Source organism: Platalea leucorodia (assembly GCF_965183815.1).
Source record: "Platalea leucorodia genome assembly, chromosome: 1".
Classification (NCBI taxonomy): domain Eukaryota; kingdom Metazoa; phylum Chordata; class Aves; order Pelecaniformes; family Threskiornithidae; genus Platalea; species Platalea leucorodia.
Genome location: NC_138823.1, coordinates 148,395,935 through 148,684,292, shown reverse-complemented (window position 1 = coordinate 148,684,292; position 288,358 = coordinate 148,395,935). Strand labels below are relative to the sequence as shown.

Here is a 288,358-nt window from a genome sequence, read left to right as displayed (position 1 = left end):
CTCCCCTCTTCTGTGCTTTGCATCTGCTCAAGGTGGGAACAAACCGCTACTGGACCCAGCTGACAGCAGCCCTGTGCCCACGCGGAGGGCGGGAGCCCTGCTGCAAGAGAAAGCCCCCACGCAGCGGTGGAGAGCAAAGCCAACGCATCTCTGTGTGACAGGGCAAGAAGGCAGCTCCACACGCTGCAGCCTTGCCCAAACATGATTCTGAAGGTCAGACTATGAGGCTGGAATAGCAATGCCTGTCCATGAAATTATGAAGCTTTTGAAGAACAAACTTACTGCTCTCCTGCATCTGTCTAGCCAAAGGCAGGTTCCCTCACCCCCAAAATTTTTCAAGTACAACCCAGGGAGCTTCTCTTGAAAGGAGCTTTGCCGAGGTCTCGACCTTTGACAGAAAAGGAGAGGCCTGTGCGTGCAGGAAGTGATGTTGTCTTCTGCTCCCCTCTCTTTTTCCAGCTAAGTCCTATGTGTCAGCGGTACCCGGAGCCTACAGCACAGAGGCAGCAGTCACCAGAAGCCACAAGACAGCTTGGTTCAAAAGAGAGCAAGGAAAACCTTGCGGCGTTTACAGTAAGCCATACATATTTGATCTGGCCGTGCTAGCTGCTCACAAAGCGCTGCAGCCCAGCACGTATGGGCTCCGTTTTATTTGAATAAAAACACTTTGGGTAGCCATGGAGGAAAAGAAACAACTTGCAAGAAGCACTTGCTAATTTCACAGGAGTAATCAGTCTTCTGAAACTGGTAACAAAAAAATGGCCCTGTAGCCACGCAGATCAAACTTCAGCTTGACTAATTTGTGACTGGTTATCTCTTTGTGAACAGTATGTTGAATCAGATCTGGGGAAAAGTGGGTAATTAATGAATCAGTCAATGACATCAGCTCAGTTAGAGACAAAGCTCAGCATCTTTTTCAGCTTGGGACTGTCATTTGTTGCAAATGATCAAACACCTAAAGAAAGAACACTTTTGCTGAAAAATGTACTGAGCTGGGCAGACCCAGAAGCATTTGCAACAGAGCTGGGCTTGGCTGCTTCCCTGCGTTACTGCTATACCACAGCTTTCCTCTACTGAAACAGCAACACGAGATGACACATCAGGCAGGTTAATAGTAAAAGAAATTATTTTTCTCTCCATTACCATTGCTGCAACTGCTGGGAGAGGCATTTCCGATTTCCTTCTTCAGTAGCAACTCTGGCCATCATGTAGTTTATCTGACCTTTGGCTACGCCGCACCATGAAATCAGACACCGCTAGGAGGGGGGCCAGAACAAAGCCTGGAGAGATTAATAAGAGCATTATTTGCGATGTGGCACAGGGCCATGGGTCACCGTGCAGCCAGGCTGCTGCACCTTCTGGCAACAGGAACGGCCCAAGTTCTGCATCAAGCTTTCTGCTTTAAAAAAAGAAAAATTATAATCTTCACTTCTGTGCTTCTTTTATATAAAATCCTGGTCAAATGAATGAGTGGGAGAAGGAGGAAAAAACCCACTCAACTGGAGTGGAAGCAAAATATAAACATAAAGTTAATGTGTGACTTTCATTCAAAAGAGTCTATTCCTTACATGATTGTTTGGGGCTTTGGGGGATTAACCAATAAAGAAAAAAATTCTGCTTGTTAAGCCTGATGTTAATGTTGCTGTGGTACTTTCATTAGCACAAAGGTTTGCTCACATCCCCCTCTAATACCTCCCATCTTTACAGATGCAGCATGCTAGGGTGCAAATGCAGCTCTCTATGGCAAATACAACTTCATCTTCTGATGGCATCATGTGCAAATGTCTTGACTTGGAGAACACTAAATTCTGTGCAGGTCAGGTTCAAAGAACTTGAGGATAAAGGAATATATGTAATTATTATTATTACAGTTCTATACCAAGCCAGGATAATAAGAAGAGGAATTAGATTTCTTAGCTTTGACTGCATTTGACTGTAAGGTTAGAGATCAGGGACATCTTGATTAGGAAACAAGAATGATATGAATCAAGAGATTCAGAATGAATCAAGATGATGTGAATCACAGAAAATCAAACGTGAACGATATGAATTGTGCTCTGTGTTAAGGAGCTCCCTGACTGTACCAAGATCCAGCAGGAAAGCCGAGACTGGGGGAGTCTCTGGGTGAGGAGCAGAAGGGACAGTCCTGCTGGAGATGGGGCAGCCTCTCACAGCATGCCCGACCAGGAGGAGCCCGTGAACGGGGCTTTCTACAGACAACTGGCAGAAGTGTCCTTCTGACCAGCCCTGATCCTTACGGAGGCTTTCAACCATCCAGGCATTTGCTGGAAAGGCAGCACAGCATTGAGCAGGCAATCCAGGAGCTGCTTACACTGCGCTAGTGATAATTTCATCATGTGAATGCTGGAGGAGCCAGCCCCGGGTTACACTCTACTTGACTTGCCAGTGGTGAATGTGGTCACAGTATCAGCCCGGGCTTATCTTCTGTGACCATAATTGAATTCAGGATTTAGAAGAAGGCTGGGAAGGTAAGCAACAGAGTTACAACTCTGGATTTCAGGAGAAGAAACTTCAGTTTATTCAGGGAGCTGCTAAATAAAATTCCCTGGGATGCAACCATGAAGTGGAAACATGCTCAGAAAATCTGAATGATTTTTAAAGAGAACTTACTGAGAACTTGTTGAAAAACAATCCTGTCATGCAGGAAGATGGAATTTCAGCAGAAGACCTGAGTGGCTATGGGAGCATCTTCTTGAAACAAAATGCAAAAAGGGAGCACACAAGAGATGGACGCGAGGGACGGCACCCATTTCCTGAAAGAACTGGCCAATGTGACTGTGAGAATGCTGTCTGTGACAACTGCAGCAACTGGGGAAGTCCCTGATGGCTGGAAAAAGTCTAACACTTCATCTATCTTTAAAAAGGCGAGAAAGGAAACTGGGGAACTATCTGCTGATCAGCAGCATCTCAGTCACTAAAAGATCAGAGAGTGTGTCCCTCTTGGGATCCACTTCCAAGGCCATAAAGGACAAGAAGTTATTTGGGAACAGTCAGTATGGATTTACTGATGGCAAATTGAACTTGACCAGCTGGCTTGCTTTCTAAGATGAAATGACTGAATGTGTGGAGAAGATGAAAGCACTAGGTGTAATCTACCCTGACATTAGTAAGGCTTTGACACCATCTCATGCAATGTCATCATTTGGAAGCTCAGAGGGTGTGGGCGAGAAAGACAGGCTGTACGGAGGGCTGAAAACTGGCAAGTCACGTCTGTCAGGACACCAGCAACCAGGGGAGCACCCAAGGGGTCAGTACTGCGATCCATATTGTTCAGTATCTTCATCGACAACCTTAATGGTGACACAGCCAGAATTGTTGATGACTTGAACTATCTGGACTGACAGAACAAACAGCAAAGCTTCAATGCAGAGGGTCCTTGATAAACTTGAGATCTGGACCAACAGGCACCTCATGAGGTTCAACAAGGAAACATGATCCGTTACAGGCTGGGAAGCACCTTGCTGGAGAGTCACCCTGGTGAGAAGGAGCTGGGGATTACCGAAGGCACGAGGCTGAACGTGAGTCACCAGCATGCTCTCATCTGAACAGGGCACGTCACATCCTGAGCTACATTAGGACAACAGTGGCCAGAAAACTGTGGAAAGTTATATCTCCCTCTGTTCAGCTTTGCACCCAGTTTTTGGGTCCAGCAGTCCAAGAGGGGTGTGAAGAAACTGGAAAGGGTTCAGTGGAAGGTTACTGAGATGATCAGAGGCCTGGAGCAACATGAGAGGGGCTGAGGAAGCTGTGCTTGTTTAGCCTGATCAAGGGGAGACTAAGGGCTGCTGGAACAGCTGCCCACAAGCTCTTTGAAGGGTGGCTATGCAGACAAGAGCCAAACTCATCTTCCTAGTGCCAGAGGCTGTAAGAGGGGCCAGTGTCCACAAGCTGAGGTCTGGACATGAGAAGACATGTTCACCAGGAGGGCAGTGTAACCCTGAAACAGGTTGCCCACAGAGACTGTGAAATTTCTGCTCCTGGAGATGTTTCAAGATTCACCTGGACGACGGCTGACCTTGTCCACTGTTGGTGACAGTCCCCCTTCAAGCAGGGTGTTGGACTAGATGAACTCCAGAGATCCCTTGATTCTATGATTAACCAATTGAAATAATAACTGTATGAAATTATAACAAAATATGATTACAGATAAGATTAAGTGGATTTGTTTCCAATTTGCGAGAAGGTGGCAGCTGAATATGCACTATTTTGTATTTTTGTACTGCACTGGAAGAAACTATACAGTGATTCCTGAGTAACATTTTTAAAAACTCCAAGATCAGGGGAACAGTAAATAGCAAGGAGGCAAGATTGTAACCCAAAGAGTCAACTTGATCATTTGCATGGGCACAGTGAAACCATAAGCTTTCCGAAGCAGCCAAAAGCAAGCTCAGACATTTACAAGGATGGAAGATTTACAGCAGAAGAGATGACATGCTGATCAGCAGAGGTTAGGAGAAGAGACTTGGAGAGCACAGTAAATGAATTCGGATTTGCAGAGCATATTGCTGTCACAAAAGGATCTAATATACAAAGATCGGTGCACACCAATGCGGATAAAAGGAAATGCCAAGTATGACGCAGTAGGTTACGTCAGCTCTGACATCAGCCCTCGTGGGCTGTTTTGCTGGCCACCTCCTGAGCAGAATACGAATGAACAGGAGAGAGTCCCAGAGAGTACAAACCGTCCTATGGTGAGACACTGAAACATTTCCATATGGTAGCTTTTCAAAGGTGAATACAATGGCGATTTCTGCCCTGGTTCGAAGAGAGATGATCCGACATTTCTCAGCGGTGTAGGGGCAAAACTGAGTTTTGTTTCTTCCTAGTTGAAAAGCAAATAGCTTTTACAGGTACTTCAGTGTGTCTTCCTCCACCTCCTGCACAAAGGTAGAGCCCGCAAGCCCTGCAAGCCCATGTCAAGCCCTGCGAGCCCGTGTCAAGCCCCTGCTCCTGCCTCTGCCCCAGCACTGAGGGAGCAAGCTCAAGGTGGGGCCGTGGGCTTGGGCCGCAGGGCTGTTGTTTTCCCTCTGCGGATCTGTTTTGCTGCTTCCAGCAATATGCTGCCTGGGGCGTCTGCCTGTTCTACTCACACCCAATGCAGGCTTTGGTCTCTCCATGTTTATAGGAGGAACAGCATCTCCTAAAACTTTCACAAAGGTTGGAAGTTGAAGCTAGATCAGTTTAAACAGGAATCAAGCCACAGTTATGTATACAACATATATATGAACTAAATAATGGTCGTTAACTGTTGAAATAAATTACTGGTGACTGGTGAGCAAATGCTGTTAAATTGAGTGTATGTTTGTCCCAAAAGTTGGTATTTTCTGCAGCTATTAGGCTTGAAACATGACTTATCCCTGGGCTGGCTAGGCGGGAGGTCAGCTAGATGATCACGCTGGGTCTTTCCGGCCTTAAATTCTGTGGCTCTGTGGAAATTATGTGTCAGAGGGTTTTTCTCATCGTAGCCAGACTGAGAGCTTGAAATCCACATGGTTACTGACAACTCCCAACTGTCAGTAAAGCTGTTTCACAGAAAGTGTTACATGACTGATGTCTCTACAACTGCACTTTTCCAAACAGATGGGGGGGGAAAAAAAAAGGCACTGCTCTCAAATCAAATTAGTCTTGACGGATTACGCAAAAGAAATTTAACACATGCTCCACATTTTGAGAAACTTCTAAATATAACATCTCCATTGAAAACAAAGTATATGACGGTGCTAAAAATATGTAAATATACAACTATAAAAGTATTCTAACATTACAGAATGAGGACCACTATTAGGGGCTGGAAAAACGACATTTTCTTGATGCAGGAGACCTATGTCAGGGTTGCCACACCTTGTTTAACCTAGAGATAAGCTCATTTTTGAAAGCTCACTGTTTGACTTCTAGAGGTTTGTCTCTATGGAACACAGGGCAAAGATAAAAATGTTCCCATTGTAACTGATGTCGTCATTGCATTTAGAAATAATAAATCCATGACATTATGGAAAAAAATTAAGATAACCCACAAGGGAAAATGTGATATGTAAATTCTGTTGCAGCTGGAAACATACTGTAATAAAGAATTAACCGGTGAGTCTTGGTCTACACCCTGGTTTTCTTTCATTATAATTAGGCAGGGGTATAATTTTATTTTACCAAAGTAGTTGTACTGGTAAAACATTTACCATATTTACCATTACTCATATAAAAGTATGATGCATTACGGTATGTTACGCCATCACCATTTCAGGAAAGAGATACAGCAATGTAAGAATAGCACGCTAGTATACCTACATATCTACCAAACAATTGTACTGGTTTAAATGGAGCCATGTAGTTAAGGGAACGCACTGTATATGTGCAGATAGGTTCCTGGAAAGTTAGAGTGTGATATTCTGAAGATTTAAGTCTTACACAATTACTTGTAGGAATTATTAATAGTAGAAAAAGCAGTCTCAGAGACAGAACTAGTAGGATAAAAAGGCAGAACTGAGATTTGCACAAACAAAAAAGGCAGATTTTTTTCTGAATAATTTCAAATTACACAGGTAAAACAGACCCTGAGAAGTATAGCAAATAGGATCTGTGTAACAGAGGAATTATTTTCTCAAGAAAATTGCATTTGAGTTAATTTATAGCCATTTTGGTGCTCCAAGTGATAAAAAGCAAATCACATCTCTAGGTTCTTTATTGCATGTAGAACCTGCTTTGAAAAAAGAATAATGACAGCTTCCTAATTATTATTTTTAAGGTAATTTTTAAAATAAGAAAAAGAATCTCCCATGTAATTATCAAAAATAATTAATACCCTTTGAGGAACAGCAGCAAAAAATTGGACTGTAGCCTCCTACCTGGTACGGGGCCAGGGAGTTTTCTTTGGTAAGACTGTGGCAGGCAGAAGAGGCATAAAAACTATCGTAGCAGCAGACATTAAGAACATTAGCACGGGAGACAATTTTGTTCCACTTGTCAGTGAACACATACAAGATCATCTTACTTAGCTCAGTGAAGACCAGCGTGGCTCTGTGCGAGTGGCAGAAGAACATCCATTTCTCCACGAGAAACACCCAGAGTACCACTGCAGGGAAAGGCACTTGCAGTTCTTGCAACAGTAGTTAGAATTATAACTGGGGGTGCTGAAAAAATATTAACTAGAGCCTAAGTAGTGCTTTTTTACCTTCAGTATATTTTACAAACATTAATTTTGATTCAGCCCTGGCTTATGCTGGTTTACAGCAGCAGCCAGATGGGGCTCGCTGCCCCACCAGGCACCTGCACAACTTTGCGGGGCCGTTTACATGGCGGGAGGTGCTGCCTGGGAAAGGATCTTGCTCGGGCATGTGCTGAGTCAATGTATTTCTCTGGCAGCTTGTACTGGCAGAACAATTATAGTGGCCAAAAAGTTATTTATAACTGCCCTCCCGCAACAGGATTCTTGAGGGAGGATGTTGGTATGAACACTGCCATTCCACGTACACACACATCTACACACATAGCAGCTGCATCTCTATTTAATGAATGCAGAATACTGGTCTGACATAAATTTTGTTTTTTTTTTTTCCCAAGGAGGTCACTTGTATGGGGGGAAGAAAGAACGCAGCTCCAACCACAGTCAGTCCACACCTCATCCGAAAGCCTGGAGGCCTCCCCACAGATTGCTGTAATTTCTTCATGAACTCGTCAGAACTGACAGCACTGGTAAGCCTCTGACCATACAAACAAACCCAAATACTAATGTGGCTTCACTCACTTTGGCTTGCCTTAGACTCACCTCCTCTCAGAGAGCAGTCACCATGCAGCTTCTGAAAGCCGTGTGAGAGTGGGGAACAGAAAATTTGCCTCTGAGAAACTCAGGGCTCCAAACTTGTCCCCCCACAGGAAAGCCACCCCCATGGGTCCCAGCCAAGCCTCACTCCCTGCTGGCTGCAGCCCCTTCACTTGCTCATGTGGAACAAGTTACAAAATCAGATCATTGCTTAACCAATTTAACCAGTAACCTACCGCAGGTGAAGAATGACCTTCACAGGATTCTTACTGTGTCGTGCTCTAGAACATGGGCAAACCAGGCAGAAAAATGAAATTATCTGAAAATGCAATGGCAAATGCCTAATCTGCAAAATGCAGTCATATGTATGGGGCCTCCACGCAGCAGCGCGCCTTCGTTATTGCACTGGCTGCAAGCAGGTCGGTGAGGAACAGAAATAGTCCTTAGGCACTCAAGAATGTGTGCCTGCTAGTTTATTTTCTTTGTTTTGCAGTTTCAAATGCAAGCGCTCAGCCTGCCTGGCTGCTGTGAGAAGGCTCTGCAGCAAAGGAGATGCTGCTTCCCTGCACTGAGGTTTTGTACGTTCTCCTTTCCTGGCATTTCCCTGCGCAGGGGAAAATGTGCATTTTGCTCTTTGCATACAGAGAATGTAAAGACACTGGGAAACAGGACAGGGTTGTTTACTAACCCTCTCCGCAAGCCAGCGTAATGGTAAAGGAAGACCGAATGCAAAATCTCCATGAGAGAGAAAACAAAGCCTGTCTCTCTTCCATCTTGAATCTCAGGGTCCTGCCAGGCAGACACGATGCTTCGCACATTTAAAGGTGCAAAGCACATAACAGGAGCTATATCATAGGGGAAATAAATATCTCTGCATGCATTTCAGAGAAGGTAGGACTGGAAGCAAAAAAAATCGCAAGCACAACCCTTTCTCCACCATTTTTCTTCGATACACAGGTCTGTATGTTACAAACTACCACAACGGTAGAAAGAGGTGTTGCAAAAGGGAAACAGGCTACCGATTCCAAAATTGGGATTCAAAACCTCTTTCATGCAGCATAGAAATTAGACTAGAGAAGTACTCTTTTGTACTGATGGGGCTGAGTTAAGAAGCTTTTGTTCATGGCCATTCTATATTTATTTCAGCTACACAAACCTTGGTTTTCTTTGGGGGTTCAGAGGAGCTGGAAAGATTTCATAACACCACTGTGTCAGAGTTTGATGGCTGGTTTTCATTCCAGACAACATAAGGGATGTACAGCAGCTATCGAAGTGCCAGTATCAAAGAAACAGCAGCGATGTTGCCCTTCATAGTTATTTTTATTCGAAGACTCATGTGCTTTGTTACATTTTCTTAAAAAAAAAGGGGGGTGGGGGAATATCCCTCTCCTTAGTGGCGCTAAAATTAGCAATGCCAAGAATAAATACCAAAATCATCTTCTTCCCCATTTATTTTGCTCAGATGTGAATGATGCTGCATCAAGCACAGAAAAGGAGTGTATTAGTCTCATGCCGCTGGAAAAACAAGTGTATTACATTGCTGAAATGTCAAGCTTCCACCATGCATTTGAGAATAGATTGTGTGCTCAGTTTCTTGCATCCGTTGTAGCAGCTCACTGAAGGTATGCTCTGCATTGGCCAACAAACCAGCCTGCCCTTTGGACTGAACCATTCCAGCCAACTGTGGCTTTATCATTAGCCCTTTTAGGTGTGGCCTGGCCTGTCAGATGGTTGTGTATTTAAAAAACAGTTAATACTTTCTTAACAACAGAATCCTTCACCCGATTGTTCTTTTTTATTACCCCATAATCTTCCATCATGTACTCTTCCTGCAAAGATTTTTGGCTACCGTAACAGGTGAAAGGTCACACCTGGACATCATCCATCACAGCGGCAGTTTCTCCGCACTGCGATTGCATGGGTGGGTGGTTATTTTGCAGGTTGCGGTAAGCAGGTAGGAACGGCTCCGGTGAGAAGGGTTGCACGCTGTCAGTGCAGGTCCCCAGATGACGTCTATCATAATTTTAAGGTTCTGCATGTCATGAAATGCCCTGACACTAAGCTTCAGTCTGTTTCAAATTATACCAAATGCCCGCACATAAATCTCGTTCGGAGCAGTCCTCCTCAGACACAGGCTGTGACAAGCTCAGGGTGCAGAGAGCTCCATAACTGGGTATGATTGCTATATCCTAGTTATCATCTGGAAAAAAAAAAAAGGACTTGGAGTACCTTTCTTCAACTCACTTACCAAAAACCAAGACTGGAAAGATCATACAGATCTTCTGCAAAAACTCTGGAGATGAATCGGCTTCTAGAAATTCTTTCCCTTCAAGCTGCAGCCTTGTGAAACCTGCTTGTCTTCAAAATCTTACAGCGGTAGTTGAACGAGCTGTGCTGTCAGCTGCCTGGTTTTAGACACACTGCTGCTAGAAAATAAACGTGGGGTCAGTACCCGAGGGATGGGGGCAGAGAGGGAGCCATAAGAGGAGAGGAAGGAGCCTGTATCCATGAGAAGTGACCCGCTTAAAGAGCCCCTGGTCGCTGCCTGCTTTTCTCCCCCTGCCTTGCCCCTGCCTTGTGCGGGAAAGAAGAGCGGAGAAGCAGTGCAGGAGGAAGACCGTAACACACCACCAGGCACTGGAAAGTAGTCAGCTTCTCCAGAACAGGGAAGGCCGAAAGTAGCAGTGGGCACAGAGAAGATGCTACCAGCTTGATGAAGGTAAGAAGCACTGTAAGAAAATGAGAAAAGAAAGTGGACAAATTAGCTGAATAAATTTTGTGGTGAAAACAGCTGGGTGAGCATCTCTGGAGACTGAGAAAAACCAGAAACAGAATGGAGAGATCATCATCATCTGTCCATGCTTATAATGATGACAGATATGACAGCCCGCCCAAGCCAAGCGTTCCCGTCCTGCTGTGGCACTTTCTCTTCCCAGAACAAAGCTCCTCGGCAGTCGCTTCGAGCCCAACAAAAAATTGACATCTTTTATTGCTGCCTCCTGTGTTTTTTATTTACTGTTCACTGTTTCTTTTTTTCTTTTGTATTTTCCTTTCTCCCCATCTTGGTGATGACCAGTAAAGAGCAGCACCTGCAAAACTGCATTGCCTGTGAGCAGGCACAAGAAAAGGCTTCGCTGCCTTCCAGCCTCTTTCCCGAGCTGGATCCTCTCAGAGTCTCCTTAGCAGCGTTTGTCCCTCATCAGATGTCACGTAAGAAATAGTTGTGTTTAACAGTTGGCCAAAAACTTCTCACTGTGGTGTTTCTCTAGCCCAAAGGGTCTGTATGGAGCTATGCTCTTTGGTTTTGTGCTCATTTCTTCTGTTAAATCCTAATCTATACGACTTCAGTGCAGAGTTAGAGTCTCTCTCTCTCCCCCTTTACTCCAATAAACTGCCAATGCAGATATTCCCATCACACCATAGGGAATAGCCCACCAATTATCAATTATATATCAACAGCAGGTATGAGAGCTGTGACAGAAATTGCATAATCACCTAATCTCTATACATCTTCTCTGTATTTTGCAGACCATTGTATGAGAAAGCCATGTAAAATGCCTTGTCCCTGTGGAGGGAAGAGCGAGAAAGAATAACTGGCACCCAAGTACTCACTTCAGAAGTTGAGCAAATGTGTTTTGGAGGTAAAAAAAATAAGTTACTGACATTTCTCTGGATGGTGGTTACTACTCCTGAGTAAAGGTCCACTCTGTCCCTGACTACAGTTCATCCTCACCCCTCAGCCCCACGGGACGGGGCGGGTAACTCAGCACGGCAAGCATCAGGCTGCCAGAGGGCTGGAAAGCTGCCATTGCAACTCCCAGCCACAAAAAGGACTTTAGAAGGGAATTGCAGACCAGGACGTCTGCCATCCATCCTTGCTAATGGCAGTAGGGTCTAAAAAAAATAAAGTCACTGTAGACAGGGATAAACATGGTCTGTTGGGAACAAGGCAGCGTGGCTTCTGCAGAAAGAAACCTTGCCTCACCAACCCACCGCAGTCCTCGGAGTGCAGCAGTAAAGACGGAGAGTGGGTCCAGAAGACACAGAACAGTCCAATTTTGAAAAAACTTTTGATGAGGTTGCACGCCAAAGGTTAGCAGAGAAACTAACTTGCTACAGGATGGGAGGAAAGAGTCTTACAGACGGAAAGCTGGAGGCAGGACATGAAGCAAAAGATAAGGCTTAATAGTCACTTTTTAGGGTGGAGAACAGGCATCAGCAAAGTCTCCCCACTGTGGGACTGACGGCGGGACAGGCTTTACTCAAGATTTTCAGTGAGTACCTGAAGAAGGGAGCATACAGTGAAGTCCTCAAGTTTGTATGTGACACTAAGCTCTTTCAGGCAAGTAACTCTAGAAGGACTTCATAAAATTAAATGAGTGGGCAATAGGTCCATAAGCAGATACTAGAAGGGTTAGGCAGTGATGAGCCTCTAACATCCAAATCTAACAGTTGGAGAAGCTGGGGGAGGACAGAGAGGACGGGGCGCAGGGCGTGACCAGGCTCACCTGCTCTCTGTAGGTAGCACTGCCTCCTGCCACTGATGGAGACAGACTCAGGGATGGATGGACTATTGGTCTGATGCACCAGTTAATGTCTTACCTTCTTAAATGTGCTGCTGCACACCGTCCCAAGACGCTTCCTAGTTTCAGTGCACACTCTGATGGGGCAAATTCCCAGCCTGGCACTAAGCTTGGGATGTAAAAACCCATGGAGTCCAATTGCTTCAGTTCGCAAAGCCAGTACTGCCTGCCTCCCTCCACGTCTTCCTAGTGGCTGACCAGCTGGCAGGCTGACCTGCTAGGCATGCTAAATATAAAACCCTTCAAGGACCACAGGACAGTCAGAGAGAGAAGGAAACAGACTTTGCAGATGCGCTGTCGCACACGTGCACTCTCTCTCACTTCCTCCTTCTCCATTAGCAGCCCTTGAAGAGTAAAGGTCTGTGCAAAAACGACAAACACTTGACTGGAAATCCCTGCTTTCACCTCTTCACCTTTCCTTGGATTTCTCTGGGGTTTGGAGAGCATCCTTTCAAGGCCCAGGATCACTCAGCTTTCCATTCTTCCTCTTCAGTCCGCTGGTGCAGGTGTGTCCATCCCTGTGCTGCAGGAAGGCCTGTCCCTTTTAAAGGCAGGGTCTGCCGATGCTCGTTTCTGCCTCTCCTCTACCCACGTCCTCTACAGACCCGACCTCGGAGCAGGCGCCTGGTAAAAGTCAGTGGCTCAGTCTGCTAGCTCCACAGCTACGCTTTTGGTAGCCAAAAATGGCCTGATTCAGTTCCACAGCACAGTCTGCCCTCAACCATGTCAGGGATATCTTAATCCATGCAGAAGGTCACTGTCAGAAATACCATTCTTGAAATGAAGCTGAGCCCCTGCAGCCGTCAGGGCAGATGCCCTTCAACTGCCCCAGCCTGCAAAGATAAGGCTCTGCCTTGCAGCACTGACACCACCCAGCACAGAATCAAGGGCTGGGGGGGAATTGAAATCAAGACAGCATGATTTAGCAGCTTGCGTAGTCTGTCAGCCCTCCGTGCTGTGTGGTTTCTGCAGTGGTAGGTGAAGAGTATATTCTCTGTCTCTCCCAGCTCCTCCTGCTTCCCTGTTTGTTTGGGTTGTATCCCAAAAACCTTTCCTGCATTACGTCCCCTTTTCCAATGCCCAGATGCATGATCTCAAAGGTTCCTGAGCTCATTTTACTGAGGGAGGACTGATGAGCCCAGCCCGAAGAGAGACCTCTGCTACCACTTAGAGGAGCTGCATCCCAGCTCCCTCTCCCCCAGCCCCTTCAACACCACCCACACAGCAATCCATCAGCATCACCCATGGAGCATCTGGGGGCAACATGTAATTAGGAATGATGCTGCCTGCCATTTATAGAAATACTACTGCAAAGAAAAGCTGGTGAAAGTAATACCCACCAACAGACATACCTTACAGCCTGCATCGAACATTAATGGGGAAAAGTAACGGAAAGGTGGAGGAAAGATACAGAGAGAAGAGAGAAGGATGAAGGCAGTAGCGTACTCCACACAGCTTTAAAACAAAGCAGTCATTAAAACACACGCTCAGAGTGATCATGATGTAGTTGTCTGATAAAACAGTTCAGCTGAAGCAGTAAATGAATTCTGTAAAACAAGAACACCCTGTCTTGCTGGGTAAGTAGAGCTGCGTTTGCTCCGTGATCCCTTTACTGGGATACAGCCCAGCAGAAATTGTGCAGCCACCCACATGCTACATTTCCTATGCGCAGAACCTCATGGGGCCCGTGGCGTTTTCCTCTCCTCTTGAAGTCTTTCACTGCAAGAGATCTTCTTTGAGATTTTCCTCACAGCTGATACTGTGTGGCTCATCTCAAGCATGCCGGCTCCTCAGTTTGGGAATGTTTCTTTTCAATTATTTCCTATTTTTAATCACCACCTTAATTTTTTTAAAGGATTTCAAAAAATCGGTTGTGCTTGTCACGACACTGTAAGCATTTAATATGCAGGCCTGTGTGCTCGCTTTTAAGGCATACATCAGCCTATTGTCACAGCAAAAACCAGCTGTTCGCGAGATGCTCTAACAATTCTGCCAAGACTCAGTAACTAGCCTTGGAAAAAGCAAAGTCAAACAAAAGGAGTGTGAACTATGACAAGAAATGTGTGGAGTGGTAATTTAGAAGGGCTGAAGGAGATGTGAAGAGTAATTAGCCAAATAAACAAAAACACGGGACAAATAATTTAAGTGCATCACAACCTGGAATCAAGGAACAGAGGGAGTACCTGAGGGCTGGAAAAGCATTGGAAGGAGCGAAAGGAGAGATTCTTGCATCTCTCCCACAGATAAAGTCATGTGGGAGATATGTGCATCAGTGAATTTGAGTTGAAGAATGAAAGAATTAAAAAACAAAAAGACAGAGAGACAAGATGAAGGAAATCCAGAAGAAAGTGACTGAACCACTATTTCGTTCAGGAGGAGAAGGGGAAGGAAGCAAATGGACCAGCTGCCTGCTCACGGCCCAACGATATGGCAACAGAAGAGAGCAAAGACCTCAGTGCTGTGCTTTCGGGGCTATGGAAAATGCTCTTCTAATGAGGAGTTTTTCAATTGCATTATGAAGCCAAATCAAATCCCTCCATTGCTTTGTTCTTTCACTCGGTTTGCTAATCTGCAGCAGTAGCACTGATGGCAGTTAAACAGGATGGAATTTGTATCAGGCTTAGAAATTGTACTTGCTGCCTATGGTTTCCCTGCAGAATGGCTTCAAATTACAGCGCACTTGTGTGAAGTTGCAGAGTTTTGTCATCTAACCGTTCCACCAGTCCAGAGCACATCACGGGAGCTGCGCCGCCGTCATCTGACTGCCATATGCCCGGGCCCAGGAGCCTTCCTTCAGTGCACAGTCACCCTCAAATCAACAAAAGCTTTTGTCTGGCTGAGGGTTTTCAGGACCAGCTCCCCAGACAAACAGGACAGTCTGTCTGCAGCACTAGTTAACGAACGTCCATCTTTTAAGTATTCTTCAAGTGTCCATCACCCCAGGATTCCAACACACTAGCACCACATTTCGTTCATCTGCAACAGATTGGAATGAACATTCAGCTGAAGTTTTACTAGCTTACTGGTGAATTTTCCCAAATTACCTTTTAGTTTTGTGGATTTTTTCAGTTCCTTCAATAGGTATTGCTAGGGGTTTTCACACTATGATCCTGACAGGCTACTTAGCTATGTATAAAAGGATCTCTAGCTCTGGTCCTTTGAACTACTCAGGTTGAGGGGAAGGGAGAGGTGTATCCCTCCTTCAACATTCAAGAACTTTCATTAAGATTACAGAAAATTACTTGTGGTCTCTGAGGAGCAGGAAATATCCAGATTTCAGATTGCTTTTGTAGTTCTGTGTCCTTCCTTTAGGTGTGCAATGATGTAGCTCTGTCTGTTTTCACACAGAAGGAATCCAGCTGACAGCACATTTTATTATAACTCCAGATGATGTTCAAGAGGATGAAAAAGTCATTTTTCTCAGGTGGTCAGAGAACAAGTCCCAATAAACTGGCATTCTTTCCTCTCTCATCTGAATTATGCAGAGGAACTCAAATTGTTTATAAAGTCGTTTCAAAGATGTTTGTAAAAAGAAACACACAAAATGAGGAAAAAAAAAAAAAAAAAAGAGGACAGTCCTGGACTTTTTCACCTTTTCAATTACTTTTCAATCTCTTAAGAACAGTCATTTAGGTCAGAGTAGTTAAACTGCTATAAAACAGCTGCTAAAGCATTCTTCTATTGTAAATCAAACAGCAATTTTACCAAACATTCCCATTGCACAACTACATTAGCATAAACACAAAATCAGGATTTAAAAAAACACTTGGAGGGGGAAGGGCTAGGCCTAAAATAAGGATTCATGACCTCATGATAATTTGAGCCACCAGCAAAAATGCTAAAATTTTGTTACTAGCAGGTCATGTCTGATATAAAAAGATACATAAATATGGGGAGATGGTCCAAACTGGAGCTTCACACCTCAGAGAGAAAGGTTTCCATCCTTGCTGTCGGACAGGGAGACGTATCACAAGCATAGCTATAGCTTCTGAAAGGGCAGCTTCCTAAAACACTGCCATCAAAATGCTTCATTTTCTCCATTTTAACCAAGGGAATTACCACAAGAAAATGAGGTAAGTTCAGCTACACATTGATCACATCAGTAAACAGTAGTAACACTTAGCACTCATAGCAGTTTTCAACTTCAAAGCACTAATGAACGACACCCCGGGATGTCCTGAGGAGGTGGAGGGAGGTCCTCCCTGTGCCAGACCCAGCCAGGTAAGGCTGGTGCACTGCTGCCGAACAGACGCGGGATGGAGGACGGGAGAGGAATCTGTAATTCCTCTCAGCCCTACGGGTATATGCTGTACTCTGCTTTTTCCAGGGCAGGGTGGGGTCTTAGCCCATGCAATTAAGGACAGACTGATTTCAGCTCCATCTCTCTGGCTGTGATGGCATACAAGCAGCACTGGCACAAGGCCTGCTCTCCTTGAACTCTGCCCAGCCTGCCACTGCCAAATTTCCCTGTCTCTGGTGTGCCCCAAACCCCTGTAGTGTCCACAGATAGGCTGGTGTAGGATTTGCTTTGGAGTGACTGAAAGCAAGAAAGTTTCATATTGTTAAACTGCTTATAGAATCACTGGAGTTATCCTCCTTTCCAGTCCCATAAAACAAAAACGTCTGTAGGAATCATGATCCAACACTAGGCTGGCATGAGCAGCACTGCCACTGTGCCACCGGCTGATGCAACTGCTTGGGCCCAAAGCAGGAGGCAGAGAAAACAAGCCCCATGACCAACCTCCGAGATGGCTACAGCAAGGAGGTATTACTCATGAAAGGAGATAGAAAACTTGAAGATTCCTTACATATTCATTTTCCAATGCAGGTAATAGCTGCAACACCAGTATGTTACTGATTCTTCTAATCTCCCTTTCTATCTCATGCCCTGCATGGCTGGGGATTCAATCTCCAACACAAAGCATGAGCCATTCCCCAAAAGCTCTAGAAAGATTTTCCTGCCATTCCCTATTTTGAAGCACTGTTGGGGAAGCAAAAGAGAAAGTCATTTTATCACTTCTGCTTTGTTTCCAGCAAGAAGCAGAGCTGTTCAGAGCACAAAGGAGTACAGGTGATGCAGATCCAGTGCCTGATTCTCACTGCAACGGAAATCAGGTGGGTGCTGCTGACCTTAATGGAAATTAGTACCATAAAGCTGGCATTAGTGAGCAGAGGACCTGCCAATGACCTGCTCCCCTCTGGCCGCTAAAGATGCTTTACAGAGGCAAGTCTTGTGAACGCAAAGACAGAAATCATTATAATTACATTTTGGTTGACCATGCTTGCGAGTGTGTATGTATGTACATACAGGGAGGAGTTACATAAAGATCAGAGCAGACTACAAATGGGAGCTATTCTTTCCAAATTTTATACATTGCTTTAGTCATAAAAAATTAACTTTGCCCAACTCAGTAAACTCCCTTCCCTCTTTGTTCATATTCATTCTAGTATATCCATAATTTTTGATCCTCTACTGATTTCCATTGTTGGGGCTTATTTTCTGTGACTTGAGAACCTGAAATTACGCTATATATCTTTGTAGCTCATTGAACTAACCAGCATTTATTTTAATTTAGTAAGGAAACATTTGGCTGGGTGTGACCAAATAAATACTGTGTCTAAACCAACACAAATATACTTTGCACAAGGCTATAAACCTGTCTCAGAGCTCTAATGATATTGCAAGTCAATGAAGCTTCAGTGTTCTCATTAACATGATTCCATCAGACCTCTATGTTGCATATTATTAATTTTTAACAATAGATTGTAACATAATTTATAGCACCGTGGGGCAACAAAGGCTGAATCTTGGTAGTAATCCAACCTTTTAGGTTGATAATGGCTTTAACACTGACCTCATATTGAAAGGTGAACATGTACAGAGGCCATCAGACCTAATTATAAATAGGACAACAGGGATAAAACACATCACTAGTCTGTGTAAGTGAAGACAAAACTTTCCTTGAGAGCAAAGGGCACAGATCTTGCCACAAGGTTACAAAAAGCGTTGTCGCTGACTTTGACACAAAAAATAATCAAGAACATTGTTCTAAAGAAAGACATTAACACACTTCCCCCCCTCTCAAAAATTTAATTTTTGTTATAAAAGGAACAAAATGTAGAATAGCTGAAGTTAATCTGGGCACCTATTCCTTAACTCAGTTTGGAGGTAGGAACTAGTAGGAACAAGCATATTTTTATGAAGAAAAAGCAAGCCTTCAAAATCTCTGTGTAAATCTGTTAAGATGATGACGTTAGTACACTCACATTGTTCCTCTCCATAGCTTGCTGATGCATGATAGTGAACACAACCGGTTTCTGCTACAGACAGTAGATCGTGGTCCTCAGCACTTCGCTGAGCACCCAGCAGGCCTCGTGATCGGACCTCTGGGTGGGAGGGAACACAAACAACTGCAAAATGCATTTAACCCAAGTAAGAGTAACTTCTTGTGAAAGGCAGCACAGTACCATTTCCTGGTTTAAAAGGCATTCTCATCATCAAAATATGCTTTAGCACTGCTTACATGTATTTTCTAATTCAATCTTTTGTGCAGTACCTAGAAATACAGTACAGTGGTAATAATGTAATTAGTATTTTCACTAGCTAAATTATAGAGCTGACTGCAGAATACAGCATAGTAGCATCAATATTAACAGTTAAGTATTATACAAAAATGACATCAATAGTTTTAGTATAGTCATGAGAGACATTGTAATTTCCTCTTTCTCCAAGATCCCTTCAAATTGTGTCAGATGAGGAAACGCACAAAATCCACTGGCTTTTAGTTCAACTCGAATTCTAAAAATCAGCATCTCAAAGATTTCTTAGGTAAATTTTTGTAGGTTCTTGAACAATGTTCCTTTCTGAATATGGTATTAGTTACGAAGACCTTAAGTTCTGCTGCATCGACCTCTCATGAATTTAATTTTCCCATCACTTCTGCAAGTTAACAAAGGAGTATAACAGATACTTCATAGCTGAAGATGGTGATACATAGGGATTTGTAATAACTATGCAAGACCATAAAAGCAATCCTATGTCAGTGCAAGAAGTGGAACCCCTGCCTTTGCAATCTAGTGCTACTCCATATTCCCTTTCTACCCTGGTCACATAGCAAGATCTAAAACTCTAACAGCCAAGATACTGGGCACCGTTAAGGAAGATACTGAGGCAAGCATGCTTTCACAGATTCCTCACCTGAAGGGACAACAGTCAGCCACCTCTACATGCCCAGAAATCAGAGGACTCCAATTTACACCAGAAGCTGAAGGCTATCCCACAGCACCCTCTGTGCCTAAAACTCCCTTTTGGCCAAGCTAATTCACAACCCCCTAGACCAAATCAAGAACACTGAGGATCTGCCCACACTCCATCCACTTCCTAATTACAGTAACTTTATGCTTTACTTCACAAAATGAGATTCATTTCTTCCTTCACCAGTTCCATTCAGCTCCTTCAACATTTTGTTCGTTTGTTTCTTAAGATGCAGATCTCCAGCAGATTGATCACTTCAGATGAGACAAAGCAATCCCTTGGTAAATCCCTCTGGAAATGCAGAACATATTATATGCACAAGAGTTGAACCCCTTGAATTTCCCCTTTTCAGATCCTCTTGGTTTCCAGTCATTCAGATAAAGAATGGAGCTTTTGTAGGCCAGTTAATCCATCCACTGAATGAAATATGGTAAAGTTTTACACATCCACATGTTCTTTCAAGGCCCTGGTTTACATCTGTAGATGTAATAATAGCTGTAGTAATGTAGACAAAAATCATGGCTCGGGCCCCCAGAGAAGATCTTTAAAGACTTGCGTTGAAAAGTCCCAATGCTGCAGTCAAAGGAACTGGCAAAATGATTTAAGGGCTGTCTCCGCTTACATTTATTTCTGCCAAAGCACTGGCTTAATTTTCTTTGTGTGTCTTAATAAGCCACCTCTGTGAGAGGACTCTTACTTGAAATGCTTGTGTGTCCTAAGCTCAGAAGTAGGCACTGTGGAGTGGTAAGCTGAGACAAACATCCAAAGGTGGCGTCAGGCTCAAGCTGCAAAATGAGCCTGTTCTTCATCTTCTCTGGCATCACAGTCACAAACTAGCATGAAAACAGCATTTACACAATGAATTAAAATGCAAATCTACATTTTATTCTATGAAATTGAGACAAATGATACACACTTGAAGCCTGCCAGAGTAGCAATTACAAACATTAATATAGTTTTAGATGACGACTTAAGCCAAATGAGAGGCTGGAAGAGAAACACTGTACATCAGAGCTTGTGAAACACTACAGAAAAAAAGCAACTCTTGCCCTAGTAATGTAAGCCTAAAATACAAATTAGCGATAATTCTGCTGTAAAGGGCGAGATCTGCCTCGTGCAGACGCGTAGCTCCAGGGAAGCCTCCAGCCACAAGGTGTACGTACAGTGCAGGGACGCAGCCTGCCAGCACAGGAGAGCTGAGGGGGTCTCAGGGTACGTGGGAGAGGACTTTGCACTGCCACAGCCTAACGGGATGTGGCATCGTTCAGGAGAGTCCTGCGACAAGAGGCCAAACAGCCACTGGCCTAGGACAGAACTGCCTAGCTCGTGTAAAGATGTATTTATGCTAGGTCTGATTTCGATTGTGCTCTGCACAATCAGATCGCTTTGAAGGTTTGCCTTGTGCAATCATTTCCTTTGTCAGGAATCAGAAAAAGACTGTGAAAAGACTGTGAACAAATTGTTTAGGCATTGAAATTTAACCCTGTGGAATCCTTACAGTGTAGCACAGTGTGACACAGCAGGAGCACATTTGTCAGGGGACTGAAGCCTCTTTGCTCTCTCCGCACAAAACATATACATTAGCATTGTGTGGCGTGGGTGTGCTCCCAAGCACATGATGCAGCTATGGGTACGCAGCTCCATGCCTACCCTGCCTCCCATCTGCACTGCAACTGCATTCAGCCCTCTGCACCGTTTCTCTTCCGTTAGGGAAAATAAAGGCTTCAGATCCTTCAAGACTCTCTGGAAGCCCTTCCATTACATTTTCTTTTAGAGATTGCACAAGATCTGATTTTTAAATATCCATAATGCATGTGAGAAAATTACTGAGTATTACAACAATCTTTTTAATAGACCTAATGTTTTTCCACTACTGTCCTAGCATTAATGTCAGAATATAAACACCAAAAACAAAAAGGCATTTGGTAGAAGCTAGTCAGTTCCAAGACTTTTCACTCTGATGTGGGCTAAGGAAAGAACCCAGCTGGTGTGGTTTCTATAGCAGCATTCACGACACCAACAGTTTCCATCTGAGTTCGGCTCCGTACAGCAAGGTACTGTGCATCCCCTGCTCCTCCTGAACAGCAGAGTCCGAAAGCACCAAGTACCTCACAGCAGGAGCACAGCCCTCTGTAGAATTAAACCTTAACACAAGATAGCCCATCAACGTTTTTGTGAACTGTTGAAAAATATGCTGACAAGAATAAAAGAAAATAGTCATTTGGAAATTGGCAGAGAAAAGCCACTCTAAATCATTTCCAACTGCAGTAAGTCTTTGCTCCTGTTTTACGAGTAATAGAAGAGACTATCCCTGTTTTATAAACACATTCAGTTAATATGTTTAAGAAAGTAGACAAGTTTCTCTCCTGTGGGGGTTTTCAAATATTGTCTTTCCTTGTGGCTGCCAGTATTTCAACATCCCGTTCTGGAAACACTGTTTATTACTCTTTGGAAAACAAACAAACAAACAAAAAAACCAACCAAAAAACAAACTGCTGCATAAGAGGAAAAGAAAGATGGTTAGAAGAACAAAAAAGGGTAAATGACAGTTACGTATTGGGGAATACTAAAGGGTTGTATGCGGCTCCCTGCTGCTACAGTACACCAGAGGAGTAAGCAGAATGTAAAAGTCTTTTCACTCTACATAAGAAGGCAAAAATATTTCCAGGATGTTCTACAGACAGGCAAGAGCTCCTACCTCCAATAACCTCCATGTCGGTGTGATCTGCAACTTCAAGACTAAGTTCCAAGTGTGTTTCAACTCAATTCTGCAGCAATTTCCACTCTTGAAGACTAAGTACTGAGCAGCCTTAGTCCCATCACTCAAATCAGTGGGACTCAAGTATCCTCAGGTTTTCTCTGAATGTGCTCAGAACTTCGCTAACAGTGTTCCTGCAGCCAAGCAATCCTCCTCTCTTCTGAGCCACACAAATTTCCTGCTGACCCAAATGGAGCCGAACCTCCCAGTGTCCTCCTTTTGTGCCTGTGGAAGTTCTAAGTCCACTCTGTCCTTTCTAAGAGGAACAACAATGCATACACCAAACAGTGGATTGCTCCTTCCCTCCACAGTGAATCCTGCTTTAATTAGGGGTACTTTTGCAGAAGATGTATTATCTACCATGCCAGGACCACCACGCTATCATATCATGCAGAATTCAGCCCTTTTATCATCATCAGATCGGATTATTTCTTTATTTAGCAGCTACTAACATGTTTGGAGATGCAAAATCACATCGCTTTACTTTCTGAAAGGTAGCAGCAGGAGATAGCTCAGTGCAGAACAGATTCCATAATTAGAAAAAGCATAGGGGCCAGCTTTTTCCCCTTCATCAAGCTTGGGAAGCTCTAAACAATATGCAAAGGCAAAAGGGGAAAATGGTTACAGTACTGAGAAGGCTAAAATTTGAATGAGATAATAACAAACCTTTCTTGTGGAAGGAAAAGGAAATGACTGATTCTAAAAAAGCTTCTGTGATAAATCATCACCCCTGCATGAAATTCCATTCATATATGCTGCAGTATCTGGTAGTAATGTGAGAGAAAAACAAAAAGGAACAAAAACTTAGCAACAAACAAGTTTAGAAAGAACAAAATATAGCTTGCCGGAATTGCTGAGCTCTTTCAGTAGTTCAAACAGTAGAAGGAGATTTCAGAATCAAACAAGAGTTTTAACAGCTGTATTTGTATTACAGTCATAAAGGCATAAATGTGAAATACAGCTCTAATAAAAAATTGAAGTTTATAAAACTGGATGGTAATTTTCCACCCTTTCCAGAAGCATCTCAGAATATCCAGGGGAATAATACCTGAAAGAGAAACATTTTGTTTGTGTATTAGACTACAAGGCATGCTCTGTGCTAAGTAATGAAACACTATTAATTTTCTATTGATCAGGAAAAAATCCTCGCATTAAACACTGGTCAAGGAATTCTACAGTTATTCCCCTACAATGTTTTAAGCACCTGCTTTTCAACTTACGTTATCATTTATACTTGGAAGTCAGGTTTTCAAAAATATGTTTAGCTTCCTTCAGGGCATGCAGGTAAGTGGCTAGTTTTTAGATAGGTTCAGCAGCCATAAGCATTGTCTTTCCTGAGAACTGTAGATGTTAACTTCTTTGAAATTATGGCCTTTAATAAAAAAGCATGAGTTTACACAGAACCATAGGCTGCCAGATGACAACAGTCTACTGCTGTTCGTCAAACACAAGCACACACCCCAAAGCTAATGTGAAGTCTATGTCAATGCAAGAGACATTGATTCCGGAACAAAAAAATTTATCACAATGACCTTCTGTCTCTAATGCCAACTCAAGGACGGAGATTATCCAATAGGTTTTCATTACAGTAGGACTCTATGGTGCCATTATTGTCCTACTGTCATTCAGTTGGTTTTCCACAATGGACCAACTACATGCTTCCAATATGCAAGCATCACCAAAGCTGCATTTAGTTCTTGTTTTCCAGGTTAAGAGTATCTGAAATTTATTACCATGTTATTCTAAAAACATACATCTCGGTACATTTCTGGTTTTGCAGGCACGTAAACTGTCATCTTTGAGCCCTGGAAGCTTTAACTATAAAGAGAGAGGAACACACTTCCATCTAATGCATGCCTAAATTGTATTCAAGTAGAAATCCCCAATGTTTTCACACTGAAGGAAGATCCATTTACCATGTTGATTTTCATTTTCTGGATGATTTCTGCACAATGTAACTCTTCTTAAAACTCATATTAGTTCTCTGATTGTAAAGCTAACTTTTCAATGCATTATTGTACTCAGTCTGCAAACAGCCTAAAATAACAGGTCTCCAGGACAAACCCAGAGCTGGAGTCTATTATAGCAGCTGTGCCTCAGGCAGCACAACCAGCATCAGGCAGTAGCACAAAGAGGCAAGCTGGAGATGCTCGAAGGGGCCCTTTTCTTTATTACATCCCAGCCTACATAAGTAACCTTGTTTCATTTACAGGGCAAAAAAAATAGCTGTAACAAAGAAACATTAATTATATCCAGAAAAGTGTAAGCAAATGTCCTCTTTCCCTCTGAAGTATTAGTATTTGTAGCTGCAGAATAAAGTTTCTTTATGATTTTGCTTTACCCATTTGACAGCCACTGGCTTTCCCTCGTGGAGACAAACAGGGCTTCATTTTGTGTGACTTAGTTTGCAGCTACTATTAGCTGAAGAACTCTGTTGCTATAATTAAAATTGATGATGCAGATTTTCAGAGCCTGTAGAGGGAGTGCACGAGTACAGCATCCTTTTGATGTGTTGATGGAGTGAAGGACTGGTAAATGGATATCTAGAATCTAGGAGGGCATTTCTCTCATTATTACAATTTAGGATGGTGACATTTTGACTGTAAGCTATTTAATAGTGTTTCTGTATTCATTAAGGGCAAAGTTCAACTTGGTGCAGACAGCTGGTGTATGGTCCTTTTATATAACACTTAAGCCTCATGATGAGGCTGGGGGAGGAAGGGCAGCTGTGGGCAGAGCGACCGTGCAGGAGAGCCTCTGGACCCTCTGCACATCAGAGGAAGTTTCAAAGGAGCCTCTGAATACGCTATCAGACAGGCTCTTAGGGAAGTCGAGGATGCAAGCAAAGATTCACCAATACCTGTAGTTTGGAGCCTGAGTAATCCATAAATAAGTTACCAAGATAAACTAAACTTCCAACAGACATTCATTAATATGAGAGTGGTTGTGCTGAAGTCTCGGAGTTTGTCTGGGTAGTGCAGGACTGACTTTTCTCCCCCAGTTTCCTGCAAGAGCCTGATTATTTGGCCTTTGTTTACAGACAAAGAAATTTGATCCCAAAAACAATCAGAAAAGAAAAGGCATTCAAAAGTATGTGTCTAACAGTTGTGTTACCACTGGGACAGTTAACCAAATGTTGTGCTGTTTTATGAAAAACAAAACTAATGTAGAAGTTAAATTAATATTTTAAATCCCTGCTTTGTGTTGTTCCTGGGAAAAACATCTAACAATGTTACAAGTATGAATTTTTTAAACTTCATTTTCCTTACCTTACTATTTCCTCTGGATAGCAATTGTTAATAGTGTTGATATATTCCTGAAGAAGTGACCCAGGTTCTGCTTTTATTTCTTGAACCTTTTTAAGTCCACCAGTTGTTACAAAGAGACGACGTGCTTTACTGTCATGTGGTAACACCTACACACAGGAAAGTACATTAAAAAAAAAAAAAAAAAAAAAGAACATTTTCTTTTAAAGGAATCTCTATGCTACCAGGCTCAAATACTGCTTATCTGTTTTTAATTCAGAGGACAGATAAAATGGAACACATCAGAGGTACAACATCTGTAATGACTACTGTATTTTAACACCCAGTTATACATAGAAAAAATCACAAACCAGCCCTTTATGGTTATAACATAATTTAACATGTACTTTAATACATACTATATAGAAAAATACTAAACTGAATATTTATCTTTATGTAAATAATATTTCTTGAATTATTCCTACAGAGACAATATGATTGCGGAGATTAAATAGATAATAAAACCAGAACACTAACATGGCATAACAACAGCATCTGTTCCACTTAAACCAAGTTATTCAGGTCTTTTATGTCAATTTCCAGAGTTTAATTGTAGAGCACAATTTTATATCATTATAATGATCTAGTATAGATTAAAACAATACTGAGAATTGTTGCAAGTGAACAATGCAGCCTTGAAGCATTACATGCTACTATTAAATTCCTAGATATTAAAATCCTACAACACACTGTGTAGCCATGGAAGCCTTTTACAAACGCACACACACAAACACACAAAGCAAAAATGTGAAGTTTCTGCAGCCAAAGGGGATGAGAAGCAGAAATGATCAGACAATACATTCTGCGCTCCCTGAGTGATGCCAATATGCAGCTCTGTCCAGCGGATGGGAGGGAGGGAGGGGAGGAGGGAGGTGGGGGCTGGGCCAGGCAAGGGAGAATGACAGCATGTAGTCCATAGGCCCACAGGGCTGCAAAAATATTAAAAAAAAAAAAAAAAGGAAAAAAGAGAGAGAGATAATGCAAGACATCAGCTGCATCTACAACAAAACCAGATGGGTTTCAAACCAACTCTGAGTTACATACTAGGGGAGCAAAAGCATTTTGTATGCCTTCACACTGGTCAGACAAATCAAGCCATAAATTTGACTGTATCAGTGTAAAACAAGAGCCTTGAAGGAGGAAGGAATTGCCTAAAAGGATGAAGGGAAACAAGGATGAGATTTCTGCCACGCATATAGGCAAACAGCCTCCATTTCTCTGATCCCTCTAGCCTGTACAAAATCAACAGACAGGTAAAGAAAAAACAGGGGAGCATAGAGACTTCTCCCTATTTTATGCTCCATAGAAGTGCCAGGAACAACTGTGATCGTTCCGTTGTGGGAACTGAAAAGATGGCTGTTTCCACGTATCTCCCACAAGAAGAAACTAGCAAGAAGACGGGATATGGCCCTTTCCCTGCCTTCCTCCTCCCCACTGTGACTCCCAGGCTGGTTAAGACAGCAGAAAACTCTCTTGGAAGAGGCCCTAAAGACAGACAGCACCTCTGAGACACAGTCCCTTCCCCCAGTCCAAACTGAGACAGCAAAGAATTGCACAGACCCTGAAAAGGATAATGCTAAAATGACACAGTCCAGCACCAAGAACGGATAGCATCTCACTCTGAAGCACAGCTCAGAAATAAGGCTTTTACTGTGCTATAAATAAGCCAACAGAAGTAATACACCGCAGGTCTAAGAATAGGAAATTCCCAAGCTATGGTACAGGAGAGAAAAATGCTTTTACTGCAGATAACTTAATTTTAAATGTATACTTCAGAAGAGCAAATGCCAGACAAGTACAGTTTGTTTAATACACTGTAGGAGAAGAAAAACGAAACAAAACAAAACATCAGCTGATATGAAGGGTACAAAACCACTTCAACAGCAAACAACATTCAAATCTATACACTGGGTAACCAGTTACTATGCACTCGGCTCATTAATAGCTCCAGTCAGCACACAGAAGCAAAAGGCACCGGATTCTGAGCAAATCTTCAGTCTTTGTACAGATTTAGCAAGAAGACAAGACAAACCTAAGTGTGGCAATGTAATCAGGAATCTGCACTACAAACAGTAGTGCTTCCAGGTCTGTGATAATCAGAACTGAATATCAAGGGTGTTTTACTTGGCCACTTCCAGAAAGCACATCTCACCAAGAGAGCCTGGTACCCGCTGCTAACAGATTACACCACAGAGTTTTGCAGAAAAGAGTCTATAGTTGAGCAGGATTCCCAACAGCTGGTGAACATTGCAGACACTGGAAATCTCCTGATTAGTTAGGAATTACTTAAATAATTTGAAATATTTTTATTAGATTATATCACCCTTTACATGCTGCGCTCAAATCAACAATGTAGTTAACAACAAACAGGTTCAAATTTTGAGAGGGATGAGAAAAGATTTGGGATTTTTACACTTACTTAATTGAGACTAAAAATTAATGAGGATAAAAGTGGTGAAGCTTTTATCCTCTAGATTATTGTAAAATACCTGACTTAAGACACTCCTGTATAGATAGCTTGTACTTTATCTAAAACAGATGTGACTGGGATTTATGTGATACATTGGCTCAGTAAAAATATTTGCACATGAGTTAATATCCCACTTAATCTCAAGAGGCAAGGAAGAAAAAAACACCTTGCTTATAAGCAACTGTTTTCCAAGTCTTAGGATGAATTACGGCATGTTCCAGATGAAACAGTATCCAGCTTTATCAGACAAAAGAAGGGGATGCTCCAAACTGCTTCTGCAGGGGATGCTTGAGGATCCTGAGAAAACAACTGAGACCTTTAGGGAGACTTCATCTTTGGAAAGATAGCTTCCTTGCTAAATGGAAAACAATTAACATATTACTCATCAAGCAGAGCCTTTTCTTACCTTGCTAAACTGCCCAACAATATATTTCATAATATTGGGAGGGGCATCATGCAGTAATGGTTCAAGTGCTGGAAGATACGTGCATTTCTGAAGGATGTTCTTTAAGGCTTTTTTAGTCTATTGAAACACAAAATAAAATTTCTCTAGTAAGACATCAATGAAAACAACAAGAATTCATGTTATATATCACTGAAGTCTGATCAAAAAAGCAAATTGATCAGAATTCTCGAAAAGCATTTTCTGAATAAAAACTATGATATCTATCAGGTCACTTAATAAAGAATCAATTTTCTACTTAGATTTATTAAACCTCAAAACCTACAGTGCATCACATTCTTATTATGTTATCTATGGTCAAAGTAATGGCAATTTTCCTTTGACTACAATGGAAGCAGGAGTAGACCCTTTAAGTAAATTGAAGTACTGTAATACAATAAGAAAGCTAAATCAAAACACATTCTAAAAGATTGTATTTTAGAAGTGGCTTACTAGGGGAGTCTGCTGGTCTGGGATAGCAAAGTGCACTACCGCCCAGGCAGGGAGGGAAAGAGAGAGTGAAACAGTTGTACATCAGCGCTTCATTTCTGAAAACAGACCCAATGCTGTCTGCTACAAGCAGTCGCGACCTTCTTGGGTAGGATTATAGGTACAGCTAATTTGGCCTTGATATTTTGGTGACCACTGAAAATGACTATACAAAAGGTATTTTACAGATCTGGAACATTATACTTCAGTGGAACGTACAAAAGCATAGTACAACAGGGGAGACCCTATCCTGTCATGTTATACTCTTCAGTTGATTCATTTACTGTCACTCAAAAATACACCTTACCAAACTGCAACTCTACTAGCTCCCACACAAGGAGGGCTCTAAACGTGAGCAGTTGCATGTTTTCAAGAGCAGAGCTTTGAGTATTTGTTACAGTTTTATTATAATAATAAAAATGTAAGCGAATCTACTACAAGGACTATAATATTTTGTACAAGAGCTTATACTTCAAAAAAAAAAAAGTAGATAATTAGAAATTAGTCACTCACAAGAAATTATAGCATTTATAGGTGTATGCAACTCTGACCTAAACTGGGAAGAAAATGAGGGACTAGACTGCTGTGGCTGTACCATATGATTTGGTATGTACCACATGCACACCTGTTAGGGCCAGCCAGTCCTAACAAATGACACACAGCCTTCGGACACTCTACACCCAGGAAATCTGTGACTCGATGAACATCAATAAAAGCACATACCATTTAGTAGTTTTTAAGCAATTAGACCTGTTGATTACAATAAATATCTCATACTGCAGATACTACTAATATACTTGCTTTCATTTGAAGATCTTCCGAACTGCGTGTGTCCATATACATAGCAAGCAGTGTGGGTAGCACATTTGCTACTGCAACAGCACGTGCATGCTCAGGCGTGTGTCTTCCAACCTGTCCCAGAGCCCAGGCAGCTGCCGCCTTAATATGATCTTCAGGTTCTTCTATCAAGCAGGCACAGAGTGGTGGTATTCCCTGCAGCATTAATCAAAAGCACAACCTGTGGAAATCTACACCAGGGAAGGACAACTTGAAACTGATAGAGGCTGTTAGATAATGTTTCTCTATTTACACCCTTCTTCTAAAATAAGCTATAAGAGAACACATTCTAGCGGTGTCATATTTTTACAACATCATGACTAGCAAGAATTTTGAATAAATCTTAATAAATCTAGTTAAAGAAAGAGAGAAACAGATTCAATGTTCTAAGTCAGAAGGCAGTTTGAGCTAAGACACAAATTTAAGGGATAAAAGGAATACATAACACAATTCAGGTTGCACTGAAAGTAAAGGCTTCAGTTTTGTCAGACTGAAAATAAAAGAATTTGAGTGTTTATGAATCTATGAAAGCAGTTTAAGACCAGAAGGGCTCAATCACTGAGTCTTTTTTTTTTTTTTTGTCCACAGCACTAAATTACAACTTATCAACCTCTTCTTGAGTCCAGTAGTTCACGTTTGACTCATCCAATCATTTCCAGAAAGCTTTCAACTCTTGATTTGAAGACATCAAGAGATGGAGAATACCTCATTCACATCTGTTACTGAAGTTCTTCTGGTTCAGGGTCACAGTCTTTGTCCTTTCTCCACAGGATTATGGAGTTACTTAGTAGCTGGTATTTTATGCCAGGATACTTCAATAGGAATCATTTCATGCTACTTTAGGTAAGGCAAGGCTACTAAACCTCTAACTAGAAAACCTTTTTCTCCGTCCCATGGATCATTTTTTAGTCTTTTCTGCACACTCTTCGGGGTTTTTTTCAAGATCCTTTTCAATACAGACAACAGAACTGTATGCACTAGTACTATAGATAGATTAACTTCTCTTTTACAATAATCCTTCCTTTTCCACTCTTTAATACTGCAAAGGACTGAATTGTCTTTTTCTTTTGCCACTGCACTGCAGCAGAAGACCACAATGAAGTATTTGTCCACTAGGAACCCAAAAATCATTTTTCAAAATTCATCCTTTCCAGGATACAGTACCACAGAATGGAGCTATCACTTTACAGCCTAACATCGTAGATGTATAACTGCATGTGGTTATGCCACAGTGCATTTCTTTCAAATGGTTCCAGTTTACCAAGCCACGTCCTCAGCACTACGTACCATTCCACAAGCTCAGTTTCCCCTGTGGCAAATTTTTTTTTTAAACGGTTTTTGGGTTTATTTGGGTTTCTTTTGTGGATCATTCATTAAAATATTTAATTTCATGAGAGTTTGCACAGATCCGTACAAAATCTATCACTGCGCTCCCATTCAGTTATGGTAGCGACCATTATTACTCTTCAAAAATTTATCACTTAGGTGCTTCCTCATGAACTTAATCCTGGATTCATCCCACTTAACGTCAAGCACTCAATAGCAGGAGCATACTTGCTCTAGGCATCCCTGAAAGTGGAGAGACAGAGACACATCCAGAGAAGAAAGGCTTCCAGAGAGGGCAAGGAAAAAGTGCCTATTTCTTTAGTTTTCAAACGCAGAAGCACATTTTTTTGATCACTCCTACCTTCCCTGTTGATGTTATGTTGTAGCAATTTCCATTTTTTAACTTGCATTCCTACTCGAAGACATTTCTGTTCCTCTGTTTTTATTGTTTCATTGCTTCCACTCATATAGTATATTTTAAATGAACGGCATAGTGTGAAAATGGGCCAACAATACTCAGTGAAATGACTTCCTTCCTCCTGTCATTAGTTAGCATTATTCACATCAGAATATTATGTCAGGCACTAATTTCACCTATTGCGAATATTGCCAATTCTCTCCCATCTATATCATTGCCCAGCAGAATTTATTTAAACCTGAAAATGTATAGCTTATCTCATTTGAAATGTCACTTGCACAACTGAATCAAACCATGCTACATTAGAAACTGAGGTCTTTTCAAGCCTGAAGATTCCTGTTGCAAGACTACTCTAGCAGCACTAGGAGAGTCATGCTAGTGCAATGAAGAATGTGCCATTAAACATTCTCGTTTCAAAAAGGGTTTTGATGTAGCCACAAATATTCATTTTAAGGGGAAACAGACCATAGAAATTCACTGACTTTTTTCTCTACCCGTGCAATTGCAACACAGAAAAATCATGTACTGTAATACAAATGGATGTTCATAACTAATCCAGGACATTTTACAAAAGGTTCAACTTCATAAAGACACACTTTGATCAGGTTACCACATAATTTCAGCCACAGCAAGCAGCAATATTAGGAGAAAGTGCATTCATCAACAGCAAGTATATAATTCTGTCACAAAATACATTCTCTGCCTATGCTAATGTGTATCTCTTTCTCAGAATACCACTGAAGAATTACAGGAAGACAACAAAGTGATAGCTAACCTTGGAGACAATCACTGCCATTGACAGGTTCTCTGAATGAGCTGCTACGTAACCAAGCATCATGATGCCAGGCAGTCTGACAGTCCCTCTGCAGCTGCCAATACAATCAATCACAGCAGCAACTCCACCTGCATTTACTATAAGCTGTGAAAGCTGAAAAGATAAACGGAAGAGATTAGATACTGTGAACTATCAACAGGCATAAAGCACTACATTAGAAAAGTCTTTAAATGTATTGCTCCTGATTTACAAAATAAAGCTGGAATAAGAGCGATGCATCACACAGGCTGATGGGCACTAAGTGCAGCTTGACATTTTCAGGAATGAAGCTGTTTTCCTACTTGGTTTTTGATTGACTTTACTGCAAGGAAATCGGGACTCTGAATTCTTGATGCTGTATAGCATGGAATGACATATTCTCAACTCCATTAGTATACACCAAAGAATCATGCAAATGACAGCCAAATACATGAATGCCCTTGAAGATGCACCTACTGAGCCAGATATTCTTTCATACTCATGCCCACTCATTCCCAAGCCAACATCATATGTTCTGTGCAAGGACAGAGGGAAAGGCCCACTCCTCCTCTCGCCTGCATTCTAGATAATCTCTGCAGCATGAAGCCTTTGTGGATCACCCTACTGAGGCATGAAGCCAAAGACAACTGTCATGGATGTGCTAAACTGACTTCGACTACACCATTCTGCCACGTTAGGGTATTCTGAGGGAGGTGTCCGGGAATACACTGGATGGGCAATGGAGTTTGCCCCAGAACGCCAAATTATATAGCCTTGCTTATAAATGATAATCATGTCCACAGTCTATGATGCTTGCTGTGTGTATCAAGTGATACAACATGTTTCTTTCCAAAAGGTATCACTTCTCACATCACTTGAGGGACAGCAGTAGTGTATGTATGATACCAACAATGCATAGAAATTAAAATAATTTCATATTATGGTATCTTTTATCATGGTATGTATATCACATTTTTCCAAAGATTCCAAAGCAAAAGAAACACATTCTTAAAAGCCAAAATCAAATTAACAAAACTGAGTCTTGTGGATTTCCAGTCCAGCTGATTTATATAAACATAAAATCCACTGTTGCCTTAGAGCCTTTAAAAGGGGATTGCTTTTCATGAAACAGCTAGATAAAATTTAAAGTTATTACTTAGGAAAAACTCTTCACATGATTGTGAACTGCAGCCAGTGATGACCAAGTCCTACATCTGGGCACAGCCATGTACAGAGAGCTCCTGTGCAGACACTGTCCCTGGTGCTGTGACCCTCAGGCCCCGTTGCAAGTCCCCCAGATCCTGACCTTCATGTGAATTTTACTGCATATGCAGATAGAGAGCGGAGATCTGAAAGCCACAACGCGCACATGACTGACACAGCCGACTCCTCGAGCAATATCATTTGCCAATCTGTCTCTGCTGCAACATGTGTTGCTTGAATAGAGTCGCTTAGAGATGGACAGAGATCACTGTCACTCTGAAGTCGAACGTGGATTTTGACTTCCCACTGGGAGTCACTGACATACCTCCTACAGCTCCTTTGGAGAGCTGCTGGAGTGGCCAGTTCCCCTTGCGTGGAGGATCCTGTGCGAGCAGCTCTTCTGACTACCTGCCGTCTTGTGAGTTTGGCCTCTGGCTTCAGACTCTAGTGCCCCCCTTTGATAATGATACTTTCTTCACTTTTGTTGAGAAAGTGAAGTTGCATTGCTCATGAGGTGCAGAGAGAAGCAGGAAATGTGACAAGACTGCAACATCTAATCACCAGCAGCTTCAAGACTAGCAGGCTGAAGAAACAGCACAATATTCATGTTTAAACACGTCTCAATTGTTAAGCTAGTATCATGATTGTGAAATGGCTGTGCTCGGCATTAGTGTGTTCCACAAATAATACATTGCTTGTATTTCATTCCAGAGTCATACTGAGAGCCTATTAATTATCTCTATGGTCTGACAGATTAACATAGTTATAATTGTTTGTTTTTCCTGTTTATTTTGTATTGACTTTGCCAAACATCCCCACCTTCCTGTATCAATTATTGGCAAAAGCACTGCAAATGCTGAGACTCGAATTACAAACTCAAGCTAATAAAAGAAACTACTGTCAGTTTAATAATAACTAAGAGAACTTTTGACCTTCATTGTCATTGGAAAAATAATTAAAATGTGATCCCAGCACCCCAGAAGATTTTTAAAAAAGACACACACGATCTATTATTGTTATAGGATGATCCTGTCATTTATTAGCTGGTATCATGACTTCTGTGAGGCTTTTCTCATGATATTTTTAATATCTAGGACTGACAATACTGTCAGCCTAAAACTCCCTCTCTGCACAAATATCTTACAGAATGAAGTAGCTAGGTATACATTATATGATTCCCAGTTTCCTAACCCAAGTCACATTCAATACACATCTCATAATATCAGCATTTCCATATTTTTCCAATGAACATGCCAAACAGCTATTTGCCCTCCCTTTCAAAAAGCAAATGACAGAATAATCCTGTATTTTATTTAAAGTGTAAAATCTAATGATATGACCTTGTATTTGCATTTTCAAGGTTTTACCTCAGGCGTATGCTTTGCTATCTCTCTAATTAAAGTTGCACCATTTTTCTTGACATATTCATCTGAGTCCTTCAGGCATGTGAGCACAACTGGGAAAATTTCTGCTTCAACCACCAACTCTGCAAGATCCACTGAATGCTTTGCTATTTGGCTTAGAGCTGACAGCACCTGACGCTAGTAAATAAAAATTGTTATAAAATCAATAGTATACAAACATCCCACAACACACACTCCTCCCGCACACAAAAATCTATTGCATCGAGGAAAACAAAGCAGGATAGGGAAAACAATTACAGCTATTTTACAATTCACTGAGTCAATTCATGCACGAATATAATAGCACAGAACATTCGCTGGTTCCTGAATAAAAGTTTCTCCTTTGTTTTATCCCATTCAAGCTTGCCATGTATTAAAAAGGAAAAAATATATATACTATTTAAAACTATAATTTAAAATTTAGTGAAATCTATAGAAAGTATCTTTATGTGCGCAAGTCAGACCATATATTAAATAATTTTTATCTATTTGTTTGAAGTGGCATTTTTATGTTGTCTTCTGTTTCTGTTAGAGTAAGACAGAAGAATTATATTAAGAAACAATTTTTTGTCAGTTAAACTCTAGTGATTAAACCTTTGACAACAGCTATTCACATCAGATAGTACGTTCTAAAATACAATAATACATTTAATATTAACTGGTTTATAGTATAATCTTAAGTATGCCAAACCTTTTTTTGTAACCGAATTGTGCAAATTTTATCTATTAAAAAATCTGTTGCATTCTTCATATAATGTATAATTCTAAAAAAAATCCATACTCTCCACCTTAGAGATTAGTTTAGCTATTCCTCACAGAGCAGCAGTTTTTATCCAGTAGCTAAATCTGTGAATATGTTCAGAACTCTTTGTCACTAACTATGTAGTTACATTTTGTCAACGCCCAAAACAAGAGCTTCCTAAAGAAATATGCACATTGGTGTCTTTGAGTCAATATCAAGTAATGACTGGTATAATGGAGATTAAAAAAAAATTAATTTTTAAATGTACCTTCAGTTTAGCATCAGGGTTCAGGATCATCTGAGCTAAGTGAGCGATAGCTCCTGCATCCACTACTGTCTGTGCTAACTCTGGAGAATGCTTTGAAATATCACTGAGAGTTGAAGCAGCAATCCTTTTCAAAGCAATTTCTGGCTCCTGGATACAGAGCACTAAAAGAGGAACAGCTCCTGCATCCACCACAGCTTGTGACAGTTCTGTAGGTCCAAGGAAAGTAATTAAGTGAGTATGGGTGACTGACCCTTGTGCAAGCCATTTTTCACCCTGACAGATACAGCAAAGGAAAAAGGGGAGGGTGCAGTTCACTGTCTCGACATCTGCATTTCAAATCAGCCCTCCTGGTTTCATAAACCGTGTGGACCAATCCACAACTGAAAAGAATGCAGGTCAATAGATGGACCTCCATTTACATGCACACATTTGAGGTAGATTAGGCTGAAATGGTTTGTTATTCTGTTTTCTTTTTCTTTTTTTAAAGTAAGCAGATGTCAGCTGTTTAAACCCTGGCTATTCTACACTGATCAATAGGAAAGCATTTTATGCATGGCTAACAACAACACAGAAAGCCAAAGTACCAAAATTTTACCAACCACCTAATTAGAGAGCATTTTACCCTCTTTAAATGATAAGCAGATATTAGCATAGATCAAATGCCAAAAACAGAAATACAAAAAACATACATAAAAGATTTATCTTACATAAAAGACTGGAAAAATGGAACTTGCTGATCAAAACTAGGTTTTGCTACCATACATGAGACAAGACAGAATTCATACTTTAATGACATGAAAATGTTATCATACACAATTACACAAATGAGAAATATCATCAGTGGGATATTGTGTGTCTGAGATTAGTACAATATCCTTAACAAACTGCACCTTAAATAAAAAAGAAAAAAAAAAAAACCAATCTGAGCATATGATTAGCTGACATGGACAAAAATTACACTATTAGAAATTCATTAGCTGTCTCCATGTATGCAGCATTAATCACAGTGCTAAAATAAGAATTACTGGATATCAGAAGCAAAATTTATACTATAACCAAGCTGTGCTATTTTAAAATAGTGTTGAAAAAGTGGTAAAAATCATGAGGGATTCAATAATCTATTAGGTTCTTAGTACAGTTTTGCTACACCTTATTATGCATATCCATTATTATCTTTAACATTTATCTTGACTTACAGTACCATGGCAACATATGGCTGTTGTATTTCAAGACTCTAACTTAGCTTTTGATTTATAGTCCATCCATAAAGAGATTTTAATACTAAGAAAAATATAGCATACTTCATTAAATATACATAGACTAATATAGTTTTTCATGAAATCTGTAAGTCATGTCATCATTATGTTGTTAATATCCAAATAATGTTCCTGACCAGATTTGTTTTCAATTAGTGAGTTATAGCCACACACTTCAATACATGTGATAAGTCAAATATTTACACTGTATGATATAATATTTTAAAGAAAGTATATTACCTCACAAAATTGTAATAAATAATGCAGTAATTTTTAAACTAATACAAAATTAACCCTCAAGGTTCACTTTTCAAATCACCATTTGACTGAAAATGTAGAGTGTGCATCCTCCAAATACACATAAATCATAAGATTTCAACAAAACCCAAATGCTGTATCTTCAGTTTTACAAATTTGAAATGAAATGTACCTGAAACGTATCTGAAAACATGAGAACTAGCTAATCAATGTAAGTGGTATAAGCTACATTCAGCTTTTCATGGAAAAAGCCATACTTGATTGCTTCAAATTGTATTTTGATGCTGTACACTGACCAAGTGGAATACATCATGAACTACTGACCAACAGTCCAGATTAATACACCCAACTATGCCTCAGAAGCAACTTCAGAGCAACCAACTCAATTGCCTACAGTCTGCTAGGAGATGCTAATATCAGGAAAATCATGTCAAGAGGGACAGAATACTGCTAAAAGAATGGGTTTCTTTGATGCTTTATGAGCTGAAATCATGAAGTTTAAGCAAGGAGAGAGAGAGCAATCCTTTAAGGTCACAGCTATGCCCAGGCATGCAAAAGTAACCATAAAAGTTATTTTAAAAAGCAAACTAGATCTGATTCAATTTAGACCAACTCTTCCTGTTAGAAGTCTGATATCATTTAAATACTGATGGGTACTGAAGAGGAGAAAGACAGCAGAGAAAAACTAATTTACGAACCTCATTTAATTCCATGGAAAGTTATGAAAACCCTGGGCTTTGAACTTCAGTTTGGGGTACAGCTCAAGGAACCTGCCCAACTACATGGTGATACAGTAGGACTTCTTCCTACGTGAGTGAAAGTAGGAAATGTTATTCTACGTATGCTCAGAGATAAGAGAACTAAGACTCAAAACCCACCATAAATTAGTTGCTTTTGTCCAGAACAATATGGGGAAGATTTTAGCAAATGGAGATACTGCAGACATGAAGACAGACTGACATGGAGGTAGAAGAAAGACTGATAAAGAAACACTTTAGAGTTTAAGATGTCACCAGTTGAACTAGAAGTTGTACTGGAGTTGTACTGATTTGTCTCAATACAAAAGCATTCATTAGGGTCTAAGAAATTAATTCAAAGTAAGTTGAGGCCTAGTCATGAGTTTACGTGATCAGGAAGAGTGGAAAGTGAATGAAGAGGAGTCAGTAAGATCCTGACTACGTACCCACTGAAATCAATGGGAAGTCTTACAGGATTCGTCTAAAGTGGTTTAAGGTGTTACCAAAAAAAATCCATACTAACGTTAACATGTTGGCAATAACAGTATGGATAAAAAAAGATTAGGGAGAAAAGATGAAGGTGAGAAAGTGAACGTGCAGGTAGTCCCCAGAGAAGGAAAACCAGCTCTGAACAAATGCCATATTCACATAGCAGAGCAGCAGCAAAACCTTCTTTGCTTGGAAGCAAATGCAAGTTTCAGTCCAGACCAGGGTTCTCAGACAGACCCTGCTGCGGTGGCAGGTGTATCCACAGGAAATAACAGGGTTTGACCAAAACAACCACCAATACTGTATTTTTCTGAGGACTGTGTGATCATATAATGGCCACATAGGAAGACTCTAATCCCCACAAGTAGTCCAAAGGCTGCACTTCAAAATCACAGGTTTATGCAGACTGCTACAACCACAGCGCTAAAGATTTCACTGGAATCAGTGGGAAAACCTTTCATCGGAAGAAGGACGGAGGTCATTAATTATGGGGCAAGCTTAGATCCTGGAATAAGACAAAGTTACTGCTGACTCAAATCACTGAAGAGCTGAGCAACCTGGTCTAACCTTGTAGCTGACCCTGCTTTGAGCAGCAAGCTGGACTAGAGACCTCCCAAGGTCCCTTCCAAGCTGAGCTATCCTATAATCCTAAGAGTACCACTGTATGACAGAAAATGAGCATAACTCCACTCTCAGCAATATGCTTGAGTATAAATAGTATTGTTTATTTTTGTTTTCCTACCAATTTACTATATGCTGAAGCAGATAAAAGACGATTAACTTTTCATGGACCTGATGGTATTCTGATGGTAGTTGAAACACTTTACACTTCTTTTCAAATACAAATAGTAGAAATAATGAATGGCAAAATTACAGCACACTGATCTGTATACTTTGGAGTAAGATCAGGTCTGAAATTCAGCTCAAAGGGATCTTCAAGAAAGAGCAGAACTGCAAGAGCTGTTCCTAAATTTTGGAATCTGCCTTGCAATATTTCTAGTGTCTTGAAATCTCATGAGACATCTGTCTTGACCTAAAATCTCACACTTCTGAAGACATCTGTTCACAAGAACTGCATTTTAAGAGATTGTTGTATGAAGACAATAGGGAACTTGCTAACCAGAGAATGTTTTCATCAGGAAAAAAAAAAAAAGTCTTAATTTCTCAAAATGGCAGTCTTTTCATGGGAACATACGCTGCAGTTCCTAGAGAGCAGCTTTACCAGGCCATGGATGGAATTTCTGATTAAAAGCAGAGAGACCCTCCCACTGCAAACAGTTATCATCGAATGCTGGGAGCCTTTGCTGGCATTCAGGGGGACAGAGGTTCACATCCTGCCTAAGACACATCAGGACTTGAATCTTTCTCCCACTTACATCCCGGACATAGGCCCCAATTATTGAATTTTTCTTGCTGGGGCAAATAAGCCTCCCCATCCCCCCAGTCATTTCAGCAGAGAAAAAAAATCTTGTCTTAATCTTGTCCCAGTTTGGAACTGAAACAATTTTTGAAACTGAAAAACCTTTCGTGGGTGGGGAAAACCATTTCGCACCCAACTCTATTTTTAGAGTTTAAGCTGCAATATGTGTCCACAGACAGTCAATGACAGAAAATCGTAACTGCCAAATTCTGTCAACACAAGCACGTGAGTCTAATCCAGAGTTTCTTGAACAGTAAATATCAGATGTTGATAAGAATAGGTCCACCTATCTTTGTATCCCATCTCCAACAATATCCTGTTGCAAAGGCATGCTTGTAGGAGTGTAAGAAACATACCATGCGCAGAGTGATCTTTCTTCAGTATAACCTCTTTACTTTCAGTAATCATTTTAGAAACTTCCTCCTGTGACTGTGTTATAGAGGAAGGTAAATCCCCCAAATTGGCCATAGCTGGGCAGGGGAAGAACAATTTTTTCAGGTTTTTTTGTTTTGTTTGTTTGTTTGTTTTTTAACTGATTACATCTTGTGATCTGTCTACATCCTGATGCTTGCAGTTTGGTAGCACTTGCAATTTCAACCTAATTTCTGAAAATGCTGTTCTTATCGCTGGTGTCAATTGACACGAGACATGTACCCACTCACTGTCAGTGAATAAATAATTCATAATCGTGGAATAAAATTTTGTACAAGGAGTTTGTTGTCTTCAATACCCCCACATCATCTCCATCTTTGCAGACAATGCCATCACAGAGTGAACTGGATCACCCTAAAGATCAGCCAGCATTCATGCAATGAATAGCATGAAAGGCAATTGAGGTGAGTCAATATTGATTTACTGACATAACAAAACTACAGAAATGTTTATGTTAAGAGTAACACAGACACACACTTACACTACACACATTTATACAAAGGAACACTTTCAAATTACACTTAAACAAATATCTTTCAGATGGAAGCAACAATTATTTTCCACCAAGGGTGGGATTCAGACCCGATGACCAAAAGACAGATGATCTTTAGCACACAGAGGTGCCCCAAGAATGAATTTGTTCCCCAGAAAAAAGCAGTGTGTTAGGAAGGTGCTGACGACTTTGGAGTCTGTCCCAGTAAGTTAACTCTCTCTCTAAGTGGGAAGAGGAAAGTCCCCATGCCTTCCGCAGTCCAGCACTCCATATTGATTAAAAAAAAAGAAAGAAGAAAAATCACAAATTCAGTCTATGTACATTTTAGAGCCAAAACCAAACATAAATGCATGAGTTATTGTTTAAAGTTAAAATTATTCTAGGATCACAACATTATGAACACAACCCATTTCTCCCACCATTCCAGCCAGCAGTTTCTTCCCTCAGTTCTTTGATTCATGGCTCTAAACTTTTACTTGAACTATATAAATAGCTGGTAAAAGAATTATCAACCACGTGGATCAGCTTTTAAATAGGAACATGACACTGACAGTGAGTTATACAACTGCTTGCGAGACAGCAGTGAACTGCTTGATATCGGATTCCTAGGATCTATTCCTGACTCTTGGAGAAGAGTGTGGTCTACTGGCTAATGATAATACAGTCAGTGCAATGAATCTGGCACGTTTATCCTGAGGCACTTCTGTAAGCTGAATGAAACTTGGTTCTGCCTAGGCTTCTCCATTTTACTAGGTATATAAAATACGAACTAATGTCGAGCAAAAGAAACTTTGTTCCACAGTAACAGTTATACGATACATAAAGACCCTGAAATTTCTTCATGAAGGAGAATAACAGAGTGTCGTTTCCTGGCCACAGGCCCAATGTATCTCCTCCTAGAACACCTCTCATGACCGGGCACTGATGGTGGCAGATATGCCAGTTTCCCACAAAAGGTACAGCATTGTCAGATTGGTACAGTTAGAGTAGGATTTTACACCAAATTGAAAATTTTATAACAGTAGAGAAGAAAAGGCATCTTGTCCTATTTATGAACATTACAATAATGCAATTTATTAAAACTCTCACAGAGCATTAAGCTGAAAGATAATGCATGTGAAACCTGTTACCTGAATTGTGTCGGGCAATATACTCAAGTGCCCAAGATGCAGCTTCTTTGACTCCAGGGTCAAAATCTTCCAAGCAAATCACAAGCATTTCCAGTGCTCCACAATGAACTATTGCCTGAGCTAGCTGTGGAGAATGTTTACCAACTGCTCTTAGCACAAATGCAGCTGCTTTCTTGTAGAAACGCTATACAAATCAGGAAAAAAAAAAAAAAGAAAGCTTTTACTAATATTAAGCAGTTCAAAGCATAATACAGTACAGATATGCATAAATTAGACTTTTTTAGTAGCAGTAATATCTCATACAGATCCAAACCAGGACCACCAGACATCACACAAAAAATGAACCTACAGTCCTTCTTTGAGACAGCTCATGATCTAAAATTTGCAGTAAGTGCATAAACAAACAGAAAAAATGAGAGGGCTAAGAGGATATGGGGAAAAGATAATAGTCTAGATAAGTCTGTTTGTTTAAGTGAGTAGTGAACGATAAGAGCTGCAAAAACAATAGCTCTTCACATATTTAACCAGATTACACAGGTTATGCAGGGCAAGCTCCTAAAATAATTCCACCCATCTGTGACACTTGCAAGGTTTCACAATTTCTAATGTACATGCCCCCACAACATCTCTATGAGAGAACACGTTTACATTTACAAACAGGAAACAGAGGCACAGAGAACTAGATCCAACAAAAGGGTTTAGGATCTGAATCCTGAAATGCCTAAATACTGCCCAAGCCCACAGCTAAGATCCTGAAAACCCATCCCACCAAACACCCAACACTGGATGATCCTCGGTTTTGACCAGGCATCCTGTGATTCTGCTCCTGCGTGTGTCCAGAAACAGCTCACTTTCAACAGGACTAAGCAGCTTGGCACCTCTGTTATAAGTTCAAGCAAAATCCAAGCACTTGTCTCAGTTCTACCCATCTCCCTCAGTGCTGGACCAAATACATGTTTTGAACATATATATAACATATGATGCTGCACACATCATGGAGCTCCACGTAAACTACGGTGGTGGTTGTGGCTTCTTCTAAAAGCACAGTTAAAGTCTTCCCCCCAAAAGTCTCCTGCTGCAGTTTCATAGTTACCATTGGGATGTGGAAGCTGAAGATTAAATTTCTTCCCCTGCCTTACAGTTTCAAAATCCAGAGCCCAGTTAAAGCACCCTGGTCACAGTCAACTGTAGGGGGAGAAAGACAGTTCAGCTCACTCTTGAAGCCACTGTGCAGCAATATGCGCAAGACTCATTGGGACACAAATAATCTACTGCTACGTCCGAGTGCCCTGAGGATGTTCTCCAGCCTGGCAGTTGACAGATCAGCCCTACAGAGTAGCTCTAGAGGGCTCTCTCTCTGTGTGCCTGCTGGCTTTAATCTCCTTCCAAGATGCTTGATTCTCCCCTGCTCTGCACAGGGAGCCTGGGCACTTGACAGTGCTTGATTCCTACTGTCAAGGTACCCAAAACTTAAACAATGCAAAGCCCACATCCTTTTTGGATCAAGTCCAGAGAAACAAAGAAGCACGTGAGTGCTTTTGTGGATGCTGTGAGGTGCCCAAACACCTTTAAAAGTCTGATCTAAAGCACTGAGGTATGGCAACCCAGGAGTATCTGCAATGGCTCCACAGGAAGCACAAGGGACGCAGGCCCACTCCCTGGCCCTGAAGGGAAGCGTCACAGCATACCACGTCCATCCACCTAAACTCCTCTTCCCTCAAAGCACAATGGCCTCATCTATACTCCTGGAAACTGTCCCCGCCTTGTGCTATCCCCTAAACCATGTCCAGGCATTGCTGAGTAGTTTGATGGTTGGCATTGGCTAAAACCACATGAGAGAGCACATTAACGATTAAAGAGCACAGTCATCTGCCAGTGCTCAAACACATGCCCTGACCCTGCTTAGTTTACCAGTACTGATATAATTCCTTAATGCCAAAAATCCAGTCTTTTAAGTTAAGGCCTACAAGCAGGTACCTTAAACATAATTTACAAGCAAAGCATTAAACATCATTTAGGGGGAACAGAAGTTCAGGGAAATAGTACAGACAAATGGTCAAATCCCTAGCTAATGCAAGTTACTCTAAGCTTTGCTGAACCCAATGGAGCTATAGTTGTTTACACCGGTCTATGTCTGTGCAAATATGGGTATGTTATTTCTGTGAAGTAATTACGCTCCTGGCAAAGAAAAACACTTTTTTGTTTTTGCTATTCAAAACACATTTATTTACAAACAAATAGTATTCACAGGCACAGTCAGAACACTGTAAAACTGTATTTTGCTTAGTTTAATTGACAAAACATTGATCTGGGATGTGACTCTGTAACTGTTCTCCATAAATCAGCAGAATCAGTATTTATTGTGTGCTCACAGAATCTCCTCCTTAAATATAGTTGTTGATACACGAAGAGTGAGTGGAATGGAAACCTATCGGGGTTGGGGTTTTTTGCCTATGGGAAGTAACAAACTGCATGCATTGCTAAACTCTGCATGAACTGGATAATGAGTTTCCTTCACTTGCCCTCAGTCACCAAGGCATAGTAGGCTTTCCATGACCTCTCACTAATCTTGCTGCTGCCCCAAGTGATTCTGAATTACAGCCATCTCGATGTAAGGACAGCACCAGCAGTAACATGGAAGAGATAAATCAGGGTACTCAAGCTAATTTAGTGAGGGCTTTGAGTTGTAGCAAGGGGTGGTTTCCAACTCAAAAACAGGGGATAAAGAGTTTTGTTCCCCTTCTTCCCTTCAAAATAGAAATAAAATAACCAAAATAGTTATAAATTTGTCTAACTAAAACATTAACTTTCTTTCCATACTACACCAGTATCTTGACATCAATGTTGTTCTTTGGCTTTTTTTTTTTTTTTTTTTATATTAATTGTATAGGCAATGACCAGATACGCACAAAAAATATGCAATGAGTACTTACATTTATATTTTCTTTAAAAGACTGAAAACAAAAATATATAGTTTTCCAAATTATATTTCCATCGAAATCCTACTTCTCCTAAACCTCATAAATCAAAAATGCAACCTAAGTATGGCTGTGATATCAATGCACTTAACTCTCAGCTGTCTCTTTCCAGTTATTAGGAAACTTATTTGAAAGTATTTCTGTTAATCTAGGTTAGGATCACTGGAAAATCAAAGCTGGCATATATGCAAAACCTGAAGAAAAATGGCAAGAAGGGAGAAAAAGAGACCTCCAGATTTATTTGCACTGCAATCATGACAACACTTTTTTGTTGTTGGGTTTGGTTAATTTTTTTTTGACAAATCTGAAGATGAAAATCTTTCCGTGTATTTTCCTGTGTCAGTGGTTTGATATTTCTCACGCTATAGATTTCCAAAAGGCTATGTTTAAAGATATTAAATATTTCATTACAAAAGTTCAGTTTTTATACCTATTTTACAAGTGTTTGGTATTATCAACAAATCCTAGACAATTATCACTACAGCTTTCAAATTGTCTCATTTTTAAAGAGGGACCTTTTATAAAGCATCACTCAACATTTCAAAAACATAACAGTGCCATGAATATATTTCCCGTGGTGCACTAAAAGGTAAGATGGTATCTTAAAGTCAAGCTTATTTAAAATCAAACTTGGGCACACAGTACACACTGATCTCCCAGGAGTTCAAACATACATGCTGTCTCTGACTTCAGTGCATTTATTGCTATATTAGAATAACAGCAGACAGCCGATACAGAAAGATTTCCCTTTTCCTGTGCAATAGTTAAAAAAAATTACTTAAGAAAACAATGATGCCTTACATTCTGCTCAGACAACGAACACACGAGCTGTGGAAGAATGTCTCCCTTCACGACTGCCTCTGCCAGGTCATCGTTATAATTGGCAAGTCTCCCAAGAGCCAAAGCAGCAGTCTGTTGAATAGTTGGGATGACATCCAGCAAAAGAGGTCTCAGCAAAGACATTACACCTGAGTAACACCAGGAAGAGAAAAGCCCATTTGGTAAGCAGAAATTTTTCTAAACATTTGCCTTTTTTCATAAAAACCTATTAAATTACTCTTCCAGGTAATAAGAACTTGTAGGAAATGCAGGTGTTCCACTGAAATGAAGCTGGCACTTGGATAGCACTGCTGATGCATAGCAATGTTTCTGCCCGTCTTTCATAGGTACAAAACATTTCTGAAATATAAGAAAAAGTCACATGTAGAAATAAGCTATATTCAAACATCTATAAAATACATGTATTAAAGTATATGCAAGAAAATACAGTCTATTCAAACATATATAAAATGCATGTATTAAAGTATGCACAGGAAACTCCCATCTGGACTGGCGAGCTGACATCGGCACATCACTCATTCAGCATGCCAGCAGAACCTCTATGTTGAACTACACCAAATTACATTTCATCTATTACAAGCAATGATTGATTTGGGTACCAACATCTATAATATATTACCCTCCAGATAGAAGAGTTGAAGATTTTCTTATCATGTTATTATTTATGATGTGTTTTCACTGATGAGTCCACAGTGTATCAGTTAAACAGGAAAGAATATGAAAGTCCATTCTCTAAGGTGGTGTTACAATACATACTTGAAATTATAGGTGAGGTAAGCAGTGGTGACATCAACCATTAGCAGTTATGGCCTAAGAAAGTCCTTACATGGATAAACATCTGGCTAAAAATAGGAAGCGGGAGGAGTAAACTTTCCATTCTTGCAACAGGAGGGAGGAGGACACAGTGCAGTGCTGCAGGCCTCCATGCTGGGACACACGCCATTCAGTATTCATCGATGGTCTGGAACAGCATGAACAGTGAGGTGAGACTGTGCTGGTGACTGAAAGTTATTCAAGGTAGTACCAGTGAGGGAAACTGTAAGGAACTAGAGACTGAATGACTGGATAACAAAATGGCAAGTGAAACGGAACATATATGGGGAAGCCAATTCCAACCTCGCATATGCAGCGATGGACCACAAACAGATCACTACCACCCAGGAGAAAGATCTCGATGTTAGAGCAGATGGTTACATGGAGATACCAGCTCATTGCTCAGTGACAGAGAAGTAACTTTACCCACAGAAGTATACAGAGCGCTCAGGATTATTTGGAAAGGAATAGAGGCCAAAGCAGAGACCATCACTATGCTATTGTATAAATCTATCCTACATTTAATACCCTCCCCTAGAGTAGAACTGGAAAAGGCTCAGTGAAAGGCAACAAGGATGATGAAAGATGACCACGCTGCATGTGGAAGCTCTTCCTACAGTTAAACTAAGACTCTTCAATAGGGATATAAATGAGATCCACATGGTTACATGAAGATATGATTTGTAAGGTCTGGGAAGGGAAAATTACTTGTATTGCGATTCTTCAAAAGCATTGTCCCTGTACCAGCCAGCTGCATGAATTAATACTTCTGAGCTTTATACCTCAGCCAGAAAGCAATGCTCTCTGAAGATGCAGAAGTGCTACAACAGAACTCCAAACACTCAGAGCTACAGTCAGAAATCTCCGTATCAGCTGTCTCAGTTCTTTCCGCTACATTTTTTTGCTAACAAAGAGAAAGATTTAGCTGGGTGACTGTGAAAGAAAGCAAGACTTCCCTTCCCAAGGGCTCGTGGGGTTATAAGCACTGAACAAAGGTCTTTTGGTGCGACAGTCCCACAACACTGGGATCGCTGCCTAATGGCAGATGACACCCAGGTGTTGAACAGGCACACCATGACAAAGAAAAGCTGAGGGCCTTAGAGCAAGGAACAGTCCAAAGGGATGAAGCCTATAACAAGTTACACCCGTAGCATACTTCTGTATAGAAGGGCACTCTGAAAAGAAAAAAAGTAAGTTGAGCAGCGGTGTAATTCTCACAGAGAACATTTATTTTAAATTAAAACCAAATTGCTCCCAGCAAGAAGAAAATAGGCTAATAATCTATAAATGGCTCTGAAAGGGGGGTGGTGTGGGGTGTAAAACTAACCGTGGAGGCCATGCTGAGCACTAATGAATTTGTTCTGGGAAGGTCAATACTCCAGACAGAAGCTGCACTGCCATGAGAGGTACGGCCTCCCAAGATGTTCACAAGTCAAAATAACACAGGTCTCAGGGGAGCACACAGTAAAAGGAGAAAAGTGAAATTAAATTGTGATGTCTAATAGCATGACAGAAGTACCAAAAATGGCTTTGTAACATGCATTAATTGAACATGTACATGTAGAACCTATGGAAATAGGTCTGCAGTATAGCTGGGGCCTGCTCACACTTCTGTCAAAGCCACTGGGAGCTGAAAGAGGCCTCCTGTGTACCAACAGACAAAAGCTAGATCCTCCAGTACTGTAAGATCAATGTGAATTAATTTAGCACTTTGCAGAAGTCACCACTTCAGAATGCGGTCATCATCCTGACGTCTTCTTACAAACTCTCCCAAATAGCAGGTATGGTCTCATTAGCCAATTATGCTTCATATCAAGATGCACTAAGTACTTTATATGACAAATGAAAAGTAACAAACAAACATACATGTGAGTTGGGGCCAACCTCGTATATGATCTATAGTGAGTTATCTTCTAGCAAGTCACCTGCACCCTCTATGGGAGAGCATTTTCTTGTCCTTCCCTCTAACATCAGTTGCATGGTCAAACAGCTGCTGAAATTCCTAGGGGGACCTCATGCTGTTCCGACTCTACACTGAAGGTATTTCGGTACAGCAGGAACAGTTAAAAGTAGTACACTTGTATTTAGTGTACAGATACTACATTTGAGCCCTTAAGTTGAGATGATATGAAAACAAGATTATTTAATAAAGACAAACAAGAAAAAAGAAAAAAAAAACATTTAAAAAAAGTTTTATTGATATAAAAGATACTATTGATACTATATATAGTATATTGATACTATATATATTGATACTATTGATACTACTATAAGATACTATACTAGAAGTGGTTGGAGGGAAAAAAAGGAACGCCTCAGTGTGCAGTGTCCTGACCCTAGAAAAGCCAAGAGCCTGATGGGTGGGACATTCAAGCAGGATGTAGCAGACAGTTCAATTCTGGTGATGGTCTCAAAATCCAGAGAAATTTAAACAGACTAGAATCACTTTACCCAGGAGGAACCCATGAGCTAGATCCAGACCATGTCACATGTTTCTGGCCTGCGTGACACACCTAGACACCACAAAATGTAAAACCACATTTAAGAAAGTTTACCTATGCATATGCTTTGCGTTGTCCCAAATATGAGATTTATATAATTTGTATTTTCAAGATTCACTGATAGAGATTTCACTTTTAGAATCGGCTAAAAAGCCTTGAGCCTGAAATTGCTTCCAAGCAGCATGCCTCCCCATGACCAATACCATTCATTTCATTGTAGTATAAACCACGTAAAGCTTGGTGATGACATTTAAGTGGCAGCACAAAATGTTCTACTGCAAATTATTTTAGCTGATGAAACTGAAGGTGAGGAAAGAGATGAAAAGTGAAATGAGAGTACTGTTTGAAGAAAAGACACGAGATGCTAAAACGGGGTTGAAAAAAACAGTGAATGGATGGAAAAGGTTTAGAAAGGATAGACTGTGCTGATCCTCAAGGAAAATACATTTTCCCAAAGCGATGTCTACATGCAAGAAAAGACAGAGAACAAATAATTATCATGACAAGAGCTCTGGTGGAACAAGAAAAAGAAAAATCAATTCCTGTTGCTGTACAAGCCTTATATTGACATCAAATTAACTGAGAATTGAGAGAAGTGTATAGGCCTAGATTACGCCTGTGCATTGAACATAATTAAAAGCTTCTACCTCTACTTCCCACCTTCTCTAAAACCAGTTTCTTTCTCTGCATTGAGATGCTATCCATCATCTCTGACTCCTCTGCAAGACCAACTGCTTGAGTTGTTTTCACCATTGTCATGATATTTACATCTTTAGCAAACTGAGTATTTCTCTTTTTGCAGCACTTCGAAAAAATAAACAATTAATTCCGAGAGTGTGAAAACAGCTACATAGAGATTATATGGTCTTCACTAAAGCCTCTACAGGAAACCCAAGATGTCCACCTTTCCTCTATGACTTTTGAAGACACTGCTGGAAAGGACAGATGTGCCTGACACAGGAGGAGGCTTTCCTTCCTCCCAGAGGTAGCTGTATTTGGGGAGAAGCTCCTCTATTTGATCTCTTCATTTCTTTTGACTGTCCTGTCTAGAGCAAAGTCTACCCCTATTCTCCAAAGAGGTCCAAGCCAGGATTCCTATCAGCATTTTGAATTACATTCAAATTTCTTTAACATTATCTTAAGGCAGGAAAATAGGTAAGAACCTTCCAACAACTTCCTTTAACCTCTATCATTCCCTCAAGTGAACAGGGCCATACAGAGCAGGGAGTAGCAGCGTCTTGCTGCTGAAAACTTTAGAACTCTTTGGTGGTCTCCTAAATAAGTCTCTTGTGACAGAAGTAGGAAATTCATTAACTCTAATTCAAAGGCAGCAACACAGAAAGTAAACTACAAAATAAGGCATTTAGACTATTGGACTAGATTTGTTTTGGAAGAGTTCCCACTAGCAGCTCAGAAACAGAGTAACGAAGAATTACTGCCAAATATTCTCTCTTGCATCACGGAACCTTGACTGACCTTGGGGAAGGAACGATTCCCCTTTCTATCCTCAGTTTCCCACTCAGATTTCTTTCAAAGAATGACACACTTCAAAAGCTGAATCACCCTTATACACACTTCTCAAGTGGAGCTGTTGTGCACAAGCCTGATGCACTTTCTTTTAGCAAGCAACTGCTGGCTGCTGCCTATCTGAAAAAAAAAAAAAAAAAACAAAAAAAAACAAAAAAAAAAAAACAAAAAAAAAAACCACTCGGCAGCAGCATGTTCCAAGTTTTTTCATTCCAAGTTTCTGTAGCCAAACAGACAGTCACTACTCTGGAGATAGCAATCTTTGTTTGGTCATTTTGATTTCTTGGGGAAAACCACCTGGAAGTCAGGCAGAATCCCTCTACCCTCTTCCCACCCCCATCAAACCCCTGTCACACTTGAATAGTCACAAGTCAGAGAAATATCACTCTACATTTCAAATTCTCTCCATTTCTGCACCTGAAGATGACTACTCCTACCCTATTCTCTTTCCTTAAAAACAAAATTTATTTTAAAATTTTAAAATTTAAATGTGGAAAAAAGTCATTCTACACTGGTGTTGTGTCTGGACACACTCTTATCTTGAAGATGCTGCCCTTCTAATTTCTGCTTTGGATCAAATATAACATTGTCTTTTCATTTTTGTGTGCTGTTACACTAAGAACATTCACTCAACATTAGCACTCAACCATTCATCATATCACCTTGATTTTTCAGGGCTCCTGATGTCAAATTCAGCTGATTTAACAAGGAAATAAAATGGAAATTTATTTCTGCCTCACCCCAGCTCCATATCTTCAACTACCCTTTCCTAGAAGCAACACAGCAGCGAGCTTTAAGTGGGAGACTTAAATTTCCCAGAAGAATAGTGAGAGAGAACTTTCACACTCGCTTGTCTTGACACAGCCTCTTCCAGAGACGACGCAGTACGCACGTCTCAAGTACATACTCCTCAAGTGTGACTCACCCCGAGAAAGGACTCCTCACTGTGACAGTCCTGTGCACAACACAACTACAGTCCTTCAAATATCAAAGGGAACATAAATACAGTTTGGTAACAGGTCTTTGTTCTCTGGGTAATCAAGTAATTCTTACAGCAATTACCAGATGGTGTGGGACATAATGCAGATTCAGTTTGACAGCGGGGCTGGAGACTTTTGAAGGATCAAGGATCAGTAAGTTTCTCCTCCTTAAAAGCTGATCTGGCTGATCATTTTCCAGACCCTGTTTCTGCATTAATGGAGCAGAACGAATCCTGTTCCAAGAAGACTGAGTTTCTGAAAATGCCCCTCACGGGGCTAGTTAATGGCCACCACTTAATCCTTCACAAACACACCAAAACCAGCGTGGTCACAAGGAGCTGCTTCTTTTTAGTGGCTGCTCGCTAAGATGAGACAGAAGTTCCCAACAAATTCTGGCTTTGAAATTTCTACTTGCAAGTCTCCTCCAAACATGCCAGGAGGCTGAGAAGAGGAAGAATCCTGGAGCAGTTGAGCTTTCAGTTGATTGAGTTACAGAAAAAGCCAGTCCTCCAGCTTCAGCGACATTTACTCTCCTACTCTGTCATCTCTCTGGTACTTTCCTTAATACACAGCCTCCTTCATCAGGCACCACCACATCGTCAGGCCTCAGGGAAAGCCACTCTCCTCACTTGATCTACTACAGCTCTAAAGATAACCTTTTGCCTTTCATGCCACATTACATACTTCTCTCCCACTTCTCCTCCCACTAAAGCTCAGCAAAGCTTTTAACTCAAAATAAAAATAATTTAAAAAAAAAAAAAAGTAGAGTGCATCCTTCACAAGAGAGGGTGCCTAAACTCAAATGTTGAAACTGGCTGCACAGGGGCACTGAAGTCTGTCCATGCATATCCACTTGCACAGTCCAGATAGGGCAGCTTTACGGGAACGGCTCTTTTTCTGCACAACTGACACGACAGCCATCGTCCCTACACAGCCAGCAGGCCTTCTACAAAGCACTGAGCTATCAGAGCACATTCTTTAGTATCATTTAAAATGTGGAACTACATCCCGAAATCCCTTCCCAGAGTCTGATCCTCCTCACACAGGGCCAAGTGTCCAACTGTCGCATTTAAAATAGGTATATTTAGAATATGTACACTAGGAAGAGAAGTTGAAAAAAGCACGGGCAAAAAGACTAATGTAATCGGATGAGGGAAATAAATTTGAACAGCCGTTTCTCAAAAATAAGGACTCCTAAAGCCACTCCAAAAATTTGGAAATACAGCTTTTAAAACCTGTCACCAGTGGAATAGCTCTGGAGCCAGGAGAGAACTAAAGCTCATGACATCATCCTTTACCTGCATAAAAACAGACCATAGAGTAGGGGAAAATCTGCCATGCCACAAGAGTTTGTGATGGAGCCTTAGTTAGATGCAGACAAGCCCTGCCCCCAAGCTATAGCCTCTTGCCAACGCAGATTGTGAGGAACAGATATAGGAGATGTCCAGAGGTAAAAGAGGAGAGGACTCGGTCCTGGAGTATAGCTTCTATCTACAGCTGGAGTGTAAGGCCTCAGAAGTGGCTTGATACCAGGCAGGATGGAAAGGAGACCTGGGCTCAGGGTTGTGGGCTGATGGAGCGGGAGGACAGCCGGAAGAGATTCACTGGGAAAGGGTCTTCCTTTACGCTGCCATTTTGGAACTTTCCTGGTACCCTGCAGACTGGCCAGCAAGTAGGTGAGGCAGAGGAACAGAAGTTGAAGTGACCTGCCCGAGATGATAAACATACCCCAGCAGCAATGAGAAGGGAGCCCAGGAGCGCAGGGTCCCAGCACGCAGAGGCCCATGGCAACACACAGGCTGCTAGCCCACACAGCTTCACATTTCTTTTTCCATGTTCCAGACTCAGCTTTCCCTATGACTTCCACAGCCATTATACTTAAGAATGTGATCAGCCCCAAGAAAGGGGTTAAAAAGCCAATCTTGTAATATCTTTAAAGTCAAAGGCTAAATTGCTGGACTAAACTGTTTCTTAATCCCAGTGATATCCTTAAATAACTCACAAATTAAAAGCAAATAACTTACAAATTAAAAGCAACAATCCCATCACCACAAGCTCTAATGCAAAATAAATAAATAAAAATTTAATTCATACTATGAGAGAGTACAAAAATGAATACCCAGAAGTAACTAAAGTCTTATTCTGATACATTTACTAATGCTGACTTGTAAATACCTCTTAAAAAAAAAAAAAATCGAAACAAAATGCTATTTTAAAGGGACTATTTATTTACAGAGTGCTGCACTTCACAAGGCAGATGAATTAGGCCCTCAGTGACTACCACTCTTAGAAACATACTGGAACCAGTTCAGATTTTCTCCTAAATTTTCTAAAAGACAGAAAGCTGCCTAAATCTCAGTGCAAGAAAGAGAGCTCAAGTTCATCTGCCATTATAATTGAAAATAGTCTGTTTCTCGGATTTTAAATTTTGGACAGACAAGGGGGTGTGGGGCTCAATAACGCATTCCAGTACCAAACTCCATGAGCTGTAGCTGCCAAATTAATAGATTTCTTTTTAAAGAATATGTTTACAACTGTTACTATCAAAGTAGCTTCTCCCATTAGTCAGCAGCCCTCCAGAAACAAGATTTGATAAATTAATTGTCTGTCATTGTTCCAAGTATATATTTACTAAACGGAAAAAGTTTAGGAGTTTTGGAGGAGATTATTTTTTTTCCCCAAGTATCCATTAATTAATCATTCAAAGGACAAATCCTGCAATTATTATTCATGGTAGTATTTAATCATAAGGAACAACCTTATCAAAGCCAACCACAGAGTTGGAAAACACACAGGAATGAGTTCTGACAAAGGAATTTCTCTGATCATGCCTTGCATTTCCCGGCCACCAGAAAGCTGCTTGAGCTCCCAGGCACGAACCCCCCAGGGCATTCCTGACCACGAGAGAGCCAGCGCCATGTAAATGTGTCAAAGTCCAGGGCCAGATTCCAGTTCCCTGGTTACAACCACTTTCGGGATCTCTGCTCAGTGGGAAAGGCAGCTCCAGAGCGTGATGAGATACAGAGGCCTCAAGAAGAGAGACGCCCCGGGAGAAGGTTGCTTTCCTGTTGGCCCTCTCTGACCTTCTTTCCAGCTTGCCAGTTCCCACCAGTTTTCCCTGCAGGTCATACATAGGAGTCTCCACAAGAATGGTACCTTAAGGTTTCTCAACAGCCAAGCCAGCGTAAGAAATTCCCGCCTCTGATCCTGGCTGCTTGCTCCCCTCCATGCTGCAGTCTTCCATCTCCTAATTTGCAGCAATACCACTGCTAGTACCTGGTTTAATACCACAGAAGTAGGGCTTATAGTGTAGTAAAGAATTAATTTTTAAACACAGTTCCGTCTTTGATGATATTAGCATGGTGTCCAGAGACACCTCCTCAAAGAACAAGGTCTCAAACTATTATTTATTTTCCTTATAAGATATTAAGTATTTATCAAAAGGACTTCTAAAAATGTGACCAAATGCTTTATTCCTTGAGCACTGATCTTTCACTGCTACCAGTCTGAATTTTGGATAATCCAGCAATATAAACCTAGGCCAATAATACAAGAGTACACTACAGTACATTTTAAGGGCTCAATTTTGTTCAAATTCAAGTCACCATCATCTCGCCTTCTGCTTCAGCCAGAAAAAGACGAAACCCTGACAACCTTTGAGATCCAACTGAAGAACCCTGCAAGGTGCCCCTGACTCCTAAAGCTAATGGAAGATGACAGCAGGCAAAGACTTTCTGCATCTTCTTAAAACACTGATCCCCCTAAGGGACAGCTAACTTTCTTTACCAGAATAAGAAAGGAGCCCTCAGTCCTTTTATATATGGATTTATACAGAGATACATGTATAGACAGACATCTTTCTCAAATCATTGCTCCAGAGCTCACTAGATCAAGACCATAAAAGGTACGCCAGTTATCTGCTAGACAGCTGTGTCTCAAAATATTTGTATAAGTGCTTCAAAAAAAGGACTAAATCACATTTTATTTGGAGGGAGGTTTTAAAAGCCACTTAATCACATTTCATTTAGGAGGAGGTTTTAAAACCTGTATCCAGCACATCCAGAAAAGGTCAAAACTAACAGATATCGTTTAATTATATAACTATGAATCAGTTTTAAAGGCACAGGTTGGGGAAGAGGGTAAAATATTTGTGAGCCTCATCCATTCAAATATATTGTAATAGGAAACACTGTATTTGCAGACATTCCCCTCTTTTCTAGCATCTGAAAAACTAATGCCTATGGAAAAGCAGCTCAGTACCAGAATGAACCAAGAAGGATGACAACCTACACAAACGCACATTTCCACGTTACTACCCCAGAGCCTGATCCTTGTGAAATTAGCCTTCAGACCAACACTGGCTGTGCACAGATGAAAGTTTCAGGCCTCTGAACTGATTATTTCTTCTGCACATGCAACAAATCAGTTCGGAGGTAAAGCTACCAACCAGATTACATCAAATAATTATTTTAAGAAGAAATATGATGTAATTAAAGTTAGCCCGGCATTTTGTTTGCTTTCTTAAAATAGAAACTTTCTGCATTTAACTGTAAGAAGCCTGCCTAAATAGGATCTCTCTCTCCGTGAGCAGCTAAAACCAGAACTGTAAATGGACACAGAAGGACTTAGAAATAAGACATAAGTTATTCCTATGGCCAAGATGTCCCTTTGGTAAATGGAGATAATTTGTATAAACTAAAGCAGTGGCATTAACTCACTGAAAGATGGGGGGGGAGGGGGGGGAGCGGATCAAGAGGCACAGCAAGGCAATACAAAAGGCCTGGTGTCAACGTGTCACTCCCATGATCAGAGCAAATGTTTCTTTAACAAGAATTTAAGTGATAGGTTTTCAACAAAACCATTTTAATAAACAGTTGTAAATACAACCACCAGAAGTTGAAAGTATTTATGTGATTGGTTTTCTTTTTTGTTTGTTTGTTTGTTTCCATCGTATCTCACAAGACTGACGGCTTCACTAGATTTGGGAAACAAGTATTAAAAACAAGATCAAGTCAAACCAAAACATGATCAATTCATGAATACCATATGGTAAACCAACTACGGATTTATAGCACTTTTTCAATCTGCCTTTCAGGTAATCAATTACTGAGCACTTCTTCTTTTTCCTCCTTTAAGCTCAGGAACTCCGGACAAGCAGGGTGGCTCTGCCAGACGCCAGCAGCACAACAGCTGGTAGAAGCGCTCCCGCAGCTCCTGTTTCTAAAAATGCTCAATGTGGTTCACGACATCCCACGACAGCACTACAACAAAAGCGGATCCCTCCTAAGCTGAGCAAATCTGCTGGCAAAAAGCACTGAAGAATTTAGGAACGACTTGTGAAGCTAGTGTAAAAATAGTTACTTCTGAAGTAGGTTTTCCTTGGCAAGTCAGCGCTGGCTTCACCGGGAATTCCGCTTTCTACACTTTACATAAAGCTATATGGGAAGCTTGAGGAAGTAAATGAAGAAGTGGGTTATACTGGGAAAATTCTCCCTGAAATAAAAACAGGTTGTGAGGTCACAGCCGGAGACATCTACCTCAAAACAAGCGCAGAACTAACCCTGCAGGCCCGCAGGGCAACCCCCGCACGCCGCTGACCAGCGGCCTTAACTTCCCGGGGGACCAGGCCAAACCCTACGGGAAAGGGAACCCTCGGGACCTGGGCGGCCAGCCCGGGGGGCGAGGAAACAGCGAAGGGCCCTGCAGCCCCTGCCCCGCCGCCGGGGCGCGGAATCCCCGCGGGCGGCCGCGCACGGCCCGGCCCCGCCGGCTCTGGCGTGGCGGCGGGGCGGCGGGCGCCTACCTGCGCTGTGGAGGGTCGGGACGTTCTGCGGCCGGCTGGCGAGCTCGGCCACCGCCTGCACGAACTGCGTCCGGGCGCGCTGGTACTGCTCGAAAACTGCGGGCGGCAGCGCCGGGGCACCGGGTTAGCGGACGGGGCAGCGGGTTAGCGGCCGCCCCGCCACCCCCGGCCCCGGCCCCGGCCGCCCCCGGCCCCGGCCTACCTTGCAGCACCTGCCGCTGGCTCATGGCGGCGGCGCGGCAGGCTGCGCGCCCGCGCAGGGCCGCACTGTGTACCCGTCGCCCTGGCAACCGGGCGGAAGCCGCGCCGCCGGGGGAGGCGGGGCCGCGCCAACACCGCCCGTGACGTCAGCGCGCCCGCCCGCCGCGCGCCGTCCCGCGCAGCCCCGGGCCCCGCCCCGCCCCGCGGTCCCCGGCCCCGCACCCCCGCGGTCCCCGGCGGCGTGGGCCGGCCGCGGCGGGAGGAGATGCGGCCCAGGCCGGTCGTGCCCGCACGTGTGTTAAGGGCATAGGCGTAGGCGCAGATGCGGGCGCGGGCACCGGCACCCGCAGAGCTGCGCGGGCGCGCACGGAGCGGCAGGTCTGCGGAGAGGGGACTTCGCGCCGCTCTACCGCGTCCGCGCCGCAGATTCATTCACGGCGGCATGGGGACGGGCCGGCGGGTGTGGGCGAATGCCAAGTTGCATAAGAGCGTCCATGGGCAGCTGTGCGCGCTCCGCTCCGTGCCGGGAGCTGCCGTCCCCGGGAGCGCCGGGGAAGGACGGGGCCGGGCGGAGCGCAGGGACTCGCCCCGGCCGCCGCTGCCGTCCCTCCGCCTCCCGCGCAGCGCGGCGCGGGCGGGCGCGGGGCTGGCGGGAGGGCGGCCGGAGAGCTGCCTTCTCCCGCTCCGCGGCCACGCAGCTGGGCGAGGGCCCGGCGGGCGGGAGAGCCCCGCCGCCCTGGCTGGGTCCCACGCATCGCCCGGCAGCTCCTGCGGGATCCCCCTGCCCGGCCTCCGCTGCCCCTCCGCGCCCTGCGGGGGCAGAAATAAAAAGGAAGAAAAAAAAAAAAATACGGGCAGCCGCAGCGCTCCCGAGGCTGCCCCCACCGCCCGCCGCCGCGCCTTTACCCTTCGGGCAGGGGGGGTCCTTTGATTTTCTTTTTTTTTTTTTTTTTTCCTTTCTTACCGCCACCGCGGTTCCTCCTCGGGCATCTCCGCTGTTGCCTTACACCGTCGCACCGGCCCACGCCGGGGTTTTTCGCGCCGCAGGGGGAATAAACTCGCCCCGCGCGGGGCCGCGGAGCCCCCGCCCACCCGCGGCCGCGGAGCCCGGGCGGTGCGGGCGCGCAGGGGCCAGCCCGCGGGCCACCGCCTCCGCCGGGAGCCGCGGGGGAAGGAGCGCCGTCCCCGCGGGAGGGGCAGGCTCGGCTCGCCCCCGACACCCGCGCAGAGCTGCAGCTGCGCCCCAGCGCACCCACCCGCGCAGCGCCCGGGGCTGCCGGCACCGCGGCGGGCGCGGCTTCTGCGCCCTCCCTGCCGGCGGAGCAGCGCGGGAGGGGGCCCGGCCCGGCAGCACCTCTCTGACTTTGCCAAGCACAGGTACTACTTATTCCTGTACGCCATAACAGTATTTTTAATTTTTTTTTCCCAACAGCGTATCACTCTGGTGGATAACCTGGTGAGTGCCTTCCGCTTCTCCCGTCTTGCTGCCTCCGCTGTAAGGACTATTTACGAATAATTCTCTTCATAGCCGGTCGGCCAAGGCGTGGTTGCATCTATGAGTAAACACAGCCTTGGAGGTCTTTACAGCAACTAATGCAAACGGTGGGACTGCAAAATGAAATCAGGGTTATCAGGATTTGAATGGAAATAGACCCTATATCTCCTCCAGTAGGTTTTGAGGGCGATTCCCAAGACGCGGGATATTTGTGAACGAAGTTACTAGTTAGCTCTGCTATCGATCAGGCTGCTCCGAGTGAAATTGTGATCCACAGCAGAAAACCAGAGTTACTAGCCCATTAAAAATGCCCCTTTCTGTGGCCACCCTCTAACGCACAGTGACTTCAGGATTTCCTAGGCTGGTATTTTGTTCTGCAAATCTCTAAATGTACAAAATCAGATGACTGACACTACACAAACCTAATATTTGATAGGTAGCATAAAGTTTTGTCTCATATCTTAAAGTTGAAAGGCTGAAGTTACTTCAGCAGCATTTTAAAACTTTGAAAAAGTGTAAGAAAGAGGTCTAATTTTAATAAATCATCTCTGGGTTTGCTCAGCTGAAAAGAGGTGGGCTAACGTAAACAATATTCTGGTCTAAAATGAGCCACGTCTTTCCCGGAGTATTTAATGCGGAAAAAATCTCTCCTTAAGCAAACAAACAAAACAGGCGATGTGCTGTTCTTTACAAATAAATGAGACAAATTAAATCAGGTTGGTGAGAAGGTAGATTGCCACAGAAAATATTTTGGGAAATTATCACCATGTGTACTTGAGAAGGGAACAGCTGTTAAACACATTTCTTTATACTTATTTCTGTTCTTAAGTTAAATTAAAAAAATAAACAAACGGTGATGAATGACTTCCAGAGTCTTTTTTTTAAAAAGCAGATGTGTCGATTACAGATAAATTGATTTATCTGTCTAATTAAGTCTAATGTTCGGATAAGTGAAAGAACAAAACGCACCCTGAGTACCTCCAAAACTTGCTGTTACATTTCGTTACTTGATACTGAGAGTCTGTTCACATGGTTAATAATAATAATGAGGAATAAACACCATGCAAATGCGGTCTACGGAAATGTCACCGGCTCTCGCAAAAGTACTGAAGACGGAAAATCATTTATGGAAATGACGTAGTTGTGAGACTTCATCGCCTGCTGCCGGGGTGCTCATTAGTAGGAAACCTGTATCCTTAGGCGGGTGGTGTTAGTAACGACGGCGCTACTGCACACGTCAGCTTAAAAAATAAACAGGAGACCAGGGGAACAGTCAACAATTATCCAAATTCTTAAAGTGCATTCGCTTTCTGGTGGGTGCTTTTTAATCTCAGCCTTTGATTCACTCGGAAATACGCCCGTAACGGGGCGGGGAAGCAGCGTTTTCCCCAAGCCGGTGAAGGGCGAAGTTGCTCCTGGAGGCTTTTTTTGGGGGGTGAGGGGTGCCGGGGGGGTTTCCCACGGGCTTTCCCGTCCCCGCGGGTGGAGGCAACAGGTGCCTCAGCGGCGGCGGGGAGCAGCCGGCTGCTCCGCGGCCCCCCCGGCCGGCGGGGCGCTGGGTGGCGCGGCCGGCGCCGGGCTCGCTGTCCCCCGACGGCTCATGCCCCGCCGTGCCGCGGCTGGCCAAGCCCGGGCTGCTCCTCTACGGCTTGAGACTGCGCGACGCTCATGAAAAGGTGAGGTCTTCCCGCGTCTTGCTGTGGCGGCTTCCCCACCGGCTGCGGGATGCCCCCGGGACGGCCCGCCGGGGCTGCGGGCCAGCCGGGCTGGAGCCGGGGCCGCCCCCCGGTCGCCCCCCGGCACCGTCCTGGGTCGCCCGATCTGCCTCTGGAGGGTCTCCTCCGCTTGCCACACGCCTGGCAAATTGTTCAAGGCTTCGAGCAGATATTTACAGGGTTGCAGAAATTAGTTTTTTAATCCCGGGCTTGGACGTCGGAGCGCGTCCGAGGGGAAGAGCAAGGCGCAAACTCCTCCGCGGGCTCCCGCGGATCGGAATGGAAAGCGCTGGGCTTCTGAAAGCGGGGCGGTTATGCGGGGAAAGGCTACTGGGAGTGACTGGGACGTAGGGAGCTGAAGCGCTGTCTCGAAGAGTGTGCTGAGTGAGGGACCTCCAGCTCCGTGTATAGCCTCGACCAAAATATAGTATTTGAATCCTTGAATAATTTAATTTTCAAATTTAAGTTGGGCTTTGCCATTACCTGATTTTAGCAGAAACTCTGTCCGAGGGACAGAGAGAGTCCCCTCTCTTTTTCCCTGAGCTTTGGGGTCGGGGCTTCAGCGACTCACGCTATTCTGGGGTCCCCTCTCCGGATTTTCCGTGGTGAGTTTAGTTTGTGAGACCTTCCTACAGAGTAAATTAGTTCTGTGAGGCGAAGACAGAAACGTCGAGGCACTTCAAAAGCGCTAGAAAGAGGACTTCTCCTTTTTCTTCACCTAAGAGGACGACGCTGGCATTTCAGCAGACATTTGTAACCTTAAACATGTAAACGGTATAGACTTGGCCAGTGGAGATTGGTGCGTCGCCATTGCACCAGGCAAGGGCAGAATAAAAATTAGAAGGGATAAATAAACTGGGAAAGGGCAAAACATTTCAAGTTGACTTGCAGGATGGGACCAGGAAATATCAGCTGGTGGGGCTGAGCCCTTTTTACCACGTGCATACGGTTACACCTCTGGTTTCCTGCGGAACCGTCCGCGCTTGTGCAGTGCCATTTAAAAAAAAAAAAGAAGACAAATATTTTTGGGACGTTCCAAAACTGAAAGCCGGAGCTTAATTTATTCTGGGGACTTGAAAGGAACGAGGTCTTCCTTTGTGTCTGTTGCTCCGGGGGAGGGTGTGTGTCGGCTTGGCGCTGAACGCTGCCCGCATCTGCATATGTAAACCCGGCAGCGCTTCTCCCCCCGCGCCGGTAGGATCGCGGGCGCTGGCAGCTCCCAACAATGCTCCCAGACAATGCCAAATGCGCGGAGCCTGCGCGGCTGCGGCGGGGCTGGCCGGTATTTAGCTCTTCATCTGGAAGGACCAGATTTGCGCGACGCCCGGCGGAGCCCGCCGCTCGCCCCGCGGCCGCCCCGTCCTCTGCCCATCATTGTCCCCGGCTGCTGCGGCTAGAGGGGTGGGGACGGGCAGCAGCCAGACGACGATATCCCGGTCTGCAGAAGAAGGTGTAACGAGAGGCACCAGCAGCAGAAAAGGCTGCAAATCGCTGTCGTGTGGTTGCTATTAGCAACAAATCAGCTGAACAGCCTGCAAACCCCGAGCACCTAGGGCGGAGGTGGCAAGGAAAACGCCAGGGCTGGGGAGGCTGGGGCTGGTGGGCGCTTTCCCGAGGGGACCTCCCGTGCAGCCCGGGGCTGCCTCCCGGGAGGGGCAGGGCAAGGGGAGCCGCCGCCGCCGCGCACTGCGCTGCGGGAGAGGGGAAAGGCAACCCACTTAAAAGAGACAAAATGGCAGCTCGTTGCTTGTAGGCATCCCTCTCGGCGCTGAGCGCCTGCCTCGCCTCCGCCCGTCCCCCCTGCTGCCAGCTCCTCGGTGCCCGGGGGCTGCCCCTGCGCGCCCGCCTGCCCGGGGGCAGCGCCCCGGCCCGGGAAGCGCCAGCGCGGGGTCCCCCGGGGCTCCCGCCGCAGCCCTTCGCCCTCCGCAACCAGCCCACCCAGCCTGGAAACCAAGGTCCCGGCCCTGCGGATGGGACACGTCCCGACCGGCTGCACCCGAGCAGCCGGTGGCCGGGCGGAGCCGCGGCTCCGCGCCCCGCGCAGCCCAGCTCCGCTACGCGGGCTGCCGGCGCCGGGAACCCGCGGAGGGTGTGCGCAGGCTCCGCGCCCCGCGCAGCGACAGCTGCCTGGCAGGGGCATCACTCGCACAGCACCCCTGCGCCTTGGCCGTGCCAACACCTTCCCTTGCAGCACTGTCTTCGCGTTGCTTTTTGGGTTATTTTAATTTTTTTTTCGCATTTCCCATCTAAAGTTTTTGGGGTTGTGTATGCGGGGCTGTTTTGGGGTGGGTTTGGTTTTCTTTATGTTTCTTTCCCTTTTTTTAGCATCAGCCCATTTCGGAGGCTTCCACCAGCCGCAGGCTCTTTGGCACGATGTTGTCTCCCATTTCAGAGAGCGCCTCGTTGCAGAGGCACCTCTCGAGCATCCCCAGCACATGCGGAGGGAGGAGTGAGAAATGCCAGTGCCGGCAGAGGTGCCCGGGAGCTCCGGGCTCAGCGGAGGCCCCGGGATGCGGGGCGGCGCCTCCCGGCCTCGGCCTCCTCCACCGGGGATGCCGCACGCCAGGGACAGCGGCGGCGGGGAGCCCGGCGGCGGGCGCGGAGGGGGAAGGGCTGCTGGCGTTGGAAAGGTGCCTCCCGGCCACCGGGGAGATCTCACCCCGCCGCTCCCCGGGGAATATCCCCCGCCGCACCGTTGAGAGCGTCGGCGCGGGGAGCGGGGACAGCATCTGCCTTTCCCTGGCGATGGGGAACATGCAGCCCTTTGTCTCTCTAGACGAGGTGCGATATTCAGCTGCATGCCATGAAAATACAGGCGCCAAATGGCTACCGCGGCCCCCTCCCCTCTCTGGGGGAAGTCGGGGCGCCCCGGGGCCCCGCCGTGCCCGGGGCAGGGCCCGGTCCGGCCGGCCTCGGAGGGAGGCCGGGTCCCTGCGGCAGGGCGGACGGGGACACGGGACGGCGGCGCCCCGCAGCCGGCCGGGGGATGTCGGAAAGCCACGTCCCGGTGCCCCCTTCCCGGCACGCACATCCCCGAATACCCGGGCTCGCTGGAGCACCCTAAGGGCGGGACGGGGCGGGGGGTTGGAGGGCAGGCGGGGGCGCAGGGCGGTGCGGGGGCTGCGGCTGCACGGCTGCGCCTCGGCGGAGGGCGGCTGTGCTGCCCGCCGGGCCTGCCCGCCTCCCCCCGGCCCGGCCCGGCCCGGCCCGGCCCGCCCCGGCGGCGAAGCCGTGCCCCGCATCCCGCCGCGGCCGCCCGCGCCGGCGGAGGCCGAGGGAGCAGCGCTCCGCGGGGGGGCGCCGGGCGGCGCGGCGCTGCGCGGTGCAGCGCGGTGCAGCGCGGAGCGCCCGGGGGGTCCCCGCGCGCCGCCCCCCGCGCGCCCCGTTCGAATCTGGCGGCGCGCGGGGGAAGTTCCGCGGGCGCGAGGCGGGAGAGCTGCGCAGGCGCAAGATGGCCTCTGCCCGGGCGGCGCGGGGGGCGCGGAGCCGGCCCGGCCCGGGCGGCGGCGGCGGGGGCGGCCGGCGGGGGCCAGGCCTCCTCCGCGGCGGCGGCGGGGCCGGGCGCCACGGTTCCGCGCCATCCCGGGGAGCCGCGTCCCCGGCGGCGCGGAGCGAAGCGCGGTCGGAGCGCGGCTCCCCGCCGGCCTTCCGCGGCCCGGGGGAGGCGGCGGCCGCACGCCCCGGCGGCCGGGAGGCCCGCGGGCTCCTCGCACCCCCGGGGCGCTGCCCGCCTCCGGCACGGCCGCCCGCGGCCTCTCCGCCGCCGCCGCCGTCCTGCCCGGCGCGCCCGCGGCTCGGCGGCAGCGGCCGGGGACGGCGGCCCCGCTCCCTGCCCGCCCCCGGCAGCGAGAGCCTCCGTCTGCCGCGGGAATTAGGCGTCCTTCGCGCTTTGCCCGTTACCGAGGTGGTTTGGTGTTTTTTTTTTTTGTTTTGTTTTTTTTTTTTTTTATATCCCACATCATCCCTGTTAAATAAATACAAATATCCCATCCCCAAAGACGGGGAGACCGAAAGTTGCCCCGGTCCCCGGCGGGCTGGAGCCGCCTTTCTGTTGTCCTGGTGGGACTCTGCCGTTAGTCGTGGGGAAAGGGAGCGAAGGAGCCGGAGCCGGAAAAAAATCCTTGCTGCCAGAATCCTCTTGCAATTCTTGAATTAATAAAGCACGAAGCAGCCGTGGCTTGGAGCTCCCGGAGCGGGGCAACGACTTTGAACTGAGGAAAGCGGAGATCCGCAGCCCTTCGGACGGGAGAGCAGGTTCTTCTCAAGGCGTCCTCTTGGTGGGAGACAGGCCGAAAACATGAAAAAGAAACTGTTCATAGTAAAATAAAGGAAATCCGTTTCAAGTACCCAGAGTAGAAGCAAGAACGTTAAAAATTAACAGCGGAAACAGGAAACACTTAGCTGGGTAAACATTGTCTCAGAATTTCACCGTATTAAAATCGGGAGGGCGCAAGGTGCTCGCCGGGGCCGCAGCCTCCCGCCTCCCGCCGCGGTACCTGCGGCGGGGGCCGCCGCCGCCGCCCGCCCCGCGCCGGGGCTGGCGACCGGAGCCAGGCGCGGCGAGACAACCCCATCCTCCTGAACCGGTTTGGTGGCAAAGATCGGAACTGCAGGAGTTCCTGCGTGGTGAGAGACGAACAGTCCAGAAGTGATGTTTGGAAGGCAGGAGCGCGGCTCCCGGCCACCGGGGCGAAGGGACGGGCGGTCCGCGGCCGCGGCGGCGAGGAAAAGAGGCGCAGGGGAAGAGAGGAGGCTTCGGCCCCGTACCGGCCCCGGGAGGACTTGCTTTGGCCGCGCTTTGAAAATCCCCAGCGAAAGGCGGGAGCCCCTGGCAGCCGTGCGGCGGCGGAGGTGACAGCGGGACGCCCTCGGCGGCCGCGGGGGGACGAGGAGCAGGAGCATCGCTTGGGCTGGAAGGACGCCTGCTGCTCGCTTTGCCTCCGCCTTCGGGTTTCGGTGCCCCCCTCCATTCCCAGAAAATCGGGGAACGCCGCCTCCGAGCGGAGCTGCCCGCGGCTGCCTCCGGTCCTCCCGGGCCCCGCCGCCGCGGCGGGAGCCGCCCCGCGCCCTCCCCTCCCGCCCTCGGGGCGATGCCGCTTTTCGGGAGCTTCCCGGCGGTGCCCGCCCGCCGGCATCGGCCTGCTGAAAGGCGGCGGCGCAGGTTGTTTTGAGCAACGCTCGGTGCTGGGGGACAAGCAGCTGGGCTTAGCAAGCTCGTCGTGCTCCTTCTCTTTCTCTTTCCGCATATTTCTGCATTCCTTCTCCCTGTTTCTGCCCGCCTTCTCCGGGAGCCCCTGGAGCCCTTCATGCTCCCGCTCCCCGGCTCTCCCCGGGGCTGGATCCTTACCGCCTATCCCCCATTCCGGCCGGGCACAAAAGCGCTGCTTGGAGCTGCAGGCGGCTGAACCAGGGCGGAAAATTTGGTCGGACGAAGACAGAAAAACATCATTTTCCAGCGGGCACACACCGCCCCTGCTTCTACCTTTGATCAGATTGCTTGTTGAACAAGCTCAGAAAAACGCAGCAGACTTCGGCTTTATCCCCCGATCTATACCAACGCAAGGTCGGACAGTGAAAAGATTCTTCTTTCGTATACACCGAGCTGAGATTTCTTTCCAAATAGGGAAGGTTTACGTACTTTTGCAAGGAAACCCGTTCGCTCTGCAGCTGCAGAGAACCATACTGTGAAACCGGGGAGGCTGACACAGCAGCTTCGCCAGGCGAGCACCCAGATGCTGTCTGTGATCGTCCTCCCGACGGTGCTCAGCGGTGCACACGCGTGGCCGTGCCACCTGCCCGGGGCCGGCGGCGGCACAGAAGTTTGGCACGGCAGCACCAGCACCCTCGGCGGCTTCTGCAGCTCGGCAAGGGGGGCACTGGAAACGCTTGTTCTTTTTCGGACGGGAGATGTCGAGCTGGGAGATGTCGAAAGTGCTGTAAGAGCTTAATAAACCTCGAAGGGAATTCTCCAGCTCCTGTTTCATTGCCTTATGCTTCACGGACACTTTACAAAGACCGAGAATAGCTCCGTTTTGATGCTAAAAGTTGTCATTATCAGCTACTTTCAGCATAAATAAGCGCAATTTGATCACCGTGCTAACGTACAACCCTCTGCTGCAGGTTCAGGGCTGGTCTTCGGGTGAATTAATTCGACCAGTACAGTGTGATTAACTCATATAGTTGAGGGAATCGTACCAAGACAGACACTCGGCCGCATGGACAGATATCTTTACATTAAAACGTATTTAGTTCCACTGAGGCTTTAAAAAGCAAGCCGGGGCAGCAGAGGCAGAACCTGGCACTCACCATCACAAAAATCCCGTCCTTCCCTTCCCAGCCAGGGCGGTTTAGCAGGGGCTAAGCCTGAACAGATAGGAGGTGAAACCTGTGCCTAGCTGGGAGGTGAGGATACGCCGTGTGCTTATGTTCAAGAATAATTCGGGGTCAAATAAAGAACAGCAAATGTTTTCGAGGCAGGCAACCAAAACAAATCATGGCGATTTCTAGACTTTTTGTTGTTGTTGTTATTTTAGTGCTCTACTGTTCACTAAAATCTTTTGTACACCCAGAAAGACTTCCAATGAGAACAAGATGTTTGTTCTTTAACACCACATTATCAACAGAGGTCATTTGCTATTTTTCAATGAATTATCCCTTTTATTTGTTTATTTCTTTGATCAGCTATAAATGAAAGTTATTCGTGTATATAAAACTGAAGTTTTTACTGTTGAAATTGAACTGTACATGTTTACTACAGGAAAAAATATCAACTCTTGTTTAACAAGACATTATACATCAATAAGCAATAACCTTGTGGAGGATTTGCAATCACCTGGTCTATAAAAACAAGCAGGACAAATAACAGCAATTTATATGCAAAAGTAATGATTTAATGACTATAAGCGAGACAAAGCAATAGAATTGTGCTTCTTTTGCAGACTGGAGACAATGAAATGTTTAACTACAATTTTCCCGTACAAACATGAAACAATATCCATATAGAATAAACACCCTCACAAATGTATAACTGATGGGTGATGAACACACACGAAGTTCGACCAAAGCAAAGCACAAACTGAAAAGTGTTCTGGGTTGTTCATATTTTATGGTGGAAAAGTTCCTTCTACTGAAAAAATAATACCCTTAGAAGCCTCTAATAAAATGCACCTATTCGCAGGCCATTAAAGAGGAGGCATTCTCCACAATTTATTGGAAATATTAAAGTACCTGTTAAATTTTAATGAAGTTAGTACTGTACCATATACATATATATTAAAACAAATTTAGATAAAATGCCTTCATCCAGCGACTTGCTGGTTCCTTAAAATTTATACCAAATAGTTTATGGCTTCTGTAATGATTCCGTGTGCTTTTAAAAACACAATCCCACCACACCAAATAATAAAAAGGTAATCAAACAGGTCAAAGACTTCCATGTCCCTTAACTTTTTCCCTCTCCCCCCCCCTTCACTGCATCACTTCAACATTTGGTAAAGTAAAAATATATCACTTGGAAAAAAAAGACAAAGCCAGTAAAATCCTTTTAAGATTGCCAATTGCCTCCAGGTTATCAGAGACTTGAATGTGCTTTCCCAATACTGTAGCTCTCACACGCAAAGTGTTTCTTGCAGTATGAGCAAAGCTCAAACAGGCGGCATCTGCAAGGGTCGAACCGGTTTAGAAATTTAACAACCATATCATGAGTGCATGAAACACAATATTTTCTTTATAGTATTTATAAATATATCATACAATACTGTTTCCTGTTATGTCATATACCAATATGGCATTGTACAATAAGCATAATGCCATCTGATTCTTACAAAAGCGAATCATTTAAACAAGTCAGTAAATAAAACGGTAATACCCGCTTTTAGGCATACAGATTGTAAAACTGAAGTTTACTTTTCTTTTGATCGGTTCTGCGCAGCAACAGAGAAGTAAAAGATGCAACATAAGAATCAAAATGGCTAATACGCAAAAATTGTTATTCACAGTGACATGGCTACATATATGCATTATTCTATGCATATTCTTTCCGTTTTGTTGGATTTCAAGATGAAAAAGCACTTGCTTTCTACAGGTTCACAAAACAGCATAAGAACAATAACAATCGAAGAGAACGCAATGGAGGAGTTAGTCTGGATTAACGAACTACTTCCCGGGATTTGTATCGACTTCTGGAGACTCCCGAGTCCAGATGATGGGGACGGAAACAACTCCGCATCACTCAGAACAGGTGAAGGTGTAACTTTTGTTTGCTTCCCAGTCCTCTGAAAACAATTTACATTTCAATCTTGCGTTTCCATTAACGTCCATCCTGAATGTCACCTAGTCCGCCTTTTATAGCCAAGTTCAGTGTCACTACAAAAGAAAGCAATTTGGACGATAGTCACATGGATTAGCATCTATAAAGCTGTAATGGCATGGAGAGATCTATATAAAGGAGGGGCGGGGGCGGTAGCCTGGTTGGCGCAGTCAACCAGATGAAGTGGCCGAGGAGCCATTTATCGACGTTTTCCGCGCTCTGTTGGTAAAGGAGGACTGGTGGTTACTGCTGGGGCTGCTGCTGGTGCCATTCATGGTGCTGGAGATGTGGGGGAACTGGGGGTGAGGAGACTGGACCGGCGTGCTGGGGCTGGGCAAACAGGAGGAGGTGGAGGGGATGCCTCCCGCCGGGCTGCTTGCCTTGTCGCTCCCAGAGTCACTTTCCAGCTCCCCGCTATTATTCAAGCCTTCCCTCTGGTGACTGATCTTCATCCTCTTGCAAGTAGGTCGGACCCGGTATTTCAGGGGGAGAGGGCCGTTCTGCAAGGCAAAGGGGAGACCCTGGTGAGCGCCCTCCGGGCCACGACCCGCACCCCCGGGAGGAGGCACGCTGGAGACACTCACCCGCCTCCAGGTATAGATGTAGGCAATATCCATTAGGGTGTAGTAGTCCTTCAGAGGCTCCTCTTCGTACATCACATCAATCTGTTCAAGAGACAAATCCTTGCATTAAGGAGCATCCAGGCATTTACCCCTAGCGTACGATTGCTCTGAGGTGAAAGCAGCCCCGCTGCCATATATCTCAGAAAACTGAAAAAAATGCTATACCAAAACCAGCGGTGAGTGGGGAATTTTCGTATCTATTAGATATGTTTTAAATACATTAAGGGGGAACTTCTTGATACCTCGATATTTACAGCATTGCAAAATTACAGAGTGTCACCAAACTCTCCGGATAGATATTTTAAAAAGAATGTCCATAATCCCACCAACGCATTGCACACACCAGAAATACCTGGTGGTTAGCACTTGCTGGAACCAGCTGTAATGAAAAAATGAGTGCTAACCAGCATTAGCAGGCTTAGAACAGCAAGACTGAGTTAAAAAAAAAAAAAAAAAAAAAAAAATCACTCTTTCCCCACAGGTACCTGGAAAGTGTTAGGTATATCCATTTTACTCCGCAGGAACTTTCTTAGATGCATCACTGTCATTGCTGCTGGGCAGCGCAAGTATCTTTTGTCATTCACCTGATGACACAGTAAAGAAAATCAGTCTACTGAGAACAAGCAGTTACTCCCACCAAAGTCGTACTCTAACATTTTATGTAATTTAAAAAAAAAATGCACTTTATTAAATTATGAACGATAATATAACAATTTCTGCTGCCTTAGAAGGAACAACAGAAATAAGTGGTAAATTACAGTTCCGGAGAAAGTAATAAAAAAATTGCAACTAATTTTATACATAAAGATTTGCATCTCGTACTAAATCCCTTTTTAGGATATACATGCATTACATATTAATTTTGTTCAATTAATTAATTATTTATTAAAATATAAATTTATTGCAGAATTTTACCAAAAAATCAGATTCTGCGGTAAGAGTAATACCACAGGTATTTTTTACTTTAAAAAGTTGCTTACATATACAGCTGTATGAAGATGTTTTACCTCTTCTGTACCTAGCGCCATACCAGGAGGTGCGCTTCTTTTGTTCTAGGGACACGTGCCTATGTATTTTTCTCAGCTACAAACCTGCCCCAAAGATGTTTGTGTGTGTTATGTTTCCTCTGGAGTAAAGGAAAGTTATTTACCTCTTCCTTTGATTTTTCTTTCTCCTTACTTCCTTTTCGTTCCAGTCTGTGAGAAGAAATGAAACAATTACAACAAATAATAAATATAGCTGCTATCAGTCAGGTAAACATAAAATATTGCCATTCTGGAACTTGCCTATTCTGGTCAAAGAATTCAATGGATAAGCTTATTATCTCGTCGTCTGTTATAATTCTTTTGTCTTCGTCAGCCACTTCTCCCCTGTCTTCATTAGAGCCATTGGCAGCTGCGCAGAAATTTCCACAATAATTTACATTTTGAAATTCAAATCAGGAAGAATGGCAATTCTCAGTAACAAGAAAAAAAAAATCTCCATAGTAAGATTATGAATTAAAGCTACCTAACTGTTAAAACACTAAACTTTTATTATGCTGAATTTACTTCTTAAAATTCTGTCACGGTAATACGTAATTTGTAAGTTAAAAAGGAAACAGCAAAGCATCTAGGTCAATGCTACATTTATTAAAGTTGCGAACGAGAAGCTTTTACCATCAGCCGACGGATGAGCAGCATAAAAATCCCTTCTTCTTTTCATTTCATCTAGATGGAAAAGCATATATTTTTCTTTTAGTATTTACTCTCTAACTGCTGGTGTTGATACAGGATAGCAGCTCTGGGTTTGTCTTTCTGCTCTTAAGAAAAAAAAACTACTTACTTTTGAAAAGGCCTGGTACTAGCTTGTATACAATATCTTGGAGAGTTTTATCTGACCTGAAAGAAGAACAACCCCAAAACATCAAATTAAGCAGATGCAGCGATATTTTAATCCAAGCGGCAGCTCCTCATTTATAATCTTTCACAACAATGAGGCATCTTCTACAAAGCGGGAGGCTGGTCATAAAAAGTTAACTTACAAGACCTTGTAATCAAACTAACACTGCTCTCAATACCGCTATAAACCAAAACTCATCTGTGCTACCACCACTGAAAGATAATTCTCTCGGACTGACGGAAGGCCTTAAAAACTACATGCCCTCCCCAGAAATAAAGTGAGCAAAAAGGAACGCTGATGAGAAAAATGTTTCTGAAAGGAGAAGTGTGCTTTAAAGGCTTTTGCCCCTCAGCTTGGGAAGTTTCAGCAAGAGTTTTCCTGACTAGGAGCGATGGCTGGAGTGAAGCGTGTCTGGGAGAAACTGAAAGCGGAGGCAGAAACTGTGGAGAAGGTACGGGTGGGAATGGGAGAGAGGGAAGAGGCATTGCATCAGTGCTTGGCGCATGCAAAGAAAGCCCAACAAAAACTTTCTGTCTCGCATCCAGAGAAATCTTCAATTTCAATCAATGACAAAACTCCAAAGAGAGAGCATACACAGGAGTCAGCTTGTAAATTGACAAGTCCTTTCAGATTTAAATCGCAGACGAAGAGATAACATCACACGAATGCTGCTGGTCTCCCCATATAAAGTAAAATAGGAGGTGGCAGGGCGCGCATTGCATCTTTCTCCTACCTTATATTCAAAAGCGGTCGAGTTTTGTGAACTTGGACATCACAGATAGGACAATACTTGCTGGTCTCCAAGTAACGCACGATACAGGTCTTACAGACTGGAAGTCAAACACGAAAGGCTTTTAGTGATGGTGGTAGGTGAGGCGCAGATATGCATAGATAGAGGTGCGATTTTCTAAACTATGCAAGCTAGAGCAAATCGTCCATTGTCAGCAGCGCGCTGCTTAAGCTAAACAAATACCCAAATAAGCTGCAATTACCATGAAAAGGAGACGCTTAGAGTACATATATTATTACTTTAACAAAGACCGTAGGGCCGTCGTCAGAAAAACTGCACGGCGGCCGGGCCACCTATTTCCCAGCCCGTCGGGGAGGCGGAGGGGCGGCGGTCCCGAGCACCTCGGGGGGTTTGGGCGGGTTGGTTTTTTTCTTTTTTTTTGTGTTCCCGGGATGCCGGGAAAGGTGGAAAAGCGGCGGGGGGAACAACGCGGAGCGCCCGGTCGTACTTACAGGAGTGGAGGCACTCTATGATGGTTGTTGCATCAATGAAGTACCCGCCGCAGAGCACGCACATGAGATGGGGGTTTAGCTCGGTTATTTTGATTCTGGTTGTTCGGTGCATTTTGGCGTGGCGAGGGGCGGCTCTGAAAGACACACGCACACACGGACACACAGACAGACAGACAGAGGACCGATCAGCGGGGACGAGCGCGGCGGCGTCCCAGGTGCCGAGCTCCGGCGCGTCCCCTTCCCCCGTGCGGTCGCATCCCCCGGCGCAGCGGAGGATAAAGCGCGGAAGGCGGCGGCGGCGGCGGCGGCGCGGGGCCGGGCGGCGGGCGGGGGCCGGTCCCGGGGCCGGCGGGGCGTCCCCGCACCGCCCGGCACCGCACCGGGCCGGCCTGGGCGCAGCCCCGCGGAGGCGCGGTCGCGTCGCGGCACCCACCGCCCCGCTTCCCCGGCGGGCACCGGCTCCTTCCCCGCGGCGCGGCGCGGCGGGGCAGCGGGCCGGGTCGGGCTCGCCGGGCGGCTCGGCGGCGGGGCGGCGGCGGGGAGCTCCGGAGCGGGGGACGGCCGGGCACCGGGCTGCCGGCGAGCAGCACAAAGGGGAACCAGCGCCTCCCGGTGCGGCTGCCCTGGCATTTCCGGAGAGCGGGGAGGGGCGGCGGGGGGAGGGCCGGGGGGGGACACGCACCTCGGAGCGGGGCCGGGCACCGGGGCGGCGGGGCCGGCCCGCCAGGGGGGTCCGGGCGGCTGCCGCGGCGGCTCGGTGCCGATCCGGATCTGCTCCGCTCTCCGAGGGGGTTGCTATAGCAACTTACACTTACACTTGGCATCCTGCCACCGCTGGGAACACACGAGAGCCGGGCGGGGGGGCGGCCGGGGGGGGGGGGCGGGCCGGGCCGAGCCGAGCCGGGCCAGGGGGTGGGACGCGGGGCCCGGGGGCTGGCGGAGGGGGTGGAGGAGCCGAGGAGCCCGCGGGGGTCTGGGAGCCCGGTGGCGAGGGGAGGGGAGGGGGAGGGCGGGGAGGGGGAGGGCGGGAGGACGGGGCGGGGGGGGGGGGGGGGCGGCCCGGGCGGGGTCGGGGTGCCGCAGCCCGGAGGGTGGCGGGGCGCGGTGCGGGGCAGCCCGGGCGGCGGGAGCTGCTGCCCCGGGAGCGGGGCTGAGCCGGGCTTTGGGGTCTCAGCCCGGCGGAGGCGAGCGCCAGAGGCTCCTCCCGAGCCTCGGCCATTTCGGATCCTCTCAGGGGCCTCTCTCCACGTCGACTCGGTGCGAGGAGCTGGTCTGAGATCGCTCCTCTCCCCCTCCGCTCCCTCCCTCCCTCCGCCGAGCCGAGCCGAGCCGCGCCGCGCTCCCGGGGACCGAGCCCCCCGCACCGCCGGCGGGGTGCCCAGCCCCGGCTCCCGCTCCGCGCCACCGGCATCCCCTCTCCCCCCTTCTCCCCTCGCCTCCTTTCTCTCCTTCCTTCCTTTCTCCCCCCCCAACTCTTTCTCTCTCTCTTTCTTTCCTTCCCCCCCCTCTTTTGACTCTCGTTTGAAAAGCCTCCCGCGGACGAAGCGAGCGCGGTGCAAAGTTTTGTAAGAGGTGGAAAGAGATTTGCAGCACCAGGGTAAGGTGTTTGGACGGGAGAAAACAAGTCTCCGGCTCCTTCAACAAACCCCCTTTTCAGCAATAAAGCACACCGGGGGGGGGGAAGCCCACACCGACTTTAAACGGTACATTAGTGACAACATGCGAAGGACCATGTGACCAGATCATTCCTAAAGCTAAATCAACACCTTGTCAACACAATGCAGCGACAAGAGTGAAAAACAAATGTCATTTTCACAGTCTGAAACCCATAAACCCCCATCGGATGCACTGGCACCAACATTAGATGCACACATACTATTTAAAATGAGAGGGAATAAGAGGTAAAGGGGAAAGTACACCGGGGGAAAAAACCCTCTCAGCCACGTCAATTGCAGAGTAAATTATTTTCTGTCAACCAGATCCTGAAAAATGCAACGTGACAGCGTTGCTCCAGCGCAAGCTCTTCGTTTCCCCGTGTCAGGGCTCCCAGCACACCAGCTCCCGTCCTCGGTCCCCCCTCTCCCCCGGCAGAGCCTGCGAGCCGCCTCTCCCCGCAGCACCGGGCGAGCTGGGGAAGTCTCAAGATGCGAGGTTCTCCCCAGCCACTCGCAAACTTCGATGTTAAGCAGCGGGGGAAAAAAAAAAAAAAAAAAAAAAGAAAAAGACAACCCACCAAGCTTTCTAAAAGCTTTGAATTTCGGCCAAACTGCCCAGGACAGGGGTACAATATTCCTCAAGAAGTGTGCACAGCGCCAACGAGCGACCCCAGCCAGGAAACTTCTCTCGCTGCTGCAGGAGAACCCTCGAGTGAGCAGCAGATAAAACTCCCCAGCATCAAACCGCAGCCGGCCAGCACACAGAAAAGCAAAGTGCAAGAAGCACCAAGCCAGACCAGGTCCCCAGAGCTGTTCCTAGCCCCGTGCGGGAAAGCAAGCCCCCTGCTGCATTGCACTGCGGTTTAAATGTCGCTTCCAGGGTCCCTGACCCTCCGCTTCTCACTTTTAAACCGATACCGAGGGTTTGCTTTTCCCAGCGAAGGCAGAGCCCGGGCTCCTGCGCTCCTCCCTGAAGAGCCCAGCGCCCTGAAGCCGGCGACTCTCGGGTCCCTTGAGGGACTCGGACAGGGACAGGCTGCCTCCACGGCTCTGCCTTTTATTTGGTCAAGCCACTACCTTATAATTCATAAATATCTGAACTAAAATACCCAGCGGTGACCGAGGTCACGCAAGTCGGCGGACCGAGAATTCCTTCCCAGCCCTGACGGACTGGGACAAACCCTTCAGGACAGCAACGCGCTTATTTCACGCAGGCGTAGCCCCTTCCTAAATGGAGGGGGGGATTAAATTCAACCGTGAAACCTGTTTTGTCGAAGCAACCCCTAAACGCGGATTATTTATTGCCCAAAGTTAGCACATTTTCAACGTGCTGTCAGCTATCTTTGAAACCAGGGATTTTCTCCAGCGAGCTGAACCAGGCGCCCAACTTCTCCCCCAAAGCCACCCGCACAGGCACAGGCACACGCGTGTCCGTGCCTGCGGGCATGTAACACGAACGCAGCGCATCTCACCACAGCAGCCTGAGCTCGATATTTTGGTACGAGGGAAACCCTTTCAGATTTTTTTTTTTTTTCTGCCCGGGCTGATAGCACGGCGAATGCCAACGCTTCACACAGTCAATACACACAGCCTCTTAAGCAGGACAATATATATTTACACATGGACACACGGAACAACTAAACGTAAAATATACGGAGATAATACTCGCTAGAAGTAAACACCGCCAGCCAACTGATTATTTAGAGGCCTTGAACGGGTTATGTCAAAATGAAGAAAAACAGAAGTGCATTCCCCTGCTAAGAATCAGCTACATTATTAAAAATCTATAAGGGCAATAAGCTATCAAACCTTGCTCGACAGGTCTCTACCAGAAAAGACATACACAAAACCCAGAAGCATCGCTCGGGTAGGTTTGTGTACTTTGCACCCATCTCCTCTCGGAAAACTCTCTCATCAGGAATAAAGCAGCCGTCATTCTACATCTTCACCTATTATCAGCCAGAGCCACTTTTACTATCGAGCCTGGTATTGCTCCTTCGCTTAAGAATGGCCACAGATGCTGGAAAGGAGGGACGGTGCCTTTTCCCGAGGAGGCACACGGGGCTCAAATATCCCTGCCCAGCTCGCTGCAGCGAGGAGAGTCCTGAATATTGGCAACACAGTGCAAAGGGACCCCAATCCCTCAAATCGCTCCCCCCCCCCCCCCCCCCCGGACTAGGTGAAGGACACTATCCGTCTACTTAAAAAAAATAGACTAAAATGTTAATTTTGTACTAGCTAAGCGATCAGGTAGGTCAACCCTCTGTGTCTCGGGCAAACTGCAGCACAAGCCTGTCTCACTCTCCAGGACGCACTGCGCAGAGTCACTCAAAGTAGTTTTGCTGGACTGTAGCTCCAGAATCTCCCCGGTCTTTGGGACAGCCCCATCAAATCAGTGGCTCTGACCACTACGGACCACGCAAAAAAATCCTTTTAATGCCAAGCTCGCAAATGGGCACGCACGCCCAGGTTTTCCTCAACTTTTCTGGAGAGTGGAGGAGGGAATCAAAGTTTCTTGAGGCTGGAAAGTGACTATATGACTTTTACAGAAATGCGACTTTTCTGCTTATTTTTACCTGCTTATTTGCAAATATTTACAGCAAACACAGAGAAACATCCCACGCTATATATTGCCAAGGCCACACAATTACAAAAACACACACCAGCAACTTTCCAGTGCTGCCCATCAGCAGCACGAGGAGCCCACTTGTGACATCTTTCAGATCTGACAAAGGATTTCACGTAAATTTACCCTTCCCGGGCTCAGGAGGAGAAAAAAAAATACCAACCGGAGAAAAGAAATTCAAAAAAACCCCCCGCGTCCCACAGACACATCACCCCTGCTCCACAGGCTCCAGCAACCCGCACGCCCCAGCTCCCCAACACCGCAGCCCCGCTGCCACCCTGACCCCCCCAAAAAGTTATTTCTCGGTCTTGGCCGCCCCTTTCCTCTGCCAGCAGGCACAAACCCCCCAACTTGAGCATTTAGAGCAGAAATGTAAGAGGAGGCATTGGAAACAACTGGGAACCGCCATCTTACAACCCATCCAATTTCACACAAGTACTTGTCCAACTTAAGTTAATAACATTTTCTGCTGGGCGCCCCGACGCCTAACAACCCCTCCAGGAGGATCGCTACCCCCCGCTGGCTCTATCTCTATAAAATGGGTGCGTTATCTGACATTTTAACCTCCCCCAGACACATTTCTTTCGGGGAGGACTGAAATCACTTGACCCAGGCAGCTCCAGATTTCACGAACGTCCCTGTTTAATCAAAATCTGCCTTTAAACAAAGGGCGCTCAGGCCGGGCTGGCAGCAGGGTCTGGAAATATAAATATTCTCCTCGGGGGCCATGTGCACAGAAAGGTTTTAGGGGGCGTCTGGAGAAAGAAAGGAACTAAAATTTGCAAATGTGGGTGCGTAACGCGAGCGAGTGCACAGGCTGCTGCTGCTGCTGCGTGTCTATATGTGTGTGTGTGTGGCTGGAGCAGCCTGTCAGCGCTTTTCCCATACGGAGAGCTCGGGGGACACCTAGGCTCCCCTTTGCAGCCCCCAAACCGGCCGAAAACCGCCGCCGAGCCCCCTTCGCCCCCCGCCCTTGGTAAGGCGACACCTCGCTTCATACGTACCCGGAAAACGGAGCCGGTGGGTGACGATCGGAGCGGCCAAAAAAGACAATGAAAGTTAAAAGTCGTTCAGCAGAAAATGAATGTGAGCCAAGCGGCCATCTTGAAATGAACTGCAGACGCTGTCAATTGCAATAAGCTTATTGCCGCCGCCGCCGCTGCGCTCCGCTCATTTTAGTTACAAAACACCCGGGTCTCCTCCGCTCGTCCACCGGCCCTTCTCGCTCCCTCGCTCTCCCTCCGAGTTCGCCGCCCCGGCGGCTCAGGCGCTGGGAGCGCAAAGTCTCCCCGGTCCGGATGGGTCCTCTCTCCACCAGCCCATTGTCTCTCCCTCTGCCCCCCGCTCCGCCTCGCGGCCTCGCTCGCGTTCCTTTTTTTATTATTATTGTTGTTATTACGAGTATTATTGTTGTTGTTATTTCATAGTTGGTGGCGGGGACCCGGGGAGGGAAGGAGGGCGGGCGGGCGGGCGGGCGGGAGGAGGGCGGAGGAGGGAAGAATGCAACGCTGAAGGCACACAGTGGAAACTGACACCGTCCCCAAAATGGCTCGGAGTTCGCCCGCCCCGCCAGCGTCACGTGGGGCGCCTCATTCCTTAAGGGCGGCCTGGGAATTAGCGGCGCTGCCGCCGGGGCCCGGCAGCCTCCCCGTGACCCAATCCCGCAACCCGGCCGCCTCCTCCCCCTCCGCCCCCGCCTCCCCCCTCCCCGCCCGCCCTCCCCTCCCCCGCCCGCCGCCCCCTCCCCTCCCTCCTCCCTCCCTCCCTCCCCTCCCCTCCCCTCCCCCCGGCCCTGCACGCGCTCGCCCGCGCGCCGCCGATGCCTCCTTTTCCCCGCCGCGCCGCCCGCCCGCCCCGACCCCCGGCCCCGCTCCCGCTCCGCGGCCCCCGCCCGCTACCCCCCCCCGCCCCCGCCCGACGCCTCCCTCCCCGCGCTTCCCCCGCCCGCGCCGCCGAGCCCCTCGGCCCCTCCGCCGCCCTCCCCGCCGCCGCCCGGGCTCCGCGCCCCCCGCCCGACCCCCCGCCGCCCCCCGTCCCAAGCACCGGCCCCCGCCCCCCCCGCTCCCCCCCGCCCCGCGAGGTGCGTCCCCCGCCCCGCCCCGCCGGGCGCTGCCCGCTCCATCCCCGCCGCGCCGGCCCCGCGCACCGCCCGTCCCCCTCCGCGCACTTGTTGCGCGCTCCCACCCGCGGCCCCCGCCGCCCGCGGCCGCCCCGTCCCGCCCCGCCGCGGAGCGACTCCCCCGCGGGGCGACCGGGCCGCGGCCTCGCGCCCCCGCCGCCTCGTGCCCGCTGCCCTGCGCCCGCACGCGGCCGCGGGACGCGCCCCTCGCCCCGCCGAGGCCGCCGGCGTCGGGGCCGCCCGTCCCCTCGGGGGCCGCCCGTCCCTTCGGGGGCCGCCGCGGCGCTGTCCCGCCCGCAGCGGCGGCCCCCGCGCCCCGGCCCGCCCCGGCGCCCCCCGAGCGGCGGCGGCAGCGGGTGTCGCGGACACCGGCGGTGTCCCCCGCCCCGCGGAGGGGACGGGGAGCGCCGGCCGCTGTCGCCGCCGGCGGAGCGGGCGGGAGGGAAGCGGGGAAGCCCTGGCGGGCGCTCGCCGCCGCCGAGGAGGAGACGCCGGGCGCGGCGGAGCGGGGAGGGAAGAGCCCGGCGTCACGGCGAGGGCCCGTCCGCCGCCGCGCTTCCCCCGCCGGCAGGTGCGGGCGGGCTCCGCGGCGCGGCCGGCGAGGAGCGGCTCCGCGGCCGCCACCGGCACCGGGGCGAGCGGCGGGGGAAGCGCGGCGGGCGCGGAGCGGCCCCGCGGCGGGGGAGGCGCCGTCGGGCCGCAGCCGACGCCCGGCTCCGCTCAGCCCCGCGGGCTCCCGGCTTTCCGTGAGGCGCCCCGGCTCCCTAAAATGAAATGAAAATCCGCCTTCCCTCCCGCGGCGGGGCCCAACCTGGGCGCTGACAGAGGTGAGCTCAGCTGCGGGGCGATAACAAAGCGCGACGGGCAGCTCGGCAAAGGCGCGGCCGCCGCGGCGCGGGAGGACGGGCTGTTCGCCCCACGGAGCTGATCTAACGTTCAGCATCTGGCTTTTTGGTACGGCTAATTCACCCGTAGAAATTGCAGAACGGGAGCGAATAAACTTTATTAGATCCCAGAGAAAAATAATCGGTGACAATTCTAAAAATACACAACATAAAATAGAAGGAATGCTTTGAACACAAGACAGTTAAGCAAATATTTAACAAGAGTTAATTAAGAAAAATAGGACGCGAGCAAGGAATACCAACTGCGGTCATAAAAAACAGTTATTTCACTTAATTCGCATCCGAGGACTTCAAAAAAAAAAAAAAAAGAACAGTTTGCATCCAGAGATGAAAGACATTTGTCATTTAGAAGACACTCTTAGGAATGAGAGTACTTCAGCTCAGCAGGCTGACACCTTCCTTCAATCACATCTGAGTCGCTCTTTCTAGACTTTTTGCAGCATCTTTTAGTTTTCCAACTAAATCCTAAGAGATGAAATACTGTCTTAGAATAAACGTATTTTTTAAAAGGTCAGCTAGTAGAACATAATATTTTTTTATACAGAGAGTCAAGGGAAACCAGCACCTTATACCACAAGAAATGTTGCAACTGATGAACAATGCCAGCAAGTAATTAAATAGTAATTAAATCCCTATTTTACAATGTAGTAAGAAAAGTGGGAACTGAAGGAAAACACTTTTTAACATATATAATCTACTAAAATAGATCACTGCTCCTAACACGTAGATTTTATCGGTATCGTTACAATGGCTAACGCTGACACTTGCTCCAGGCTTTGAAGTACTATACACATTTCTAAAATACTGAAAATACTTTGAGTGTAATTCTGTACTGGGACCCTTCTCCAGCCAAAGCACATCAGCAAGTCAGCAAACGGATTCAAAACACTCATTATTAAGCAAAGGACAACTTTTGAGACACACATTTAAAAAAGGAGAGGTGTAAACCTGAAGTTTTAATATCTTGCTTTTCCTCTCCCCCCAACCCCTCTTCCCAATCCTCCACAGTTTGGTCACTTCCAAGCATTACAATACCTCTATTGTTCAGTTACACATTTAAATCGCTAAACAAAGATCAACGTTTGTTTCAGTACATTTCTTACATGTCATTAACACCACTGAAGAGCCTTCAGTTCGTTCTCTATTTTTAATCATGACACATTTAAATCACTGAACCAACTTCTTTAATCATTTCTCTAAAGCATGGGAAATTCAGAAAAATGATGTATTTCCTCCCATATATATATATATAGACATTACAGTTATGAAAACAGGCAAAATATTTATGCACGTCTGTAAAACACTCCCCATGCAACTAAAATCAGGTACTTTGCAACTTTATTTGAGAAGACAGGAAAACTATACTCGGATAATTTTTATAGAAGATTCTCCCCTACCCTCCCAGTCCTGGATTTTTTTTTTTTTTTTTTTTTAATAATAGTATGTATGATTTCATTTTGATTGGCAAGTTGTTAAAAACATTTCCATCCCCAACTGGAGCCAAGCATAGAAACAGTAATGAAGGAAAGAAGAAGTACCTGTAACTGCTCCATTGTGCAACTAAAACTAACATCTGGGTGTGATCCTGAATCACTGTTCTAAAGAAAAAAAAAAAAACCAACAATGCCTGTTTTATTAAAAAAAGTATCGTGAAATTACATTTTTTCCTCTGAGGGTGCAGGGTGTACAGTACCTCTACATTTAAGGTCACCAAGTAGGAAGGCTGGTAAGTTTTATGAAGTTGATTGCTCTAAATTAAAAACAAAGAGCATAGAAAAAAGTCAGGTCTCAGCACTGAACCAGACTAAAGAAACACCTTGTTGTGTTAAAATTACCTTGATCTGATATTCTAAGCGCCAAGACACATCAGTTACGTGGAGAGGAGATCTGCCTATGCTGAAAGACACAAGAGTTACAAGTTCCCTGCACTACAAGAAAACGTCATTTTCTCAAGCTGTCCATCAATAAAGAACTTTTTCATGATCCTTGTAAGGCTTCTTGAAAAGTTCAAAAAGTTTAGGAGTAGCATTCCGAAAGGAGGAAGAAAAGTTTCAACAGCTGTTTTCTAAAGTTTGTTAAAAATGTACTTTTTTTTTTTTTTTTTTAAATGGAACAATATTTCTTACTTTAATCACCTCAAGCATGCATAGGTGTTTTCCAGGACAGTTTCAAAGTAGCTGTAATTGAAACTATATCTCTGCACTGACTGATTGACCTACCTTCCCAACAGGATTTCCAATGCTTCCTTGTTTTTCTGGAGGGGGAAAAAAAAAAAAAAAAGAAAAAAAAAATTTGCTAGGTTCAATAAATTCCTACAAGAGAAAGAAAACATAAATATGTTAAAATTGTTTTAAAAACCTGATATTCGGTGCAAAATTGTTCTATTCTCTCTTTATCCAGTTTACAGTCTTCTAGACATGTGCTACAGGGAAAAAGAATTTATTAGTTTTCTGTTAACATTAACTCAGCAGTACACTTTAAAGTAACAACCGCTAGAAAAATGGGGTCGCTTCAAAGTATTAGTACCTTATAGCAGATATGTCGGCTTTCTGCTTTCCTGCCTCCAGAATACACGTTGCAGCCGCAGCATGGCAATGTTTTAATACCGTAGGGTCAATATCTTTCAGGTCTGGATCGTCTAAAACAAATGAGTTACTGATGACACACTTACTCGCCAAACCCCAGCGCACGGCACCGAGAGCCGCTGCTGGCCCTTTGAACGGCATCTTTCCCACAAAAACTTCAAAATGAAACACGTCTGGTGTTGCAGAGCGAAAGGACGGGGCGAGCGGCCGCGGCGGGAGGAGGAGGAGGAGAGGGGCTGAAGCGCGGGCTGCTGCGAGCCGTGGCCGTGCCCGGCGGGGCTGCCCGGCGCCGCACGCCCCGCCGCCTCTCCAGCTCCTTCCCATTAAAAAAAGGAGAAAAGGAGGGAAAAAAAAAAAAAAAAGGAAAACCTCAATTTCCTCTCCAAGCCCCGTCCGCGCTCCTCGGCAGCCCGTCGCCACAGGCGAGGCGCGGAGCCGGAGCCCGCGGCCAGGCGGGGGAGCGGGGCTGCCCGCCGCCCCGGCCCGGCACCGGCGGCTCCCGCCCCGCCGCAATTAACGCCGCGAAATTAATTGCAGGGCCGTACACCCTCACGCCGGGATTGCCGCGGGAAGCGTCCACGCGCGAAAAAAAAAACCGGCAGGGTCGCATGGGAGCGGCCGGGGAAAACCGCCTCCTCGCGCTGCCAGGCGGACACGAACGCGCGGGGACCCCCCGCCCCCCCCGTTTTCGGCGGGTTTAAGCGGTAAGGAGGCCGGCGCGCGCTGGCGATGACACCCCGCGCAGCGGCACCCTGGAGCCGTCCACGCGCGACGCCCCCGTTGTCCGCGTGGGGGCGGACGCCGCGCGGCGCGGCACGGACACGCGTGTCCCTGCGCGGAGGCGCTGAAGGAAGGCGCCCGTTTGCGCGCTGCGCGGAGCGGCGCGGCGCGGCCCGCCCCCCCCCCCCCCCCCCCGCCCCGCCTTACCCAGCCCGGCACGGGGGTGCTGGAGGAGGCCGCGGAAAGCGGCGCGGAGGAGAGCGGCGTAAGGGCGGCGGGGGAAGCGGCGGGGGTCGCCCAGCAGCCGCCACCCGCCCTGGGCGTACGCCGACAGCTCCATTGTGGGCGCCGTGACCTTCGACACGCGCCCACGTGACGCGCGCGCAGCTGATCGCCGCGACGAGGCGGAGCCGCCGCCGTGGGGCGACGCGGGGGGGGGGGGCGGGAGGAGGCGCCGGTCGCCGAGGGCTCCGCGACCGCGGAGCCCTCGGCGACCGGCGCCTCCTCCCGCCCACGCGTGTCTTGTCCCCCTGCGGTTATATTTTTTTGTAAGGAGGGGTGCCGTCGCGTTTCGGTAGAGGCTTTGCGCCTTGGGGCGTAGGTAAAACGGTGACAGCTACGCGGTCACAGCCTTCGCGGGTGATGTAGCGAAGAGGTACAAATGCTACCTAAAACCACCTCCGTGTTAAGCTAATAAATGCCTGAGGCGAGGCGTTAAGCTGTCGCCTTAACGTTTTATTTCTTACACGTTGAAACGTTGCCATAGTCCCCCCCAAAATCTTAATATTTTGCAAGTAAACAATGAAACGGCGTGTGTTTCTATCTCGCCTACGGACCAAATTAGGACTGAAATAATAAAACATAGGTAAAGGCCTCACTACGTCACATGAATTACGATGTATACAGCCTTTGAAATATGCAAAATGTTTTCGATATCACCTTTTTCTTTGTGCATGGCAATTCTGGATGGAGAAGAACATTACTGTGTAATCTGGCCTTCTTTGTTGAACAAACATTTCCGCTGAACGTTTCTTAAAGGGAAATTCAATGTTGAAAGCTGCCTAAAAAAAAAAAAAAAAAGAGTAAAAGCTAAAGGCCTCTGGCAGATTGATGGTTTTAAAATAACATCTATATGATGTAAAAAAGATTGTGATTTTTTTCATGCTACAGATACATATCAGACAACACATAGTGCAAAACCAACTGACTTTGCGAATTATTGCCAAATAGGTAAAATAATAGAAAAACAGAGCAGAACATTTTTCCCCTCATAAATTTTTTAATGTTACTTGTCTTGAATAGTGTTGCTAATAAGAGCAGGTCAGATAGGAGTACCTATAATGCAGAATATGTCCAGAGTAACGTAATTTAAAATAGTGAGTCCAGCCTGCTCTTCCGATCATCTGCCGGCCTGTGCTGCCATCCATTTGCAGGTTGATGGTGCTGTCAGAGGACTGGACTTCTTCCTGGGAAAGAGCTTTAAGCAAACACATTTCAGTTCATCTGAACTATTCACAGGAATTGACTGGTCGCTGATTTAATCAAAAAGCTGTTAGGAATTTTGTATCTGTACCCAGAGCTCTCACTAATGACAGTCAGTCCTCCAAGAGCTCAGTCCGGCTTTGGAGGCCAGTTCAAGTTTTGTCTCAGTGAGAACAGTAAGATTAGACTTTACCACATCTCACCGCATCACATTTTACGTTTATTTGAATCACACTACATTTGAGATCATCACTGGATTTTTTTTTTTTTTTCCTTTTTTACTTTTTGTGATATTAGCATAGTCCTTTTATGCAAACCCAGCTGCCCGCTCGGCAGTCTGGGCGTCTCCTTCGGTACGGATGCAGAGCACGGGCGATGGGGTGATTCTGCCGTCGCAGTTTCCTGGCACCGTGGGCTGTCTGGTCACTGTGTTGTAAAAGCCTGCGTTTGTATACCTAGGTCTCAATTGTGCCCAAGCTGAGGTCAAAAGGAAAATCATGCTGGCTGCAGGAGCAGGCCCTTAATGCTAATGCACTGTGTGTGTGCGATATTAGGCCTCGTGATGCTGTGAAGAACAAACTCTTACAGTTTTGGTATGTGATCTGAAGCCGTGTCACTGGCCTGATACTTTGGCATAAAAATTAATACCACTAAATTGATGAACTCTGAGCATCAGAGCTCTAGCTGACAGAAGTCCTGGTAATTTTTATTTTGCCAGAAACAAGAAAGGCACGGCAACAGACAGGTGGGTTGACAAAATAAGGCTTTCTCTATCTTTTGGTATGGTTGTCAAATATAGACACAATACTTAAGAAAAGACAGCATAACATGGAGGAGAAGAAAACCATAAAATGGAGGAGAGGACAAAGCTCTGAGCTGTAGAATTACAAAGGTAAAGAGACCAAGGCTATAAAAAAGGATAGTCACTCCCAAAAAGTTAGAAATGTACACATACAGCATGATTGCACGTTACGGAAATTTATCCTTCAACATCCCCTTATCTTTTATAGCATATTGAAATCTAGAAATTAAAATCCAGCCTTAAAGGCAAAACAACTGCTAAAGATTCATGGCAAGATTATGTAGTACATGTAAGTTTAACTAGTTTTCATCACAAAATTTATATTTTCAATTCCCCTGTCCAGCCTCTCAGCCTGACTTTTTTTTTTTTTCCCTCTCTTTTTCCCTCCAAAAAGAACATGAGATGGATTCAGACTTTCAGATTGCTGTCAGATTTTACTACTCGTGCATAGTGTATACCCATTTTAAAACCCTGTTCATTACAATTTTCAAGAGGACGCTAAACTGTATATTGCATAAAGAAATGGTGAAGGAAATGCATTCATATTTGAATATTAATTGATCGGGGAAACAAACTACCTCAGTCCACACAGGCTAGTATTTTTACAGCTTGCGCTTTGCTAGTCAAAACAATGCAACTGTTCAAAATGAAGGGAAGTCACTTAGTGTGTCCGGGGTACTAATTCATAAAATTTAAGAACTGTCATAAGTATTTCTGAGAGGTCTCAGATTAGCATTTTTTCTTCTGTGGATTGCTCTTCACAGAGTTAAAAGATAGCAATTTAAGATGATATTCCAGGGTCAATTTTCTGCAAAATTATTATGGACTTCAAGAGTTTTGTGCACACGTTAATGGAATACCCCTAGAACCTTTCTTTTAAGTCAGTATCGAGTCTTCTTTATTATAAAATATATTTTACTGAATAAAATGTTTGAAGCAGATAAGAACAGTAAAGAATAAGTAACTGTTTTCTACAAAATTTATTTCTTGCTGGATTCATATCTGACGAAAAAACTTGATACTCCAGTATCAGTCAGTGACATGATCATAGCATCAAAGAAAAGGAGTCTGCATACCCTGAAAGGCCCAGGAAAATTTCTCTTATGTCACAGGCACAAAAGTGCAATACAGTAAATAAAATACTGCCTTGAACCAAGCCATGATGTCAATTATTTATTCGGTACGATTCTTGTAGACAGTCCTCGTATCTGGGGAAAGTGCAGTACCTGTCACATATTTTAAAAAATATTTTATACTTCCAGAATTTTTTGGTATGTATTAATTTCAATAAATGCATTGTTTGGCTACAGACAAGTATTATTCAATAAAACATACTTTGTTTGCTCACAAAGAGTTCTGATTAGCAGTTCAGGAAATTAGCTTTTTACTTAAATATGTGAAAGCACTTGATTTATTTCAGTAAGGTAAAACCTGTAGTAGCTGAATACATTTTCAATTAGGTATTTAGTACTTTTTATTCTAAGTTTAACCTGAAAAACATTTTTGCTACTAGGTAGTATTTTTGGAATTAAGTGACATTAATTTATTAAAAAGAAGAAGGACTTACCTGATTACCTTTTGATTAGCTTTATTCTGACTTGGTTTTATCTTCTATTTGTCAAAACTTAGAATCTTCTGATTTTCCCCTCATACATGAAAAGAGCCACATATTCTTAGGCTGTAAAAAAAAATTTTAAAAACCTTAGATCTTTCACATTTAAATTATACACTTCTAAGCTATTAATATTTCAGTCCTTATTTAAGTACTCAGGACTAGAGGCAACCAGAGAAGTGCCACTTGTTTAAAACATTGTTGCGTCTCTGATTTCTAACAATTCGGGAAAATCTTACATATTATAAAAGTTCCATTTTTTCCTTATTTTACTAAAACATATTTCAGATCAAAACTCTAAAAAAATTATTTGAATTTATCTTTTCTTATTATATTAATATTATAAAATTATTATATAATTTTTATAAAAAATCACAGGGAGAATTTGTATATTTTATGTTTAAGAGCACACCAAAAAATTAGTAATAAAAGGATGAAAGGATTTAGGCATGTGAGCAAGCATCACTGTGATGTACTAGATAGGACATCCTCCAGGACAGCAGCTTTGTGGTTTTGTGGGTTTTAACATATTTTAAAGTCCTTCTAATTAAGTGAAATTCCTGTCTTTACTGATTTTTCACTCATTATCTTTCTCTTACAGAGAAATAAAGCTATGTAGTACATAACGTGTTGCTCTTTCTTAAGATAAAACTCTAGTGTCTGACGAAATTCATGGGGATTTATAAATGAGGCCTACATAAAAGATGCCGCCTTTAATGTCGGGTGGAGAAATACAAAGGTTCCTGCTGCTTTAGTGGAACTACTACTGTAATTCCATGTCTAGTCCTGTGTCACAGATGAACGCAGTTTGTCATACTCACAAAAATGCTAGGAAATGCTTTTTAGTGATTATATTGGTATTCTCTCTTTGTAAGCAACATTTATTGGTAGTAGATTTTAAATGGAAATTTTTGCTGCTTTTCAAATGACCTGACATCATTTACAGATACTTCAAAGTTGTACCTACTGTTCATGCTGCTCAGGCAGCACTCGGACACAGACGTCGCACGTAGTACCCCAAGTCCTTTACATTTAGTGGTATTTTTTAGATTTATTGATAAATGTCTGATCTGTATGTGGTTTTAAACAGTAAACCAAATACATGTGAAATTTGTCAATGTTTTAAGTAAGCCTTTTTACATGTTTATACAGTCGACGGTAAGATTGTAGCCTTGCTGTTGGAAGCCTGTAAGGAGGATATTATGCTCTATTGTCGAGAAGCATTCACAGTCTGTCACATTAGTGCTAGAGATGTGTATAGAAGAGTAATTATTACAAGCTGACATCCAGCACATGTAAGTTAAAATAGATAAAACTCAAAGGAAAATTAGGCTGTATGTTTTAGGTACTATTTGTCTCCAGATGTTTAATGTCAGGACACTAAAATGTTATTTAGCATAGCACCTAATTGGTAAAATAATTTTGTATTTATATAACAAACAGAAATGTGACTTGCTTAGCTCTTCACCTAGTTAGCTTCTTATCAAGGTAGATAAATAAAAAAATACAAACAATGAGTTATCAGTAATTCAGTTGTTAAATAGATGCATGGTATAACCAGTATTTAAAGAGATGCACAGTATAATATTTTTAATTCTATTTATACAGTTCAGCAGTACCAAGCAGCAAAAGTATTTACATCTACTAATGTAATTTGCAGTTTTCATAAAAAAAAAAAAAAAAAGAGATGGAACAGATATTACAGCAAGAAGGAGCACTACGTGGCATTTTTTTCTAGAATTAATCCTGCTGTTTCATGAAAACGTTTGATTCTGGTCATAAAGCAAGGCTTGCATGCCAAAATGATAGATGCCTTAAAAGAAGCTTTGATAAATAAAATCCTGCAGACCTTGGCATTCACAGTTCCCTTTTGGCAACAGTGAGGAATGGCTGAATAATAGTTAGGAAACGGACTTTTTTAAGGCAGTTTATTGCATCTAAAGATATTAGGGCTAGATTTGCAGCTAGTGTAAATCAGCATATCTGCCTTCAAATTACTTATATTGCTTTGTGTCAGCAGAGAATCTGGCCCATATCCATTATCTAGAGGGAATATCAACTACTACAAAGCATACTTATCTAACCAAAAGCAAACGTAGTTTGCGTAGCTCATTGATGTTTCTTGTAACACTTATGTTAACCTTTATAATGTGATAAAAATCTGGCACAGTTATGTATGGCTGCAAATGATCTTGCTTTGATAATATCAACAATTATAAATTAGCATTTATCGCTTTTAATACTGCTTCAAATTACATTGATAAAAGCCTAACTTGATATTGATGAGAGGACTAGTAATTTAGGACCTTGCTGTCGCTCTAATTAACTTTACTGGGAGCAGAATTAGGCCTCTTCTCTGAAACAGATCTGCCTATCAAAGGAGTATGGAGTTTTGGTTTTTTTCTTAATATAGTGTTATTTTTTGTGTTCTCTTTTGGTGAACATATTTCATATCTAGCGACGACTACATTTTACAGAGCCACTGAGTTTAGACTCCTGGCTTTTACATATAAACAAGCGTGTTATTCAACCCAGTAAAATCACCGAGAGTGAAGTTCAGATGCAGGCATCTGCAGAGCCCGAGTTACGAGTTTTAGTTTAAAAGACTGCCCTGTGAGACTCAGCATAACATAACAAACCCGGGCTCATTCTTGATTTGTTTGGCTCAATTAATGAAAGAGGAAGTTTACTAATTATCAGAATTTTGAGCAGTAAACACTGGGTCTAAGTAGTATCTCAGTTTGTGGTTATAATTCTGCAACCATTAGACCTGTTCAGCAACCGTTCCAGCAATAACTTACAGGCAAATCAGAGAAATACATGGAATTTTACATGTGCTGAATTGTCTGCATCGTTTATATGATATCAAGTTTAGTTCAGATTGTAGAAATAGTTTTGATATTAAAAATACAGTTGTGGTTTCTGCCCATTTTTAAATGGCAAATGACATTATGGTCAATCTGAGAATACAAAGAGGAACGCTTTGGTGACCCTAAATTTATTAGATTGGCAACACCACTGGAAACTACAAGTGTCCATGTACTGTCTGTTTCATGCAAGATTTATTTGTTGTGAGAGAAAACCCTGATGGTTGGTTAGTGAATTAGGTCAATAAGCAGTAGGACAGTGATAGGGGAGATTCTATTGCTCTTGGGGATTTAGGCTTCCTCGCACGACGTTTAAATCGATAGGAATCATCAGCTACCCTAATCTGCCCGTACCAAATAACACTGGGCCTGAGGTGGTGCAGAAAAATTGGGAAATTGCCTTTTTTTTCCTTCAGATAATTAATGAAATGCATTGTGTAGATGCTTATAAAAAGATTTTATCTACTTTCACTGTATGTGCAATTTTATTAAAAATACAATGTATTTCTAAAGGTAGCACTAATTAGGATCATCATCACTTCTTACTGGTGCACTCATAGAACTCTTCAACTATTTTTGCAAATGCATCAGTAACCTGTCAAAATGTATACAAGAAAGAGGCACAAGGCAAGAAATTCCTATTACAGTATAAACAAAATGTCAAGATCCTGGCTTGCAACTGCTGGTATTAGTTAACGTAATGCCATGTTGATATAGGCAAAATAGATTAACAGAAAGACAGAGTTAAAATTACAAAGCTATGTACAACCAACATGAAGTGTAAGAAGCCTGTATTTCGTAGGTAAAGTGAACACTTTTTCTTCAGTAATAATTCAAATTGCTGGTGATACAAACCCAGAACTAAATAAATGCATCAATGAGATGTGAGGATAAATCTACGTTGTTTTCACATCCTGTATTTTCACTGAGTACACAGGAATTTGAGGTGAATGTATACTGCCATAGCAGCACAGAAAGCTGGGAAACAATGTTCTTCTAAAAGAAAGTTTATTTTCTTGATCTATTAATAGCAGTCAAATATAATTTAATTTTGGTCACTTTGCTATGTTAAATTGTGAATAATATTTGTTATATAAGCAACAACAATTTCAGACAATGTATTATAAACAGTGCACCATTGAAAAAACCTCTTACCTCCTCTTGCCTTATGCTTACTACAAGACATAAGTGAACTCATTCTTTGTTTAAATGGTTGTATTTATTAAAAGGATCTTTTCAGACAAAAGACTTTGTTTTAGACCACCATTCAAAATAAGCATTAGATGCTCCGCTTCAGCTCCACTGTATGCTCACATAGGAACATGTTAACCTTAGAGAGCTACGTCAGCTTGTAACAGACATTCACTGACGGAGGCATTCTGATTTTGTCAGCCCGGAAACCTGCTTGCAGCACCTAGATGGGATGTGTATTTGTTCACTCAAATGTTGTTGCTGTTATACCGTTTTTACAGCAATAAAGTTCCACTGAGGCCAATTAGGAACTATTGGAGTGGAGAGTGAGCAACAAATTTCAAAATTTGATCCATCATTTCTTGGCTGTCGAACCCCGTGCCCATCTGTTCACATGGCAAACAGCCCACTTGCAAGTTAGCTGGACCTTTCCCCTAAGAAATGAGTGACAGGCAAGAACAGTTCCGTTAGTCTGTGTAACAATGCGATAATTTTTTTTTTCTGCAGGAAGCGTGGTCCGATATCTAGGAGAGCTGGACAGCATTTGCCTCCTTTCACTTCGTTATATTTTTTGACATGTACATTGTTAGAAATGGTTGAGTGAAGGAGGAAAGAAAATCAGGGGCTTACTGGTACTGGTTGCTGCCAAAAAGACAGGTTGTATTGGAACAGGTGCTTTGAAAATCTGTGAAAGCCAGCTGAAAGGTGTCAAAATGTGCATAACATGAACCAACAGTTCACAGGCATTTTGTGTGAATTTGGTCTCGTAGCAGGAAAGTTCAGAAGGGACCCTCGGCAGAAAGTATCTGCCTGAGGAACAGCCAGCCCGCTTAACAGGCATACCCGTGTCTGCTCAGTCACAGCGTGCATGATGCTCTCGTGCAGGAGGGAAGACAAAGCGAAAAAAAGGGTTCCTCTTGTTACATTTATATCCTTCATTACCCTGGAATTGTCAAATCAGGAAAAAAGATATGATAATCTGTTCCTAAAATATGTTAAGCTGATCATCTAGCCTAAAAATAAAAGTAGATCAATTGAAACTCCATAAGCTGTATTTTGGCGAGTGATTAACTGCAGAGTGTGTGCAGGTAGAAGAAAGAAGAATGCATGATCCTTTTTATAGTACCGGTCAAACTAATGCCTGTGAGCCACACTTGTCCCTTGACCTTGTTAAATGTGGCCCACGTGTTGGAGAGAGTACAAGCAACTTTTCCGACACATTCCCTTCCCACGTGTTTTTCCTGCAGTGTGCTACCGTAGATAGTTCTAAAACACATGGGAGTACAAGTGCCTTCCCCATGTGTATTTAAAACCTAACAGAGCTAGAGCAGTCAAAACCACATGGGGATAGAAAAAGCGCACCAGGAAAAAATAATGCTTTTCCACTGTTTGTGCTCATGTTCTTCATGTGCTCAGGGAACACAAGGGAGAGCAAGAGCCAGACAAAAAAGACAAGGGAGAGCAAGAGAAGAAAGGAAGAGGAAGGAAGACAGCAGCAGACAGAAGCAAAGAAAAAGGAACAAAGCAAGATGGCATTGAAAAAAAAAAAAGGAGAAAAGACAAGTGAGAAAGGAGAATGCATTGCAGGGAAAGGACAGGAATTGACAGGGCAAAAATCATAGAGAAAATCATTTCACTGCTTGAAAGGATAAAACCAAATAAGCCTGCCTGTGCTTTTCCTTTCAGCTTTATAATTTGTGTGCGTGTTTAGTTTTAACAAATGTAGGAAGAGGCATGTTCTGCATATTCCCCAATGTCATCCCTCCTTTCATTTTGTTTCCAGATACTGCATCTTTGTTTCTGCTTCTGCTTTCTGTCTCCTTCCGTCTCCTGCTTCCCCCTCCCCTTTTTCTCTTCTCTGCCTCTCACAGGCAATGAATGAGATGTAGCATATCATTGTATTAGCAGGGCCAGGTTTTTTCCCAAACTTGCCTTAAAAATGGAATGCCAGTGAGTATGTTATTATTCTTTCAGACCTTTTTTTTCCAAGAAGACTTAGTAGAGACAGCCTGAAGTCATCAACATAAACCTAAGTGAGCATATGGGTGAAATGTGACTTTTGCTCTATGCTAGTCATGGGATATGGTCATAGTCTTGATTTCAAGGAGCTTTACATGAAGTCAGTGCTGAGAAAGTTTTCACTGTAGTTGGTGAAGTCCAAGAGGAACAAATAAACAACCTCCCATCTTCCTCTCTCATGCTTGTGGACACACGTCTGCATCCACAGCCTCTGCTCTGGACTTCCCTAAGTGCACTGCTTTGTGTGCACCACTTACTCTGTCAGATGTCGTTGGGGAAGATGGCTTTGTATGTCGCACGGCAAACCTGAGCACACTCACAGGAATATACAAATATCACATTACCTAATGTTACACGTTTGGTGTAATTTGGATTGGAATAAAAATTAAATAGCTTTGAACCCAACTTTTATTTTGTTATCATTTGATAGACTTTTGTTCATCTCAGAATTTTTTCCTTGATTTGGGAATGAAGGTAATACTGAGTTTTGGCACTGCATCTAGATTTATGATTTTTATCTTTAAAAGCAGAGGAAGGCTCTTAAAACCTGTACGTACTCTGGTTTTGCCCCCACTTTCTTTTGGTTCTGAGTCTTACGCTCCATTTTTCTTTTTCTTGTTGTTGACCCTTTTTAGTTGTATGCCAGGATCTCAAGGTTTCCACACTAAAGCCAGGAGCTCAGGAGGATGAACAGCTTTCAGGAAACGGTCAGCAGCTCTCAGGGTGCAATTCTAAAGGTCATTTGTTATCACATCTGTTCCTGTCAAGGCGTCCTCTCTGAGGCAAAGCCCATCCGAGGGGCTGGAAACCCTGGGAGGTTCTATGGTAGCATTTTCTCTCTTGTGCTGTATGATGAGACTGAAAAGAGTGCATTCATCTGTGGAGTTCTCCCAGTGTCAGGGAAAACTGTCAGAAACCTTTTCCCTCTGCCCTGTTTCACTGTGACCTTCATTTCCCAGCCACGGGCCTGACCCTAAGTGCAAAAAGAACCCAGTTAATAGTAGGATTGGTCTGATTTCCCTTGCATCTCTTGGGGCAGGGTAAAACTGGAGACCATCATTTGGCAGAAAGTCTGAGATTTCTTGAATGTGGCTATGAAGTACAGGAGTCAGAGGAGAAAGGAACAATGCTGGGGTTGAGCAACCTGTTAGTTTTTCTAGTGTTGGAACTTCCCAATGCTGAAAGCTGTTCGCGCCATGGAAGTTATGGAGCTGATTAGGCTGGGTGAGTCACGCTGCTCAGGCTTGGAGGTAGAGTCCTGCTTTGTGCTTCCCACCATCCACCCACATCACTAGGATCACCGTGCCACATTCTGCTGGAAAAATGGCATAAGGATTTTGCATATAGAAGTGGAGTCATGCATGCATTTTATGGCAGTAATCTAATTTAATTATTTAAGTTGATATAATTACATTATAGTCCTCTGGAAAAAAAAAAAAGGCAGAATTTAGAATATCCTGTACTGGACCCAAAAGAGTGTTATCTAGTACAGTTTTTAAATAGTCTGTGAGTATAGTAAAGTACCCAGTTAACTTAAAAAGAGTTGTTATATCAAGTAGATAATATGTGCTTTAAAATGTAAGCACATACCAGAGTACTTGTTCACTTAATCTATTATTTACAGGACAATGTATTAGACTAATATTATGGGCCAAAGTATCTCCTAGCACAAGCTGGTAAAGCCCTGTTGGGATCTACGTAGCTGTGCCAATTACACCAGCGAATACCTTTGTTTTGTATTTTTCTATATTTAATGGATAGACTACTTAAATTAACTAAACTATGATATGCCTCTGTTCATATTTTGGAAAAGAAATTGTTTATGTAATTTAAAGAAAGTGAAGATATAGTAGCTTAAACCATAAACCATTTTTAAGCATAAATAAATTCAGACAAATTCTTTACACGTTCTAAGATTTCAGTTAATTTTTAACATCTATATTGCTCTATGAAGGCAAAAAAAGTTAGGTAAAAGTGGTATTTTCTGGAAGAGATTTTTGCCCTTGTCTACAAAGCAAAGGTGTTCCAGAACTGTTCCACATTGTATTTTATGTGGTAGACAGAGGATAAAAAATGGTGAATTCTGCATCTGTCACTATTCTGCATCTGTCACTCAAAGCAAATTCCCCTTTCCCTTTTTGGGAAAGTTGCCTAAGGATGATGGGATATGGCTGATAACAATAATCCATATTTAGGCAACCAGAAGATTGTGACAACATTAGCCAGAGTAAGGGAATGCAGACTTAAAATCAAAACATCTGTTATGGTAACTTTAACTTACCCTATTATTCCTAGATGTTGCAGTGTCATAACTTACATTCCTGCATTGTCTTGCTATAAAAATATACATCTAGCCTTGAAATTCAGCACTAACTTTAAATTAATTTGCTTTAAACTTCGTATCATAAAATTAATATTACTGGAGCATGGCAGTTCATCTTTAGACACTAATAGTACAAGTAAGTGATCTTCTACTTGATAGATTGCAAAATGTGTTGTATTTTATCCCTGATTATGAGAATAATTTGATTTGCCTCAGCATAGCTATTAAATAGTTACAGAGAGATTGATTGTAGTGGTATGAAGGATTTCACCATTAATAGTTTTATGAGAGAGATTCAGAATATAAACAGACTTCATGGCTGTTCTTAACCGGAATATCTGAATACATACCCTTCCTTCCCTACAACCCGTGCACATCAGCTTGCCATGGAAATTTCTGTCAAAATAGAGATTTCTTTGATTTTCCAGTGCATCTATCACAACATGTTGCTGTATCGCCAGCACTGTAGCAATGAGGACATAGTTGCATAAATCATAGGAGACAAATGCCCAGAATAAAATCCTATAACGAACAAAAAGAGGTTTAGTATGGGATGAGCCTGATCCTGTCATGTGAGAGATTTCAGGCAGAAGATTTCGTTCCGTTAATTTCAGAGAGGATCAGTCCCATCACGTGCACTAGGAATTGTTGATATGAATTCTGATTCTGCCCTCTTTCTGCCCGTCACTCTTCTAGTTATGAGCAATACCCAGTGCTGGTAACTTATAGCTGCTGTGTAGCTTGAATTTAGGAGCGTATGCAGTGTCTGCGCTTGGGCTGCCAAATCACATTGCATGTCCTCTGTTCATTTACTATGGCTGCTAGAATAACTTATTATGATACTGGACTTCCAAAGAATATATTAACTTCCTGACTCTCTATAGTAATACCATACAGCTGGTTCAAATAAACATTCCAAGCCAGTGCATTTTTCATCTTGAAAAAAACAGCGATCCCAAAGAAGTTTTGTATTTATTCAGTGCTTACTGTCATTGCCTTTGACACCAAGCACAAAATTAATAGTTTAAAAAATGGGAGTTACTCTCTAGGCCTTTGCATTGATTCTCTCTTGTTGTTCTTCATTTATTTTGTGGACCATTGCAGTCAAAAAGAGAGGAAAAACTGCTCATGGCATTAATTTTCTTGAGTTATTGCACTGTTCTGTCTCACTAAAACTTTATTGTTGTTTTCTATACTTTGAATAAAATGTGACTGTTTTTATCTGAAGCAGAATCCGTATAAAGAATTCATGTTGCTCTTGACTTCACCTTACTATTCAGAAATTTCATTGACATTGGCACAAAAACATAACTAGGTAACTAAGTTATCCACATTAAGCTTTTGCAGACTATTAAAAGTATGTTACTTTGTTTCTTTAATGATTTAATCATCAGTTCATTTATTAATATTGCTCCTGTCAAAAGAGCTGCTGAAACATTACAAGTGAGAGCCATAGGCAAAATCATCATGTAAATAATGGATATTTTGGCTGTAGAAGGGCTGAAGGTTTGGTTATATTTGATCACGCAGTTTTTGTAGTTATACTATTGTAGGTGCACTGAGTTTTGGCTTCAGAAAGAGTACACATGATTAAATAAAGATTTTGCTCCAAATATCACTCATCAGTAACATTCTAATTCCCACCAGAGAAAATGAAATATATCACAGCGTACAGGTCTTCCACTTCTATTTCATGCTGCCATTTATTAAGTAATTTCCTAATGAATATTGTTAGATGCGCCAGGTTTCTGAGTTGGATTCTTGTACTCTAAGCTGTAATTATGGAAAAACTTATGGATGGAATTATGGACATTATGGAAAATACTGTGCCTGTCCATACTTTTCTGAGTTTTGTTTTAATTTCTTGGGCTAATTATGAAGAAAAAGTGGTATTTCCAATAAGTTGTGGAACAATGAGAGTTAGTCGAATACATATGATACCTGTTTTTAAGGAGTTTTCAAAAGCTGGACACTAGTTTTGCTCTCTCATCCAGTTGTGAGTGATGTAAATGGGAACATGTCCATGACTTCAATGGGAGCAGGAGTAGGGGATAGTTTTTCATTGTTATATCGCACGTGAAGAAGGCAATTGTGTATGCAAGGCTTACAATGATGTCAGATCTACATTTTTATATGTTTTGTTACAGTCTGTGAATAACTGGACCGTATGGATATAAATCTGTCTTTGATTAAGACAGATTATTCTGGTGTCCCGTTATAAGATTATTTTACATAAACAGAGTTATCATTGACAGGTACAGAATCATTCTGATTTATAGTACTTTCTGAAAAATACACACATCTGTGAAAAATGCTAACTTACGGCTGGAATTAAGGGTTAGACGCGAGTTCTTTTATTCTGCTTTTGCATTAAGGAAAACTATTTTGCCTGTTACTGGTTCAAATAGTCATGGAAATTTGCTTTTTATGAATTATGAAGATCTGTTCTTCATAATTTACAGATAAGGTAAATCGATCCACACTTTTACGACTGGAAATGAGGGAGTATTGTAAAACTGCAGTATTAGGCAAAGTACATAAGAACATTCTGAACCCCCAAATGCTATATTAAGGTTACACACGTTTTAAATTAGGAGCCTCTGTTCTCACTCATAAATGTCTCAAACTTTCAACTTCTGATCTGAAACTTTTGGTGGTTGAATATTGTAACGGTTGCCACTGGAATTAGTAGATACCGACCCTTGTGCCATATGACAGGGTATATATAACTGTTTGTGACCCTGACCAGGTTCATGTGACTGGAGCAAAGAAATTAAGGTTAGGCTCTCACTAGAGCTCCTGCATGCTAGAACTTTATTATAAAGGTAAAGGCAACTTTTTTTAATTAGTCTATCAATATAAAATACACAAAGAATAATATTAGATTTAAATAATTTTCTCCCCATTCACATGACATCTATCATACTGTATTCACAAGCATGAGGAACGCAAAGCATAGCTCAGTCTCACTGCCTTCAAATTTGTGGTTGTTACCAGTGAATGCCTGCACATTTATCTTTTATGTTTTCAGCTTAGATTTTTAAAAATTATTTTTGGTGTTGTTTCTTTGTTGTTTTTCTTTTGTTCTTGCTATCTGCAAGACATGTAACATGACAAGCACTGAGCATCTATTTATGTGGAGCATTCAAGGAAATGGAGAGTTATAAATATGTATGTCTGATGATAATATGTAACTATGACAAAGATATTCCTGCCTATATTTTTTGGAAGTGACCATACAAAGATACGGTTTATCGAAATAATGGTAAAACTAACACTCTAAAAATGTACTAGTTACATAAATATTCAAAAATACAAAAATGTGTTCTTAGTCCCAGGTAGAAAAGCTCCTCTTTGAAATATTTGGAGACAGATGTCCCCGTGTCTCCCTATCCCCCAAGATCCATTTTCTGCAAAGCTCTTTTAAATGTGAGAGAGGATAGAGTTTCGCAACAGTTTATTGCTAGATTTACAATGCTGGAGACAAAGTCATTCTTAAAAAATGGGATAGACTTCTCCCAGGAATTGATCCTTGTTTGGGTTAATGGATTATATGGGCCAGACTGTGACTGTGACTAGCCCTTATGCAGTAACGCTGCTGCTAATGCATGTGAGATCTGGTCTCGTAGGAAACTGCTTCTGGGAGCCCAGCACCCCTACCCTCTGGGTAACCTCTCCAACGGAGCAAGAATAAGACAGAGTCGTGCTTATGCCTCCACATTTATACAAAAGTAGGAAGAACAGTCAATGCCTCCCTAAGGGTGCTGTAAGCCAACAACGTCTTTGTATTGGTTTGATTATGGAAAGACTCTTCCTTTTGCAATTACTCCTAACTTGTGTTGTTTGAAACAACTGTTGTCAAGACTGCTGCTCAGCACGTAGAAGGTTAATTATTTGGCTCTGTACTTTGATATTATTGGTTAGATTTTATGATGTTCTTTTTTGTTCCTTACATAGGACTTTAGCTGAAATCAGCAGGATGTAAAATTGATATTTTGTTTTTCATATTCATATATTATTTTAAATAATTTCCAGAAAACCTGTGTGACAGCAAAAGGCAAAAATAGTGGCTGAAATGGTTTGGTACATTAAATTGGGTGGGTTTTTTTGTCCCCACTGAGTACAGTAAGATCACTGTGTCCCAGTCTTTATTGTATCACCTAGCTGTTTTGCGAAACCTTGCTGCCACAGGCAGCTTGATCTTGCTGCCAGTGACACCAGTGGCGAGACCCTTTTTGTCTTCGGCAGAAGCAGGATTGGGCTGCCCAATGCCTGCAGCATGGAAATTCGTTGGCTCCTCAGCGTCGCTCCTGGTGTACAGTGATTTTTCACTCTTCTTTATTTCAAAGAGCTGCATTGAGGGCTGCTGTGCAATAGTAAAACTAAAGCAGCACAGAATGTGAGCAAAACATACAAAAACTTTACAAATAACTTCCACTTTTGAAATTTAAATCCTTTATAAAAGGTTGCGAGATTACAGCTATTAATTTTGGTGTGTCCTTTCGGTTAATAATTGCTTTTGAAGTGGCTCTGGCCTTAGATCACGGTAACTTTGTTTTGTGTTACTGGGTGACAGACAGGTTTTGCTTACACATGAATTGATAACATTTTGTAAGAAAGATACAAAGAAACAGTATTGCACAGATGTAGTGTGTATATATGCACATATATGTGCACACAATACTTCCATGTCACGAGCCGGTGGTTTTGGGGCTGCAGCGGCAGGACTCGCCGTGCCTCTTGGAGTCTGCAGGCAGCAGCCGCCATTTCCCCACCATGGCGGCCCGAGGCCCGCCCATCGGCTGGGGACTGTGATGGTGGGAGGGGGCTGCTGTGAGAGGCCGCTGCTCAGCGTGAGGGGCTGGCGAAGAAGAGGCGAGTGAGGAAGGGGCTGTCTGCTGCCGCCTCTCCTGCAGGGCCTCGAGGTGGAGGAGCCGCAGTGACGTGGTGGCTGTGAGGCACCGGGGTGGAGGCCGAAGTGGTTGTTCTCAGGTGGAGGCGATACTTTGAGGAAAGAAGACGGAGAAAACCACCGGTGGAGCTGGAGAGCAGCTGGCCCCGAGGCAGGAGGTGGGTGTGAGGCAGGGGAGGGCGGTGGTGGGACGACCGGCGCTGTATGGTGCTTGTGGAGAAGAGCGGGAAGGAGCGCTGCCGCTGCGGTGGCCATTGCGGCGGCCGAGGGCCGTGGCGGGCTCCCAGGGCTGGCTGAGGGCAGGGTTCCCCAGAAAGGGGTGAGGGCCTGGTGGTGGGGTGCTGGTGGGCACTGCAGGCTGGCTGGGTGCGACAGGAAGGTGCTTTCCCCAGGGGAGGCCCGAGATGGCGGCCATCGGGGCACAGTCCCACATGGGAAGGTTGACATGGCCCTGCCGCCATGTCAGGATCGGCAGTGCTCCTGCGTGCAGGACTCAGGCGTGCGTGGGGTTCATCTGTAGCTTTTTATTAGCAAAGCAAAAAGTCTGTGAAATTCAAACCTTTTGCCACCCCTCCAGTTTAAGCAGTTCTATGGGTAATTATCTTAAGAACAATTACACAAGACGTCACCTCAGGCAAAACATATAAAATGAAGAGTACAGTGCCATATTGTCAAATTTCACATCAGTAGGAAGTTTTAAAATCCGCGGCCTTCTGGAATTCCTGTGGTTCAGTGTTTGTTCATGATACGCACCAGGGGAAAATGTACAGTAATCCCGTGCAGAAATAAATGTGACTGAATCCTGTTTGCTTTCAAATAATTGCATTTATTTACATCAGTTTAACCTCCATTTAAAATGTCATGTATATCTCAACTAGATTAATGCATGTAAAAAAACAAGCCTCTGTGGGAAGTGTTTCAACTAAGCAATTTGTTTTGCTTGTAATTAATGGATTCTTACCTAAAGTACAAGTTATAAATAAAAATAAACTAACAGTGAGTGGTAGTTTGCTGCTGTCGTTCAAACAGTGGACAGTTGGGTAATTACAGACCATCAAAGAACTGCTGCACTGCTGATTATTATCTTTTAAGAATTTACCAGCCTGTCATCGTTCAAAATAAACTTGCATTGAAGACTTTAAATATATGCTATTAATAAAATAAACCTATTAAGTAGTGTGATGGTTGGTATTTACAGCTCACACAGGAGAACAAGTCACCTTTGTTACTTTGTCTGATACAGAATGCCACATTGTGAAATTGGTAGCCAAATCTCATTTAGCCATGTGTATCTGAATCTATACCGAGGGCTTAATTCTGCAAATGTGTAAGCAGCTTGACTAAGATGAGAAGCTTTGGAGCAGAGTTGGACTATACCTCTGGAGAAAGTTACTTGAGCATTTGTAAGGCTAGATCCTGAAAATGTCAGAAAATCCATGCGCACAAACCTTGTATGCAAACCTTTGAACTGAAAAGAAAAAGTACCAGTAAGGAAGGTGGTGGCAATAGTTGCATCTGCTCTGAACTAGAAATATGTATAATTTCTAACACATTTTTATATGTATACTTATTCCATGTGTTGTTAAGATTTGTTATTTAAAAATCCTTATGAATAATATCTTGATATGTATTTACAGAATTTAATTTTCAAAACTAAAAAAGTCACTAGCCACAGAAGTATTTTTCACAGTTGTGGTTCTCCATTTATTTAATATAAAAATGAACAAAACATACATTTCCATGGTAATTTTAGTTAAAAACTGGACTTAGGATGGAAATGATGTTATATATATATATCCGTTTTCCTCATAGAGGTAAACCCATATTTAATACATCCTAGGCTGTGATCTGTGTATTGATGAGAATTAACAGTTGAAGCATAATATTGAAAAAATGTGTTTATGCACACCGTGGTGCTGGAGATAGGGAACTTTTTGTCTTGGGGGAGGAGTGGGTACATGCAGCGTAGAGCTGATGATTGTAAGATGTTTTCATCAGAAGTACTGCAGAGCTCTTGGAGCTTGTCAGGACTTTGGATTCAACATTGCTGTGCTCATCTGCCTATAAACGCTGTGCAGATAGCAGACACATTGTCTCCAGTAAGGAGGCATCCACTACCTAAGTTGATCTATATAGTTTGTCTACCCGTTTATCTTGTATTTATATCAGAATGAAAGAGTCAGTCCTGCGTCTCTCATTCAGAATACTTACATGAGATTGGATTATTCATCTGAATAAGATTTCCAGGATGGGGATCATAAACCTCTGTAAATAGAACACTGAAATTGTAAATAATATAAAACAAATGCTAAATATTGTACTCTTCAGTCACTTTCATTGAACCAAACTCTAATAATCATTAAGGCATGTCAAAAATATAGAGATATATGGTTTACACAAAAGGTCAGTTGCAGTCCGTCGTTATTTTTAATTCATTGAATTGTTTTCAGCAGGCCTATCTGTATGTAGTATAATCTTTTGCCCATTTTCAGCAAAACATCCCTAAATTCATCATACATGAAAACAGAGCTGGAGGAAGAGGAAATGAACAATTTTCCAATTTATGCAATTTAAGAGAAATATGGGGGGGGTGTCTTTAATGACCATTGGCTGGATGAAATACAAATTATCTGTACCTATCAAGCTGCAAAAGCCTGTTGAAGATGGCAGAAATGCTGCTTTTAAAGGGTTCTGTAGTTTTGTGAGACTAGTTTTGTTATAAATCTGTGTGTCATTGAACTGGATACTGTGATTTGTAAAAGACCATAAATATAATTTTTGCTGTTAATATCATCATTCATTTTGACACGTATTAGTCTGATGGTTTTGGCATAATATTTTAACAAGCTTTAAAAATTCCTAAGTTAAAAACAAATGAAAGACTTTTAAGAAAATGAGCTATTTTAAGGCTACTTGACAATTTAATTGAGAATTCACTGGTTTTAACAGTACAATTATGTTGATTATCTGAATTTTTTAAAAAAGATGATTGAAAATTTCTAGGTACATTGACAGACTCATGCACACCTGTTTTGGGGGGGTTTTGGGTGTTGCTTTATATTTTTTTATAAACTGCAAAGAAGAAAAAGGTTAAACCTCTGAGAATCTGGAAATACCAATTGCATGAATACATAAGGAAAGCAATTGCTAAAGTGCTCTGAGTGTTAGCAGAATTTTTAAAGCTAGTTAATGTTGTAATGACAAGACTAGGATGGGCTGTAAGACTGAAAAATATGCTGTACGTGATCAGGTGATTTTCATATTTTGTATTTACACTTACGTAGTTACTTGTGGAAATTGAGCAAATGTACGGTGTATTATAACATGTAGTGTGATAAAAATGAAAAAGCTAATGATACCACAGTTACTGCTTGGCTGTATGAAAAAACAAAAATGCTGGATTGTGTTCCTTTGAAAAATACATAGCTGTAACATGTTGTAATGCAGGATGATCAGGAGTCTCTTCAGTAGCAACTGGCGTATGTTGCAGCGTGTATTTATTAATATACCATTTTTTCTTAAAGTCAAATTTCATATATGTATAATAATTATTTGGAGGTAGTAAATAACTGCAAAACAAACTTCAGGAAATCTAGAAAGGCTTTTATATAATGACAGAAAAGTGAGAAAGGAGAATGGGTAAGGAATAATTTTAGTCCTTTCAGGCCTAGAGGGTTCCTGGGCAGGTGAAATGATGAGATTTTACATGTTGTCTGACTGCTCTTGGACATATTATTAGAGCCCTACATCACAGCCTCAAGGAGAAGGAGGAGGACTTTGGTATTGTCAGAATATGCTGCAGTGCACAGCCTGTATCTCCTTGTCCTGGGAAGGTTTATGCTGTGTATGAGCGGCAGTGTTCTGCGTAGCGGTAGAGATGTCTGAACGGAAGATCCCGTCCCCCAGGGGTGGCACATCTCAGTAAATGTTCTGGACACTTGAGCCAGGGGCCAAGGTCTGCATTTTGACCAAAATGTATTAAACTTTGGAGAGGTGACCTCTTCTGTTCCTATTTATTAAGTACTGTATGTGATTCTTTATTTGGGGGCAAGTTGTTCCCTATTTATTCACCGAAACAGCCCTCTTGAAGTTAGTGAATTGCATGTGTATGGAAAGGGAGAGATGTTTAGCTTGTGTGTGTCTCTGAAATAGTTCATAATATAGTCTAATAATAATAGTTAATAATAAAGTCCCTCTGAAGTCCCTCATGACAAGGACAATGGCAAAACAGGATTGTGGCTCCTCATAACACCCTTGCCCTGTCTTACCTTTTATGGACCAGCTTAGCTTTATTAAATGTCCAAACAACAGTCTTTGTACACTGTATTCATACTTTTAGACGTGTATCATGCTTTTGTTTTACCTTTGATTTCCTTGGCACATGATGCTATAGGGAATTAAGATAAAGTGCAGTCATCTGTCCAGTTTCCTTCCTATAGCCATACAGTATATTAAACTCTCAGGCCCCACAGTGTTCTGCAGGAGATTATCCAAGAAATGATAAATCCTCAGTAGGAGCCATCAAAGCATCATTGCCAGTTTGTAGCCGCTAAAAAGACCCTCACATCTCTTTCACTGTCACTGCATTATTGATTAGCTTGTGAAATACTGAAGCTGTATTGATTGCAAATATTTAGGGATGAAAAAGGAAACGTTGTCCTCGAAGGTATTTGCAGTCCTCTCTTCTCCGTTAAAGAGATCTTTCTTCTCTTGTATTTCTCTGGCTGTCTTCTGCCTATTATATGCTGCAGGCTGATGTGTTCATCCAAGGGTACTGGCAAGATGGGCAAATGGCTGCCTCACCCCGCTGTGGCTGGTAGTCACCAAAAAGCCGGAAGAGGCAAATGAAGGAGAGTGCTTAGATAAAGATTGCTTGATTGGTTTTGCGTACACATGCATTTGGACAGAAATTATAGGAAGAAAAACTAATTTCCTATTTGTTTATGTTTTAATTAATTTGTATTTAAAAATTACCTTAATGGTCCAGACAATCTAGGCCATGAGGTCTGAAACAGTCCTGCCTAAGATAGCATGTAACTGGCTGATATTCTAGTGCCATTAGACAGCACAGCTGCTGAAATCCCAGCTCCTGAAATCCCAGCTCATTCTGTCTCGATATTCATGGGTTCTCCTAATCCAGTTACAGGAATACTCTGTGCAGACAGGCTAAAATACAAGACCTGAGAAAAATCTTAGCTTGTTGATCCATTCGTGTGAAGTCTGAAAAGGGACTTTGCAAATGAAGAACAGTAAAGTACACAACAAAGCAATTCCCTGCAAATTCAGCAAGTTACTTCTCGCTGTCCCTTCTCCAAGAAGTCCCTGCTTAGCTACATTGGCACATGCAGGTGGTTTCTGCCTGGTTAGTGTACAGTTAGTTCTCAGCCTGCTACTTAAGCTGAAATCATTAACATGTGTCTTGTGTGTTACCTGAATGAAAGGCGAGTTCACGGGTTATTATTGCCCATTTTTTCTCTTTGCTCCTGCACTTCCCTGTTTCGATTACAAATCCCCCTCCAGGCACAAAGCAAGCTGGACACCTACAGTGCAGCTAAAGAGTTATTTGTTCCCTAGGTGGACACTAATGAATGACTGCAGTGCTGCCCTGAGTGAGGGGGTCCCCACTATTAAAAGTTTAATAGAAAGATCTGAGAAGCTGGGGGCCAAGAGGAGGAGGAGGGGACAGGGGGCTGTGAGTAACTCACTAAGTGCCTTCTCTGTTCCTTTGCTGTAGTGGAGATTATACCATCCATTAGGACAGGAGCAACTGGAGAGAGGTCAGTTCCCTCTGCGTTCTCCTTTTGCCTTCATTCTCATCGCAAGCTGTTGAAACTGCAAAAACGTGTTGGTTCCTTTCTACTGTAAAATCTCTGAAAGCAGCAGGAATACGGCCTGTCTGAAAAATGAGCTAATTCAGACTTCCTTTCACTTTTCTGATTTTTTATCCTTTTGTTTCCCTCCCACTCCTCTTTGTTCTCTTTTTTCTCCCTAATCTGTCTCTCTTTTATTTACTCTCCATACTCTTATCTTCACTCTCCATACTCTTATCTTCCTCTACCTCATACTTTTCAAGACTTGGCACTAGGATAGGTATATTTAATTTGGGGCCTTAAAGATTCTTTATTATTATCGTTATTGTTACTGTTATTGTATTATTATTATTATTATTATTATTATTATTATTATTATTATTATTATTATTATTATTATTATTATTATTATTATTAAAAAATTCCAGCACCCACATGAATTCCTGTCTATGCTAAGTGGTCATAAAGTTTCATAGAACAGTGGAAATACATTGTCCCTTATTTCAACCAAGGTAAATATAAACCTGCTCAATTTTTGTCTCTCCCACTCAATTATAGGAGAGTGAGATCTAGTTTTAGTTTTGCTTTTAGTTTTTCATCTAGGCCCCATTACTGTAGCATCTGTCCATGCCTGAGACCATATGAAGAAAAGGGATTGGTTATAAGAGAGAGAGAGATGTATCCTTTAGTTTCTCTTCGCTGTGTGTTACCAAGAATATTCTGAATCTCTCTTATACAATACTTGTCAGGAACAAGACAAATCTCTTGTATACCATTCCTATCCTAACTCCAAGAAAGAGGTTTTTATTGCAGGTTCAGGCCATCAACACGTTTGGTATCCCTGGGTCCTGCAGGATGCTGCTCGCATTGCAAGGAACAGCCAGGGAACAGCAATGGAAGAAGCTCCCTTGCACCAGAGGTGTGTGAGAGAGTTAGAATTCTGCTGGAGCTAACCGTAAGCATAGGAATTCAAGTTTGTTTTCATGGTGGGATATGATAACCTCCCTCCATTTTGGCACTAGAGTTCTAGGATTAGAAATCTCTGCTAATCTTTTGATAGCTGGTGATAAATGTAGCTGGAGGAACTAAAATGGTTTCTCCATGGTTCTTTGGACCCCCTGTGTCATCTTTCATACAGAGCTCTTCTAGAAGGCAATGCAAGAACATTTTGAGCCTGTAAATGCATCCTGAAAAGGGCACTGATACCTGAATTTGATGCGTGATCTCTTTGAAACAGCCTGATTAAGAAAGGGCCTCCAGAAGTGGTGTTGCCCATACAACCTGTCAGCACAGGTTTCTTAAGATTGCTGCCTGGCTGAACATGTCAGATTCCTGTTCGGAAATATCTGGAGTGGATCCACAAAGCTTACCTGCATTTTCCTTTCTCATTGCCTTTCCTTGAAACATTAGTGCTCTGGCTGAATTACAGCACTTGGACGGATGTAAGGCTGACTAGTGTGATAACCTGCAAAATTGCTTTTAGAACTGAGGCAGATGTTTTCTGCTGAGAATATTTCAGGGAGATGTGTTTTCCTAAGCATTGCAAGGACACAAAATTTGTGTTCTCATTTTTTAAACAAACAGTGGTTTTGAGCCTGCTCTAAAATTTGCCCTTCATTTTTTCCTTAAATTTAACCTATTTAAGAAAATACTTTTATACCATGCTAGTAATCTGATTGTACTTGAAGTTAACACATGCTTTCATATTGCTCTGAATACAGTTGCTTGCCTGAACTGAGGCCTATGGTTAGAACTTAAATCTGAATCCTGGACTTCAGAAAATGCTAAAATAGGTTGCTGCTCCTGAAAACACAGGCTGGCAATTCCTCTGCTTTCCTGTGTGTTCTGTAGAGACAACATTAAAGTTCAGTTGCATAAGACTCATTCTTCTTTTCATGATATTCACTTTTATTTTAAGAACTCTTAAACATTCTTAGTAGATGCAGTTAAAAAAATCTGCAAGGACAGGAAATTTCTCCCTTTCTTACCACGATAATAAGAAGTGCTTGAGAGAAATAAGTGCTGTGTGAGAAGCATCATTATTACTCTCCTTGGTGTTATGCTCACTTCCTATGCCAGTAAAGTTTTCTTCTTTTTTCACTTTTTGAAGCAGTATCTTAAGATTTTTTTTTTTTTTTAGAAACTATTAAACTGACTGCCATAATGATTATACTCTTTTCAGTAGTCACTCAGATAGATTGCAGGGAATTGCAATGCAAAATTCCCCTTATAGTATGTCAGGTGAGATGTGAAGATCAGTTCTGAATGTAGCTGTGTCTGTTTTTTGTTTTGTTTTGTTTTGTTTTCCCCCACAGTTGCAGACAATATTCCAAATTACTGATAACAGCAATGGCTGTTCTATAATTTTGTCACAAGTCACACTGAAAAAAACATTTTGTCTCTCCTGAACATGAGATAAGTGCAACTATACGTTTCATGGTCCAGAACTAGGCAGCCTGTGCCTTTTCCTTTTGGTAAACATGGTTATGGAGGTTGGGAGAATGGTTGGCTTTTAGGTTACCCAACAGTCTGCAATTAGCAATACACCAAGATTTCTGGATTTTCTCATCTAGCCGTCTTTTGTGTGACTTGCATTATAAGAGAAGCCAGAGCTAAGTGAACTGGAGAGGTCAGTAAAATACCATTGTTCAGTCTTGTTCTTCGCTTTTAAGGTAAGTTGATCCTATTTGCAGGGATGTCCTTTCAGTTATAACATTTTCCTGACTTTACTAATAGACCCAAGAATAGAAGTGTTTAGTTACTAAAGTCTTAAAAAACACACCAGTTACTAAAGGCTTAAAAAAAAGCCACCTTTGTATCTGAAAAACAGCAAATCTGTATACAAACAACTGAATAAAAAATCCTCCAAATCATTTTGTTTGAAGAATGAAAAGAACAACTGTCTTGCAACTGATCCAGAAAAACTGTCTGTACCTGCTTCTTCCATCCTTTTGAATCCTTCTTCAGGAATAATGCTTTCCATGGTTTGATGCTTGCAGCTCCATAAAGAAAAAACTTTTGTCATGAAAATCTTACTCTTTGCTTTTAATAATTTTAATAGCAATGTTGAATTATATTAGTTGTCCATTTATTTTAATGTCCTGGTTCAGGTAAGGACTAGAATCATATGTTGCAGAGGAAAACACCTTACTTACAGACTTCTGCTACAAAGTAAGCAATCAGAAATATATCTGGGCAGAAACTGAGTAGCTGTTCTGAAATTTTTTGTGAATATAAATTTTTGTAGTTTGAGCTGAGTTGTAACTCGGGAGCTGACAAATAGTTGACCAAAAATGAGAAGTAGAATAATAAATAATGTAGGTGCATGTGCTTGTTGGGGGGTAAACGCTTGTTTCCTGTGAGAAATTGTAGAAATAGAGTAGTTAATGAGTAATTCTGCGATATAAGTGGGAAGATTCTTTTGTTTCTGTTATATTCGACTGAATTGATTTTAGGAACAGTTCTGGGTGAATAACTAGACTCATTTTTCTGAACAGAGGATGAATATGTGGTATGTTTATAAAACTCATAAACAATACCCAGTTTCACCCTCTGTCCTATATTCACTTTCTCTGACATTCAGAAACCAAAGCCTATATCTGAAGGTCACAGATGTCAGAGCAATGAACATGTAAGTTCATGGATCTCAAAATAACAATAAAATAATGTAAAGTATTTAAATATTATAGAATATAAAAATAGTTTTATATTGCATAGTATAACATTTTCATATATTCATATGTAATATATTTGTACACAGTTATGGTTTTGTAAAAATATAAACCAAAATATAATCCATTATTAGTGAATCCAATAGTGGTATTTAAATTATATACACCAGATACTGGAAAAAAATAAGCAACTCCAGATACATCCACAAGAAACGGTGTATCAAGGAAGAGAGCTGTCCAGAAATAAAGAACAAAACACTGATTGGGGGGACGATTAATCAGAAGTAGCAGCCCTTTCTGGTTTCTGAACGCCTTAAACAGCACTTGGCCTCTTCCTTTCTGCTGAAGAAACCTTCTCCTAAGGGTAGATTGCTAATCTTTTCCATTTATGGAGTAGTGACAAATAATGTTGCTCTCTGGTATGACGGCTCACTGGTTAGTGCTTCAGCAGTCTGCGAAAGTCATCCGTGTTCAGACCTTTTGCTGCTCTGTGGGTTTCAGGCTGAAGAGGTAGCATGTGCTGTTGCGTATGTTCTTTTTATTTTCTTTTTTACCTTGTAAGACTTTAAATGAAATACTTTAAAATGAGATTCAGTGGGGAAGAATGCTGAGAAGAAAGGTGCCAAGTGACAGCGTAGCCTCACCTGCAGCACTCTCACTGTCCCGACGCACGGAGCAGGCAGCCTTGGCTGTCTGATGCCAGGTCCTGCGTTCCCCTCAGACACCTCAGGGTTAGAGCTTGTGCTCGGTATCAGCATACTGAAGTCTGGTTTTAGATCTGACCTCTAGACACAGATTTTGAAAACAGTCAAGTTTACATTTGTTAAAACTAATAGGAATATTCATGTGTATAAAGTAAAACGTTTCAGGGCCCAAAATCCATGGCCAAATGTTCGTCTGCTGGTCTATGGATTAGGCCCTTGTTCAGACTGGAATCGTGCTATTTCCACTAAATACCCACTTGCTTGTGCATCAAATCACAGGACTGTTTGCTTGTCCTCCTACACAGAGCAAATAGAAGTGGTCCAGCCTGCAACCTGATTCTTCTAATGCTGAGAATAGCAGAGGTCTGGGTAGGAAAGCATGCCGCTGTGGGCATGATGCCCCCAAAAGCAATCTTTAAAATAATTATTTTAATTACTCTTGAGGGCTTGCATATCTTGTCTTTCTCCTCCATGTTTTAAAAGGTGTTGGTCAGTAAGGTACCAACAATAGGCAATAAAACAATTGAGCAGTACTGTGATAATACTGACGTTTATGTAGCTCTTTTCAAAGTATTGGAAACACTGGAAAGGCTGAGCTGTGGACAATAGATGGGCAGCTTAAAGTTACTCACTGGGCTGAGGAACGAAGTTGTACAGTTTTGAAGAGCAAGGTATTGTACAAAACATGAGAGCTGGAGTAACACGCTCCTGCTCGTACGCCTGCTGCTGGAGACCCTCCGGTTTCAGGAGCGAGCTGGGACTTCTCGGTCTTGGGTGGGCAGAGACCGGGAGGCGACCAGCACCTGCGTGGAAAGGGGCCAGGACCCGTCCTTTGTGCAGTGGGTCTCATGCGCCTGTGCCCCGCCAAAGGCTTCCGGCGGGCAGAAGAGCCATCAGGCAGCGCTTCACGGAGCCACAGGGACAACGTGAAGTGACCGATACTGTCAGACTTCAGAGAGATCCAAACAGTTCCAGTCTGTGAAAGAAAAGGGGAAAACATTTGCTCAGGTTTGGATGGGAAAACTTTGTACCTGGCGGCGCCGTAGGTGTAGATTTACTGCAAGGTAATGTGGGAAGCAGATTTTGATAAAATGATAAGAGGAACGTTAGCTTTTCTTCACTGCTGTTTTCGGTCACTTAGAAATTTATAATTTACTTATAATTTACCTACACACATGCAGAGGGATGCTGCCTGTTTTAAACAGCCTAACTGTTCCCTGCAGTCACTTAAAATTACCTTTTAAAGGTACTAATAGGGCAATTTTGCAATGATATTTGGGAATTACATTTTGGCTTGCATGTGGAATGGATGAATTAGCAGCAGCCAAGAAGAAGCTGTTTTAACTCTGATTCGTGAATTTATTCCCCAGAAAAAGAAGGCAGCTGTGAACAATGACTTTGGGAATTAGTCTTTCACGTTGGCTAGCGGAAGAAAAGCTGCCGTTGTCACTGTTTTCTCAGTCCTCTTCTAGCGTGTCGCAAGACTGGCTGTTCGGGAGCCGGGTTTTGTGGGCACGGCGGGGTGCGCGGTGGCCCGCAGGTCGCCAGGAGGGAGGCGAGCAGGCGGCGAGGCGCGCGGCGCGGCAGCAGATGAGCGGCGCGGCGGAGGCGGCTACCGGTAGGAGTCTCTGTGGCGCAATCGGTTAGCGCGTTCGGCTGTTAACCGAAAGGTTGGTGGTTCGAGCCCACCCAGGGACGGGCTCCCCTTTTGGCGCGCCCGCTCCCCCGGCAGCCGCCCGTCGTTTTGTGCCTGCGCGCCGGGGGAGGACGCGAGGTCGGCGGTGGCGGCGCCGCCCGGTTCGGGGCAGCGGGGCCCCCGGCGGGGAGCGCGGCGCGGCGGCAGCTCGGGCTGCGGCCGGGGAGCGAGGTGGCCGCGGGGCCCTGCCCCAGCCGGGGGGGGCGGGACCCCTGAGCCCCTGTCTTCACCCCCCGCCGCCGACGGGGCCTCCCGGAGCGCCCCGGGCCCTCCCCGCGTCCTCCCCGCGCTGCCGCCGGCAGGCGAGAGCGGCTGCCGCGGCGCCGGGGCGCGCAGCTGGGCTGCGGCTGCCGCGGGCGGCTCCGTCCCGAGGCGGGCAGGGACGAGGGTCGCCGGGAGTTTCTGTACCCCGCGGTGGAAGGTGCAAAGGGGGACGCCGTGTTTTAACGGCATAATGGTAATTAACGGTGATGCCGGGCGATGAGGGCGTGCTTCGGGAGGCACTGCGTTTGCCGCACTCCAGTGCTCGAGCTATCGCCATCGGATAACCGGCGTCGCAGCCGAGGCTCGGGGGGGAAACGCCGCTTGCGAGGAGGATTGCTATCGTTACTGTCGTGCACCGCTATCGCCCGCGCCCGTTAGCGGCGAGGCCGGCAGGCACGCAGGCAGTCCCCGCTCCCCGGCGGACGGCGGCAGCGCGGCTCCCCGGCCCGCACCCCCGGCGCTGGAAGCGGCCGGGAGCAGCCCCGCGGCGGGCCCCCCCGCGGCTGCCGGGGCCCGGCGGGCAGGGCGGCGCTGCCCCCGCCGCCGCCGCTCCCCCCGCGGCCCGCCGTGCTTGCAGGCCCGTTCCCTGCTGGCAGGCAGCGCTGCCTCTCCGGGCTCGCCCTGCCCGCACGAAGCCGCTTTGCATGAATGAATGCTAAAAGCAATTACGTTGGGAGCTTCGCCTAAACGTATCAATTAGAAGTTGGCACCTTCGCCGTGGCTGAGCCCCTGAGCTGGTTCCAGCGAGCGTTTCGGTCGTGTGAAGCGCGGCTGCCTTCCAGAGCGGCTTGTGCGAGCCCTGCGAGGATCTGTTCACGGTTTATAGAAAACAGAATTCGTATTAAAAATGCCCCCTTCCCCAGTGAAGTTGTATTTCACAGATCTTTCTTTTCAACTCGCCTGTTTTGAATAAAGGATATAGCCCTCTTAAAGGTCAGGCCACGCCATTGATTTACCATCGATGACAAGATACGGCCCTCGCTAGCTAAGATTCCGGAGAAAAGACATGCATTTAGAAACCCCGAAGAATCTTTTGAAAGTAATAAACCCTAAACCGTTGATGTGCTGTATCTGCAGCAGTTGGCTGGCATGGTTTTTTTCTGTCACCCGCATCTTTTACATTTCGGTGAAACATTTTGAAAGACGGGCAGCCGTGTGCCGAGCGTCAGGGTAGGTGTAGCTGCCCGCAGGACCATTAGCGTTAGCAACACTTAACCCAGAAATACTTCCTTCTGATCATGAGAATTTTATTTTAACTAGAGGCATTTAGATAAATCCCCTTCTTGATATTTCCACGCTGTTTGCCGCGGAAGGGTGCATTCAGCCCGGCAGCACCGCATGCCCGGCAGCCAGCAAAGCCTCCCGGGCGACAGAAATTTTAAAATCCGCGTTTGTCTGTGCTGGGATTGCCTCGCTACCAGGCAGACATCAAGAGCTTACAGGAACCACCAACAACAAATTGATCATGTCAGTGTAAAGCAGCAACGGCTGGAAAGGCAGTAACAATTTAGGAGCTAACATTTACCAAACTGGTACCGGAGGAGGAAGGACAAGCGGCTCTGCTGCCTCCCAGCAAGCCTGGCTCTCCCTGGCCAGCCACAGGCGCGGTTTACAGCGGCGATTGCCGCCGAGCACCAGGTTCGCCCGCGCTCCTTCCCGGCGGTGCCCGCCGCCGAGCCGTGCCCGCCGCCGAGCCGTGCCCGAGGGGCGGGCGGCGGAGCGGGTCCGGCCGGGCGCATCGGGGCTCGGGGCTCCCCGCCGGCAGCGGCGCTCAGGCAGCGCCGCGCCGGATAAACTCCTCTTGCAGAGGTGGGAAGCGCCTCATCCCATCTGCTCACTGACTAATTACAATTAAGGCTGTGGAAAACGGGGAATGTGATACGTTTTGGGGAGAAGACAGGGAATCGAAGCTTGCTTTCTATGAGGTAAAAAACTTTTAGAGGTCAGTGAAGCTTTCAGTTCTCAGCCATGGAAAAAGCTACTCGTAGCTGTGCAATGTGCCCAGATAAACCATCCGATTCTTACGTTAAGGCATTTATCTACATGCGGTTCAGGACAAACGCCGTTCTAAGTACAATAAGGGACTGCACCATCTGATAGTTTTAGGAAAAAGACTTGGCGTACTCGAAGTGGCCTCTTAACGACCACCGAGTTAAATCCCGGCGCTAGGACTTCGAACCAGTGTCCAACCGATGTCTAACGCAGCTGGGGAAGAGCCGCCGTCGACACCGCCCGAGACCCCCGCGGCAGGGACGGCCAGCAGCGGACCTGGCGCCCGGCGCCCGGATGAGCCCCAGCGGCCCGCAGCGCGCCGCGCCTCTTTGTTCGCGGGGCGGCCGGGGGGGACGCGGGGCTGCGGGCGCCCGGTGGCCGGTGGCCCGGGCCGGGGGGCGCTGGGGGCGCAGCTCTGCTCAGCCGCCCCCGCCGGCAGCGCCCGAGGGCTCCGCACCCCGCGGGGGGGGAGCCGCCGCGGGCCGCCCGCTGCTCGGCACGGCGGGCCCGTGGGCGCCCGGCGCTGCCCGTGGGCGCGGGCCCCCTCCCCGCCCCGCCCAGCGGGGCAATGGGGGAGGGGCACCGCCGGCGGCCCCGGCCCCAGCCCGACCCCCGCCTCTGCCCCGGGGGGGCACACACACACGCGGGGACAAAAGACAGCTCTGCCCCGGCCACGGGAAATCCCAGGGGCGAGGCCGGCCGTGCGTGGGAGCCGCGGGGGTCCGCGCCGCCCCCTCCCCGCCGGGGCTCCCCGCTGCCCCCTGCCAGCGGGCGGGGCGGCGGCGCCCCCGGGGCCGCGCGCAGCCGGGACCCCCCCCCCCCGCCGCCGCCGCCGCCCCCCCGGCCCCCGCGGCGCTGCCAGCGGCCGCCCCGCCCCGCAGCTGCTCCGTAGCGGCCCGGGAGGGGCCGGCGGGGCCCGGCGCGGAAGCCCAGGTGCGGGGCGCGGGCCCCCGCGGAGCCGCCGCGCTGCCGGGCGCTGCCGCCGGCGCCGCCGCCCCCGGCCCTGCCTCCCCCGGCGGCGGGGCCGCGGAGCGAGGCCGGGCCGCGCTGCGCTGCCGGCGGTGCCCGGCCGCGGGGGCGGCCCCGCTCCGCTCCGCTCGGCCGCCGGCGGCGGCGCATCCTCGCCCGGCTGCGGGCGGGCAGCCGCGGTGCCGGGGAGGCGGCCGAGCGGAGCGGCGGCCGCAGGGCTGCGCCGGTGTCCGGCTGGAAATACAGCGGCGTTTAAGCAGCCCCCTTTGAACTTTCGCCAGTGTTTAATGACTTGGGAGGCAGATAAGGTGGGGAATAAAATATTCAGCGTCTTAATCCAGGCGGGGACCCGGAATATTTGAAACATGAAAAACTGTAGAGCTCGCAGAAAGGGTGCAGAAAACAGCCATCTTGAATATTTTAATCTCTGGCAAGTGTTTCTTTGGAACAAAATGGATGTTGGAGGGAAACAGCATAGTTAACATTACTGTAGCCTTCCATTTCTAACACCATCCCTCTCGCAGAACTCAGCTGGCGCGAAGCAATGAAACTGGAAGGGACGCCACAGCCTTTCATCTACGTACAATGGCAATAAATAATCATAATCTGAATACTGTGGTCTGGAAATTTAGTACCTCTCTAAGTGATGGTGCTTTTTTTTACCCACGATTTATATTGATTTGTTTGCATCGATACAAGTCACATGTAATGCTGCAAAAACACTTTTAGAGCTCATGCAACATAAAAAAACAATTGGTCTGTATTCACCCAGAACGCATTTGTAAAGATTTTTTATTTTTAACGATACTGCACGTTGTTGCTGTCACCGAAGTCGAAGGAGGTATTCCTACCCATTACCCTGGAAATTGGATCAGGCCCTGGGTTCAGAGTTTGTTGTGTATTCATGATATGAACCAATTATTCTAAGGATTCATTGTTTAGCCATAAAAATCACTCTAGGCTGAAATTAGGCTTAGAGAGTCCCCAGGATTTTTTCCACTTTTACTAAAATGGATTAACAGCTGTCTTTATTTTTTCTTTCCTTTTTTTTTTCCACCCTCAAACTGATGGTGAAAACAAATACAACATGCTGATTTCAGATGCTTTTTGTTTTCATATAACTGCAAAATAGCTTTTCCTTTTTTACTAAGAATTGTAAGGCTTTAATGCTGGTTAGGCCTTCCCAAATTTTAAAAATAAACATTTTTTTTAAAAAAAAGGAACAACTGACTGAAGGGGGGATATGGTGAGAGCAGAGACAATAAGTCAGTGGTTCAGCTACACAGGCTCAGAAAGGCTCCTTCCCTGGGATTATTTATTTATTTCCTCGTTTCTGTTTGCTTACTTTGGACCTACTCCTTCACAGATAAGCTCAGCAGAAACAACGCACTTAAAAAAGCCAAAGACAGCTAATAAAAATAATGCAGGGGTGGCTGGAGAGCATTGTCTGAAGATTAAAGAATAGGATTGCAAGGCAGAACTGCCTGATTTTATTCACTTACTGATTTCTTTAATGTCAATTTGGGCAACGTTTCTAATCCTAATTGCTAAGGATGAAGTTCCTATTGAGAACTGTATTGTTCTTATTAAAGTTTCTAATTTTGCAAGGAAATTTTGAGGTACTGCATATGCTGAGAATAATACTGATTATTTCAGTACCTTGCTACAGCTTTACTTTCTGTATCTGAACATTTTTGCTTTAATTTCTCAGAGCCATACTTTCCCCCGTGGACTGATACATTAAAATATATTTAGCATCTGTTTCATAGGCATCCTGATGTTTGTACAGCATTTCTTGAGACTATTTGGATCAAAAGGCACTATGAAGTCAAGCAGCTTCCTAGTCAGTTTTTACAATTGGAGCATGTAGGAATCGCAAAAGAATAGTATTGGTGAAAAGCAGAGGGAGCAAAATTACTAAAATGCAAATGACAAGCTCCATCAGAGGCTAAAATTGCAAACTTGTGTTTGTGAGAAAAAAAATGCATAGACTAGAAACAATAACCTAGAAAAGCAGACGCTGGCTTCTTAATGGGCAGGTCTTATTCTAAAAATGAAAGTGAGACTCAGCTCAAATTGTTAGTGTTATCTAAGAAACAGGAAGATTTCAAATAGATTGAATAATACTGGGCATTTGGGGACTGCTCTAGGGCCCGGAGAGGAAAGCCGTATCAAATCTGTTGAAAGCTTAAGGAAATGCATTTAAGTGTCATGAAACTCCGATTTATGTGGGAAAGGTATGTAGGGTTCCAGAGAGGAAACAGGGTGCAAGGAAGGACTGAGGAGATCTACCTCTGTATTTTGTCCATCAAATGTGAAGGACAAAGAAATTTTGTAGAAATAAATAGAAATAAATGAATTTAACTTATCTGCTTGCCAAAGCACATCAGTTTAAAAGTGTCTTTTTAATGATGACTCAAAATATATATTTTGCCTGAAAGAAATGTATTCACAGGAAAAGAGAAACAACGGTATGATATTTTTTCCCATAAAGAATAAAGCTTTTATTCATAAAGTTCATTTGCCCTAATATACCTAAAGCATTGTTATATGAGATGGGCTCAGACATTTTTTTCTGTGAAGTATTATATTCCTTTATCATCATCATAGCTTTGGTGACAAAACCTGAGAGCTAGATTGCACCTTAGTAGGTAAACAGGCAGGGAAAGATGTGGGAATACTTCCGTCTACACCTTCCAAAAGGGCAAGGAATATCTGGCAACTTCCAAAAAACTGAGGCCAAGGGGACTGGTGATTTTATGTTTCATTCTGAATGGACAGGGTATTCTGGTTATTTTGTTTTCTTGTTGGGTCACTGCCACACCAGGCTCTGCAAACAACTATTAGGTGCGTATTAGAGTAGTACATATATTGGTAAGGAATAATTGGTTTGATAAGCTGAGTGCTGTTTGTAAATATACCTGTTTAAAAATCAGTGCAGTTAAATCCGTTGTACTGTTTAAAAGGTGATTGTAAAGTGGTGCAGTAAAATGGCAGAAAAACTGGAGTGATCAGTTTTGGTCTCCTTTTTTTTTTTCACAGATTCCCTGCAAACATTTCTGGTTTTCTCAGACAGATGTGTTGTTCAGGTCACTTCTCTAAATATTTCTTCTTCTATAGCTTGATTGAGAATAGGCAGTGACAAGTAGCTGCTATTCAAAATTCAGATCTTCAGTTTTATTTGAGGACATAGTTTATCTGACATTGTTTTTTCTTGGGTGATGTAACTATTCTGAAACTCAAAAATTAGCTTTGCAGATACTCTCCGTAATTTGCTTAGCCTCAGCAGAGTGAAAGTGATACAGAAAAGGTCTGTGCCGTTAGACACGCTGTGCTTGGTACTGTTGGGCCTCACAGGGTTGCTGGCCCTGAGGTACTTCCAGTATATATGAGAGATAAAACTCATAATTAATGATGTGCAAAGTTCTGAGTTTAGACAAATATTTGCAAAAATGTTTTATTCATTTGCCTTTAGTAGTTAGTAACGGATTCTGGGTTTGACCGGGTCTAAGTTAAAATGAAAGAAAAAAAAAAACAGTACTTTTCCTCTTTCGTTTGCATTTGGGCAATGCAGGTCTTGTCGACAAGAAGGTGGAGTTTCTTCTTGAGAAGAGACATCAGGCGCAGGAGCAGCGGTGACTGTCCTTGGCTTCTCTAGTATGAATAGTTTGCTCCCAGCTTGTAACTTGTTCTGTTATGTTATGTTGTTCAGAGTTTAAAAAACAAGGATCTTCTGTATGCCTAACCTAAGCATTTCCTTTTTTCAGTCCTAAGATCCAGCGCTTGCTTTTACTGCTGTCACACACTTTTAAAATCACAGATAGGCTGGCTGGAAAGGTAATAATTAGGAGTTTATTGTGGAAAGAAGATAAGATTAGCTGCAGTAAAGATTTATTATTAGAAAATGAATAGCCTCATTTTCAAGATTTAAGAGACTTGTGGGAATGGAATGAAGCTGCGTCAGGGGAAGTTCAGACTGGATGTTAGGAAAAAGTTCTTCACCAAGAGGGTGGTCGGTCACTGGAACAGGCTCCCCACAGAAGTGGTCACGGCACCAAGCCTGTCAGAGTTCAAGGAGTGTCTGGACGATGCTCTTAGTCATATGGTTTAGTTTTAGGTAGTCCTGCGAGGAGCAGGGACTTGGACTCAATGATCCTTATGGGTCCCTTCCAACTTCAGAGATTCTATGATTCTATGAAATTACCTGCTGGACGGGGTTTTTTTAGCTTCCAGTTCACATTAGTGCTGGAAGAACCGTTTGGGGCCTATTACCCAGCTTTTGGAAAGTTTTCTTGTCGTGGAAAAAATTGTAAGGGATCTGGAAATGAGGACTCATCTGGCTAGTAGATGTTCATAAAAATCTTAACGACTTGAGCAGTCCGGGATGAGGCTGTTGGGGCTGGGCTGGGCTTGGACGGAAACTACTGGACTGGCTTACTGGAGGATCCCCTCCCTACACGTGGGGTGGTGATAAGTGAAGGGGAAGGGTTGGAAGCAGGCTTTGAAATCTTTGAGTATATCTGTGGCTGGGTCGACACTGTCTCTTTTAAAAATGATTCTGTATTATAAATTGCATGGGAAAAAAAAAGGAGTTCTAAGGCACAGAACAGTTTGGGAGCTTGAATTGTGCATAAAGCATTTTGGGTTTTCCTACAGAGGCACTTTAAAATTTTATACATGCCATTTTCATGCTATAGTTTACAGCTTTATGTAAGAGTATATTCCTCTGAACTGAAAGTGTTTTCGGTTTAGTTTGTGTTGCTTTGGAGGGCTTTTTAAGCTAAAATCACAGTGTATCTATCTGGCTTAAAATGGTGACATTGCTATATACGGAAAAGCTGCTTTACAGCATTTCTAGAGGCTTTTACATACTTCAGTAATTTTACTGTTACTCAGACATCTGTGTGCTTTTTAACTCAAAGGTGATGCCGTTGATCTTAGGGGCAGCTCGACTTTGGTGATAATATGCGAGGGAGAAATCTAACTTATGGTTGGTTTGACAGCTGACTTGAAAAGTGGAATGATACAAAAATAGTATTAATTCATTTAAAAAAAAAAAAAACCACCTTCCTAATCAGTTCTAGTCTGGTCTATGTAATATACTGAGTATATGATACTGCAGCCGGGTCAGTGGCTGCTATTGACAATTGTGGAGTACGTTGCCCTCTGAAATCTGTGCTGATTTTCGCTGAACATAATTGAATCTGTTTCTCTGTAAGAAAATTCAGGGGATGTTGTCTTAGTCTCATGGGGCTGAATGGGCTGGCGCTGAAGGTGGAGTACTGTGATGCTCCCGCTACGAAGAAAAGCTGTATTTTAGGAAAACTCAGCAGATGGTCATTCTCTCCAAGAAAAGTTCTTTTATCACTCAGCCAGGAGGCTACAGTACGGTACCGCAGCCTGCTGCTCCGCTGGCTTTTGGAGCATTCCTCATAGCAGCAGGAGGAGATCTGCAGGCATACTGAAGTCCCAGTATTGGAGCTGAGTACCAGCGTGAGGCTGTAAAGCTGTGAGTCTCCTGGGAAGGCCTGCAAGGTGAGCTGCTGCAGCACGAAGTGATGCTAAAGCATTGATGAGACTACCAAAGCAGGACATTCTTTGTTACTCTTACCTTTTGGGAGGTACAGGGCCGAGGAACATGCCACCAAGTAAGACTTTTTTCTTTAAATGTTATCGGTTATGCGTTGAATCCTGTTACCGCTCTCTCTCTGACTTCGCTGGGATTCCTCTTGAAGGATGAGCAGGCTTTGGCCATGCTATTACTAACCCACAGAGGAACAAAAGGTTTTTGCAATGATACAGCGGTCACTTAGACATCCGTAAGGGATTATTTCCGGGGTTTGGTATTTTGGATACTCTGCTGATTTAGATAGTCATTCAAAGTGTTCTCCTCAGCCTTTCTGGAGTACAGACCTAGGTGTTGTCTTAGTTTAGAAAGGTCTGCCAGTGTCTTTGAAAGCATATACAGCAATACGACCGGGTAAGTATAGGTAAGCACACAGCAGCTGAGGCCACGGAGGCTGCCACTGCTCTCCTGGAGAACCAGAGCATCTGCTGAAGCTCCAGCCCCACCAGCCCCAGGCAGTCACAGCTCTCAGAGGCACAACCTGTCCAGCCCTGGGCCCTCAGTGCCTGTACCCTGGGTTGAGGAGTCCAAAGAAGAAGGAAATCTGTTTGCTTTTGTGGCGCTGGCTCAGTCAGTGTCCTGTTCAGGCTGTTCACCTGTGGGCATATGAAAGCAAACCCCTCTTTCCTCTCTGTGATCTCGTCTTCTTGCTCCGCTGAGTGTTTGGGGCAGTTTTCGTGGCATGGATCAGGTGCTGCAGGCATCCCTCCCTCCCTCCTCTGTCCCTCCCTCCATCCCCGCTGCCCCCGTGGCTGGCCGTGCCGCAGGGCTGGCTCCTCTGGAGCAGCGGTTCCTGTTGGGCAGCGACACGAGCGCTGTCTGCGCAAGATGAATTTTCTCACTCGCTTTCTCTCTCCTCTCTTCATTTCCCCTTGGTCTCTCTGCTGGCTTTTTTGCCTCTGAGATCCCTCACTCCCTTTACCCCCTCCAACCTCTCTCTCCCCCCCCCCCCCCCGCTTTCCTTTCTTTCATTTTTCTCGTTTCTTGTATTCTCCCTTCACTTATTTTTCTCTCTATTATCTTTCCTGTCCTCCTCTGCATTCTTTCAATCGCAGCAGGGCTCGCGCATACAAATTGACCCCCTCCCAGCCAGTAATGTGATCGAAGCTCTTTGTGGCTCCTACTATCTCTATGGTAACTATCAGGGGGGTCTCGAGAGTGGTGGTAGACCCAATGCACCAGCCCACATACTGTTGTTCTTGCCAGCGTTACGTGCTGACCAGATGGGCCTGACTGCTCATTTACAACTAGTTATTTTAAAAAATATTGATACCTTAAAGTGCTTAAATGGGGAAAATGGACCGCATGCTTGAGCACAAATAGTTGTTGGGTTCTCAGGGTTTTGGAAAATGGTTTGTGTGTTCAGAGCTGCTTTACTTGGCAGATCCGTTGTTGTTTTCCAACCGTTGTGGAGTGGCGTGTTGGCTGTTTCACATACTCTGGAAACAAGAGTTACGCTGCAAAAATGAATATCCACGTTGCAAGTGGATAGTGCATTGCGCAGTGGCAGGGCAGCGGCGGTGGTTGTAACCACCAGCACAGGCTGAGAAAGTACGTACCAGGGGTTTGCGTGTCGTGAATGTTGTGATCTCTTGCTTTTCCCTGTGGTAGCCAGCCTACTGCATACCCCCAGCTGGCTGCTGTAATGCAGGTATTAAAAATGAAATTGTAGGCAAGCGTTGGATTGATAATTTATCTGCTTGTCCACAATTTGGGATTTGTGCAAGCATGAAACAACCATAGGATCTGATGGAAGGAACCACTGAAAAACTGTTGCGCAGACAGAAGAAATGGACGTGGTCCCTTTTGGCTATAAGGTTTTCCTCAAATAGCCAGGGATGCCAGTGGGAATGTGGGGAACCAGAGAGACTTAATGAAATCTAAGGCTCTCTATGTTATGCCAGATCCATTTGCTCAAGAGAGAAGAAAATAGCCCTAGAACTTTTGAGGAGCTTAAATTAGTAGTGCAAAATTAATTCGATTCAAATACTTGTGGAAATTATGTATGCAGTACATACGACATTAAAAATGTAATTCCTATCAGGACTGTACTCCAAATATTGTTCTGTTAAATTCTTCAAAACCACTGTGATTTTTGTTCCCTCCTCCAAATGTGTCTATACTATTTATGTCCAAAAATTGATTCAATTTGTAATATCTGTTAATACCATTAATAGCATCAGCTTATAGGCAGCAATAAATAAAATCTATGACAATTTTTTCCAAGATTTACTTGGCTTTTTAAAATTAATTGTTTCATTTCTTATATAGCTCTGTAGAAATTTCTGAACTTAAAGAAAAGTCAACTAGCCTGACATTACATATTGCCACATCACTTAGGATTGCAGCGTCAATCAGTTACCTGCACTTCACCAGCCTTTCCGCTACATGAAAATGCACTACAAAGCCAACACCATCCTATTTGAATCTCTACAACCCTCAAACAATTACACTGCAGTGTTGACACTGAAAGCATCATTTTGCTTGAAGCCTTGAAAAGAATAAACTTCAGAAGATGATTATTAGATTTTTCATCTGGCTGCATAATCTATATTCACAACTTTATTAATCCTTTAGTCCACTTTACATCTACCTGCCTGTGAATAAATGAACATCTATAAACTACCCTTTTGGGTGCAATCCAGTCAGCGGTGAAGGGGTTAACACTGTGGGCATTTAAGTGGTCATAATTAACAGTCCATTAAGATGAATGGAGAAAGTTCGCACTTAGCGATGCTATTGTTTAATTCTGTCTGTTTACAGACTCAAGAGGACAACAGTGAGGGGCTTGACACTGCCCAGGGTTTGCACTAGGGAAGTTAGGAATCACATTTTAAAATAAATTATAACCTTAGATTAAAAAAAAAAAAAAAAGGCAAAAATCCTTTGGGAAACACATTTCCTGCTTTGGGGGATTTCTCTTGTCCCAATTCACTCTCTTGAATAAGTGGGTTTGATACTAACTACCATTTTGCTTTCCACTGAACCAGTCCGCCAAAACAAAGCCCTCACTATACTGAATCCCCTCCCCGTTTCACAACGATTTATATAAGCAATGGGTTTTGTAGCCGGTTATTGATAGGGATGCAGGAGGAACTCAGCTCTGCTAACCTGTAAAGGTTCTCCTGCTTCTGACGGGGGACTGCTCTTTTGCAGTGTTTAACATTTGATATAAAATCCCACTATTAATATCATCAATGTTGCGCATTAAAAGTATGAAACAGGACACAAACCCAACATATCAGCCTAGAAAATCTCTGCTGTAAAAAACCTTGGGTTTATTTGCCTTTTGCACCTGAAGATTTTACAAAAATCATTTTTTTAACCTTTTCTCCAGTGAAGCTGGAAATTTATTTTGTTAAAAGGAAGCTGGATTTTTCATGTAATCTGTTCATTCTGAGCTCTGAAGCTTTAAAAAAAATAAATAACAAGACGACAGCTATACCAAGACTTGCAACAAAATCCTGGGTGTTGCTAACTCTGCACCGCTGACGAATGCAGCTTTCACAGCAAGTCTGAAATCAGAGCTCTCAGGAGAGCTGGGACGGGCCCAGGCGGAGAATTCGCTGTAAAACAAAAAACTTTTTAGCCAAAGTGCAGTAGTGAAACTGCTAGAGAAGCCTATCATTTTGAAGTAATACCTAGTTCTTTTTAAAAGGTCTCCATTTTATTGGCACAATTTTTTCCTTGTAAACGATTGTGAGTGTAATTAATGATAGGCAATAAATTGTAAGTGCATTTCATAGCTCCTGTATGTCTAGCTAAATGACAGCGCTCAGAAATGCAGGCGTTAAACATACCGAAGAGCAGTGGAATAAGTAGTTATTTTCACTAGATTTTATTCTTTATTTTGGTATCAGAGCTCCTGAAAACAATATGACAAATATCAACATTTCTATGAAAATGTTTTAGTTACTAATATCAACATAAATGAGTGATAAATTTTTGCAGACACAGTTTTGGTCTTAAGGACAGGGATGCTTGCTAAGAGATAACCTCAAAATGCAATTATAGAACTATGTTACCTGTTCTCGTTAGCAATAACATATTAATGAATTAATATGGTTTTGCATGCCATCTACAGTTTGGCTATCTTGTCCTTTTAAATGTAACTTTGAAATTTAAAAATACAATGCTTTTTAAAAAAATAATGTTGATGTTTTGATAAGAACTCTCAATGTTAATTTTAGCAAGCATGTGCTTGGTTAAATTTAAATTAGGCCATAATACCTTATACTGATTAGCATTAAAAATGCACCTGAAAGAGTCAGAATGATTCCTGGAGATACTTTGTAGAAAATCTCCTTTTATCATGTTTTCCTGGCAAATCAGATTTATAGAAAGGTAAATTGCATAATTATAAAGTAAACTATTTAAAATTATTTCAGCAACTTGAATCCTACATGTCTCTGCTTAATACAAATTATTAATATTTTGAAAACATTGAAACTGAAAACAGTAGTCTGAATTAAGAGGAAGAAATACTTTATGCTGTTTGCCCCCAGAAAAACTGTTAGTAAAATTTTTAAATGTAATAATTGATTTCATTTATTAAAAATAGAATAAAAAATAATATAGGAGAGAGTGTCAGAGACTAAAGCTGTGTTTGAAGAACGGTAGAATTCTTACTCTTTAAACAGGAATTAAAACAGTTAAAATAAGTGTTAGCATCCTTCTTTATCTCCTTGAGCCACTCTCTTTATCAGACAAAACAAGTGAACTCCAGCAGATGATAATTAAAGGTGGGCTGGAATTTTTACTGAAGACATGAAGCCTATTGAATTCATGGCTCATGGTTCACAGATGAGCTGCAGCTCCTGAGCACACCTCTGCTGCCTTCACTGCTCCTGAAAGCTTTTCAGGTGCGTTAGGAAAGGCTTCATGCAGGAACAAGCCCCTCCAGATCAGGGTGACAATTAGGGCGTTCTCCGGGAAGCTGGTTTGAATCCCCTGAGGCTGGCAGTAGGATCTGAGCTCATCTCTTTTACTTTCTGGTGATAATGCTGCAGCTGGAGTCTGGCAAAAAAAAAGAGGACCTCTGAAAATGTTAAGGTTATTTCATGAGGGGCACCTCATCCCAGTTTTTGAATGGAAATAGCTGTTGCTGCTATATTTTATGCTGAATTCAGTGCAGCTGGTACCCAGCAGCAACGTGGCTGCTAGAGCAAACTCAGGGTTGAGGCATGCAATAGCCCTTGGTTGTTCAGCTGCCATCTCCAGGCAGCAGCGGTTCTGGGCACTCGCAGAACAAGAAGTTGAGATTTCCTGGTGAAAATGTAGTCCACTGCCTCCTTTCAGGTTCCCATGAAGTGAGGAGAGGGTTTGGGAGGTCCATGCTCGGCAGGAGGCCGTGGTGTCCTCCTGGGCCTTCGTTTGGAGCCTGTGGGTGCTGTCCACTTTCCAAAAGCTTCACAGCTGCGTCTTTGGAGCTTGTGTGAGCTGTGGCAGGACCACAGGGTATTTCTTCTTCTGTGTCTGATAGCTGAAGCGAAGAGGCGATTGATCTTGATTACTCAGTCTGTTGTGTAGGTGGGTAGATGTGTAAGGGAGCTTACCCGTCTTTGCCTGTGTGGTATTTATTTTTAAGATTTGTGTTTCCCAGTCTATTGGCTTCAGTAATATGTAATCTTTGTGTAGGGGCATCATGTCAGCAGCTTGAAGGCTGAATGCAATGTGAATACTTTTTTTTTTTCTCTTAAAAAAGGGGCATATCTTACCTTTCCTTTTAGCTGATACTCCATTCTCTGGTGATTCTTGATTTGTATCACTGCTTTCATTCATCTCTAATTGCAGTCGCTGCCAGTTTCAGCGACAAGCCCTATTCCTTCTCCTTGATTTGTACAGTAACTGAGCACAAATGCTTTGCCGTCCCCAGAACATAAGACACCATTTTCCACAGATTAGGAGTTGACTGGTTGCAGGATGTTCAGTAAATGTTCTTGTTAAGAAGTAAAACCACGCTGTTTCTTTTTTCCAGCTTTAAAGAACCTGCCACGATAACACCAGCCTCTAAATGAGGATGTCAAAATGTCACAGAGCAAAGTGGACATACGTGAGGTCATGAGTCTCACTGATGGGTAAAGCAACCAGCCTCGAAAGTCAGCTGCGGATGGGAGGTGGACAACTGCGTGCGCCAGGAGCGTACCGCAGAGGAAGGGCAGCCGGGGAGGCAGCGCTTCTCCTGGAGGTCGTGGGCGCTGAACCCACAGGCATGCTGTGGGTTGTCCTTGTAGGAAGGAGAGAAGTAATATATGTTAAATATATTTAACATATAACACTGGCTTTTCTTTTAACTTTTAATGCCAGGTTAAAAGGGTTGCAGTCAGATTCCAGTGACTAGTCAAATCTAACTTTACAATTTAAAATGATGGGATTTTACTCAATTCCTTGGGTAACTATTCTACAAGCCTTTAAACACAGTGCCTGAAGAAAAAAGTGCATACAAGAAAAAACTCGTATGAGTTCTGGTGAATTTTGGAACAGGTTCAAAAAGTGAATATTTATGAGAATGGCATAATATATTTATTCTGGATACAAGATCTGCAGACTTCCTTCATGTGTTTTTTTTAAACTCAGGTTAAACTTCCCTCCTTATGACTCTTTTATGTCTAGCCCTGCACACTTCTTAAAATGAGAGGAAGAAGGAGAATTTGCAAGTCTCATCCTTGTATAGGACTCAAACTTATTTAAGCTGGAGAGTTATGCGTATATGGCACAGCATCGTGGATCCTGATTTATATCAAGATTGTGGTGAGATTTTTCAATGCTGTGGGTTTTGTATACATGCTGCTGTGTATGCAGTAGACTTACTCACCTTGATGTGATTGTATCAAGCTAATACTTCTGGTCTATTGGTTTGTGGTGCAGGTTTGTCTAAAAGAGACAGGGTTTTTTTTGCAGAACACAGACAACAAGTATTGAAAAACCAAGTGGCTGTTAGGGTGTGCTGTTGAAGAAAGAAAACTGCTAGAATGCAACAGTGCTTTCAGAGAGTAGGCATTTTTTCCGATATATGTAATGACTGACAAGTGATCTCTGATCCCAAGTGCTTGGATGGGGTCTGGGAAATCTCATCCTGGTTGTTGTTACAGGCAGGGCTGTACGGATTGTGCTTCGGCCTCTGAGCCAGCTGCTCATCGGCATCTGTGCTCTCTAAGCATGGTCTCCTACCAGCAGCAGCAGATGATGCTAAATGATACCGATATCATTGTTTCAAGAAATTGCAGAATGTTTTTTTAAGAATGATAATAATATTTAATAACAATTTGAAGGTACTAGAGACCCGCATGTTTTCTCTATGTCAGACATGGCATTTCCAACCATTCACTTTACTGTGTGCTACCTAGGAAGGCTTTTCTGAATGTCAGTTTAAGGCACTGAGATAATTCTAATGCATAAACGTGTTTTGCTAGTATCTGTTGTAGTAATAAATGAATCACTGCTTGCTTTCAAGACTAGACAGACAATTAACTTGGGGTTCATGTGATGGTTTTTCATTTTACTGGACATAAATTCACATCTCACAGGTTGATACGGGGGGGGTTAAACTCTCATTTTAGGTAAAACAGCCATTATTTTCTGCAAAGGACAGCCCATAGCTCCTGTAGCACCTGCTGCGTGTCTCTGGGACATGCCAGCACGTTATGCAGTTGGTTACCTCTGGTTTTGTAGTATGAATTCATTCGTCCAGGGCTAGCGCTGAGTGTAGGTGCCTGCGGCTGCCAAGGACGTCTGTGATCCCAGCTGTTCTTCAAGGCACAGTGGTGTTTCTGTGACCTTATTCAATGAATGTAGACCACTCATTTCTCAACAAAATTATAGTAGTCACCAGAAATGGAGGCAAGACGGGGCTATCTTTTTGGTGTTGATATTTACAATTCACTGTAGCTGTTTTTAACAGGTCAATTTTTTTTTTCCAAATGTTTTTGAAATCCCATCTGTTCTATTCATAGAGTAAAGAAAGGAAGAAAATCAATAATTGGTCCCTGGTGAGCAGGAGCTTAATTTTAACTGAGATTTCCTTGTTTGCATGCCCAAGGTAAGAGCCGTAAGAGATGCTGCTTGGGAGCCAGAGAAATAGATGTTGTTGGGAAGACTGTGCTCCAAGGTTAGGAGAAGTCTGGCTTGAAACTCAGACAGTTTTTCTTACAACAGCTTATTTCTCTTTCTTGGTAGAAATATTGATTTTTAAAGAAAAGCATGAATAATGATTTCTTGTCTTGTTGAGAAAAAAATGAGTAATGACTTTGTGTCACATGATTTTTCTACATTTGTTCTGAACAGAGGAGAGAGGATAGCTTCAAACTTCATGGCGTATCTAGTGTGTGTGACTTTTGGATTTGTAGAATGTAACCCTATGTGAGAGAGAGGCCATTTGAAATATCTGGCGACTGTAAATGTATCACCTACTCCGCGAGATTTACTGATGGGGTATTTGGATCTCTTCCTAAAACTCTTGCTATGGAAATTTTTGAGGAATTGATGCCATGCTATTTACTAGCTGTATGATTTGGCATGGGGTTCTCTGCTGGCAGTGCCACGGGACTGGTCCCACCTTGAAATGTTGTGATCCACGTTAGGCCTCGGTGTTTGAAAATTGTTTGTCTTTACTGGCAGATGCCGGAGGAAGATCAGAGCTGCAGTTAACCTATTTACAGTTAAAGCTTACGCATGACTTCTTAGAAAAAAACCCTAAACTTCAAACCAAAAAATATTCAGAAGTTATAGAACAAATGACTGAATAGAGCAAATCTGGGTTTAATTAACTATAAAATTGGTTGCAAATGTTTTAAAAAAACTTGTAACATTATGGGCTGGGAAGTCGCTATTTTGGAAGCTCTCGGCAAGTGGCACAGCTCTCCAGGGAGTAAGTGGGTGGTGGAAACGCCACGCTGGCGTGGGTGATGGAGACAGGTCCCCCCAGGAATGACGATGCCTCTGCCAGGCAGCAGCTGAGCCCGGGACTGTGCCTGGTGCTTGCCTGCACAGAGGAGTCCAGCTCGATGGACGTGAGTGTGTTTTAGCTCCTATTGCTGCTTCTGCTGCTGAGAAAATTCAAATCATTTGGCGTTTCCTCACTTAGAGACACTTCCTTGCGCAGTTGCCTTGGGGCCCAAAATAGCATTGCTGACCTTAATGTGGACCATCCCTCCTGCACATCATTGACCACAGTGCATTTGACCATTAACCTAGGGGGACTGTCTCATACAAATGAGTTAGCTGCCTCCCTACGGGTGCCCAGTATGCGTGGAGACCAGAAGCAAGCGGAGAAGGGTGAGGCGTTTGAGAAAAGCCCATGCTATCAAACGTTGCAACTGCAGACATTTGTCAAAATCTTTTCCAAGGGGCTGGAACGAGGGACTAATTTTAAGAATTGATCTCCGGTTATTAGCTGCGATTGAAAGACATGACATAGGAAAAGAAAAAGTGTTGGTATTTCCAGAGCAGTCAGTATTTCAGATTATATTAGTTTATTATTGAGAAGCATCCAAAACTCTCAGCCAATCCTCAATGCTTAAATAGCAGACATAGATTGGCATATAATGAGTAAAAATACGGTGTATATTTGCCAATTTAGGCTGCAAATCTAACTTCTGATCCTTTCCAACATATCAATGGCCAATGTAAACAATGTTTTTGTGGCAGAAGCCTATGCAAACTGAGGTGTTTCTTGGGGAGTAATAGGAGTTGAATGTTTAAAAAAATTTCTGTTTACTATCTGGGGAGCATTACTAAGAAGTATTTAATTTCTGTGAAAAAATTCAGCCCTTATACAGAAAAAAGCAAACCCTGCAAAAAAACCTCAACCCAGGCTTTGAAAAATGTTTTAATAATGAAGCTGAGCAAATAATTTTTAAAATAGTTTATTCAGTGTATGCAAATAATGTAATAATCGTGATCTGAGCTCACAGAAGTAATAAATTTTTCAGTTTCTTTAACTAATACCTCTATATTTTAATTATTATCTGATGGATTAACAGATTTGATAGTTGTCTTGGGTAGCTCTTGGTCAGAGTTGCGATAATAAGCCCTGTTCCAGTTCCGTGGTCCGATGAGCATACAGGCATATCATGGGAGATTTTTACATGTGTAGGTTTAAAATCTTTCTCACATACGATTGGTTGTACATTATTTGTTGAGCACTACTCGGTTGCAAATGCAGCTGTCGCATTTTGCTTGCTGTTTAAGCCAGCAAGCTTTTCTTAGCAGTTCTGATTAACGCTTTCCTTGTTCATTTTCACTGGGGATAAGTCGTTGGCTCATTGAGTCTTGGTGATCTTGACCGCCCGCTACTGAGAGCTGCCAAAGCTATTTTACCTGCCGTTAGCGCATGTCAGGGAACTCGCTTCTTGCAGCCATAATGATCTTCAAGCAGATACCATTTTTGATTACGGAGATGACCATGTAACCTTTCAAAACTATCAGTTTATGCTGAGCCCTTAAGCCCAGTGTGCAAACACTGGGGGAAGGCGCTGCTCTGCAGGCACTGCCGCTGCTCACAGCATTGCCATCTGTCCTGAGGGACATGGGTGAAACCCCAGTAAACACAGCACCCGAGTACCTCACAGCTGTCGTCATTTTCACAGCCTTCTGGTGAGGTAGCAAAGTTATTTCAGTTTTACAAGTGACAACAGAGGTACAGAGTCACTGCAGTCTAAATCCTCAAAGAGATTTAAATAACCAGTTTTCATATGGGCATAAATAGGAACCTGAACCCTGGTCTGTCAGGTCCTGCACAGGCTGCCAAAACGCCGGCCCAACGCCGGTGTGGATTCTTGGTACACTGCCAGCTGTGAGCGACGACACAGTCGCACACCCGAAGCTTTGCTGGGGCACTGCAAGCCCTCCCTGCTAACCCGCCGGGAACCCGCACCGGAGCTGCCCTCGGCAGGGAAGGACAGCGGGGCTGCTGCTCGGCCAGTGCTGGCCCCGGTTAGACACCACCTGTCTCTCGCAGGTTCTGCAGATCCTTCCCACCAGCATGAGCTTCATTTTTTTTTCCTTAGTAAAAGGAGGAAAATATTTGTTTCAGGGCGTAAGACTTAAGTCTCAAAGGCTACATAGGTGTTGTTAGGATCCGGTAATTTTACTGTTACGGAATGCGCTGCTGATGGGGGAAATTTCCTTGTAAGGCTAGGAGTTGCAGTTCAGAAAACTTTCACTGGCCTAACAAAGTAGAAACATTTACAGGCCTCATCAGGAGTAAGCAATAACTTTAATGGAGCAGTTAATTAATTCTGCTCTTTTCAGACAGGATCATTAGAATTTAATGAGAATTAATAATTTCATAAAGCATGGAAATATATGCCCCAAGCAAAATACGGTAACACACATTTCACAAATAGCTACTTTAAATGAATGCGGTGACATTTTCTCATATTGTTGGATGATCTATAATACTTTTATGTAGTAACTCTAGGTAAAGTATATATTTGGCTCACATTAGAAAGCGTGCTACTGTTTTAAGATACAAAGTCCCCATTGTTTATGAACAGGAATATAAACCTAAATACAGCGATGTAAATGTGATTCTTTATCACTGTTGCCTTTTTTCTTGAACATTTTAAAGACAAAGCTGCTGATCACCTAGAAGCATCACTGAAGAGCATCAGAATTCCTTTGCCATGTGCTATAATACTCTCTTGTGTCAGATCTATCACACTACTTATCTGAGTAAAACAAGTACATTACCTGTTTGAGAAGATGTCATAAAAGAAGGACAGAAAATATTTATAAAACAAATATATTTGGAGCTATTTTAGTTTTACATCATCTGATACCATAATAAGTAATGTAACAAGCAATACACAAGCATTCCATTTAAGGGGATTTTTTTTTAGTCTACCATTTTATGTAAATGGTTATCTACAGTTTTTGTGTCTAAGCTATTGTTCGTGGTATAAAAGGAAACCATTTCTCATTTCCAGATTCTGGGCTGGTTTAAATTGGCCTGACGTCCACTGACCTTCATGAGGGTGTACCAATGTACGTGAGTGGAGGATGGGGCCCAAATATTTTAATGAAGGCTTTGGAAGTCCTAGAAGAGAGGGGAGGAAATTCCTTCTGGTTCAAGTGTCCAAAGCTATTGCATATGCTATAACTGGTGATGACTCTTCTTCACAGAGTTTTTCCTTTGGTGCTTGAATATATAGACAACATTCTTTATTGTGTTCGTTGTGAATTAAAATAGTTGATCAATAAAACTGAAAATGTGATGGATATTATGAACTGGCTTTCTGAATGTGGCTTGGATTTGCAGGCTAAGCAAACATAGAATAAAATGGAGGCAGCCAAAAAAAAAAGTGTTGATCCTGACCCCCCATCCCTGTAGTGTGATGCAACACATGTAAGTCTAATGCAGTTAGATCAGTGTAAAGCTGGTGCAATGGGGCAGATTCAGACTTGCATAGTTTCTAATCTTATTCCTGAAAGAATTATAGCCTGGATTAAACCTGCCAGAGTGAGTAAGGGCCAAAGTAGAGCTCCCGTGCCACTGGGGTTAGGCTGTGGTACCCTGTCATTAGAGCACTGTTTGTGGGGAGATCTGAATTCCTCTTGCTGTAGCAATACCTAGCCAAAGCACAGAAAGATCAAACTATTCAGCTTTTCATGATGGTCCAACCCATTCCATTTTTTAAAACTGCAGAGCAGTAAAATGAACCATTCTTACTTGATGGTTCTTCTGAGCAAAAAAATAGCAAGAGAAAACCCTGGCTCAAACTTCAAATACATAATACATCTCCCATCACAGATGTGAAAGAAAATTACCCACCAGATTTTTTTTTTTTTTCAGCAGAAGTTTGTATTTAAAATGAAAAATGTGATCATTACTGATTTTTAACAGTCAGATGAAAAACTACTAGCAATATCTATCTATCTATCTATCTATCTATCTATATCTATATATAGGTTGAAAACTCTGCAGGAGATTTGGATTACTCTGCAGGAGTAATTGGAGTGAGCATTCCAAGTATTGGCCATCCACATATGCCACAAACTGTATTCTAGTTCTCTCAAATTGTTTTTATTAACTTTTATAGTATTTAAGACTAAAAGATATTTTTTCTCAGCCTCTTTTTCACCTTCCAAGCATGATGATTTCTGTTACTATAATGATTGTTATGTACTGCAGCAGCACTGAGGCACTAGTGATTGGAAATCGAGAGCTACCGTTTCCATATAACAAAAAGACAATCTCTTCCAGAAAGCTGGCAAATACAAGGATATTGGAGAGGGGACAGGTGGGCACAAGAGCAGGGAAGACATTGCAACAGCACCGCTTATTGTACGTGTAACTGTGAAGGGTGAGATTTGACCACTACTTGGTCATCATTGAGCGGGGAGTTGAACAGACACATGGCGTGGCTGCATTTTAAAATCCCTGGGGCCTGATGCTAGCTGTGGTACCTGCGAGCAGCGCTGGGAGCGAGAGACCTGCCTGGTCCTCCTGCTGCTTTCTCTCCTCTGCTGGATCATGTGCTGGAGGTGGGCCACATTCAGCCGCGATGGTAATTTTCTGTTCCCGTTCTGCAAGAATTTTCCCTTGGTCTCCCTAAGCAAGTGGGAAGGTGAAGGAAGGAGGAGAGATCACATCTGGTATCTCAGTTACTTCATTTCTACCTGCTTTGGAGGGGTCGGTGCCATGAAATGACCGCACATTCCCCATGGGAGGACAAGCGGTGGAAAACTCTGTGTGCCCGCTGCCTGCCCCGGCACACGCAGGTAGCAGGCAGCCTTACGCTGCTCCTCCTGGCTGGCCCTGCTAAGGGGATTGCCGGGGTTTTCCTTTTGAAGTCTGCCTTACACCGGTCTCCATCTTCACAGGGGTCAGGGCCACGAGGAACAATTGTTTTTCCACTCACATAATGGGTCTTTCCTCACAATAACATGTAAAGAAAGTGAATGGAGATAACGGGTTTTCTTTCTGGTCTAACCCAGACCTTTTATGTTATTTTAATGTGGGTTTAGGTTTTAATTAGAGAGCAATTGGCATTAGCAGTTGTACACTTGATCATATATCTTATGATCTAAAACCTAGCTACTTGATCCCATAAGATGATTAGTATCTTATTGCTGTATTTTATTAAATATTGATGCCAAAGTTTTCTTTTCAGCATTTGCAAATCGTTTTAGCCAATTAACAGTAAAATAAAAAGCTTTCAATTTGGTGAGAGCTACTGTAATTATATTTACTTTGCAGTTTATTACCATATGTTTAAAATGTTTGTATGTTTGTATTACACCTAAAAACTTCATTAAAAGAACATTAAAGCTGCAAAGTGTAGTAGTCTGAAATTAGGAAATGATGGCAGTATGTTTTCCTGTGCAACTTTAAAACTCTTTAGGGAAATCAGAACTGCGTGTTAGCTGTCTGGACTCTGTATACAGCGTGTGAGGAGAGGCAGGCACCTCCAAATGGGATATAAACAAACCCCTGTGATGGTCTGGGAGCCATCTACACTCATAAATTGGGAGCGCGAGAGACAGGGCTCCATCTGAAATTTGAGCTCTCTCCAGAAGTGAAGCACCTGCGTGCGGTCAGGAAGGAGCTTCCCTCCTGTGGGGGGGACCTGCAGCCTGCAATGAGCAGCTCTGCTGATTTACGCTCCTTTCCCCCAGGGAGGGAGACATGGCGAGAGCCTCTGAGAGAAAGGCATCTTAATGGAGAAAACTCCACGGTTCCATGCCACAGTGAAATTTCTATTTACTTCAGGGAGAGTGCAACACCCTGGCTGCTACAAGGCTGCTTATGCATTGTACCTGTGATCGTAACTGGACTCGAGGGCTCCCCATCTCAGGCATTGCCTCCACTGCTAGGTATGGAGATGAGCTCTTGGCCGCTTTCTGTGGCTCAGTGGATCTTCACTTCTTTGCTGAACTTCAGCACACCTTCAAAATGAAGGGGTTAAATGCCCCGAAACAGATTTGCCCTGTAGATGGGAGCTAAGAGCATCGGAACGCCCTTCAGTCTATGGAGAAGTAGCCTAAATCTGCTGTTCCTGTGCAAGTCCTCAATCAGGAAACGATTTTATAGAAGGGATTACTGCTGCTAACTGCAGGGGCATCATAAAACCAGTGATCCATGCTCCACCTCTGGCAAGAGGCTGGAGGCAGAGAGAGAGTTTCAGGCTGTGCATCCCAAATGGATACAGGTGCTCACTGCAGCCACAAGGGAAGCGAGCAGCCACCACAAGCAGGGAGATTGAAGCACTGCTCGTGTTCTCAGGGTACTTCTCTAGCAGAAGGCTGAGGACTCTGTGCTCTTTCATGAAAGCTGCGATTCTTTTATATGTTTCAAGAGAGGCTCAGAAGGCGGGCACGAAACACACAAACCCAGCTCTGATTTGACCTTCACTGTTCTCCCTTTCTTTTTCTTTAGGAGAATCTTCAGATTTGTATACCCCGAAGCTTTTGCATGGTCTCATTTTGGATCTAAGTTTGAACTCTGGGGCTACCGTTCATGTCAGCACAAGAAAAACTTCACAGTGAGCAAAGTTCTGCTGCTCCACCCCACATAGCTACACTGGTAGCTTTTCCCCTTGCAATGGGTTGCTTGGAAAACCTTTGCCTGGTGTCCTGGCTAGAAAGTACTGGACCTGACTAAAGTTTGTGGGGCTGGGAGCTATTTAAATAATAAAGGATTTGTGCAGCACTTTAAAATGCTGTTTTCATGAGCCCATAAATCCCATAGCAGTGTTTTTGTCAACTGCTACTTTATGTGATGTTCCCTATGTGATAGTATATGATACAAGCCTAAAATGTATACTTCAGTGTGTTTCAACCTCAACTTCTGGCTGAGTTCTTCAGCTGGTGTGGATTCATGTAGCTCCTTTGGCTTTAGAGGAGATGTGATGAGTTACACCAGCTAAGGAGAGGGTCCATCTTTCTAATGTAATTTCCTTGGGTCTTTTTAATGTGGTATTTTTCTGTCATTTCATTTTTCATTCTTTTACCAAGAATCTTAAATGTTTCCCTGTAAACATTAAAAATCCACTTGTGTCTTTGGCATCAAATATAACAATAGAACTTGTTTTTACATCTCTCCATGGTACCATATAGAGGCATTGCCAAAAGCTATCCACTATCATTACAAACATGGGAATGGAAGACATATATAAACATAGAAGTGTAACCTCTTTCTCCAATAAGAGTTTATAATAGCAACAGTGAACTTGACCCAGTGCATTTCCTGTAGGGATAAGGTGACCTGCAGGGGTTAATGGCCCGTGGCTTTGCCTTGGGCTATCATCTCACCCAGCCAGTGATTAATCCTGGAGAAATGCCCTTTGCTCCCATCATTATCCCTTAAATGGAGCCTTTAGAATTCAAAATGATTTTGGAATGGAATTTACCACTGCCCTGCACTCCGTTCAGCGCAAGGAACTTTACTGTAACTGCATGTCACACTTGCATAAATAACCTTCAGAGTGAAAAAAAAAAAAAAAGAAAGAAAGATGAAAGGACTGGCCCAGAGAAAGGGAATAAAACTCCAGTGCAGGCTACCACTGCCGGTAATGTTCCAACAGCAGGGTGATGCAATACCAGGACGATAAAACTGCTGCAGCAAGTGGAGGTAATCAGAAAGTCCTAAAATATTTGCTGTATGTAAGGATTTTCCTGTGCAAGCATTAACTGTAGCATATTTTCAGGCAGCAGTGTATCATGCTTTTGTTTGTTTACCTAGCTGGTTCCCAGGCATATTTTTGAGAAACTAGGTTCTCTTCATAAACTCAGGACAGCAAAGTCCCTGCACTGGCAACGCATAGTCTGAAGAGCTGCCTAAGGAACTGGGTTATTCCCTCAGACAGACGGAGTGCAGAAAAGACTGCAAGTGTCGAGGTAGCATGCTGCATCAAAACCAGAAAGCTTCAGCTTATCTGCTGCACTCTCCTGCAGGTCTATCGCTTGCAAATTGTATCTGCTAGCATAGCAGCTCAGGTACTGGTGGAGCATATTGCTTATATTTTATTCCTGAGAAGGGAGTAAAATCTGTTGTTCTACAGCAATCTGCACTCTCAGCCAGGTCTATACTCCCCTTTTACACCATCCGATGTAGGTTTCATACCTGGCTATATTAAGATAAACATGCCTAGTACACAAGGCTGTAGAAGCAATTAAATTTACTTATTGGTTTTTATCTTTTAATAGACACAAATTTTCTCATACACTGTTTCAATGAAGGAATGTTCCAAATAGGAAGTTATTCAGATCAGTGCTGAACAACCAGTTTAACGTAACTACCATTAATATGCTGGTGGTTAAAGTCTGCAGTGCTATCTTTGCAGGCTCCCACGTCGTCTGCGCTGATCACACCCCCACCACATCAGGAAACATATTCCTAGTTATTCAGAGTCATTTTGCATGTGGAGCCATGTCATCTAGTGCATATGGTGAGTCTGGTGGTAGTGGTCACCCGGTGTGTGGTTGTATTTTGATCCTAGTCAGGGCCACTTTTATTCAGTAGCATCTCACTTACTATTTTTTTACTTTATCGTGGATCAACCTCAGGCAAGGCAACCTATAGAGCCTGCAAAGCGGAAATGTTCTCCAGCTGGTTCAGGATTATCAAAGACTGAGTATGAGATGCTCTCCAATAAACCGGCACTATTCCTCTGGTGTGTAAACAGCATGCAGCAGTGTGAAGCAGGGTTGTCCAGCTCTGGAAGCCAGCCTTGGCTCCTGAATGCTGTACCTGTGTGGTGCTTGTCTGCCAGAAGCTGCTGACTGCGATACAGAGCATCTCATAAGCAGAGGTGGTCATGGTCTTCTCTTTTACTCTTCCAATGAGTGAATCCAAATCTAGACATTCACGGAAACTGGGCTTCCACACTGTGCCAGCGTTCCCTTCAGGTGGTGCCAGGAGTGGTTTCTGATAAGTATGGGAGGCGGTGTGGCCCTTCTCTGAACTCTTATCTCACTTGCTTACTGATGAGCCTGAGATGAAGCCTGGTCTCCGGGCTGTGTGGAGCCCTGGTCTCAAATCCATGAAGGAGAACTTGGTGGATCTGTGGCTGACAGTACAGTGCAGGTCAGCATAAGAGGAACATATATGCTGAACAGCTTTAACATTTGAAGCCTAGACCTGTATATACTTTGGATTTAATTTTTAAGATTTAGTCCGGCTCCTCTCCTTCTGCAGTAGCCAGAAAAAGCCATGCTGCTATGCTATGGCTTTCTGTTGCTGCTGGGCCACCTGGCAGCAGGTTCCTAGGCCTGGGGACCAGGACTCTGTGGTCCTTTGCTGTCTAAGTTCCTGCTCTGCGCCGTGCCAGTCAGACCTGACGTAAGGGCAGATAATCTGAATGTGTTTTTTTGGCTTGCTAGCCTTCTTTCTTGATAACAATCTCAATAACCTCTCTTGTATCTCACCCTCCATTCATGGTGTCTCAATTAAATTCTAAAGGGTCTGGAGGATGTGTCACACTGTGCAAAGATGCAAGACCTCTTGGGATACTGTTGGAGAGCTGTATCAGCCAGAGGGTGCAATGTCGACCCTGGAGCTACCTCTATCTGACCCACTCCCTCATATTTTGAAATATTTCACCATGCTTTCCTTAAATTTTCTTCATATTCCAAAATCAAGCTAAAGCTCTGAATATATTTTTGTAACCTGCCTATTAAGTCAGCATTAATTGTAGGTAAAGATTTACCATCAATCATTTAAAATAACATGGAAAAGGAAAAAAAAAGTGAGGACTGTATTTTTTTCCCATGATGCCTGAAAAAGGCATTAACTGTTTGTGATATTTGCTTTTTTAAATAAGATTTATCTTCCTGCTTATTTTTCATCAAGACTGTAACCATTATAAAATGATGTTGTTTAATTATCAATACTTACATAACTCCAATGCCTATAAGACTTTTATGCTGCTATTCAACATTGGAGATTCCTAGTACATTCTTTAGCAAAACCAGGTATCAGAATAGATGCATACATATACACATAAACATAAGTGTATGAAAAAAGGAGTGCATGTCTTTACTTTTGGGAATCATTTCAGTTCTGGAAGTCAGAAGAAAAAAAGCTTACAGTTAATTTTTTTAAGTGTTGCAGCTGTTAGGAAAAAAGGAATTTTGTCTGAAAATGAGAGTTCTGATTCTGTTTTACTGGGAAGGAGAAACAGTAATAAACTGTATCATGTTTACAAGCACCTGTACAAAGTGTTGCCATATGTGTAAAACCCCAGGGCACGCAGGGCCGGTACTGTAGCTGGGACATCCATCCTCCGTCCTGTTTTGTTGGAGGAAGGAAGCGTCTTGGGCCACCTTGGGACCAGGAGAGGCAGTCTGGGATGGGACCGGTGCTACCGCCTTCACTGTGATCTGGGATTATCAAAATTGGATTCATGTCCTGTTGTTTACTTAGAGACAATGAAATTCCTGGTTGCTTTCACGTCTTTTTTCCTGCTACACTAGCAGCTATGAGAAGACATTTGAAACAAGCATATGCCTGAAAAGAATTCATTACGAATTCTGTTAAACTCTCCCAACTGTTTTCATTTTACCATCAGCTTTAGAGCCGTGTTTCATTGTGTGCGTGGAGGGAATCAGGCACCATGGAACCTGAAACCTGAATGAGACCTCTCCATTTTATTAGGATAGAAATAATGGTAATAATTTGATGAGGCTGCTTGAATAACACAACAACAGAATGGGGTTTGGTTTACAGCATTGTACCTTGCCTTGTCTGTAGGGCTAGTGTTGCAGATTGCTTTGCCACAGATTGGCTTCTGCCAGTAAGAAGGCCATAAATGCCCACCTTAATCACTGGCTATATCTAAAAAACCCAATTTAATCCCTATATAGGGTGCCATGTACTTCTCAAGATGCCACTTAAAGAACTTAAAAGAGTGGAAAATATGTTCTTATTAAGGTGTAGTTGAGGCTGTCATTTGATAATACAGGGGCTGGGACAGAGAGCTGGTCCCAAGCGTGTTAATCTGTAACAGGAGCAGCCAGTGGTCGGTTCCACAACGCCCCTCTGCTGAGACACTGGGGTGTCCAGGACCCATCTGAAATTCCTTGTCTTCTTTTATAAAATAATTTTCTTTTAATTAAAACAAGGGCAGGGAAGGGGGAGAAAAGAGAAGACTTCTTAAAACTTGAAAACAGAAAATTTTGTAACATGGTTATTATTTTTTTAAACAAGGCATTGTTTCTAGCCAGCTCCATAGGTTGGAATTCATGAAACGTGCAGATGGTGTGGCACGTGGATGGCTGCGGACTTCAAGCACTTACTCTGTCTCCTTCTCTTGTCTCTCCTTACAAAGAATTTAAACACAAAATATTACTCAGGGGAATATAAAATGGAAAACTTCATTGTTCTGAATAATATTTTGCCCTTTTGCTTCCAACACTGTAGCTGATCATCATGACCTTTCCTTTTCTTGAGGGAAGGTATTAGGAGATGCGTTGCCTTTGCTGGCACAACCAAATTGGCTGCTTTCTAAATCACCTGGTAGACACATTTTCCAGTGGCAAAGTCATGTCTCTGTGCCCATTCCCTGGTAGAGAGGTCCTTAGGCACAATAGAAGGGGACGAGAACATGCAGTGAAGCCATGCACCAGAGATTCCTTCAGTGTATCCACCGTGTGTATTCCCCAGACAACTTTTGCAACAGAAGAAGAGCAAACGGCCTTCTGGAGTAATTCTTGTTTGCAGAGATTTGAGTGCAGCTGTCAAGTGAGGGCAGCAGAGCCAGTATTGTTCCACAGAGACTTGTGGCATCGTGGCCATGATGCAGCCATTTATCATCAGCCTCTGTCATTCCCAAACCGGGGCCTCTCACATGATAACACAGAGCGCCGCCGCTCCTTTACTGACGTGGTCCCTGGTTAATCAGTTTGTTCAGGTTTTGAATGCTGTATTCAAGCATATTTTTAACAATGAAAAGCTCTCTGTGCTAAAAGAAAGGTCCTACGTATTTGAGTCACATTCTTTTCTTTCCAATCGTTTCAGGTTTTGTGTCACTTGATTTGTACTAGCTGTGGCTCATTATGAGAAGTATTTGTCAGTGTGGGCACTAAGGCACGCACAGCCCTACATGTGAAATTTAATTATGGGCATGGGAATTTCCTGTCCATTCCCTTGAAATATTGTTGCTTAAAACTTGATAGAGTGAAGGTTTTGCAAATTGAAAGAGAGAACCATGAAGGAAGACAGACAGAGGAACAGACAGAGGGGTCCAGAGATGTCTGATGTCTGGGGATTGAAGAGAAAAGCCAGGTTCCCTTAGGAGCAGTGAATGACTTTGGAGCTATTGGAACAGAGAAAAAAGAAGACACCCTGAAGGCGCAGAGGGGTACAGGATGGAGCCTGATGACAAACACTGAGGGATGGGTCCTTGAATTGGACTGAGAGAGAAAAAAGGGCTTGGAGGGGAGAAAGAAAGAAGGTTAGGGTTGGAGCGAGTCTTCTGGCCAAGGAAGCTTTAAATCAGAGATTGTGAGCACAGGATGCAGGTGCTGATATTACAGTGCAAGGTACTGTGAAAAGTTATGGGATAAAATGGGCATAACTTTTTATTTCATAGATTTGCTCTGCCTCTCCAACCTCGTTAGAAAGGTTTGAGCACGTGCCAGCTGCATGGCAAAGGCCGAGCCCTGGTCACTGGTGCGCAGCCTGACAGGAGAGAGGGACTTGCCTCCTGTAAATGAAGCCGTTTGCTGGGAACCTCCCTGCACATGCAGTGATGCAGTTTACGTACCTCTGCTTGAGAGCAGGATCGTACACAGTGAAGAAATCTTTCGTTACAGGTCGGCAAGTGATATCTTCACTATCACTCAGGAGTTTTGTTAGGCGGGGACTATATTAAGCATTTCCTAAGTAGTCAGGGACTCTGACTGCAGAATCCAATCATACTACAGAACTTTGCTTCATCTTTTAAACTCTCATTTAAGAAAAACCCCTGCAGTTTGTAGCCCCTTTGCTCAATTTGGGTTATTATACCGTGGCCACTGTTTCTGTCCGCACACTCTGCAACCTACCTAGCACAAGCAATATGTCTCTCCCTCTCCTCCCCAGGGAGCAGAGCCCTGACCCTTAGCTCCATGCTGGCTGCTGTGGGCTTTCCCCAGTGGCAGAGCATCAGCCCTATCACGAGCATCATCACATACAGGGACATGGGGCAGAAATGGTCTTTCTTGGAGAGAAAGAGATGGTAGCAGGTAGCATTTGTTCCCGCTACAGCATCGCAAGCAGCTCCAGCACCATAATAGAAGGGATTGAGGCTCACGAAGGAATTGAGACTCCCTTAATTATCACTCTCTTTCTCCCTGCTCTAAATCCATTCCTGGTACAGCTTCAAGAAGGAGGCGAGGAGCATTGCTAGCTGCAGCCTGACGGCTAACAGCGGCATGTTAATCAGAGGAGCCTGAGGTATGGTTGCAAACTTCTCAGGTATTTTTCTCTGCCTACCAGCGTGATACCTGTCACAGTCACTCACTGGCTGCTTTTCACCGATGAACATTCAACAGATTTCAACCACGCTTAGAGATGGTGCTGTTGTCACTCGTGATGCAGCTACAGCGAGCTGGATGTTATCTCCATGCTCTTGGGAGGGAAACCGTCAAAACACCGGCAGACAGTAGAGAGTTGCTGTGCTGTCTTCCTGAGTCTGCAGATGGTGTGAAAATAGGGACCTTTCATCTCAGCAGAATGCTAAAACCTGAAACTTAATTTTGACAGCTGCATTTGCATTAACTATTTCTGTACCTGAGCATTTTAGCAAAATATTCAAACCATGAGCTTTTACTAGATGTAGTTGCCTATCAGTTCTCTCTCTGTCACGATAATGACCTCCAGTTCAAAAGATAACTTTCAGCTTCCACCCTGTTAACTTCTGATGCTGTTTTCAGTTGCCGGTATACATTGGCATGTTGGAAACTGAAAATGTAGGTAAATACATTTAATCTAATATTGAGAAAATACAGAGTTTTCCTGTATTGATTCTATTGCTTATTTTCCTGGTTAGGATGGTAAAAGTTCTTGGTACCTTGACGTAGACTATGGAGAAGGTGTGCTAGGTCAGCAGCAGTTCTTTCTGAGGGCATCCCCTGGAGCACATCTGATCTGTACCCAATTGCATGGCCAGAGCTACAGCTGAGGAGCCTTTCAGTACCACTTTCCTGGTCATGGTCACTGAATTACTGTATGAAGAATACAAATAACCGAATATTTGTTTGGCTGTGGGGACAGTTTTTCACCTTTAGAACTTGAGATGCAGCTGAATTTCAGATAAAACACAGAAACTTAATAATGATATCATTTAGAATCAGAGATAACTCTTCAAAGTTAGGATTGTTTTTCCATTTGAACAACCATCTTGCTTTATAACTTCATCTACAATAAAATTTAAGACCTGTACGTAAGCCTAAGCATTATTTCTGGAAAAAGTGGAATGTGAAGTGTTTGCAATGAGAGGTGTTAGTATAGCCAGCTGAAGCATGGAAATAAATTCATACAATTGCGTGGAATATTTCTCTGGGGTTTTTTCAGTGCTATCAGCCATTGGACAATAGGATAAAAATATAAAACCAGACATATACTTGAAAGCTAACAGTCTTATTTGCAACTTATTTTGACTTAACACTACCACCATAGTCTCCATTGTTTGGTGCTGGAGTCATATAGTCTACTGATGTACAGATAATGTCACAGTCCCAAAGTAATAGCTTTCTGTTTATAGCATATTGAAAGAACAATTGTTAGGAAATGAAAACTTCAGAAAAGCCTGAGCCCTGAGATAAAATAATGCAAACCCCTTATTTGCCCGTATCTCATTAGAATCCAAAAAGCAAAGGTATATTTCATATTGATAGCAAGTAATGAAAGCATCTCTATCAACTTAGTTGCAGTCTAAGAACTCTCACACTTTTAAGGAGAGTGAGAAGGGCACCCCACAAGAGAGAGAAACTGAGAAAGACGACTTGCTAGAAGAGGATGTCAGGACTAAGTAGAGAAGAGAAGGAAAGAGCAGCTCGCTGTAGACTGCAGTAGCTGGTAGAGTCGGGATGGCGTCAGAGGAGAGAGGAAAAGAGACTGGGAAGAATAAAATGCTTAACCGTTATTTGTCCAAGGATAATGCTGGGGTAAAATATATAACTGTTAGTGAGATTCTGACAGATTTATAAGCATCAGACCAAATTGACTCACTTGCTATCAGCTGTGACTATATAAAACATGCTGCTCCAACTAAATTGGCAAAAGGAAATAAAAAATGAATCGTTTGCACATAAAGAGCTAAATTTTATGTTGATTCACCATATGTCCTTTGCCACCTCAGAGAAATAAAGATCTGAAGAGCGTAAATATGCAAAAAATGTTGGCCAGGTTGTGCATTTTTAATATTTCCTAGTTCTTCCGTAAGTACAACACTTTTGCAGCAGGTCTGACTCTGCTCTCCGCTGCATTGGCTGCAGAATTCCACCACTAACAGACAGCAAAATACAGATAATTTATGGGTCCTTTTTTCTTCTTTTTGGAGCATGGGATTTACACGGAGAAAGGCAAGTCAGCTTGTTGATATTAATTCAATTAGAAGACTGTTTCCAGGGAATATGCTTAGCTCGTAAACATTTGGAGTCAGGACTGTCTTTTGTTCTGTGTTAGTGCCAGGTGGCCTTGGTCTCTAAACAGGAGTTCTGGCTGCACTAATAATAAATAATCTTTAAAGATTACAGTAATTCTTGATTTGGAGGTGACAAAGAGGTGCAGAAAGTAAGCCAGTCATTTATAAAAATCCAGCCTAGGCTGGCTTAGCCTTTTCAGTGCTGTGAGCCAAATGTCAGCTTTGGGGCACCTCTGTAAGCCGATCTCTGGAGCTCCATCAGAGCAGGGTTCTCCTCCGACACAGGTGGGCTGACAGTTTACAGAGTAAGTGTTTGGGCATGTGGAGGTGCTCGGGGAGGTAATATGCCAGCTGACACAGTCCTGGCAGCCAGCTCTGACTCATGAGCTGCTGCTTTGATCTGGCCTTTTCGTTGCACTCACGACAGCTGCTCCGTTTTTTTCAAACATGTTGATAAATTTCTCATTTTCCCCTGTATTTGCGTAACTCGTGTAATCGCTATGAAGTGACTTGAGAGTTCTCTGTAAGTATTCCATAATCCGTGCTTGGGAGTTGTGTCATCTTGATTAGGTGTGATCGTGTAGGGTCTTGCGATTAAGGTTTTGTTTCTGTTCCTTGGCTGAATGAGAACTGAGATGCTTGGGGCAGAAGCGTCGATGCCAGCAGCTCTGCCTTCCTGCCCGCTCTGTCAGGGCAAATGCCACGTGTTTGGGTGGAATCCTCTAAAATGAATCTTCAGCGGACAAGCTTTCAGTACAAATGGGCAGTGGGATATTAATTATGAGTCAGTATGAATGAAATAGGTGTCAGTCATATACTGTAGGCAGTCACTTATTAGAGAAATGCACAACTATGTAGCACTCAATTGTTCGTTTGCTCTCTTGTAAGAATAAGATCATGGTTGAGCTACAGTCTTCATGTTAGCACACAAAAGACATGCAATAGGGTCAAGTAATACACGTATGCATACAAATTATATTATATTGCAAAAATTATGTTTCTGTTTCTCTTTGAATTGATTATTTAAAAAAAAAATTAATAGGCCAGGAATTTGCAAGGAAATTCCATTGTATAGTGTGCAAGTTGTGTACAGTTTGGAGACAGTAGTAAACTGTAAGACTGAATACAGACCCCTTTTTATTACAAAGTGACGAAGGGCCAAAATCGCGCAAGAAGAAGAGATCCTTATGAAGGGGGCACATAATTCATAATTCATTCTAAGGTGTGTGTAGAAAACCGAGGCTTAGCCTGAATGGCCAGGAAAACTGGACCACACACACGTTTCAAAGACAGAAAGAGCGAGCTACCTTCACTCAGAACCTAGGGGAAAAACATTAGCAATACTTTTTTCTACTTGTGGAAACACATCACGCTAATTTGCTCTGCTCTGCTCCACCTCTTAAACCACAAGTTTTGGTTTAAAGTTGCTGCAGTCACTCTCAAAAGCCTGTACGGCCCTGGTTGTCCTTCTTTTTGGAGTTGTGCTCTGACAGGTTGTTCCAACAAGCATGAGACTTCAGGGGAGCACCCGGCCAAGGTCACTGTTCCCATGTCTTAAGAAGGACGCAAGGCCATGAACTTTGCAGCCATCAGAGGTAAAAGCATGCCTTGCCTCCCCAGCCAACTGCTTCCAGTCTTACTCTCATCTCACGTGAATGTGAAGAAATGTAATCACGCCCATTTATCAACAAAGGAGGGAAAGAAAAAAGCCCCTACTTGTGGTCAAAGGGAGCAATTGGGTAACACAGTCTGGGATCTAATAAGACAAGACCTAAAAAAAGTGTTACTTGTGCACTTGACCTGAATGGTTAACCAAAAACCAGCCTTGCAAGAGTATTTTGCTGTAATAAGAAGTTGCTGATGGAATCAGGTAATTGTTTGATGCCATTACGATTCTTTTCAAAGACTGTGCACAGACAGTCCCAATCCCTGAACACAGCAGAAATGTGACAGCAAGGAATGGTACCTTTTTCTGTAGCTCCAAGTCCTTTACTAACCCTTTCTATTCTTTGTAAAAAGGGAATTCCTTTAACATAAAAGTCGCTTTTACACAGTCACTAAGCCGGCTGTACAGTTCATTTTCCTACTGCATATGTTTGACATCTGTAAGAAATATTGTTGTACATGGTTTGAATATACAGCCCACCATTCAAGCCGTGCAGAAAATCTGCAGGAGATGGCAGAAGCTCAAGACATCTGAACAGACCTTTTACTGTTAGAGAGGTACGTGAGGTTTCAACGAGAATGATCCTGATTAGTTAAAAAAGAAAAAAAAAAAACCAATAAAGTATTTCTGTCTTAAACATTTAATGGTGGGCTCATTCACTGCGTTATAGAGCGGAAGCAGTGGGGCTGAACAGCAAATGTTTCAGCAGTGCAATTCCAGTCTCTCAAATGTTTAAGTCTGGGAAAAATTGTTTGATTTCTTCCTGTGCTCTGATACCTTAGGAACAATAGGAAATCATCAATTCCAATTTTTAATTTGTCAGTAACTTTCCTCTCTTCTAATTTAAAGCAAATGAACCATCCTTTTTTTTTTTTTTGCTAATATGCATCAGAAATTTAATCTATTAATTTGTATTGATCTCTTATTTAGGCAAATAATTATCTATATGTAGATTTTATTCTTTATTTGAAAAAACACTTTCCTATTTTTAATTTTTTTTAAATGATAAGAGAAAGACAATAAAAAACAATTTAAAAAATTGTAATGACAATATAAAACCAGGCAGGACTACCACACAGCTCTGCAGACCTCAAATCCCTGAGCAGGATTCTCTGTCCTGGCCTCAGAGCAGATTACAGCTGTGGTATTAAAGGCCAGTTCCCAAGGGTCTTTCCTCCCACATAAATTAACTGGAAAGCAGTGGTGGGGGGTGAGGAAAGAAGTGGGCATTGGCAGTGTTAGGAGATTGGATCTGCTTCTATCTGGATGGAGTAGTTGAAGAAGTGCTTAATGATTTAAATTTAAGGACACAGTCCTGTAATGTGCTGGATCCTCTCAACACTTATTTATTTTGCTATTTTGTGAAGGAACTGACGATCTGGAAGAAGAACACCTGAAATACAGAGAGTTGCACTGACATGGTACCTGGATCCTGGTTTGCAGTCTGGCCCTGGGGCAGAGCAAACCCAAGGGGTCTCTAGTCAAGAAACTTAGGCATGGGCTGAATACAATCCCAGACCAGAGCTCAGCTTTTACAGACTTAACTCCAGCTCCCCAGGACTTGGCTCATCTTGGCCACCCTGGTGCTGGGCTTTGCATACATCCTTAATGCTCTTGTACTTGGTCTCGATACCCACCTGCCAGACCTGCCCTCTCCTCAGCATCTTACTGCTAAGTCCACCGGCTGGTGGATTACATCTCTCCTCTCTCTTTTCCAGAGCTTATCTCTGGGAGTTGTGTTGGCTGCCCAGAAGGTGGGAATCTGGCAGGTGGAGGAGATGAAAGTCTCTGTCACTGTCTGGAAGGTTCTTTGTGGGATAAATTTTCTGTGTGAACAAAACCATGAAATCTCATGGTTCATGATAGATATGGTCTTCAAAGGTTGTCTAGCCAGTGGAAATATAAAATAAAAAACCTAAATTGATCTCCTACGATGCTCAGGACCTGAAATAGTCCTCTTGGAGTACAAGGAGTGTATTCCATGTTGTGAGGATTTTACAGAAATCCGCTGTTAAGCCGTATCCCATCTTCTGCTGGTTTACTGTTTAAAGAGACACCTGGCAGAGTTCTGCCTTCTCTAGCCACCCCAGAGCACTTTTGGCAATGCTTTCAAAATGGTGTGAGTGCCAGAGGCGATACAAAAGTGTATTGGCTGCTAAGCCCAGGTTTGTTCCTGCCAAAATACAGCATGGATACAACCAGAGTGAGCAAAGACAACTTGAGGTGATGGTTTGCAGGCACCTGATCATTGCCATTTGGCTCAGCGCGCCTAAGCCTGAATGCAGCTGCGGTTACTAAACACAGTGGACGTACCCAGAAGGCCTGTATTCAGGAGAAAGCGGGTGGAATCACCGTTATCAGCCCCGCTGATGGCTTTTTTCCACTTTTCTGCTCTAACACTGCCCATCCCCATTCTCTCCTGTGGGATGGGGAAGAGGAGGCGGAGAAACTATCAGCAAAACAGCATAGATGCCCCATATTCTTAAGCTTCCATGCCAGACCTCTTATTTTTCACGAGGTTCCTGTTTTTACAGATGAAATGTATTGATTCCTCTGCTTTGGAAAGGTCTTTTAGGCAACTAACAAAGGAGGCTGTTAATTACAAAGAGGTAGTTCTATAAGGCATACTTTGCATGGTGTAGGTGAGAACTGACTTTTCTCAAGCGATTTCTAGCTCCGTTAACTACAAACCTCTAATGTAACAGAGTTCTGTGGAGTGTCAGTCGGGGATGGAGATGATGGAGATGGAGATGGAGATGGAGATGGAGATGGAGATGGAGATGGAGATGGAGATGGGGATGGAGATGGGGATGGAGTCCTCCCCAGACCTCGAGGAGGTGGCTCTGTTCAGTGCGACAGCCTTTCCTAGAGGCTGTGTGGAGATTGATCTGGGAGGTGAGCAAGACTGGGAGGTGAGTCACATTTGCTGGTCAGACTAGCTAGTCTTTTTTTTTTTTTTGGCACAGAGAAGAAAAGAGTTAAGAGGGAGGGGGAGTGAGGAGAAGAGGAGGGAAAAAGGGGGAAGGTGGCAAGGAGGCACTGATCAGGTCGACATCTGTGCCCCTGCAGCGGGCTGGGCTCTCCAGCGTCAGTTTGCCAATATCTGTAAAACCGTGTTACATCTTTTGGTTAATTTTTAAAGTAGGTTCTACTTATTTATCATAGTTTTCATAGATCAGAAAGTAGTGGTGGTGTTATAAAAACTCTGGAAAGGGTAAACAAGTTAAAACGAGACAGCTGTTCCAGGCTTTTCCAGCCTCCCAAGAAGACCGCTTGGACTGCAGCACACCACTTTTCACTGGCGTGGGTCCACTATTTGTGTCACAGCCAGAGAGCTTGCATTAGAGTTTGGCCCAAATGTGAAAAAGCCCTGTTATTTGAATTTAATTGAGAAATACGGAGTCACAAGTCAGGTTTTAAAGCTTTTTAATTAGTAAAAGGTTAGGACAGAAAATTCAGTATAGCTGTTACTGCTGAATCCAGACAGGGCTTGGAAGGTGATGTTCAGCAGGTGGGTGCTTTGGGTGCTTACAGCAGCCTTCATCCTTTGAGGGTGCTGAGCACCCTCAGCCCCGCTGGCTTCTCTGAGAGCAAGTGCGCAGTCTTTCCTAGCGCTAACGTCATATGATAGGTTAAACTTACAACTCGTGAGGGTAGGTGCCTGCCTGGGACGCAGGGCTATGTTACAGCTGTTGACAGAGCATTATATTCAGAGAGGTCTGATGCCAGGTGAAATGCAGAGCAACTCTATTTCCCACCAGTAGAGTTACATCAGCATAAAGCCACCATAGGAAAAATCAGAATCAAGCCCAATGTGGAAAAACTTACTAGAAAGTGTAAAGAGGTCGTAAGTCTTATTCAAGTTCTACTTGAGATGTGGAAGTTTTATTCCAGACCTGGTGTCTGGCTGCTTTGGGTGCTGAAGCTGTCTTAAAAATTACCTAAGGATTCCCCCACGTGAGTAGCTCTCACCAAACGCAGTGAACTGCAAATTAACACTTGAAGCAGAGCGCTCAGCCTTCTGCCGCAGTGTAATTTAGAGCAGTTTAGGAAGTAGGATCTTAGTGTTATACTACAATTATACTACAAGCTGGTTTGGCCTTTACCTAGACCAGGACTGAAGGGGGAAAAAAATATATATATGTTTAGAACTAAGATTGGGATTCAGGATTTTCAATGATTTATTCACCCATCAAAAGCAATTTGAGGACAGCCAAAGTTTTTTGCAAGCATGAGTTGAATTTGGCAAATAGCTTCAGATAAAAAAAAGAAAAAAAAAAATTAAATAGATCCATTTGGCATTTCCTAAAGCTTTTTCAGACTAGATTCGTAGGCATGCCTGAATGTGGTTCACGTAGCTGAGGAAGAGGAGGTCTGTTGCAGGGTGACAATCTACTTGCAAGCTGAAGTCCACGTCTAGGACAGTCCTCTGAAATGGGAGATCAGGTTGAATTCCTCATCTGGTCAAGCGAGAATAAAGACTGGAGGGCAGCTCTCCTCCCTGTTGGACATATAAGAGAGGACAAAGGAAAACAATACATTTTGCTAGACTTGCTTTTAATTGATTAAAAACCAGCTTCAGGTTAACTCAGGACAGTTTTTTGCCAAAGCTAGACAAAAACGATTGACATATATCTCTGCTTAGAGCAGCATTTCTGCGCAGCTCCCCTTAGCTGAGCCGAGCACAAGCACAGCCAATGTAAGTAACGGCACGTCCCTAGGTATGATGGACCACGAGCGTGGATGAAGGAATTACTGTATAGTCTTGTTCTTGATTTGGAATTATGGTAAACATTTATCTACTAATGCAAATCAGATTCAATCTATGAAGACTGATTTTCATATAATTTGACCTTGTCTAATAAGTCTTCTTGACCAGATGAATTACAGGGACTTTGCACTGATTTATTTTTGCTTATGCATAAAGTACTGTGTGCTTGTTCATTTATTATGCTTAGCACATCAGAGTCAGGAAGATTATATTATTTGAAAATTAAATTTCATACGTTCATATTTTAATGTAGACTCCTCTTCAGCTGTTTGACTTCCTACAGCTCTGTCCTCCAACATGAAGAAAGTCCATAGAAAACAAATGACTGTTTTCTTAAGTCTGCACGTTAAATAATAATCCCGGAACTGTCACTGATCTGTGCATGCTCATGCTATGATGGAAGAAAAAGGTTAAGCAATATTAATGTTACTCTAAGCATCTTACCCTAACCTGTGTCCACAAACACTGATGTGACTTAATTATAATTATACTGTTATCGTGTCACTACAGGGAGAATTTGCCATTATTTGATTACCTTATCCTTATTCTGTATTCCTTAACATATTTCAGTTTCTATTACTCTATACATTAACTCCATCCCAAATCCAGAAATTCTTGTAAGGCTGGATCCAAAGTTGCTGACATTAAGGAAAAGGCTCCCTTTCATTTTAACAGCCTGTGTATCAGGCTTCTGATGCCAACAGTGTCTTAAGTTCTTGAATGTATTTTAAACCATAACTATATCTGAAGAGAATTATGTGAGGGGAAGATAATTATGATTGTAATTACTCTTTCTCATATTATTATCTTATATTTCAGTTGAAGTAACCTCATGTTGCTACTTTCTTTTGATTACCATGGTTCTTTCCCCGCCCTGTATTTGCTTACATTTGAAATTTTAAAAAATATCATATACTCATTTAATCAACTGCCCCTTTTAGAATATTTATGATTATAGTAAATTTGTTTCAACACTGACTTCTTCAGCATCTCCCTAGATACCTCTTTGCATCTATTTCAACAAATTGCAGCCTATTTATCATTATTAATTGTTTATAGTCCTTCAAGCGGTCCATGATTTATCTCAAATTATTTAATACAGACCCCTCATCTTTTAAAATATGAAGCTGAGTTATGTCATTTAGCCAATTACCGAAGTAAAGAGGGAGTGTGTTTATTCTGTTCATTGAAAAATAGTTGTGTTTTGGCAACTGTACTGTTGGACAATAGATGTAGCCTCTATAAAACTCAACTATTCGTATGTGTGTATATATCCTTCCAAGGATATACATATATATATGTGCATACCCTTCCAAGCAAGTAACAATAAAAACTTATTTGTCATGTGATTTTTATATATATCTAGATACACACACACATACATATATCTGGAATCACATTTACTTTTTTTTTTTAAATAAAATTTTAGCTATATTAGAGTTAAGATGTTTTGGGATTCTCCATAGGGCCATGTGTGTAGCATCATGATTCTGCAAAATATTTAAGCATGTTACAGCATGGAATTACACTGGTGTCAATAGAATTAATGTGCCTGAAAAGATGCACTTAAGATCTTTGAGTGTGAGCTGCTTGAAGGCAAACCAATTCTAGAATAACTGGATGGGTCTGTTGATGAAAGTGTGAACATTTAAATGGCAGATACCTGTTACTGACTTACCAGTGACAGAAGCAAGCATTGAGTCCTTTAAGGAAACTATATCTCTTTCTTTTTTATCATGATAGAGATCTAATTTTTAGCCCTTCAACTACTCATATCTTGAGATTGAATAGTGTACCTCAGGAGTGAATACTTTTAGCAGAAAAATAGCCACATTTAGGAGGAAAAAAATATTTCCCTGGAAGGCTGATGAAAATTAAATATCAGGTGTTTGAAACTACTCAGGTGTTTAGAAAGTTAGAATTTGCTGAAGGGAAAGGAGTTTGTACCAAAAAGCTGGCAATGTATTAAAAATGCATGGAAAAAACTGAAAAAACCCCACAGGATGCATTGTGGAACCATATGATAAAATCAATTTCACAGTGAATCATCCAGCTCTGCAGCTGAGAGTTGATAACTCATGATTCAGCTGAGAGTCTGAGAATATTTAGTATTTTTTTTTAAAGCTCCAACTCTTAAATTCATATGATTACAGCAGGAATTCCAACTTTAATTAAATTGAAGTAAGTCCCTGCCTGCAGAACAACGCTACAAGACATGTTCATGTATGCTCTAAAGACTTAGAAATCAAAAGACAAATAAAAGCAACCTGTAAATTTTTGTTTGTGTAGACTTTTATTACTATTAGATTGTAAATAAACTTTATTTGTTTCATCTGGAGACTTTTATTCAAAATGAGTAACAATCTACAATACTGAGCTAAAGAGGGGAATACAGTGAAATGAGACAGCCTACAAAGCATTCTATTGAGTTTCACACGGGATTGCAGAGTGACAAACTCTATCTCGGTAAACTAAAGCACTAGCCATAAAGGTTAATGAGGTAAGAGCAAAAATGTAATCTACCTTAATGCCAGTGAAAAGATCCACCCAACTGCTGTGTGTATCCACCTAATAAAATACGATCAATATGCATAACCAGCCCTGTGTAAGGAACCAAATAAATGATGGCTCAACCGGCAAATCATCTGCCTTTTTTGCCCTTTTATTTTTGCATAATATCCTCAGTGACTTTGTCAAAGAACAAGAAGGTTTTTTCCCCAGAATTACCACAAATTTACTCCTTTGAAACTTTGGGGTATCCTTTCAGCATTTGCTCTGACCGGTTCTGGGGATCGTACAGGTATAAAACACATATATAAATAACAACAGCATTACTGAGGCTGCAGACTCAAGTACCCCAAAATTAGGAAGTGCCACAACTGAGGTTTTGTGTAACTCCAGTCTTTTATGAGCTTGTATCTAAGTTTTGACTAACATGGCTAGTAAATCCTGGCACTTGCACCTAATGTTGAAGATTGGTCTATTTAAGATTAAAGAAGCGTTTGTCTGTCCAAGACCTTTTTCTCCAACCACTATAATTTGATTTTATAAAAGATACTACCTGTGACTGCAAATCTCACTTCACAGGTGCTACTGATACAGTCTTTAATGGGTGCTATATGTTATCTTTTTTGCTGAACAATGATATGCAGTACTTAGTCACTACTCCTCTTCACATAGCTCTTCATCAAATACCAATGTGTTCTCCACAGGCTAAAGCCAACTGGTCTTTAAATCTAGTCTCTCCTGCCTCCTCCTCTCATTTTGTCATCACTCTGCTCCCAGGTTTCTTGTCTGGCCAGGCCCAGGTTCACCAGTCACCGGCTCTCTCTGCTCTGATTTAAGTGGCTCCTTCCTCTTGCACCTTGTGCGAAAGCAATGCAAGTCCCTGCAAACACAGAAATGACGTGCTGCTTTTTCTCTCTACCTGTTCAGAGCAATTATTGCTAGGAAAGTACAACTTCACCTGCATGTATTTGGTTGGAAAAAGCGTGCTTAGATGCTCCAGGGACAGCAGGTGCACAGTGCAGTCACGCAGGAGTCTGGAAGCAAAGGAGAAAACTTTGCAGTGCGGGGGGTTGGCACACGCATGCTGCAGCCATGCAGGAGCTAGGAGCAGCATACTCTGTTAGCAAAGTGAATGACTAAGTTTTGGAGATCTGCTCAATTCCTAGACGTAGAGTTTCATGAAATGCAAACATACACGAAAACGTAAACAAAGCTGCCTTAAGAAGGTCCTGCTGCCCTGCCCTTCCCGCTGCTGCTTCATCCTCAGGCGTCTGTTCCTGGCAAGGTGTGAATTCACTACCCCCACGTTGGGCTGATACAACTGCTTACAGGGCCATCCTGTGAGCTGCCTCACGGGAACCATCTGGGTCAAGACCACCACTGGGTGTATTCACAACCTCTTCCAACACAGTTAACTCAGATTCCGATATTGAAGCTGTTTATCCCGGGTTATGCTAATTCAAGGGACAGTGGCTGCAGTGTATAATTTCATCTGGAGTGCTGTGTCTACGCCAGTATCAGGAGAACTATTTAGGGCAATAAGATTTCTTAATAATAATATCCCATGGTCCTTAACCCTGTAGCACACTAAGCTACTCTGTGAAATTTTTCCCAAGGAATTGTCCTTTTTGGATGGGCAAGGAGGGTGGTGGGCAGGCACAGAAGGGTGTGCAGTAGAGTGACCTTGCCATGCCTCCATAACTACAGGATAGTTATAAAGCAGTCGATGAGTTTTACTGGCTTAAGTTAATACCTCTTGCTGGGGTCAGACAATATAAACTACAAATAACTTTATATTTGATTTAAGCTTGTTTTGTATGTGGTTAGGATTCAGGTCAGGGCAATGTTCTAAAATGTCTGTTTCTGCTTACCATGGTTTTTGAACATCCCCCATCTTTTCTGCTTTTAGCCTTCCCGTCCCTTTTTAACGGATGTCCCTGCCTGCTTGACTCAGTGCTGGAGTGGTGGCAACAGCAGGCACTGGAGACAGCAAACAGTGGAAAAGAACACGGGTATCTTTGATACCCTCTGATCTCTTCCAGAATTAGTTCCCCTCTCAAACTGCCCTTGTTCTAGATCTGAAAAAACACTGAAAATTAGGTCCAAACTTATTTGTGGGAAGAAGGGATAAATTAAACTTTAGGGTTTAGAGGAGCTGCCCCTACTGACACGAGGAATGAATCTGGAAAAAAGTGAAGTTCACTTTTGAAATTCTGTGCTTTCATTAGTATTTATATTTCTTTAGCACCACGGGACCTTTCTCTGGATTTCAAGAGCAGTTCATGAGACTGTATCTCTGCAATGCCATCGGGCTCTTGTCAATAGGATTGTTGTGCTTTCTCCAACAAGATTATAAGCGCTCATTTGCTTTCAGCAGAAGTTTTACCAAGCATCTATTCATATCGTAATGGATTATTGACATAACACAGCAGACTGTTATGAAGTATTCCACTATGTGTAATTAGAAAGTATTTAATCCGCATAATAAAAATCCATACGAACAGTTGTTGTCATTCATGCCCAAAAGCTGCTCATCTAAATGAAGTATCTAGTTTGCCCCATAGATTTAGGGGTGGAAAACAGCATTTTGAAAAAAATCTCATCTAAATTCAAGATTGCCAAAAAGGTGCTTTTATGCAGCAATCCAGATGTGGGCAATCTGATTTTTTTTGCCCCCCCCCCAATAAAGTAAAATAAAATGGCATATAGATTTGAATGTCAGCTTCCGACTTTCATCTTGGATCATGTTTTTACAGCCATTCGATAAGCCTTTACTTTCCCATTCCTCGTGCTTTTGGTAGGATGCTAAGGCAGTATACAAGGAGCTTGCTCAGGGTCCTCCTGCCAGGGCTGGGGAGGGAGGGGGAGGCAGATTCTCTGCACTGTGGGGCCTTGTGATTTTTTAACAATCCATCCACCCACTGCTCCCACACCTGCATAATGGGCAAAAGGTCAAGCTAGCATCTGTATATCATTTAAGACCCACTAAGGTATGTAAAGTAGAGCTCAATGGGGAATATGAGTAGTTCATAGAGCATTACTGGGTGCTCTGTATTGGGAGAATTTTAGGGTTAAAAAAATGTGAGGGAACAGAAGCTGTGACTGATAATGCAGCCTAGTGCTGGGTGGGAAACCAGTAAGCAGGAGAAATATTTTATCCCTGTAACCTGCTAGGGCTTCCTTCATGCAAGCTTTTACTAGATCAAAATTTGCAAAGAAAACAGTGCTAGCAGGAAAAAGGAGCTAAAATATTTAATAAGATGTTTATAATTTCTTTTACTTGTTTTAATAAAAAATCTGTGATTTTTATTTAGCCAAGGAACCTCCTTGAATTCAAAATTAGCCAAAGCTGAAGGATATTAACTTTCATTGTAAAGAAAGGTTCTGCTCAACCGCTGCCACTGCTTGTTATGTTGTGGTGAAAATCCATCTGTAAGTAGCCTGAAAACAGACAAATGAAATGAAAAAAAAAAACAACCCAGAGGTAAAACCTCAGCTATCATTTTCACATCAGCCTTTTACAGTCAGAATACAATACAGCCATTTTGTGGTATCATAAAGAGATGTTAGTTGTTCTTCTGCTGATTTAAAGCCCTAAAATTGTCATCATAGTCTAGAATATTATTGTGCACAAAAGAAAACTACACTGCATAAATTCCAAAGTACCTTTTCATTTTGGCATCAAAATAATAAACTCAATTACTTGAGAAAAGGCATGTATAGGGAGTACAGTGCGCTTCTCGTGGCATTCAGGAACTGGTGTGTGTGTGTTGAATTATGCAGAAGTGTGGTTCACAAAGAATTGAAAAAATTGTGCTGACATATGAAGGTACAGCAATACTCAGGTGAGCAAGTCCTATCAAGCAACTTTTAAGCACCTAGTGCAGAACTCTTACTTTTGTAGCTAGAAATTAATGTCAAATGAATGGGTAATAAGTTATTCTGGAATTGGCCCTAATTCTGGTATTTAACTTTTGCATATTTGTCTTCACAACCTTAATAATGTCCTTTAAATATAGCTTCTTGCATAATGTGAATTTAGACAGACAGACTCATAAATTGCAGGTTCCTCCAGATCACAAGAACAAGTGCATGCAGTTGTGGTTCTCAGCTGAGGAGGTAGGATTTTGGGTTGTATTGTAATTTAAACCAAAGAATGTTAATTTTAGTGCATGCATAAAACACTTGGGGCTATCTTAAAAGAGTCTCAAGATGTGTTATCAACTCAGATATTATACAGAGCTTTCAAGAAAAGGGACTCTGAATGTCTGATTTAAAAAAAAAAAAAGGCAAATGTGATAAGAAATATGTTGAAAGACATTCTAAATCCCTTCATCAGAGGAGAGAGATAAAAATAATAACACTCGGTAGCTAAAAAATACAATCTGTGGAAATCTTAATGAAGCCTAATGACTCATGTGAGCTGTATTGTTAAATTTACTATCCCCATTTTACAGCTAAGAAAAAAGAAAGATGAAAGTGAAGACTAACTTTTCATCTTTTGGGTGTATTAAATTTTGCAACTTTATCCATATTCTTACATGCTAGTGCAAGAGAGGAGAATTGAGTTCTTGTTGCAAGTAAAAATTAAACTATCAGATAAAGGGGAGGGGGCCAGAATTTGCAAGGGAGAGAGAAAGACCCCTATTCTGTCAGGCGGCCGATGATTAGTGACCCTAACAGGGGTTGTTTGAAAGCAGGATGCTGAAAGCTTTAAAAGGCCAGCCACCCATACGTCCTTCCCCTCTGAAAGAAGAATGTGTATTTCAGCAGTTCTCAGTCAACGTCAGCTTGGTCTTCTCTGTCATACGGAGCCTGCACTTGAATTCTTGTAAAGCAAGCAAGAATCCATCGGGTTTTACTTCGTGTGTTGTTCTGTGCATAGTCTTCTCCTCATACTACCTGACCATCCTTTGGCTTCTTTGCAGTCTCTTCTACTTTGGAATTTGTAAATTCGGGATCTTACTCATTTTCCTCCTTTTTTTTCCATCAGAAGCTGTGGATATCTCCTACCCTTCTGCAGCCTGTGTGTGCCAAAGACCATCTGCCTTTTAAGCCCCTGCTTTGCTGTTATGCATTTATATATATATATATATATAAACATGCTGTCTTGTGGTTGCTTAAATATACTTTACCATAGTGATTTTATGATATTTATAAAGAACTTGCATTTCCACAGGTTTTGACAGAGATGGTTACATAACCAGGTAGGCCGATTGATTTCTATCAGCTATTTCAGCAGATGACAATCTCAGTTTCAAGAATCCTGCACCATAATTTAGTTGAGCTAAATAGAGGTCGCAGCTCCAAGAATTTTTTTAAAATCATCTTTTAACAATTTTGAAGGATACAATTTTCTAATCAATGAGGATTACAATGTGAAAATGCTATGCTCAACATTTTGGTCTCCAGCATCAGGTTCTGGTCTTTCTTTATCTTTGGCATACTTTATCAGTATTTTTATGATTTTATTGTATCTATGTTTTTTGGAAATTTGCTGTGAATTTGGCTTTCTCTTTTGAGTACCTATCTACATATGTCTTTACACTGTCATGTACTGATGAGGAAGCAAAATTATCCAGGTGGGAGATGCACAAACCCAGCCCTGTCCTCATTGCAGGCATTCAGTGTTGAAGGATTTTGTGGCCCCCTATTAGTAGCCCATCTGATTTGGAGCAAGACCCCAGATCCTTGTTTATAGTTCTGTATATATATATAATTATTTATAAAAATAGTTTCTCTATAGAATGTATATATGCATACATAAATGTGTATATATGTGTATGCATAATGCATATGCAAACAATATAAAGTACAGATTTTTTAATTCCATATCAATATGAATATATATAGATATAAACTTTGCTCAATATTTCAGCTTCTTTTTGGCCAAAACTTCACCAGCTGTTACCTGCTTCCCTTACTTGGCACAGACTGCTGGACTTTCCCCTGGGGAACCTGTTTTTCCACTTCTGATGGCTGCTGTTGTCTTAACTGCCCGAGGGAAGTGCACATCCCTGGCAAGATGTTCAAAGTTGGATTCAAGTCCTGGACATGTGGGCATCACTGGTGCTGTCTCTGAGAACACTTAATGAGGAAATCAGAGGGTTCTACAAAGTCAGATGGCCTGGGGAACAAACTGTCCAGCTGACAGCTCTTGGGTTGTTTCATGTTTCTACAACCAGAAAGAAGAAACAAGCTTTTGACAAAGAGACTGCTGGCCCTTAAGATGTGGTTTGGTCAGATGTACATCTGCAAAGATTGGCTCTTTAGCTCAGACCACGTCTTCCGAGACCTCCTGGTTTGGAAGAGCAACTCATGAGACTCTCCAGAACAGCTGTGACTCTCACATTGTTGAGATCCACAATGGTACTCCCTTTGTTCCTTCCAGACTCATTCATAGAGAGGTCCTTGTACACGATACTGACTCTCTCTTCAAATAGCGTTTGTTTGTGTCCTAGGGTTTACCACCTTCCTTTGTATCATTAAGTGATTTGGCTGTTGATTTGACAGCACTTACCTTTATAACTTGAGCACTCCTTTACACTGAAAGTCCTTCAGAAGAGAAATCAGAGGACTCAACTCGTGAGCTCTTCCTCATCTTCCCTGGGAGTCAAGAAGGCTTAAATATTCCTGGAGGAATTCCTAACTCCACAAGCAAAAGCACAAGGCAAAGATCACAGCCTCCTTATACACTGACCTGTCCTTTTGAAACAGGACAGAGTAAGGGAAGGAGCTTTTTTCAGTGGGTTCTGCTTCCACAGTGTTCTTCAAGGCACAAGAGCAGACTGAAAGTCTCTCACTCATTTTTATGATTAGGGAGCTGGGTTAGCACATTACTCCTCCACTGTAACGTGGCCAGAGGAATTTTGTGTGGACTTAGATTGACTTATTCCTTGTACAGACCAAGCCCCTTCAATCTATCATTAATTTAAAAATCTTCCTTTGATGAGTAAGGATACTTTATGCCCCTTTAAAGAAGTCCGCTGGATCAACTTGGTGAATACCCTCTACCAGCAGCCAGAGGTTGTCCCCTGTGCCTTCGATGTCCACAGGAAGGACCAGTCTTTCTGCCCTAAAGCTACTCGGTCTCTATAGTTCTTGTTAGATGGTTTCTTGGTTTTTCAGTTAGAGGAGTATGCCTTCTCAGAAATTTCTTTCATGACCATAGTCATCCAGTAGGTAAGTCAATATATGACTGTAATGATTCTTCCATGGCCCAAGGCAGTTTTTTCTCCAGTACTCCTACGCTTTTGGTAGAGTTCCCTAAAACACTGCTTTTCAATGCCAAGACCTCCTAGTCCTGAGCTTGCCTCCAGTCAGCAGTAGGCAATGGCTCTCTGGATTACAGTTTACCTGTTTATCCTGGTTGGTGATACCCTGACAAACAACAGCACAGATTTCAGTGGGCACATGCAGCAAGTGTGCTGATGTATGCTGATGTATGACAGGACGGGACGTTTTGGTCAGCTGGTATGAAATGCCCCTGACAGTCATACCCATGTTGTGTCAACAAGCGGAGGGTTTTCCACTGGGGTTCGCTGAATGTTTTTGAAACTCCCCAAAGTTTCTTCCCATCAGGGGCTTGTTCTTCATTGCCTTGTAAGCTTGTCTTTATATCTTTGGTATAGGACACTTTCCAAGTCTTGTTCCATTCTTCATTTGTCAGTGAAATCAGCCTTGCAGTTATTTCAGTCAGGAGAGTAAAAGGGGATGGTAACCTTTATGAACAGGCTCCTGTATACTACCTCTTTTAGAGTTTACCCTTTATACTCATCCTCAATACCTTCATAAGTAGTGTCAGAATTCTCTCTTAGTTGGGAGAGTGACTTCTACCAGCTGTTCCTAGGCTACATGCTTCCAGGACTGAGCTGTCTGGCATACCTTTCATATTGTGTCTCTTGCACCAAGACAAAAATTATCTGGCTAGCTGTGCTTGGATATAGTTATGCTGACAGTATGAGTGACATTCAACCACGCATCTCAAAGAAAAAGAATTACAGATAGGCTACCTTTCCTGTGTTACTTCTCTATTCAACTACCCATTTCATTAGGTTCTGCTTTCCCTTTATGTTTTTGCTTTCTGGACTTGTGTTTTTATTCAGTATTTGCTTTATCATCTAGCATCTGACATTTCCAGTCCTAAAAAAGATACCATGCTTCATTTTTGAAATAGCTGCAGATGTTAACTTTTCTGAGTTTTGTCTTGCCTTGGCTTGCAGTTCATGTTCACCACAGCACAACTCCTATGAAATGAGCTTTTCTTGTTTGTATCAACACAATTAGATTTTAATTTCAAAAGTCTTGCTGCAACTTCAAATATAGTATTACTTGTGTGTTGTGTCCAACTGTAAATAGTATGCAGTCTTTTCATATTCAAAGTGATAATCCAGTCTTTGCATGTAGCAGCCTCTTGCAAAATTTCTCCTATGATTTATTCTTTTTAGTTCTTCTTTGCTTCTCTTCAGCTCTTGCCTCCAGACTTTTGCAGAATTGTTTTACTTCTTACAAACGCTTGTGCAATCTTTTATGTGACTTCTTGCAAATCCACTGATTGTGTTTTGTGAACTTCTCTATAGAGTCTTCAGCTTTGTTTTGCAATTGCATTTCTTTATGGATTTACAATTTAATACATATAAAACATCGCGCATCTCCTTTTTGATTTCTTATAGGAAAAGGATACCTCTTCAACTTTACCTTCCTGTAACTGAAGAATACTCCTCATTTCTTTAGTGCTGTGTAGCAGCTGTCTTGTTCTTTCTCACCTGCATGTAGGCTATTTGTCTAATCTGGTACACCCGACCAGCAGTATTTTTAGGCTACTTTTTATCTTCTCAGGAATAGAAAAAATTCTTGCCCTGCTTTGCTTCCAATTTTCTAGTGTATTTCTGAAAAGTTAGAGACATAGTGTAATTGTAACCGGTTTCTCTAAGATATCCTTTACTCGCTATCTTTTCTTCTACTTGTGTATCTGTTCCATTGCTGGTACTACATCGTCTTCTGAGGTGGCAGTGAAACAGAACTCCAAATCAGGATTTAGAAGTACAATAAATCAGTATTATAACTACAGAGAAACTAATGCTGGGGAAAGACCCGCATGTTCTACTCCATCAAGTGGATAGCACTGACTGAGTGTAGCAAGAACTACTTCGAACCAGAATGCTTCTTAAAGTGCCTTTTACCATAAGTGTTATTTAATGTTCATAGGTGTTATGTACTTAAAACTGTTTCTGAAGTTAAATGAGGAAGGCATGAAATGGTACATTTATGCACCAAATTTAAAAGACCAAGGTTAAAAATTGGCTTGTAATGCCTTACTATTTAGAAGTTCTTACATTCAGTGAAGTTATTCAGTGTTTGTTGTTATGGAGATATTCCAGAAAACTGCTTTCAGTTCTGGAATGACTGATCTCCTTCTAGTTGAGTGAAACTTGGCAAGCCTCAGATCTACAAGAAGCACAAAGAGTACAGGTACAATACTTTGCTATAAAAAAGATTTAATTAAATACTGTATTTCTAAAATCATTGTAGCTGAGAAATCACCATTTTGTTTCACTTATTGTTCAGGAAAAAGGCAAAATGTAACCAGAAAACAATAAGATCCAATTTGCTCATTCCTCAGCTGCAAAATCTTTTTTTCCAAAATAAATCTGTGCGCTGCTTTTCTCTCCTTCTAACGAACGTTTTGGTGACTTGCTGGCGAAAATGAAAACAGGAAGAAAGACAATAGTTTGTGAAGAGCCTTTTCACTTGGGAAATATGACTTTATAGTAACTGTAGTATAATCTGTCATAACTCCAAATATAACAGAGAAGTACAAAAGAAAGCAACAATGGTAAGTTCCTCCCCGGGTATTTTATGGTAATTACAGCTCTCTGGTCGAGAGCGCTGATGGCTAAAGGCAATTTAGACATTTAAACTGACCAGTTTGATTTCTCTCCTTTTAGGTCAAGATCACTCTATTAACAGGCACGTAAATTGACGGTGTGTCCAAGATTTTCTGGAGTGAGGTGCAGTTTCAGGAGATAGCCTTCAAAAATAAGGGTAAAAGAGTGACAGAATCAAGCCTACGGTAACCGAGGTGTATTTAAATGATAGCCAGAAGACTATTGTGACCACCATTTACAGTTTACCTTGACTGCCATTGCTATTTTGTACAGTTCTTAATATGGAGGAGATGGTGTGTCTAGTTGACCTGTATGTACCATTGCAAAATGTTCGCTGAATATTCTTTTCCATGAGGCAAATATACTTTTTAATGTAAATTAACAGATTATTATCTTCAGCAGTGAGCCATGGAGTGAAATTTTAGAAAGCTGACTACAATAGTATTTAACATTTTCTATAAACACACACAGAAATTCCAGCTCAGGAGGGACCCGTTGCTGCACCCGTGCCTCTCTCCAGATCACTTTTGTTTTCAATATTCCTGTACTCTAAAAAGACCACAGAGGTGACAGGATTTTGGCACAGATGGGAAGCACCGTAGCGATGGAAGTGCCACCATTTTGCTGAATTTTAGTCCTGTGCCCAGTGGGAACAGGAAAAGTAGTGTGGAGAGTGGGGGCAGAGTCTGCTGTTGGGCCTGAACACGGGGCGCAGCTGTGGCAAGTTAGCTTGCTTTTAATTGCAGAAAGGCCTAGGTTACATTTTTTAATACTCCTGGGAAACCAGACAATACTAATGGTAACATATGTACCCAAGGGATAAGTAAAAATAATTCAAAATCAAAACAGAGACCAAAAAACCACAGTTAATCTTTTAAGCAGAAAACCTCATTATTTTTTACCTCTTGTGTTTGAATGTACTGCATTCTTCAATGTAAAACTTCAGCAAAATACTAGGACAGGATTGTTCCTATACCTGCCGTGAGCTACAGCATCTGGAGGGCTCTCCCTCGTCTCGGTCAGCCGTTCAGAGGTCGGGTGGTCACAGACGCATCTCCTGCTCCACTGACCCGCTTTGGCTTGTTTTTCACGGCCAGAGTACTTGATTCAGTCTCAGCTGGAGCTGCTGACAGAACAGGGTGGTTTTGCCCCAAAGTCCAGTCATTGAAAAGGAAAAGCTACCTTGTTAAAGGAAAGTTGGATGGTAGTGTAGGTCTTTTGGCTAGAACCTGTCCATTATAAGTAGCCTTTGGAAGGTTACCAAACGTTTGTTCCCAAGCTGCATGGCCTAAATAATCTTTTTCCTCCCGGAAAAGCCAGCAGGAGTGGCTGTTGGCATGGATCAGGAGAGAGCAAGAGGGGCCCCAGCTCTGGGTGCTGCCCTGCGTGTGGATGTGCCAACAGAGGACAAATATGCCCGGCTCCCTTCTCCAGAGCCGTGGCTGAGGCTGGCGCGGGTGCCGGGCCGAGCGGGCAGCCGGGGCAACACGGCGGGGCTGGGGCAGGTGGGGAGCGGGAAGGAGAGGAGGCCGTGCAAAGCAGCAGGGGAAGGTGCCAGGAAGGGGGAGCACGGCTGCAGGGAGCTGCTGGTGGTCTCTGAAGCTGGGGGGCAGGCAGGACGGCAGCTCCCGTGCTACCAGGAGCTCCCCGCAGGCAAACCGCATACCACACAGGGCAGGGAAGAGCAGGCGTCATGCCTTTCCTTAGCTAGGTTTGACAGACATCCCTTGTAACACAGAGCGTCCAGAATGAAAGTCCTGCATCTCGTATGATTGTCAGGTAGGACGCAAGATGTTGATAGCAATTAGCCTCACAACTGCAGCTCATTTGGACGTGCTCCGTTTGTCTGCTTCACCTGACGTGGGTATGATGTGCTGTGCATGCACAAAAGTGTGCACATGCAACGCAGTTAACTGGCTTTATACTTACAATCTCTAGCCCTGTGTTTGATAGGATGCCATCACCGATGGCTTGTGGCACATAAATTATCTGTCCCTGACATGCGAGTTGTGGGAGGGCAGCCTGTACCCAGCAGGAGGTACTGCAGAGAGAATTCCTTCTGCCCTCTCCTCTAACATGCTGCAAGAATAAATCACCTACTCAGCTCTAAACAGTGCTTAAGTGATATAATGGAGTCCTTCGCTGGCCTGTGGACAGAGATAACAGCACTTTGATCTAGCACTGATTAAAACTGTTAGTCTGATGTTTGTTTACTGTTTAAAAATAATTATTTTACAACAAAGTTGAAAAATAGAATTTGACTATAAAAGGAAATCTGGGATAAATGGAATAAGGAAAAGAGGGCCGTTCTTTAATGGTATTTGTATTCAAGGATATCCTAAAGGCATGCAAGGGACTTTGACATCAAATTCCTTAATATTTGCAGGATATGAGAGAGTTCTGGAGCTTGCATTATGGGTCAAAAAAGAAGAGAATATTTGTTTGGCCTCTGCAACACAAGTGAAACAAATTAGTGGATCTGTAATTTAACTATCACATCCATTAGCACAGCTATTAAAGGTGGTTGCTTTCCCAGTTCTCATAGATAGTTTTGATTTTGGGAGGATTGCCATGCTATTGACAAGCTATTAAATATAGTCTTTTTTGTCCTGTAACTTTTTGATATTCTGTGCTGAAAGTATGACTCATTAGGATGACTCGCATAAAAGTGGATCCAGGTAATGCCACTGTACAAGTTCCTACTCTGTGCTCTGCAAGCTACCTTCTCAGCCTGCCAGTGACCGAGAACACGTATCAGGAGCATCCACTAAGTGATTTCTTCCTGTACATGCCACATGGAGGAGAAGTCAATATTTATACCTCACACTTGATAGAATTCATTAAATATATTTTGCTAAATAACACTCTGTATTACATATTCCTTGTCTAATATTTGCCCACGGAAGAAGTATTTGTTATGTGAATTGAATGCCTGGTTAAGAAGAACTAAATGAGTACAACATATTTAATATTTATTTGGTAGCACAACACAGTAGACACAGGGGAGGTGAGAGAGAATGCAAATACAGGAGGAAGAAAAAGTGATTAAAGGGCATAGACAGAACATAAAATATTTCTACATGGCTACAGTGATTCTGAGAAAACTAAGAAGCAAGACAAGATCAGATATTTGGATTTTAGAATTTAAAAGTTAAATATTTTAAGTAACAAATAATATTTAAGGACGACTGTAAATAACTATTCATAGGAGACATGCTTTGTCTAAAAATGTGTTGCTTCAGGAGAACTCCAGAGGTGATCCACTTCTCTAAGATCTGGACCATTTGGGTTCTTCATGTTTAGGGCACCTTTTATTTTCAGTGACAGGTTCTTAGTATGAGAAATCTTTATTTTTGCTTTTCTATTGCTTTAGTCTGTGATGTAGTGAGTGAAATTCGTACCACAGTAAAATCTAATATCAGCAGCAACAAAACCCCCACATTGTTGAGAGCTGTTAAAACTCTGTTAAAGACTACTTACTGGAGAGGTTAGTTATGGAGAAATTGTCCTGGCTAATGTGGTTTTGTGAGAAATTATATTGCAGAATTTTGGCAAAGAAAGTGCTTTGGACAGTAATTTGTTTTTCTGAAAATAACATTTTGCACTTGTAATGAAAGTAACATGTCCTGCTCTATTTTCTGAAACGTATTCCTTGAGAGCAAATGGAAGTCACAACTGTACAGGTACAGGAAGGATTTTGGCCATTTATGTTATGATTTGAAGAAAACTCAAATATAATCTACCAGCAGCAAGACGCTGTGATATGTTTAACACTGAACTTTTAATTTTGTAAAAGCAAGTGACTGCAAGAAGTAAATATATCTCTACTTGACATCAAATAAATGTGAGAAAAGTTATACCAGACATTATAATGCTTATTTTAGCAGATATGTGTTTGCATATGTAGCTGTGGGTAGGATTTCAAAGGTGTCCTTTTGGCAAATATAATCACGGAATAATCCTACCTTATTTCCTTATATTGGTTTCTAGCTATGTACTTTTTCTGCCGTGTGTGTACTTGGGATTATCCAACCTAGACTGGCCTTCCTAGGAATTTCTTTTTGGTATCTGCATAGACTGGAATTCCTCTGGCATCAATGGATTTTTTTTTCCAATCACAATTAAGTGCACTGTTATATTTAATATGGAATTTGAAGAGTTTTTACAGGATCTTTCTTAGAAGGACATGTGTACACATACACCATGTTGACGGTCTTCATATGTTTAGTTAGTTCTGCTGGCTTTGCACTGTATAAAAACAGCCTGCCAACTTTGTTAATGCAAGCCTGAAACGTGAAAACCATATCACTTGAAATTTAACTTTATTTTATGAAGAAAACATTTTGAACATCCTGAGCAAATTTCAAAGTATTATCCTCAATTTTGAACTGGACAGCAATTTACCACAAACAAATTCTATGGCAAGGAAACATGTCTTGAGTAAATATTGTAGTTTATGCTCATCTCTCATAGCTTTCAATTCACTCTCTGAATGGACTCGATCCTTTTGTTAAAGTGCTATCTCAAAACTCAAATGCTGTCCATGATTAATTCCTACACACATTCGCTGTAACAAGCTCTTCCCATGTAGTGTCAGCATGTTGTGTTTCTGATTGCACAGTATCTCTGTGCATCATCATAGTTACACGTACTATTTTATTTTATGGTGATGTATTTTTGGTTTTGGATTTGACTGACAGTTTTTCTCTTCTCCAACTTTTTACGGTGCTAGTATCTTCCTTTCTTGGGAAGGTATCTTAGCAAATGTCACAAACATACTTAACTACCATTTTAATAAATGGGAAATGAGTGTTATGTACTGACAAATGGAATTGTATCATCTGAGATTTTATCTCTTCATAACAATAAGCAAATTCTCTGTTGATATTTAAACTCATTCTTTTCATTTGCCAAATGAAATTCTTTTTTTTTTTTAATTATTCCTAACATCAGCTCCTCTGTGACAAAGCAGAGAATACGAGGAGGGACCTAGCAGGAACAAAACAGCACTGAAAGAATTGTGCAGGGAATTAAAATCAACTGAAACAGAATGTAAGTGTTAGGATACTGGTTGCAGGTATCACTGAATTACTATTGTTACCTTCTTTAGTGCCTAAATGGTTCTCGTTTTTCCTGACACAGCATAGTGCGGGACCTGACAGAGACGTGGTAAAACCACATGCACAGAGGACTGAGGCAGCTCTCACGTAGCAGCCATCTTGTACCACCTCTTCATGGTCCTCCAGTTTGCTCTCCCAGCTATTGCCTTAATGTTAGAGCAGTCAAAGTTGCAAAAAATGGTAAAGATGCCCCTCTGGTGTATTCTTAGGTCTGCAGACTTTTTTTTTTTTAATCACATCTGCAATTACTGTAAAGTAGAAAAGGACCTTGGAAGGGTCACGCATCTATGAAACCGATATAAAATGTTCTCTCTGGAGAAATAGTTCTTTGCCCCCTGGTGGTGAATTAATTTTGAAAAATACTACAAAACACTTTTAGGAAAATTTACCTGAAATTAAAAAGAGATACTAATTGCTTCAGTGAACACAAGTAAAAGTAAATGGCTAAACAATACTTAATGTGTCAAATAGAATTAAGGAAAATCCTATTATGAACAAGCTCCATCGATCTTTGATAGTCACTGCAGAATAGAACAAAAGGAGTCAACATCACCATTTGAAACTGTATGAGACGATCAACATGTCAAAATCATGCTTCTTATTTTGCTTTTTTAGCGGGAGGTTAACACAACTGCCTTGACACCATAGAATGCCTGATTTCCAGTGTTTTTACATTATGGACTATGGGAATTACATTCATCTGCACAGCATCTTTAGATATGCCGCTCTCTAGAAATCAGTTACGTTGTCCATACAGTGAGAGCTCTCATCTCTCATTCTGGGAAACTAGAATAATATTCCCTGGATGAAAATTTTAAAAGAGCTGTACATATTTCTGAAAGTTGTCTAGAGGTTTTCAGCTTGCATATGCTGAGCGTCTCCGTATGTGAACAGAGTACCAGGATGTCATTCTTGGAATAGTAATAACAAAATTGACATTGGAAGGCATCCACTTGCAGTTTAAGCCGCAGATCATTTTGAAAGGTGTCAAGAATACATTGTTTAAAAAGATGGCATAAGCCTTCTAATCACTGATTTTGTTTTGCCTTTTAATTCTTGTGCCTCCTAAACTTCTGCCTAAGACAGTGCTTCCCCATGTTGATGTTCTTCTTCGGGAAAATACATGTTAAAATATAATGACAGACTATTGTCATGTTGTGCAGCGAAACATTATGCATTTATTCTAGAAAAAGGCCATTTATAACGATCAAGGCTTTCATATGTTGGCTTTATACTACTAGGATATGGCTGATATTCTGAAAATGAACCCTCTTTTCCTATCCCACAGTCTGTGAGTCATCTTGTATGATGTTAATGTGGCTTCAGGTAGTTTTTCAGTTTGGAAAATAGCATCACAGGGTATGGCATGCTCAGTAGGCAGGGATTGTTTGGGTTTTGACACTAATGATGTAACGTGAGGAAAAGGAAAAAAAAAGAGTAACATAGTGAAAAGCGAGGACTGAGCTGCCCAGACCAGGCACGAATTAGCTATTTCCTAAATAATATTCTTTCATGTCTGATGGACCATAATAGCTTTCTGTTTTTAGCTCTGTTGCTTTTGCTTCTCTTTCCATTCCCACATTTCTTTCTCATTACTTTGACTTATGTCTGGCCTAAGGTAACAGCTGGTCTACACAAACGGCATATTCCTTACCAATCTTTCAGTGGGCAGGGCTGCTGTGCAGGGCTGCTGTCCCCCCTTCTTTTCCCACTGCCACGCTGGATGTTACCTTCCCTCGGTCTCCACTCCATTCGTCTGTGTGCATGGCTATGCTCTAAACTGCATTTGCAAAATGATCTGGTTTTAAAAAAAAATCCCATAAAAAGGCAATAACCAGACCACTTGCCTATGGGGACGGAGCACGACAGGAGCCCTCGGAGCAAGGTTGCCGCCGTCTCGCTCGCTGCTTTTGCAGGAGAGCCCTCTCTTCCGGTGCAAGTCCTCAACCGTTCCTGCCAGCTGCGAAACAGAATTCCTCCCTCCGCTCTGCTTAGCCTCACCGCCTGGGGAACAGCTTGCCTTCAGCTCTCCGAGCGTAGTCATACAAAGGTTTTTTTCCAGTGGGAAAGCCAGTTTAAGCCAGGCAGTTTCCTGCCTGCTCTGCCCTCTCCTTCATCACAGTTCGCTGTCCCCTTGATTGTGCCGATGCAGCTGTTTGTGGGCTGTGTTGTAAATTGGATCACTGAAATAAATCTGAGTTTTTGTGTGCGTATGTGGATATATGTGTGCGCGAACAGCTTTTTTTTTTTTAAAAAAAAACGTGGATCATTTCAGTCATTTGATTTATAATGTGGCCCACAAAGAGTTGAATTAGCACAGTTGAGGAGGCAGCAAACAGTGGCGCAGAGGTGGGAACAAGCGCCGGGGCTGGGGGAAGGGCGCAGGAAACTTTAAGCCAGCTTTGTTAACAGAGAAAGCTACTGTTACTATACAAAACCATGTAGAGCACCTAAACTACACGGCCAGGATGGAAAATCGGAACAGACTGCAGAGCAGTCAGGTGCTCAAACTGCTGGAGATAAGGCTTTATCTTTAGGAAGAAAAGGGGTGGTCCCTTAATAAGCTCTTTCCCCTAGACCTCTTCTATTCATTTGAGACATCGAAATCGTAGGCTGTTTAGCTATTCAGAATATGATCGTGTGAATCCTACTGGGCTTATGAAGCATGTTGGTCTTTCAGTGCTGTTAAAAACGCTAATAATAACTGGTTCATGCCTCGGGCCTTGGGTGCTACTGTCAATTAGCGTCAGAACAGAGATTTATTTAAACAAATTATTTCTGTATATGCTTCTTTCCCTTATGGTTTGCAAAGGAGAGCTTTGTGACCGAGTGTACCTGATTCAGCGATACCTGCCTGCGTGTGCACGCAAACTCAGGGCAGAGAAAGAAAATGCCGTCCTTGCCTTCATAGCTCTCCATATTCTTTAAGTAAAGGAGCTGCCCAGCTGCAGAGACTAGCTACAGAATTCAAAACCTTTCTCTGATCCTCTAGCCATCTAAATGTCATGTCTGAGTCACAGAAAAAAAGACTAATACCTCCCAACATGAGTAGTTTTAGACCGTAACGAAAAAGCCGGGTGTAATCCTCCACCTTCTCCTCTCCACTTGTGTCAGAGTTCGCAGCACTAAGATTTAAACCGTCGTCACTGGTCACCCAGCTCGCCAGTCATTGCACGCGTCCCCGGAAATTTCTCACGTATTTCGTTGCAGGCTCATAGTGAAGGCAAGCATTGCTGAGTTTCATTATGTTTGGTTTGTGTTTTAAGGCTGTCTCTGAAACCAGGAGAACTGACTTGTAATTTTACTGATTTATTTTATATTGTGGAAGCTCAATGTGACTTGGATTAATTGAAGTGTTGGAGAAGGGGGAAGGACTCTCACGACCCACCAAGAAAAAACAACTTCTCATGATTTAAAGAGGAAACCAGAAGAATGAGGAAATAATAATAATGTGTCATTACTACGGTGGTGCTTATAGAATTTTAATAGCATTTTTAGCATTTTCTTCCCAAATATTCAGTATTTATTTGTAGGGTACAGAATGATTTTAATGGATTAAATGGAATGATTAAATGGAAACATTTAAACTAATCTCATAGTCTAGAATTTAAAAAAATCCTTTTAAGAAATGTTACATGCAGTATCAGGCCTTCTCTCCTAATGGTTTAAGGAACAAAACAAAAATGAGTATTCAAATTTCCCACATTGTTAAAACCGACTGGAATAATTTAAGTATGCTGACTTAAATGTAAGATCTCTCTTAAATATGTATTTTAAATAATCATAATCCCATTATCATCAGTGCTTTTTTTTCTCCGATTCTTCTTCTTAAATTCACATTCCTCCTGACTGAAAGAAACCATAATTTATCTGAAGAATTTCAAGATATTTCTTTCAAAATAGCTATCATAGGCTGTTGTTCTCAAAAGAATTGAAGCCACAAGCTACCTGCAATTGGTGGCCAGTGTTAGGAGAGTTTTTCCTAGTCTCAGCAGAACTGAATAGATCGCCTGCGTTTATCACGTTTTTTAAGGTTGTTTTAACAGTTTCAGCAAGAAACTGTTAATTCAGTGGATTTTGAAAGGGGTCATTCTTCATAACAAAGTCTGAATGATGAAAAATAAGATCAAAATAACAAATGCTTCTCTTCGAGGCTGATCATTCCACTAGATCAACTCAACTAAGGAGGCTCAGAAGCTAACGAGGCAAGATGAAGTAGATATGGAAAATACAGAATGAGCCAGACGGGAAGGAGAGTTTGGAAAGCATCTATTAAGGGGAATGGAGTATTGTTGATCCCACATTTAAAAAAATTTTTAACCTGGTTTAAAAATAATTCTACCTTATTGAACTCTTCATTTGCTCCTGGTTTCTGAGGGTACTTTGCATCTTTAAACTTTGTTCTACAACCTTATGAGTAGGTAACTTTTTGAATCCAAAGCTGGTATTTTTGTGCAGTAAAGCTTGAGGCTTGAAAGTAAGGAGAATGCAGATATACCAGGCAACAAAGGGAATTTATGCTATGACTACGGGTGTGCAAAACAGAACAGATTAAGACAATTACGAAGAGGGAAGAAACTGATCTATACCAGGTCCAGTTACTCCAGAAAAACAAAGCAGCTGATAAATTAACCAGCCCATGACTTTCTCTTTACTTTGTCATTCTCTAGAAAAGGATTATTTTTTTTGGCTTGGTGATCAAGTGGGGGAAGCATTTTTTAAGATGATCAGAATGAACAGTCAAGCGCTCCTTTTTGAGAAGGGTGAATTAAAGAGAGTCTCCATCAGACGCTGTTGGTTAAATTATCATTTCCTGGCAAACGGGTTTAGGTGTCCTTTCAGAAAACAGAGCCAGAGGCAGAATCGTGATCCTGACAGCCCAGTGGGTGTGCATATGGGATATGGAAACATGGGTTTAAATATCAATCTAATTAATATTTAAATAGTTTGTACAAAAGGGAGCAGTTTCAATAGAAGGGAATACCTAAGACTACTCTATGAGTTGGAAAATTGATAATGGTTATGTTGGCTCAAGTCCTTATTCTGAATTAAGCAGCATGTATTTTAAAGCCACGTCTTGCTATTCCCATAGAGCATCCAAGGCAGTGCGCTACTGTACAGAGGTTTTGTAAATGGTGCCTAGCTCCTCTTAGGTAAATTCAGGTGCATATAAGACTGGCATTTGGGACTTTTTTTAAGTTGGAAAAACTATATTCTGAACTTGATTCAGTTGATGGGTATTTTTGGGATGAGTGAACTGTCTTTTCTTAAAGAGAAGACTCCCATAGTGAGTTGCTAACCAGGCCTAGCTTCAGGAGAGATGGAACCGATGGGGTGTTCCAAGGACTCTGACGGTACCAGAGAAAAGTGACTTAATGTTGATAATTTGTATTGTTAAGCCATTAAGTCTCCGCCTAATTTCTCATGTAGCATTCACGCTTAGCATTAATCTATGCAAGGAAAGAATGAGAACTCCAGGGAGAACAGCTTAAAGATCCAGTCGACCTTGACACTATGCTGGAGTGATTGCAGGGCAGAACAGGCTGCCATCATCAGACCCATCCTTAAGGAGTTACTAAATCGAGTACCAGGACAAATCTGGTACTGGGGGTACCGGGCCCCGGCCCCGGCCCCGGCCCCGGCCCCGGCCCCGCACAGGAGCAGCCGCGGGACGGCGAGCCTGGCCCCAACGCCTCACCGGGCCCCCAGCCCGCGCCGGGGGTGGCCCGCGCTCCGCGGCGGGGGCCAGGCTGCTGGGGCGGGGGCGTGGGGAACGACCCGGGGGGCCGGCGGCCCGCGGAGGGGCGAGGGCGCTGCGCGGCGCCGGGCGGGGGGCGGGGGGGGACGGCCGGCAGGCGGCGGGGGGCGGGGCGGGCGCGCGAACCCCGCCGGCCGCGCGGGGAGGGCTCGCGCCGGGGCCCCGCGCGCCCCGCCAGCCGCCGCGGGCACCCCCGCGCCCTTCCCTTCCCTTCCCTTCCCCCCCCCCCCGGCCCCTCGACTGCGCGAGCGCCGGCCGTTGCCGGGGTACCCGACGTCACAGCCTGCGGAGGCGGCGATTGGCCCGGCGCAGAGCGCGCTCCCCCCTCCGTGGGCCTGGCCGCCGGCGGGGCCGGGCCTGTCGCCTTCCCCTCAGTGCGGAGCCGCCGCCGGGGCGTGCGCGGCCTCAGCGGTGCCTCCCCGGCCACGTCCTCGCTGCCGCCGCCGCCGGGGCGGGGGTCATGGGCCGCCCGCGGCCCGCGCCGCGCCTCCGGCTGCTGCCGCTCCTGGCGCTGCTGGCGCTGGCGGCGCCCCGCGCCCGCGCCTGGGACAGCGGCGACCTGGAGCTCTTCGACCTGGTGGAGGAGGTGCCGCGGAACTTCTACGACTTCCTGGGGGTGCAGCAGGTGAGCGAGGGCCGGGCCGCCCGCCCGGCGCGGGCCCCGAGGCGCGCCGCCCCCGCCGCCCCCGGCCCCGGTCCCTTCCCGCGGGCCCGGGCCTCGCCTGTCACCGCCGTCCCTGCCCCCGCCGAACATGGCTGGCTGGCGTCCCCCCGCCCCCCCCCCGCGCTGCCGCCGCCCGGCTGCTCCCCGCGGCACACGGGCTCCGGGCACGCCGCCGGCCCCTTGCCTTCTCGCCTGGCGCTGTCAGCCGCCTCCTGCCCTCGCAGGCCTGCGGCTGTCCCGCTCTGCCGCTGCAGTCCGGGCCCTCCCCGTGCCCCAGCTCCCCAGGCTGCGGGCAATGCTCCTGTCCCTTCCCCAGCCTCTTCCCTGCCTCTGCAGGGGCTCCACGCTCCTTCAAGTACTGTTCTATTTTTTGTCCTTCTGGCCCCACCATAAATCAACCCTCCCTCTCCCGCAGTACCTCTGTGTGTTCCTACTGCCTGTTGCTCTTCTGAATATCTCTCTTTTTCTCCAAATGCATCTACACCTAGGCAAAAGTAGCTCGTGGGCTTCTCCCACTTCCCATACGTTTCCTGGGCATGGCTGTTTCTCATCTTTCCCTCATTCTATATAGCTACTGGTTCCTTATCTTCCTAAGATTGTGCATCGCCTTGTGTTGCGGCTCTTGTTTTCTCTCACGCGTGCCATGTGGTAGACTGTGACCCTTTGCCATGGTAATGGCTTGTAGATTGTTGTATTTGTTTACTTTCCATGTATCTTGGTTATTGTTCATAGTTTTCACCTCTGTTTGCTAGGCAACGCTTAAGATTATCTTAAAGCATTTATTATGCACCTTCGGTTAATTTTCATGCACGTGTAGTCAAGACAGGAACTCATGTTCCGAATGCTTTTATCCCATGTTTGTTCGGCATGTTTTAGATGTGGTTGCTGGCTTCGCTGCCAGTGGGCACCTTCAACTTGCATCACTTGTCCTGGCTCCCACTTGATGTCCTTCCTCATCTCTAGATGCTCTGCTCTGTGTGTGTAATCTCGCTTGATCTCTCTTCATTCATTTTAGCAATCTTATTTTTGTCGCTTCCTTCCAGTCAGTATTCCTCTCCTCAATAATTAAATATGCAACTCTCTATAATCTGTTACTTCACCCAGAGTCCCAAAAAGGCATGTTGTTCTTTGTTTGTCTCCTAGCACCTCCACATTCTGGTGAGTGATCCCACTATTCAAATGGGCTCCCCTGACAACCTTAACGTTTATTCTGATGTAGTTCTTGGAGTTTTTGAGAATAATAGCTATATTTTCAGGTCCATTTCATTAGACCTATGTCTACAAAGAGAGGGAAGGTGTCTGCAATATGTAAGGGTCCTGCTTTGGAAACTACAGGCTGTGATTGTTAACGATAGTTGGGGGATTCTGAGTCAGTTTCATCTTTCTTTCTTTTACTCCTTCTTAAGCATCTGGTATTAAATACTATGGAATACCATCATATATACAACACAGCAAACATGGCTACCCAAGTTTCACTTTCATGAGCCTAAAAATCTAGGTTTTAATTCCTCAATGGCAATTTTAGTGTTAGATAATGTAGGGATACAAAGTTTTGTTTGTTTCAATTAGTGATGTTCAGATCTGGTATGCAACTCTCTGTTAGTATCTTCCACAGTCCTTTTTTCTAGGGCTGAATCTGTACCTTGCACAATAAGTTTAGCAAAATACAATGTTACTTTTAGCAAGCGAATATTCTGCTAGTTCACAGTTCTACTCCTAATCTTAGTGGAGAACTTGAATGACTTGTAGTATGTGAGAAGGGAAAAAGTTGGTGGAAGTGCAACACAAATGAAAGGAAGTTTTGTTAGTTATAAGTATATGCTAGTCACTCATAATGTCATTATAGCCAAGAGTTGAAGTGTAAATAGTATTAGATGCTTTGCACGTGCAGCAGAATATACCTGTGAGTACGGTAATAGGGTATACAATGTTGAAGTTGAGCTTCAGCAGACATTTGTAATCATTGGAAGATGCTGTATAGGTTTAGAGGTTCTTCCACACTGTATCCTTTGTTCCTGCTGCTTGCTTCTCCAGCTCTGACCTATACCTGAAGCTTCAAACAAGATACTGAAGCAGGATTCTGATGTGCAGTGACTCGCTAGGTAGCTGTGTCAGTTTTAAGTTACCCTGTGAGAAGGGTAACTGGTCTTGTAACGGGGTCAAGGGAAGTGCACAAATCTCAGGTGTGCTGTATCCTACCTTGGATTTCTTGACATAAAGCTGCCTTCTACCATAACGTCTCTACATGCTTGCACATTTCTTCAGGTTTTCTGCTATTTTTTAAAACTGTGGTTTAATGGAGCTTACTGGTTATTTTGTGTGTCGCTATTGTTTTAGTTGGGATGCCTTCGACTAGAATGCTGTGATTAACTTTTTATAGTTCTGTTGCTAGTGGTGTTATTCCCTGTGCTCAGGTGTTTTTCTTGGCATTTTAGCACAAGAGGGGCGGAGCGTGTGTGACAGTGGCCTTTGTGGCCGTGCCTTTGGACTGTTTCATAATCTTTCATTCATCAATGCTTGCTTTCCCCTCCTCCCCCCCTCCGTATTCCTCTTGGTGTTCATTGCCTTGTATGGTGTCCTGATAATCCCTTCTTCCTTCATGTACTCCTGGGGGAGGCAGCACTTCTCCCATATGCAGGACGTGACTTCTGTGTCTGAGATGCGGATGCTCAACCATGTTTGTTAACAGTGGTATATCAGGGCTGCCAGATTTTTTCTAAACATGTCATCTTGTGTTTTGAAAAAATATAGAGAATGACTCCAATGCTTCTTTAAGGCATTAAAGCAGCTTAGGCTTTGATGGGACAATTGTGGTACCGGCTGCTTGTTGAACCTCATACGCGATGTCAGAAGTTGATTTTAACCTCAACTGACAAGGTGCAGAAGATGTTGTGGGAAGTCCTGTAGCTCTTTAGCATGCTTTGATGAAGCCTCTGGCTGATGGATTTTTCCCTGGGATTGGAGAGGAATGATGACTTGTTTTGTTTTGTTGCTAATCTATGCTCGCAGGAGTAAGGGCTTTGCATTTTGTCTTTTTGAGAGCCTTGTGGAAGGCTCCTGGTGTTGTCAGGTAGCTGTCATCCAGCACTGGCAGGGTGTTAGGTTTGACACTGCTGTTGTGTTTTCCAAGATGAGTGACTGAGATAGAGGAGGGTCTAATGAAAGTGATTTTTGTTGTGAATGTAGAATGACAGAGGAAGAGTAAGATTGTGACTCTTGGCTATTAGAATAACTATCCTTAGAGCCTGACTTCAAGGAGATGTTGGCTGAGAAATCTATAAATGCTCACAGAATAGTTGAGTTTGGAAGGGACCTCTGGAGGTCATCTTGTCCAATCCCCAAGTGCTAGGGCTGAGCACCTAGATCAAGAACTATCTGATATTTATACAAGGACATAATCTATCAATTTGTTAATCCATCAGATTGAATGGTAGCATAGCATATATAGGAAGTTTTGCATTGTTATGTTGTTACTGTCGCTATCTAAACAATTTGGGAATTGCTCTACCTTCCTGTTTCTTCAGTTGTTCTTAAATTGATTATGTGATTAACTTGAATGGCTCATTTAAAACATTGCTGTTCCTGATAAGTCTGACCTAGCAGAATGGGGAGATAAGATAACCTTTGGCTTGAGAAGAGATTACGTTTCTATGTTCCCCAAGTGATTACTGAAGTTGTGTCCGAATGAAGAAAATAGAATCATAAACTCTTGACAGATCAGATGTAATAATCATTTCAGTAATCACTTCAGTATAGCCAGTTTCAAACTGACAAAGGGATCAGGACCAAACAGTATTAATCTAAAAACTCAGATGAAGCAGCAGAATTAAACCAGAGGCTATGCAGACTCAGTAATAAAATTACCCTGTTACCTGAGAATGAAAACATGCAAATGTGATGTCAACTTTTTGGAAAAATTCCAGGAAGATCTGGGGAGCTACAAGCTTGTATGGCAGACAAACAAACTGATCAAGTTAATTTTATTATCTCTTACAGCTTTCAATAGCTGATACCTGCATAAATATGATACGCTTTGGATGAATCAACTAGGCATCAGTTGAACCTGTGGATCTCCTTGCCAAAATATGCTTTTGATTATAACTGTTTATATGGCTTATATGCTCCTCTACTCTTTTTGGCTTGCAGTAAGGAAGGCAGTACAGGCTTCTGAATGTCCTTTGAAACTCTGTGGTATGGTTCTTGGATACAAGGGATCTGATCAAGAAATTTCTAGGAAACATCATTTGTTTGTGAAGATGTGCTAAAATGCGTGAGCTGTGTTGCTAGAATTGGCCTATGCAGAGCAGTATGTTACGTATCAGGTAGGACCAAGGAATTTCTGAATAAGGCTTTGGCTTCTACAGGTAAGCAGATAAGGGAACAGGTTTGTATCGAAAGTTCTGTTAGCCCTGTGCAGTGTATGAAAGTAAACAGAAAGTTTCTCCAGGTGTCCTTTGAGGTAGTAGAAGAGGCCCTGGGAGCTCAAGTTCCTGAGGGAGAGTTAACACCTGGGTGAGTCTTGCTGGCCAACACTGTGGATAAATATATAACCCTTGAAAAATGTTGAGAGAGGTATTTTCTTCAGTATTGGCTTATGCCTGCCTTGTGGCACATGAGGTTTATTTTGAACCAGGCTCTAATCCATTCATGTGGGTTTACTGTCGAGAACTGAGCGCGTTGTATCCATGTCATTGCTGGATGATGGGTTTGCTGGGTGATGCTACAGCACAAAGTCGTAACTGCATGTACAGAACGTGATTTTGGTCCTACAGCCTGTGAGACACTGGTGTGTTGGCAATTCCAAGAAAGTCCAAGATGTGAAAACCAGGGAGTCAGATTTCTTTGGCTGCGGGAAGCCACAGCCCCTCTAGATGAGCTGGATGTGTTGGGCTAATAGGCTCCTTTCAAGAACACTGGAACAGAGGAGCTGTGTGTACCTTGGCAAGTGGCAGGGTCTGACAGGGTTGCGTCTGTAGAATGCAATGTCTGGTGCTGAGGAACTGGTGTCCATACTGTTTGCATTTCAGAGATTTTGTTGTTGTTGTTGTTGTTGAACTAATTCCAGGCTGGCTGCATGGACTAAATGCCCATTTGTGTTGAAGCGTGCTGTTTGTGCTACTGGTTTTACATCTTGCAGTTCAGTTCTATTGAAAAGGAATCGGGTTCACGCACTCCAGGGCCGTTTCATGATATGCAGTCAGTGGGTACAGTAAGGAAGTTTGCTTTACATGTGCACTCCCGATGTGCACTAAAAAATTGAGGTAGATGCACCTTTAAGACTATAGTTTATAATAAATGGCTGACGCTGAATTTTACCTCTTGGCATTGCCCTGTAAGAACCTTACCAGGAATGAGCCCAATGACAAATTGTGTGGCTTTTATGGTATTACAAGGCATTACAGGAGACTTAAGAAAATTCTCAGTAATAGGTTTTTGCGTAGTCTGTTTTATGCAAGTGTATTGACTGATGACATGCAGCGTGTACATCACTGCAGTTCTAAAGTTGTGAATTCATATAAATAAAGTTCTTGGACATAGGTTTGGTAACGTTTTTCAGAAAGAATGACAGTCTTTGAAGCTGTCAGTGTTATATCGTCTGGCACTGCCATAGTTCTGGCTTTGAATGTGTCACTGTCCATTTAAAAAAAAAAAATCTAGATAAAACTTCTTTTGCTGCAGAGCTTTTTGGGATCTTTGAGTACACAGAGTGGTCTCTTCAAGTGGGAAGAGGCACGTGAGGGAGAGTCAAGTCCTTAGCAAGAACAGCCTACCTGTACCTGTCTAGGCCTTCTGTCTTCTCTGGCAGGCAAGGGGCACATAAGGAGGACAAGGAAGGGGAAATAAGGAGGGATAGCCCAGAAACTCAGCAGTTTGTTTCTTCTTCCCAGTTACAAGCTGGATCACACTCCAAAGACTTATTTTGGTTGCTCTTCTAACACTTAAGTCTGTTCTCCTCCCTGCTGCTTTTTAAGGTTAATATATGTGGGTGCAGTGTTACTAAAATCGTGGACTCTGCATCATCTGCAAATGTTTTGGAGAAAATCTAGGTTGGTAACACGGCTTCAGTCTTCCAAGCTTTGGAAGTATTTCATCCAGTGAGACAGAGCTTCACATGCATGCAATTTTGACATCACTTTTTCAGATGATTGTGTCAAAGCTATGAGCTGTCGGCTTTTCTTGCTTTGTTTTGTAAGATTATTTTGCCTTTGCATGACAAATAGGATATCCACTGTGACCTTCAAAAGTCTTGTGCTGTGAAATGACATGGAGCCATGTAGCAGCTTGATATCTCGGTTACTCATGTTTGAGGAATCAGAGTTGTTGGGCTGGTGATTACACACCATGTCTAATGGTCTAAGCCTGTTTCAAGGTTGTTTTCTACTTCTTGTTCAAAATATATATTAAGCAGGTCTAGTAGTTTTGGAAGGCATTAGATGTTAATGCACTGTCAATCGCAACATCAGAGTTCTCAGGTGGAAAGATGAAATATGTTTCAACTTTCTTGCTCCAAACTGTCAAAAATAATTAACTTCTGTAACACACAACTAGGTAACAGTAGTAGCCGACCCTTACTTGGACAGTGAGGGATCTTAGTCATTCCTGAAACTGTACATTCCTTTTAAGTGATGGATGAGGGACGGGTTCTTCAAAGTTGTTTTTTTTTACTTTAAGAATTTGCTACTGTTATGGCAGTTACAGCCAAAAAAGCCTTCCAAAGCCCCTGAATATACTATCAACGTTAAGGCAATAATAGACTCCATTGCACTAGTTTAAACAAAAATAGCATTAGATTTGTTTCTAGGGGCTTTAGCTGTTCGTTCTAGAAAAGTAATTGTGTGGTTTTTCTCAGTATGTTATTGAGATACAATTCTGCATCCCTTCATGGTTTTAAACTTCCTATTTGAGTCTGTTAGTTACAAGTTATACATGGAAGTGAGATTTCCAGCAGTTCTGGAAACTCTGCTTTTCATAGATGATGTAAATTATAAAAATTGTGTCAAGTCATTGTTGAGATTATTCACTTGGATCCTATAGAACAAAGTTGTCCTGAACTATAGAATAGTTTAATTGCTCACAAGAGTCACCATAAAGAAGCACTTACGACAACTGCTCAGACTTGTAACTGAGGGTGGTGCAGGATATGGGGGGGTGTGTGTGTGTGTGTGTGTTTTGGTTTTGTTTTGCCTTTTTTTAACAGTGCTGAACTTCCAGGTAAGCTGCTGATACATAATGTAATCCATTCCGTAAGTGCCCTGACACATATTATGTATGCATAATGTTCCCTGATGTCTTTGTTCACAGTTGCTGCATTTAAAAATGATTGAGACATCTAGACTTATAAAACTTGTATTTTCCATAAAAATGGGTTTTCTGTATTGTTTCCTATTAAATTTCTGCTTGGAGGTTGTCCAAGGAAAACCAGGGTTTTTTTTGCTTTCATTGTTGGCTCCTTTCTTAAAGACACAAAAGTGTTTCAGAATCTACCATTATAAGTAGCTCTAAAGACATTTACTGTTAACTCGCCCTGACAATTCATTCATATAATACTTTCCTGATTTCTTTCAGATTATATTTTTCTTCTTTCTTGCTGTGTAGAAGGACACATAGCAATAGGAAACTACTATGTTTGGGAACCCAAGGAACTAATGGTATGCCAAGTGCTGTGAAAAGGATAAAACAAGCAGTCTTGATTCGCGCCCCCCCCCCCCCCCCCCCCCCCCCCCCCCGTCTGCAGCAGCAATAATGTTTCAGCTCTTCCTCTCTATACTTCCCACTTCACTTCACTAATCCTTTAAGGATGTATCCATAATAGCTTGATCTTCAAATTGCAGAAATAAAAATGGACTATTTTGCTTCCTAGCAGTTCTGTGTTTGACCTGTAGTTCATTGAAGGGAGTGACCAGTTTCTTGGTGAGGAATTGTAGGTAACCTGTGCTCATGGCCTCTGGTGCTCGCACAAGGCTATATGTTTTATGCTTGTTTCAAATTCATCTCCTTTGCTGAAGTTCTCGTTTATGTGTTGGTATCTAAAACAGCCACATAATTAATCTAACATACAGTTTTGTAAATGACTTCCCAGTGGGCATTTTACTACTTGACTGCTGTGGATTGTGGTTATCATGTTTGTCTGTAAAGTTGTGTAAAGAAAAATCTTAGAGGCAGCCTTAATTTCATTCTGTTGAATGAGAAACCTTTTATGCTTCATCTAGAGTAATTTCACAATTAAGATTAACACGATTTTCCAATCAGATCTAGAGAAAACTATACCTTTAAGGGAGATATTTGGAAGTATCTATGGTGCTATTTTAACTTGGTAAAATTTAAAAAATAAAATGAAAATTCAGCATATAAAATGTTCCTTAGTTGGGTTGGTGCTCCTTGTGTTCTCAGCAGAGCCAGTAACAAAGAGCATGTGGTGCTGTTGCGCAGCTGAGCCAGTAAGAATGACAGTATAAATGATAACAAAGGGTTTTTCATCTACAAGAATAGGTCTGATATTAAAATGAATACAAGGAGGAAATTAATGTATATCTGAAATGTTTTGGTTTTCCACAGCATCCTGGTGGGCTAACGAAATTCATGCAGCATGTGAAAACCTGCAGTTTTGCTTTTGATTTGCTTGTTGGTGTTCGTGCTTTTGCTTAGCCATATGCTGCTCCTGTTAAAAGTTTGCTTCTCTCAATTTTGTGTTCCTAAACAGTAGTGCGTTGTTTGTTTGTTTGTTTGTTTTCACCCACAGCCTAAAATTATTGTTTTTCCCTCAATTATGAGGAAATTTGGGGTTTCTGGGTTTCTTTTGCTTCTTGTTTGTTTGTCCATCAGCCTTGTTTGGTTGTTACTAGCTCTATATAAAAGTGATTTGTAAACAATCCTATGTATGTGGCAATGTGTTGTACATGTGGTGTGTGTTACAGTTATGCAAACAATAACACAGTTTGAATGTAACACTTCAAAGCACGGTTGTGTATTACTGGGCTCTCATCTGATGGATTGCTTAAGCACAAATTTCTTAAATGACCTGGCTTGCAAGCCTTACAAACTGTTCTTCTTGATGTCAAACAAAGGTGTGGTGGAATGAGAAGAGAAGAAAATTCATAAGCAATCCCTCATCCCTGCTGGATCTGAAATTCTTCCTTCTCAGCATTAATCTGGAAAACTTGCAGAGAAAACCAGAAGATGCATAGGAGCTGTTGAAATAAAGTCACTCTGCAATCTTTCTCTGGCTAAAGAAAGAGTGAAGAACTAGGGGAGTCTTGCTTTTATACACGGGCTGTGATTCTGAAATGCTGCTGTCTCCAACACTGTAAAGTGCTTTTGCTTGTTGAAGGAAGCATTCAGTGCTGATGAGGACATGAGAAAGCTGTGAAGTAGCCCTATTGCACTGATTTGGGGTGAACAACTTCTCCTTTAAGGGGCAATAATTGTTTTTACCTACCCCTGAAAATATTGCAAGTGATTCTGTAGTCTGATTGATCAATGTTTTATTAAATTTCAAACTCATTTAGACTAGCTTTTATATTTAATAATCACCATTTCACAGTCAGTGATTCCTATAGTGTTCTTTTATGGGATATAAATGCTGTGATGGAAGAGAAGAAGAGCCGTATGCCATTTAATTTTGTGACAGTTTACAATCATATTAGTAATTGCTTTAATGGATATTGTGTCTAACAGTGGCTGCTAAAATGTTAGAGTAGAAAAAAAAAGTCTGTAAAATTTCATCCTATACGGAAGCCTCTTCCCATTTCCTATTAGGAATTATTTAAAATCTTATTCAATGGAAACAAAATCTTACTCAATTCAAGCACTTCTTTCAGTTGATTAAAAATTTGAAATAAACTTGTTTTCCAACCTGAGTCTACCTACCTGTTGAATAGAAAGTATTTCTTCTGTCTGTTTCTGTGTGGGTTGTAGTTTCTGTTCTACTGAATATTTTTCTATTTCTGCGCCAGTAGCTTTTCAACACTACAAGCTAATCCAGCAACATTCAAAACAAAATAGTGAATTTGAATGTTGGCCTGTTTTCAGGCCTCTATTTCAACAGTTGAAATACAGATTGAGGGTATCTGCCAGTCAGTTGTCTCCTGCAACTTAAAATGGTGAAAGAACAAACCTCTTTTGTACAGAAGTTATGTACTATATTTAAAAATTAGGTATAACTGACTTACATTCATGTTCAGTTACATAGTACAGAGTTCCCATGCTGGAGTGCAACAGTAGTCCATTTAGTAAATCTTTGCGTTTTCTGGTTGAGTAATACTAGGTGCTTAACCAGAAAGCTGTGTTAATTTTGAAGGAAAAAAAAAAAAAAAATCCAGTCCTCTGCTGGACAGATAGAAACTAACCTATCAATGAGTTACTGACTTACTAATTTCCTCAATCATGATGATTTACGCCTTTCACACACTTATACGTACCTTTCTTACCTACAAATGGATATGATTTATAGACACCTTAATTTTCTGGTAGAGGTGCAGACTGCTGGTTAGTGAACTCAGATTTAAGGACAATAGATGAAGTAGATCAGTAGCTTACTGGTTTCCAGGGCCCTGTGATTAGTTGATTGAAAATCACTATCTATCTCTGTGTAGTTAGATATTCTTTTGATCACTGTGTCTGTGCAATTAGATATTCTTTTGGGCACTGGAGATACCTACTTCTGTTTTCGTTTAAAATTGTAATCTTTTCCTCAGTGGTGTAATGCAGTGTGGCTTCTGAAGAGGATTTATTTTTTGAATAAACACGTATTAGTTAAGAAATAATGTGGTTTTTTTTTTTTAATGTTATTTGCAATTGAGAATACTAAGCACCCTTACCTTTTCTTGATTGCAAATGTTTAATACTAGTCTAGTATTGTGTCTCAAGCAATGGGTCCTGGTGTCTGTGAGGGCCTGTTTCTGTTCCCTAGTCATCTTGGTCTCCAGGTAGGGCACCCCTCCACATCATCCATGAGCTCCTTGGATGCCTTCAAGGAGCGCTGGATGCTGTCAGTGTGCTCTGGCTGATTTCCACCCTGGTTTCTCATTATTTATATACTTCTGTATAACCCTTGTACTTCTTTCTTAAATAAAAATGATAAAGCCAGTGGCAATAGATGGTGTTACTGAGGGGAGCAGGTGAACCTAGCCATGTTTTGCAGTCCACTTGCCCCCTGTACTCCTCAGCCTCCACAGTTTTTCATCAGTAATGTTAAAAGGTGCATTCCTGGTGGTGCCTTTCAGTCAGTTGGTGCTGTACATTGGGTTTGGAGAACTGTCAGCAATGTGTCTTGGATCGCTTAATGGTTTGTAATTGCCAGCTCCAAGCTCTGCTCTGTGTAGGCATGCTTTGGTTTAAGGCGACAGTCTTACCTACGCTGAATCTTCTCTCACTTTTTTGCCAAATCACCTGGTTTGGCATTCCCTCACTAGTGTCTGGTATCTATCCAAAATGTATAGTGTCACTTATGAACTGTGAGATTTCACTGCATGCTCTAGTCTTCAGGTTGTCATTGAAAGTGCTTAATAAAGCCAGTCCCAGCACCAATCCCCCAGCAGGAGACCTTTCAGCTGCCTATTCTCTGCCCTGAAAACTGGCCATTAAACCTCGCTTTTTGTATCCTGTTCATTAATTTTCTACTTGTAAGACTCTTTCCTCCCATTCTGTGGCAAGTTAGTTTCTTTGATAACCTTTGGTGTGGAACCTTGTCAAAAGCTTTTTCAAAATTGGACTGCACTGTGTCTGCTGGACCTCTCTCTCTGTCCTTACTGATGCACTGCGAGGACTCTGGTGGGTTGGTGAGGCAGGGTTTCTCTTTGCAGAAGACATGCAACATCTCTTCCAACAGACCACCTTTATCCATGTCTACAGTGACTTTATTTTTATAGCCCCTACTGCCTTTAGTAAGGACGGATGACAAAGTTTCTGGTCTGTAATTCCCAGGATCACTTCTGCGGTTTTCTTCTTTTTTGTGTGTGTGTGTGTGTGTGTGTGTGTGTGTGGATGGGAATCACGTTGGCAGCCTGCCAGCTTTTTTGCAGTACTGGGTTACCTTCCTCATCTGCAGGTCTGCAGGTTTGTATACAAATTTAATTCACCAATCTCAGGTGAAAGCCATGGTCCTGGTGATTTTTTAGCATCTAATTTGTCTGTTTGGAGAAATATGTCTGTATATTTATTTCAAGTTGAATTAGCTTCTCTTGACCTGTCTACTGCAAAGAATGTGTTCGTGTGGGAATACCTTGAACATCTCCAACAGGAAAGACTCATTAAATAAATTATTGAATTGCATGGCTGTAGCTTTATTACTGAATGAAACTTCTTATAGTTTTGTCATCAATCAGTCCGTAGCTAGCATCCTGCTTTTGATTACATTTTAAAAAATAAAAGCGTTTTGAAAATCAAATAATTGCCACTGTAGTTTGTTCGGACAAATACAAAGTCCTTATTAACAAGTTAGGAGTGGTCAGCGTGGTTTTTTAGCTACACATTCCATGAATTCTAATGGAACTGGCACAAAATCCACCATGTTACTGTTGTAGTTATTGATCATTAGAAGGACAAATAGCTGCTGTTATGCAGTTTGCCTCTTCTACCTAGTTACACATGTATGATTAAGGACATTTTCTTAGGAGGTCAGGCTTTTAACTGAGATATCCTGATGGAGTTCAGGAATGTATCACCTGCTTCTGGTCACTTTGCTTTAGTAACTAGCATTAACTCTGTAACATCTCAGTCTTGGACAATAGTTCTCTTTTCAGAAGGTAAAATGGAGGGTTTGGGTTTGTATTACTGCTTGAGTTACGACTTAAGCAGAGTTGGTGTGTGTTCCCCCTTCCTTTTGACTTACGGTACCATTATACTACAGTAATGCTGTGGATTTATTAATTCCCCAGCAAGGTTCTTACTGTAATATAAGTTTATAATTTTGGAAACAATGAGATTATTTTACTCTAGTTATCCTAATTTTGATGGTACCACTTACTAGCAATGTCTTTGCTCGTTCCTATTGATTGAAGCAAGATTTTGGTATTGCTTTGTTTCACTTATATAAATCTTGTGTGAAAACTTCAATTTTTATGTTTTCTATTGAATGCTAGCATTGTTAGGATAAAGAAGTGAGAGGGTTTTATGAAATACCCTCACTTATAGAAGTTTTTAAAAGATAGAAACTTGTCAAAATAAATTTTGCAGCAGAGAACTTGTTTGAAATGCAGGAACTTGAAGTGACCATATTAAAGCTAAAAGTTGTATTGAATAAAATGTATTGAATTTCAAGGCTTTAGTACAGTTCTTTAGCGTACAATCAATTTTTTTTTTCTGCTAAATAGAGTTGATCTGTTTATTGTTCAGGGACTTAATAAACTCATACTTCTAGGTACTCTCTAAAGTAATTAAACCCTGTACCTAATCCTACCCGTTGCTTCCATGCTGTGCATACACTTTGACTAATGTAAAGAGTTGTGAATTTAGGGTAGACTTGGCTCTTTCCTAACATCTACATTGCTGAAGCGATGCACTGAGAAATCGAGTTTGAGAACCCAAAGAAAGAGTAACTAGAAAAAAGTATGGGGTAATGAAAGACTAAATCAGACTGCATTTTCTGGGAAGTCTAGTTCTGTAGGTACTACGTATTGGGTGTGGAGTTCGGACGGACAATTTCATAGGAGAGGTGTTGGTGGTGAATATTTCCTAGTTTGAGCCACCTTAACAGTTGGACCTAGAGTTGTCCCGTGTAGGCTCCAATTTGTCATATTGCGACAGCAAATTGCAATGTATAGGTGCAATTAAACATCATTTAGTGTTGCAGCTGATTTTTATCACACGTCTTAGCTTTATCTTGATTTTTGGGTAAAACCATAATGTTTAATTCTATCAGTCTCTGAAGTTGTAAGTTTGAGTAGACTGTATTTAAATCCAAAATGTTTAGATAATACTACATTCTCCCTATAAAAGGGATAGAGTTAGAGAGAAATGCACTTGAAGTAAAAATCATACCCTAATAATAGAGAACTTTAATCCTGGTATTACGTTTCCTATTTTAAACCATGATGTTCTAAAGATTTCAGTACAAAACATTTGTTTGCATTCATTTTATAGTATTTGAAGTCTAGAAAATAAATTGGGACACTTTTTATTTAAAATTTGCTCTTGTATAGATTGCCATTTTGCATTGCAGAATCTCAACTTCTCTTGCAAATGTATTTGTGAATATAAACACTGCTTAACATTGAATATGGATATCCATGTTTTCTTTCTAAGGTATTATTTCATTTATCTTCTGTGTGTTTGCCTTCTTCAAAATTCAGATTTTTAACAAAAAAAAAAATTTTAAAGAAAATTTGTCTGGTATTTAGAGAACTTTAACAGGGGCATGGTATCTTCTTAAATTTCTGACCTAAAGAAAGCAAAAGGCTGTAAAACACGCGTTTCTTCACTTCTGGAATATGTAAGATGCATTCCCATAGCTTCTGTGCTCTTTTCTAACAGATTAACTCGAAGGCACTGCTATTGAATTAACCAGTACCCTGATAATAATGGGATACCGTTATCCTGTCTGCTGTCATGAGATATGAGAGCCTTACATGACAGCTGGTTAGACGTGATCAGATTGATACTATGGCCAGGAAAGACAGTACTGGACTAGGTTGGTTTCTGAAATTGATTTCTCAGTCAAGATAGAATTGTATCTTGATCAGGTATTCAGTATTTTGCAGTCCAGCTAAGACAAATATACAGAGTACTTCCCATTCCAGCTCCAAGAGCAGAACTTGCTATTAGCATAAAACCCAGCACCCCCTGCAGCTTGCACAAGGATTGCTTGTGGAGTCCCAGGCTGTTTGGCTGCAAGCCTTAGAGAAGTACATACATTGCAGTCATTTCCATTCTTCACCTGAGTATCAGATTCACAGAACGATTTGGTAAGATTACTTTGGTTCCTCTCAAGGGGTACCTTGCTCAAGCAGAGGTGCCTTTTGGACTCCCCACTGGCGAGAGGTGGGGGATGGGAGTGGGTGGATAAAAAAAATCCACACACAAAAGAAGCGCCACCTCCCAAAAAATTTCTATTAATGGATTTAAGCATGAAGATAAAAATGCCTAAAGGGATGGTATCTGGTATAAGTTAGCAAAGCTGGAAAATAATGATTAAACTCTAATGGTAAAAATGTGTCCTTTTGTCCAGTTGTATAATGAAACTAATGCCATTTAAAGATGAGATGGTATGAGTCCTGAAGTGGCAGTCAAAAGAAGGAGGAAGGAGTCCCTGAAGACATTGATTCCTGAGACACCCTAATAATAGAATATGAAAGAAAAACAGCATGTTGTGAAATGTGGAAATTAACTGATTTCTCTGTGTGTTGTCCCCCCGCCCCCCTTACTTTTTTTTTTGTGTGACTAAATTAATATACAAGTTGTTAATTTCTGTGCTAGTGTACGGTAAGAGTATCTGACATAATCGTTCAATCTCGAAAATGCTGTTCTGACTCTCAGCCCAATGCTTGTGCTCTGGGATCTATTGAACATCAGTAGTAACAGATTCATATGCTGGCAGTAGGCACCTTGAAAACAGGACTCACTTTCACAAGGATCTGTCTTGTAATGACTTGGTTAAGGAAAAACATCATTGCAAGAGGTGAAAAAAATACTCTAGATGAATTATACTAGTGTAAAATCTATCACTTAGTCAAGTGAGATAGAGTGTGTGATAGCACTTTGCTGAGTCCCAACATGCTGGCGAGAGGAAGGAAAGCAGGAGAACCTAGTGGAGCCAGCGTGTGCTTGGAATGGCAGGTTACTTCAGGGAAGTTTCTTACCGTCACTCTTGCTGATTGCCTACCAGGCTCGAGGTCTTCTGTGTTAAATTTTTAAGGTAAATATTGAATCGATGATTTTAGCAAAAATCATTGCGTGTGCCCTGGTATAAATGTTCTAAAATTGTGTTTCATTTCAAGCATCAATAATCTGGAAAATGTACTGCAGTTGCTAATATAGCCCAAGGAAAGGAGCCAGTCTTCAAAAGAATCATTGCTGATCTTTTGCTGACACTTTCAGTTGCATCTTACTTATGCTGTCCTTTGATTTCTGTTTAAGTTGGACCTTGATAATTTTATTTGGATAAAGTATGAAAGCCTACCCCATTTTCTGACAAAGCCAGGTCCAGACGATGTTTCAGATGAATTGGTCTTTAATTTCTAGGCCATAGCCTTCCTTCTAGGGTCCCAGTGATATTCCCGTCTTGACAAAGGAGGGCAAGGGCAGATTTCCTTCCAGCTACTACTAGAATAAACACCTGTGGCCCAAAAAAGGAAGCAGAAGCTTGCTGTAGACTTCCTGCATATTCTGCTTTACTTGCTCTTCGTTATTTCCTTTACCCAGAAAAGACGCAAACAAATCCTCAAAATGAATGACCTATGCTGATTTTTTTCCTCTTCAGTTTCTTCATTCCTCTCTAGACTTCATAGCAGATGTGTTTAGACCTGCCTACCAGGGCTTCATTTTCTAGATTAATATTTCGCAACAGGTTTACAATTTTCACTAGCCATTAGCTCACTGGGCATCATGGAAATTTTTTTTTCCTCCCCTCCCCTCCCCCCCAACTAAATCCCTGTCTTCAAACTGTCAATCCTAGAATAATGATGGAGAACGAGACAGTTACCTAAATGGCTTCTTGTTCTTTGCTATGCCTAAAGCTTTATTTTTCACCAAGACAGCATTGTTGCTGGGACTGCACTGAGTGTTTTTCTTTAATGAGGGCAGTATATGGGGTCCCTGGTGGCCACAGCTGAGAATTGCTGAGCCGACTGTGATGCTTGAGTATTGTTAGGGCTTTGTAAATACATCTTAGGAGCCTTCTGCATTGCAGTTCACGGTGATTGTCCATGCAGCCCCTGGAGCTAATAGTTATTCTCTCTTCTTTGATGACACTTTCCGTGGCTTTTGTGCTAGTTTTTTTTTCTGTTCTAATTTTCAGAGGCTGAAAGAGTGAACAGTCTGACAGTCCTCTCTGTCCTGCTCGAGTATATACTGTACTTCGTCTTCTGATTCCTCTTTTTCCCTTTTTTGTCCTCTCATTAAGCACTATAGTTATCAATCAGGGATACTATATAGAGATATCTGTAAATTTTAAAGCACCCTTTCTCTGGTTACTTTTTCTTATCAGTGCATTCGATACATCCTTTTGAGAGATCTGCAATCAGCTTGAACTACATGTAATCATGTTTGGGAAGAAAAACTAAGGATTTTTTTTTTTTTAAATCTGCAATGTCGTCGTCTTCTGTTTGTCACAATCTTGAGGGTCATCTTTCCTCTTTATTGTGTGGTTGGTTTGTTTGTTTTTAAATGTATTCCTGCTGCCATCAAATTTTACTGTGGCTTTCACTGCTCATCATAAATTCAGTCCTTTCTTTCAGCTCAGGAGCTAAAGTGGTCATATGCACCCTGGTTATCTTACATTTCAATTACTTCAGGAACAGCCTCCTTGTCTAATCCCTATGCTTTCTGTAACTAAAATGACTGTCTAAAATTGGTTTTGGCTTTTCAGTTGGACCTCGAGATTGAATTGCCAAGCAACAGGCAGTTAGTGTTGCCTTGAGCTTAAAGCTGCATGTGGCTTTAGGCTGCATGTTACACTCCCTCTGTATTTTCCCTTTTTTTATTCTTGCCATTTTTTTTTAATCTGCACATACTTTAGTTGTTGTTGTTGGTTTTTTGTTTGTTTGTGGTTGTTTGGGTTTTTTTGTCTTTGCTTGTTCACTGATTTTGAGGCCATTTTGGTCTTTTCTTACTTGTGTAATTTCTGAAGATCCATTTTTACTTCTGCATGTCAGTATCAGTCCTAGTCTTCCTTTCCCAGCATTACAGAAGAAATAATTGTCCTAAGTTTCATAATATATACTTCTATTATTTGTGGCTTTGTCCAGTCATTCTCAAACAAATATTTGATGTGGTCTCAATTTCAACATGTAGGTGTTAGACTAATGATTACTTTGAAGGAGGATTTTTCACAACCGTGTTTGAAAATTGCTGGTCTAGAAATGAAGTGTCTTTGGACGAGCAGGCTGGGTTCCAGGGCCAAGCAAACACAGAAGTCAGATCTTTCAGACTGACCTTTTCCAGCTGGAAAGTTTGGTGCTCTGGAGGTTGCTTTCCCAATGGCAACGTTTTAGCAGACTGCTTTGTGTGAGCCTGCTTTTCAGCAGAGAGCTGGCTCTGCTCAGTTAGAAGTAGGTAAGTGGCCACGCAGTGCTTAGACAGCACAGATTTAATCTGCGAACTGGTAGACACAGGATTTGATAGAAATAGTTCAATAGTTCTTCCCTTACCGATGAAGCATTGATAAGGTATAAAATATCTTTGGTATAGAGAATATTATTTTTTCTGTTCATTTTAATCTGGTAGCTATTCCTTTTTCCATTTTTAAATTTCTGTAACAGAAGTTGAATTCTTAAACTCTATTGTATGTGCTAGATGCTCTTCTGTCTAACTCAACAGCACCAAGAGGTCTTTGTACTTTACCTTCTGCCATGAACAAAATACCCCATCGGAATAACTGCTGAAGAGAAAGTGTAGTGTAATAAGGTTGTGTGCATGGAAGAGCAGTTAGAAGCAGTTAATGCAATTCCACTGTGTGTATGCTAGGAGGTTTATTTTAGAGGTATTCCTAGTCATGATGAAGACCTTGTGGGATTTCTGTAATTCGAAGCGTTGTATGTGGGAGTGATGGGCAACTGTGGGAGTAGTTGTACCATAAGTCACTCAAGGGGTTGAAATTGAAGTAATTAATGTCTTGCAGCCTGGCTCCATTCTGCTGTTACTTTATCAGTTCTTTTTCCTATTTATTCGATCTAGACAAACCTTCCCAGTTTTTTGGTGTGTTGTGTGTTTGTTTCCCCATAAGTCACTTTTGATTGTAGAGCATTAAGACTTCTCCTGACATAACACATGTCCACAGTTGATTACAGCTGTGGAGCACAAAGGGAGAGACTGACATAGCTGCATAGTTGCTGCATTAGACACTGTCGAAGAGATGGGCTGCTGTTTTGCCCTTTCTTTTGAGATACTGCCAATAGGCAACACTAAGTCTGAGGAGACGCTTGTGCTGTTCCTTCTAATTATGTTACGGAATTCTTCCTAATGGCTAAATTCAGTATTTTATAAGTGTTAAGCATTATGTATATCATTGCTTAGGAATTCTTTTGTTGTGATGCCTTTTTCTTCTAGATATAACGTTGGGGAATATGGATGTAGATTTTTATTCTGTGCAATTTGAAGTAAAAATGAACCTTACAAAAAGAGATGTGAAACCATTGCTGAATTTATTGTGTGGGGCTTCGTAGTGCTCTGGAGTAGATATACCAGAACTTCAATAAAAAGAACCATAACGATTTTCACTATTCAGTATTTATAATTGTCTCTATATTGTACTGATCATTTAATCTGATTATTGAGATTTTACATTTTTAAGTTCAGTTTTGGTTTCTTACCACTTGATGGCAGTGAAGGAGCTAGTGTTGCCAGGCAAAGGTTCAGGGCAAGAACCCATTATGAATAACAAAAGAGGAGGTACAAAGGGAAGCCTCTGACATTTAATATTGTTCACATTTCTAGGTGATACTACATATACCACAAATGACAGTAGAGGAAGAAAAGCCTCTAGATGGAGCTTCAGTACTTCCAATGGGGAGAGATTTTTATACTCAAATGGTTTGCTCCTATTTGTAATAATTATTTCAAACAACAACTTTCCCATTTAGAAATGGAATGATACCAGACATAATCAATAAGTAATATCAGTGCTTCTACTATTACAAACATACTATACTTCTTGAAGAGCATGCAATTCTGACAGTTTTCTCACACCTTCTGTTCAAATCCTGCAGCCTCTCAACATTCTTAGGAATTCTCAGATATGGTTAGAAATGTGCGACGTAGATTAAGGATCAGCATAATTATTCACGCTTTTTTAAAAAAAGATAATTGCATTTTACTGGTGGACCAAAAAGAGAAACTTGAAAAATACTGTTCAAATTGGAGACTGCCCTGCGGTATTTACTGTTTTGCATGGTCTAGTCCCAGTGAAGAAGTGTTTGTTGTAACATTAAATATGACAATGCACGGACGTGCGTTTGAGGCCCTTTATTAGTGCAGGTTCTTTTGCACTTCCTACACCCATGTACACCTCTTGCCAAGCTGGTATGGGGAAATGAACCATATAATGGCCCTGCTATAGTAATTGGCTCCACATGGGTGGACTCTAGCGCACAGACAAAACCTTATTTGAAGTAATTGGTGCTTTGTGTAGGTACAAGGGTCTGTACATGCAGATTTATTTTGGATCCTGGGTCAAACCTTGGCATTAGTAAAGGTTTCAATTTCATGCAGTGTTTTTGACATGTAAGTGATTTTGAATGAGTATCAAAAACATCCATGCAGATGATAGCAAGCAACTTGATTGAACTTGTTTGTTAAAAATACACATAGCTAATATTTTGCAGTTGTATTTTTGATTGAATATTAAACAAAGAACTTGGCGTGTCAAGTTTTGTGCATGTACAGCCTGTTACTAATTTTGGAAAATATCGAAAAAGCAAATTATAAGTTTGCATAATCATTAAATATCTTAATCATTAGCAGCATTATTCTAGTTCTATAATAGGCAGTACTACCTAAACTCATGGTTGAAAATAAGTGAAAATTTACCAGAGTTATCAAATATTTACTTTGGTTTCAGACACTATTCTTATTTTTAAAACGTGTTCTTATTTTTAAAAAGCATTTAAGCACATTATTTCTAGTATTAGCTGGCATCTGTTAGCCTAATTGACGGCTTGCTGTTGCTGGTTTAATATAATGGCAGCCAGAGTATACTTCTTGGGCAAAATTCAAGTTTATCTTATCAAATAAGTATCAAATACATAGTCTGTCTAGTGGTAAAAAGAAAGGGTTAGAAGACAGAGTTGAAGATTGTGCAGTATTTAGAATGATCGTTTCAGCCAGTGGAGGCTCATTTACTGGAAATGCCCTTGTGAGATTGTAGCATTTCTTTATCTGTGGCATTAGTTCATCGTGTAGCATAAAACAGTATTGAAATGAGTTTCTTGTCAATGCTGTTTTGAGTAAGATTTGTTAGAAAACAATGAAATTTTACTTCATTACGTGATAGGGGTTGGCTGCATTTATTTTAATGTCTGTGGAAAATCGTAGCTGCTGTGGTGCAATACAATTTTAAGAGAACCTAGTGCAAGCTTTTCCAGCTGCTATTATTCGATTTAGGGGAATTTGAAATTTGGAAGGTACAGAGAAAATTATCACAGCATTTGGAATATGAAATCAATTTGTTTTAGGAAGTTAGTGTTAGTCTTGCTCTGTTTGCTTGCTAGGCTGAACAGCATAATTGCCAAAGATCAGATATGGGAAGAATACGTATATTTGTGCAAAATAAATTTTATTCTTCTAGGTGATTGTTGAGAATTTTAGCAAATGCAAGTTTAAAAAAACCTGTTTTGGTTGGGATTTTTTGGTTTTTGTTTTTTTTCCCTGAGATGTAAACTTATCTAGCTGATGGGCAATTTATTCATTCAGGGATTTATGTTATAGGATTGCATACAATTGTTAAAACTTGTGTCCAAGAAATCACTTTTTCTAAAAGGGGAGAGAAAAAAGGCTGCGGGTGTAATGCAACTCTTGCACTTCCTGGAGGGTAACTAGTTTGTACAAAGTAGTTTCTATATTAATCAGTACAATAGTAGCAGTTCCTCAGAAGCAATGTGTTATTTTTATTTCTTGTTATCTGGTTAAGAGTTGCAGATAATAGTAAAGGTCTCAATTTCTAGATTTCATCTCTGTTAAAGTCGGCAAATTCATATGGATCTTTTAAAAATCCTTTGGCTTTTTCCTTTTACTGTGCTAACACTTGGGGTCATTTTTGCCCAGAAATTGTCTGTTAGTTATATCTTTATATTAACTTTATTATTAAAACTTTGAAGTTCTTTGATGGCATTAAAAAAAAACGTTGATGGCATTTTTATTTATCCTTGACTGCTGAGGAAATCTCAAACAGTTACTTCCTGTTTGGGTTGAAGGAACAAGTGAACTCTTGGAAAAGGCATAAAATTGCACAAATTAGCAACCAATATATGCAGTAAATTTCCTTGAATATTCCTGGATTCACTATCGATGTGTATTTTAAACAAAGAATTAATTCTGTACCTCTGGGCAATACTTAACTTTGTCATTTAAAAGTAAAAAAGCCCTACCAGAACTGAAGACTTGATACTGTTGTGGAGTTCATTTTTACCTTAGCTTACTTTTTAATAGTGATGGAAGAGATTCACTCATTAAAACTACTGAATTAGTGAAAATAATCAGAAGTTTCCCTCCTGTGGAGAGATCTTCTAAAGAATTTTATTTTACTTTATTAGAGTCATAGAATAATAGAAAAAAAGCTGATAAAACTGATCATATAAAACAGTGTAATGATTAGCATTTCTTGTTGTAATGTTCAGTGAGAGCAGGATAAATAAGTATGAAGAACCTAAAATTGCTCATAGAATTAACTCTTCATGTTTTTGTTTTATTTTGCCATAAGAGAGCCTTTCAGAATTTTAATTTCATTGTGTTGCAACTCATTAATGCAGTGAGCAGCAAGTTTTTTGTTTGTGTGCCCTTATTCAATATTCACCTAAATTTCAGACCCAATTAAAGATTTCTGGAGACTCATTCAGTAAAGAAAGCAAAAAAAAATTCCTTTTTTGTTGTTTTATCACTAAAGCTTTTTTACTTCTTGGGTCTGGTTTTATTTGTATCTCCTGTTAGTAACAACGATTAACTGAACAAATATCCTTGACTTGTTGTCTTTAAAAATTTTTTTTCCACTTTTTTGGTATAAATATTGATTTAGAAATATAGAAACTAATTATAGTTGTATCTTGGTGGAACATATCCCAATTTTCTTTTGTCGTTTCCTCGTTCTTGAGAGTTGCTTCTCTCCCCTAGATTCCCGCCTGGTCTTATCTAACATTATTAGTTGAAAAGAGGCGGGTGGTAGTGAAGACTTTTAAAAAATTTTGTTAAAGTCTTTCAGGTGAAGAACATTATGTTAAAGTATGTACGCATATAGATTATAACCTGTGTTGTGTGCAAAGTCCATCTAAATTAAGATGATTATGGAAATTGCCCTCATTTCAGTTTTTCAAGGAACGCTTGCTATGCTAAGAATCCTTTATAAACAAGACTCTTTCATGCAACTCTAGATCAATATAACCAAAGGTTCTTGGGTAAGATAAACTGTTCTCCATATGTAAAGTTGCCTTGCTTGTAAAGGTGCCTGTAATTTTTCAGTTCATGGATATTTAAGTCTGACTCTAGATCTATAAATATTATTGAATAAAAGCTTAACGTGCCTGTCAGTTTATTTGGGAGCATAATTCTACCAGTGTTTAAGCAGCAGTCATATTTGACTCCCATGTAAATACATGCATGAGTCCCAGGATTCCTGGAAACTTGCGGAGTTGGAATTTTAATCTTTAAAACAATGTTTTTTAATTGCATGCAAATTTTGATTGCCTCATGTGGGAATAGCATGGTTCTATATTTTAAGTTATTCTTTTATTCTTACATAGTGCAGGAAAACTACATACAATATAAAATCCATGAAATACTGTTTCAAAAATACAATTAGAAATACTTAGATTCTTGGGTGGGTTTTGTTTGTTTGTTTGTTTGTTTGTTTGTTTGTTTGTTTTAAGAAAAGACTTGGATTATTCATGTTTATTCAGCGTGATGGAGTTTGTCTTCCAGGGTATATAAGGCTTTTTAATTCTTAGTCAAACGTTTGACATTATATGTGGTGATAAAATGAGATAGAGGTGATACAAAAGTATTGCAAGTATGTCTTGGATTGATAAATGCTAACAATGCCATTCACATAAGCAAACCAGTTCTGGATTATTTATAACTTCTGAAAATGTGCCTCATAAATTATATTTCAGCAAGATTCCGAATAATTTGGATTAAAAAAAACGGTTGCAGTCAGTTGTGGTCTGAAAGTAGACATCTCCATTTGTGCTTCTGGACTACCCTTATGTGTCAAGGAGTTCCACTGAATTATTAAGGAAGAACTTTGTTGTACTGTAACGGAATTGGTAATTAAAATGCTTAGCCAGTTTCTCATGTGGCTGCCATTATTTTTAGAATCTCATTACTTTCATTATACTTGAGAGATTTTGCAAGGTGCTAGGTCTTGTGCTTCTTTGTCTTAGATGATAAAAATACATATGCCTTGCAGAAAGTGTTTGGTAAATACTTCTGGGTCTTTCGAGACAAAAAGTACACTTTCCTGTAAGAGAATCATCAGTTGCCTGGACACTGCGTGTTTCAGAACTGTCCATCTACACCTGGGCTCATCTGCTTGTAATACGTGCAGTCTCCTTCCCCTTCGTAATTGATGCACTCGGTTTACTGATTTCTCCCTGCCCTTCTTAAATGATACAGCATATGCTGGTTTTTAGTTCTGTGCAGATGCCAGTCTACTGCTGCATGTCTCTCAGAAACGTTACACTTTTATTGTTTTAAGAAATAATCCATTTTATGTTGTATTTGTGTTAAGATTTGTAATTTGAAATAGGCAAGCTGATAACTAGCCAGATTGCTCTGCAATTTAGTGGAGCCTGTTAGAATCAAAATGATTCTTCAGAGAGCTGGGGTTTATTTGAAGGGAGGGGGGGAAACCACTGCTTGTGAGTTAGTGTTATGAAACAGGTCTGCATTGCTTATGCAAATATTTTTTTCCTTTTTGAATCTGCTTCTTTCTCTGTCTTTTTGTACAACAGCCACGTACCTTAATATCGCTTTTAAAGACTAGTAACAAATTTCTGGGACTGCATACTGTAAAATTAGGGAACGTCAGTTTTCAGAATGTCTCAAATCTTAATTTGGTTTCTTTGTGCTTGTTCATTGTGATGATTTTTAATTCACTACATTATATTCTACAGGGTCTTTACTTATTCAGGCTCAGGGAGAGATCTGGCCCCAGTGCAGCTTCAGGCTTATGTATTGAAAGAGACTGTTGTCTGTAAAAACTGTTTAACCTGTAGATGTTGAGGGTATGTAGAGAGTGGGGGAGAAGATTGCAGGGGAAAAAAAAATGGTTTCATGGGTAAGCTAGTCAGACGAAAAGTGCCCTTGAGGATTGGATTCTGCTCCTTTCTCTGCCACAGAATTCCTATGTGATGCCAGGCAAGTCGTTTAAACAAAACTTTTCCCAAGTGGTGACTAATTGATTTGAGTGCTCTGCAATTCTGGTTGCATAATTTGAGATACTAGGGGCTTATATGTAGAAATGCTGAGGGTTTGCAGCTGCAGCTGAAGTCGATTAAAGTCTGTGCCCTGAATGTATGGAATGTTGTTTGATACTGAGGACTTGGAAAAATCATATCTGAGATAAAATTAGTGCCTGAGATTACTGAAGATTTTACCTTAATCTGTGCCTCATTTTGCAATCTATAAAAAAAGGAAAGTAATGCACGCTTGTCTCTTAAGATATTACAATGGTGAATAATATTATTGATGAACTCTGATGCCATTGTGATGGGCTTCAAAACAAATAACCACGGCTTCCAAACGTGTTTGAACAGCATGCAGCTAAGAGCAGATGAGGCCACACGTGAACAAATGTGTGGAGAAAAATACTGAATAGCTGCTCACTGGGTAAGCAGTCATCTTCTGTATGTTGCATAAAGACAAAGTGGCAGGAGTAACGACGACAGATTGTAGTTCCTTTGCAGGGAACCACCGAGTTCTTCCCAAATCTCCTTTACCTGTTCAGAATACTCATTATTGTCTGTAGCATGTATTATCTTTATCATATTTCTGTTATCCCTTAATTTTTAAACTGTAAGTTTACATTTTAGATTTAATTAAACTAAAATCTTACCTTTTAGCAATCTCATTTTTTTAACAACAGCTTCTCTTGCTACTTTAAAAAAAAAAAAATCTCTCTTTATTCAAAGAACGAAAACAGAACTTGACCAAAAATTTTTGTCTTTCTGGTCTTTTTGCCAACAGTGTGCTCTTTGTCGACATCGCCACAGGCTGTACGGCTTCCACTGCTGGCATCTGCCTAAAGTTGGCTCAGAGTTTGTGTGGGACTAATTGGAAGAGGGGAGCTAGATGAGGAAACGGACTAATTTCAGTCCCCTCCTTCCTTTCTTCCTGCTTCCCCCGTTTCTTCACCCTGCAGTAAATATTTCTTTTATTTTGGCCAGTGGTACTTACTGTGACTGATTTTTTTTCAAAAATAGTTTTGCAATATTTCTGCCACCGTTTTGTGTTTGGGTTTTTTCCTACCAAAAAAGACAAGTTATGAGAGAAAGAAATTGCATCTGATGGAATCCTTTTGCATTTCTTGGATTTGATTCCATGGCTGGGGTTATGAGAGAGAAGGAAATGTGGCTTTGGCCTATTATTGATACTTGTAGGATTGTCAGTAACAGAATGCTTTTTTCCATGTAGTAGCTTGCGGACTTGCAGTTTCAGTCCTTTCCTCTCCACCTATGTCAAAAGTTACCTACTAAATGTATTCTTGCTTGTCTGTTGATCTTTCTTTTAGTCTTGACTTTATAACTTGAAAACTTGGGGGAGAATCCCCATTGGGATTTATCTTTGCTTCATTTAAGTCCCGTGATCACAAAACTTTTCTGGTAGCTTTTGCATTTGAAACATTCTACGTTTGTCAGTGTTTCTACTTGAGGCAGTAGGACCACAGTTTTATCTTCTGACTTTCACTGTTATCTTTGGTGCTGATAATCCTGTAATCCCATGTTGAGAGGCAACTAAATGAATTGGTAATAGCCACTATCTTCTGCAGTCAGTTGGCTGAAACAGATTTCTGGTAGCATAGTTAATGGAATGGCATGTAACCTGTGCCAAGTTTTTATTGCTGCTCACTCAACTGTTGATTCTTCTTTTTCACAGGCATAGAAAAAGGCATACTTTTCCCCCTTATTTTGGTCTTTTCTCCTTTTGCAGCGTTTGTCTTGCTCTGCTCACCCAACTTTGTAGTTCCTGCAGTTGGCTATTGCTCTCTGTACTGCTTCCAGACTGAGGAACGATCCTTAAAATACAGGTGTCAGAAGAAAATTCCTCTTATTTGTTACTTCTGCTTGTGATGGTGGGGAAATGAAAATGGGGATGGAGAAAGCAAGAGATCTCTTCAGCTGTCCAGTTCCGACTGCTGTTGTGACTTGAGAGTAGGTCTCTATGGGTGGATGAGAGATGATAGGAGGCAAATACGCTCCATACAACTGCTGTCTTTTAATACCAGCAGCTGAAAAACTGACCTGACATTTGCCCCTTTACTTATTTTTCTCTCAGGAGCAGGGAGCATTTCCCAATCTGTTTCACTTGTGACTTCAGAGGGCATATTGGGTAAGAGCTATTATTTTGCCTCTCAGCCCTCTGATGGTGGTGACAGGCTATTTAGTTTCCCAGCAAAAAAAGGCTTGTTCTTGCTGAATTATTTTTACGTCTGTATAAGGAGAGAAGCAGGCACATACATGTGTTTGATACCCACCGCCTTTTGTAGTGATGAGGTTGTTGGGTGTTGCACTCACGTAACTGAAGAATGCTTAAAGTAGATCGGGAGAAGTGTTTACTTCACACTTATCTGCTCAGCTTTTCCTCCTTGTGCAGACCTGCCCTCTGTCTCTTTTAGACTTGTTTGGGTGTTCAGAGTGTCTGGTTCAGCTGCAGCCTTGCTGTGGGTATTGCTGTGAGAGCAGAAGCTCGGCACATGCTGCCTTTACCAGCGGTTCCCTGGGCTGCTTCTGTAGGGGAATGCCCTGTGGTGAGGGTCTCCCGGTTTGGGCAGAGTCTGTCTTCTGCTCTTGCAGGCCAAGAGGGAGGCAGTTTATGGGTCAGTATGAATTACTCCCCTCCTTCCCTGATGCAAACGATGCCTCCAAGGTGGTACTGGAAGAGAAGAGTGGTAACTGCTTGCAGGGAGTGGTTTTATGAAAAGCAGGGAAGCGATCTTTCCGCCTCTCGCTTGGGCCTGTGTGGTTCAGTTGAAACATTTTGATTTGAAAAACATAGAGGACAATTCAGGGAACAGCGTGCCACTGTGTGTAACAGTATCTGCCCACAGCTGCCATAAATCTTGAGAGGTAATTATCTTCCTTAAGGATTATTTGGCTCATTCTCACAGAAATAAAGTCAGATAAGCATTTTTAGTGACCGTAATACCAGTTTTCTGTACAAAATCGCTAGTGAATGGGAAGGGCTGTCTTCAAGTCAGTTCCATCACAAGTCTTGGCATATATGGGCACGATTTTTTAAATTTAATTTTATTTAGCTTTCAGTTGCTTATAAATTAATTTTCTGTGTGAATTTTAATTGCTGGTTCCTAATGCTAAACTTGATTTCTTTATCCAGGTACCTTTGAACATTGGCTGGCTAATTTATGGCTCATACAGACTCTGGCAGGTTTTGCGAATAGTCTTTGGGATGTTAGTGTCCCCTGCCTTCTGCCCTGGCCTTTTATCAGATTTGTCATGTCTTATGCCATCAGACTGTGAGTTGAGGTGGTCAGGCAAGGCTCATGCTTTCAGCTCACTTTGTTAGGAGTGTGATAACTGTTAGCAAAGTGGTGGGCCGTAGTAACAGGCAATCTGTTAAGCTTATTGGAGTTTAACTGAGATGTTTGTTAAGTTTTAGGCTGGGATGTGTCTTACACACAGAAATTTTGCTGACGCTGGCATCTGTACTACAGAGAGTGATGGAGGGCATTCCTATATTCTTTCAAGGAGGCTATGTACTAACTCAGCAGTGAATTACTATATAGGTAGTGGCATGTTACAACCTCCCTGAGGTCTTCTGAGTCCCGAGGTAGTAATAGCTCATTAAAATGGTAGTTAATGAGTATAAAGGGATCATTATGCGACTCTCCTACATGACGGGTAGGGTTAAATCCTAACTAGTTCAGTATAAAGTATTCTAAATAAAGAAGGAAGGAATTTGATAAATGCTGCTGGTAGTTCTTTATAAACCTAGCTATTTAAAGCAATGCATTTGAAAAAACGCTCATAGAAATACATTTTGAATAAGGTTTGTAAATGTATTTTAGGGCTTTCAGAGGCATTAGTATCCTATATAATCTCAAAGTTACCTTAACATAGTCTGTAATGAAGCATCTTTGGTTAAAATATGCAGCGTTTTGCCACTTCTGATCAGTTGGGTTTGAAGTTAAAAAAAAAAAAAAAAAAGAATTTTTTCCCCCTAATTCCTTAAATTTGTTCTTTTAAGGTCTCAAGATTTGTAGACGTTTTCTGTTCTATATGACAAGAATAAATGGTGGAACAATTTCTCCTTGAGGGAGGAGGAGAGTAATGTTCCCCTAATATGATTTTTGTTCATGGAAAACATAACCACCTTGCACATGAGATCTTTTTTTATGCTTTTCATTTAAATGCAGTTATTTTCTGGACAAAGGTATTAAGGATTTATCCAAACTGAACAATGTGGATTTTGTAGCAGTGAGGTGAAAAACTTCTTGATACCAGTAAATGCTTCATGTCTTCTTCCAGACTCTAGAATGACAAACAAACAAATGAAAGACTGCAGACTCAGGTACACCTAGATCTCAAGGCTCAAGTTCAGTAGACAGGGCTGTTCTTAAGCATCCTTAAACTTAGAAAAATAACATTGCTTCTGCAATATGAGTCCTTCAGAAATATGTATGGTACAGAAGCTAGGTAAACAATAGGAAAAGGAGGGTGGAAGCAAATATAAAATATATTAAAAAAATATATTTCTAAAAATATATAAATATATTGTAAACATATAATAAATATATATATATATATGATTTTGAGAGAGGTGCTCCTGCTTTCTGTCATAAATGAAGACATTATAACTGCTGTGCCTGGCATGGTTTAGTACAATAGCTCTACCATATCCTCATTTAGGTGTTTTTGTTGCAGAAATTAAGTAATGTATTTATAATACAAATACAGGACATTTTAAAAGGAATAGTTTAATTTTAAAAAAGTTTTAATGATATTTGTAGAAATTCCTGCTTGCTTTTCTTGTTCAGTTTAGTCCTTATTTTCATCTGACATTCTCAAGAAACCTTGCTGATAATATCTGTTCCCTATTATCTTTTAAGGCTAAAGCTGATAACAGATGGAGAAAGTATTCTAAACTCAAATTCTGTGGATGACTTATTAGCGATTTAGTTCCTGTGAATATGTTGCAGGATCAGGAATTTTGTAGGTAATATTTTTATCTGAGAGCTGTAGACTGGAAATCTCTGATGCAATAGACAAATTTTCAAGAGAACTCCCTAGAAGTAACTGTTTTTAGCCTATAAGGGAATGCACACAGGTATATATAAATATATGCAAATATCTGTATTATAAAAATATATACAACACATAAATATATAAACAATAAATGTAACATATAAAATGGAAGAAAAATAAATATGCAGTAGTGTTCCTGGAAAAACGTGAAATAAATGAAGGATACCTACTCATTCCTTCCTTTTAAACTACCAGCATGAAAAACTAAATGGAAATAAACTATAAAAGTAGGGAGGATTTCAAATTAGTTGGTAGTGGCTTGAATAATTTCCTCAGTTGTTGTTTGATAGCTTTTCTCCATTTTGATTTGAAGAGTAATTCTAAAAATGTTGAGAGTTGGTGAATGGTCTTTGCCTCTCAGAGACAAAGCTCATGTTATATCATAACTTACGGTTATACATGACAGTGTTCTCTGGGGCAATCTAATTTTTCCTAAATAATCAGTTTCTGAAAATCTAAGTAAAAAAAGTAAAAGGCTAAGATAGTTTCAACAGAAGAAAAAAATTACATATAAATACTGTTTTTCAAATTGGTCAAGAAAACCTAAGCCCGTGTAATTGTGCACATGTGCTGAGGAGAACACTTTTTTTGGTTTCTCAAGCATGAGGCAGCAGAATTTTCATTCATTTGGCATGCTAGGCTGAAAACAGAGTCTTCTTTCATTTGACACACTCCCCTGGAAACAAACATGCCAGTGAAGGGATTGTGCCAGTTATCAGAAGCTCACAGGAATACATTGTGCTGGTTTGTATTCATTTTCATTTCATGAATTGCTTTAAAACTTCGCAACATAAAAAAGCATTAAAACACCTTTTTAGCATTATTTTTGGTTCTTACATATTTCCCTGCTGTGCTGTTATTCAGTTTAAATCAACGGAATGTTTTGAGACACATGGCTCCGTTTGCAGCAGAGCAGATCTCTCCTCCTGCCTGGGTATACTTGGAGCATTCATCTGTAGAGAAGCAGCAAATTTGAGTTTAACTCGTTTTGCATCCATGGAAAAGATGAGTGTCTTAGAAAGAAGTTCAATAAAAATAAAGGGTGAATTGAACAAAGGTTATGCAGCAAGAAATTTAAGCGAAAACTCAGCTGGCATCTGTTAACTATAAAAGTTCACAGATAATACTTGGTCTTCTGGGAGACACTTGCTTTTCTTTCCTAGAGTTATATTCAGGATTGCCAGCAGGTCCTTCCCACCTCTGGAATTTGCTACAGGACTCTTATTTCCCTCATAGATGTTTTTCCAAGTGCAAACTTGGCAAACTCAGGTGTACTTCTTGGAACTAATGTGGTCATGGGAGCTTAAATTAGGACCAGGTTGCAGTGGATGCACGTGAAGCAAATAATGGGAGTGGTATTTTAATCAAGTTTAATATGGGTGAAGATTCATTTGTTTCCTAGTCTTGTGCTGTTGCTGCTGTTAGAGGAGCAACCATGTTAGATATGGGTATGTCTGCAGGTGTGATTTTTTTTTTTTTAAAGGGAAATTACTTTCCAAAAAGGTGTTTGAGGAAATGGATGCTTGTGATTGTGCACAGAAGATATGTATTGTGACATTTAAGGCTATTGGTACTGATAGTGGGAATTTTTTTGTTTGTTTCTAAGAGTCTCATTTATTTTTAAATTTTTTTTTTCTTTTTTTTGAAAGAAAAGGTTCAAAGTTGAGAGTGAATGCAAGCCATTGAATTATAGTTTTGGTGGTAAGCTTCCAGAGTAAGAATGCCCCTCAAGTGGGTTGAAGAGGTATGTGTCAGCCTACGCTGAACCAAAGTGGGGGTGAGAATTGGGTTGGAAGAAGGGTGACAGCTATATGGTTTCTGTCCTAAGAATGACCTAGAGAAGGGTTGTGGAGGAACAGTGGTTGCTGTTCCGTCCCCATATGAGAATGAGACACTTAAGAGGGGTCACACTGTGTTCCTTGATGTTGCTCAAGGAATGAGGACTGTGGATATTTAATGGTTGGCCTACAGTCATGTTTGCTTGGTCTCTGACACTTACAGATACTAGTTTTCTGTGGACTTCACATGAAAACGACCAGGTAGAAAGTAGCAATGTTGACACAATGTTTAATAGACAGCTGCGGCTTCTGTCCAGTTATCTGCCCCTGCTTGTTTTGTGAAATTTTGTGGGACAGCCTGTGCATCCTGCAGATTCAAATCACAGAAGAAAAATATGTGATTGTGAATTTACAAAGCTTACCTTTTGTTTCTTTTTCTGTACCATTCTGCTTCAACTTGTATACCTGATGGTTACCAAAGGAAAGTAGTTAATATACCTCTTCTACACAAAAATTCTGAATGGGATATTTTGTTGAACAAACCATATACATTTGAATTGCTCTTGAAATTAAAAAAAAAAATACCCAAACACAAGAGTGTTTTTTCACCCATTAACAAGTGATTGGACAAACTGCAAGTGAATAAAAATGTGATTTCTATCCGCATACTTGGTCCTCTGGACCACATGCCTTCCCATTGCTAATAAAGATAATGCCACCTATTTGAAGACATCGGCAGGCATATTTAAAACCCAAGATGAATTGAGCGCATTTACTGCTTTAGAAGCAGTTGCTAAATTGTAAGTAACTAAGTCTTGTTGTATAACTGCATTGCACTCAAGGGAACAATTTAGGTTTTGAATTGTATATGTTGGTAAGTGAAAACTATGTAGACATTGATTATTTTTTTCCCCTTGACCTAATCACTGTTTGCCTATGGCAATATCTGATATGTTATGTGTTCACCAAGAATTGTCTTGGGACCACAATGAGGCATTTTTTTAGCTTCATTAGTAATCATAGTTACATTAGGAATAGAAAGCAATGGATTAATATACTTGTACTGTAATACACCAGTTTTTCTATTTATCGTAAAGGTGGAAGTGAACTCTGTAGGTGGGAGTCTGAATTTGTAAAAACAGAGGAGATCAGATTTGAATTTTTGTGTATTTTCAGCAAGAATTTAATTAAAAAAAAAAAAAAAAAGGAAAGCAAATGCCTGTTTAGATAAGTTATTTTTTTGTGTTGTGAAAAAAATCCTTTCTTTGTTTCTCCTTATGTATTTGTAGTCTAATGATAGAACTTTTCTTGGTAATACTAGAGAATATGAAAATGATGCTGAGTAAAATCAAATTTAGTAATGTGTTTTTCATTGCCTGAATTGAACAAGCTGCCAAAAGTAAATGACATAAATAGCGAGAATGTTTCTTCTCCCCCCCCCACCCTGGGAATCTGATGTGTATCACCCTTTAGACAAAAATTCCAACAGAGTACCTTAAGAAATGTGTTTAACTTTTGACATACTGTTGATTCCTTCAAATGGTAATTTTTTTTTGTGTGCTAAAATACTTGTTTGTCGTGTAAGGGATTAAGCGAAAAAGTGTAAAAGGTTGAACTTTTAACTTCTACTTATAGGTCGTGTAACCAGACACATGGACACTCTGCTTGTTCAATGAAGTGTTAGCAGTTAAAAAATTCCCACACAAATACTTGCATATTTGCATGCATAAGAGGCCAAACTGTGGCCTACCTAAATATAGACTTGCGGTTTGGTATGTCTGAGAACTAATTCTAGCACAAAACACCTTTTCCTCATTGACTTGTCTACTATGTGCATTTTTTCCAGCTATACAGCTGATGGGTGAGCAGTTTTTATTCTAGCTTAGAGCATTCATTTTGCATTATCTTTTAGTATATGTGCTTATATTATGCTTTATTTTTCAAAATATACGTGATGGAGTATTACCTTTTTTCCTCCTGAACAGCAGTGACTCATATGAAAGTGGACTGAGATGCTGCACGTGGAAGTGTCTGCTGTTGTTGCAGTGAGAGTAGTTCTCAATTTGTAAGATCCATTAACTGGAAATGGGTGTGTAAAGAGATGTTCAACCTTGGAAGTATGATGGGACAATATTGCTTTGAAAAGATAGTTATCAAGAAATAGGGTGATGCTTTTGATGTTTGTATCCACATGAGGGAGACAGTGTGACAGGCTCATTTGCCTTAATTGGTGGCAAAACTTGCCATCCTGAAGCACGGTGTTGGAGAAATCACTGAATGCACTAGCTGTCTGTAACATCACCGGCTCCTTCTGCTATTAACCGATATGCCTGTACAGATTTTTATTTTTCCCTCCTTAAAGGTAACTGAGATTGAGGTTTCTGAATTGTAAATGAAGCCATCCAACATGTCTTCTGACCTTTTCTTTAAAACAAACAAAACCTTAGTGTGGTCATGGTTTGCTCTCTCTAATCTTTGGACTTCTGCCCTAATCTGTAAAATAATATCTTAGTCTGTGGAAAACACTGACTCTTAAGTCAGTGCTTTGTTGCTCAGCCTTTATGGAAATGTTGCTGAAGGTGGCCAGCGGAGTCAGTTAGCTATAAATGACAGTCTCTTAGAACAGCTGACTTCAGTATGTTTCTTTATTAGTAGCTTATTTAGGGTCATACACTGCTAGGAAGTTCTGTAGTGATGAGAGGCTTTTCTCAAAAACCAACCGCTTTTGTTCAGGGAAGCTCTTAGAGGATCTGGAACCTTGCCTGAAAATTCCTAATACCTGTAGGTAGCATTAATTAGCAAAATGTTTGGAACATACAACATTTTCCTGTGTTGTGTTTGACAGTATTGTGACGAATCGGTTAGCAGGCAGACTTATTGTCCCTTTAGAAATTTATATGGACCAGTTGTAATTAAATCATTTACAGCAACATCCCATATTTAATTACTTATTGGTATTATTGTCCCCTTTTCAACCTTTTAGGGGTTTAATTACAATTAGCTGATACGTGCATAAAGATCACTTTCATGGTTTAGCTAAAACCATGGCCAGTAAACTACTTCCTGATTTTTATTTGCTATAGTAGTGTTGAAATATTATATTTTGTTTTGAAGACAAGCCCACATTGTTTATGAAGTGGCTGACTGGGTTGGTAGATGAGGGGAAACAAAACAATCTCTAAATTATTTCTGGTAACTAAGATGAACAATCTGGTTTTGTAAATTTATAAGTTTTTGTTTCAACTTCTTAAGGTGAAGCGACGTAACTATTTAAGCAACTTTATTCCCTCAGAGTTGACTTGGAATCTCTTGCTTTGCTTAAGCTGAACCAGATAAACTACCTTTTGTCCTGACCTTTTACACAAATAATTGTGCTGCTCCCAAAGAAAACTGAAGTTTAAATTGTTCGGATACAACTGAAAACACTGTACCTGTTTTTTACTTGTTTGTTGTTCGAAGTAATTGGAAAAATACTGTGGGACAACTCTTTAATATGCTTTTATCAGGTTTTAACTGTTCATTGGGAGTGTTCCAAAAATAATACCAAGCACATCTAAATGTGTGGTTGAGAAGGAATAAGCTGTGGTTTATCCCAAATACACGGTCTGGAGGTAGTAATTTCTTGAGGTTATCATGGTCTCGATCCCTAATTCTTAAAAAACTTATTTACTCTGCATTTTCACATTTATTTCATATAATTCTGTTAAGTCTACATCTCAAGAATTTAATGTTTCTTTGTGCTTAGAATAGATATTTAGTCACTGTCTCTTCCTTCCCCTTAACCAAGAGTTAAAAATAAACCTGTAAAACAATGGCAATATGAAACAACTCATTGGCAGGAAGCAAGCTGGTACTTAACCAGAGGAATTCTGCTTTGGTGTGCACATGCCTTAGAATTAGCTGTTGGAAAATTTAAAAACGAAAAAAAGCATATGCGGCCTTTTCAGGAGAAATCTTCCCTGTGAGTAATAAAAGCACCTTCCTTTGACAGACAAGAGACTATGGAAACATTGGTCTTGCATTAGGGGATAATACCAGCTTCCTTAAAATATAATTTCAAAGCTGAATTTTCTCAAATTCTGCATTTTTTCCCCCGCTTTATCCTTTTCCCCTTCCCCTCCTCCAGTCTTTCTCTAATATTCACTCCTGGCCCAAACTTGTATACAGCATTATTATAACCTCATGTTATAAAACTGAAAATTTTAAAATGAAAATAATGATTTGTAATAAAAAGCCTGACAGACTAATTATAGTATTGCATTAATTATTATCTTATTTCAGCTCTGTTCCTTTCACAGCTAATTCAGATCTGGGTTTTGGTGTTTTCTAATCCCTATTGACACTGTAATTTTGAGAGAGAGAATATACTGGGGAACAATATATATAAAATCAAGAAATAAAAATTGTCAGATAAACAGTTGTTTCTAAAATGTTGTCTTGGACATGTTAGTAATAGAATGCAAGGAGTTCTGTTTAAATGTGATGCTTTGTGGATCTACTGGTGAGTGTAACACCTATATACTATATAATACAACTCTTGAAATCTTCCATTTCTGGCTATCTTTATAGCATGTACTAAATAGCAGTAATTAATTCAGAAATTTGTGCATTGTGCAGCTAAGTTGGTATATCATTGATGCATTTTACATTCTGCGTTTTATTTTTTTCTCCCAAAATGTGTGCAAGTCTTATAATGGTTAAGGTATAGATTGATGTCAGTGCTACTGTATAGCTTCAAGACTGCAATTTGAAGCTACTTTAGAAAAATACAGTTCTTTAGACATGGTGAAGCTGAAGTTGAATGGAAGTCCTATTAGTGGTGAATTACATGTAAATATTAGTAAGGGAAGAGTTCATAGCAAGTCCTGAGTTTGGGAAATTGAGCATGACAATTTGCTGAAATTATGTCTGTCTTGAAGATATGCAGATGCAATAATTTTCAGTTTTTATTTGAACTTTTAAATGGTGCAGAAGGTGCCCAGGTTAGTTTTTAAGCAAGCGTTTGGAAGTTTTGGCAAATATCATTGTAATGGATGTATGGTAATGAAGGCAGTTAAGATGAAAGATGAATTGGACTGAGTGACTGTTCAGCCATTTAGGCTAGGCTAGTTGCATGGTTTGGTTGTTAGACATCTCAGATTACGTTGCCTTAGTTCCCGCACTTGGTTGGCTGTCTTCAGGTCTTGACAAAGTTCTGGGAATTACTTTCTGACAGTTTGCTTTGTTTTTCTTTTTCAGGATGCTTCATCTGCAGACATTCGGAAAGCATATCGAAAGCTTTCACTAATTTTACACCCAGACAAGAATAAAGATGAAAATGCAGAAACACAGTTTAGGCAAGTAAGTGCAATGTGTGGCAATAAAAGTTTTAGGGAAAAATAGAAATTTTTTATGATGATGTTGTTTTAGTAAGAACAATGGTACACCTTTGAAATGACTAAGTTGAACATTGAGTTACATTTTCCCTGATGTAGCTAGATTAAAAACAAGTACGCTTTTTTGTAATTAACATGTTGAATAACTCAGATTTAGTATTTACCTGTATATTAAAAATAATTTGAACGTAATACTTATACTCTTAGGAGGAAAATATGTTTTGCACTTTATGTAAGACTGTTTATAAAAGCACTAGGGAAAATTTCTGATCAGTTCTCAATGCAAGTCATATGTAGGCAGAATTTAATGAAAATAATTAATTTTAATTTTTGAATTTTTCGCCTTTTGAATCTTTACAGAGTGAAACCGCAAGACTGTTGTAATTAGCTCTACCTTTAAAAATATAGTTCTGATGACTAAATACAGGCTACTTAATTTCAGTAAGATCTTTAGGATGAAACAAATGATACCTTTTATTTTTAAGGTGTAACTGAGACAAGACTCAGTCTGACAGATGTGAGGAGGGAAAAAAAAAAGTTTTTTGTAGGAGTTGCTTGTTTGTGTATCTGATGATACTTTGTATATGAATATGTCACTGTTTCTTTTGCACACAGTTGCTTCTTGGTGTTGTAGGGAGAAGTGAAAAAGGGCATTAACTGGCAAATGTAAGATATGATACTACTATTCAAACTTTATAAACTCAATCCTAAAGTAAACTCTTTTGTGTGTTTTTTTTCTTGTTCTGTTTTTGTTTTAGTTGGTGGCCATCTATGAGGTTTTAAAGGATGAAGAAAGGAGGCAGAGGTGAGTTAATTTGCACAGGTTCTTAAATATAGCATTCATGCCAGTGATATATTGAAGTTCTATTTGACTTAATTGTAACTCCTCAGATTATTTTTTTGCATAATTTAAGTTTGTAATTCCTATATAGCTGTTTAATTAAAGATTGTATGTGGCTTAAAGGGGAAGCTGGTGTGTATTTTTGTATGATATACTGGTTAATCTTTAAAACTAGTATTTGAAAGAACCTGAAAAGCTAGATGTTATTTGGAGCAATTTTTTTAACACTTAACTTTTAGGCTCACTTTTTGCTGAGTTGTGTCAATTATCATTGATGTTTTATTAAGGCTGTGGTTGAAGTGTAGGCCACTGATTCAGCTGTCAGTCGTATCTTACTGTATCAGTAAAAGGTTTGTTGCATGATATTTAGGGATTATTTCCAGTGTATGTCGTCTTCAACATTGTTTCCTGCTGCTTAGTTCATTGTTTTTCTTTCAGATGTATTATTTATAATACTGTAAACTTTGATGTAAATAGCATAATTTAAAAAAAAAAAAAAAAAAAAAAAGATAGTTGTCCTTGCTGCTTCAGGAGCAGGTCCAGCAGTGCCTGAAGAAGATAGGATTAAGAACTGAAAACCTGGGGCTGATCTGCTTTCTGGAAAACTGTTTTGAACATCCCCCCCCCCCCCCCCCCTTTTAAGCAGATGACCATTTAAACTAATGATTATCAGGAAAACTGGGATACTAAAGGAGTTTTGCTTTTGGGTTGGAGTTTTAGTAAATCATCTTCCGTCTTACAAATCTTTAAACAGGGCTTCACAAGACATTTCTTGAAGGGTTTTTGGCTTTGTGGATGTCTTGGCAGGAGTCCAGGTTTTATAGTACAGATTATCTACTTTTTGATAATCCTCTCTTGAAGTGTCATGAAAATGTACTTCATAGAGGTACTTTTGGAAATTTTTTTAATTTCACCTCTCACAAGAGAATTTCATTGTGAAGTTCTACTCCAGGAAAGTTTAAAAAAAATTGTTAGTTAAGTGGTTTCAGGCCACTTGAAAAGTGAGTTATCGCCAAAATTTTACCACCTTTTTGTTTATAACATTGTTGACATACACTTTGTGATATTGACTCTCTGGAGCTTAGTTCCAGCATGGAACTTCTAGGAATTTCCTTGCAGCTGTAACAACAGCTTTTTGCATGGAACCGTGATGCAGTAGCTTGTAAAAATTATGTTTTTAAGCCTTGTATACATTACAAATGTGACTAACTTACCCAACTTGTTTGTGAGAATATTGTTAATTAGTGCAGCACAGTAATTACAAAGGAGAAGTTAAAGCAGCAGTAGATTGTTCCAGCTTAGATTTGATTTCATTGTCAATAACTTATTTTGTACATAGACAATGTCATATTTTTCTTGCAGGGTGTGGATGTCTGGTTGATATTACTTCTATAGTTGATTAAATAGAAATGTAGTGGATTAAATAGTGTCTACCTTCAGAGAGTTTTCCGGAAATAATATGCAGAGTTTAGAAATAACATGGAGAGTAGCAGAGCTATATGGTCTCATTGCTTTGAGAAAATCTGTATTGATCAGAGTTATTACACAGCCTAATGCTAAACTCTCAGTTGAGCTTGTAAACGGAGTGTGGTCTGTCCTGTATCCTGTAAGGCAATGTTGTAGCATGTCTTTAAAACAGGTCTTCAGTAAGTGTGCTAGGAGCTGCTCCCCCTGTAATATTGTTTCTGTTGTAAGGTAACTCATGGGTTTCTTGCAAGCCTACAGTGAAGGAAAGGGGAGAGTTGTTGCTTTTTGGGATCTTCCTACTTTAGGTGTTGATATTTGGCTATGCATTGTGTGAGGTGATGGAGCTAGTGGAAGAGGCTCAAAGTTTACTGTCATGCCCGTGCACTGGTGAGAAGCTGTGCTGCACCCTTTGTCTCTCAGGGCTTATCAACTCAGTTTTATGCTGATTCCAGACACACTTATTTGGGTCTGCTGTAATAAAGTTTTCTGCCAGATGTGTGTGGTGTTTTTGTGGTTCCGCCTCATGTCCCCCCCGCCCTGCCCTGCCTCGCCCTTGGCAGTGTGGCAGTTTTTATTTCTAAAGTAACTCAAAGACCTGATGGGATGAGATGGAAATTAGCTCCATTTCTCACAAATTAGTTGGTGAGGAATTCTGTCAGTTTAGCTGGGAATCCCTTCACAACTGGACACCTAAATGGTTTGGGGCATGGGATTACACTACCTCCAGAAGAGTGAGCTTCAGGCTTCTGCTTCTGCACAGTGAAGTCAGCTGTACCTGCTTCTTACTGCTCATCTCAAAAGTGGTGTAATCCAGCCTTGGATCTGGTATGTGTGCAGAGTGGAACCAGTAAAGGCAGGAATAAGGTCCTGCACTGTATGAGTGAGTGATTAGCTCATTTTGAAACAAGAAAACTGGGTCTAATTACACCCTTCCTCCACATCTTGGTGAACATCAGAGGTGTTAATTGTTTGTGTGCGTGTACAGAAACAGCTTTCTAAAAAGACAGATCTGTTGGGCAGCTATATGTAATTATTTTTCTAAAACCTTTGTATTGTCATATTTCTCAGTGAATTTTTATTTTTGTCTGATGGCAGAAGCCTTTCTTAAAATATTATAGTTCCTCTACTGACAATTATAGTACAGGACTTAAAAAGTGGTTTGTGTTTTTGAGAAAGTTATATAGTTGCTTGTTGAGTATACTAGTATTATTAATAGTACTACAGAATATAGTAATATTACTGTGTAAGTACTTTTCTCTTACACACTTTGATACATAATCAAAACATTCTAATAGTCTAACATTAAACATACATGCAGCATTGTTTAATGTAGCAGTGTTTAACATTAAATTAAACATACAGTCAGCAGAACATAATATTTTATGTTTTGTATACACCCTGCAGAGTGTGTGAAATTCTACAGAAAAGTTTATCTTTAGGGTATGTAGATAGGTGCATTTCTTGAAATACGCTTTACTTTAGGGCATTTATTGGTAAAACAACTTGACGATGATAAATTTTATTAGTCTTTGATTATTTTTAATTCATGAAAAAGTAGATAGTTTTACACACTTCTATTAATTGTAATTAGGCAAATATCTTGGATTTTAATTTCATTGTTTGTTACCACATTAAGGAGCTTTTTTTACCTACCAGGCCTATCCTCTGTAACAATGTAGGCTTGATTACAGGAAGCATTTGCAAAGGAATCAAGATACACTTGTTTGGAGTAAGAAAGATGTTTATCTTAGCTCTCATTATAATTAAATGTCTGTATTCATAGGTATAAATTGTTCTGGCTGACATTGCACTGGATGTCTTTGACAGCTTGAGGAAAAAAGGCCCCCAAAATAAAAAACGCCAGTGCAGTCTTCCCGTAGTTCAGAATAGATCTCATTAGTTCAAGTTTATAGTATATAAACTATATCAGATCTCTGAAATTATTTGAAATATGAAATGCAGTGGCTCTCTTAAAGGGAAGAGTAAATTATAATTATATTAAAATACATGATACTGTAATTAGCTACTACAGTTAATGGATTTTTTTTGTCTTGCAATGTAATTGATTCTACAAAGAGCTCTAAAAACTATTTCATGAAACTTCACAGAAGAATTAGATTTTAATAATCTTGCAATTGGTTGCTTGTTAGTACAAGACTAACAAGTCTTGTGTAGAATCCTGATTTTTAAAATAAAGATTCAACTTAAGTTATAAATGGGGATTTTTTTGTCTTTTTGTTTCTGTACTGGTGCTTTGGGGTTTTTTTAGCTTGCTGACTGCTACATTTCAGAGACAACTGGCAGGCATACTTATATGTCAAAGATTTGCTGCATTCTGTGTACATATGTCTGAGGAAAAAATACTGCAGATGTATTTTTCCTTTTCAGCTTGATTTTTTTTTTTCTTACATAGAGTAACAATTAATATAGGTTGTGAAAAGAAGAGTGCTTTGTAATTAAATTTTGAATGTAGTTCTTGATGCACATGGATTAACTAACTATCTTTCATAGTTAATATAGGTTTCTGTAAAGAAATTCTTTAATGAGAAACTTGCTTTTAATTAAACCACATCCTAAATTTGGAAATCAAGATTTAAAAATTATGGGAAGCTTCTGAGTTTCAGTAGGATCATTTTCCAGTTGAAAACCTAAAAATCATTGATATCTTTATTTTTCAAATACAGAGCTTAATTACTATTGAAAGCAGTGATTTATCTTTTAACAGTATATATTCTAAAAAGTGGGTTATAATAGAAGCTATCTTCCCTTAAAATGGCCAGTCGTGTGAGCCATAATGCTCATTGATAGTAAAATCAATAGAGCATTGATTCTGAGACTTAATCCTTGGAGACTGTTGTTCAGAACAGCGGACATAGCCTAGTAAATACAGAGTGCTGTTTAAAGTCTTTAATGCAAGAGACTCTGCTGTCTTAATTTATTTTTTCTTAACAGATAATTTATAATAGAAAGTGGTTGCCAAACGTTAGTTTGCAATCTTGTTTTACGTATTACTGTATTGTTACCATTAGCATATACGGACCTTATTTAATCAGTAGCCACATTTTCAGTACATCAATTAACAAGCCTTATTGTATAAGAAAGGCAAATGCTTAATAAACGTATAGTAGTATTAAAAAAAAAATTCCGTCTTGATTCTACATATATTTCTCTGAAGCTTTAAGACAAAGGGCATCTTTTGTGATATCTTGTTTGTTCTAACCTAATTTGTTTTAAAAATAGTTTTGTTTGTAAAATATTTTCTTGTATTCTAACAATAAAATGTTTAGCAAATGCATTATTATTTTTTAAATGCTAAAACTTCTACTTAATTCTTACACAAAAAGTTAAGTAGAAGTTTTAGTTTTGAAATAATATCCTAAGCAATTTTTCTGAACATAGTATATGTTAAGGCATAAGTAGTTAATTTGTTCTGACTTACTGGGAAAGGAAAAAAGTTATTACTCCAAATTTTACATTAATGGCTATTAATCTTAGGATTTTCATAATTGGCATGGAAGATAAATTCATATTACAAAATTCTTACTTCTGGTAGCATTCAGAACACTGCAGAATCTTGAGGTGTTAAATCTTTTGCATAGAAATAACAGTGCCAACTCGAACAAATGTTTTATCAGAAGCGAGCTTTTCTAGATGCGCTGAATTAAAGTATATTTTTATAATTGAAAACCATTGCCTCTTTTTCTCCTTAAAAAAATGAATTTGCTCGTGGAAATTTTTTTTAGTACATCTCCAAGGTATCAATTTAATAACTATCAAAGTAGCTAGTGCAGTTGTTGCATTTAAATTGATTTACATGTCAAGACTGGCAGTTTAGCAGCTGCGCTATTATTCCTGGATCGGTCAATTTACTTGAGAAAAACCTACTACTGAGTTCTACTGACCTGCATGACAATATAGGCCCTATTTCTATTCCTGTAATTAGGCCTGCGCCTAACTCAGAATATTTTTAATTAAAATATTTTGGTCAATGTGTTGCACCAAATTAGGCCTTTCAGTGCAGATTTAATTCTGGAAACTGTGTGATTAGAATATGTAATGAGTTGTGTTCAATTTAAGATTAACAGGTTGTGCATCTTGAACATACAGGTTTTTGAGTTTACTGTAGAGATTTTTTGTTGAAACTTTACTCTGAAAAGCTAACAAATAGAAAAATCTGTTTTGCATGTCTGTGGCTTGTTTATTTTTAAATTGGTGATAACATACTGTAAATAAAAGACCCCAGACATGCGAAGATATTTCAACACATTTGTGTGAAGAAAAACTGACAAATTGTCATAAAATGGTTTCTGTACAGTCAGTAGTGTTAGTAAAATTAAACAGTTTTAAAATAGATTGATTTTTGGAGACAGCTTTTCAAATAGAAAATCAAAATCGTCTAGCTGTGGTGAACTTTGTTTTCTAACGTCAAAATCAAGCCTTTAACTTAAATTCATATCTGACACAGAATGGATGTTAAGTCTGGCAGCATTTTTACCTAATGGATATCGTGCTACTGAAGGACAAAACAAAAGCAAAGATACCTCTCCCCTCCCCCCAGCACTTGTGCTTTTAATTTGTAAAAGCAAAAAAGGTTTCTAGTGTTTGAGACTTTTGTTCTTTGCTACCTATTTAGTAGTTTGTGGTTTGTTATTTGCTTCTGTCGTGGAGACCTGCCCACTGATTACTGGTCAGGTAGAACACATTTACATTTCTAGAAGTCTGTTATTTCAGAAGTGAATGAACTGGGGGGGGGGGGGGAGCAGGGGGCTGTTGCAGGAGCAATCAAATTAATTTTTTTTTTTTTTTTTTTTGCAAAAGACGAGATACATTTCCCCAGCATTTGGTTCTGGATTCTGTTTGTTTCCAGATGCAAGCCTAGCAGCTGACAAAACAAGGCATTGCTCTATTAAAAAAAAAAAAAAAATTACTAAATGATCTTTTGTGTGTGTATTATTCAAGTGGTCTGTGGGTTATCATTTGTTTTGTTTTATAATTGGATGGTTTGGCTTATTTCATTTTTAGCTCTCCATGAAAGCCTGTTATATTTGCTACTGTAGGTATGATGATATTCTGATCAATGGACTACCAGATTGGCGACAGCCTGTATTCTACTACAGGCGGGTGAGAAAAATGAGCAATGCTGAGCTGGCATTACTCTTGTTCATTATACTCACAGTGGGTCATTATGCTGTGGTTTGGTCAATCTACCTGGAAAAACAGCTGGTAAGTATTGGTAATAAATCAAACTTGCTTCAATTATTAGTATTGAATTTCCTGCAGAAGTTTGCATATTATAGGGATCTCTACCACTTCCCCTGTTTTGAATTTGGATTTTTCATAATTTAAAAGGATTATATTTTAAATGGTGATAGTTATAGAATGAGATATTCAACATATCAGAAACAGTAATCTAAAAACAATTTTTCTAGAATTGGTAATAAATAGCAAGAGATGGTTCTTTGGTTTTTAACTGGAAGGAAGAAGAGGAATAAAAACTCTTCTATCATCTATTGACGCAGAATCATATGCTACTGTAGTTGTGTCTATGGTTTTCCTAAATGTTGTTTAAAAATAATAAGTTTTTATTCATTTAAAAGTCATACTTGCTTTGCCTTTGTTCTTACCTAAATGCTTTTTTGTTTTGGGTTTTTGTTAACAGGATAGGCATTGGTAAGCAGTACAAGCCACATTATTTTTTGATTATTTTATTTTTTTGTCATATAAAAATCTATTGCACTTAGTAGACTAGGAAAAAACCTAAGCATAACTTGAAAAATATTCATACATTAGCATCTATTTACTTTTTTTATTTTCCACTGCATTATTGAAGTTGATGAATGAGAAAGGAGGCAAGTTGAATGCTTTCTCCTCTTAGAAAACTTTGATTGCTATGGAGATACACATGAGTGACAGAACTGGACTTCATGTGTGTTTAAAGACTGGATACCATGGCAACAGTTATTGTTAAGATAGATCATTTTACTTAATCATGTAGGACCCCTAGATACATTTGCATAAATGCTACTCTACTGTTTACCCTTCACAGAAGAGTCCCAGTAACATTTGTGGTTTACATGTTAATGATAACCTGTAACCGTAGTTCTTTCTACATCAAGGATGAACTGCTTAGCAGAAAAAAGAGGGAGAAGAAGAAAAAAACAGGCAGCAGGAGTGCAGATGAAGCCAAACTTGCAGCTCTAGACAAAAATGAAAGGTGGGAAGGAACTCTCGTTTTCCGCATTTTAAAATATTTTATCAGCTACTGATTTAGTTCTATCATTTTCTCCTTGCATCTTTGAACTATTTTATGAGAAAAATAGCCGTATTCATAGTAACAGCCATTGCTGATGTAAAGTGTGCCAGTGTAGATGTGTTCTCAGGTTTTGATTTGTAAACAAGTGTGTGGTGTTTATTCAGCGGATCAACAGTAATCGAAAGACTAAGGCTGGATTAATGGCATCTGGCTTATAGAAGGATATTATTTCTACAAGTTGATTTTAGAAGATTTTAAAACTTCTTCCATCTTTGAAGATTTTTGCCTTTGATTACAATTAACAAATTTCAATTTATTTAAGTTTTAGTTTATTACCATACCAAGCAAGGACTTTTTATGGGGTTTAATGCTTGTCTGATTTAATGCTTTTTATCTGCTTAACTTAAAAACAAGCGTGTTGGTAAAGACTTCTAACACCATTGTTTGTTAAGAAACACATAGAGAAATAGTGACTTTCAGGACACTCCAAAAGATACCACCATTTCTTCTATTGATTCATAGAAAGAAATAAAGGGTTTAAATAGTTCACACAGCAGGGGCATGAACTGGATCAATGCAGGATGGAGATCAGAGACCATTCTGCCTGTCGTCTTTCCTGATGACATCAGCGAGTAATGCTCTAGTGAACTGCAAATGACATTAATTTTTATGTATTGTTTTGTTTATGCTACAGTCTTCATATCTGGTTGTCAGCACTTGTGAACACTTGGTTGAGGCTTGAGGGTTTTTTTGGTTTGGGGTTTTTTTAAACTGAAGTGATTGTATGGCTTATGAATTTATTTTCTTGAAGAAAGGCCCTTTTTAAGAGATTAAAATACAGCAATGATTAGAAGTTTGGCTGTTAGGTATTTTGAATTAAATATTCAAAATGTATCTTTAATATTATGTAGCTACACATTTTTATAGGAGTTGACAAGTGCTAATCATCATAAAGGATAATGGGAAAGTTCTGACTTTGAGATTGTGTGGCAGTAATGAAAAACTTACAATTTTATTTGACTGCAGAATACTGGACAAACCACAGTGGCATGACTTACTTCCATGCAAGCTGGGAATATGGTTCTGTCTCACTGTGAAAGCTTTACCTCAGCTATTCCAGGTAATAGTAATGATTTTAAGTTATATTACTTTATTTTTCTTGATGGTGTTATTATGCATAATCAGATGTGTAGCACTTGTTCTTGTGAATTTCGTAGCTCAAGCACATACCATATTTATATATATATATATTTATATATATATATAAAGAAATCAGTCTTTGGAGGCAAATTTAATATTGTAAGTTCATACATCTAATAAGGAATAGCAGTGTCTTTTAAGTGATCTGTTAACAAAAGTATTTTTATCTCAAATAGGCAAATGCTATGTTTTCATAGCAGATATATGTCATTTAAATTTGTGGGAAGAGTGAAATTACTTTTTCTGATTGAGTGAGCTTTTTTGTGAGTCACTAGATAATGACAATATAAATTGATACCTGAAATTACTAAGGTAAAGGAAAAAAGGTATGGTTGTAATTTATAAACATAAATGTGGCAGACTTGCCCATGGTTGTGTTTGTTTTTTAATCTAACACTATAAGCTGTAAAATTTAGCTGATATTCATTCAGTGTAAGTATTGTCAGATCAGTTATCAGAATAACTTTTTTAATGTCAAATGTGCTTTCTTTTCATTTGCCTTGAATACACCCATTTGTTTTTAATGTCACTGCTAATGAATATGGATCAGGGAATGCAAAGTAGATTTTACTTTGGTTTACAAAAATATTGAGTATTAATTCTGAAGTATAAATAGTGTAAATACCATCAATGTTCAATTTCTGTCTGTGTTTAAGCTGGAAAAAGCATATAATTCATAATTCCTAATCTGTTCGCAAAAGGCTTGTAAAAATTATAAATGCAATGAAGTCTGGTCTTTCAGCATCAATTTTTATAGCCTTTAACCTTTCCTACAAAGAGATGCAAAAGTTAGTATCTCTTCCTCTTTTAAGTTTCATCAGAAGTGTGTGGCTATTTTATTAAAGAAACCTTTCTTTTTGCAAGTTTTTAAAGCAAAAATGATGGTGTGTAATTAAATCAACTGTTGCAGCCAAATTAAGAGTTGATGTTTATCCCACACTGTGGTGAGTCAGATGGAAAAGAATTAAGTTGAGCAATTGCTGTTGCTGCATTTTTGAAACTTTATTCATAATTACAGTACTTTCCCTTTTGCCTTAATTGCAAAATATTCAAAATATTATAGAATATAGTAAGATTCATGAAGAATTTTAAATTAGGACTTCTTATAATCTTTCTAAGCTGTCACTTTCTCATTTTTATGATTTTTAAGGTAGTCTGTTAAGAAGTTAGTGTAACACGCTTCAGATTTTCTGTTCAAAAAGCAGCTCCTACGTCTGTCAGAATAGGCAGAAAAGACGAATACAACAAAAGTGATGTTTCGCGCTTTGTAGGCACCTAGCCAATACCTCTTGCTGTGGATTTTAAATCCATTAAAATAATGGTAGTGGAAAAAACAGCTATCCGATAACTCATGGAAAATTGGAGACCAGCAAGCAGGGGTTTGGTGGCAGGGGAAGCAGGATGTAGAAGAATTCAGAGCTGGAAGGCTTTGGAGCAAGGAGGAGGCGAAGAGACAGGGTTCTAGAGTAAATTGCCCCATATGTAAATTACACTACTGCTTAACTCCAGGGTTTGTTTTGTTGTTGTTTAAGATGACTTGCCGATTATGTAAGTTAAAATGTAATAAAATATAAGTAATCTTCAATATTTAGAATATTCAGGACTTCAGGTACCTGGAATGAATTACTGCAGCTTATTAGTGAACAACACTTAAAAAAGTATTATCTCTTCTGAAGAGCATAAGAGCAGCAGTGACCTCATGCTGGAGATGTTTTCTGAAATGACAGTGCAAAAGATACCTTGTATGTTGTAGCTAGCTCTGGGCTCTTTTTGGCTTGTATTTAAGGTTTTAGCAAGTTCTGCTATAGTTGCAATTACCAACATATAACAGAAAAGTAGCTATACTTACATGATTATACTGTGGTAGAGATCCTGTTTTGACTATAAGTGCTTTATTTTTTTTTTTTTTCAACATAGGCTTGAGATTTCAGAGTATTTCAGGCTTTTAGTGTGAGTAGAATCACTAGGGCAGCTTATCTGGAAGATAAGACTCCTACAGATATTCATTAGTGTTGTATGTGCTAGTTACGCATGCAGATTGTTTAACAAGGTGTTAACAGTGGTTGATATAAGGATGGCTGCTATAGATTTTAATTGTTTATTGAGTTAATCTGAATGATTTCTTCAGTCATTTAAGAGCCAACAAGTTATTTTCAAAGTTTGCTGTCATTCATCTGTAACTAGTGCAATTGTAGATTAACTTCTAAAAATGCATCCATATTTAAATGAACCCCATTTGGGACAGAAAAGGGTAAGAGTTAGCAATACTTTTAATTAAATGTTGCTTCTGCCACTGAGTTTTTCAAAGCCCTGTCAGTGAAATAGCTGAACTGCTTCCTCAAATTAAGGAAACAAAACCACCTACCTGTGTACACAAGTTCTTCCTCAAAGGCAACTTTATTAAAAACAACACCCCACCCCAAAACCAAAACAACAAAAACCAATAAAACAAAAGCCACAAGGAGAGGTCAATTTAAACTTTTTGCCACTTCTTGTATTGATTGCTTTTACCTAGCATCCATCTCTCCCCGCATCAGCTAATGTGAATATTCTACTTGCAACAGCTCTGTCTCAGGATTCAGGTTGCTGAGCTTCTGCCCATGCCTGGCTCTCATTTATCCAATTGAGTGTCTTTCTCCTACTTCCCCTCCTCCTTCAAAATGTCAGATTTCAGAAGGAGGCACTTAAAATAATTAAGGTGGGCCTTTACTGAAGAAAAATGCTTTGTTTGCATGCCCTTGTGATGGCCTATGCCATTTTATCGTAGTCTGCATTTTATGTCAAGAAACTGGAAGAAAAATGGAGAGAGGAGGATGAGAGAAACTAAAAACTGATTGTTTTTTTTTAAACTGGTTGACGATTGTATTTTGAGAGAGGCTATATAGGCTTTTATATCCATGCATTTAGTTTAGTTAAATTTGGGGCTGAAAACAGCATCTTTAAGCTTGTTTGAAGAAGCCAAAGGAAAAGAATATATAAAATGTATCATAAATCAAATATCTGTGGTGTGAAAGAAACATTAAGTGGAGTGTAAATTACATTGACTATTACCAAGTTTAATTCTTATAATGCAGGCTCAAGAAAAAGATAGAAAAAGAATGCAAATTGTTTCTAAGGTCATTTATAGTTTACTCTTTCATGAGAATGACCTGGAAGAAGGCTATTTGTTTAAAAAAAATAAAGAAGGAAAAAAGAAAAGAAACAAAACTCAATTAAAATGCTTATTGGAACTGAAAATTGTTCTTACAAAGAAATAAACCAGCTAAATATAGTGTGCAAGAATTTCAGTTCAAATGGTGAATGGAATACGGAATAGACAGTTGTGTTAAGTGTACTTTTCTTTTGCGGGCGAACAGTCATATGTCAATTGCAGTTTATTCCCAAAACAGCTGACTAGAGTTTTTTCTTTGGGTGTGCAGACATACAACTTAAGAAAAGTCGTCTTTCTTAAAAATGTTAATTATTCTTCACAAAATATTTCCTTCAGAAAACTGAAGATAGGAGTGTTCGTTAGTGTTCCTGTCAAATACTTTTCCTCCACCTTGATGTGGTGAAGCTTAGCAATGAATGTCTTTATTTTTACACCAACGTCATTAATGCCGGTCAGCACTGGGAAATGTTTTTTATTAGTTAAATTATGAGCCTGCTGTTGGCCTGAGTGTAATGAAGCAGAAAGCGTTTTTGTTTGTTTCAGACAGAAATGGATTCTTGTTCAGAAAATAGAATTATTATCTATTAGATAATAGAATTGTTATCTTCTGTCCATAGTAGTGTAGGTGTAACACATACACCCTAGCAGTGAACTGTTGGAAGAACTTCTGGTGGCTCGCCAGAAGACAGTTCAGGCTCGATACGTAGTTGCACTGGGTATAACCTAGTGAGATTATCAACAAAGCTTTCAATTACAATTGAAACTTTTGTTTATAAAGACCTTTGTGTAGCATGAAGTGAATTAAAACAAAAAGGCCAGTAATTTATTTTTATGTAGACTACCAGATGGTAATTACTGTAGCTGATTTAGTAGCCTGGAATAGATTCAAACTAGTGACCCAGAGGTGTTTAATTTCTTGGCATTTTTTTGTCAGGTTTTCTTTTAATCCATGATTACATTTCAACACCTGTTTAGAGATGGTTCAGCTTTGGCCCTAAATGGATTGGCAATGTGTCATTAAACTCAAGAGGCTTTGCCAGCAGGGCATCTCCTTTGGCAAAGTTAGCTTTTAAGCAAGATTTGATTGGGTCAGCAAACATTCATGTGGGTTGTTTTTGTCTTCCCATATGACTTTATGTAAAATCATCACGTGAGATTAAAGTAAAATTTATTGCATTTAATAACGTATGCCTTAAAAAAGAGATTTTTTTCTTTTAAGGGATTTATCCCAGTCAGTAAAGTTAAATATCTCATTAATTCCCAGTTTTACAGGGTTTTGATGTGTCCCAACTTACTGTACAACACCAGTATTGATAGAAGTTGTGGGGAGAGAGCAATTGCAGGATGTGTGGCACGAGTGATTGCCCATTTGCTCTGTTTCTTGCTATTTCACAGCTGTTGGGAGAACCAAAGTAGGGATGAAGCTCTTGACCCCGAGGTCAATTAGAAGCTTAGAAGCAGGTCAGAGGAGAGTGGATGGTAAAACAAGTGTTCTGGGTGTATGCAAGTGAGCAAAAATAATTTGCGTCTAACAAGGTACTGTGTGAGGCTTTGGAGACAAAATGTGCTTTCCTGCATAGTAAATGTTTTAAGTAAATGTAAGACACTAAAGAAATTTGCCTTTAATTGACTGTTGTTCTGTGGCAGCCAATTTTTTTCTGCTCCTTCGAATCACCTACTGTATGTCTGCATATCCCAGCACACATGTTAGAGGAGTGTAGCTCTAAGAGTTGCTTGTGTGTACAAGGCGAGACTGGCTCTCAGTTAATGGTACTGTTCTGTTGTGGTATGAGGCTTCACGGGGTGTGAATAGGTCCCAGGGAGGCCTTGCAGCATTGGCCTCAGTTCCCCCTCCTGGCTGCCTTTCTTTCACCAGCGTGGATGTGGAATACCCAGCAGATACTGCATTAGCACAGCCTGCTGCTGGTCACCCGGTGCGTCCGAGGCTTGGGAACCATGCTTCAGCTGCCCACAGGCTGTATGCAGCTGAAAAGCCTGGCCACACCTGGTATTATTCCAAGGTCGAAACATTATTTTCTGATTATAAGGGAGGAAGTAATACAATTCCTATTTATTTATTAGTTTCCCTTTGAGTAAACATGTAAAAATGCTAAAGAGAAATATAAATCATAATGTTTAATTTTTTTTTATTTTTACATTATTTCTTACCGTAACATGTTGATATTACTAGTCTACAAACCCATCAAAAGAGTGTTTTTGCTGTGGTATAATGCCTGCCATTTTTATTGTGTAGAAATAGCAAATTGAAGGTCGGATATTATGGTAATTTTAATTTGACTCCTTTTTATCTCTCTGTTCTTTGTACAATTATACAAGAACACTGTACTCAAAAAGACAAAAAATTCATTTAAGAACTTCATACAAAGATTTAAGTCTATAGATTGATTTAAAAAGAATTAATGCAAAGAAAAATATTTCAATATACTGATTTTAAGTATGCTTGTGGGAAAGTCTCCAGTTAACTGTAAATTCTGAGGGAATGCATTTTGTTTGTATCAGTCCCTCACCCAGAGAAGTAAAATGTGAAGCTGATTCTATCATAAAATGTGTAATGAAGATTCACGTATGGCCAATACAGCAAGTTGTTTCCAATGTTTGCCTTATTTCTCCTAATCTCTAGTCTTTCTGAGGTAGACCAGAAAGCCAGGAAGATTAACGGGAGGGGAAAAAAAAAAACAACCCACAAAGCAAACAAACCAACAAAACCTCATCACCCACCCCAGAAGTCAAGGAGAGGCCGGAGTGGCTGAGACTTATTCAGAATTGAAGTTTTTTTAGTTCCAGAATTAGTACAGTTTGAATAAATACTGCATGTGTTGATTTAAAAACAACAAACAAACCAAAACAAAATTAAAAACCCAAAAACCCCACCAAAAAAACCCCAACCAAAACCCCAAGCGCAAAACTCCCAAACAAACAAAGAAAAAAAAACCCTTAAAAGTCCAGTATCAAAGATTTCTGTATTTCTGTGTAACTCAAGTGCAGCTTTGTCTTGGCAATCTCAAATTTATTGATACGAGATGATACTGATATAAAGAGGAACTGAAATATAAGAATTTTTCAATATTCTTCATTCTTAATTGTGGTTAAAATATTGAAAATATGTTAATTAAGTGTTTGTCAATTTTATTTTTCTTCTGCAACACTTTTTGAAACTTTTGGTTAAATATGAGGGTAATCACAGGAACTTCCTATACATGGCAGTTGAGATAGATACAATTTAGAAATACTAATAGCAGAATTTTGCGTTTCTAATACACTCTTTTTTCATTCTGTTCATTTTTGGAAAGTGTATATTTGAAGTCATAGTATAATAAACCAGCATATATTAGCCCTCTTCATTATTCTTTTTGCTTAACTACATGCATATTACTGCTTTGATGGTAAAGTAGTGTATTTACATTGATGTTCTTTTCTGAAAACTTCTTAAACTCCTGCAAATGAGAACAAAATATTTCTGATGAAGTAAGCTGGAGCTTTTAGTTAGAACAGTTCCAAGCTTTGTATTTGTGTGTCTTTTTCTTCTGCCCCTTTCCACCCCCAGAAGGACAAAAATGCTGCTTTTCTTATGTTTATTACCTGTTGAAGGTGAAGTATACATCAGATGTAAAATTTTGATGTTGGGCATATTTTGAGCTGTTTGGGAAAAGACCCTCTAAAAGAAAAATCATTACTGAATCTTAGGAAGAAGCATTCGATTGGAAGAGGCTGTATCTATATTGCCAGTGTTTTTAGGGCCCTAAAATGTTTGTATTGAGGCAAAATGACTGCTTAAATGTATCACACTGGAAAAGTAAAAAGTCTGAACTAAATCTGTTTTGAAATACTCTTTTTACCAAAACGGAATATGCTTGAAAACGAATATTCCTGTTTAGACTGATACTGTTGAAAACTAATGAGGCGTAAATTGAAATGTGCTTATTTATGTTAAGGCAGAAGTTTTCTTCAAAGAACTTCCTATTTTAAACTGTTTTCCAGTGTTTCTTTCATTTTGACTTATAAGGTCTAACACCTATATAGTCTGTGTCTGTGGCTAAAATATTTACTCAGGTATGTCTTTTAATTTCTCTTTACAACCTGTAGAGCCATTTCTTATGCTTTTGTGGGAAGGATTTGATTTTCAAATCTTCAAAATCCATTTTGATGAAATTTTTAAATTGTTTTTTCCTTTGCTTTACTTTATATGTATACATTTTTATGTGTGCTTCAAAATGTGCTGTCTCCCCTTTTTTTGTGATTATGGTATCAGCCATAATAAACTGTGATTAATAATATAAAAGACTAATGTTGCCTTTGTTACCTGGATATTACTCCATTTGCAGTGATAATCCATTTTATATCTATAAAGCAACAATACTACTAAATTTCATTTATGTGCTTCTGACTAGTTTTCTTTGTTGTTCAGCTATTGTGTCTCATTTTCATCTGAGCCACATTTCCAATTGTTCCGTGATTGACGTGCTGGAGAGATTGACAGTTACCCCCTAGTGCCTGCTGTCTGGAGATCCCACAAGCAATAATGGATTTTACACCAGAATTTAGCATCAAATATTGGCTTTCAGTGTCAAATGGGTTAAATTTAAATGCCGGTTAATTGTAGCCATTTTGAAATCATAGCCTTAAACAAAAGCATTTTTTGGATATCAGTATGTCTGAGTCCTGTGTATGCCATGCAACCCAAACGTCTCAAACTTATAGCAGAAGTTAACCGTTACATTTATGGCTGTTTCTGTTTCTTAATGATGCAAATAGTCCAAATCTGGAGAGTGCAAGGAAAGTTTCCATATGTGGCAGGGAATTCGTATTTCAGGTAAACCAAAAAGAGACCCAATGCTGATCCTAATTTTGTCATTCAATGTTATAACATGTGAACTGAATATGTTTCCTCAAAGCCTTCATACCTGCTGTTAATGGTAGTCCTCCTGTACCTACACACTTTTAGCCCAAATTCTACTAAAAACGCCAAAAAACCCTTCTTCCCCATCCCCAAAACCAAAACTGTAAGCATGTGAGATGCTCTCATCTGCTATGTTCCGGCGGCAAAATGTTATGTAAAGTCTTTAAAATTTCTTCTGTGTGCGTGATCTCCTACACAAACCTGGCAAAGAAATGTAACTTCCCGTTTCCCATGCTCAAATGTAAGGACAAATAGAGAGTAAGAAGAGGTATTTTGGAAGGAGATGAAACCTTACTGATCTTTTGTGGGACTTTGTCGGAGCTCTTCTTCAGGCGCGCTGACTTGTATCAGTGAGATGTCTCCAAAACATTCCAAAGTTCTGCTCAGAGCTGGATCATGATTCTGTCCTGTGTTGTCCCACCTCCCTCAGGTATTCTTGAAGGGGTAGATGCCAGTATAACGCAAAGAACAACTGTTGTGTTGTAGTATCTTTGCAGAAAGCAATGACTTCTACCATTAGAGGCAGCAATAATAACTGCTTAACTCAGTTTTTATTTTCAAAATTCATTCAGATGTCGTATTTCATTTTTAATGAGACCAGGTTTTGTTCAAATTTATGGGATTATAGTTAAAATTATAAAAATCTTTACTGATGTTTTACAATACATTCTACATTAAAATTTAAATCGGCCTTTATATATAAAAAGTGGGACTGTTAATATAATAACAAGAATAAAATTATTTTTGGCTATAAGGAACTGAAATTAGGTTTATCTAATACTACAATTCTATATTATCTATACTATATCTAATACTATAAATAATTTTGATTTAATACAGTAGATGTTCTGCATGCTTGGAAATAAATAAGAATTTGTCTATTTCAGCATTTCTATTCATTGTTTTTGAATGCGTATAGAAAGCTCTTAAACTGGTAAGGGAGAGTAAGAAAACTCTCTATACCTGTTACTTCAGCAATCTGATTGTTCATATGGGAAAGCTTTCAATGCAAATCTATAATTACTAATTCATCAGATTTTGGAAATGTGTAACTTATTGTGAGATTTGTGATGGGACTTGTAGTTTTATGTCTAAATTTGCCAAATAGATTTCAGAATAGAATCTAACCTAATCCTTGGAGAAAAAAACTTAATATGTATTTTCAACACTTTAATAGCAATGTAGAAGTTGGTTTAAAAAAAAAAAAAAAAAGGGAGGACGTGAACAAGTTGGGTTTTGGAACCTGCACTTAGTGTTATCATAATGAGTTCACATTAAGACAACTGCTACCAAGCAATTGCCTTTATTTGTCTCTGCACCCACTACTCTAATTAAAAACAACTCTTTCTTCCTTGAACTTCCAGATTGCTGATGGGAGCAAAGTGGGCACATGGCTTCTTGCAAAGCTGTAGGTAGTGATCAGAAACGTTTTTCTAACCATTTTGCTTTTCAGGTTGTCAAAGAGCATCATAGCCTATAATGTCAACGCTATTACATTTGAAACTTTATTACACAGAAATTCTACATTCTAAACAAACACTTTCTGTACTGAAAATTACTGTAACTCAAGGAAACGAATGTCTCTTAAACTTTTCTGTGAGATTAATTGAGAACTTAAAACAGAGCCATTGCAATAACTTGTTTGTATAAGGATGCTAATGCCATTGCAACATTTTCTTAAAGGATGCCAGACAATTATATGTAGAATATAAAGAAACAAAAATGAAGGCGAAAGAAGATGCCCTGGCTAAGGCTGAACTTGAAACACTTCAGAGTGAGTTTTTACCACTGTCTTAATAAACAAAGATGTAATATGATATACCTACTACACGGGATGTATGTGAACAAATATTTTTATAAGCTTCTAAAATATGTGTTTTATATATTTCTGTACTGCTGTTAAATTTAAATAAGCTTTTAATTTTGTGACTAATTTTGCTACTGGCTTGTTCCTATAGAAGCATAAAACTGAGGTGATAGTTATATAGTAGCAACAAAAGCATACTTTGCTAGAAATATACATTGAAGTATACATTTTCATAAGTGACCTCTTGTGTTTTGAACATTCTTGTATTCTCTTTGTAAATATTTTTAAAATATTATGTTTAAGAATTCTTTTGTGCATATTAAGTTGATTTTGGTGATAGAAATTAAACATAATTTGAATTTCCAAGAGCATGGATGCAGACTTCGGAGATGGATTCATGCTATTGTTGAAATAAATGCCTTTAAGTCTTTACACTCTTATAAAAGACCAGAGAAGGCAATTAGCATTTCCCTTAATAAAGTATTCAGAATAATTATAGGTGACTTTTCCTTTTCTTCTTTCAGTTATTTGCTTTTGCCAGCTTTTGCCAATGATTAAACCTACCCTTTTCTGAAGACAATTTTAAAAGTTTTTTTGTCTGTGTTTGTATATGCGTGCTTGCTTTATTTACTGTACTTAAGCGCATGCTTTTAAGTTCCTTTATTCTGACAAGTGCATTGAGTGCCCTATAATAATTTACTAGGTTTGAGTACTTAAAATACAGCTGCATTATTTATATTTACAAAATAGCTTAATTTTGTAAAATCAGCAGAGAGATCCAGTTTCAGCGATAATTCCTAACTTATCTGTAGCTGAATCTATTTTGAGAAAATGGATAACATTCAGCACCTCAGCGAGCATCGTGGACCCAGGCCAAATCTAGCAAAATAGTGCATTTAATGCTTGTTAGGGAGGCCTGCCATTATGTTTGAGATACCTACCACAAAATGGGCCCTTGAAAAGGGTCTTGACTCGGGTTATTAAAAACTTGTTAAATTGTCAGATAGTAACGTATTGCCATTGTTCAAAATAGCTGGCATACATTCTTCATTGAAATCTCTGAACTACTGTGTTGAAAGGACTAGTTTTTGAAAACAGAAGTGCAAGTGAAAGTATAAAATCATTAAAATTGTAGTGTGCATGTTCCTGTGTTTCACTGAAAGACCACGTGTGAACTTTTCAGTATTTCTCCTCTGCCAGGTGTCACGTGAGAGTCACTTTTTTTTATTACCTCCAGTAGCAGTGCCCACGCATGAGAGGTGTGGGTTTGGCACTATTCCCTCTCCAGGTCACCCCTGATCTCTGATGGAAGCACCACCTTGTCCCCTGTCGTGCTGCCGGCTGCGACGTGGCGTGTGACCCCCATGTCTGCCAGGGGACCCAATGTCACTTGTGTGAGCAGGGTCCAGGCCTCACCGGCCGCCTCACTGGCTGGCATCCTGCCCTCCCGTGGTAGGCTTCCTGGCAGGGAACAAGAGGAAGGATTGAGAGTCACCACCTGTAACTAGCAGAGTTTGAAATTTGGCACGGAATTAGTTTGGTCAGCCATAGCAGTGCTATTGCTGGGCAGCAGAATGAGCAGTCAGTTAACTTTTAAAAAAGAAATGAGACTCCCAAAAGAAAAGCAAGAGATGCATCTATGTTACTGTAGGCAAAAAAAAAATATAATTTTTTCCTGAAGCTTGCATGCAAAGCATCTGTCAAATTTGCTTATTTCATTATATTGTTCTGCATTGTCACTTCAGAATTAGCATAGAAAGGTTGTAAATCACCAAATGTGCACTTTGTTTGCCCCCATTCTTCTTAATTTTGGAGACCATCCATGGAATGCAAGTTCATAATAACAATTCCATCTATTTAACTGAGTAAATGTATCTTATGCAGATTAGCAATAGCTGTTTTGCAGTGCTTGTTTTTTCATGACCTAATTGCTAGTTTACCCCCATGTCTATCTGCTTTCCTGCTGAAATTGTGTGGTATTCTGTAGGTGTCTTGAACTAAAACCAGAGAAGGGTACTGGAGGAGGAAAATATAATTTGCAAAGTAGGAAAGAGAGGACAGTATTGAGATGTCATTAAAGTGCTATATTTGGTAAGGAGTGTGAAAAAGTAATTTCTTGGTAAGTCAATATTACACACAATTTTGATTTATTTTTCTGGCACTTTTGTAGTGTTTCTTAGCACTTCTCAATCCATTCAAAACTGTCATTACTACCTTAGATGAATCTAGCAACTTTACAACTTTACCTTACAAAAATATAGCAATTTCAAATACAGACCTTATGTTTCTAGGAAATGTGGTTTTGTATGGAATTACAGGTAACTGGGTGTTTTATGAACAAAAATATAAATGGTTTGCCTTACATTTTCTGATGGCCTTTTCACATTTAGAGACCAGAACACAAAACTTATTTTAAAATGAAAGTGCTTTAATTAATAAACTTTCTGTTAACTTCTCCCTCTCCTGTTGTATTACACATGCCTATAATCCCTGCATCAGGGAATGATTCTGTAACAATAGATAGCCCTGTTCTTTATAGCCATGGGATGTAAAATAGAGTATGTATTAACTGAACCGAGTAGCCATTAAACTGAGAAGACTTAGGTGTACATTGTCAGGACAGATGACTCTGCCAGTTTTTAAACTTAAATTGCAAGGTTTGAATAGTTAGCAAAACAAATTCTTGCACCTGTACTGGTCCTTTTGGTGGAGTACTTCTTTTAACCACGTCCATTTTGGGGGAAAATACATCTATTTTTCTTTCTTTATAATTAGCCTTGGTAGTTCTCTTAGTTTTTGTTCTTCTTATGTTTGTTTTCCCTGACCTTCAATATGAAGACTTAAATTTATTTTTAAAATATGCCTTTTTAAAGAAATAGTACCTGCTGGATATTGCAAGCGAACTCTTCAGTGGCATCCCAGTTACAAAACATATTTGCATTGTAAATCCGGAATTCTTGCCCTGATGTACAAGTCATCTGGAACAATCCATGGCAAGGAACTATTTTGTTTCTAGTGATAAACCATGGTGAATAGTACTAAGTTTTTTGGGTTATTTCCTCACCCCCATCATTCAGGCTTTAACTGAAATACAAAGTTACTAGCCCTATGGTTGCGTTAGTAGACTTTTGTCTGTGTTGGGGCTTTATGATGGTATCTATAGTGATATTTATATCTCTGTATAGAGCTTTATAGTAAGACGTGTCTTACCCGAGTGCCTGCTGTGAAAAATCCAGAGCAGTAGTGAAACCGTTAATACATTTGATTAAATTTGGTTAGGCTTGGTGGTTCTCCCTTTCCAGACAGCTTGGAATATAGCATGTTGCTTGGGTAGCTTTTTATATTGTTTCATGGAACTTAGGGATAGAAGACATCACTAGATCATTTAATGTAATGTGTTTATTTCAGACCCTTACAGGCAAAAATCAGTGAAGAATACTGGTTCTCATGACTTGTCTTGTTTAACTTGTACCAGTGTTGCACTGTAGCTTTTAGCATCTTGTTATGCAAGATCCGATATTGATCAGAAAACCTTGAGATGCCTTCCGTTCTTCCTGGTCTGTTCAGACAGTTAATTTTACTGTTATATATTTATATCTTAATTTCAGTATAGATTTCTCTGGCTTTAGCTTTCAGTTGTTCATTATTAGCATTTTTTCTGTGCTTAAAAAAAGAAGTCTTATTTATCTGCAGGTTTTCGTTACATAAAGCATTTCTTTAGCCTTTAATTTCTGCGAATTTTATGTACTCTAGTTTTCCAGTGTAGCTGTAAGTATTGGACCCTGGGTTTGTATATAGTGTTCTAACGTTTGTCATCTTCTGATCATAAAATCATGTTTCTTCTATTATTACTGGTCTGTTTACAGAATCACCGATTGCCTTAGTTCCCATTGCTCTGATAGCTCATTTCAGATTGCTTGTCCACCATAGCTGCAAGCTCTTACATCAAAGGTTCCTTGCACACAGTCCCTCATAAGTGCAGATATGGCGTAAGGTCCTTAACTGTGTAATTTTCAAAAATGCTTGTGATTTGATTGGTCCCAGACTACCCGCCAGTCCATGTTCCTACTTCTCTTGTACTGTCCTCTTCACTGTAAACCATTTTGACCAAATTTATGTAATCTAGCACTATACTGAAGGTGACTTTATGTTTACTTCCAAATAACTGACAAATATCTTGGATAATTGTGTTTAGTATTAATCCCTGCCAAAATGCAGTGTTCACATGCCTGCTCAGTAATGATTTGCTGACAGGCAGGTTCAGAGAAAATTAATTCATATAATGCATGCTTTTTTGGTCGGCGTGGGTGTGAATGTTCTGATCACTTAATTGTTACCTCTAAAGCCTAATTATGGCAAACTAAGTATCATCCGTTTCACTGATTGTTTTGGCAGGCCTGCTGAAAGGATTTTGAACTTGCAAGCTCACGTGCTTTTTCCAGTTGTTTCAACTAGGCTATATGATGCCTCTCCCTACAAAACTTGCTTCAGATTTTATGGAAAGTATTCCACTAACATACGGTGTCATGAGGCTCATTTGAAAGAGGCATGCGTGTTTCATTATATGTTTGTTGGAAGACAAATTAGTTCTCAAATATTGGAGGTTTATTTCTAACCCTTTCATACTATGGGGATGAGGTATTTTGGGGGAATAGGAAAGTTTTGGGTAGGGTAGATAGAGAAAAAGATCAAAGACATCAAACCCTACAGCTTGTGAGAAGTTTTTTGTAGTTGAGGATATATTCATCACTGAGCATGTTTTTGGTCAGTTTGCTCAAAAATAAACTAACTTCTAGGTCTCAGTACAGCAGATGTGTATATCTGTCTCCAACTCGTGATGCATTCATATAATCCCATTGGCTTTATTATGAGTACAGAAATGTATATTTTTTTTAAACATATGAGTGTTTGCCCCATATTTGCATATATTGATTATAGTTTGCTCCATTTTTTCAATAGACTGTCAAAACCTTAGCACAATTTTTTTCCAGACTTTTGGGTCCATCGTATTTTATCTGACTGTGTTGCTGTACATGCAAGTGAATATTTCTCTGTCATGTTTTAAACAAATTTTAATGCTGTAAATGCTTTGATTGTCTTTCATAGTTACGTACGTAAGTGAACAATATTGAAAGAAAAGGAGATCTCAATGCAGTATCTTACTGACTTGCCAAAAAGGTGTTTGCTGTCTACCTCTGTGTATAATCATATTTCTTACTTACCAACGCATGAGATACCAGTCAGTCTGTCCCTTTTGTTACTTTCATTACTGTCTTTTTTGACCATATTTTCTGTGAATTCTTGTTCATACTTAAAGCTTAGAAGCCATGCAGAGAGAGGGAGCTCCAGCTTGATGTGTCATACTTTCTTTGCAGAAGTTCAGCACTTGGTTTTGTTTTGTTTCTTTCTATATGAAGCGGTCATTTTTTGCTGTGAAAAATTCTCTGAATTCTTTACATTGACATCAACTGGCGGGTAAAATCAGTGTATACTTTTCTGAAAACTTTAAAATATGGACCTCTGATATTTATTACGGAAAAAGCACCACTGTTACATTACATGGCACTTGATCCAATATGCTAGCTGGTTCCTTATCTTCTAAAAATGACAGCTGATATATCTTAAAGCAAATAACCATTAGCCAGATACTATGAATTCTGCCACTGATAAAATTAATGTAGTAACAAGGTGAAAGGACTAACGAGGAAGGTCAAAGTATCTGATTATGTGCAAGTAATTCATCAAACTTCAAAACGCGAACCATGGCACCATAAACTAGTAAAATGTATAGCCAGTACTGGAATAGTTTTGGAGGCCTTTAGACACATGAAGTACTGTGCAGGTAAGAGAGTTAGCTAATAGTTATCTGTTAAAGTCTAGGGATCCCAGTGTTTATATGCTGTTCAAACATAGGGGACAAATTATATCTCTTTTTTTTAGCTCTATGTTGTTAAATACACAGTCAAATTTAGTCTTCTGGTAAAAAACTTGATAGTTCTAAAGGTGGAAATTACTCTTAGAAAATTAATATCCTTGCAGTATGAATTCAGCAAATGATAAAACAAAATTTCTTCTGCTACAGAAGGACTAGAACTTTGTAAAAGTCATTACTCCTGTAAAATATTGATCATTTTATCATTTTTAGATATCAAACAATTTCCATAGTGCTTACAATCTTGGATTATCCATTTACGTTTTGCTGTTGCCTGTTTTTTTATTCTATTTAATAAATGAGAAAAGTTACTACACTGTAATTTGGCAATTAAAATACATAATGTTCCCAGAAAATAGTAGTGAGAGTAAGCTATTCATTTACCGTGTTGAGCTTGAAGTCAGGCTCTGGTTTCACCCTGACTGCTTCTCTCCACTGCATTTAGTTGTGTGAGCACCAGTAACTCTGGTCATGGTAAAGGTCCACTGGATATGGGTGCCTGCATAGGGCATAGCGGTCTGATTGCATCTCCAGTGGACAGTGAGTAGGCTGTCACAAAACTGGGAAGAACCTCTGAAATCTTTTTCTGTATGTTTTTCCTGCATTTCAGTTAGGTTTATATGCAACAATATTAGAACAATGTTGGAGGCTGGAGGAGAAAAATGCATTTTAAAAGCCTGTTCTGTTTTAGTGGATGGCCGCGTGGTCTAAACCCAGCACTGTTAGAAGATGACACCAAGTGTTAAGGCAACACTTGTGTTTCAAAACTCTGAATCACAGCTGCAGTTGTCGCTGCTGTCAGCACCATCAAACACATCCTCGCTGTAGGTTGTGGTGGTGGCAGCAGCACCAGCTTCCTGGCTGTCTGTCAAGCCTTAGCAGATGGAGGATTCAGCTGTCTAGGCATCGTCTACTATTTGGAAAACCCGATCCTTATTCTCTTCAGGGGAATGCACCAGGTCAGGTCAGAAGTGTCTTTTGGGCTGCCAGCTGAATTGCTGATAATGAAAAGATAACGTGGAAAGAGAGAGGTTTTCTTCTTAGGTATCTGCTGTGGACTTCTGTTTCCGTGGTCTGTTTTGCTTTCTCCATCTTCACCTGAAAGAACAACAGTGCTTGGCTGCCTTAAGTTGAGGCTTCATAGTGTACATCATTACCTCTGAACATAACTTCTGAACTTCCCCTATCTAAAATCCTTTATGATGTTACCATTAAACCACTTTTATGTGTTTTTCTATTCTAAAAAGTGGCTTTTGAAAATTCTGAGCTGAAACTGTTCTCAATGGGTTGTTGGGAGTCCTGTGTCGAAGGTGCTATGACTTCGGTTCTATTTATTTTTTTTTAATTCAATATGACAGCCATTGTGGTATGTAAGGGGTATGCTGAACTCCTTCATCTTTTTGTATATGCACAGGAGACAGTAGAGACAGGTTTTTAAATTCTGGTTGAGTGCTTGTTTGAGGTTGTACAGCCATCTTCTCTGGGCGGGATTTCTCATTCCTTTGATAGTCAGCAAACAGCAGGGTATCTTATCTATGTTAGGTCTTCCTCTCTCACTTAACTGCCTGGAGAAAGCCTAGACGCTGTCTTTGATACCTCATTTTAAAGTGGGGTGCAGTGCCTTCTGGAAACACTGTTACAGAATTAGTTCTAAAACTGCAGTAAGAGCCTAGATGACCTGTTTGCAGGCTGGGCTCTTCATTTTTACATGTTATTTAGATGCATTCAGGCTTTAACTATTCGCATGTTTTGAGAGGAAAAATTAGCAAACAGTAGCTGATGGGGTGCAAGATACAGAAAAATCCAACTGTCTGTGTGTGTCTCCACTGTTAAATAATTGCAAGTGAACGCACGCAGTGTGCTTGATTATTTTGCAGGATTGAAATACAGTAGTGGAAATTGTCATTTTACGTAGCTGCCTAGAATATTTTTGCCAGTGTATGCGTTTGCAGTAAATGGCTGATGAAGCCATTGTTACTTATCCTTGCAAATCTTAACTCTGACTCCAGAAGCTATTACATACAGTAACTTTGGAGAAAAATGAGATAATGGTTAATATATGTTATTGGCTTACAAAAATTACCTTTTGAAATAGACAAAAAGACTTTTGCAACAGTATTGTCTGTAATAACATCTGAACAATGAGAGAAATGCTGGTTAACATTTTGGGGCTTTCTTTTAGTTTTGTTTTTTTGGGGAGTATATGTTACTTAATTATATTTACTCTGCATAACTATAGAAGGATGCTAGAAAAAATTCAAAGACAAGTTTTTACTTAATATTTCATTTATTGAGAGTAATTTGACAATTACAAGCAAAGTTAGAGCTTTTTCACAAAAAGAGGTCTCTGAACAAGATATATTTAAAAGTTTAAAAGATCAGTAGTCGTTCTGTTACCTTTCAATATCTGTATGAATTTCCTGTTCTTTTTGGACTTTTGAAAGGTGCCATGGAACAGTTCTCTCTCCATTTTCTTAAGTACTCAGTTCCTAGGAGTTTGTCAGTTTGGCAGAGTCTTTTCATTGTTCTATTCCTGCACCTATACTGTTAGGAAAAGGAATTCTGCATCAGAGTCTGTAGGGAGCAGTCTTTCTGTCCTCTTTAGGATTTTTTTTTAAGAAGGTTTTAATGAAAAACAGGTATTTCTCTTCTGGTGCTCAGGAAGTATTAGGGCATGGTTGCAAAGGCAGATAAGCTGATCCAATGGCCCGCTGCTGCTGAGAAGTGTGGTTCTCCTTTTCCTTGCCCACGACCTTTAAACGACTTGGATTCTTTCTTTTCGTTTGAGTGTAAAGGAGTAATTTTCTACTAGATTAGTGAATTGAATTAGTTTGCTAAGTGGTTGGATGACTGTCAAGCAGAAATAGAAGAGAGAGGAGCACATAAGCACATAGTGGAGAGTGGAAAGGTGGAGGCAGAGCAGAACTTTCCTATTTTGGCTGCAGCCAGCCATTAGATCAGCTCTTTCAGTTCAATGGCATCCTTAGGAGCATCCAGTTATTGTGAATACAGCATGTTTTTACAACAATGAGGAAAAAACAAGAGAGTCCGACTTAGCATATCTGAGGTTTCTGGATGCTTTCTGAGTGTTCAAGCTTCTTTTTCTGATCCTCATCCTCTTGTCTTTCCTAAAGTTCTGGCAATTTTCAGTCAACCTTAAATCTTTCTTTTGAGATCTTCTTATATAGCAGATATGTTTTCAGTTGCTGGTGTTTAGGTTGTTGTTGTCCCCCCCTTCCTGTCCCCTAAGTTTGCTGCTCCCATTTAATAACATTTGAAGGACAGAGAGAGAGCAGAAAACAGGGATCAGTTTGAGAAATGAGGTCCAACATGTAAATCTTCCTAAATGTGTAAGTGCTAGAACAGAGCTATTTGTAGTTACAGAAATCTGAGAACAGAGAAGCTATCTATTGACTCAGAAGCTTTTACTCAGCACAGCTGACCATAAAGCAATACAGAATTGTCTAAAACTCACCTTTCTACCTTTGCCAGTTTCTTTGAAGCCAGCTGGACTTTCGAAATCTTTTAACAACTCCCTATGCTTTTGCCTGTACTAATCTTAATTGCCAGGTGGCGTAGCAGTGATGAGAGCTAACTGTATTTTTGAGGGGGCTCCTCATTTGGCCCCTTAAGGCATAGCTCAGATAGCAGAGGGGCTAAATGTGCGCATTTCTATTTACTTTTCATAAAAATAAAATTTTTATGCAAAACTCTGAATTTTCTTTTTAACAAAGAAATTGAAGCCCCTTCCTCAGTGGAAATTTTAATATAGCATTATGAGTTGAGGAGCTAAGCCTGCTTCTGAATTATACTTCTCTGCAGTATTAGTAGCATTACTTTTTCTTCTTCTTTTTTACTTTTGTATAGAGGAGAAGAAGCCCAAAGTCAAGAAACCAAAATCAGAATTCCCTGTATACACAGTTATGGAGTCAAGTGCATATATACCATCATACGATCATGGAGCTTCAATTGAAGAGATTGAGGAACAGATGGATGATTGGTTGGGAGGCAGGAACAGAACACAAAAAAAGAAGGTAAGTTCAGAATCTTTCATGCTGTTATGTATTTTAAATGTTGATTCATTTGCTTGCCTCTTAAGAAAATGGAATAATGTGTGTATACCATCACAATATTCATATACCATTGAAGTCTAGAGAAGTATTAATTGTCAGGCAGAGACGTAATGGAAAAGATTATATCGATGTGATTTGTGTAATGATACTGGAAATATTGTTATAATAGGATGTCATTGATTAAAATATCTGAAAGCTCTCTATGGATTCTAATATAAATACTATTCTTGTTCACTAGAAATTAGTAGAACATAATGCTGTCAAGTTATATGAAGCTTGGTTCTTTCTCTTAATTGCAGTTAATAACATTTTGCTTGCAAGAATAGATTCTTCTCTATTAAAAAAAAAAAAAAAAGGCAAAGGAAAAAGAAAGAAGAAACCTTTGCTTCTTAATACCCAGGTGTAGTATCTTTTGATTACGGAACTCCTTATGTGCTTTGTCCATTTCATCTGACTTATGGAAAGGTCTTAACAATTGGACTTAGGCCTGTTGTTAAGGTTCTTGCTACTTAGAGAAAAGGGTTCTTAGTGGCAGTTAGTGTAATTATCTTCTGGTAAATTTTATTAAAACATACTGGCTTGAAAATGTATAGTTTCCTCTTAGAACTATGATACACAGGTGACAGAAGAAATGTTATAAATTGGTCTCCTGACTTGAAAATCTGCCTTGCCTGGAAGACTGAGATGAGAAGAATGGTGTGTTTGGAGTGGAGTTAGGGCAACACGTTGACTTCAACGTCAAAACAGTTAAAAAAGTTCCTGATGTCATTTGGTTGATTCCTCTGTGCTGCAGATTTGCTTACTCCTTGGTTGTTTTCAAGCCTGTGAAAAATACTCCCTCCCATTTTTAGCCAGACCTAAAATTTTTACTGAAGTAATTTTAATTTTGCATAACCTATTTAATCATCCACTACTATTGGATTCCTAAGCTTCATGACTTCCCAGTTGCCAAATTTCTCTTGCTGTTACTTTTATCTTTCTGTATGATCTAGTACATCTGCATTATGTTTACTTTTATATTTCTGTAACAAATCTGTTCTGCAAATATGCTTAGCTTTTGACTTCTGTGTAAGGGATTGACACTCTGAATCCTTAAACACTGGAGCTCATTTTCATGCACTTAGAGAAAGTAAGAACTCAGGTACTTAATTCTATAGATGAGTTGCCTGGGAGATAAGAGCATATGTACAGTCATTGCTTTGTTAGCCTTAATTCAAGAAGTGCCTGCGGATTGGACTCCTGTTAGTTGCATCTCTGTGAACCAGCTTTGCTTACCAGGCTGTGTGGGCAAATGATTAAAGGAGAAAAGATGGGTGTTTGTTTACAGTAGCTTGGGTTGGTTACATGCTTGACTATCTGGATCCCCAAATTCACCTTCCCCTCTGATGGAAATTGAGTCTTTCATTGGATTTCCATGAAAATGAAGGAATTGAATAAGACTGGGCCTATTCCATCTATAAGTTTGCACCTCCTGCACAGAATATATAGAAGTTGTGTCTTCAGAGTCACTGCTAAGAGAACAAGTTGTAGGTACATCCTTTCAGAAACAGGAGTCACAGAAATGAAAACATTTCAAAGAACTGTTATTAAAAGGTAAGTAATTTGTTTTTCTGTGCTTATACCTAGAGGATCAGTATTGCATCTCATCACTTTGATTAATGAGTTTATTTTTTGAATTATATTCTTTTACACATGGGGTTAACATTTTAGGGACAAGCAGACAATTTGCAGGTATACTGTTTGGGTAAAGTGTTAGACCTGAACAAACTGTGATGAGGTGTGCTACGTTTTCTTGACAGCTAATACGTTACCACAATGCAACATCGACATTTAATACAGTAGTGGAGAGAAACAGATTCGTAAACTGTACAAAGAAATGGAGAATATACGTTACTGGCTCTAGTAGCTTGTAGGAGCCATTTCTATATGAATATGAGAATGTCTGTGTCATATGCTTTGTAATAAGCTCACTGGGAAGATGGTTGTACCACAAGTGAATTGTTCCTGTCATTGGACACGTTTTCCGTTTTAGCAAGATGTATCTTCCTCCACTACACATCATAGATGTGAACTGGGACAGCATCCCTCTTCTGCCTCCCTCTTCTGCTTCTTGCACGGACATGCAAGTGGTGTGTAACTGTCCTGGTTGTGGCTGGGATAGAGTTAATTTTCTTCCTAGTAGCTGGTATAGTGCTGTGTTTTGGATTTAGTATGAGAATAATGTTGATAACACACTGATGTTTTAGTTGTGGCTAAGTAGTGCTTACACTAATCAAGGACTTTTCAGCTTCTCATACCCTGCCAGCGAGAATCTGGGAGGGGGCACAGCCAGGACAGCTGACCCAAACTGGCCAAAGTCATGCTGTATGACGTCATGCGCAGTATATAAACCGGGGCGAGTTGGCCAGGGAGCAGCGACCGCTGCTTGGGGACTGGCTGGGCATCGTTTGGTCGGTAGTGAGCAATTTCATTGTGCGTCACTTATTTTGTGTATTCTTTTATCATTATTATTATTTTCCCTTCCTTTTCTGTCGTATTAAACTGTCTTTATCTCATCCCACAAATTTTACACACACACACACCCCCACCCCCCCCCGATTCTCTCCCCAGACCCATTGGGGGGGTGAGGGGGAGTGAGCAAACGGCTGTGTGGTGTTTAGCTGCCTGCCGGGTTAAACCACAACAGTAACATTCACCTCTCAGTTCTGCTTGTCTTAGGAAAAAGTTACCCTTTCATAAATCATTTTGCTATCAGACTTTTTCTTGGGATTGTCATGCTTCACTCAAGAGAAAGCTTGTTAGTGGTGTTTTTTTTTTTCTTTTCTTTCATGATAGCTCAGGGATGTGGAGTATGTACAGTCAACCAGGCTTGAGAGCAGTTATCCATGTGGAAAGATCAAAGTAGCTTTGTAAAATATTACGTTACTATGTCATCCATCCAGAAATAAGGAAGTGGAGTTGCTGTCCCTGATGTTGGTACCCAAGTGTAGATGATTACACTTCATTTCATATTGTTCATGAACTGCTTTGCACTGTTGACATTTATAGTTTTAGAGGTGCCAGTAATCCATGGGCTATGTTTTGGAAGTGCTGTACCATGCAGAGTGTTTAGATTGATAAAAATGTAGATTATGTTCAGTTGTTAGGTTGAAGTCAGTTTCTGTGAATTTTTTTTTTTTTTTTTTTTTTAAATACAGGATGATATTTGAATGCTTAGGTTCCTTTCATTTTGGGTTTGTTTCTGTGGGGTTTGTTTTGTTTTGTTTTGTTTTTTTGAAAGTTGGTTTAATGGCTCATGGGCTACAGTCCTGTAAGCTGTTTACTAATGTTTCTTCCAGTTTGGAAGAGTACATTTATGCTCTTTGGAAGAGTGAATTTGGAAGTCTAAGGTTATGAATTTAGATGCATCGAAGCTGTATAAAAGAAAAGTCAAGATTTTTATTGTACCATCTGCAACAGGAATCTGGATATTTTTCTGACAGATATTAGTCTAGGAAGTAACATTATCATAGACTAAATAGCTCTGTAAAATAGATTTGCCAACATAGAGAAGATAATGGCTTTCAGAAGTATCTGACTCATCGTTGTTTCATTAAGCTTACATACGAGCTCTACGTTTTATTCTTTGTAAATATATGAAGAATACGCTCTACATTCTTCTTCGTAAAATAAATATTGCTAATTATTGACAATAACTGGAATTCTGTGTTTGTAAAGAAAAAAAGGATATTTGTGTTTCTGTTAAGGGTTTGATGGATTTAAAATGGGTGATTTCAGAGGCCAGTGTCCTGGGCTTCAAAAAAAAAAAAAAAAAAAGAAAAAAAAGAAAAAAAAGAAAAAATCACTTTTGGTAGCCTAGAAAGACATAAGTTTTTGCTGATCTTTTCAATATGTCTGGTAAGTCAGGAGGTATAGAAATAAAGTGCAACTTGACAAAAGCTGTTGGGTATTGTAACTGAATAGAAGAAAAAGATAAATGTTGATGTAAAGAAACAGCTCAAGAGGAACTGGGCAGAGAGGCTCGAATTAAGATTAATCATGATCTGGGGGTAGCTTTGGAGTAAAATGAATAATTTGCTTCAGTGTTTATTGAAGATGATCTTGAAAGTAAAAGCTAATGAAAATTGCTTGGAAATGAGAATTACCATCTCTAATGGGAAGGTAAAGTTTTAATCTCAAAGTCAGAAGACTTCGTAAGCTAGTCCTCACCCCAGAATTCATTTAAAGTGTCATCCTTACTGAAGAGCAGACATTGTCCTTTTTAAGAAGGAAAAGAATATATGCCACTGTCACCCTATTAAGTGACCCATCAGTTCAAAATTAAATAGCAGCAATGTAAAAGTACATGGAAAATAATATAAAATGCAATTTGAAGTACCAGTGTGGTTTTGGATTGGTCTACTAATTCTTATTGATAGTTGCTTAGAAACATTTGGGTTTTTTTCTGTCTGGTGTCTAAATATGATATGGAAGCTATTCATGTACTGTTGATTACTGTTTCCATAGGGTTTAAGTATTGAAGTAGATAAGGAACAGGCTATAGAGAAAAAAACAGCTTCTTTCTGAGGCAAGGTAAAATGATCTACCAAGGGATGTAGAGAGGAGTGTGTTCTGATTTTTCATAAGGTTATGTAGCTGGCTGAAAATGTGCTTATAGTGTAGTAAAGTTATTCTTCTCTCTTAGTCTGAGAACACACTAAGTTTATGTCCATAAGGGGCTTATCTTGCTATGTTGTTACTCTCTACTTAGAACTGAATATTAAAAGAAAGTAAGCTATTGGGAGGTATTCAGATGATATTCAGTATTACAGAACTGAGAGGTAATTTTTCTGTATTTCTCTGCAGCAGTGATCCATCCACCTTTAGGACTTTTTGTGTAGTTTTGATCATTGCACTTTTCAGAAAGAAAGAAAAATTAACAGGAAGACTAGATCAACAATAAAAAGTTTATAAAGTCATATTTATGAGGAAAGGTTAAATAGATGGAGTTTTAGACCAGAAGAGGGAAGCTGTTGGGGAATAACTGAATACATCATTTTTCCAGTTCATTCTGGGCTGGTTTAGGTAAAATCATAATCATTTATCATTACTTACTACCTTTCATAAATTTGGAGAGAAAGAAATATTTAATTTAATTTGCAGCCAGGATGTTTAAATTCAGATTTGGGAACACATGTAGGGGGAGACGCAGAACTAGAGCATGTTACCTAGACCATTTATGAAACCTTTCTTTGACCATCTATCCTGTTCTTAAACTCCATCTGTTGAAAATAGTGTGAGCAGACTCAACTGTATTTGAGAGCATGGAAATGAAGTAATGAGACTCTTGAGGGTTTTTTTCTATATAGGAAATCATATACTTACCTAGCACTAAATTGCATATTCATGTAGCACTGTTTACACTGTTCTTGCGAACTGCATATGACTACGAAGCTGGGAGGAATTACTAAAAGCTCATTCTCATACTGATAAAGCTCTTCAAAGCAAGTACTGAAAAAGTTTATTTCTAAAATTATTTTTGTTTTGTCACTGAATGTTTGTACTCCCAGATTAGATCTTCTTTCAGGTTGTTAAGAGGAGATAAGTAGCTTAATTTACTTAGCTCGAGCTTCTGATTTTTTTTTTTTTTTCTTTATCTGTCACCAAAAATTGACTGGAAAAAGTGTTCTATGTATGCTTGTTAGGAATTAAGGGAAATTTAGAGAGAATGTTACCATGGGCTTCCTTTTAGCTTGCATTATTTCGTGGCCTGCATATGCTGTTAAGCCATGGCTTTGCAGCCATTTAACCCTTTACTTTCCTGTTGGGCTACCTATTATGTGGAGCTGGAAGAAAAAAGAGCAACTTATTAGAGGACATGTTTTGTTACATCTGATCTAGTTCTGTCTTTTCTGCAAATATTCATGCAAGAATATATGTATTTACTGCTTCTGGAATCATTCTATTGATGAATCGTTGCCAAGTAATTTCTCTCCCAGTGGGATTTCTCTCATATTCTTTGTTCTGATTTGATTTTACGTGATTCGTAACACATTGTTTTCATGAGAGTTCATTGTTTATGTGAATAATGTTGTTGTTGCATGAAAATCTTGGCCCTTGAGAAATTAATGGGAGATTTATCATTGTCTTCAGTGGGACCAGGATTATAATTCCTTTTGGTTTACAGATTGCTCGTCTTCTTCCACTGGAATCTCCTCTTCATTCCATATCATTATTTGACTCATTCGTCTCTGAAGATAGAGTTCCAAGTTCTACCTCAATGAGGGGTGAATACTTTTGACCTTTTGATATTTGCTTGCTCTGTAAAGGGGAGATAAAGGTGGAGAACGACAGTGCCTGATCTCTTCCAGCTGGACCAGATGTATGGATAGAAAATCATGTTTCTCATTATTTTTGTTTTTCATGTTATCGTGCAGCACTTCTTGGCATTTGGGTGTTTTTGATATTGCAGGAGCACCTGGCTTGGTTTTACTAAAGCAGGAGTAGTAAAAACTATTTTTGTGCACAGAGCTTGGGAATCTTAAATAACATGGATCTCCTGCATTTGCTACACTTTTTATCCTTAAATTAGGATTATTAAAAATACCGTCAAACAAAAGTATACATAAGCATTGTTTTTACACAATTTATTGGTAGACGCTGGAAACATAGTAGTGACCTTTTTTCCCAGTTGTTGAACTGTAGGCTGTGGTCATCTTGTACTGAACTCTTACCTGGTTAAAATGCAGTTTGTGTTTTTATTTTTCTCAGCCTGGGCCATCAAAGCACTCTGTTTCATAGATAGGATATTGATAACCAACTGAGCTTTTTAATCATGAAGGTTTTATTTGAAAGCTGGCTGTGGAACAACAATATAAAATAACTTAACTTTAAATCCACAAAGGAGGTCTCTCTGCTTTATAACATTAAAAGGCAAGATGCTATACAAATGCTAAATTATTATTTTGTTAGTTTAGAAAGTATAGTTTTGACAATTAAATCTTAGTCATCTTATAATCTTGCACATTTCGTAATTGCCGGCTAGCCTGCCACCTGCTCTCTTCTGCCTTGAATCTTCCCACATCTGTGCTGCTTTGAAATCTGAGTATGCTTTTTCTTTAGTAGCAAATAACATGGTGCTTGTTCTAATCAGACGTCATATGACGGATTACCTGAATACAGTTTCCAGGCTTTTAAAAAATGTTAATTCCTTAAGCAAGCAGTTTGTATCTTAGCAGGATTAAGGTGCTGTGTAAACCAGATGTTTTAATAAATTGGTCTTCACGGGGAAGGGTTTTTCTGTTTTAGTGTGCTGCCTGAGGTCATCTAGTTTTGAAATAACTTAATTTTCTTTTTCTAAACAGTGAAACAAATACGGTATCTGAAAAGTGTGTCTGATTCTAAATCTCTTTTATTCCTGGGACAGGTACAAGCAGGCAACTAGCAGTCCAAGGTTCCTCATGGTGTCCTGCTAGTGTGCCTCGACCCTGACCCAGGCGGACTGCTGTAGGTCGAGAACGTAAATCACGCTGCGTGCCCATTGAATTTAAGGCTCTATATTGAGACTGCCAGCAACCATACCTGTTAGTGTCCGTTATGAAGCTATTCACTAGGAGCTAGTCTAAGCTCATAATACATTTTAACCTGAGCTCCAAACTCTCATCAAATGGTGATGACTTTGAGTCACTATTGATCTGGGCCATATTGAATTTAGTAACCCTGAGGTGAAAATCTCAGTATTCTATTACCAAACTCTTAAGCAATGTAGTGTCACTGAAAAGATACTTCATTTAAAAAAAAAAAACACGTGAAAATATGCATTAGGGTGGTACTGAAAGTGTTAAGTCAGAAGACTCCAGGCTTTCCTGTGGTTTATTATGCTTTGTGTCACTGTAAATGTTGCAGGCTCAGCCTGAGTAGAATATTGGATTTTGCATTTTAAAATAACTCTACAGTTTGCCCTATAGGTAGCTCGTACAGTTACTGTATTTACATTAGAGTTATCAGTGTTAATGAAAAAGCTACTTTTGTCCTACACATACACATTTTAAAAATAGGTGTTTAAGTCTACCTATGTAATATGCTCCGGCTCCTGCCTGAGGTCAGTGAACAGGTACAGAACAATGTATACAAGTTTCTTCTGTGCAGCAGAATGATATTGATAAAATAATGATCATAGCAGTTGGGACAGTGTGGAGAAGGCACAAGTAAAATTGTTACATACTGTGTGTGTGAGACAGGGAGCAGGACTTGATTTACCAAAACAGTAGACGGGCATCTTGGTTATTCTAAAATGTTTGTGCAATTTTTTTGTCCCAAACATACATATTAGTGATTCTATTCCTCTTCCTCTTTGCTAGCCACAAAGTCAGTCAGCCTAATGAACAAAAGAAAACTAGAAAAACTGAATTTTTCAAGTACCATACTTAACAGCCTATGTTTTTGTTGGTTTTATGGCTAATCTTTTTGTTTCTTTATGCGACTGTTGAACCAGAGCAGTCTATTTCTAGCAAATTAGTGTATTTAGCATATTTCTAGCCAATTGGTGTATTTTTAATTTCATTTAGAAACAATAGATTTGTGTACTCTTTGAATCATTTCTCCTTAAATGCAGACAATAACCTTCTTTTCAGGCTTCTGTCTTAAATATTTAAGCCTCTATGGACTTTACTTTGGACTTGAATAGCTTTAAGGAGAGAATAAATGTGATTTAAAAAAAAATATTATTTTTAATTATTGAGTTTTCCTTGGAGAGGATGACCCACATCTTTAAATCTAGAATAAGACGCCTCTGCTTTTGAGCTGTGAATATCAAATCATTAGGGTCAGAAATCTAATTTCATCTGCAGTATTAAACACGCAATGCTTTTAATCCTCAGCTTTTCTTAAGGAAGAATAAAGTTATAGGACGATGATGATACATTCTTCGACTCGCATCTCAAGTTGGTGTTTTCAGCGTTATGGCAGATATACATCAAAGGACAAATGGTATTTGTAAATACAAAGTGAAAAAAATAAATTCTAGCGATGGATTCAGAGAAAATCGTTGTTATGACTGGGACAAATGCCAGAAATCGTAAGCACTTGAACCAAGAGTTATGGAGTTTTGCCTAAAATAGGTTAGGAATATATAAAGACTGTGAATAAACACTAACCGAACAACTGCTCTGTAAGAATGTGGAATTTATGCATTTCCTTTTCTGCCTTTCTCTCTTTGACCTATTAGTTAGGTTGGATAGATTAACAAAGCATAGGAAACTTTATTTATTTATTCTTGTATTTATAGAAAGTAACGGTGTGTTTGTAGAATATGTAATTCAGTAATATTCTGCTCTCAAATGTGCCATGCTCAGGCTGGCTAGACCTAGTTTGGGTGGAGATGTGGTGTAATCTATGCAAGCAGGAAAGTCATGCTGTGAGCCTTCAAGGAGAATATTAAAAAGCATCTAAATGATATAGAGAAATTATTTGATATGACAGCCAGGGAAAAAGCTTTTTGGAAACAGTATGTTTCACAGCACAACCAAAATTCAGTCTAGATTGCAAAGGAAACAAACAGTGAAAATATATATTTCTCTAAGGACATTTCCTAAAGATAGTAACAATATGTTATAGAAACACTTACACACTAGATAAAAAAATTAGCCATGCGTATGTATTGAATTAAGGCCAAACAGTTGACATTTGCCTGATATTTCCTGATCTTGATTGAGTTTTTAAACTTTCTGTCTAATTAAATATAGTAGCATAGGTTCTTGTCTTGTACAGACAAGAAGAATAATACACTGATTTCAACACCATGCTATAGATGCTGTGGTGTCAAATTCTAGCTTTCAGTAATTTTTCAACTGAATCTGTATTCCAGAAGTGACTGATATGACTTGCTGCCATAATTCAGTCTGACTAGTTTTACATGTGTGTTTTCCATATGTATTCCTCAGTTTTTTGAGTCTGTCAGTTGAAAACTACCCAAGAGCTCAAGTTAATTGTGCAAAGTGTTAATCTGTGTGGCCGAACACACAGGGTTTTTAAAATGCGGTTCTGTTTCTGCACTGGGCAGCACTATAACCTCTGTTTAGACATCTGCCTGGGTCCAAACTAGGGCTCTATAGCCTCTGTTATACTAACTTTTATAACTCAGATTGGACTTCTTAATTTACCTCAGGTCTCAAGTCCTGTTTCATTTCTGAGATCGACATGATAGTTGTCTATCACAGCAAAACATAGTAGTTGACATAAGAGAAACCTCGTACCTGTGAGGAGAAACAGGAACTCAATCCTTCCCAGTCAACCGATGAAAATCTGACTCTCTTCATTGGAAGTGTCTCTTCTGTCCTGACGCTGATATTCATTTTACGTAAATTTGCAAGAAGCTGTGCAGTGCTTTTGTAAATATTAGTCTTCATTGCAGTGGTTTTGTCTTCCTCTCAGCCTGGGAGAGATGTAGAAAAACATGCGATGGGACTGCTCCGATTTAGCCCAGTTGGGGTCAGGGGCTGGTGGAAATCCTGATTTTCCTTGGCAGTGCTCCCTCCCTGTCACCCCCCAAAACAAAGTCACTCCTGTCTCAACTACGAAAGGCAGAGTAGAGAAGCAGCAGGAAGAGACTGTAGTTGCACATACATGGGGTAGAAGCTGGAGGAAGATGTGAAAGGTGGTTAATCACTGTGACCTTGCCCCACTTGCTCCTGCCCATCTGATGGAAGGGAGAGCGAGCAGTCCAGTGTTGACACAGTGTATCCCTGGAATTAAGCCAATAAATGAGAGGCAAGGATGATAAATATCCCTGCAATGGGATTTTCACAGGATCCACAACTTAGGGATCAGAAAGAATTTGCCATTTATGGCACCAACTTCTGTAGTGCAATTCACTGCTGCTCTTTTCAGCTTTTTAATGTGAATTTGAAAAGTTTGGACTGTTGCAAAGTAGTTACTTACTTTTCTTGGTGTGAGTTTAGCTTTCTTTAAATTGGAGAATGAAGTTAGCTTCTAATAAATCTAGTTTTAATGTATAGATGTAAGTAAATATAGATGTTTCTATATCGTGTTTTCCAGAGAAACCAATTAAAACCTGGTTAGATTCAGCATCTTACCTTCTTTCACAGTGCACAGTGCTGCTGCTTTCCTTTCCCTCCTGAGGCCATGATTATAGTGGGGTTTGGTCAAATTTATTTATAGAAACTGCCCAGAAACTATAATGTAGGGTGAACCCCAGCAACTAAAAATAAACTGAACAATTTGAGCCCCAGGGCTCAGTGCTGGGGCCAGTTCTGTTTCGTATCTTTATCAATGATCTGGATGAGGGGATCGAGTTCACCCTCAGTAAGTTCGCAGATGACACCAAGTTGGGTGGGAGTGTTGATCTGCCCGAAGGTAGGAAGGCCCTGCAGAGGGACCTGGGCAGGCTGGATCAATGGGCCGAGGCCAGTTGTATGAGGTTCAACAAGGCTCAGTGCCAGGTCCTGCACTTGGGTCACAACAACCCCATGCAACGCTACAGGGTTGGGGAGGAGTGGCTGGAGAGCTGCCTGGTGGGAAAGGACCTGGGGGTGTCGGTCGAGAGCCAGCTGAATGTGAGCCAGCCGTGTGCCCAGGTGGCCAAGAAGGCCAATGGCATCCTGACTTGTATCAGGAATAGTGTGGCCAGCAGGACCAGGGAGGTGATAGTGCCTCTGTACTTGGCACTGGTGAGGCCGCACCTCGAGTACTGTGTTTGGACCCCTCACTACAAGAAGGACATTGAGGTGCTGGAGCATGTCCAAAGAAGGGCAATGAGGCTGGTGAAGAGTCTAGAGAACAAGCCATACGAGGAGCAGCCGAGGGAGCTTGGCGTTGTTTAGTCTGGAGAAAAGGAGGCTGAGGGGAGAACTTATTGCTCTCTACAACTACCTGAAAGGAGATTGTAGCAAGGTGGGGGTCGGTCTCTGTTCCCAAGTAGCAAGTGATAGGACGAGAGAAAATGGCCTCAAATTGCGCCAGGGAAGGTTTAGGTTGGATATTAGGAAAAACTTCTTCACTGAAAGGGTAGTCAGGCACTGGAACAGGCTGCCCGGGGAAGTGATGAGTCCCCATTCCTGGAGGTATTTAAAAGACGGGTAGATGTGGTGCTTAGGGACATGGTTTAGTGGTGGACTTGGCAATGTTATGTTTACTGTTGGACTCAATGATCTTAAGGGTCTTTTCCAATCTAAATGATTCTGTGATTCTATGTTTGGCTTTTGTTTTCCCAGTAAAGATAAATATGTTAATCCTGCCTTGCCAAGGAGTGATTTAATACTAGTGACGTAAGCATTTTGCCACTTAGGAATTTTCAGAGACTCTCAATCTAGTTATTAGCCATTTTCTGTATAGTTTTTGACAGGCAGGATGCAGTCTTGAAAAGATCACCTTTAGTCTTCAAACCCTCAGTTCAGCACACTTGAGCGTGCATTTGCGTTCCATTTAAATGAACAGGAGTTGTGTCCATATTTGAAGTTACGTACGCTTTGAATTGGGATGTAAATTACTTGGCCTGAACCATTCTTTATAAAATGCTACTGGATAATATATTATTTACCTAAACCTGCAAAAGAGGAGAGCATTCTTAATGATGGCACAATATGAGAAATGGTACATTGCAGTTGAGATTTGTTTGTCATATTGGTGACTGTGCTTCCCATAATTTCCAAAAGGCAGAATTTCTTAAATGCGGTGACTATCCTTGAAATGCAAATTGTGAAGGAGTGGAGGTTCTCGCATTGTTTGCAATTGAGTACTAGGGAAGTATCTGTGTTTTGCTGCAGCCCTCGGACTTTCACAAAGTAAGCATGCGTTTACAGCGTGCATTTACTTACAAAAGTAGCAGGTTTGATGTGTTGTATAGCATCAGATTTTTTACATAGGCCTCTTCAGGGAACATCAGCATTCTGACCATCCAAAGTTCTCCTAGTGGTGTTCTCTTTTTAATCATGAGATAAACTGTATGCCTGGATTTGTTATTTTGTTAAAACACACACAAATGAACACAGAAAACGTAATACTTCAATTTTTACTATTTACTAGGTGATACTTGTAATTCACATTGGAAATCTGCATTGGAACAGCTCTATAAAGAAAATATTGTCAACAGAGAACCTAGGTAGTAAGTTAGTAACTTCTAGTGTGTGTGTGTGTGTGTGTGTGTGTGTGTTTGTTTTTTTTTTTGACTACGCTGGTCTTGACTGGATACCTACTAGTATCAGCAATATTTCACTGCCTTGGGCTTTTTCTTTATTGTCCTTGCTTGGAAGACTTGCCCAGTAACGAGAAAGTGAGCATGGGAAGAATGACACTGACTTTAATGGTACATTTTCAAATGGCCACAAATTATGGGAAGGAAAAGCTGTGCATATGAGAAAAGCGAAAGGCTACCTTTGATTTTTAATTAGCCCAGACTTTGTGGTTATATTTGGGAATTTGACAGGCAGATTTAACATTTATATGTTACGCAGTTTTAGTGTTGCCCTTATTTTCAATTACACATATACTATTTCATGATAATTAACACTTTTGATATTTGGCGTTCTTTTGGAAGTGCAGTTGCTTGAGGTTGCCATCACAGATCTGTGTTTTATGAATTCATGAAAACTTTTCAGGTTTTTTTTTGTCCCCCTCAGTCACCCTGATGTTACTACATGACAACTTGGACCACTGGAAAACAGAACTGAAAATCTAGTTTAGTATGGGCCGTGTTCAGGACATTTTCCAGGTAGCCCATTTAGGGTCCTACATGCATATTGTTTCTGATACCTTCTGATACAGGCATATTCTGGTGGGATAGTAAAATTTTTTTTTTCTTTTTTTTTTTTTTTTTTTTCCCCCCCCCCCTCTTCCCTTTGTGGCCAAAATTCACAGCTGCCTTGAGCCATGTCAAAATATCTGTTAGGTTGCAGGCTAGATACCATTCTGTATTTCTGTTCTCTACCAAAGAGAACTTGTATATTGAAACCAAATCTCTAAGTTTTGGTATTCTGCTTAGCAGATTTTTATCATCTTTGGACATTTTGTCCATCTGGAGAAGGGTGCTGGATTTTTCCTTTAGTTTTAACGTACTGATAGATCTAACTTGATGAGCCATACTTAGTATAGAAGAAATATTTCAATGTCACTGGTGGAGGTAATTGCTCTGTAATTGTGCAGTACGTTTGTGCATTTTGGGGATGCAGACTACCTCTTGCATTTGAGTTAAAAATTAAGAGATCAGAATATTCAGCCTGTTTTAGGGAATAATTGATTGCTGGCAGAGCAAGATAGCATTGCCAGTGAAATAATTTAGTTGCATATGATGTGGGAGGAGGAATGTTATTCAGACATTAACTGTGGTGTTGAAATAATTCTGATGGATATAGTTGAAACGATATTATGAAGGAAGGCAAGGGACAACAAAACAAAAACTGATTTTGGATAAGTTATTTAAGGTGAATGAAGGTAGGAGAAACAGGTTGCCAGCAATAGACAAACGTAAAAAAGAAAAAACAAACCATACAACAACAACAAAAAACAAATCCAAAAGTTACTGAGATAGAGATCTTATCTTACAATAAAGTGTGCCAGGAAGCAAGACAGAAAAGCTGGACAAAGGACAGAAGACGACAGCACTGCGGAGCAGTCAGTCAGCAGGATTAGAAGTGTAGTAATATCTTGTTCATTATGACACAGTCTGTGAGATTGAGGATGGTTCAGTGTATTGAATGTTTTTTCATACCACATTAATGTTTTCAAAATACCCATAACATGCCATGTTATACTGAAGTGAATTAAAGAAAAATATACAGCCCAATATAGAACAGCCTAGTGCTGTTAAATATTTGACACTTGCTTAGTTTGCTTAGTATTTCATGAGACAAATAATAACCTTGCAAGGAAAAACACTCCTTATTAATAAAGACTAATCATATGCTTTAATGTATCTGCATGCCTTTGGGCTCATCTTCTCTAGTGAATCTAACAGCATGGCCAAAGATTTTTAATGTATCAAGTAATTATGGAAAAAGTTACCACCTGCAGTCTGTTGAGGACTTACTACCCTATGCACTTATTTATTGAAGTTTATGAAAGTTAGAAAATTTTTTTCCTGAAGAATTAATTGACCTATGTACTCTAGAAGATTTTCAATTTCATGTTCTCTATCAAATGGTAATACTTTTCAAACTGCATTTAAAAATCCAAATAGAGTGGTGTATTGAGGGAGAATTAAACGAAAAACATTTATTCCTTTTCTTTGGGAATTTCTCTCCACATTAATGTATCACAGGCCAAACCTAATTACCTCTTCAACCTATAGTTTATTTGATCTGCATGCCTGAGTGTCCTACAATCAAATTTACTGAAGAGCTTCTCACTTTTTTCTGCATTAAAACAATTGCCTTGAAGCAGCTAACAATTAAAAAATAAATGAGTTAACACTTTCTGCTAAGTGCTACCATTTAAGTTGTAATATGCAATTAAAAACTACATTTTAATTTCTGTTCAATTACATTGACTTAAGTAGTAATTTTAGTGTTATATTTATGAACCATTTAATTGTGACATTTTTCCTCTGGCTTGCGCAATGGAAAAGTAGATTCAATTTTGAGAATGCAGCAAGAAATAACCTTTTTGCCCCCATGATTTTCTGGAATGACAAACAGAAAAAGACAAAATTAGCTGGGCCTTGCGTAAATATGACAGAAAAAATTAATTTCAAAAGCCATAAAAATATGTTGTCATTTGAATTATTTTTCATGTTTTTGAAAACTATCTACTTCATAGGAGGAATACTCAGATTGCTTTATGGTAATGTAGGTAGGTATTTGAAACATTCCTGCGTGTATTTGGTCATGTTAATGGCTATAGGTTAAAGAAAGCTTCATATTTAAGTCTAGTATCTAAGCCTGGTAGAACCTGAAGTGTGAAAACATTAATTGTAGAGCAGCAGCCTTTTTCAGGTGTGTATTGCTAGAGACAGATGCTTTACTACTTTTTGGTTTTAGCTCTTTTTTTAAAAAGAAAATGGTATTTGCGTTGATGTATTGCAAATAACTAGTTAATGTATTTTTATGTTAATACTAGAGGGAACTTGCTATGGAACAAGCTCCATATTAGAATGGATTAGGATTTTTTCTTGCCCTCTGAACCCAGCTCCCTCCAGGTCCTTTTAGCATGCTGAAAATCACTATTTGAAGCATTCTCTAACTTCCAGCCTAAACTTATGGTAAATTAACACCTGAGTGCTCATGTCCCATTTCTGTGATGTGTTAGTCTGTTACATTTGTGTAACTGGGTGTAGGGGTGTAAACAGGATCAGAAAACCATTCTAGAGTAAACAAAACAAAACCTGGCCTAAAAAGCCTGGTGGTTTGCTTTTTTATTTTCTCAAGCTAGATCTCTGTCTCTGAACAGACCTTATTTCATCCATTTGGTAGTATCTTTTGCTTTTTTGATGACTGAATAACACTGGAAGTTTATAGTCACCCTTCTCCCGGTAAATGTGGCTCTTTTTATGTCACTTCCAGTTGATGAGCTTCCAACTTGTGTATAAATTGAAAGGATCATGCACTTTATTTAATGTCATCCCATTTGTGTTATGAGATGATGATGATCCAGTGATGAGATGATGAGATGATCCCTTTTGTATTAAGAGATGTTTGTTTCAGGAAAATTTATATCTTAGGGCTGGAATGAACCTTAAGACATCTAGTTGTGTTTCCTCTTGTTAAGTAAGTTCAGGTGTTGCAGTGACCTGTGCTTTAATTAGATGCTGAATATACCTCATTTTGGTGAGGACAGCAGCTTTGCTACCAAGAAGGGTATCTTTTAATTAGACCATTGCTGGAGAAGTCATCACAGAAGTGTCTTTCAATTCCTGTGCCATCCTCATATACATGTCTTCCATGTAGCAATGTCAGCATGACTGGTAGATCTGCTTAAGAAAGGAGGAAGAGTATAATGTAAGAAAAACTTTTTGTTCTGGGATTTTCGAAGTTTGATGTGAGTGGTCTAGCGGGAGAAGGATGGCAATAATTTATGTGATGAGTATGTACTGAGAGATGTACTGGGAGAACTGTAGCTCCTGAAATGTCGTCCCTCATACCATAGGAAGGATGACCTCTGAAAACAAAACTCAAATTTACTACAACTGCAACAGCAGATTATAGGAGGCTCTGCCTCCATGTATGTGATGTGACTGCATGGAGGAGTTGTGGGATTTTGGATGCATTTCTACACTGACTTTGATAGGTACCTTTTTTTCCTCAAGCCATGTAGAATTTTAAGAAGTATAACCTTGAAAAACCTTTTATCTTTGTTAATGATTTCCTAATCTATAAATTACTTATAATTTCACCCAAATTCAGCTGTTTTAACAGGGCTTTGTGATTCAGGATACAAGAATGTGATTCAGGATACAAGAACAGGCACAAATGTGAGTGTCCCTCTGAACATCAGGAAACACTTTTTTACTGTGAGAGTGACAGAGCACTGGCACAGGTTGCCCAGGGAGGTTGTGGAATCTCCCTCCTTGGAGATAGGTATTTAAAAGCTGTCTGGTCATGGTCCTCAGCAACCGGCTCTAGGTGGCCCTGTTTGAGCAAAGTGTTGAACCAGATGACCTCCAGAGGTCCCCTCCAACCTCAACCATTCTGTGATTCTGTAGTATTAAGTGGTATACATTCATTCATTGACTTTAACTCCATTCTCAAAGAATGCAAGGGTAATGTCAGTTTTAACTGAGTAAAAGAAAGTATTCTGAGAGAAACATCTTATTCATCAAATATAAGTTATGTCTTTCCTGATCAAGGAAAACTGAAATAGAAATGATTCTTCAAAATGCCTCTCATTAAAGAAAGCCGGGGGTAGGAAGTTCATTAGTTAATTTAGGCTTCTGATACTATTTGAGGACTGTGTAGGGAGTAATTTTTCTCTAACTTCAAATGAGGACATTTACTCTCTAATAACTTTGTTCTTGGTTTTGTGTCCTTTTCATATATGCTCATTTTATCTGTGTTTTATGGAATTGTCATTTTTATCTGTGATCTCTTTGAACCTTTGTGATCATGAAAGGGCTTCAGTATTCAGTGAAGGCAACCAATGCATGCTGCTGTTTAAAAGAGGTGACAATAACGTCTTTAGAATGTAGACATCCGTGGAAGATTTTCCTTTTTAAGCTAGTCAAAAAAAGAAAAAATGTGAGTAAGTTTTTTCAGAAGTGCCTAAATAACTGAGGGAGTAACTTTTAATTAGAAATCAATAACTTTTACCTAAAATTATCATTGGTTAGTGTAGGAAATCCAACGGATTTGTTTTGTTATACCCAATAGATAGCAATTTTTAAATTTATTTCTTGTGGAGGTAGATTTGCAGACTATTGTATTGCTAGCAGAGTTTTACTTTAAATCTGGTATTTGTGCTGTTGTAACCAACAACAGTAATTGTAGATGCTGGTAATCTTCTACTCCTGTAGTATTGAGGGGAGATCACCAAAGAATTCTTCCCCAAAACTTCTCCTAAATACAAACCAGGATGTTGTAATTTGTTACTTCATAATTCTTTGGTGGGTTTACAGTGGCTGGCTGCCAGGTGCCCACCCAGCCACTCTCTCACTCCCTCCCCTCAACAGGACTGGATGAAAAAGCTCGTAGGTCAAGGTAAAGGCATGGAGATCAAGTAATGAATTACTGTCACAGACAAAACAGACTCGACTTGGGCACAATTAATTTATTGCCAGTTAAAATAGAGTTGGATGGTGAGACACAAAGACAAAACCTAAAACACCTTCTTCCCACTCCCCTTGAAGTTGAAGGCTCAACTTCACTCCTTTCCCAATTCCTCTGCCTGCTCCCAGTGGTGCAGAGGGGATGGAGTATGGGGGGTTTGGTCAGCCTGTAACAGTTCCTCACTGCCGCTCCTTCCTTCTCACACTTTTCCCTGCTCCAGCATGGGTCCTCCACAGGCTGCAGTCCTTCAGAATAAACCTGCTCCAGCATGGGTCCTCCACAGGTCATGGTGCTTTGAGGGCATATCCACCCGCTCCACTGTGGTGTCCTCCAGAGGCTGCAGTGTGGATATCTGCTCCAGCGCGGTCTTCTCCATGGGCTGCCAGGGAATCTCTGCTCTGGCGCCTGGAGCACCTTCTCTCCGTCCTTCTCTGACCTTGGTGTCTGCAGGGCTGTTTCTCGCACTTTCCTTCACTCCTCACATTGCTGTGCAGCATTTTGCCCTTTCTTAAATATGTTTCCCCAGAGGTGCCACCAGCTTGGCTGACGGGCTCAGCTATCTGCAGCAGTGGGTCTGTTGGAGCTGGCTGTGTCCAATATGGGGCAGCCCCTCACCTCCTTCCAGAGAGGCCACCCTGGCTACCAAAATCTTGCCACAGACACCTGATAAAAAATTCTCACTTTTCCTATTGTATTTCTAAAGATTTTTACAATAAAATACTGAAGTGTTTTCACTCTTTTTACCTCTCCTGTTTTTCCAGGTGATGGAGCTTTAACCAGATGATTGTTTATATCAATGACTAGTCATTAACAAGTCATTATTTTAGAGTAATTTCAGCTCTACTGACAAGAAAATATTTTTATTAAAGTAATTTAGAGATGTTTTTTGAGGTGTTCTTGTTCTGCAAAACCTGAAAATTACTGCTCAGCATTGCTTTCCCCTACAGATTCTTTATGAAGAACTGGAGAACTTTCACAGAAAGTACTAAAAACCTCTCTTGGCTCTGAATTCTCAAAGTAGGAATAAATAATGAGTAGGGAAGGGGAGGGAAGATGAGCTCTGAACGGCTTTTTGTAATTTGGGGATTTACATGAAAAAAGGTGGAAAATAGACATAAAGAAAATCTGTAGATGTTACTCAAGGGTTGGAAATGGTATCTACTGATACTTGGAGAGTGACCTTTTAACTTAGCAGGTGCCTTCATGGGAGAAAATACTTGTTATTAAAGGGCCACTCAGTCTGGGAGGAAGACGCAGAAGGGCCAATAGCTAGAAGTGAAAGGCAGAGACGTTGGAATGAATGTAGTATAGCAGCAATCATCTTGTGAGTATATGGCTCATCCAGTGCTTCATTTCTAAGTCACTGTTTGCCACCTTTTCTGTCAGATGACTGATTACTACTGTTTTTCAAGTATCTGCAACTTTCTGAATATAATCATAACTTTACAAAATTGTCTTACTGCTTCATGTAGCTGGTTCTTAACATGATTTATAGTTACTTCTCATCTTCTTCCCCCACTTTTTGTGTGTCTGTTAGAGCACAGATTTTTTCAATCTTAAGGTATGGCATATTCTAAGTGTAGGAATAGCCTGGCACCACCATGTAATACTGCCAAAGGCGGTGGTGGGAGAATCTGTTATTCACTCAGGCTCCCTGCTGAGGTTAAGTAAGATATATATATACACATATATATATACACACACATATATATAGGTACATACAGATGCACAGCTTAAGAATGAGAAAGCTGAATCATAATTCCTTTTTGACCTGCATTAGCTGTGAAATGTACTTGTAAATAAAGATTTCAGTCGATGTTTCTGAATAGATGGCAACTGTTTTTGCTTTCCCAAAAACATAGGGGAGCTGTTACATTGACATTATACAGTTACGGACATATTGGCATTTTGATTTCTAATATGCTTAAACTCTCAAAGTAAACTTAGATTTTTTGTGTGTGTTTGTGTGTTTAAGAACCATCTGTTGACATGCAGTTAGGATGGGTTAACAGACTGCTTGAAGTTTAAAAAAAAAAAGTCAAAATTGTGAATAATCAATATGGTAGTCAGTGGAAGAATTTCAAATATACCCATTTTACTGGAATTAAGTTATTCTTGTCTCAGACTAAAAAGTGAAAATAGCTGCTTAATTGTGGGGAAAAAGCTTCAGAAAGGGAAAGGCTTATGCAAAAGAGCATAAGATTTGCAAGTTAAATGTAAATCCAAAATAAGGTAAGCCCAAGAACAAAAAATTACTACTTTTTTCCAAAGAAAATAGGTGAAGGAACACTGCCAAGGATTTTGTTGTAGCAGTGGATGATCAAAATACAAAGCAGTTTCAAGAAGATGCTAGGGCTAAAACTCCTTTTCACCCATGTTTACTACGAAGGAGTTTAGGGTGTTTTTGACATCATATATTGAAGGCAAGTGGGGAGGGAGTGTTTAGATTGAAGCATTCATCTGAAGTTGATAAATAAAAAATTGCTTGGAACAATGGTCTTCACCATCAGTTGACCTAAAAAGAACTCTAATATTAAATCCATTTAATACTGCTGTTAATATCTTAGCAATTACTTAAATGAGCCTTGAAATGAGAGATGGAAATGGGATACCAATTTCTGAGCTTCATTGAGGATTCTGGGAAGTACAGACTGGTTAACATGAATTCCATCCTGGGTAATTTTTTGAAATTATGAAATGAATGATGCTATTAGATGCACCAATTTTAAAGTAATAGTAAAAATTCAGTGTGAATGTAAAGAAAAGTTATGCCTTATTATTAGAGCTTTACAGTGTACTTGGATTTTATAAAGCTTTTGACAGGTTCTGTCAGCAAGACTTCTTATAGAGACAGAGTAATGATAAGATGAAAGGGAAGATCTTTAGAGTAATGCTTAGTTAAAGACCAGGAAACACACATTTTTGTTATTGCAAAATGTCACTAGAGGAGTTTCATGTATATCTACAAGGATGTGTTCAGTACTGGAAATGGTCTGTAGTGTGGGGAATTGCAAGGGATGATGCAGAATTAGTCAGAGCAGCACTAATTGAAATGTCTGTGAAATCCCCATTCTGAAACAGGCAAGGTCTAGAAAAATCTCTCCTGAGGAGTCCTGGCTTTTCTTATGGACTCTCCTACTGCAGAAAAATTGTCTTCAAGTGTGTGTTTAGAAACTAAAGAAACCACACTGCTTACTGGTAGTGTGTTTTGGTTGGGGTTTTTTTGGGTGGGGTATAGAGCCATAGAGCAGGGCAGAAATATATTGGATAGAGAAATGAAAAGGCAGCAGGGTGTAGTGAGAAGTGAGAAACTGAATGTGTATAGAAAGCCAGCTTATAATGTTGATTAAGAGCAAAAATGGGATGAGGAGAGCAGACAATTTCATTATTGGCTTTGTAACAGAAATGGATTCAGCTTCATGCTTAGGAAATCCTTAATCTGGGTTGGGGGCAGCTGTGAGTGAAAGAATTGCTCTGTCCTAGAACATTTGCTGCTGCACATAGTAGAAGACCTGATACTGAGGCAGATGAAACTTCATTCTTCTCCTCTTAGGTTCTCACTCTTCTCCAAGAGCTGTTGTATACTTACATTATGTATATTGTTTAATATTTTAATGCTTTTAATGCCGAGGGCATTCCTGTGTGAGGAATAGTATAAACAAAAATTATTATGGTTAGGTTATTATCTTGACAAACTTATGATATAAGCGAAGATAATTAGTTGTATCTTCATATTTACATGTAGTCACTTTGAAAAATTCTAAAATTAATCTCCAATGTTCCTTTAAACCTATGTAATATATCGTTTAAGATTAAATTATTTCAGTTACTGGAACCAGAGGATATGCAACAAAGAGTTCAAAGAAAATTTAAGTATTAAATAATTCAACTGTTTATTTTCTTGGATGCCTGAGGACTAAAATGGCAAATGTGGCATTCTATTTATTTATTAAGTTGTCAGTGGAATTCAAGGACCTTTACGGACCTGTACTTCGACATCTCTTTAGGGAAAACTATTAAAAACTGAAATAAAGAATAGAATTAGTGAGCAGCATGTAAATATGACCTGCATGGAGTCCTGAACATTGCTTCTATAAAGGGAAGTCCTGCCTTAAGCCCTCTGGTCGTCTTTGAAGGATTAACAAATATGCAGGGAGAAGGTGATCTGATTGATAAAGTCCGCTTGATTTTCCAGAAGGGTTTAACAGGGCTTGTAGGCTTTTAAGGAAAGAAAGCAGTCATGGGATAAGAGGAAGGTTATTTTCCCAGATAAATAATTAGTTAAAAGATGGGAAATGGTGGGTAGAAATAAATAGCTCTTTCAGTAGAGCAAGATTAGCAGTGGAGTTCGGCTGGGCTTCTGCTAGGAATTGTGCTGCTCAGTGTATTCATGTAGTATAGTGAACATGATAATATGGTAAAAAGGTGAGATTTGAGGTGAGAGAGTTTATCAATGATAGTATTATTTGGAATACTGAAGATGAGAACAGACACTGAAGAACTGCAGAGTGATTTTATGAGTTTGACTGCTTGGGCAATAAATGGCAGGAAAACTTCCCAGTATGTAAATACGAAGGGATGCAAATGTTGATATAGTGGATGACTGTCCTAACTTCATGCACAAGATGATGAGTTCTGAGCTGGCTGTGATCCTTGAGGAGTGAGATCTGAGGAGTTATCAGTGCTGGAACAGAGCAAGCCAGAAGAAACCTTATTCCACTGTATAGATTTATGATCAATCCTGCTGTGTGCAGTTGGGTACCTCATTTCAAAGAGGTTGGTTATAACGGAATTTCAGGTGGTTTAGAAAAAGGCATTATGGGCAGTATTATGCACAGCATGGCTTTTATATGAGAAACCAGCTGACTAGACTAGGACTCTTTAGCCAGGAAGAGACAACTTACAGGGGAATGCTATAAAGGGATATTTTGAGCAAAGTTTTAAGTGACATGGAAGTCAGTAGACATAGACTATTTGCTTGTTCTTCACTTAAAGCCAAGAGCTAGGTGTCATCAAATTTAGCAGGAGCCAGGTTCAAAACCAACAAAATAAGGTGGTTCCTTGTATAACGGGTAGCAGATGTGTGCAACTCCATGAAGATGATGTTGCAAATCCAGAAAGTTTACATAGTTTCAGGGGAGACTGGAAAAAACATTGAAAGAGAGATTCATTGAGGCTTACTAAATAAATAGAAGATATCAGCCTGGAGAAATTCCTTGAGCTGAAAATAATTTGAGTTAGGGAAGATATTAGGGGAAATACAGGTAACCTGTATGCTTGCATTTCTCTTAGTATCTGCATGTGGTCCCTGTTTTTTCAAAGCAAAGTGGGACTGGAAAGGATGAATGATAAATATAGTCCTTCTTGTTATCACAAAGTATGTAGTAAAGTGTTCTGCAGCTGTGCTCCCCGAGCAGAAATGATGAGCTCACTGGCCTACCTTGACCATTGAGCTGTCCTTATGGTTTTGTTGGCTCAATTAATAAAAATTGTACTGGTGAAAATGGGATTTGAGTTATGGCTTTGAAGGAACGAAGGGTTATGTGAACATGTTGTGGCTTTGAATATGAGTTCAGATCATTAATACCCTTTAGCAGATCTTTAGAGCTTCACAACAGATCTTTAGAACTGTAGACGATCCTCAGTGTTCAGCCACAGCTGGATCACAATGCTGGATGTGTATTAGACTTGATAAAACAAGACTGACTTCAGACTTCTTGTAGGTAAAGCAAGAAATTGTAAGAATATGGAAGAATAATGTAAGAAAAATAAGACATTATGGGCAAGGAATTAAATCAGGAGTACTTTTACATTCTGTTCTTACTGTTACTGGATAGAAACACCACCTTCTTGTAGGTTAAATGTATCCCGAATTGCAAAACTGTCTGGGATTTTACTAGGACCCATGTTCTACAAACGTTTGCACAGGTATTTTTAAGTAGATGCTGCCTCATGGTTTGTTTGCAAGATCATGGACTAGACATGCTCAAATCGGTGAGTCACCAAAATTAGGTGAAGCATAGCACAAAGTCCTAGCCAGATTGAAAATATTATCCAAACTTCCATGCAACAGTGATTTTAATTGAATCTACAGTATATTGATGATGAGAAGAAGTGGTCTAAAGCTAAAATTTAATCTAAAAAAATCCAATTATCTCATATTGTCAAGTCAATATAAATAGCTTTTAAAGTTTCTTTACAAACTCTCAAATACTAGCCACTTCCCGATTTTATCAATAAAAGGGTATATAGTTTTATACTTATTAATGTTAACAGGTCTAAACAAGTCAGACTGTTTTCTTGAAAAGGAATGCTTTATTGTCTAAAAATTTGCTTTTAATGTAATTGAAAATAGAGTTGCTCATATTTTAAAAAAATCCTAGTAGTGTCAAACTCTGTCATGCTGAAAGAGGTGGTATGGAACTGCTAAGTGCAGATACACATGTAAGAGTGATGATAAACAATAACCCGCATTCATATTTCTTTTCTATAGAAGGTTCGTAGTGGTTTGGGTGAACTAATCCTTCAATATTGCCAGCTATGTATGATAAACCATGTTAAAGGATTATTATTTATGGGAATGCTATGAATTTTTTATATCTACACTTGTAGTTTATTTTCATTTTAAAGACTGTAGACCATAGCTCTGTACTTTTAATTTTGTATTCAGTATGGGGAGTTAATCCCAGAACGGGGCTTTTTTGATGCAAAATCTGAATGCTTGTGTAGTAACAACAGCTGTCCCCTCACCATGTGGTGTCTTCCATCGCTTTACTGTAGAGATGAATTTTGGCCCAGTGTTTCAGTAATATTGGACACACATGGTTTTAGGTGACAGAGCAGTATGTTTATGCATTCATTTGACTCTCGCAGTTACAGTTGGCTACAGATTAGAACGGGGAGAATACATTCACACCATGGCCACCCTCATAGCTGCTTGTAGTAGTTGGATCACAGTAGGCGCTGTTGCATCTAAAGACACAATTAACTGTTGCTGAGGAATTGCAAATTCACAAAAGCTCTTTACAGCTTTAGTGGTTGAGAGTGGATTTTCTAAAAGCTTTCTCAAAGATTTTCCAAATCTATAAGTGTTTTAGATCTTCACATTCTAAAATTACTGTCAGCTTGAAATAAGATTAACAAGTTGATATTTTAATGTAGCTAACAAATTCTTGTGCTGTGAATTAACTATATAATTAGCTACAGATCTACAGAATGATTGTAGTTTTGTCTGTTATTTAGGAAGATAAACTTATGACTTCTGTGATATTTACAAATGGTTAGTAAAGTTTTGAGCACACAGGAAAATCAAAGCTCACCGAAACAGTCTGAAAATAAAACTTAACAGAAAGCTTCTGATGCGTGTACATCACTGAAAAGCTCATCTTGATTTCCATGTGTAATTGCTTAGATATGCTTTGGATATGGTAAGAGAGAATAGCTGTGAATTTACTTTAAAAACAAACAAACAAACCCAAAACAAAACAAAAAATCCCCCCAAACCAGCAAAAATCCCCACAAAGTTTTAATACAAATTAAACAGAAAATTACAGTAAACTGCACATTAAGGCTAATATTGAGGTATGAAATTTGACTAATTTTTGAACAAAAGGCTTTTAACCAAAAAATCTTAGCAGAATTAATTATTTAAATTACAGTGATGAAAATTTTTATAAGTAGAACATTAAGTACCCCAAATCTTCCCTTCTAAAAATCTCTGAGAAATATTTTAGTATGAAATATATATATGGAGTATAATATAATAAAGAAGTATATGGAGCATATTAACTTGTTTAATACAATAAAAGTAAAAAGGTTATTGTGTAATGTCGAGATTTTCTATGTGTTTATCATTTCTTCTGTAGGCCAGAGTGTAATTGTGTGATAATGCATGTAATGTATGTGCGAGATCTCTCACATACGCACGCGTTATTTAAGCGTCTTGCGTTTGCATCAGCATAGATAATTCATTTTATACTTGTATTAAAAACTATCCGAATATGAATGTCTGAGGCTTTCAGCATTGAATAAAGGACTACATGGATCCAAACTAGGACGATTGATGAAATCCTTGCTACTATTGACTATTATTTACTGTCTTTTAAGTGGCAGGTTGTATTTATGCCAATTTATCTGCTTCAGGGAACACTCTTGATAGCAGAACAAAGTGAATAAAAGTAGTTTGCTTTGCAAATGAATGCAAATGGTGGAGCCTTTCGGGAAGCCCTTTAACAGGAGCAATGCACTTTGATTATGAGTGAAGCTGCCATTTGGACATGGTGAAAAGAGCACGCTTGAACCATTGATTGGGGGAGACAGTAAAAAGTCAGGAAGGGCCCCGTTAAGCTCGCAGTGCGGCAGGCGGATGTCAGCGTGGTTAGAGCACAGTGGGAGAATGACAGGCGGGATTAGTGTCAGGGAGAAGCTTTGCTGTGGTTGTGGAGATGGTCCCTGGGGTCACTCACCTCTGACTGTTGTTCTGTGCTGATGGCTCTGTAATGCAAACTGCTTGATATGTGCCTGTTCATTATCGGAAATGGTGATTAGAAGAGGTATGTCATAAAGGATTCCTTAAAAATAAATAAAATGGCAAACTGCTGATGGTAACAAAGATTCGGCTCTGCAGTCATTGCCAAAGATGCTGCAAGCGCCGAAGACGGGCACTGCCTCTTGCCTTCTGAGGCCAGCGCGATTTCATGCCTTAAACTGCTATAATGGTGTGTTCCTTGCTTTGTTCGCTTTCATTTGGCCGTTATGAAGACAGTTATTTTTAACAGATTGTCTTTCGTGGTTAGAGCAAAACATTCTTGTAGCTTTTGGTTGTTGGGTGGTAGAAGCATCCGGTTTGGTTTTGTGGCGTAACCGTGTTTTGGGTGGGGGGCGGGGTATTGTTTAGTAGTCTTAATGGAATATTAGAATCAACAGATTTCATTCCTGAATCATCCCAGAATGCTAAAACATAGGATGATTACAGCGACAAAGAGCTAAAATGACTGTTCTGTTTTATTTAGAGGCTTTTTTAAAATGTAAAAATTAGGATATTTTCTTTGTCTTTGCTGAAAAATCTTACATGTGCAATTAAATAAATGTCTAAAATTTTGCATCTTAAACTGTGATTTAATCTTTATAAAGTATTGCTGCTTTTTATCTTTACTGCATTTTATACTGTTGTGTACATTGTCTAAATGATGATAGAAATTAAATGTGTTAGTGTATACATTATACAACATGCATTTTTTGAGTGTTAAGGCTTTTTAATATCTCACTGTTGGTCTGTTGTTTTTATGCATTTTCAGCAACAGCACAGGGAGATGGCACCCAGATACTTGAAACTATTACTTTTTTTTTTTTTACATGATTTGATTAATTCATTTGAAGGGTGTTTTTTCAGTATATTACCTCACAAAAATATGTCCAATATCCCAGTGTAATGAATGTTTTACAAATGTTTTACAGGCACCTGAATGGACAGAGGAGGACCTCAGCCAGCTGACAAGAAGTATGGTTAAGTTCCCAGGGGGGACCCCAGGTCGATGGGAAAAGATTGCTCACGAATTGGGTCGATCAGTGGCAGATGTGAGTTCACTCAGATTTGCATTGTATAGAGTGACAAACCAGAACAAGACAGGCAGTGTAGAAGGCAGACGTATATGGGGGCCGACATTGTCTTTTGAGAGAGGCTACAATCCTTTTAGGACCTGGAAGTGAACCATTAACTAACTATGCAAGAAGCAGATGTCAGCCAGTCTCTCCCTCCACAATTAACAGCTGTAACTGATCAGCTGGATGGGGGATTCTGCTGCTTACAGACTTGAGCTACTGTAACCCAATAACAGAAAAACAATGCGCTTTGGGTTTTGTACCAACCTCCTTTCACTGCAAGTGAATGTTTGTGTGACTTGGTTAAAGATTACATTTCTGTTTTGAGCCAGTCCTTAAAACATGTAGATGAGCTAATGGTGTTTAGACAGGTGGCTTCCATTAATTAAACTGAAATATCTTTGCAAACTTTAAAACGAGTTATACATATGAAACTATTTCAGTCCCTTTTTCTGGATTATAGCATGGTTAATAATGATATTGTATAAAATGATTAATATCCTTGTTAATTCATATTTTATAGTATGGTACCAGATATCAAAGAAAGCCTGTACTTAGGGATTTTAAGTGTTATGATCTTAAAACCCTTAGGGGCTAGGCTGTAAAAGACTTTTCCTTTCCAAGCAATAGATCACTAGAACATGATGTAGTGTCTGCTGAGGACCATTTGAAAGCCCTTTCAGCTGACCCTATTTTATAGGCTCTGGAGGGGTTAATGAGAATAATGTTTAAATCTGTTGATGTACATTTTGAGATTAGGTGTTCTTTATTTATTATATTTTAGGAATTATCTTAAATAATGGGAAACAAAGCCTCTGGTTAGAGTGAAACGTAGCCCATTGTAGCCTTCTAGGCAATTTTCATACTTCTTCAGTGTTTTTTTTTCCCTGTTGATAGCATCACAAAAAGATATTTTCAGAAGTTATTTTTAAAGATTTAGTGCATCTATACAGTTCTGTTACATATACTAGAAAACAAGCCATTTGCATTCTTGTCATCTTAGAACAACACATATTATTTGCAAATAAGCAAATATAAGCAAGAAGTTACTAACCTGCTATGCAAATGAAATTAAGTCTTTTTTTTGTTTATTCTGTTTAGTGTTGTTTATCATACTCCTGAAGTATTCATACTGCTGGAGTGACTTTATTAAAAAGATGCTACATTTTACTAAGCAAATACTAACTGCAAAAATATTTCACATGGCTTGGTAGTATGCAGTGTGCATGGGAAAGGTCTTTTGAGATTGCTTTGGAAAAACTGATTAGAATGATTCCACATATACCTGTCACACTATCTGAAGACTGCCTTTTGCACCCATTTTCTGCTTCATTCCTTGACGCAGGTGTAAAAACATTCTTTATTAAGAATCCTTTGCATAATATATTTGGCCACCATACTTGCACACATCCAGTACTGGAAAGAAAAAACAAAGCTCACTTGCTTCTTCCATTAGGTGAGAGTCTTGAGCAACATATTCCTCAATGAATTGGAAAGAGCAATGAAAGAAAGGTGCATGTTCCAAGAGCTGTCATTTTCTTGTATGAAAAAAGGAATTTTCAGAGATTTTTATGTGTGGAGAAAGGTCTGAGTGTAATCCTTTTTACTTCCAGTCACCTCCAACTATATGATTAATGTAAGTGTTCTCCACACAAGTTTTCACTTCTCTAAAAATTTCCAACTGCTGATAATGCTAGGTCAGCTTTCCTGACACAGACCACTTATTAGAGTTTGTGCTACTTTTATCGTTGCATTGCACAGAGTTACAGCGATTAGGTTTTAAGAGGAAACACTTAAACAAAAGCTTCCTGGAAACTTCTCTGGATCTCAAACTGTTATTGCATCAGTACCAGAAATGTTGAAACTGGGAACTACTTCAGACGTATCTATTCAGCTGTTGAACAAGACATACAGCTTATCCTTTATATTTGTTGAAGGTGATGTAGAATAGCATCTAAATTTACAGCAAGGATTCTTATTTTGCTTGGGCATCACTGTAGTAGAATAAGAAATATTACACTAAAGCTGCAGGAAAAACTTCTGGTTTTGTTAAACTTTGTGCACGGAAAAAGAGGTGTTTGCACATGCAGGCAGTGTTTGCTGCCCAGACAACTGTTCCCTCTCTCCACTGGGAGAGGTGCAGGGAGATAAGTGTTGGTGTATGAGGTGCTGTTTTGAAATAGCTTGTGTAGCAGAGTTCGGGAATCCCTTGCTTACAGCTAATTTAACATTAGTCAAGCCAGAGAGAGTTTGAAGTGTGTATTATCTGGCAAATGCACTAGATCTTAAAAAAGAAAAACATTTAAGGGCAAATCTGAATTTTTTTTTCTGACATTTTCTGTGACACAGGACATATTTTTTAAAAACTTGAGACCACTTTCTGCTTGTTTCTTCTCCTGTAAAGTATCAAGAGCAGTAAAGTTTGGTTTTCCTTTCACAGTTAGAGAGCTATAGTAGAAAGGATTGACAAGGTACAGTGTGCTTGTATCCATGTGATTTTAAGCATTCAAACCCCTCTTAATAGTAGATTAGCTAAATAGGTGTTAATAAAAACAGTTCAAAGTAATCCAGTCCAAAATGATCTCTCTATTGTTGCTTCCATCTCAAAGCTTTCTTCCTCAGCAAAAAAAGGCTAGAAAAATATTTCAATACTTTTTAAAGAATAATGTGAAACCATTCATATGTACCAGAAAAGCATCAGTGAAATTCACTCCCTCTAACCACTGCAAAGAAATTCCATTTTAAATTGTGTTAAACCCCTTTACTTTTTTTAAAAATAACTTTTAAACTACTTTTTTAAAAATTACTTTTTTAAAAAAGTAAATTCCTACATCAAACTATATTTGTTTCCACTGGCAATTTTTAAGCAGGATGAAGTGACTTGAGGAGAGTGTTCTTGGCTTTTGTGAACTTTTCAACTTCATGGTGGTGTTTTAACTTAGTTTTGTGGGTTTATTTGTTTTGGAGTTTTCTTAATATATTTCTGAATTTTGCTCCTGCTATTATGTTAATGAGTTTTGGAACAGTATGAAGAAAAGTTTCTAATGCTTGGAGCTTTAATACTGCTTTTTCACGTACAAAAAAAGCCCCAAAAGTTTGTGTGTCTGACTCATTTCCAGAGAGATTTGTTCAGCTTGGAAAATTCTTCCTTGATTTTGCTAGAACATAACTTTGATACCCCAGAACCTGGTAAGCACATGTAAGTCTTACAAAGCTACGAGGAGCTGAAAGTATCTTGGAAGATGAGTAGAATTCAAAAAGGTCAAGACAAATTGGAAAAATAAGTTGCAAAAAATAGGGTGAAATTAAACAGACAATATATGCAAGGACACACAGCAAGACGGTGATCAGGTTCACAAATAAAAGATATCGAACAGCTGGCTAGGAGTGGCTCTTAAAAAGCAGGAGGAACGTGGGGGTTAGCAGAGATAATGAGCTAGATACAAGTCAACAAATAGCGAGTTGTTGTGAAAAAGGCAGGCACCTTACTGAGAACACACAACAGGAGGATGGTAAACCTGCATCTACATCCTTGGTTTGTGTCTGGTTTTCAGTATTGCACTGAAAGACGTGATTCAATACAAAGAGTCCAGATGAGAATAAAGCGAATAATAGGTCTCTAAAGTGTGACCTACAAGGAAAGACAGTGAAGGAATTCATGTTGTTGAACTGAAAGAAAATATGAACTGAGGATGGAAGTATTCAACTACATAAAAAGAAAACTGTAAAGAGGAAGGGGCTTGTGCACTCTATTCGTTTTATAGGGCAAGAAGTAATTACCTCAAATTTTATCACAGGCTGCGGAGTTAGACATTAAGGGGCAAAGAATTACAATGGCGATGATAAAGCAGTGGAATAAGCTGCTGTGGAGTCTCCATATTTGCAGGCCTTTAAGAACAGGTTACACAAACATCTGCAAGAAACGACATCGATGTAGTGATTCTGCCTGAGGTTAGGTCCTTCTCTTCATACGGTCTATGATTAGACTAGCAAGTGCAAGCTATCTAAGAGGAAAGGGGGAGGAAACAAAACCTTCCCTACAATTGGAAGCATGTGTGAACTCATTTTTAAAAATGTAAAATTAAAGCCAGATAGTCACCGTAGTTGGTTAGTAATCACTGTGTACACCTTAGCTTGACTCTTATTAAATCCAGTAATTCCTAACAAAGTAATTTTTCAGATGTTTTTTTCTTTTCTACTACTATTCAAATTGGGGTTTTGTGGACATTCAAGTTTGTATTTCTACCAGATTCCCCGTCCAGACAGGTACATCCACACGATGTGATGCAGGCCGCTGGGAAAGTGCCAGACAAAATCCAGCAATAAACAGTGACGGCCATGCTGTAGCGCCCCTGAGCTCATGCAGCTCTACTCTATTTATGCCATCTCATGTGATACCAGCATAAATATTTTTGCAACATATTCCTATGCTTTTCAGCTCAGAGCTAGGTTAAGTTTGCAACCATGGTGCAGGCATACTGTAAGAAGGCTTATTACTTTAACTTTTGTCATGTTAAATATAGGATATGTTTGTCTTGTCTCTCTTCAGGAAGACAGCTTTTAACAGCCAATGAATAGTCAACCCAAAATAGACGAGGTTAAGTTGTGCTCATTTTATCAGCATGTTTAATTATTTAAATTGCTAATTGTCATTTTAATATGTGCATATTGGGAATTTAGCAATCTTTTCCCATAAAGATGATTTTCAGCTGGCTTAGTATAATGAAATCTTATTGCTTTCACAACTGAAAGCTTCTACAGCTTTTTAAGTCATTTTTATTGCAATTGGCGGGTGTTATAAATTAGATTTTCAAGTATTTTGATTATGAAAGGGAAATGGAGTTCAGTTAACTCTAATCAGGGTTCCTGCCTGCTGACCTGGTTACCTGTACCACTGCTCTCTGTCATCCTCTACACATCTGTTCTTTGACCCATTTTCCTTGCTGAATTTGTTGCTCCAGGGTTAGTTCTCATTCCTGTCCTCCCATACTTAAGGAAATAATTGACCTTTTAAAACAAAACAAAAAAGTTATGTTTGAATTTCCTAAGCACTGTGAACACCCTATAACATAGGATAAATAATGAATGGAATGGAGTTTCAAGACTACTATTTCTGCAAAGATTACATTGCTTGATTTGACAAATGCTAAGCCTTACAAATATTTCTAATAATGACTGTCAGCTTTTGCTGAATTAAAAAATAGAGAAAAAGCACTTAGATGTGAAATTATAAAAGTATATTGTACTTGACAATACCTACCCTTATAGATAAAAAGTTTAAAAAAAAATATTTGCTGAAAGGCATAAATTAATTTCAGTAACTACAAAGGACGTTCAAATTGTAAAAATAACAGAGGAAGTAAAAGCTGTCTGGCATGCCAAACAGACTTTAATGTGATTATTAGGTACAGGTTTTTTAAATTAAAGGCAAAGAGATCTCAGATTTCATACTTGTGAAGTAATATCATTCACTTGTCTTACAGGATTTAAACTGATTCTGTTTGCTCCTGCAGTCACTAATCTCATGCGTTTGTGTTGCAAAAACAGACTGATTGGGATTTGCTGCTTGTATAAAACACTAAGGTAGACAGCAAAACAATAGACAGGTGCATATATTTGAGCAGGCTTTCTGAATTATCATGAAACCCGAAAGCATAAGGTTTGGGGGGGTGCTTATTTTGTGATCTCTCTTGTATGTCCAAGCAACAGTTTCAGCCTTTAAGTCTGACTGCGTGAGTTCATACTCGTTGTACTTTATATGCCATTCTAAAATAGATTTCTTATTTTTGACAAATGCAAGCTCATTACCTTGCCAGCAAGAAAACATCTATATGAGAAATGATCCATATGTAAAAGTTCATGAATTTATTAGGTTTTTTGCTTCTGGAGATTGTTTTCCTAAGTCTGTTTTACATTTCATTTTGTATACTATGTCTGTGTTAACTCAGTTGCTGTGCTCTTCAGTTGTGGCTGTTCTGAAACACTCACCCTTAGCAGCTTGCATATATTTATGTAATCAATAGCTCTTCCAGTTGCTTATGGAGGTATAAAGACCTAGCTCTGGATCGAGGTCCAAAAGAGGTTATGAATATCTAAGATGGGATTTAGATCGTGTGTAGGTCATATAGAACCCTCATGAGAGTGAAATCTTTGAAACACCTGTCTAATCCCACAGACACACCAGAATGTTGATACTTGGAGGGGAGGAAAAGGTGGTTGCTGTTTACAGTTCCCTCATTGCACAAAGTTTTCTTCTGTGCAGTCCTACAGCTGCCCCTTGCAGAACTGGGCAGCACAGTGCATCTTATACCCAAATGCAAAATGGATTGATTTCCTTCTCCTCCTAAAGCATGACCAGAGCATTTGTCTCACTTAAAGGAGAAAGTTTTTTACAGAAGACAGTGGGACGCCAACTTTTAATTCAAGTAGATGGCTTGTGGGGTGGTCAAGCCAGTGCTGCCACAACTTTTTAGAGTGGCTTGAATTAATGTGATGTCCCACATACATCCTGGTGACCTGGGTTTGAGTTCCATTGCAGAATTCAAATCTTCTGACTCTCAGGAAGGGTAATGCATTTTGCATCAAGAGTCACGAAATAAGATGTCCAAGTAGTTGTTGCAATGGGCACTTGAGCCAAACTCCTCTCTTACATGAGTGCCCATAGCCCATGAGCTAAAGACTCTCAAACATGGATTTTGACTGACAAACAAACAAACAGCATAGTATGAAGTCTCCAACATCGTGACAATTCTAGTTACTGAGTTCTTCCTTTTTCTGTGTCCTGAAAAAAGGAGCCATTCTTCTGCTGCTTTAAATTAACTATTTGGGCACGTAAACTGGAGAGAGGCTAGTGTTCTGCCTCTGGTGATACAGGCCAAGTTTGCCTTTTTGCAGGCCACATCTTAAACGACCTCATAATTAAACTCACAGTTGTTTGGGGGATTTCTGTTGAGGTAGCTACCTCTTCTCCATCTGCTGTGGCGAAGTTCAGAATCACACACAGCTTCGATGTCCATAACCTTAAGAAAACTGTACTGCTGCCAGCTGCAACTGGTTGGTCTAAGCAAATTCAGTTAAATTCATAACATGTCTCTTGGCTCTTTCAAGAATAAAAACACATTCTCCTTAAAATACTCATTTGCTATGTTAGCATTAAATTCAACGTGTAATTTACACAGTGGATAAAGACTAGTTACGTTACATACTTCTGAGAAAATGGGTAACAGTCTACTAAGCAAACTGTTACAAGCAGTGCCAAAACAAAGGTGCATCTTCTAATTTGAAATATTCCGTTTCAAGAGCTCTAGTAAGTTGCAAATAAGGATACTTCCAAAAAATGGAGAATGATTTGGCCTGATGCCTCAGAATTTGAAGTTTCACCAATCTGTTAAAACTGGAAGACAATTTTAGCAGCCTTTTTAGTGCATGCAAGGGAAAGCAGTTTACAAAGCAACAAATTTTGAGTATGTCACATGAAAATAAAGGAATGGGTCATTATTGTTGTCTGACTTAGGTCAAACAGTTCTTGATAATAGTTGTGGTTGCTATGAAAAAGCTATTTAGATCTAGACTGGAAGAACGACTCAGTGTAGCAGGTAGTATTTTGTTTGAAGGAGGAGAACTTCAAATTTGGCAATTTCTTCTATGCTGTTCTAGAAGGTTAGATCTGCAGAAAACCTACTGCTTTGAAGGCAGGTTTTCTGAACCTGCAGTCAGGAAGGCATTAAAGTCCTTCTGTGTCTGTCTTTCCTTCATGAGAAAAATGTGATTTTAAACTCAAATTAGCCCCAAAGATTCAAGAAATTACTCATTGCTGCATATTAGGCTCAGCTACTCACAGGCTGTCTCCACATTACATTTTTCCATAATTCCACAGATCTTGGCATTTTTACATGACATAATTGACAGAGAGCATGCAGGAAAGTAACAACTGGGTGAACAGAACACTGCTACTGGGGCAGCAAATTTCTGATAGCTAATGCTGAGAAGCTGTGGCAGGTTTAGTAGCTATTTAGAGAACTTCTGCTCAGGAAGATGCTAAGAACAGTAAACAATTTTATCAGGACCTCCAGTTTTCAGCATCACAATAGAACGTCGTCCTTCCTTGCAAGAAGGTAATACACGTTCAGAAAACCAAACGACATGGGTTATCTCTTCCTCTACAAAAAAAACCACAACCAAACACTTTATTTTCTCAGAATGTTGTCAGAACCCAAGAGATTTGTACTTCTGTAGTTATCTGGTGCAATCCTGATCAAAATAGTATCCTGTTCAGAGAAGGAAGGTAGATTGTTGCCTAGAGAAGATTGCCAGATGATGGCAAAATGGCAAAGGCTTCAAAGTCCTGTTGGCGTGTGCCCTGCGAAGCAGGGGCATGGTACTGGAGGGGTCAGCTGACGTGATGGCTTGTGCTGTGGGAATGGGGAATTGCTCCTCATCTTCTGCAAAAGGGCTGTTTCTCTCTGCTGGGCATCTGTAGGATCACTGTACCTGACTTTGCAGGGTTTTCCTTCTAGCTCTGCCATAATTCTGTGCTTTTTTTATGCCTGCCTTCCCTGCAGGATGAAAAGTAGCCTCTCATTCATGTGACAGCAAAATTTGCTTTTGCCTATGCTACTGAGAGTCTTTCAAACTGACCCTGAATGATATTTTTTTTTCTCCTGTATATCTCTGAAGCATTGATTGTTCCATCTGAAAGAGGTGGCAGGTGTCCAGGGTAACAAGAGATTTAACATCTGGATGGTCATGATGAGGAACGTTTTTACTGCTAGGTGTCTTGTTGAGTAGCAACTAGTCTTGTGATCTGGACTAATTGTCAGCAGTACAGGAGGAAACCAGCTCTGTCTGGCTTTCACCGCATAAAATCATCCCACTAATCCCACTTGCTTTCAATAAAATCTTTTTGTAGCTGAAGAGCTATTGAAACTGAATTCAGAAGGGAGTTCTCAGAAGCTAACTCTTCCTGTGGCTTCTTTCTGTAGGTCCCATAGTAGGATGGTTTGATTTCTACTTCAGCAATTTGATTGCTTGCATCCAACTTTTTTTTTGTCATCTTTCTCTGCCTGAGAAAATCTGTTTCACTGTGCATGTGATTATCTGACTTTATTTGTGACTTCTGTTATCCCTGATAGACTACAGGGATGCCTAGGTTATTTGGGCATAAAACCAGCAACGTTTAAAGTTGATTCCAGTAAAATAATGCAGTGTGCCTGTTCAGCAGTACAAATACTTGCAGGAATAGAAGATCTGCCCTCTTCTGTTTTAAATCAATTTCACAGTTGTGATCCTTATTATTTAAGGTGTCCCCAGACCCAGGATTTCTTAAGGGCTGGCTAATACTCTGGTGAAAGCTGTTGTCAATAACAGCAGGCTTTTAGCACAACTTTTCACGGCAATGATACAACTCATAATTTAATATACATGAAAATGATAATGTTAAAGCATTATGCAGGACCAATCAGCAATAATAACTAGCAGAGTAATTCTACAACTGTGTCATACTTTGAGTAACAGTATTTCCAAGTATGTTATCTGTTACCTAATGAAAGAGTAATAATACAAGCGTTAGGATAAGAAATTGAGTAGAGAAAGCAATGGAGCAACTTACATTGTGTAACTTAGTGATGTTTTTTAAAATCACTGTTAAGAACTAGCTAGTAGATAACACTACTCATGACTGGAGAGGAAATTTAAATTGATACTAAGGATGTCCGAAAGTATGGAGGAACTGGCACCAGAAGAGACTGCAAATTTGAGTAGCAAGAGCAACGGTTACACTGAAACAGATTAAACTCTGAAATAAAATTTCATATGTTCCATAGATTGGATTCCTAATAATCCTTCGTAGTTTAATACTGACATGTTACGATTTCTGCCCTGTGTCAGCATCTTTAACAGCAATGTCAGTTGAAGCTGATGGACAAATAAATCCTAAGTCTAAATAAGTGATACCTGAACTCTAAGTGAAAAGAGCTAGAGTAAACATGAACTTTACATAGCACCTGGAAAAGGACTTGCAAAATCATCCGTATGAAGAAGAAAGCTCACCCCCCCCCAAAAGAAGAGAATAATAGACAAATAATCTTCTCATGTAACCTGTGAATGACGATAGTAAAGCTGTGAGTAAGAAGCTTGATGAGTTGTCAAACTTAGGTAAACTGAAGGTGCTTGTTCAGTGTTTGAAATTGTAGATTTTCAATATCTAAACCATACACACAGTTGTTATTTCCAGCTTACTTGGTGAATGTTCAAATTGAAAGTCCATCAAAATATGGACAGATATCATAATGCCTTCAAAAGAGCAAGTCTTGGAAATATTTGATGTAGTAAATGGAGTAACTTACTACAAGTGCTGCATCTGTGTTCACCAAGTTATTGTGGCTGAAGTTATCCAAAAGAAGATAACCTAAGACAAAACTGTTACTTCTGAACTTTTTGCATGTAGAGGGAAATGTAAAATGCCATTGGGATCTAGAAATAAAGCAAAATCTTTCACTGTTCTAGCGGAGAGGGCTGGGTTAGATTCTAATTCAATTAGATGTAATGCGCAGCAAAATTTATATCTATTACGGGATACCTACACTAACCTAATTTGGGAACGTCTGCCTTGTAAAGGAAACCCGAATGCAGCATATTGATTTGCACCGCTTCCAATGCAAAGTTTATGTTGCATGTGTAGTCTCAGTTTGAAAGATAAAACAATAATTGCCAACCTCCGAAAATATCAGAGGCTCAACACAGAGGAAACTGAACATTGGCATTGGGGTAGCAACTTGGTGTACCTGTCTCTGTCATTGCTTGCAACTTATTCTGCTCTGTTTGGTTCAGGGAATCTCTTATCTTTTTTTTTTTTTTTTTCCCCTCCTCTCTTGGCCTTATGAGTAGGCTGTAAATCTTTGACAGAAGTGCTTTGAAAATAGCAAAATGGTTTAGAAACAGTTTTCTGGAATACATGAACACAGATAGATAATGCCTTGTCGTATTTGCAATGAATCCACTGAGGATCAGCTGCTTGTTTGCATGACAAGTTCTTCTCACTCTTTTCAAAATAATCTCTTGTAATCCATATATAACGTAGTTTCTGTTGAAGAGATGCATAGCAGGACACCACTAAGGATCCAATCTGTTCAGCAGTCAAGAATGGATTCCCCTCCACTCAGCCTTTTAAAGCATTGGCCCTATAGAGACACTCTGCTAATAACGAAAATGGAACACAAACATTTTAATTTGGATTATTTTAGATTATGAAGTGTTCAAGGAAGGCAATTTCTGTTAGTGGATCTCCTGTTTCAAGGAGGATCCATCCTATCATTTCAAAATCAGGATCATGCAGATCACAGGCAGAACTGTTAGTGCTAGTTAAAATTAGCTGTTCATCATAGTATTCTGGGATTTTTCTCTTTGAACAATTAAAACTTTATCATACTTCAACAGTAGAAACTGGAGTTTTCTATGCCAGGTGTCTGCCTCTGGATAAAGGTTTTGGTTAATTAGAGTTTTTTGTTCATGGAGTTTTCATTTGAACTTAATCATCCCAGAAAATGAGGTTTAATTTGTAGGGAAAATAGACCACTGCCTTGTTAAGTCTTGCTGTCATTTTGTGAAGGAGGTCCAGCACTTGCCTGTTTTTAAAGCAAAGTCCTGTAGTTCCACAGACAGAAATGTGGGTGGGAGGAACCAACAGACTAGACTACAAGCAGGCAGTACCAAAGTATTTTAACTATTGAAGTACTCACTTATGAATCCTGCAATGGAACAAAAATCCCGAATCTTTATATTTTCGTCTTCTTCCAGAAAATAGCTGTATGACCTCCTGGCAGGTTTGCTCTCTAGTGCTGCTCTACATGGAGGATACTAGTCTGTTATTAGAATGATAGAACCGTTTAGGTTGGAAAAGACCCTTAAGATCACCGAGTCCAACCGTTAACCGAACACTGCCAAGTCCACCACTAAACCATGTCCCTAAGCACCACGTCTACCCGTCTTTTAAATACCTCCAGGGATGGGGACTCAACCACTTCCCTGGGCAGCCTGTTCCAATGCTTGACCACCCTCTCAGTGAAGAAGTTTTTCCTAATATCCAACCTAAACCTCCCCTGGCGCAGCTTGAGGCCGTTTCCTCTCGTCCTATCGCTTGTTACTTGGCAGAAGAGACCGACCCCCACCTGGCTACAGCCTCCTTTCAGGTAGTTGTAGAGAGCAATAAGGTCTCCCCTCAGCCTCCTCTTCTCCAGGCTAAAAAACCCCAAACCATATAGTTAATATTAGTTAGTTAAAACATGAGCGGTCTATGCTGTGGCCCTGAAGGTCTGAATGATTCATATTGTGGGTAAATATGATCCCACGTGGAGGAATTTCTGACTTTGTAGGTGACGTATTTTTTATTTTTGCTGTGGGCAGCACACTGCCAAGTGCCTTACAGTAAACGGGAGTTACCATCCGAAGCCCCAGGCTGAGGCAGCAGGAAACGCAGGTTGCCCATCCCAGGCAGTGTCGGTTCTGGTTCAGTGCGTTGCCTCTTGATGTTCTAAGTTGTGTTTGATTTGGGTGGCTCAGACGACTTGATTTCCATTTCTAGCTTTTTCACAAAGACCTCATAGTCAAAAAAAATGAAATTGAAATCTGGTCCTCATAAAACATTTTCCGTAATTAAAAAGTGTGTATATTTCTTTGAGTACTACATTTTAAAATGCTTTTACATAGAACTTGAATTTTGGACTCCAGATCATTTGATATAACACAGATGCTAAGTGATTAAAAGAATCTTAATTTTACATGAAGCCCGCCTTTGTTATCTATAGCGAGGTCTAGAAGTTTGGGATGGGGAAGCACCCAAGTTCTGCGTGCGGAGAAAGCCTGTTTGGTTCCTTGCTTAAGTAAAAATGAAATCTGATGTTACTTTTCTCCCAGGACACGGATTTCCGTATACATGGAGAGGCTGAAGCAGGCAGCTCTCCATCCTTTGGATTCCCATGTAATAAACTTTTTTCCTGAAATATCAGGACTTAGGAGATGGCTTTGCTGATCTTTGGTAGTCAAACTGTTACAATGTATTTTGGGACTGAATGCCTGTCCATTAGCGTGCTTCATCATCTAGACTTATGTGGGTTATTTTGTTCTTTTGCTCAGCATTGAGAAACTAGTATCTAGAAGATAACTCATTCGTTCCCTTTTCCCCTCTCTCCTTGGGGTATTTTTAGGTTAGAGAATTAGGGTTTAACAATGAAGGAAAATAAAATTTGAATATCAACTGTGATGTATTATGGTGATAGTAATGGAAATGCGTGACATTGCTTACATTATTTTAATAAGCTAGTAATGTTTTAGAAAGGACAAAGTCTAGAAAGTTACTTTTTGCCAGTTTGGGACCCATATACAAACAAAGCCAGCAGAAGAACATCAGCCTTGCCATATTTAATGTATGTTTGATGGTGGTATTTTGCAGTAAGCTGCTAATGAACTCTTCAATAGCCCCAGTAATGTAGTTTTTTAATAGTCCTTTTTTTGTTGTTGTTTTTGTGCAGGTTACAATGAAAGCCAAACAACTGAAGGATTCAGTTACATATACACCAGGTGTGTGCTACTGGATCCCCACTGATGCTTACAAAAAGCTCTGTATTGGGATTATAGCCATGCAGATACAGTGCACGCCCTACCTTTCGGGGAACGCTTTGCAGAGGGACTTGGCAACCTTGCCTTACTTTGAGCAAAGAGGAGAACCGATGGCTATTCGGAGGGAACGCTTCCCTTTAGCTACAGCCTCCCAGGCTTTCTTACTCAGTTCATTGTGGGGTTTGTTCGTTTGTTCACGCTGTTCTGTTATGTTTGTTTATATCAGTGTGGTAATGTACTAGTACTTTGCACATACCAGATAAGCTCATAATTGGCAAAGTTCATTGCTTCATAACAAATACCTGATTTGTCGATAAGCCTTTTCCTTAAGCTCTTAATCCAGAAGAGCTTTTTTTCCTCTCTGCACTATTCTGGGTACCTTTTATTTGCAGGCAGTTCCCTGCTTGTTTGTGGTTTGTTTTATTTAATTAGAAGTGTAACAACAATACTTCTAACAGGTATCATTAGGCTCTCCGAGCTTAAAACGCTGGCCCAGAATTCCAAGAATGTCAAAGTCAACGTGAATTTGCCAGACCACATCATCACCCAGCGAGAAAGGGAGGAGGAAGAGGAAGAGGAGGAGGAGGGGAACTACGATCAGACCCCAGAGCAGATGGATGTCCAAACAGATCAAAAAGAGACCATTGCAAGTGAAACTAGACACCGCAAACGAAAAATTATCAAAGCACCTGAAATGACTTTACCAGCAACGAAAGAGGTACCAGAAGAGAAGGGCAGAGGAAGACGCCAGAAAGATTTTGATAACACTGAGCAAGAGGAAGAGAGTGATGATGAGAGCAGAAAAAGAGAGAAAAGCCGTGCCCCAGAAGAACTGTGGACTCAAAATCAACAGAAACTTCTTGAAATGGCCTTGCAGCAGTATCCAAAGGGAACATCGGATCGCTGGGATAAAATAGCAAAATGTGTTCCTGGAAAAAGCAAGGTATGCTTAGTTTGGTTTGAACTATAGCATAAATTGAGGGGAAACATATTTTCTACCAGTTTATGATAATCCTTAAGGTCCATGCAGAAAGGTGAGGTCTTCACTTAGCGTATCAGTCCAGACATAACTGACCTAAAGAGCATTACTGGCATGTTTGTTGTTTTTATTTAAAATATATTTTCATTTAATTCAGTTTGTTTGATCTATTACAGAACATGTTGAAATACCTCCTGTTTCATTTAAAATTCCTACTTCTCTGCCTTTCAGATCTTCAGTTGCAGGACAAATTAGATTTTAAGACAGATTTTGATTCAAAGTAGTAACCAAATGTTGGTGAGCTGCTTTGCTTACACTTTTACAGTACCTTTCTCAACCCATCTCAGTGAGCAAACAAAATAAGTAATCCATCCGCAAGTGTTAAATGCTCAATAATCTATCTAATGTTCTTTTTGTAAGTATAATCTTTTAAAAAGTGTTCGTTGTCATTGATATAGTTGGTCTGTGTTAGATTCCATGATAGCAGTGATTGATAGGTTAGTGTGCTCGCTTCAGTCACTGTAGCTGCAGAAAATCCTCATTTCACTTGTGCCAAAACCAGCGTGAGAGAGCGGGAGACGTGGGTGGGGGATTTGGGTGTTTCTCTGGCTCTGCGGCTGCTCAGCAGTATCTGGTGTCAGTAGGTGCTGTGTTAGTGACCGTAAAGGCTTGCCTTTAACAAGGTGACCTGTCTGCAGAGTGCCTCGCGCCAGAATAGCTGCTCTGAAATAGATATTACAATACAACTGTTTAATCGTTGCTTTTACGGTCATTGTCAAGAAATACCGGGTAACTCTTTTCTTGGGTTTGTGTGCCCTTTAAAGAGAGGAGTTATCCATTAAGAAACATAAATTGAGAGTTAAAGCAATATTAAATATCCAACTTTAATTAACACTTTTGTTTTTTCCTTTTAGGAGGAGTGTATAGCAAGATACAAGTTGCTTGTTGAACTGGTACAAAAGAAAAAAATGGCTAAAAGCTGAATGTTCTGAGCAGGAGAGATTTAGCTCATCTTTGTCAAAACGGGGTTTTAAATCTCATATGCAGGAAACTGCATTTTTGTACCTCAGTATTTCTATACGTCATGTGCCTTAGTAAAAGAAAATACCAATAAACCTTATAGCATCCTACCGACCTATTTTGTGTGTTGAAGAACGAAGGTGTATTTTTGTGTTGGAGAGCTGCTTACGCAGATGTGTGATCACAGCGTCTTAACAATTAGTGGACCTTCAGGAAAAGCCACACTGATAATTGCATGCTGAACTGGTAGGTTTACAGCTAATGAATATACAGAATATAACGAATTTTAAATGTTGTTTTGAAAAGGAGAATTGATCTGAAACTGTTAAGCAAGGACGAAAGTAATGGAACTCTGCGCTCGAGGTATTTTTTTCTTTCTTGCAGCGATAGATAGAAGACAATATGCTTACAAGCATGTCTGCTGCTACGTGAAACGTCCAGTCATTCTAACAGTATTATGGAAGCAGCAGTATTTCTAATCTTAACTTCCACGTACATTTATACGCACCTGCAATATAACTGCTTTTGTACCAACTCTGCAGACTAATCCCCAGTGAGATTTGGTAGTGCTGTTATTTGGTAAAGTTGAAATGGGTAAGAACATTAAAGGCCTCTAATTAAGATTTATCAGGCATATCCTTCATG

General features: G+C 41.0%; 3 protein-coding genes across 4 annotated transcripts; 1 reads left to right on the top strand and 2 right to left on the bottom strand.

Annotated features, from left to right (window-relative positions):
• Window positions 1–23,351: 23,351 nt before the first annotated feature.
• SPAG6 (sperm associated antigen 6) lies at window positions 23,352–57,950 on the bottom strand (the record flags this gene model as incomplete). Of its 2 annotated transcripts, XM_082321729.1 has the most annotated exons (11): window positions 23,352–23,418; window positions 25,640–25,785; window positions 28,552–28,668; window positions 29,878–30,069; window positions 32,433–32,585; window positions 35,021–35,194; window positions 36,067–36,272; window positions 42,282–42,465; window positions 46,061–46,227; window positions 57,724–57,819; window positions 57,926–57,950. In XM_082321729.1, the coding sequence occupies 11 exons, from the start codon at window positions 57,948–57,950 to the stop codon at window positions 23,352–23,354; spliced, it is 1,527 nt and encodes a 508-aa protein (XP_082177855.1). The 2 variants fall into 2 exon arrangements, with proteins under 2 accessions (XP_082177855.1, XP_082177856.1); XM_082321730.1 differs by lacking the exon at window positions 25,640–25,785 and having other exon boundaries at window positions 23,395–23,418.
• Window positions 57,951–67,971: 10,021 nt separating this feature from the next.
• On the bottom strand, window positions 67,972–84,150 carry BMI1 (BMI1 proto-oncogene, polycomb ring finger). Its single transcript, XM_082329660.1, has 19 exons — window positions 84,006–84,150; window positions 83,020–83,131; window positions 82,852–82,915; window positions 82,713–82,747; window positions 82,329–82,389; window positions 82,187–82,243; window positions 82,032–82,091; window positions 80,903–80,958; window positions 80,400–80,658; window positions 78,474–78,592; window positions 73,189–73,322; window positions 72,680–72,776; window positions 71,890–71,945; window positions 71,724–71,774; window positions 71,352–71,460; window positions 71,216–71,261; window positions 70,551–70,649; window positions 70,027–70,107; window positions 67,972–69,942 (listed from the first exon to the last, which is right to left on the bottom strand). The coding sequence occupies exons 1-19, from the start codon at window positions 84,136–84,138 to the stop codon at window positions 69,613–69,615; spliced, it is 1,959 nt and encodes a 652-aa protein (XP_082185786.1). The 5' UTR covers window positions 84,139–84,150; the 3' UTR covers window positions 67,972–69,612.
• A 92,327-nt stretch (window positions 84,151–176,477) lies between these two features.
• On the top strand, window positions 176,478–287,873 carry DNAJC1 (DnaJ heat shock protein family (Hsp40) member C1; the record flags this gene model as incomplete). The annotated part of the gene is made up of 12 exons (XM_082307061.1): window positions 176,478–176,642; window positions 214,036–214,137; window positions 214,931–214,977; window positions 221,538–221,703; window positions 222,597–222,694; window positions 223,760–223,853; window positions 233,686–233,776; window positions 243,609–243,775; window positions 271,960–272,079; window positions 285,627–285,675; window positions 286,173–286,657; window positions 287,608–287,873. The coding sequence occupies 12 exons, from the start codon at window positions 176,478–176,480 to the stop codon at window positions 287,674–287,676; spliced, it is 1,653 nt and encodes a 550-aa protein (XP_082163187.1). The 3' UTR covers window positions 287,677–287,873.
• Between the last annotated feature and the right edge of the window lie 485 nt (window positions 287,874–288,358).

Excerpts from the sequence above, each read along its gene's own strand:
- BMI1 (XM_082329660.1), bottom strand. The coding sequence starts at position 84,138 with ATGGAGCTGTCGGCGTACGCCCAGGGCGGGTGGCGGCTGCTGGGCGAC. Across the intron at positions 82,916-83,019 it reads GCCGACATATCTGCTATAAG|CACATGTCTAGAAGACTGTA; the intron begins GTACTAATACTT and ends TTTTCCCTGTAG. Across the intron at positions 70,650-71,215 it reads AAGAAAAATCAAAGGAAGAG|GTGAATGACAAAAGATACTT; the intron begins GTAAATAACTTT and ends CTGTGTCATCAG.